Source organism: Ambystoma mexicanum, chromosome 3q, assembly GCF_040938575.1.
Source record: "Ambystoma mexicanum isolate Mex_15411 chromosome 3q, UKY_AmexF1_1, whole genome shotgun sequence".
Taxonomy (NCBI): Eukaryota; Metazoa; Chordata; class Amphibia; order Caudata; family Ambystomatidae; genus Ambystoma; species Ambystoma mexicanum.
In genome coordinates this window covers 1223276343-1223564700 of record NC_090926.1, presented here as the reverse complement: position 1 = coordinate 1223564700, position 288358 = coordinate 1223276343, and the positions used below count along the sequence as shown (strand labels likewise).

Here is a 288358-nt window from a genome sequence, read left to right as displayed (position 1 = left end):
ACCGGGTGTTTTTTTCTTTTCGTCGATAAACGCCTGAAAAGGCGAAGGAGGAGTTTGTCGGAACACCTCCTCCCACCGCTCCAACCGACGGTGAAGTGCCCGGACCGAAAGGGAGTAGCAGTAAAAACAGGAGTCCCAACGGTGATCCGGACCCAAACACTCTAAACAAAGAGGATGGGGATCCGCCCTCGCGAAGCAACGGTGACACGATGACCAATCTGGAAAGTCTAGTTTGAACGACATAGACAGACTAGTACACGATCGCTAGCGAAAGCCAGAGAGGAAAAAAGGGAAGAAAATCTTCCGAGGATGCAAGTGCGTCCAGTCCCGAAAGAGCAGAGAAAAGGACTGATGGGCGATGCGTGGGGCGGAGCCAAGGTGGGCAGGGTTACGGCCGCTCGCCGGACCCCGCGCAGGAAAGAGAGGAAGGACACATTTTGGGAAAAATCTTGGATGCTTTTTACAAAGTGCTCCGGTCCCGTCCCACAGGATGGAGAGATGTCCATAAGTATGGAGGAAAGGGGACGGGACGTAGGAGTAATGCATTTAACAATTATAGGGCGGCAAATCTCCTAAGCTGGGAGAGCAGACCCTAAAGAGGAATTACCCCATCCTCGAGTCCCTCTGAAAAGGCCTCACAGCAACCGGAGGAACAGACCAGCTGAAGCTCCCTGTTCAGCGCACCGAACCAGTCACTCTGTGTTCACCGCACCTGGAAAAAGAGAGAAATCACTGGCACTGGTTGCTGTGGTCCTCCACCAATCTAACATTTGCTTGCACCTTCGAGCAGCTCGACACAGCATTGTGTGCCAGCCAAAGCTTGTCACCTGGTAGGCCCGAAGGAACTACGACGCCGGAAATTGAACCAAATCACTGGAGAATCACTCGCTGACTCTAACCGGTGGTTACAACCCTGGGTCAGCCCAGCTAGCACTTGAACTGCTGCCTCATCGATTGACTCATCAAACGCACATCAACGCAAACAAGATCACCGCTTCGACAACCATCTTCGCTGACTCGAACCACCAGAGCAGCCTGGCCAACTGTAAAGCGTTCCTAGCACCACCCCTAACTGCATCCTTGAAGAGCCGCTGTTATACTGCACAGAGCACCCGCATTCACCCCTACGCCGCTTGCTGCCGGGGCCTCCACTGTCCTAAGTGTACGAACTGAGCCCGATCAGCTCACATCTATGTTTGCCCCCGGGTCTGGCTGTGTCAACCCACCGAGAACAGATTCCAGGTACTGTTGACTCAGAACTGCCTCCTCTGTCCACTTGGACCCCAGAGACTGGTTAGGCCACAATCGTTCCTGTTTTCTACCAAGCCTTTTTGTGATTAGTACTTTACCTACCAGCCCTGGCTCAGAGCGCTACTTTCTCCAGTCTGTCGCATTTTCTCTGATCTTCCTTTGGGGTGGGTTTTGGTACAGTGTTCCTATTCATTCGATGTGCATATTGGACATTCTTCGAGGACATTCCCTTTATGTTGTACTGTGATATTATGTTGTTTGGGTCATTACTGGTTCACCTTCAACCTCTCTTAAGAGCATAGCCTTCCCTCAGCCCACATTACCACAAAAGGCAAAGGCGATATATCTCTTAACTGTCCCCATTTTACTTTTATGATTGAGTTGTGTTTTGGTTTGTTGAAGTGTGAGGACTGAGTTGGCCATTTTACCCCTATTCATCCTTGTACTCCTGCCGAGCAGAATCCAATTCGTCACACCCGGAAATGAGTTTTGCCCATTCCCAACAATGTCCAATAGCAAATATGGACTCATACCACATTGTCAACTAACGGGTGGCTGCGCCCCACATGTACAACCACAGGTATGACCCTCCTCTAAATAAGAGCATGGTTGCAGTGGCCGAAGTGTAGTGCAACTGTGTTCCCGGCTGGCCTGCCCATCTCCCCACAAACCCCACTGCCATACCCCTCCCTCGTGCAATACAAATCCCCAAACAAATGTGCCTGTTGTTGAAGGGAACGTTCAGTGCAGTAAACTGAGGGCACGTTTCAAGGGATTCCTACTATTTTATTTAATCTTGATGCACCCCATTGCTACATCCAGTTTTTGAGACGATTTGAAGAGGGGGTAATCCTAATGATGGTGAGCCTGATGTCTAGGACAGTTTACATCTGCCCCACCGCCATGAAGGCAGACGGGAGGAACGGCGTGCAAGACTAAGGTAAAGAGAGCAAGGCCAGAAATAGGACTAAACTAACATCTCTTTGTCTGACCCAATATGTTTTGGGCAGCAGGATTTCAGATTGGCAAGAGGGACAGGGAATGCAGAGGCCCCGGAATGAGAGTCTGTGTTGTAAGTCTATTTATGATTGGAAGTGGGGACACCTGCGCTTCTTCCTGAAAATGAATCTGCTAGTGGATTAACCCTCCTAAGAAGTCACAAAGAGGAGGAATTGACGTATTTGTCCAATCTTCCCGGTTTCCTTTTTCATAAGCAACCATGGAAGCCCCAATGAAGTGAGAACCACTGTATCACACATCTGTTACATCCTAATGTTCTACTTGCAATCCAACTCAGCCTGTGAAATGGTGGAACTGTAGTGACCACGAGTCTTTATGAATTAAAGGTAGATATGGCCTCTCTGGGTGATCGAGTCAATGTGGCCGAGCATGCAATGGATTATTGGGCTCTTCAAGTACCAAAGCAAATGGTGAACTGAGGAATTTTACATTTTGCTGCCCTGGACGAAGGAGAAGACAGAGGACGTTAGATGACAACTGAAAAGAGATGTTCTCGGAATTGCTTCCAGAGGAACCAGAAAAACATTAGGCGGTTGACAGAGCTCACAGTGTTTGTACGGTCAGGACGACTGACTGCAAGACATTTTTTCAAGCCCCACAACTATTCCTTCAAAGAAAGGCTCCTATGAGCAGCCAGCACATGATTTCCTTTCGACTTTCACGGCTCGACAATTGAACTATATCAAAACCTCTCCAATGCTACCCTGATGAAGACATCTCCTTAGACAGGTCGCCAAGAAATTAGATGTAAATGGTCATACCAAACAAGCTTACAGTCTGAGTTGTGAAGTCAAACATATACGGTTACCACGCCACAAGGATATAAAGCTTTAGAGTTGGAAGTTCCAGAGCAGTGCGTACAACTATGACGGAGAGACCAACAGTCTCGAGAAGACATCTTTGGACCTCACCATCCAAATAAACGAAACTCACCTCAGTCGCTTCAACAGGAACCAAAAAGGCCCCCAATGGGTCTGAAACTACATAAGGTGACAACATATTTACAAGAATTTGAGATACTATGATTGGATGTTAATATTTGCTACTCTCTGTTCCTGCACTTTCTGGAAGAAGCTGCATGCAACTGCTAAGCCGTTGCGCTGTGTTAGGTATACAGGATCAGAGTATCGACTTTATAATAACCCCTAATGTATAGATTCACTGAGTGTTCAAGCTTTGGCACTTGGTGCCGACGGAAGATGGGATAAGAAAGTTACTTCCTAAAAGTTATATAGATGACAACTGACCTCATGCTGAGTTTGCCGGTCTGGAAATAAGGGTGCCGATAAGCTCATTGCCACCCTTGTTTCGGGACCAGCAAACTATGGGTTTGCCTGCCGGAGCCACTGTGCCTGACAGGTCTGAGCCTGCAGTGCACAGCGGTCACAGTAAGTCAAGCAGTCACAGAAGCACCGACACCGTTAAGAACGGTGCAGGTGCTTCTGTGTTTCCACTCCCATAGAGTCCAATTGGACTCTATGGGAATGGGGATTAACAGAATTACTGGCGCCTGACTTCCAAGCTGCCGGACTTGAAATAGCCTGGTGGCAGTGGAAAATCAGGAGCTGGTAATTTTTGTACAGATCCGGCGGCAACCCGCCGGTAGCAACGGCAGGGTTACCGGCAGACCTGTAATGAGGCCCAATGTTTCAGTTATATTTTGGATTTTCTTTCAGAAAGCTCCCACTGGGGAGTGGGTTTGTTTTCTCTGGTTCTGGGAGAAGTCTACAGTCTACGATGGGAATGTTGGGGTGCCCGGTCTACTTTGGATATTGCGAAGGGGGACAGTAGAGTAGGAGGGTGCCTTAGTCCGGGGTTGCCACAGCATTTATAGAGGGGATGCAAGGGGACCTCATTTGAATATTGGGCCTTAGTACGGTTAAGATAATCCCATTAAACATCAGGGAGCTGAACCCACCCAACAAGAGGGCACATATGTTTCCACTTCTTCGGAGTCTAGACGCAGATATAGCTCTTGAAGAAAGAAGCAGACTGAGCCAGATTGCATTCCGCTTGCTTGAAAAAAGACAGCTGGTGTAGCAATCTAATGAGCTAAGGGGTTTTTATTTTACATTTCAGGCACTTTAATATCAGACTTAGAGGGAAGATATTCCATTGCCACGGGAAAAATAGGCTCTAGGAAAGTTACACTTGCCTCGACATAAATTCCCAACAATAGGCAAGAAGAGCGCTTAACTAGAACTTATACAAGCCATTTAAGTTTGAGAATGGGAAATTATTCTAGGCATGGGCCTATACATTTGTGTGGATAGGACACCGGATCACTCAGCAGGCGTACAAACCCACATAGAACAAACCTAAAATAGACTTAAGCAGGAAACTTAAATCTTTAAGCAGGGAACTTTTAAATCTTAAAAAATTCCTGTGACATGTGGTGTCCCTCAGGGATCCTGCTTATCCCCACTACTATTTAATATTTACATTAAATGCCTATGTGATCTGCTAAAATCAATGGGCATACAATTTGCTAATTACGCCGACGACACGCAGATAGTGATTAAACTATCTGGGGTCTACAAGGACGACCTAGCTACTGTAAATGAAATCTATGATACCATTCAAAAATGGATGGCCCTTAACTCTCTTCCCCTAAATGACAAAAAAACAGAGTTGTTGGTTATTAGTACACCGTTTAGGCGTAAAGATATGGACCCAGATTACACTGCTTTTGTAATTGGCGGTAACAACATTCACCTATCAGACTCCGTAAAGACACTGGAAGTCTACTTTGATACTTATATGACCTTTCAGAAGCATGTACCTTACCTCAAATCATCATGCAGCTTCTTCACACATTTCTTATGGCAAATAAGACCATATTTGTCTGAAGCCAATAGAGCATCTACTGCAGCAGCCATAGTCAATACCAAGTTAGACTACTGCAATAGCCTCTTGATAGGCACTTCAAAAAGAAATATTAAGAGTCTCCAAACTATACAGAATGGAGCTGTTCGAGCTGTATGTGGCCTAAGTCGTCAAACTCACATTACAGAGCACCATAAAAAGTTACAATGGCTCTCTATTGAGCAGCGGCTCAAATTCAAAGGATTAGTAATAGTCTTTAAATGCCTCTCAGGCAAAGCCCCGGAATATCTGAAAACTAGGCTCCAGATAGCGCCTCCTAAGCGTACGCTACGCTCAAACAGTCTTCTGCTATTAGCACAACCACATACCCTCTTGAAGAAATTGGGTGAAGCAAGTTTTGTGGCCTGGGGCCCTAAGAACTGGAACACAATCCCTCTTCATCTTAAACAGTCCATGACACTGCAACAATTCAGAAAACGTTTTAAGACCTTTCTTTTTAATGCTTAAATCTCCACCTGGTGCCGTAAGTTCACTGGCTACCCCTCAGGACCTGCTAGTCGCCATGACCCATGGCGGCTACTTTCTTCTCTCCTTTCTGGCATTTTAGTGTTATGTGTTTGTACTCGTTCATGTAAGCGCCCTGAGACCTTTGGGTGAATGATTGCGCTATATAAGAAACCTCTTAGTTAGTTAGTTCGTTAGTTACCGGACCGGCAAACTACGAGTTCTGCTCGCGGGTGCCTTTTCTCTCGCCAGGTCTGACCTGGTGGGCGGGACGGCATCTGCAATCAGAGCATGTAGGATGCACCAGCGCCATTCTGAATGGTGCTGGTGCATCCGACCTCCCCATCCCCTTATTTAAGCCCTATCGGGCCATAATGGGAAAGGGGAGCATTTAATTCCATCAGCACGCAAATGGGCAAATACCGGGTCCGGCTGGGCCGTAATGACCCAGTAATTGCCCATTCGCGGGTGCCAGAAAGAATTGCAAGTTTGGCAGCAGCCTGCCGGATGTACCGGCAAGGCTACCGCCAAACTTGTAATGAAGCCCTAGGGGCCTAATTCTAACTATGCTGGTCCGGTAACAACGGTAAGCCTACCGGCACCGTTGTTATCGGACCGGCACAGTATGACTCTGCTAGAGGGTGTCTTCCCGCCTGCCAGGGTCAGATCTGACCACGGAAGCACTGGCACCGTTATTAAGAGTGCTGGTGATTCCGTGGTCCCAAATGGGAATGGGGATTTACAATTACTGGCGCCTGACTTCACGGAATGCCGGGGTTGTAATCCTCTGGTGTTTCCGGCAAGCCAGGTGCCGGTATAATTTGGAAGTCCGTTGGCAACCTGCTGGACTTGTGATGAGGCCCTGTATCTTGGATATGAAGACCTATCAGCGATGTTCAGGAATTGCTGTTGCATTGTGTGTTTGATTTAGCATTTGATGGGCTGCCCATATTGGAGTTATACCTTAGCACATGGGTCTGCAACCTTTGGCTCTCCAGATGTTTTGAAATACAACTCCCATCGGCCCCTACCAGCATAGGCAATTGTACAGCATTATGGGAGTCATAGTCCAAAACCTCTGGAGAAAAACAGGTTGCAGAACCATGTCTTAACATATGGTGGCTATACGAGGCATATGTTGGCCTTATTGGGGCAGCTGGTGCTGCTCTTGCCAGATGATTGTCAAATCCTGTTGGCTTTGTCAACGATTGCTCTATTTTAATATAATACAGAGGTGTGAGCAATTGCCATCTGGCAAGGGTGCAGCAGTGCTGGCTTTTTACATTTGGATGTATTAATAGAATGATGCAGGTAATTCCATCTCATAAAGGGTGGCATGCTAATCAGACCCCCCTTTCAGTAAGCTCCATGCCAAAAACATAACATATACTAGTGCCCTGCTGGATCTGTCTCCTGATCTGCAGCTCTTGCTCTCCAGGGGCACAGAACAGCACAACAGGTTCAGAGGTCACAGGTTGCCTTTTGTCAGCTGCTGTGATAGCTAAGATACTGCAATGGCGAGGCTATATGTAAGTGTACACGCCTGTTCTAAATTCCTTATGGTTATGATAAACCCTCCACCTGGTGGCAGGTCAATCTGAAAATAAGCCATACCCTGTGTGGTATGGTGGTGGAGGGTTTACATAATTATTAAAAGCCGCATTTTATTACTTTCATACAAATGTCAGAACTGTGCGCCCAGGCAGGATATGGAAAAGGTTGTGTGTATTCTCATCAGACAACCCTTCCCTGCCAGATCGTAGGACAAGAGACTGCAATACAATGCCTCTCTTTTAATCCTTTGTGAGGTTGGGTACCAACTATATCCCCAGGAGAACATTCTTTCAGTAGGAGCTGCCCCGGGAAAAAGAATTAAAGGGCACACCCTATACAAAAGGACCGGCTTCACACCAGGGTGCTGATTAACAAAGGGCCTTTCATGCTATGGGTCTCAAAAGGTGATGGGGTTAGTGTAGTCAGAGGGAGCTCATCACACTTGGGGAACGTTTCCACCATTTTATTTCTCTCTGTACCTCTCCTTCCTTCCTGTCTCATCCGCTTTCTTTAGCACAAAGCACTTCATGTATGATGCAAGAAGGAAAAGACCATTTGACACAACAACAGGTCTTGAAACGCTTAAAGCAGACTTGCTTTTGTCCAATCACCTGGGACTTTTGCCTATAAAAGTGGGGGTCTCCCACTCCTTTGATTCACTTTTGGATCATCCAGGATTTAAGGAAGAAGTTGATATTTCCAAAGCCCTCAGCTATAGAGATAAAGGAGTGCTCCCTGACCACTTCCAGGGGACCTGCCACTCTACACCAAACCTCCCTATGCTGGGAGAACAGAGCATGATAGGACTCACTCTGTCCTAAAGCCCCTGCACTTGGTTACACAGCATTTGGAGGGCCAGAGACAGAGAGAGGCAGTCGGGGCAGAATTCTAACCATTGTCAGTACTTCCTTGTTGCAGTTTGTTCAAGGTGGCGCCTTTGATTAAAATCCTCCTGACACTGCGGAGTGGCACAGAGAGGCAGTCGGGCAAAAATCTACCCATTTTCAGTCCTTCCTTGTTGCAGTCGGTTGGTGCAGAGCAGCATATAGAGGCAGTCGGGGCAGTCTGAACGAATCGGGCGAGTTGGGTGGCCCGCCCGCTCAGTACCGCCTGTACGTGCCATTGCGAATTAATACCAAAAGTTCAGCGAGGGGGCTCTGAGGGCTATCGCAGAGAGCTTGTGTAGTCATATCTCCACAAGAAGAAGAAGCCCAATGGGCACCAAGCAGGTGAGATGAGTCTGTGAACTCGGCGCCCTCATTTGAGCTTGTTTGTGCTACATTTAATTTGCATTCATACTACACTCATACTGCAATCAAGTCCTGTCTAGAGTGAGTCAAAGCAGCTACGAGTTCTGCTATCGCAGACTCCTTTTCTTGTTTTTGTTTGGTTTTGTTTGTTTTGGCATTACTGGCTTATAGAATCATCCCAGGGAGGTGGAAGTGACTCTTGACTGGCTTCCAGACAGTTGTGGCTGTTCAGTGTCCATAAATGTACATTTGGTGTCACTGGTACCGCAGGATTTAAACACGTTCTTTTTTGAGCAGTGATGACGGGCATTCAGCACCTTTGAGCCATATCATGTTCTGAACTCATTTGCTCTGTATTCAGCGAATTTGAGCCGACCTCATTCCTTGAGCTTCAGGAAGAAAAATCAGGAAGAAAAATTCCTTCTCTTTCATTATTGGCTCTCCCTCATTAATCTCCTTTGAGTGTAACGCAAATTCATTCGGTAGTGACTGCAGGCATTCTATGCCTTTGAGCCGCCCCTTCTTCACATCAATCTGCTCCTCTTTGCATCAGTGCCTGTTGGCCGTTAGCACCTTTGATCCGATTGACTCTACTTCTGGAGGTCCAGTAAGAAAAAGTCTTCCGCCCACAATACTGGGCTCTCCATGTCAGTTTGTTTGTAGTATAACCGTTCATTTAGGGTGGCAAGTGTGAGCCTTTGAGCAGTTGTTAATGAATTTTTTCTTTTTATTTTCTCTTTTCATGAAGTCCAATAGGTGTCAGGAACTCTAAAACCCTCCCGGTATTCCCTCACCTGTGTCTTCCACTGAGCCGTCAAGGGCGTCGGAGTCCTTCTTCTTGCGGAGTCTCCGAGATTCTTTCACCTTCTTCTCCTTCTTTGGGTGCAAATAAGGGCGAGCTCCCTCAGAATCCACCTTGGCAGGATAAGTCACCAAGCCTGAGAGGACTCCAAAGAGCAGGCTCCCAAAAGTTCAGGGAAAAAGCCAATCCGGCAGAAAAAACCCTGGTCCAATGTACAGATGGAGGATGAAGTAGAACCCCTTCTACTCTTGAAAGATCTGAAGGCGTGAGCACTTTAAGTTCGTAGAAAATTGTCCAACCGTAGCAGCCGGAACTCTTCCTGTAATGGAGGCCGACTACCTGGATAAGATTCCACTCTCCTTTTATGGGCCGGTAAGTAGCAGGGAATACTTAGTCAGTGCTCCTATGGCTGAGTGTAGAAGCACGATAAAATACCAAGGAGCAACAAAGTTTGACCAGTGAGGAAAGGAAGAGAGATCGAAAAGAACTGGTAGTAACTAGGCGATATAAGGGACATTAAAGCAGAACTAATCAGAGATACACAGAAGGCTGAAAGCAGCCGGAGAGTGAGAGAGGAAAAGCTAAAGTAAGCAGAACTGAACCGCAAGGCGTGGAAGATGGAGAGCAGCTGGAGAGTGAAAGAGGAAAGCTATATTGGTTAAACTGCAAAGAACCGCAAGGGGTGAAAGGCGGATAGTAGCAAACAAGAATAGACCATAGCGTTGCCCAAAGCGTTGCCCGAAGGCAACGCTCAAAGAATCGAACGCCAGTAGAACGGCACAAAAAATAATAAACACAGAGAGAAAAAAGAAGGCAGGAGTTTATTACGCGAGAGACTCGTAGCCAGAACAATACACAGGTTCAGACAGGAAGAAAGGATAAGGCGAACAGGGAAAGAACACGAAAGGCAAGGACTAGTCGTAACTAGCAGAGGGAAAACAAGAAACCAGGTACGAACACCGGAGAGCGTATTACTGAAGAAACACAAATACAACGCACTGCTGTCTAGGCACTGCTGACCCTTATAGAGGCGGCAGCCATCTTGGGAGAAGACTAGACCTGTACCTTGATAATTACTTGAATTTCCAACGTTGCCATAGTGTCCAAGGCCGATGCATGACAATAGGCCTGTAGTGCCACAAAACCGTGCTTTTGTAATATTGTCTTGATTTTTTTAGCATTTTAAGAATTTCGCATATGTATTACCTCAGGAATGGGTTACTGGATGATGATTAAAGAGCCCCTGAACTCGATGGCTCAGTGGTGACAGGGAAACCCAGGGACAAAGGGCCCTCACCTCGGGATAAAATGCTTCTATCACCACTAATCAAACACTCAATTGACCTGGTACAACCCTCGACTTCTGGGGGAGCTAATGAGAATGAACAATTGAAGGGCCTGGCTCCACCAACAAACATCTTGAACCCAAAATTGCCACAAACAGCCAGTGCCATGAAAAGAACTATTAAGGACTTCTTTCCAAGAACGAAATGTCGTAGTGTAGGTGACGCCGATCTCAATGTAATGGATGATATCACGGGCATTTCAGACTTGGCCTGCCATCCGGGAGACAGTAATAGCAGCTCCCCGAAATCAAGTCAGATGAAGTTGTCTCACCCTGCAACTACTCTTATTTCTTCATCATCAGGTCCCTCATTTAGTCCCATACAGGGCCATGGGGGTGGTTCCGGCCAGTAGGTCAGCTCTTGAAAGTAAGAGTGGAAGGAAATTTAATGAGGGCATTGTTCCTCCAGAGCCTGAGATAGGGTCAAATGTGGCTACTTTAACAGCTCTAAATTCTGTCTTAAATTCGCTGGTTAATGTATTTGCAGTGTTAAGCAGTGAGGTTCAAGCACACTCAAAGATATTATTAGAATTTACCAGGGAGGTTAGTGAGTGTGAAAGCTCCATGGTTGGCTTAAAAACAGCACTCATTGTGTCTCTGGTCACTCCCTTAACTGAACTAAAAATAGACTTTAAGCATCAGTCCAAGGTTATTGAGGAGCTGCATGAGAAATGGTCAACAACGCACGATTCAGTTGACATATTGGGCCTCATTACGGGTCTGGCGGTAGCCATGCCTGTAACAAAAGCACAGCTCCCGCCGGACCCGTGATTTTACCGGCACCCGTGAATGGGCAATTACCGGGTCATGCTGAGGTCGGCGGACCCGGTAATTGCCCATTCGAAGGTGCCGGCAATAAGGGACTTCCCATCCCCACTCGGCCCCCCGGTGCATCCAGAAATTGTGCTTGTGGGTGCCGCACTGCACGCCAGGTCGGACCTGGCAGCAGAGCGAGACCCGCGAGCACAACTCGTAGTATGGCAGTACGGTAGCAACGGTACCAGTGATACTGGTGCCATTGTTGCCTTACCGCCATACTTGTAATGAGGCCCATTGGCTGCTACCGTAGGATCTCCGTTAGATGACACCCAAAGGAGGTCAGGCACAGAGGTAATGTTAGAAAGGAATAATCAGGGGAGGGATACAACTGAATTTAATGATACGCCTCTGTCCTAGTTAAACATGGAATAATTTATTTGCTAGGCTCAATCCTGTAAAAACCCTGAGGACAAGGAAGTGGCCGGTTCAGCCTCCCCAGAATTAATGACGGGAGTAAATATCGAGCAGGTTCCTAAGATCACTGGTAAAACAAGAAGGAAGAAAAAGAAAAGGAGCGTAAAGGGGGAAAACGAGGTTCCTCAGAACATCGCTCAGTCACAAAAAACAAAGAACCAGAAAGCCCCCAGGAAGAAGAAATCAGCTACGGTCCAGTTTGTATGATCTATGACCATTCGCAGTACTTCCACTAAGTCAAATAAGGTACTGAGGAACTCAAAGGCAACAGAGTGTAATTTACAAACAGATAATGCGCATGGGTGTATCATTGAGACGGAACGCCTGATTACCAGGGGAAAGGGTAAAACATCTGGGGAAGATACCCCTGAGGTGAGGCAGCGAAGCTCTAAAATCACTGTCAGGGTCCAAAAACGACCCCTCAATAACCCGTGGCCATCTTTCGCAAGGTTAGTGAGGTTTTCCTTTTCTCCTCACACGACATTGAACACGTAACATTTCCAGATTATAGAAATAATAACATCACATAGATGGGTCTGAAGTCAAGACTAGGGGCTAAAGCTATACTAGCCGCAGCTCCGGCTCTCAGGATCCATGGCATAGAGGTATCAGCAGAACCTTTCTGTGAGCATGGAGGGCCATTTGGTACCCATTGTAATGCTCAGGATGGAACAGAGGCCAGGGAAGTTTATCATCTTCAAAAAGGTCACCCCTTCACACGACAGGATTATGCAAAGGTTGCCTCAACTTTTGGCAAAGCCACAGAATCCTTGGTCTCCGGTACCCAAGATTATTTCTCAGGTCTTCCGAGGTCTCACTTTAGTCTCACATGAACTAAAATGGATAGGCTGGAACATGAGGGGCTCCAGTTAATTTAAATTTAAAAATAAGAAAAGCAAAGAGGATATTTTTGGTGACTGTGATATAATAGCTCTTCAAGAGACCTGGCTAATGCAAAAATGTAAGGAAGATGTGTTCACAGTAATGGAGCAACTAGCCTCGTGCCAAGGTAAAGGGAGACCTGCTGGGGGTTTATTACTAGCTCTGAGAAAGGGAATAGTTTCTTACCTGTAACTCCATTTCTCCAGCATTGGTATCTTTCATGGATTCACATGCTTAGAATATTCCCCGTCGACAGACTGGGAACCCTCGGTAAGCTTATAAAGCCGTTTCCCATAGGAAAGCGTTTGACACTTTCGTGTCCTATCTACGTCGTTTTGGGCCGCGCATGAACGCCCCACTAGGACGTAGCGGCATAAATGCCCCGTCCCCGCGGCTCCCTTCAGATTTCAACCCCTCCAAAGTAGAATGGGGTGAAACCAAGAACTACAAGACGATTGCATTTAGGGGAGGCCGGTGGGCGCATGTGAATTCATGAAAGATACCAATGCTGGAGAAATGGAGTTACAGGTAAGAAACTATTCCCTTCTCCAGCATTGGATCTTTCATGGATTCACATGCTTAGAATAGAATGCACAGCAGTGATCCTGAAAAAAGGAGGAGGTGTGAATGCAATCCAGCACCCACTTAATCCTGCATATAGCGAATCACGTTTACATAAGATTCGATTTTAAAGCGTGCCACAGTAATTGCACAGAGCAATATCCATATAAAGCTATAATAGTATACATAAACACACATTTATATCTATACATATATTCATACATATATATGTCCAAATCAGCATAGACCCTTCTAGAAAAAGGGTTTACCTTACTGAAATAGATGTCGCAAGACTGCTCTTCCCATTTGTATTTCGTCCGCATGCTGTCGTTCGAGGCAGTAGTGGCGGGTGAATGTGTGAGGCACTGACCATGCTGCCGCCTGGCAAATGTCTAAGTGGTACCCCCGCCCACAAAGCCGTCGACGAAGTCGCCCTGGTTGAGTGAGCTCTCGGACGTCCTTGTAGCGGTTTTCCCGCTTTTGAATGACAGAAGGCAATCGTCGACGAGACCCATCGGGCCAGTCCCTGTTTTGAAATTGCCTTCCCTTTTGCCGAAGGGCCACATGCAACGAAGAGTTGCTGCGTAGATCGAAGTTGTTGAGTTCGATGAAGGTAAAATTTTAGAGCTCTCTTGACGTCCAAGGTATGTAGGACCTTTTCCGCAGCCGATGAAGGGGTCGCGAAGAAGGTGGGCAGGACAATGAATAAATTGAGACTGCTGGATTGTGATGCCACACTGTTCCTTCGTCCCGGGACAGGAGGTTGGGAACCTTTGGGAACGTTACGGATGATCCGGTGACAGGTGAAGCAGATCGGAAAACAACGGCTGCTTCGGCCAACACGGTGCCACCAGGATGACTCTGCACCTGTACCTGCGTATCCACTGCAGAGTTCTCCGTATCAGAGGAAACGGAGGGAAGGCGTAGAGGAACTTGTCCGTCCACGGGAAGGAGAACGCTTCTCACATCGAATCTTCCTGTGGCCACCTGCTGGCATACATCTCGCACTTCTTGTTCCTCTTCGTGGCGAAGAGATCCAGCAGAGGCCGCCTCCATTTCTCGGAGACCTCCGACAATTGACCGGTGTCTATTTCCCACTTGTGAATCTGGTCCATATTTCTGCTAAGCGAGTCCGCCTGTTCGTTCCTTACTCCTGGAAGGTGATGAGCTACGATGGATATATCGTGTTTCAGAGCCCAGTGCCACTCCTTCTGAGCCTCGATGGAAAGGGTTCTGGATCGTGTGCCGCCTTGCTTCCTCAAATAAAACATTGCTGTGGTCTTGTCCGTCAAACCTCTCACTGTGGACCCTCTGATGTGAGGCAGGAACGCCCTCAGGGCCCAGCGCACTGCTCTCAGTTCCAGAACATTGATGTGCAAGAGAGATTCCCTCTGAGACCAACGGCCTTATGTTTGAAGAGTGCCCATGTGTGCCCCCCAGCCAGTTAGGGACGCGTCCGTCACTACGGTTAACTGAAACTCCGGCTCCTGTAGGGGTACTCCTTTGGATGGATTCTGGACACTTTTCCACCACCGAAGAGCTAACAGGAGCTTGTCGTCGTCGACGGTCAGCTTGTCTGACCAGAGGCCTTGAGCCTGCGTCCATCGGTCCGCCAGAAACTGTTGCACTGGCCTCATGAACAGAGGAATGCAGGACGCCATAGCGCCCAGGATCGATGTATATTTTCTCACTGACAGTCTGGTATTGATTTTCAACTGACCTGCCAATCGACTGAGTTTGGTGATCCTGTCGAGGGGTGGTCTCACTAACCCTGACTGGGTCTCGAACTGTGCGCTCAGAAACACCAAGCTTCTTGACGGTGTTAACGTGGATTTCTCAAAGTTTATCGCAAACCCCAGCCATTGTAAGAGGCTCATGGTGGCCTGCAGACTCCTGTGCGTCAACATAGGGGAGGAACCCCTCACCAACCAGTCGTCGAGATACGGGTATACATGATGGCCTTGCCTTCTCAGCCAGGCTGCCACCGGGGCCAAGTATTTCGTGAACGTTCTGGGAGAAGATTTCAGTCCAAAGGGAAGTACTGTGAACTGGTAGTGAGTCTGCCCTACCACAAACCTTAGGAACTTCTTGTGTCGCCGACACATCGGTATGTGGAAGTACGCGTCCTGCAGATCCAGAGACGCCAGAAAATCTCCTTGAACTGACCGAATCACTTCTTGGAGCGCGAGCATCTTGAACTTTGTGCTTTTCAATGATTTGTTTAGCTCGCACAGGTCTAGGATGGGACGCCACTTTCCGTTTAGCTTTTTTACCACAAAGTATCGGGAATAAACCGCTTGACCCTTTTGTGACGACGGAACCAATTCTATAGCACCTTTTTGTAGCATAAGTGCTACTTCCTGCTGCAACACGCTCAGATGGGATTGAGCTACAAACGCCGGTGGAATGTGCGGAGGGTTGCTTTTGAATTGCAGGGAATGTCTGTATTTTACAGTGTCCAACACCCATTGATCCGTTGTTATTTGCTCCCATTCGTTGATGTAACATAATACTCTGCCCCCCAGAACGTTCCGATGCCTGTCATTGCTGGTCCTTGGTCTGCTTATCCCTCGTCGACAACAAGTAACCTGCTCTCTTCTTGGGGGCCTGGTAGTCCCGGCGACGTTTAGCCGCTTGCGAAGCTCGTCTGTATTCCTGGGAGGGGTATGCTGGCCTACTGAGGGATCTGTCCCTGGAATTTCCCGATGCTCCCCTGAAGGGACAAAAAGACCAGAAACTTCAACCACTCTGGAGGGCCCCCAAAGAACGCGCCGTGTCCGAGTCCTCTTTCATGCCCTTCAGGGCTTCGTCCACCTTCTCGCCGAAGAGGAGGTCTCCTTCAAAAGGCATATCCAGTACCTTGTATTGCACCTCCGGTCGGAAGTTGGTGCATTTTAACCATGCCTGCCGTCGGAGAACCACACCGTTATTCACCTGCTTAAACCCCGACTCTGCGAGGTCCACTGCAATGTTTATGGCATGATTGGAAGACTCTTCACCTTCCCTGACCAGCAACATAGCCGTTTTGCAATGTTCATCCGGAAGGTGTTCCAGTATAGGAGCCAGCCGGTGCCACATCTCCCTGTCGTATCTGGAAACTATGGCTAGAGAATTGGCCGCTTTCACTGTGGTAGCACCTACCGACAGCACTTTTTTGCCGAAAGCATCCTGTCGTCTGGCATCACTTTCCGGGGGGGTCGTGCACTTGTGCTGGGCCGTCGCCTTCCTCGCCGCCGCCGCCGATACCACCGAGTCAGGAGTTGGTTGGGAGGAAAGGCACTTGGAAGTAGAGTCCGGGGCCTTAAATTTTTTCTCTAGACGACCCTTTATCGCTGGTTCCGAGAAAGGGTGGCGCATGGTCTGCAGTCCTTCCTTCCACACATGATCCAGGATGGGCACTGTATGGGAGGATTGGTCCAAAAGACCCCTCTCCCCTGCATCCTCTACCCCGGTGAGGGCCATGGCTCGTCGGGGGTCCCCTCCCTACCACCAGGGCCCAGGTGGTGGATGGGTCACCTGCCGAAGACATTGACCAAACCTGCCGAATTTAGCTAGGCCTCGGGAATCATTTTGTCTAATGAAGATGGTTTGAGCCCTGCGCACTGCAGCGCGGCCCCCACCCTTGGAGAGTTTCAATTATCCCTGTGGCCACAGCTCTCTGGCAGATCCGCTGAGAGCCCGTTCCCACGAACAAGACGGACATGAGCTAGTGTAAGATACCAACACTAACATTTCACCTTCCGCAGTGTATCGCTGCTCCCAGCATGACCCGGCCAGCAGGGCCTGGGTGGAAACAGAACTGTAAAATGGTCCTTTGACAAAAGCAAAGTTCCCAAATACTAATGAGAAAACTACCTGCGATGAAAGCGTTCTCTCCACAACCTCTCTGACTAAAAAACCTGTAAAATGTATAAATATGGCAGAATGTGTGCTCATAAGACATTAGGAATGAAGAACCCACATCCCTGCAGTTGTGCGCAAATAGTAAAAGCGTCCCGGGGGTTTCGTGTTATGTGTGTCATTGAAAAGATTGCACCCCACGGTCCCGCGCCATAACCGTACTAATGCTGCTAGAGTGCAAAGAAAGACAAATGCAACCATATTGAGGGCTTGTGTAAAGGGTGCACGAAAATGCACCGTATGTGTGTGTCCAAGCCCACTATGTGCCACTGCCGTCAGTCTCAGTGGCGAGTTGTTTCTGTGTGCTCCACCAACCTTACTACTACCTCACTTACCGCGAATGTATAAGCATATAACAAAATGTTGTAGTTGTCAAGAACATAGTGTACAAGTAATGTGCTCGGATTGGCTATATGAAAGGCACTAGCAATGTTAAAACTTGAGCTTTTGAATGACTCAATTAGTATTGTATATTATTTGAATGTTTATGCTTCTTCCACCTAAAATCGGCAACACACAAGGAAAATACCTTTGTGAGCACATACAAGGCCATTCCCCCTCCCTCTCAGCGAATTCTGCCAGACGAAAAAAGCAGAGGCCTGCGCCACGCTGCTCCACCTCCCCCAACTCGGCTGGAGCCGCTTCAAAGATTTGTAGTTCCCCCTGCAGCACCCAAGGCCACGGCCTGCCACCTGTATTATTTACAACCCAGCAGTAAACCCCAGCCGGAAAACACAGATCCAGAGGCGCCCTTTCTTAAGCTTCACGACCCACTGGCTCACCTTAGGGTAATGGCCCCTGTAAAATTAGGACATCCAATATTATGGCAACATTACAGCAACACATCCATAATGACTTCTAACAAGACATGATGACATGGACCGCCTGTCCCATGCCCCGAGACCCAACCCCACGACCTACGATACCCGGTCAACAGGACGCTGGTAACCATGTATTGATAAATCGCCAACAGACCCCACTCTAGGTGCATTCCTCCTGTTTTGCATTAACCTGTAGAATAACCTATTGGAAGATTTACTAAGGAAGATAATATTGCAAATGGTTGAATGACTGCAGTGTGCATGGCCTAGGGCAAAAAGTCAGGAAAAGACATTAATCTCTGACACTGGCCACAGTGGCACAACAACACCGCCCGGATGAACCCAGCTGACCTGCCAGGCCCAGCCCAACCCACGAGGCTAACCAGTGACGTCCTCCAGCCGCGGTCAACCACATCGCAGCAGCACCTATAGCTAGTCGTCACCACCCAATCCCCACAAACTTGTGCCCCCTATAGTATGTAGGTTCTGATGACGTTCTTTGTAAATATATACGCCTGTCTTTGTTATTGTCAGACAGAGCGCTCTCGGAGTTTGCAGAGTTCTTTGCATGCCCTATTTTTGATTGATAAACTCCCATTTACGCTCACCCGCACTTTGTCTTGGCCTTATTCCTATCCTGGGAGAGTCCATTATTGTCTCCCATTGTGGGGAGGATCGTACTGGCTGGGGACGCTCGCCTTCAGTGGTGACCCCGACGTGATTATTGTTTTTCTCCTAACATATATATCCCTACCGTCCCCTTTGGCACGAAAATATCCGGTCGAAAAGGGATACGCACGGTGCGCCGGCTCCGGGAGGCTGCCCGCCAACGGCGACCGGTACGCTCAGAAGTGCGCACTCAACAGAGAGAGGGTACGGGATCCCGGTTGAAAAATCCCCTTTGAGTACCGCTCGCCGGAGCCGGGGCTGACCGTTGAGCGTACGGCAACACTGCCTGGACGGACCCAGTTTCGGAGACTCTCGGTTCAAGACGGGCACATGAGTATTGAGTGCGAGCGATCATAAAGGGAGTAGGGGAAGAAGTTACTTCTTACCTTGTAACGTTCTTTCGACGGGGATGTTCCTCCAACGTATTCCTCATCTTAGATATCTCCTTCCAGCTCTGCTGGCCTCAGAACATTTTTTCTCTCTAGAGGGCGCTGCGCGTCGACGTCCTCCGAGTCGATGTCCCTCGACAGCCGCCGTATCGAAGTCGACGTCATCCTGCCTATAAAGGCCGCGCGCAGCGTCCGTTGCTCAGTTCCGTTTTGTAGCCCACAATAATACTTTCTGGACTAAACTAATCACCCTGAAGGAGCGTAAGCTGCAACAACAAGGGAAGTAGAACTGCGGGGATGGAAGGGAGGGTCGATGAGGAATACGTCGGAGGAACATCCCGTCGAAAGAACGTTACAAGGTAAGAAGTAACTTGTTCTTCGAAGGGATTGTGTCCTCCGACGTATTCCTCATCTTAGATAGGCTCCCATAGCAGTATTCTATTATTGGAGGAGGGAGTACTGACTTCACGCTGTCTTCTATTGATGAATAGAATGCAGTACAGCCCTTCCAAACCTAGTCTCTTGACTGGAGGAGGAATCCAAATTGTAAAAACGTGTAAAGGTATGGACAGACGACCATATAGCGGCCGCACAGATGTCTTTAACCGGCACGCCTCTTTTGAGGACCGATGAAGCTGCAATACCTCTGGTCGAATGAGCCCTAAGGTTTTGAGGGGGCTCTTTCCCTGGCAGTTTATAACATTCCAGAATGGCTAGAATGATCCATCTGGAAATGGTCTGCTTAGTTATTGGTAACCCCAGCTTGTGACCTGCGTAACCTACAAACAGCTGGTCTGCCTGTCTTATCCTGGCTAGTCTACTGATGTAAAAACTTAAAGCCCTCCTAGGGTCTAGCATGTGTAACCTCTCTTTCTCTTTCCCCAGGTGAGGAGGAGGATAGAAAGATGGTAGGGTAATCTTCGGAGTGATATGGAATTCAGAAACCACCTTTGGGAGGAAATTAGGCTTCACTTGCAGGACAACTTTGTCTTTGTGAAATATTGTGTGAGGGGGGTTACAAGAAAGAGCTTGTAATTCGCTCACCCTTCTAGCAGATGTAAGTGCTATTAATAAAACAGTTTTAAGGGTAAGGAATCTTAACGAACAAGAATGGAGCGGTTCGAAAGGTGTGCCCATCAGGAAGGATAGTGCTAAGTTTAAATCCCATAGGGGAACTTGGAATGGTCTTAGGGGATAAACATTGGTTAACCCCTTTAGAAATTGTATAACCAAGGGTAATTTGAAAAAGGATGGTTCTTCCGCAGTGCGCTTAAAGATGGATAGCGCTGCGAGATAGCCCTTAATGGTGCCAACTTGAAGGCCTGAATTTGCCAAATATAGTAGGAAGGACAAAACCATTGGTGTACTACATGAAAAAGGGTCGATATTCTGTTCTCTACACCAGCTGCAAAATCTGTTCCAACGGCAGCAGTATAAAGACTTTGTTGCTGGCCTCCTTGCCGAAAGCAACACCTCCATGACATCATCAGGGAGGTCCCAATCCTTGTACCTCAGCCTTTCAGAAGCCAAGCATGAAGGTTGAGGGTTTTGATGTCTAGATGGAGAACCTGACCTCCCTTCTGTGAGAGTAGGTTCTCTCTGAGTGGAAGTCGAATTGGAGGGCAGATGGACAAGTCTAGAAGGTCCGGGTACCACGTTCTCCTGGCCCAATCCGGGGCAATTAGGATCATGGTTCTCCGGAATCTTCTCAACCTCCTGATCATTTGAGGAATGACAGGGACCGGTGGGAACGCGTACAGAAGCGGAAACTCCCAGTCCACTATGAACGCGTCTCCCAGAGCTCCTCTCGGGGGAAATTCCCTTGAGCAGAACAGGTCGCATTTCCTGTTTAGGCTGGTGGCGAACAGATCTACCTGAGGGGTTCCCCAAAGGGCGAAGATCTCTTGAAGGACTTCCTGAGCTAGTTCCCACTCGTGGGAGACTGTGTTCTGCCTGCTCAGAGCGTCCGCTGTCAAGTTCTTCTCTCCGGCTAGGTGAACTGCCGATAGAGAGATTCCTTCTTGGATTGCCCAAAACCAGAGCTGCATTGCCTCTCTGCACAGGGGTAGTGATCCTACGTCTCCTCTTTTGTTGAGGTAATGCATGGCCACCATGTTGTCCGTCATTATCAGGACGTTCTTCCCTTGTACAGCTGGCAGGAACGCCTTCAGCGCAAGTCTGATGGCTCTCAGCTCTAACAGGTTGATATGTAGTCTGGACTCCAATGGAGACCAACGACCGCTGATGGTCAAGTAGTTGGCGTGGGCTCCCCACCCCGTGAGTGAGGCATCCGTGACTACTGTTATCTCCGGCCACGGTTGCCAAAACTGTTCTCCTTTCATAATGTTCTCCTGACAGGCCCACCACTGAAGGTCTCGAGCCACCCTGCCGGGAACCTGAAGAAGATCTGTCATTCTCCCTGAGAATTGTGACCACTGAGTCCTCAGTGCCCAATGGAGGGATCTCATTCTCAGGCGAGCCTCTGGCACTAGGAAAATGCAGGATGCCATGAGGCCTAGCAACCTCAAAAAGTCGAAGGCTGGGAGACGTTGAGCATGTTGGAACTTGGTAACCATCTGTAGAATATCTTGGGCCCTCACCTCTGGTGGCAAGGCTTTTCCCAGGGAAGTGTCCAGGATCCCTCCTATGAACTGGAGTCTCTGCGATGGTATCATTTGTGACTTCTTTAAATTGAGGGAGAAGCCCGGTCTGTGAAGGAAGTGGCACACATGATTTAGCTGGATCTGAGCTTGTTCTGAAGAAACAGCCCTGATCAACCAATCGTCCAGGTAGGGGTAGACGTGAATCCCTTCCCTCCTTAGACTTGCAGCCACTACCGACATTAACTTGGTGAAGACCCTCGGGGCGGAGGTCAGCCCAAATGGCAGCACTCGAAATTGATAGTGAGAGTTGCCAATTGCGAACCTCAGGTATTTCCTGTGTTTGAGATGGATAGGCACATGGAAATAAGCGTCCTGAAGGTCCAGAGATACCAACCAGTCCTGGAACTGAAGGGCCTGGAGGATCTGAGAAAGAGTGACCATCTTGAATTTGTCTTTTCTGAGGAATTTGTTCAATTCTCGCAAGTCCAAGATGGGTCTCAGTCCTCCGTCTTTCTTTGGAATGAGAAAGTAAGGGGAGTACCAGCCCTTGTTCCTCTCCGCTACAGGTACCGGTTCTATGGCACCTTTCTCTAGCAGGTCCAAAATTTCCTGCAAGAGGAGCGGATCTGGAGCTTTCTGAGAGCTGATCCCCGGTGGATGACTCTGAGGTATACGTAGGAAAGGCAGGCAGTAACCTTGGGCAACTGTTTCCAATGCCCAAGCATCTGACGTGATAGCCTGCCATACCGCCAGATGTTGAGTCAACCTGCCTCCTACAAGTGTCCTGTGAGGGAAGTCCTCAAGTGGTTTTGGGGCGGCTGATGCAGATGCCGATGGTAAAGAGGCACCTGCTGTTGCTGCGGCTTTTGAATATCTACCCCGTCCACCTTGGGTAGTTCTTCTTTGTCCCCTTTGAACCGGATATCCTCTACCTCTTCCGAATGCGGAGTAGAAGCGAAAGGACTTGCCCCTCGCAGAGGTTCCTGTGGGACGAAAAGGAGTCTGACGGATTGCAGCTCCTAGGGATTTAGCTGCTGCTTTTGAAGTTTGCAGTTTCTCTAAACTGTCATCCGCCTTTTTCCCGAACAAAGAAGAGCCATCGAATGGCATGTTCAAGAGCCTGGCTTGCACATCTGGGGCAAAACCAGACTTTCTCAACCAAGCGAATCTCCTGGTTGATGTACTTGCCGCCATTGCTCTGCTGATACTGTCAGCCGAATCAATGCCCGTCTGGAGGGATTCGCACATAGCGTCTTTACCGTCCTGTATAATATTCAGGAACGCATCCCTTTCTTCTCCCTCCGGGATGCAGTCATCCGCTGTAGAAGCACACTCCCAAAGTGTATGGCTGAACCTAGCAAGGGTGCAGGTAGCATTAACAGATTTTAACGCCATGCTACATGCTGAAAAGACTTTCTTTGCCATAGCATCATATTTTTTATCGTCCCTGTCCTGTGGGACGGTAGGATAAGCCATCTTGACATCGGTAGAGGATGCTGCCTGTACCACCAGACTTTCTGGGGATGGGTGATTAGACAAAAACTCTGGGTCTGTAGAAGATACCCTGTACTTTGTAGACAGTTTTTTATTTACTGCTGGTACGACATCTGGGGTTTCCCAGTTTGTCATGATCTTCCTCTGAAGAGCTTTATGAAAAGGTACCACAGGATCCTCCTGTGGGCCTTTGTCAAGAATATCCGTGAGGTCATCTTGTTGGAAAGATTGTGAAGGTGCAGACCACCCCATGAACTCTGTGATCCTGGCCATTAAGGCTCTATAGGGGGTTTCAGCATGCTCCCCCGGGTCTGGCCTAGCAAACTCCACCTCAGGGGAAGTGTCTAACCCACTTGCCTCATGTAAGGAATCATGAAGATCCTTTAACCTGCGTTCTTCAGAGGAAAATTCCTCTCTAATTGGGGTTACAGGTCCCTGCAACTCAAATGTGTTCCTGTTCAGACAATTCTCCCTCTTCCAAAATTGAGGACATAGTTCTCAATTGTTCTGAACTCATAAAGGGAGTAAATCCCATTTCCAAGGCAGAGGGTGCCGAACTTGTCATTATCGGCCTCGAAAACGTCAATGTTGTCGACGCCGAAGGCTTCGAGCGTGGCGTCGAAAACAAAGGCGGAGGCCTCGAAGACCTCGACAGAATTGGAATTCTACTCGACAATCTCGAAGCCATCGACGTCGAGGACCTGGGGATAGTCACTGGGTGTGTCGTAACCGTGACTTTTCTTGGCGTCGACGCCGGTGTCGAAGCTGGCGTCGAGTCGACAGACCCGTGTGTCGAAGGTCCCTTCGACAACGGCGTCGAAGACACCGACCTCGGCGTCGACGGAACCCTCGTCGACAGCGTCGACGGAACTTTGGAGGAAGGTTTGGAGGTCATAGTCCTACTGGAGGGTTTGAGACGCGCTCGAGAGGTTTCCTTCGCCGGGTACTGCGACTCGCGGCGTTTTTGACCTTCGGGTCTTTCGACCAGAGCATCGTTCTCGGCAGTCTTCGAGGGGGTCAAGGCCGCTTTCTCGAAGACGCTTATCATATTTTTGCGGAATTCCTCCCATTCAGCCCGGGAACTATGTTTCGTGGGGCAAGGGATTCTTTTTGGCGAAACAGAGGAAGAGGAAGACGGAGAAGGGGATCTTCGACGTCTCCTCTTCGAGTGCTTCGATCTCGAGGAGTGATGGGACCCACTCCGAGACCTGGAGCGCAAATGGTGACGAGGAGACGAGTGTCTCGACTTCGTCGACGAAGAAGAAGCTTTAAAAGTCTTACCTTTCTCCAGCTTCCCCCTACGCTCCTTAAGGGCCTTAGCTGTCATGGACATACAGTCCTCGCATTCCGAACAATGGTGTTCAGCTACCAAACACCACAGACAAACTCTGTGAGGGTCAGTCAGCGACATCTTTTTCCCACAATCTCGGCATTTTTTGAAGCCGGATCGAGGAGTTGTCGGTTCCGACGAGGAAGCCATCGAGTACGGCTCAAATAACTCGAGGTAAATATGGATTAATCTAACAAGAACTGAGCAACGGTATTCCGAGGCACTGAGTAAGCGCGGAAAAACGGAACTGAGCAACGGACGCTGCGCGCGGCCTTTATAGGCAGGATGACGTCGACACGGCGGCTGTCGAGGGACATCGACTCGGAGGACGTCGACGCGCAGCGCCCTCTAGAGAGAAAAAATGTTCCGAGGCATGCAGAGCTGGAAGGAGATATCTAAGATGAGGAATACGTCGGAGGACACAATCCCTTCGAAATATAGGACAGGGAACGAGGCTGTTTGAAAAGGGGCACTTTGGGTCTACTAAGGACCATCCTAAACTTTCTTTGCTTTTTCTTTGCATATGGCCATTAGGATTAAGAAGTGAATAGAGATAAAGTGACGGGAACCTAGCTCCGCGCAGGGGTGGAAGTCGGCGCCGCATAGTGCTATCTTGTCTAGTACTGGGAATATATGAAGAAGTGGAAAATGAGATTAAAGGTGTCTGGTAAAGGAAGACACGGAGAATATATTAGTGACTGCTATTCTTTCTATTGTTTTCTTTAGGTTTACGGGAAAATAAAAGTGGGTTAGTACAAACAAAGACATAAGCTAAATAGAAAGACAATTTTACATTAAAATTAAGAAACTGATATATATATATATATATCAGAATCAGACGGACAGCTGGCAAGGGAGGAAACGGAGGACAAACTGAGCTGTGAATAGAGTGCTGCCTATGGGTGTGTAAACATCGTATGTGTCAGAACATATTTTGTTATAATGAGTGTGTAGAAGTTGTCAGAAATGCATAATTATGGAATGGTCATGGTAAGTGTGACCAGACGAAATATCACAAAGAAGAGAGTAATGTGGTGAAGTGAGTGTTTACTTTTTTGATTTGTTGGGTAACATTGTCGAAATTACTGATGGTTTGCTCTTGTACGTGCCCCCAAAGAGGATAGAATAGAGGCTGTGCGCAGCCATTCATATGGTGTGCAGGGGGAGGGAAAATACGCAGGTCCCCACGATTCAGTAAGACATAAATACGCGAACTCACATGGTGATACGTTTATATTGAGATATCGAGATATATAGAAAACATCAGTGTCAGGTGAGCACGAAGTATAGGGGCAGAAACACCCTTATCACATATTTGTAAGAACCTACCTGGGTATGCGGAACGGATTAAGAAATATCATGACCAGTGGATCACAGAGTTGAAGGGGGAGGGGTTACCTCAGATATGGCCCGAAGGGGGATCGTTTGACAAGAGTGTCCTAGATATGGTAGCCACATGCATTTGTTTGAAATACAAGGGGAAGCAGCTACATAATAGGAGAAATATTAGACCTATGTAGACTGTTTGAAGAGATACCCCCGCCTAAGACAAGGGAATTAGATCCTGATCTACCATCTACCACTGACAATCCACTAATGATACAAAAGGATGATAAGGTATTGCCAGAAGAGGAGCCACCGATATAGGTAACTAGGTTGTACCCAATACTAAATAAGCCAGTGCCCGCGGAGGGATACAGTGACCCAATTTATGTACCCCCACCGACAACTACCACCACCCAAGGGCCAACAGCACCCCGGCCATATGAGAGTCATAGGGAACGAGAACAGGTGAGCACACCAAGGGTGGACATAGAAAAATGAACAGGAGATTTATAATCAAGGCTCTCTATAGCCAAAGATGAGCTCTCGAGAATAAAAAGCATATGTGAGCGGACTGCACTCAATACAGCTAGATCAGAGCCTGCATCCAGAGTGCAGAGTGAGAGTAGAACATTTGAAGAAGGGTGGAAAAAAGGAGAGATACTGTTTAGGATACAGGAAGAACCGACACGAATAATTGAACTAGAGGAAAGAGAGGGGTGTACTGATAACGAAGAGAGGCCCACAGGAGACAGAGAGGAGCTACTATGTGATATAGGGGATGATTTAGAAGAAAGTGAAAGGCTAAGTATGGCAATGGGAGGGGGAAGCGAAGGGTTGGATGGCGCATGCTCAATGAGAACGATGGATGATGAGTGGACAGGGCGACTAAGGAACAGGTTGGGAAAAATGGCATCGTTAGGAATATCAGGAATGAAGGTGCGTACAGATACAACGACAAAGGGAAAGTTGCAGCTCCCACTAATACACAGGGGAGGAGGGAGGCCGAATTACATACCCTGGGCTCAGATGGATAAGGCCAATTTGTTAAAGTTATTGCCCCCGTTATCAGGAGGGGCAAGCAAGTGGATGTATGCTTTTGAGAAACACACAGCCGGGGTACCTCTAGCAATAGGTGACGTGAAAAGTTTGCTAGTATCAGCAGTTGGGGATCAGGCTGACAGAGTATGGGTAAAAGCTGGATTCCCGGGAGTAACGTTAGACTGCGATCGCCATGATGATGCCTCTTTCAACACAGTATGGGCCAGGGTGTGGGATGCCTTGCGGGAAACGTTTCCAGATACCCCAGATTTGCAGTCAGTAATGCAATGTACAATGAATGACGGGGAAGATGCTATGGATTACATTTTTCGGGTCCAAGAGATGTGGAGAGCAGAAACGGGCACGCCCTGGTATCAATCGATATCATTATTTTACTTCATAATAAAGAGGGGGCTCCCAAAAGAAGTGCAAAAGGCACTTGACAAAATAGTGGGTATTGAAGCGAAAGGATGGCCCGAAATTCAGAGCATAATAGTCCACCACTGTAAGGGAGAAGGAGGTGGCGCAGAGAAGATTGGCAGACGAAGCAAAACTAGTACAAACAAAGCTGGTGAAGGTCGCTGCAGCAGTGGCCGCGCTCCCACACAGCAGGGAGGGAGATGAGGAAGAGGAGGGGCTGGTGGCAATACAAGGAATGATGGCAACTAATTGGGCAGGAGCAGGGCAGCGGCAGTGGAAGGAGCAGGAGCAGAGTGGAGGTCCGCAGTGGCAAGAGTGGGCCCCTCGAGGGGGGGCGAGGTGGGTACAGGGGCCGAAGAGGAGGTGGACAAAGGTATGGGGGAATGGGAGGAAACGGATGGCAGGGTCCCAGAGGTGCGCAAGGGAGTTGTTGGAACTGCGGGAGGTGGGGACACTACTCCAGGGAGTGCAGAAGTAGACCAAACAACGGATTCCCAGAGGTAGAACATTATGGCCATCCCCATCCGGGGAGCCCATATGGTCTCCCAATGGGCCAACAACAAAGGGACCCAGGGCAGGGGTACCATGAGCAACGGCAGGGACACCAATACAGAACACAGAATCACCCACAAAACAATGACACTATGCACTACACGTCAGGCAACCCTTTCGCGACAACAGCAAACAGAGCCCCAGCACCAGCCCCCTATAGTGGCGTGTCAGTGGTTTCAGGGAGTGTATTCAACCAAGGGGGGGGCAATGAGACACCCCGCATAGGACAGCCCACAGAGAACACTTGCGTGTCCTGTTCTATCTATCACCTACGATGCAGCAGAGGAACCATTGGTAGGGGCGCGGATAGGAGACAAGCAGGTCATATTCATGGTGGATTCGGGAGCGGAGAAATCATGTATTAGGGAGGGCCGGTTCCCGTTATCTAACCGGAGGTTAGAGACGCAGGGGTTCTCTGGGGCTGTAATTGAAGTTCCTTACACAGAAGCTTTGGATGTGACAGTGGGGGGTAAAAGTGTAAAAACACCCTTACTGTATTATGAACATTCACCAATAAATTTACTAGGGAGGGACCTTCTTAGCAAACTCAACATGACAATATCATTCACTGAGAGAGGTATAGTGTGTTCAACACCAGGAATATGCCCATTACGTGTAATGCTGGTAGTACAGGCTCACACAACTGTACTGGAAATACGTGGCCTGCCAGTGGACGAGAGAATGTTTATTGAAGGCTTAAAGACACTGGCCCACGTAGTTCCTGAGCTGAAAAGGATGGACTGGAGAATACCCGCGGAGTTCCTCTTCCGCCCAATAGTGCACCCAGACATAGCACCAGGATCAGTGGTATCATTAGACTGTCATGCTGTACAGGTATCTGCGAAAAGAATCGCTGTGATTGGAATGGACATAGACGGGTGTGAACGGCGCACAGTACTGTGCATCAATGCCGACATTGCCCTGCGAGACTTAACTGATGAAGATCTCTTTTCCGATTTAGAAAGCGATGGCGAAATAATAATGGAAATAGCAATGCCCTGTGACATTTTGATTCAGGCTAGACAGATTCCTGTCCAGTTGATGGCAGTGGTGGGAGCACCACTGTCATTTTTTGATGATGACATGCGACTGGTGCCAAACAATTTGTGGACAACAGGCCCCCATGGCGTAGGGTTGTTGCATGGGGTAACACCAGTGATAATAAAGCTCAAACAAGGGGCGATCCTACCCCGAGTGAAACAATATCCATTGTCCCGCGAAGCTGATGAAGGGATAAAAGAGACAATAAATGCATTGCTAGCACAAGGGATAATAGTGCCTTCAAACTCCCCATGTAACACATCTATCTACCCGATCAAAAAAGCAAAGGGAGGGGCTTGGAGGATGATCCAGGATTTACGCCCCCTAAATGACGTCATACAGAAAGAGTTCCCTTTGGTCCTGAACCCTGCATCAATATTATGCAGTATCCCAAAAACGGCATCACATTTCACAGTGGTCGATTTGAAAAACGAATTCTTCTCCATCCCCTTGGCAGAAGAAAGCAGATACCTGACAGCATTTACAATAGGGGGAAATAGATATGAACATTGCAGATTGCCACAGGGATACTGTGAGAGCCCAAGCATATTCAACCGCATACTACACGAAGACTTAGGTAACTTATCAGTTGAAAGCACAATCATTCAGTACGTAGACGATTTGCTCGTCTGCGCACAGAATGAAGAGACATGTAGAAAAGATTTGGTAACACTCCTGTCCCTGCCGGCAAATAAGGGGTATAAAGTAGACAAGGAAAAGCTACAATATTGTCAGAAAGAAGTCCTATACTTGGGACAGCTAATATCAAAAGACGGGAAAAGAATAATCCCTGACAGGGTAGAAGCAATAAGATCAGTAAGAGAACCCATAACAGTGAAGGAGATGCAGAAATTCTTGGGAATGTGCAACTATTGTAGAGCATGGATATTAGATTATGCAGCCTACACAAGACCCTTACTGCAAGCACTCAAGGAGGCACAACAAGAGAACAGGAAAATAGAATGGTCAGAAGAAATGAGCGCCACATTCAAGTCTCTAAAAGAGTTGATTTCAAGTGCTCCAGTACTCGCCAATCCTGATTATGAACGCAAATTTTACCTGTTCTCACACTGCAAGGGGACACTCATGACAGCTGTACTGACACAAAAGACTTCCCTAGGACACAAACCGTTGGCGTACTATAGTGGCACTTTGGATGCAGTGATGCAAGGACATTTCGCGTGCGAGCAATCACTCTCTGCAGCCGCGTTCGCAATTGAGAAAAGCGCCACAATAGTAATGGGATGCCCCGTCACATTGTTTGTGGAACATTCGTTATTTGCAATACTGGAGAGATCAAAGAGTACACTGACCACACAGCGAGCAACTGCCTATGAAATAATATTGTCCAGCGCAAATATCCATGTGGTACGATGCAGGACAGTGAATCCGGCAACATTCATTACAGAAGCATGCACACTAGAGGACATGCAGGAACACGATTGTGCGACTTACACAGGGGAAAGAGAGGAGGACACAGTGGTGTGCGAGAATGCCCTGAGCGAGGGGGGGGTGTACTTTGTGGACGGGTCAGCATCGATTGACATGGACACGGGAGAGAAACATGTGGAATTGGCAGTGGTGAGATTAGAAGGTGAGTATGAGACACTAGTGCAGTACTGCCTCCCATCACATTTCTCAGCACAAGCAGCAGAACTCATTGCCCTAATAGAAGCATTACATGCAGCTAAAGGTTGTGCAGTGACAATTTACACAGATTCAGCTTACATGACGACAACAGTACATGGAGGTCTGGCAAGATGGGGGTGGAGGCGGTTTCGAAGAGCAGATGGGACTCCAGTGCAACATGCAGAATTGCTGAAGGAGTTAATTGAGGCCCTACGAGATCCCACAGTGGTAGCAATAGTGAAGTGGCAAGCACATACGTGCAACACAGACGTGGTCTCTTTGGGAAACGCGGCAGCGGACGCTGCTGCCAAGGAAGCTTCGTACTTCGAAAAACATGAAACAGGTGAGTATATGCTGCAGCACAAGACAAACGAAGAGCTCTCAGAAGGGTACAATGCGATGCCTATATCACAAATACTAGAGTTACAGGAAGGAGCAAGTGAGGATGAAAAGATGATGTGGGTAAAACAAGGGTGTAGCCAATCAGCAACAGACTTACTATGGCGACAAAATAACTCAGGAAAAGTGGTAATGCCAGTAAAACTATTAGAAATAGCGTTTCAACAATTACACTTTCCAGCACACAACATGAAACAACACATTGCAGCAGAGATACAAGAAGAGTGGTTTGTGCCCTGTCTTCAGGAGCACATATCTAGATTGACAATGGAGTGCACAACATGCCAGATATACAACTCTGGAATGACATTACGTACACTCAGGGGAACAATTCCAAAACCGATTGGGCCATTCAGAGAGCTACACATTGACTACGCAGACATGGGTGAAAGGTGTAATGGAGCACGCTACATGATTGTGGTTGTACGCCCATTTTCGAGATGGGTGGAAGCAGGCCCATGTGCACGACCTGATGCTAAGAGCGCCGCAAAGTTCCTAGTAAGGGAAGTATTTCCGCGCTGGGGAATTTGTGACGTAGTTCGCTCAGACAACGGCACTCACTTTGTGAACGAGCTCTTCAAAGAAGTGACGACATTATTGGGAATAAAACATAAATTGTGTTCGATTTATCATCCTCAAAGTAATGGCAAGGTAGAAAAGATGAACGGACTGTTAAAAGGAAGATTATCAAAATTGTGCTTCTCATTAAAGAAGAACTGGATTTACTGTTTGCCCCTTGCGCTGTTTGAGCTGAGAAATCAGCCAAGCAAGGACCACCATTTGTCCCCGGACGAAATCGTGACCGGGAGACGAATGCACACAGCACACTCCCCACTGCGCCAACACTCAGACGCGCACAGAAGCGCTGCGATATTGGGAGATGAGTTCACAGAATACTTGAAAAAGCTAACTAGGGCAGCGCGCGCCATATCAAAGCAGTTCTCACCACCATTCACAAGAGAAGAAGGGAACACAACGGGGTCCCTTACGGAACCTGAAACACAGGTACAACTGATGCCGGGAGAATTCATCTATGTCCGAAGCTTTGTGCGCCGGTGGAATGCACCACGGTTCCACGGACCATACGAAGTGGTATTTTGCACTCCTACGGCTGTAAAAGTAAAGGGCCTTAAGTACTGGATACATTTGACGGATGTACGAAAGGCATATAATAGTGTGCAGGAAGAGGTGGATGAGGGGGCACAGACAACAGCAAACAATACAAATGAAAATAAGGAGTGAATGTGAACATATGTGTGACCGAAATGCACCTGACTGATAAAGTTGTTAACGAGAACCATTACATTTAAGGGTATCTATAAAGATGAAAAGATTGAAAAAAAAGAAAACAAAAGGGGGACTTATGTGTAAATAATAATGTGATAAAAATGTATAGTGTCTGCTCCCTTGTCTGTACATCCCAACCCCACTCCGCTACCCACTTCCATGATATCTTGGCACTGGTAGTGCCAACAAAATTTTTACATGCATGCACTTAATGCACTTTTATATCTCAAACAGGAGCTACCATGGCATCTAACGGGCAGCCTGCAACGGATAGATTTATTAGATATAGAGAATTCTTAGCTGAGAGATGTAGATATTCGTATGAGTGTGGATTATCTGTGTGCATTACATTATTTTTTACAATTATGTTTGGCCTGATTACGTATTGGTTCATAGCGTTCATCTCTATCGAGATTAACGAGGGGGGAGGGATTAACAGGACTAATGTGACAAATGAAACAGCAATTGTAAATACTAAAGAAGATGATTTTTTGGTATGGGATGGAACTAAACTGGTATGGGGATATTACACAACACCATCCAATGCTGTCATCTCGAAAAATGAAGGTCTGCAGGGAAAAATGCAAAACAACACAATGTCCCCGCCAAAAGTATCTAATTACAATGCCCGCAGTCTAAATGATCGCAACCCCTCTGCTATATCCTGGTTATATAACACCCCCATAAGCCAGCCCGCCCCCGTAACCAAAAACACACTGTTAGACAACATAAAGGAAGAAAATGAAAAAATAACAGCGACATATGAAATATTATATGATGATTGGGCAAGGAAGGGCGGGAAGGAGAAAGGGGGGCCCACATTGTCCATCGCCCATGAAGCCAGGAAATACATTAGACAAAGAAATAACAGACGGAAAAGGGAGGCGGGGAGGAGGAAGTATGATGAGTATTATGGGTTAGGATTAGACAAAATGGAAGACCCACGACACCCCCACCAGACAAATAAATGGTATGCGGATATGAGTGCAACGGCTAAGCAAACAACAAATGAGAGCTGTTATGTCTGCTCCCTCATTCCCCATGCTTCAGGCACACCCAAAGTATTGCTTTTGTCGATGCCCAGTGTCTCCTTCATCTCACGTTGTGCAGAATTAAGAACACCTTCAAGGCACATGAAGTAACTTTTAGAATGCTGCAGAACGAGAAAACCTGTTATCCAAAGACAGTAGGAGTAGTATGTCTGGAAGAGCCATTTTCTATAATACAAGGGACACTTTTTTTAGACAACAAGTGGAAGGACGAAGAAGTAATGTGCAAGGCTGAAGCACTGAGGGATGTGGCACCAGAGAAACTGCAATGGATAGAAGAAACATGCACACCAGTATGGAAGGAACACATCTCAAAACTAACTTGGGTAACGGCCATTGAAAAACCCTTCAAGCTGCAGAAGGAAATAAACTATGAACTGTGTTTTAAAGGAGACGGGAAAACCTCCATAGGGGCAAAAAAGAACTGTAAAAAGACCCTCAGCATCCCAGATCTGAGAAAAGGGACAGCGGCCCTCATGGACACGTATTGGGTATGTGGCAACCACGCATACCTGCACCTCCCACAATCATGGAGTGGCAGCTGCTCAATGGCCACCCTACACTCCGCACTAATGGTAATCCCGAAAACCACATTGATGGGAGCAAGAAGACGCGAGGAAACACCCAACAGGGTGCGGCCCAGCCAACTGCAGAGTAACAAGTATATGTCCTGTCTTCCGGGAACAAGGAAGGGGTGCTGTCCCGAAACAAACGATCATCGAACTATATATCAAAGGCATCATCGGAATTGCTGGCACAGATCCCGGATAGATATCGATTATTCGGCTCTGCAGAAACGTTCTTCGCCTCACTCATCCCAAGTATCCAGGCGCGCGCAAACGCAAAGTGGCTCCAAATCACACGTTGGGAGCTGATCCAGCTGGCAAAAGACACTGAAGAAGGGTTTAACGTAATAAAAGTGGAACTGAGAGCACTACGGCTAATGACCATGCAAAACAGGTATGTCTTGGACCTGTTGACAGCGATGGATGGAGGTGTTTGCCGTAAAATCGGAAGTGCCAGCTGCACTTTCGTACCTTCCGAAGACGCAGACAACGGCTCCCTGTCCCATGTGATCGAAGCAGTACATAACCTAGGAGAAAGAATGAGAATGGAAGGTGGAGCAGAAGAAAGCACGTGGTTCGACAATATCTTCTCCTGGGTTCCATCGTGGCTGGGAATGACTGAAATTCTTGATGCCGGCTGTAGTGTTCCTCCTCTTCATTTTTTGCCTGTGCCAGGTGGGTCTTCGATGTTCTGCTAACGCAGTACCGAATGGTGCAATGATGATGGTGACAATGGGCAACACCCACGGTACAATACAAGCTATGCAGGAAGTACAGGTACAAACAGGAACAGATGACACGCCGAGATATCAGCTAGTGCCTAGGTACCACGACAAGGATATAGTAGATAAATTGTGGCATACTACCATTAAAGAGCCCCGTATACTGGAATGGTACGAGGAGGTGTGGGTGGACTTGGAAGGGGAGAACGGATGCATATACCTGACTTGTACCCCAGATGAATATGCTAGGAGAGGTGAGAGCCTGAGAGGGGTGTGCAGAGCATGGATGCCCATAAAAGGCACACCTGCATGGGATGACACAGTAATTGACGAGGAAGAGTGCAGGAGATTGGAGGATTTAAAGAATTTGTTACTTAAGTAACGAAAGGGGGGAAATGTAGGGGAGGATTGGTCCAAAAGGCCCCCCTCCCCTGCATCCTCTCCCCTGGTGAGGGCCATGGCTTGTCGGGGGTCCCCTCCATACCACCAGGGCCCAGGTGGTGGATGGGTCACCTGCCGAAGACATTGACCAAACCTGCCGAATTTAGCTAGGCTTCGGGAATCATTTTGTCTAATGAAGATGGTTTGAGCCCTGCGCACTGCAGCGCGGCCCCCACCCTTGGAGAGTTTCAATTATCCGGTGGCCACAGCTCTCTGGCAGATCCGCTGAGAGCCCGTTCCCACGAACAAGACGGACATGAGCTAGTGTAAGATACCAACACTTTAACATTTCACCTTCCGCAGTGTATCGCTGCTCCCAGCATGACCCGGCCAGCAGGGCCTGGGTGGAAAAAGAACTGTAAAATGGTCCTTTGACAAAAGCAAAGTTCCCAAATACTAATGAGAACACTACCTGCGATGAAAGCGTTCTCTCCACAACCTCTCTGACTAAAAAACCTGTAAAATGTATAAATATGGCGGAATGTGTGCTCATACGACATTAGGAATGAAGCACCCACATCCCTGCAGTTGTGCGCAAATAGTAAAAGCGTCCCGGGGGTTTTCGTGTTATGTGTGTCATTGAAAAGATTGCACCCCACGGTCCCGCGCCATAACCAAACTAATGCTGCTAGAGTGCAATGAAAGACAAATGCAACCATATTGAGGGCTTGTGTAAAGGGTGCACGAAAATGCACCGTATGTGTGTGTCCAAGCCCACTATGTGCCACTGCCGTCAGTCTCAGTGGCGAGTTGTTTCTGTGTGCTCCACCAACCTTATTACTACCTCACTTACCGCGAATGTATAAGCATATAACAAAATGTTGTAGTTGTCAAGAACATAGTGTACAAGTAATGTGCTTGGATTGGCTATATGAAAGGCACTAGCAATGTTAAAACGTGAGCTTTGGAATGACTCAATTAATATTGTATATTATTTGAATGGTTATGCTTCTTCCACCTAAAATCGGCAACACACGAGGAAAATACCTTTGTGAGCACATGCAAGGCCATTCCCCCTCCCTCTCAGCGAAGTCTACTAGACGAAAAAAGCAGAGGCCTGTGCCGCGCTGCTCCACCTCCCCCAACTCGGCTGGAGCCGCTTCAAAGATTTGTAGTTCCCCCTGCAGCACCGAAGGCCACGGCCTGCCATCTGTATTATTTACAACCCAGCAGTAAACCCCAGCCTGAAAACACAGATCCAGAGGCGCCCTTTCTTAAGCTTCACGACCCACTGGCTCACCTTACGGTAATGGCCCCTGTAAAATTAGGACATACAATATTATGGCAACATTACAGCAACACATCCATAATGACTTCTAACAAGACATGATGACACGGACCGCCTGTCCCATGCCCCGAGACCCAACCCCACGACCTACGATACCCGGTCAACAGGACGCTGGTAACCATGTATTGATAAATCGCCAACAGACCCCACTCTAGGTGCATTCCTCCTGTGTTGCATTAACCTGTAGAATAACCTATTGGAAGATTTACTAAGGAAGATAATATTGCAAATGGTTGAATGACTGCAGTGTGCATGGCCTAGGGCAAAAAGTCAGGAAAAGACATTCATCTCTGACACTGGCCACAGTGGCACAACACCGCCCGGATGAACCCAGCTGACCTGCCAGGCCCAGCCCAACCCACGAGGCTAACCAGTGACGTCCTCCAGCCGCGGTCAACCACATAACAGCAGCACCTATAGCTAGTCGTCGCCACCCAATCCCCACAAACTTGTGCCCCCTATAGTATGTAGGTTCTGATGACGTTCTTTGTAAATATATACGCCTGTCTTTGCTATTGTCAGACAGAGCGCTCTCGGAGTTTGCAGAGTTCTTTGCATGCCCTATTTTTGATTGATAAACTTCCATTTACGCTCACCCGCACTTTGCCTTGGCCTTATTCCCATCCTGGGAGAGTCCATTATTGTCTCTCATTGTGGGGAGGATCGTGCTGGCTGGGGACGCTCGCCTTCAGCACTAAAAACACCGACCTTCTCCTTTTCCCCATGTGGTCGAAAAGAAAACAGTCCTTTTTCTCTTCTTCCTGGGCCAGCCCGAATTCTGTACAAGCCCTGGCCATCATGGTGTGAAATGACCCAATATCGTCTGGGGGAGACGGCTGAGCCGGGCTCCTCGGGCTTTTCAATTCTGCTTTGGACTCCCAGGTTGGATCCCTGGAGGGGGAAAGGGAGACAACTGACAAGGCTCTGCTGTCCGAGTCCGAATCCATCAGTTCCCCTTCCTCGCGGCGTGGGGCCGAGAGGTTTGCATCGTCGACCACTGTTTTGGCGGTGGTCGACGAGACGTTTAACCAGAGGGAATGTCCGGAACAAACCTCTCATGATGTGTTTCACTAACCTGTCGCTAAACAAGGGACATGACTTCCTTCTTCTTGTGAACCTATAGATGGCCGCCAGGTGAACCTTTAGTGATGAAAAAGACAATCCGCTTTTTGCTAGGTGTAGTAGATATGGAAGAAGCTGTTCTGGAGTAACCCTCAGAGGTTGCACTCCCGTCTGTCCTTGACACCACGCACAGAATCTTCTCCACTTACACCTGTAGGACTTGTTGGTGGAAGGGGCCCGCGCAGCTTGTAAGATCTTCCGACAGTCCGAGGGAATGTTCAAGGCACCAAATTCTGAAAATTCAGGAGCCAAGCTGTGAGGGCCCGGATCGGCGATGACCGTGCAACAGCACAACCTAACCAAATAGTAGACTACACGAGGTGCTCCCACTACTTTGGAGACGGTTGAAATCTGAAGGGAGCAGCGGGGGCGGGGCATTTATACTGCTACGTCCTAGTGGGGCGTGCATGCGCAGCCCAAAACGACGTAGATAGGACACGAAAGTGTTGAACGTTTTCCTATGGGAAACGGCTTTATAAGCTTACCAAGGGTTCCCAGTCTGTCGACGGGGAATATTCTAAGCATGTGAATCCATGAAAGATCCAATGCTGGAGAACTCTATTTTCTCCTCTGTAGAGACAGCGACGAAATCCCAGGAATCCTAGCATTAAAAACTAATTTTAGGGACAGAAAAGCTTCCATAGTGTTACTGCTGATTAATATATACTGGAACCCTGCCGCTCCCCCCTACCTGTCTTCCTGGGTCGGTTAGCTCATGTCCTGACCCAGATAGGGTTATTGTAAGGGTCTAGAAGTGTAATTCTCATGGGGGACTTGAATGCCCAGTGCATTAGAACATGTGTAAACAAAGATCAATGGAAGGAACCGACTCCGAACGATCGGCAGTGGCTTTCGTTCCTAAAAGAATTAAATATTTTCATGGCTAACTGTAATATCGAGGGGGATGTCCCTCCGGCAGTGACCTGGTCTAGGGGAACTCAGGGCTCTAGCATTGATTATCTATTGTTAACAAAATATCTGTTTGATAATTGCATAACATTTTACAGCAAAAAGACGGCAATGACGGACCACGATATGCTGGTGGGGTCCTTTGATATTACGATTATGAATTGTGAAAGTCGGTACTTGCCGGCCGAAAATGTGCACAATGGGAAAAATTGTCTTGTAAAATGTACAGGTGGCAGATCAAGTTTGAACACAGGTCTTACACGACCGTTAAAGTCAATGTCAGATCTTGAGTTCAGACAGTTTTACAATCCTACAAAGTTGAGGACTTTCTGTGGGATGTTCAAACAACCAAATCTGTAGGAGAGCGACCAAGGCGTGATCATCTGCACTCTTTTAATGAGGAAACACACACAAAAAGGAGGGAATTAAGGAAAGAAATATGTAAGTTAAATCATAAATCACTAAGTAGCGAGTCATTGGAATTAGAGAAAAGAAGGCTATGTTAAAAATATAGAAACTGGTTAAGTCACATAAGCTCATTCGCTTACAGAAAGACAGAACAGATATTAAAGACATTGGGTAAGGCCAATTCTAGAAATTGTTAGTCCATAGTGAACATGAGAGAGCACAGGCAAGTGAGTACCTAGAGTAATGTAATACAGGAGTCGGTATGGGCGGATCACTTCTCTTCCCTCTATGGTCCATTGGTCACAGTACTGGTTCCTAGTTCCTACAAAGGTATGTGGGTCCTACATTTTACTCTTAGGACCCACATACCTTTGTAGGAACTAAGAACCGGTACTGTGTCCAATGGACCATAGAAGGAAGAGAAGTGATCCACCCATACCGACTTCTGTATTACATTACTCTAGGTACTCACTTGCCTCTGCTCTAGCTTATTATTAAAGAAGCTATAAAAAAAAACTCTTCAGGATCTAGGGCATATGGGCCCAATGGGCTTACAAAACAGATCTTTAAATCAGATGTCATCCTATGGTCCAATATACTATATAATCTTTTTCAGGAGGTGATCATTTCTAAGACCTTACCAGGGTCGTGGAGGGCAGCTGTCATGATACCTATCTATAAGAAGGGAGACCGCGCAGATCCGATAAATTATCGCCTGACCTCCCTCCTTGATGCCAACAGCAAAACATTTGCTGGGCTTGTTCTGAAAGACTTGCCATGCTGGGTAAAAAACTACGGAATCCTGACGAAGAATCAAAAATGTTCCATATGGGCCTGTCTACCACATTGAATGGCCTGATAATAAGTACAGCTTCGAGTAAATACTTTCAGAAAGGAGGACCATGTTTGTGTGGGGCCTGGGTAGATCTGTCCCAGGCCTTCACACAGTCAATAGAGCCTAACTATGGCAGAAACTGAGACAGTGGTGACCCATCAAATCACTCTTAGCCATAATTGAACTTCACAAGCGGTCTTATTTGAGGCCCAAGGTAACTTATCAACCCACATTTGGACGTAGAAGGGGGTGTGGAGTGGTGCATAGATTCCCCCTGCCTTTTCAATTTGTATATGGTAGACCTTGCTAAACGTTTGTGTGGGTGTGGCCTCTCAAGCCCTATAGTGGGTTTTGAGAGGTTGAATTGGGTAGCATACGCAGACGACATTGTGATGCTAGATTACACCCCCCGTCGGGCTGCAGCGCATGTTGGACACCCTGGGAGAGTATGCTTTGATCAATAAATCCCTCAAAATCAAAAATAGTTGTCTTCAAGCGCCCCTTGAAAGGAGGTTGTCTGACCAGGTCATACCAATTGGCAAGCAGGTCCTATATCTGGGATTTAATGTTTGTTCTTTTCCTTCACAGGGATACGTAGAGGGTATCATGGAAGGCAAACCAATCGAACTGGGGAGTCAAATGAAGAAATTAAATTACAGCTTCTGCAAGTTTTCGTCACTGCCTTTGATAAAATTCTATATCGGTAAAGTGATTCCCATCCTTACATACGGTGTAGATGTTAACCCAGCAATAAAAACAATAAACTTGGACAGGTTAGAGGGGATACGATGGAAACACATTCTCTCCTTCCCTCGGTCGCTCCCGATATCATCTATAAGGTATGAACTCGGTCTCCAATCTCTTTGTTGACATACAGAGTGGAGAACACTGTCTGTATATAGGGTGGTCTCGGCACCACGATTAAACATGCCATACGAAGATGTGAAAGTAGAACTTGAGAGGAATGATAACCTTTTTTCTGAATGGATTAGCTCAATTTGCTCTCGAACTCCTGAGATCCTATGATTGTGATGTAAGTGATCTCCCCAATAACCCAATGTATGTAAAAAAGCGTTTAAAAAGAAAGGCCAGGATTCACACTATCACAGAGATGATATGTAAAAAGATGTCAAGGTTCTTATCAATGCATGATAAGTCGCAGGGCTTCTTACCTGGCTATCTAAAGCGTTTCCCAAGTTCCAGAGGTAGAACTGTCTTCTTGAGATTTCCACTCAACACATTACCTACGAGGGAAATCCTTTTTTCAAGAGACAGGGATTCATATAGTGACAATGTGTGCTAACGCTGCAACTATTCATGTGCTGAGACAGTGAGACACATACTGGTGGACGGTGTAGGCACTCAGACTACGAGGGCGAAAACGTTTGCGAGATTTGTGGATAAGAATAGGTGGCTGTATACACAATCATTCTGGGAACGAATGAGTTCGGGACACGAAAGCCTCCTGACTTGGGAAGTAGTAATATTTCTTCGTGAACTGTCTTCTCAAGTGACATAATGATAGTAATGTCCTCTCTGCTCACCTTCCTTCTTTTTATCCCTCAACCACACCAGCGAGTTCCCGCTTTGAACCGACTAGACGCCAGCTCGCCGCTTGACTCAGCACAGCGATTCCCCACACTGCAGTACAGCTTAAAGACTGGTTCAACGCTGTCAAAGCGCTGAACATTGAACTTACCCTGTCCCCTGGTGTGACCTTTGGGGCCCTAGAGACTGTCTAAATCCCTGATTCACTTTTTTCTAAGAAAATATTCTTTTATGAATTCCCTGGGGTATTTTACTGCCTTTTTCCTCCCTGCTAAACATCCAGAGTGCTTGCATCTCACACACACTGCATGTCTCTGTCTTTTTAGCAAGGATGGGGTTTTATATAGTGTTTTAATAGTTATGTGTACACTGGTGTGTTGGATGACGGTATATATGTTTTTAAACAGCCTTGATTGGACATTCCTTTCATTTGGACTGTTTTACTTTGCTGTTAGGCTTGATACCTGCTTCACGTTCACACCTCTTTTGTGACCATAGCCTTCACTCGGCCCACGTTGCCACGAAAGACAAAGGAGGTATATCTCTTAGCTGGGCCTGTTTTACCTTTATGATTGGGATCCCCGTTAGTTCGTAAGAGTGTGTGGCCGAATAGGAGGTTTAGTCACTACTTACCCTCATACTCCTGCAGAGCAGAAGTAATGTTGAAAGCTTGTTCCTGTCTGCATTTATTTGAATTAAACAGAAAGTAGGCAGCCCTGGGTGCATTCTCTATCACTCCCCGCAAAATAGATTTTGCCAACCATGGCAATGTCACTCAGTCGCTAGCAAAGTGAACCAATGAAGTTTAAATATATATATATGGGACACATTACTCACCGTAATCGTATTTCTGATGCTTGTATCTGCTTAGATTCACATGCTGTGCATAGGCCGACATCTAGTGGAAGCTGCAGAGTATTACAGTTTGTTCTTTGAAACTCGAAAATGGGCGTCGACACAGGGCGTGCCAGTAATACTATCCCTAGTGTGACGTCCACTGTACCCATGATCCCTCACGCATGTAGGACCCTCAGATTGTATTTTTCTGACATAAGGTAGCATGAGGAGAAGCGTGAGTACAGATGATCCAAGCAGATATAAATAAAGGTAAGACTACAAGCATCCATGTGGCTTCTCTCAGAGGGGAGGAAGTGTGGATTGCATGTGAATCTAAGCAGATACAAGCATCAGAAATACTATTACGGTGAGTAATGTATCCCTTCTGAGGCTTGTGGAATCTGCTTAGATCACATTCTGTGCATAGATTAGCGAGCAGTACCTGAAGAAGGAGGTGGGATGTGAGAAGGGTCATGAGCAAATCAATGTCTTAGAACCGCTTGTCCCACTTGGGTATCTGTCTTGGAATGGGTGTCAATGCAGTAGTGCTGAGTAAAAGTGTGAATAGAGCTTTTCAAATGGTGTCAAGGGGTACATTTGCAATGAAAGCCAGAGTGGCCCCAATGCCTCTTGTAGAGTGGGCCCTAGGCGTGAAAGGCAGAGTTTGTTCAGAAAGTGAGTAACAGCTGGATACAGTTAATAATCCACTTAGAGATGGCACCTTTAGAGACGCGATCCTCCTCTCTGCCTGTAGCTACGGAGACAAACCGCTGATCTGTTTTCCTTAGCGGTCTGGTCTTGTTTACATAGTAGAGGACCGCCCTACGCACATCTAGTCTATGTAGTTTCACCTCAGCCGAGCTTTGTGAGTCTTGGAAGAAAGCCGGAAGCTCGATGGACTGGTTCACGTGGAATTTTGAAATAAACTTAGGTGAGAACCTTAGGTGTGTGCGTAAAACCAGTTTATCTTTATGGACAGTAAAGAAGGGATCTTGCACTGACAGAGCCTGAATTTCACTGACTCTTCTTATAGATGTAATTGCTACTAAGAAGGCCGTTTTGTAAGTCAGGTGTTTGAGACTGCTTTTGTGCATGGGCTCGAATGGTGGGCCCATGAGCTTAGATAGCACCACGTTAAGGCCCCAGCCTGGTGGTGGGTTTGAAATAGGAGGGTGAAGTCTCTTTACTCCTTCCATGAAGGCTTTAACTACTGGTACTTTCCACCACAACACCTTGTTATGGGAAGTGGTGTATGCTGACAGAGCTGCCAGGTGTACCTTCAGTGAATTAAAAACCAGTCCATCATCTAGCAAGTGGAGGATGTATGTAACAATAGTGGAAGGAGTGCAAACAACTGGGTTGATTTGTTTATTCTGGCACCAGATAACAAATCTCTTCCATTTGTCAAAGTAGCAGTGCCTCGTGTTTGGTTTCCTAGATTCTTTTAGGATGTCCATACACCTCTGTGGTAAATTGAGATGTCCAAACTCTATGACCTCAGGAGCTATGCTGCCAGGTTCATTGAGTTGGGTTGAGGATGCACTGTTTGACCTTGGTGCTGGGACAGTAGGTTGTACCAGGCCGGAAGTTTGATCGGTTCGCACACGGCTAATCTGCGTAAGTGTGGGAACCACGGTTGTCTCGCCCACATGGGAGCAACCAGGACGAGCGTCATCGACTCTCTGTTCATCTTGTTGACCACCTTCCTGATGAGAGGAGTTGGTGGAAAAGCGTACGCAAACATTCCTGACCAGTTCATCCACAGGGCGTTCCCCTGGGAGTCTGGTTGGGGGAACCTGGATGCAAATCCTGGGCATTGTCTGTTTTCGCTTGTGGTGAATAGGTCTACAGTGGGGAAACCCCACTGACAGAAGATATCTTCTATGACTTCTCTGTGTAGACACCATTTGTGTTCTTCTGGGAGGGGATCTCTGCTTAGAGCATCCGCTAGAGAATTGAGATCCCCTGAAACATGTTGCGATGACAGGAAGATGTTCCGTCTGAGTGCCCATTTCCAAATTTTCTGGGCAAGCTTGGACAGAATTGGCGACGGAGTCCCTCCTTGCTTGTTCAGGTAAAACATGGCTGTAGTACTGTCTGTCTGGATTTGCACTGACAGATTTAGCAGGTAGGGCTCGAATGCTTGAAGCGCTCTGAATACTGCCAGAAGCTCTAGCAGGTTGATGTGATTCTTGGCCACTGAGTGGGACCAGAGACCCTGAGCTCTGTGGTGGAGATGGTGAGCTCCCCACCCTGTCAGGCATGCATCGATTGTGACTACCGCCTATATCTCGGGATCGTAAAAGGTTTCCCCTTGGACAGATTTTCTCTTGTCCACCAGTTTAGGCTTTGTACCAGTGTTGGTGAAACAAGCACTAGATCGTCCCACTGACCACTTGCCTGAGACCACTGTTTCGCCAACCATTCCTGCATGGGACGCATGCACAGGCACGCTTGGGGGACCAGGTAATTACATGACGCCATCATGCCCAGCAAACGCATTGCTTTGCGTACCGTTATCTGTCGACCGGACTGATATTGCGGAATTTGCAGCAGTATATTCCGAATTCTTTCCTCGGAAGGAAAGGTCAACCCCTCTTGAGTGTCTAGGATAGCTCATAGGAACTGTTTGGAGGTGCTTGGCACCAGACTTGACTTTTTCTCGTTTATTGAGAAGCCCAATTCGAAAGTGTCCTTTGAATGTTTGTTCTGCAAATTACTGGGGTCTCCCCGGTGATGAGCCAGTCGTCCAGGTAAGGGTACACCGGGATTGCCTCCCTGCGTAGGTGTGCTGTCGCCACCGCAAGTACCTTGGTGAATACCCTTGGAGCCAAAGCTATCCCGAAGGGCAGTACCTTGAACTGGTAGTGTCGACTGTCCACCTTGAAGCGCAAGTATTTTCTGTGCGCTGGGAACATGGAAATATGAAAATAGGCATCTTTCATGTCCAATGTTGCCATGTAATCCCCCTTTTTTAGGAGGGGGATTGCCTCTTGGAGAGTAGTCTTGCGAAATGTTTGGGGCTTGACATACTTGTTTGCAGGCCGTTAGTCCAATACTGGGCGCATTATCAAATATTTTTTTTTGGCACAAGGAAGTAAGTTGAATAAATACCCTTGTTTACCTGGTGTCCCGGGATGAGTTCTATCGCGTCCTTTGCTATCAGATTGACAATCTCCTCGAGGATGATCTTCTGGTGTTCCAAAGAATGTATTCTTTGTCGTGGAGGATGGTTCCGGGGACGCTCTAACAGTTCTATGCAATACCCAGCGGATACTGTGGACAGCACCCATCTGTCTGATGTGATCCCTTCCCAAACTTGGGTGAAGTTGGAAATGCGTCCCCCTACTGGGGTTGCGTGAGAAGGGACCCTGAACTGAGCGTCACTGTTTTGGTGGAGGCGTGCCACCTCCTGTACTGGGACTGCCTCTACCCTTACCGCGTTCTCTTTTATTACCCCTGCTGTAACCCTGGGTAGACTGTTGCTTAATATTGTTCCACGGTGTACCCTGCCCATGGGAATAGTTAGATCCTCTCTGGGAATTTCGGCCGCGTGAGCGACGAAAATTGCCATTCCCTTTCTGATTAGGCGGTTTGTTGGTTAGTTGGCCTAGGGATTTGAGTGTCTCATATTCGTCCTTGGCATTTTTGAGACCGCCTTACCAAACAACACATCCGGCTCCACCGGTTTATCTAACAAAAATGCTTGGGTTTCAGCTTTGAATCCAGACTGCCATAACCAAGCGTCTCTCTTGATAACAGTACCTTCTGCTATCAATCTGCCGGCGTTATCCGCTGCATCAAAGGTTGCTTTTAAAATGCAACCGGACACGGCTCTTCCTTCCGCCGCAACTCGTGCCAACTGGCTCTTTAAGGGTTCTGGGGCGAAGTCTATGAGTGCCGCGACTTCTTCCCACTGATGGCAGTTGTAGCAGAAGTGGAGGCTACTTTCCTGCCCAAACCATACAGTTTCTTGCTCTCCTTGTCGGGAGGAGCTTCGGACGATGACAAAGGTTTTCCAGCCCTCTTACAGTAACAACCAGGGAGTCCGGTTTCAGATGCCCCCTTATATACAGTGAGTCTGATTGGGCTGCCCTGAAAAGTTTCTCAATCCTGGGGTTCACTGCCCTGGTGAGGTTAGGATTTAAAAGTGAAGGGTCCATTCTTCTCTGAATAGACTTAAGGATAGGGCTGGCCTGAGCAACAGGCCTCCTTTCTCCCACTAACTCTTCTGCAAAGTCCCTCCCCTCTTGAGCACCCTGGGTGTCAATGTGGAAATGTTCTGCCGCTCGGGACAGAACTTCATTCAGGAGAGGCTGATTGTCGACGGGGGAGTCGGTAATCGGGGGTTCTTTCTCTACCGGGGAATCTACTCTGTGGGTCTCAGGGTCTTCCTCTTCCTCTACTTGTTCCTCATCATCCCCATAGTAGCCCGTACCAGTTTGCTCTTCCAACATGCCCAAATCTGGATCCTCACAAAAGGATGTATCCCCTTGATATTGGGAGTAGGGCTGTATATAGAAGGGGTCCGAAGACCGTGTTGGGGCTTCAAACCGGGACTTCTTACTTGGAGGTATTGGATCCTTAGAGTCTGAGGGTGCTGACCCGTCGGGAGTATAGGAGAGAAAGTGTTCAGGGTTTTTTCTGTAGAAATCTGCCAATGAAGGCATCCTTGACATAACCCTGTCTATGTCATCACTAGACCATTCTCTAGAACTGGGAATGATCCTTTCTGGGGCTTTCTCCGCCTTATCCACTAGACTTACTGGTTTTAGCAGGTGTCCTTGGGATAACAGAGGACTACGACTTGGACTTGTCTGTCTGTTTATGAGGAGTGAGAAGTTTTTGTGTGTGAGGAGGCTGAGACTGCTTCCTCTGTTGTTTTCCCCCCGCCCCGTGGGCAGAAGAGTGTTTTCCCTGTTTTTTTGGCCCTCCGGAGCCTTCCGAAGCCTGGCTTCGAGGTTCGGGGGTAGTGTCCCTATCTTCAGAACGTGAAGGTAGGGACTCGGGAGCCGCCGTTACGCGGTCTGTGGGCACCGACTCCTGGAGTGCGGTCTGGGGATGGAAGTCGGCTTCGTCTTCAGACGATCGAACTTCCGTTACCTTGGGGAGCGAGGCACTCTTGGCAACAGTGGATGATTGCCTGAGTCATGCGGCGATCTAGATCGAGAACGCCCAGAGGACACCGATTCTATATGCCTCTTTCCGAGAACTCGACGTGCACGTCGAGTTTCGGTTGGACTTCATGTGCTTTGTGGAAGTGCTGTGGGTAGCGCTTGTGTCGCCGGGGGTCTTCCTCATAGCTGCCCTGCCGGACGAACTTCCGAGGTCAGGGACTTGCGCTCGGCTGTCTCCTGACGCAACGTTGCCCTCGCCGTCTGAAAGCACGGCGTCGCTGCCATCGTTGAAGGCGCCCTCTGCTGCCATGGCCTCCTCACGCCTGGGGTGGTGGGCCCAAAGCTTGATCGAACGGCCCTTAAGTGTTTTCGGTTTAAACCTACTACACGCTCTGCAGTTCGCCTCGGGGTGGTCCCTCAGCAAGCAGAGATTGCACGTGGCGTGCCTGTCGACCCAAAGGTACTTGCGGTTGCACTTGGGGCAGAATTGGAAAGGGGTACCCTCCATACGCACCTTGTGGCAGCGGGCTAGTAAGTGTAGGAATATATAAGAATGTACCTATATACCAAACAAGTGTAGAGTATGTCCACCCCCCACTCTCCCTACTTGCAGGGCCGGGGCCAGAGGCCTTCCAAGGCACGGGCAGAGGCCAGAGGCCTTCCGAGGCCCAAATCTGTCGTGCAGCTGTCGACGGTCGAATTCTTCTCCGGGCCGGCGTCGAGTGTGGAAGTTTGGTGACTCGACGTTGGGGTGGAGAAATGGGTAAATATAACAATATTTAGCAAAAGTATGGCTAAGGCCAGGGAACTCCACGAAATGCTTCTGATCAGTATGGCGGAAAAAAACAATCTGAGGGTCCTACACGCGTGAGGGATCATGGGTACAGTGGACGTTGTAGGGGAGGATTGGTCCAAAGGACCCTCCTCGCCCACGTTTTCTCCTCAGGTGAGGACCATGGCTCATTGGGTGACCCCTCATACCACCCGGGCCCAGGTGGTGGAGGGTCCACCTGGTGACGACATTGCCCACACGTATCAATTACATATATATATTGATATTAGCTAGGCCCAGAAACCATTTTCGCCTACCAAGGATGGGGTGAGCTCAGCGCACTGTGGCGCGGCCCCCACCTTCGGAGGGTTTTTCGATTAAGCCCTGTTGCCGTAGCTCCCTGGCAGATCCGCTGCAAGCACGTTCCCACGAGCAAGACGGACATGAGCTAGCACAATACACTGACACTGTATCATTTCACCGTCCGCAGTGTATCACTGTTCCCTGAATGGCCCGGTCGGCAGGGCCTGGGTGATGGGAAGGTCTGCTGAACGGTCCTCTGAGAGAAGAGGAAAAGTACCCAGATACGAATGTAAAAAACTACTTGTTGTCTTCTCTCCATACAAACCATGTATACCAAAGATACCTGTAGAATTGTGTAGTTAGTGTACATAACACCAGCCATGAAGGACCCATACCCCTATAGGGGTGTGCCAATGACAAAAGCATTCCAGGGGAGTGGTCCTTAGATGTATTATTAAAACCAGTACACCCTGCGGTCCCGTGCCATAACTGAACTAATGCTGCTAGAGTACACAAGAAAACAAATGTAACCATACGGGGGGCGCCTGTGAAGGGTGTGCGAGAATGTACTCGTCACGCATGAATGTTCAAAGCCCCTTGCGTGCCACCACCGTCACATACAGTGGCGGTTCATTTTCTATGTACTACACCAACCTCAATGCTACCTCACTTACTGCCAATGTATATGCATATAGCTAAAATAATGGAGTCGTCGAACCATAGTGTACGTATAAGGTGCTTAGGCTGGATATAAACTAAGACACCTCCAGCGAAGTGAAATGTATGTTTTCAAGTAATTCAAACAAATATTATAAAGTGTTCTAATGATTGTGATGTTTTCGCCTCTAAAAGCCGGCAACACGCGAGGAAGATACCTTTGTAAGAATGTGCAAGGCCATTTTCCCTCCCACCCTGCAGAGACTGCCAAACATGAGAGCAGAGGCCCGCGCCGCGCTGCCCCACCTCCCCCAACCAGACTGGAGCCGCTTCAATGATGTGCAACCCCCTCTGCCGCACCCAAGGCCACGGGCCGCCACCTGCATTATTTATAGCACAGCAGTAAACCTCTGCCTGAACCCACACGTCCAAGGGCGCCCCCTCGTAAACCCCACAAACCACCAGAGCATCCTAGACTTATGGCCCTGTGCAATCAGGACACCCAACACTGTGGCAACACACCGCGGCACATTTATAACCACATCTAACAAGACAGGGAGGCTTGTACCGTCCGTCCCATGCCCTGAAGCTTAGCCCCTCAACCTATGACACCGGTCAACAGGACGCTGGTAACCATGCCCTGATGAACGACCATTAGACCCCTTACAAGGTGCATTCCTCCGGTGTTGCATTAACCTGTAGAGTAACCTATTGGAAGATTTACTAAAGAAGACAATATTGTAGTGACTGAATGACTGCGGTGTGCATGGCCTAGGGCAGATAAGTCAGGAAAAGACATTCATCTCTGACACTGGCCGCAATGGCACACCAACACCGCCCGGATGAACTCTGCCAACCTGCCAAGCCCAGCCCAACCCACGAGGCTGACCAGTGACGTTCTCCAGCCACGACCAACCGCATCGCAGAGGCACCTATAGTTAGTCATCGCCACCCAATCCCATTGCATTTGTGCCCCCTATAGTATGTAGGTTCTCATGACGTTTTTTTGTAAATATATACGCCTGTCTTTGCTATTGTCAGACAGAGCGCTCTCGGAGTTTGCAGAGTTCTTTGCATGCCCTATTCTGATTGATAAACTCCCATTTAAGCTCACCCGCACTCTGTCTTGGCTTTATTCCCTACCCGGGAGAGTCCTTCATTGTCTCTCATCGCGGGGAGGATCGTGCTGGCTGGGGACGCTTGCTTTCAGTGGTGACCCCGAAAGCGTGATATTTATTATTATTTCTTCCCGATCTAACGCTACCGTCCCCTTTTGGCACGAGAATCTCCGGTCGAAAAGGGATACGCACGGTGAGCCGGCTCCGGGAGGCTGGCCGCCAACGGCGACCGGTACACTAAGAAGTGCGCACTCAAAAGAGAGGGGGTACGGGATCCCAGTTGCAAAATCCCCTTTGAGTACCGCTCGCCGGAGCCGGGGCTGACTGTTGAGCTGACGGCGACACTGCCTGGACGGACACAGTTTCGGAGACTATCGGTTCAAGACGGGCACGTGAGTATTGAGTGCGAGCGATTGTAAAGGGAGTGGGGGAAGGAGTGTAGGACAGGGAACAAAGAGGGGGTACGCAGATTTACTAAGGATCATTCTAAAATTTCCTTGCTTTTTCTTCGCATATGGCCATTAGGATTAAGAGGTGAATAAGAGATAAAAGTGACGGGAACCTAGCTCCGAAAGGGGGTGGAAGGCGGCGCCGCATAGTGCTATCTTGACTAGTACTGGGAATAAATGAAGAAGTGGAATATAAGAGAAAAAGTGTTCAGCAAAAGGGGGCACTGAGAATATATTAGAAACCGCTATTACTTCTTTTCTTTTTCTTTAAGGTTAGGGGGGGAAAATAAATGTGAAATTAGTACAAAGCTAAGGGGGAAAGTAAGAAGGAGAAAATCCTATTACAAGAAGGAAGAGGAGATCAATATATATATATATATATATATATATATATATATATATATATATATATATGGGCATCCATTTATTGGAATAAGAAGGAGAGGGACAGCCGGCTAGGGAGGAAAGGGAGGGCAGCTTGAATTGTGAACAGAGTGTTACTGGGAGGTGTGTGCACCTCGTATGTGTCAGGCGACAAGTTGATGTTGTATGTGTGTAAACTGGCCATAAATGTACAGAAATGGAAAGGTCATGGTAAGTGTGACCAGATAAAATTCCTGCTGAAAGGATAAAAACAACAAGGGGGAGTGAGTGTGTGCCTATTTTGGTTTCCGGGTCGATGTTGTCAAAATAACTGATGGTTTGCTCTTGTACGTACCCCCTCCCCCCAAAGAGAAGAGAATAGCGACTGTGTATAGCCAATTGAGTATTGCGCAGGGAGGGGGCAGAGCACAGAGGAGCTCACTATTGAATGCAAAAAAGGAAAAAACAAAAATAATATTGGTAAGAGGTTTACATTGTAACTGTGGACACACAGGTAGAAGCAAGCGCTAGGGGAACACACAAGATGGGGGCCGAGACACCCTTATCGCACATTTGTAAGAATTTACCAGGCTACGCGGAGCGGATTAAAAAATATCATGACCAATGGGTGACCGAGTTAAAGGGGGAGGGGTTACCTCAGATTTGGCCAGAGGGAGGGTCATTTGATAAAAGTGTTCTGGATACGGTGGCCACATGCATTTTTCTAAAGTACAAGGGGAAGCAGTTGCAGAACAGAAGAGAAGTATTAGACCTTTGGAGGTTATTTGAGGAGGTACCACCTCCTAAAGCACCAGCGTTAAATCCTGACCTCCCGTCCACCACCGACAACCCGTTGATGATACAGAAAGATGTTAACGACATATCAAGTGTAGCGCCACCAATGGAGGTAATAAGTTTGTACCCGATACTAAACAAGCCTGTGCCCGCAGAAGGGTACAGTGACCCCACTTATGTACCTCCCCCGACAGCTACTACACCCCACCGGCCCACGGCACCCCCGCCATATGAAAGCACAAGGGAGCGCGCCCAGGCAGGCGCACAAAGGGGAGACATAGAGAAACTTACAAATGATTTACAATCAAGACTTTCGATAGCAAAAGATGAGCTCTCAAGGATAAAAGACATATGCGAACGAACAGCATTAGATGCAACTAGAGCAGGGCGCACGTCTAGAGCGCCAGGTGAAAATAGAAAGCCCGAAGAGGGGTGGAAAAAGGGCGAGATCCTGTTCAGAATTGAGGAAGAACCGACACGAATAATAGAAGTAGGGGCACGAGAGGGAGATGTCGATAACGAAGAAAGGCTTGGGGGAATTAGAGAGGAATTACTATGTGATATAAGGGATGAGTTAGAAGAAAGCGACAGGTTGAGTATGGCGATGGGAGGGGGAAGCGAAGGGGAGGAAGGTACATGTTCGATGAGAACATTGGACGATGAGTGGACAGGGCGATTGAGGAACAGGGTGGGGAAAATGGCATCACTGGGTACATCAGCGATCAAAGCGGGTTCAGATGAAACGACAAAAGGAAGGCTACAGCTCCCATTGATACATAGAGGAGGAGGGAGGCCTAACTATATCCCATGGGCTCAGATGGATAAAGCCAATCTACTAAAGTTGTTGCCCCCGTTGTCAGGAGGGGCAAGCAAGTGGATATACGCCTTTGAGAAGCACACTGCCGGGGTACCCCTAGCAATAGGAGACGTAAAGAGCTTGCTCGTCTCAGCGGTGGGGGATCAGGCCGAGAGAGTATGGGTTAAGGCCGGTTTCCCGGGAGTAACACTAGACTGCGACCGCCACGATGGAGCCTCCTTTAACACAGTGCGTGCAAGGGTGTGGGATGCCTTGCGGGAAACGTTCCCGGATACGCCAGACTTACAGTCCGTTATGCAGTGTACAATGAATGATGGGGAGGAGGCTATGGATTACATTTTTCGGGTCCAAGAGATGTGGAGAGCAGAAACGGGTACGCCCTGGTATCAATCGACATCCTTATTCTATTTTATTATAAAAAGAGGGCTCCCCAAAGAAGTGCAAAAGGCGCTCGATAAGATAGCTGGTATTGAAGCAAAGGGGTGGCCTGAGATCCAAAGCATAATAGTACACCATTGTAAGAGAATAAAGGAACGGGAGAAGGAAGTGGCACAGAAGAGATTGGCGGATGAAGCAAAGCTAGTACAGACAAAGTTGGTGAAGGTCGCAGCGGCTGTAGCCGCACTCCCCCACTGCAGGGAGGGAGACGAGGAGGAGGAGGGGCTGACACCAATACAAGGAAGAGTGGCAACTAATTGGGCAGGAGCAGGACAGCGGCAGTGGAACGAGCAGGAACAAGGTGGAGGTCCGCAGTGGCAAGAGTGGACCCCTCGAGGGGGATGAGGTGGGTACAGGGGCCGAAGGGGAGGTGGAACGGGATATGGAGGAATGGGGGGAAATGGATGGCAGGGCCCTAGAGGTGCGCAAGGGAGTTGTTGGAACTGCGGACGATGGGGGCATTACTCTAGGGAGTGCAGAACCAGGCCCAACAATGGGTTCCAAGAAGGAGGACAGTACGGCCACCCCCATCCGGGGAGCCCATACGGTCTTCCCATGGGACAGCAACAACCGAGAAACCCAGGACAAGGTAACTCTGAGCAGCAGCAGGGGCCCCAGTATAGAACACAGGCCCACCCACAAAATAATGACAATATGGAATACACGTCAGGCAACCCTTTCGCAATAACAGCAAACGGAGCCCCTGCACCAGCACCTTACAACGGCATGTCGGTGGTTTCAGGAAATGTCTTTAATCAGGGGGGGGGCGATGAGACATCCCGCATAGGACAGCCCACAGAGAACACTTGCGTGTCCAGTTCTATCTACAACCTACAATGCCGCAGAGGAACCATTGGTTGGGGCGCCGTTAGGAGACAAGCAGTTCATATTCATGGTCGATTCGGGAGCGGAGAAATCATGTATTAGAGAGGGCCGGTTCCCGTTATCTAACAGGAAGTTAGAGACGCAGGGGTTCTCTGGGGCTGTAATTGAAGTTCCTTATACAGAAGCATTGGATGTAACGGTGGGGGGTAAAACTGTAAAGGCACCCCTACTGTACTACGAACACTCACCTATAAATTTATTAGGGAGGGATCTCCTAAGCAAACTTAACATGACCATATCATTCACTGAGAGAGGTATAGTGTGCTCTACACCCGGGATATGCCCCTTGCGTGCAATGTTGGTAGTGCAAGCCTACACAACCACACTGGAAGTACGAGGATTACCAAAAAATGAGGAAATGTTTATTGAAGGGCTAAAGACATTGGCCCTCATAATTCCAGAACTAAGAAGAATGAACTGGAGGATTCCAGCGGAATTCCTCTTCCGTCCCATAGTGTGCCCTGATACCGCACCCGGAGCAGTGGTACCATTAGACTTGCACGCTGTACAGGTGTCAGCAAAAAGAATTGCTGTGATTGGAGTGGATAGGGTAGGATGTGAGTGGCGCACAGTACTATGTACAAATGCCAACATCGCCCTACGGGAGGTAACGGATGAGGATCTCTTCTCAGACACAGAAGGGGATGGTGAGATAGTAATGGAAATAGCGATGCCCTGTGACATTCTAATTCAAACCAGGGAAACCCCCGTCCAACTGATGGCAGTGGTAGGAGCACCACCGTCATTCTTTGATGACGACATGAGGCTCGTACCAAAGAACTTGTGGACAACAGGCCCCCATGACGTAGGGCTGTTGCATGGAGTACAACCTGTGGTAATAAAACTAAAGCAAGGAGCAATTTTACCCCGAGTAAAACAGTATCCATTGTCCCGTGAGTCTGAAGAAGGGATAAAAGACACCATCAATGCACTATTAGCACAAGGAATCATAGTGCCCTCGACCTCCCCATGTAACACATGCATTTATCCAATTAAAAAAGCAAAAGGAGGATCTTGGAGGATGATACAGGACTTACGCCCCTTAAACGATGTAATTCAGAAAGAGTTCCCTTTGGTCCCTAATCCTGCATCCATATTATGCAGCATTCCAAAGTCGGCATCACACTTCACAGTAGTGGATTTGAAAAACGCATTTTTCTCAATACCCCTTGCCGAAGAGAGTAGATACCTTACAGCCTTCACACTAGGGGGTAAAAGGTATGAACACTGCAGACTACCACAGGGATACTGTGAGAGCCCGAGCATATTCAACCGCATATTGCATGAAGACTTGGGAAACCTATCAGTTGAGAGTACAATCATTCAGTACGTAGACGACTTGTTAGTGTGTGCACAAGATGAAGAAGTGTGTAGAAAGGACTCAACAACGCTCCTGACACTATTGGCCGATAAGGGGTACAAGGTAGACAAGGAGAAATTACAGTATTGCCTGACAGAGGTCTTATACCTGGGACAGCTGATATCAAAAGATGGAAAAAGAATAATTCCCGACAGGGCAGAAGCGATAAGGTCAGTAGCGGAACCCACAACAGTAAAAGAGATGCAGAAATTTTTGGGAATGTGCAACTATTGCCGAGCATGGATATTAGATTATGCAGCATACACCAGACCCCTACTGCAAGCACTTAAAGAAGCACAACAGGACAATAAAAAGATCAAATGGTCAGAAGAAATGAGTACATCATTTCAATCGTTAAAAAGGTTAATTTCAAGCGCTCCAGTGCTGGCCAACCCCGATTATGGACGCGAATTTTACCTATTTTCACACTGCAAGGGAACACTCATGACAGCTGTCCTGACACAAAAGACATCGCTAGGACACAAGCCCTTGGCGTACTATAGTGGTACTTTGGATGCCGTAATGCAAGGCCATTTCGCGTGCGAGCAATCGCTCGCTGCAGCCGCGTTCGCGATTGAGAAAAGTGCCACAATAGTAATGGGTTGCCCAGTAACATTGTTTGTGGAACATTCATTGTTTGCAATACTTGAGAGGTCAAAAAGCACACTAACAACACAGCGGGCAACAGCATATGAAATAATATTGTCCAGCACCAACATCCATGTGGTAAGATGCAAAACAGTAAACCCCGCAACATTCATTTCAGAAACCTGCACATTAGAGGACATACAAGCCCACGATTGCGCAACCTACACAGGAGAAAGAGGGGGACACAGTGGTGTGTGAGGACGCTCTAAGCGAGGGGGAAGTGTACTTTGTGGATGGGTCTGCATCAATTAATGTGGACACGGGAGAAAAGCATGTTGGGATGGCGGTGGTGAGATTAGAAGACGGTGAGTATGAAACACTAGTGCAGTACCGCCTCCCATCACATTACTCCGCACAAGCAGCAGAACTGATTGCGCTCAGAGGCGTTACATGTAGCAAAAGGTTGCGCAGTAACCATATACACGGACTCAGCTTACATGACAACAACAGTACACGGAGGTCTAGCAAGATGGGGGCGGAGGGGATTTCGGCGGGCAGACGGTACACCAGTACAACATGCAGAATTGCTGAAGGAATTAATTGAGGCCCTACAAAACCCAACTGCAGTGGCAATAGTTAAGTGCCAAGCACATACGTCCAACACAGACGTTGCGTCTTTGGGAAACGCGGCAGCGGACGCTGCCGCCAAGGAGGCCTCCTATTTTCAGAAATATGAAGCAGGTGAGTACATGATGAAGCACAAAGCGAACGAAGAGCCCCCAGAATGGTACAATATGATGCCCATATCCCAAATACTAGAATTGCAGGATGGGGCTAGTGAAGACGAAAAGTTGACGTGGACAAAACGAGGGTGCAGCAAGCACAGACTTATTGTGGCGGCAAAATAACTCAGGAAAACTAGTAATGCCAATGAAGCTACTAGAAATTGCGTTACAGCAACTACACTTCCCTGCACACAATACCAAACAGCACATTGCAGCCGAAATACAAGAAGAATGGTACGTACCCTGTCTCCAGGAGCACGTGTCTTGATTAGCAATGGAATGCACAACATGTCAGATCTATAACTCAGGAATGACATTACGAACACTTCGGGGAACTATCCCAAAACCCATTGGCCCATTCAGAGAGCTGCATATTGATTATGCAGACATGGGGGAAAGATGTAATGGCGCACGGTACATGATCGTGGTTGTGTGCCCATTTTCAAGGTGGGTGGAAGCAGGCCCGTGTGCACGACCTGATGCCAAGAGCGCTGCAAAATTCCTGGTGAGGGAAGTATTCCCGCGCTGGGGGATTTGTGACGTAATCCGCTCAGACAACGGCACACACTTTGTGAATGAACTGTTCAAGGAGGTGACAACATTATTGGGTATAAAACAAATTGTGTTCGATTTATCATCCCCAAAGTAATGGCGTAGTAGAAAAGATGAACGGACTGTTAAAGGGCAGGCTATCAAAACTATGTTTTTCATTGAAAAAGAACTGGATCTACTGTCTGCCCCTTGCACTATTTGAATTGAGAAATCAGCCAAGTAAAGATCACCATTTGTCCCCGCACAAAATCGTGACTGGGAGACGAATGCACACAGCACACTCCCCGCTACGCGAACACTCAGATGCACATAGAAGCGCCGCGATATTAGGAGAAGAATTCACGGACTATTTGAAAAAACTAACAAGGGCAGCGCGCGTAATATCAAAGCAGCTCTCCCCACCCTTCACAAGAGAGGAGGGAAACATAACAGGATCTATCACAGAACCTGAGCAGCAACTACAGCTAATGCCAGGCGAACTAATATATGTCAGGAGTTTTGTGCGTCGATGGAATGCACCACGGTTCCACGGCCTGTACGAGGTAGTGTTCTGCACGCCCACAGCTGTAAAAGTGAAGGGCTTGCGCTACTGGATACATTTGACGGATGTGCGAAGAGCTTATATTAATGTGCAAGAGGAGGCAGATGAGGAGGCACAGGCAACAGCAACCAATTTAACTGAACAAAATGTCTGAAAATCGACTTGTGTGTGTGTGCGTCAGCAGTGAACACGAATGGGAAAGTGACTGGAAAAAAAATATTGTTGCATTTTTGTTTGATTATTTGTGTGTTTTTTTTTTGGTGTGTTATCCCATTATGTGATTAATGAAATGATCAAATTATAACTTGTTACACCCTTGTCTGTGAATTCCCCTCCCTACAACCCTACCCACCTCCATTTCCCGTCAACATATAACGCCCCTAATGGTGCCAACAAAACGTTTACATGCATGCACTTAATGCACTTTTGTATCTTAAACAGGAACTACCATGGCATCTAACAGGCAGCCTGCAACGGATAGAATTAGTAGAATGAAAGTAATATTAAATGAGAGATGCAGATATTCGTATGAGTGCGGATTATCTATATGTATTACGATGTTTTTTATGCTAATGTTTGGCTTGGTTACATATTGGTTTATAGCGTTCATCTCTATCGAGATGAACGAGGGGGGAGGGATTAACAGCACTGGGATTAACAACACTACTGGGACCAATGTAACTGTAAGTGTCCATATGAGGGAAGGTGATTTTCTGGTATGGGACGGAACTAAACTTGTGTGGGGTTATCACACCACACCATCCAATACTGTCATATCTGAAAAGAAAAGGCCACAGGGTGAAATGCAAAACAACACAATGTCCCCACCTGGGATGCAGAGGTTTAATGCTCGTAGTTTAAATGACCGAAACCCATCCGCTATATCATGGTTGTACAATACGCCTACCAGTCAACCAGCCCCCGTCTTAAAAAACAACCTGCAGGAAAAAGTAAAAAACGAAAGTGAAAAAATGCTAGCAGCACACGAAATATTATACGAGGATTGGGCCAAGGGGGGGCGGGAATGAGAAAGGGGGGTCTATCGTATCCATCGCCCAGGAAGTTGGGAAGTACATGAGGAACAAGAACAACAGACGAAAGAGGGAAGCAGGGAGGAGGAAGTATGATGAGTACTATGGGTTAGGCCTAGATAAGATGGAAGACCCACGACACCCCCACCAAGCAAATAAGTGGTATGCAGATATGAGTGCCACGGCTAAGCAAACAACAAACAAGAGCTGTTATGTTTGCTCCCTCATCCCGCACGCTTCAGGTACACCCAAAGTATTGTTACCCAAAGAGTTGCCAATTATAGATGCCCAATGTCTCCTTCATCTCACGTTATGCAGAATTAAGAACACCTTCCAGGCACACGAAGTTACTTTTCAAATGCTGCAGAACGAGAAAACATGCTACCCAAAAACCGCAGGGGTAGTATGTTTGACAGAACCATTTTTTGTAATACAAGGGACACTTTTTTCGGATAACAAGTGGAAGGATGAAGAAGTAATGTGCAAGGCGGAGGCACTGAGAGGTGTGGCACCAGAGAAATTGCAGTGGATAGAAGAAAAATGCACACCGGTATGGAAAGAACACATTTCAAAACTAACTTGGGTAACCGCCATCGAAAAACCTTTCAAACTACAGAGCCAAATAGACTATGAACTGTGTTTCAAAGGGGAGGGGAAGACCTCCATGGGAACAAACAAGAACTGTAACAAGACCCTCACCATCCCAGATCTAAGAAAAGGGACAGCAGCCCTTATGGACACGTACTGGGTATGCAGCAACCAGGCATACCTGCATCTCCCCCCGTCGTGGAGTGGCAGCTGCTCAATGGCCACTCTACACTCAGCCCTAATGGTAATACCGGAGAGCCACATCGACGGGAGCAAAAAGACACAGGAACGCCGGCAACAGAGTGCAGCCCAGCCAACTGCGGAGTCGCAAATGTACGTCCTATCTTCCGGAAGCAAGGGAGAAGTGCTCACCCGTAACAGACATGCATCGAACTACATATCAAAGGAATCATCAGAATTATTGGCCCAGATCCCAGATAAATATAGATTATTCAGCTCAGCAGAAACATTCTTTGCCTCACTGGTCTCAAGTGTCCAAACAAGAGCAAATGCAAAATGGCTCCAGATAACACGCTGGGAACTGATTCAGCTGGCGAACGACACTGAAGAAGGGTTTAACGTAATCAAAGTGGAACTAAGAGCTTTACGACTGATGACCATGCAAAACAGGTATGTCCTGGACCTGTTAACGGCGATAGACGGAGGTGTTTGCTGAAAAATCGGAAGTGCCTGCTGCACTTTCGTACCTTCTGAAGACGCGGAAAATGGCTCCCTATCCCATGTGATCGAAGCAGTCCATAACCTAGGAGAAAAAATGAAAATGGAAGGTGGGGCAGAAGACAGTACATGGTTCGATAACATCTTCTCCTGGGTCCCCTCATGGCTCGGAACAACTGTGAAATTTTTGATGCCAGCTGTGGTGTTCCTCCTTTTAATTTTTTGCCTGTGCCAGGTGGGTCTTCGGGTTTGTGCTAACGCAGTACCGAATGGTGCAATGATGATGGTGACAATGGGCAACACCCGGGGTACAATGCAAGCCACGCAGGAAGTACAGGTACAAACAGGGACTGATGACACACCTAGGTATCAACTAGTGCCTAGATACCACGACAAGGATATTATAGACAAACTATGGCACACCACCATCAGAGAGCCACGCATACTAGAATGGTATGAGGAGGTATGGGTAGACTTGGAAGGAGACAGCGGATGTATATACCTGACCTGTACCCCAGATGAATATGCTAGGAGGGGTGAGAGCTTAAGGGGGGTGTGCAGAGCCTGGATGCCCATAAAAGGCACACCAGCATGGGATGAGGCAGTCATGAACGAAGAAGAGTGCAGGAGACTGAATGAGTTAAAGAATTCGTTACGTAAGTAACGAAAGGGGGGAAATGTAGGGGAGGATTGGTCCAAAGGACCCTCCTCGCCCACGTTTTCTCCTCAGGTGAGGACCATGGCTCATTGGGTGACCCCTCATACCACCCGGGCCCAGGTGGTGGAGGGTCCACCTGGTGACGACATTGCCCACACGTATCAATTACATATATATATTGATATTAGCTAGGCCCAGAAACCATTTTCGCCTACCAAGGATGGGGTGAGCTCAGCGCACTGTAGCGCGGCCCCCACCTTCGGAGGGTTTTTCGATTAAGCCCTGTTGCCGCAGCTCCCTGGCAGATCCGCTGCAAGCACGTTCCCACGAGCAAGACGGACATGAGCTAGCACAATACACTGACACTATCATTTCACCGTCCGCAGTGTATCACTGCTCCCTGAATGGCCCGGTCGGCAGGGCCTGGGTGATGGGAAGGTCTGCTGAACGGTCCTCTGAGAGAAGAGGAAAAGTACCCAGATACGAATGTAAAAAACTACTTGTTGTCTTCTCTCCATACAAACCATGTATACCAAAGATACCTGTAGAATTGTGTAGTTAGTGTACATAACACCAGCCATGAAGGACCCATACCCCTATAGGGGTGTGCCAATGACAAAAGCATTCCAGGGGAGTGGTCCTTAGATGTATTATTAAAAACAGTACACCCTGCGGTCCCGCGCCATAACTGAACTAAAGCTGCTAGAGTACACAAGAAAACGAATGTAACCATACGGGGGGCGCCTGTGAAGGGTGTGCGAGAATGTACTTGTCACGCATGAATGTTCAAAGCCCCTTGCGTGCCACCACCGTCACATACAGTGGCGGTTCATTTTCTATGTACTACACCAACCTCAATGCTACCTCACTTACTGCCAATGTATATGCATATAGCTAAAATAATGGAGTCGTCGAACCATGGTGTACGTATAAGGTGCTTAGGCTGGATATAAACTAAGACACCTCCAGCGAAGTGAAATGTATGTTTTCAAGTAATTCAAACAAATATTATAAAGTGTTCTAATGATTGTGATGTTTTCGCCTCTAAAAGCCGGCAACACGCGAGGGAGATACCTTTGTAAGAATGTGCAAGGCCATTTTCCCTCCCACCCTGCAGAGACTGCCAAACATGAGAGCAGAGGCCCGCGCCGCGCTGCCCCACCTCCCCCAACCAGACTGGAGCCGCTTCAATGATGTGCAACCCCCTCTGCCGCACCCAAGGCCACGGGCCGCCACCTGCATTATTTACAGCACAGCAGTAAACCTCTGCCTGAACCCACACGTCTAAGGGCGCCCCCTCGTAAACCCCACAAACCACCAGAGCATCCTAGACTTATGGCCCTGTGCAATCAGGACACCCAACACTGTGGCAACACACCGCGGCACATTTATAACCACATCTAACAAGACAGGGAGGCTTGTACCGTCCGTCCCATGCCCTGAAGCTTAGCCCCTCAACCTATGACACCGGTCAACAGGACGCTGGTAACCATGCCCTGATGAACGACCATTAGACCCCTTACAAGGTGCATTCCTCCTGTGTTGCATTAACCTGTAGCGTACCCTATTGGAAGATTTACTAAAGAAGACAATATTGTAGTGACTGAATGACTGCGGTGTGCATGGCCTAGGGCAGATAAGTCAGGAAAAGACATTCATCTCTGACACTGGCCGCAATGGCACACCAACACCGCCCGGATGAACTCTGCCAACCTGCCAAGCCCAGCCCAACCCACGAGGCTGACCAGTGACGTTCTCCAGCCACGACCAACCGCATCGCAGAGGCACCTATAGTTAGTCATCGCCACCCAATCCCATTGTATTTGTGCCCCCTATAGTATGTAGGTTCTCATGACGTTTTTTTGTAAATATATACGCCTGTCTTTGCTATTGTCAGACAGAGCGCTCTCGGAGTTTGCAGAGTTCTTTGCATGCCCTATTCTGATTGATAAACTCCCATTTAAGCTCACCCGCACTCTGTCTTGGCTTTATTCCCTACCCAGGAGAGTCCTTCATTGTCTCTCATCGCGGGGAGGATCGTGCTGGCTGAGGACGCTTGCTTTCAACGTCACACTAGGGATAGTATTACTGGCACGCCCTGTGTCGACGCCCATTTTTGAGTTTCGAAAAACAAACTTTAATACTCCGCAGCTTCCACTAGATGTCGGCCTATGCACAGCATGTGATCTAAGCAGATTCCACAAGCCTCAGAAATATATATATATATTTGCAAAATGCTGACATGTCACCTTCCAGCTGCTATGCTGCGCTATAGGGTCTGACTGCCGCAGATCACCTCATGGACCTTGAGTTGGAGATGGGTTTGACACTGGTATTAAAGAATGGGGCGACACAGGACCTTGTCTGAATGGTGGGGCCTAGTGCCTCCTGGAGGAAAGAGGGTGAGGCGGGATCACGGCGACAGCTGGAAGAGTGTGGAAGTTCCCCTTCTTGGGTCTATACACCAGGATCATGGCTGCTAGGATGTTCCCTTCGAAAAAGCGGGATCCCAGCAACATTTCAAAAAAATATAATAATCCAAAATAGGAATTAGAATACATTTCTCTTTTTTGTTGAAACCCCACATCCTGAGGTTGCATTGGGGTTTTGTAGTAGAACTGTTCCTTCAAGGAAACTTGCCCGGAAGTAGCCATAATACCCTGCACTAGCTCCTCATTTGCATTAGAAGAGCCATTAGGACCATTCCTCTGACACTGGCGGCTGGCCTGGTCGATGAACTTTATGTTATGTTAATCAGCATTTGTATAGCGCCTTTCACCACTGGGATGGTCTCCCTGCCCGGTTTTATGACAAAGATGCCCAGGATGGTGATCCACCATTACAGCGAAGTAAGCTTCTCACCAGGATTTCTAGATCTTTAACGGTATTAATAAATGCTAGGATGTTGTTACCAGAAATATCCACAAAGATAAAAGGAAAAAGAATGAGGAGTCGTCAATTGCATGCATTAGTGATGAGGAGTCGTCAATTGCATGCATTAGTGAAAGAAAACCGGCGGCACCTTGGCCTGAAGGAGAATCTGCCTGGTGGGCCATGGCCCATGCAGAAGTGATTAGAAAAAAGCTTGCTCTGGTTGCCAGCTGGAAGCACAATGCATTTCTGAATTAGGGGCGTTGGCTATCAATGCAGCAGCTGACCCGTTTGCTCTATAGAGGAACGACCTTTTGACCTGCACAGAAGAAGAGAATGTGCACCTTGGTAACACAATGCAACGCATGGCCCTATCCACTTAGCTGTTTCAGCACAGGGTCTCCTGTAGTTAGGGAAGTGTCACCCGCTAGGAGTTGCTTTAATGGCCCCAGGTCTTGCACCCTTTACGGAAAAGGCTCTTTCACATCCATTGTATCCCAGGACTGTGCCTTTGCACATGAAAGATATCCACAGAGACAGACAAATGCACAGGTTGATTCATGTGACACCTAAAACCAGCACTGCCTGGAAAAAAGATGAGCATCTGTGTGACACACTGTGCAGGGGTTGTCAGTGCATGTAGTCTGGACCCCACTAACCCTGCATTCCAAAAATGGGGCTGGTCGAACCTTACACAACAAAGGGTGTCCAGTTAAAGTACTGAATTCAAAAGGATCGAATGCCAATGGTGAGAGTCGGTTCATAGTGATAATGTCGAAAAAAAAATGTCGACTTACAAAAATGTCGAAAAAAAATGTCGAAAACAATAATGTCGAAAACCTATACATATAATGAAAAGAATCCATTTTTAGAAAAAATAATGTCGAAAAAAAATGTCATTTAGCACTATCAATAAATACATAAACAAGAAGGGCCCCCCAACTCTCCTCACCCAACACCCCCCTGCTACCCCCCCACCCTCTCACCCCTCATACTCAACACATTTTAATTATATATATATTTATTTATTCAATAAATAAAAAAGAAGAGTATCATTTACTAAGGGGGGTCCCCCCAACCCCCCTCACCAAACACCCCCCTGCCACCCCCTCACCACCCTCTCACCCCTCATATTCAACACATTTTAATTCTTTATTTATTTTTTCTAAAAATTCGACATTTTGACTGTTGACATTATTGGATTCGACATTATCACTGACCACCGTGAGAGTCAATCTGACCTAAAACAAAAGGGTCGAATTTTTTTTTTTATATATTTTTTTGGGCTTCCAGTTTTGGAATAAAAGTGTTTTTTACCACAAAAAGAGTGTTTGAGGAGGGCCCAATTTTTTTTTTTTTTTTAATAATATTTTATTCGCCCTTTGGTTTTCGGTCCTTTTGATTCGACCCTTTGGTAATTCTATCCTTTGCATTCGAAACTTTGACCTAGAACCCTTACAAAAGGACTTCCAAGTAAGAGCTGCCCTTTGGAATTGCGACAAAGAAAGAATGCAAAATGCTGACTTCTCTGTGTATTCCTGAGCAATACAGGGACTCCTGAGGAAGAGTGTGGGGGCTTTACGGTGTTAGATGGAGAAAATATGAAACAAGCATTGGCAATGCCAACAGTTTTTGTGTATGCATGGGAAAGGCATTTGCCAGGCACTGCTGTAATGGTAATAGACGACCACTGATGGTAGCAGCTGCAAAAAAGGGTGCGAGTACCTGGGCATATAATAGCAGTGTCTGGCAAATGCAGAATACTTATAGATAAGCCAAAACTGTTGGCTTTGCCAGTGCTTATTTTTAACAAGACTTCAGTGAAGGACGAGTGGCTGAAGACAGACCTGGCTGACATTTTAATGACATCAGTAGTGCCTTTACAGCTCCAATTAAGTAATTAACTTTCAGAAGACTGCTTTAAAAACACTGAAAGGCACTTCGAGCTCAATGTTTGATTGTAAGGCTTCATAACCCTTGCTTAAAGAGATCATAGGAGGATGTGTTTAGGGCGGGGAGCGGAAAGAAATTGGCTGGTAATGACCATAGGGGTTACCATTGGCTTGGGAAGTCAATGGGTGAGAAAATAGCCAAACACCTCCGAGCTTTGTATCCCTCTGCATATGCAATTTCTCTCTAGCTGTACGCTAATGCAATCGTTTTTGGCTTATAGGTGGCGCTGAAGCACCGCCTAATAGCCGCAACTAAAAATGGCCTCTTCTGGCCTTGAAGAACATCGATGTGGATTCTGTCGGCGAATTTCAAGAACCACACTGGTGGACCTGAGGAGTCAGGCTGCCAAGTTTAAAGAGGTCAGGTTCCATTGTAACACCTGCACTGCAACTTGGCCATTCTCTGAAGTGACCCGCCCACTTTTAGCAGCCGGGACACGAAGCCTGGGCATTTTGCTTGACTGGCTACAGAGAACAAGTCGTCTGTAGAAACGCCTGTGTTTAGAAACCATTCGTGTTCTACTCATAGCACGAATGGGCGTCAGCGGTGGTGTGTTCTTCTCCCGGTACATGACCTGTGATAAAGGCTGGCACGTTCTTCTTGGCCCACCTTCAACAAAAGGTGGACTTCTTTTGTCAGAGACTGTAACCTCGTTCCTCTTATTATATGTAAGATGTTTCATGTGGAACGGTTGGGCATTATTATCAGGGCTTCAGGGGGTTACCCTCGCATGTTTCTGCCGCACAAGACCCCTGTACTGGGTCGGGCTGCACGGGTAGTCCCCACGCGCCAGGTCAAGCCACAGGACGGGTGTGGCATCCATGAATGCGTTAGGTGGAGCTAGCCAGACTCATAACCCCTAGCATGGACTCCTTAAGTGATGGCTGAACTATCCTACGATGCTGGATTCCAAGTCAGAGAACTCCTATCGATGTTGTGGTGCAGTACAGATTGGCATTGAAAGAATTGCTTTACTCCGCGACTTGGTCCCCGAATCGGGAGGGGTGGGGGTGGGCTGTAATTGGGCGATGAACTGTCCGATTTGAGCAATGCCGCACACAATAAACACTATTCGCAAAAGGTGTGTTGTGTGGTACCTTACTGGTGATGCTGTAGCATGCAGAAGTGTGCTGGGTTGTGTGGCTGTGCTCCCACTTCGTTGACCCCCGCATTCCCAGCACAAACAGGTGGGGGTGGGAGGGGTGCCCTCCTCCCCCTTTTACTGGCGTATCAGTCACGAAAATACGATTCTGCAAGGCTGACGTTGCCCTTTTAAGAGGCAGGCACTGCCGTTGGATGCTGCAGTGTGACAGGGAGAGGGGGTGGGGAGGAGTGATGCGGGGGGCATAAGGTGGGGTGACAGCTCGTCCGTGATCTCCCGGCCTTCAGACGGACACAGGCGCAGGAGGTGGCGGCAGCATCCAGCGGGAGCGGATCTGCAGGAGAGCGCCACAAATCCCCCGGAGAGAGCGGGTGATCATCGGCACAGTGCGTCCGCGACCCTCCACTGCTTTCGCGACCCTCTGCCTGCAGTATCAGCAGCCGCCTCTGCGGTGCAGGGCCACCAGGACAGCATCACCTCCCCCGTCAGAGAATCCGCAGACCACCGGTGCTATTGGACGCCTCTAGTGAAATCTACGTTTGGACACCAGCATCCGCTACTCGCTATCAGGCGCAGGTGAGCCGAGCCGGGCATATGCAAAGGAAGGGGAAAGGGAGATAAACCTTGGGGTGGGTGCCTGCAGGGCTCCGCTAGCATATGCTGTCCCGAAAAAAGGGTATTTTCCTACAGTCCCTGGCCCATCCGCACTGCGATCGCCTCGGAACAAGGACAGGTGGACGCCCCCTTCCCCCTGTGTTTATAGCGCCTGGTGACTGCCTAGTTAGCACGACCCGCTTATAGGTGTGGGATCTAACCTCCATTATTTCGGTGGCTAACCATTAACTTAAAAGGGGGTCCCGGCGTTCTACCCGTCACAAAACATCACCCACCCAAATTCCTGCCCTAGCCACATAACACTGCTCGCTTTACTCCCTATTTTACAATCCGTACACAGGGAGCTAGAGCCTGCACCCCCTTCATCCAGGCGGCAGTTTACAATCTATACCCTGTAAACCGGTGCTTGGACCCCGCCCCTTCCTCGACGCCCAAGCCAGACACTGAAACCCCTACACCCAACAGCTAGAGTGTAAAATCTCTACCCTGGGAGCCGGAGACAGAAACCCCTACACCCAGAAGCTAGCATTAAAAACCCAAACCCTGGGAGCCAGAGACAGAAACCCCTACACCCATCAGCTAGAGTTTAAAATCCCTATCCTGGGTAGCCAGAGACTGAAACCCCTACACCAAGCACCTAGAGTTTACAATCCCTACTATGGGAGCCAGATACTGAAACCCCTACACCCAGCAGCTAGCGTTTAAAATCCTACCCTGGGAAGCAGACACTGAAACCTCTAAACCCAGCTGCTAAAGTTTAAAATCTACTCTTGGAGCCAGAGACTGAAACCCCTACATCCGGCTGCTAGAGCTTAAATTCGCTATCTTGAAACCCCTGCACCCAGCTGCTAAAGTTTAAAATCCATACCCTTGGAGCCAGAGACTGAAACCCCTACACCCAGCTGCTAGAGGTTAAATTCCCTACCTTGAAACCCCTACACCCAGCACCTGGAGTTTAAAATCCATACCTTGGGAGCCAGAGACTGAAACCCCTACACTCAGCTGCTAGAGTTTAAAATTCTACCCTGGGAAGCAGACACTGAAACCTCGACACCCAGCTGCTAGAGTTTAAAATCCACAACCTGGGAGCCAAAGACTGAATCGCCTACATCAACCTGCTAGAGGTTAAAATCCTACCCTAGGAGCCAGGGACTGAAACCCCTACACCCAGCCGCTAGAGTTTAAAATCCCTACCCTGGGAGCCAGCGACAAACTCCTACACCCAGCTGCTAGAGGTGAAAATCCCTACCATGGGAGCCAGAGACCGAAACTCCTACACTCAGCTGCTAGAGTTTAAAAGCCCTACCCTGGAGCCAGGCACTGAAACCCCTACACCCAGCTGCAAGAGTTTAAAGCCCTACCTTGTTTGCCTCAGCCTGAATGTACTACTCTCGTGTACAGACGCTGAAATACCTGCCCTGCTTCCAGAGTCTGAGATCCATACCTTTGGCTCACCCACCTTAAATCACTATCATGGCAGCCAAAGGCTCTCATCCCTACCACGACAGCTAGAGCTGTAGATGTCCACTCCAGTGCCTAAAATCCTCACCATGTGTATGAACTTGAAATCTCTACTGTGACAGGCAATGCACGAACGTCTTACCATGAAAATGTGGTACCTGCCAACACAACAGTGCCATGACCCAAGAGTCTGAACTCCATATCCCAAAGTCGCCACAGCCTTACATCCCTACCCCAGCAGCCAGACCCTGAAATCTCTACCCCAAACCTCAGAGCCTGAAGTGCCCACCCCAGCAGCCAGAACCTGAAATCTCTACCCCAAACCTAAGAGCCTGATATCCGTACCCCAGCAGCCAGAACCTGAAATCTCTACCCCAAACCTCAGAGCCTGATATCCGTACCCCAGCAGCCAGAACCTGAAATCTCTACCCCAAACCTCAGAGCCTGAAGTGCCCACCCCAGCAGCCAGAACCCGAAATCTCTACCCCAAACCTCAGAGCCTGAAGTGCCCACCCCAGCAGCAAGAACCTGAAATCTCTACCCCAAACCTCAGAGCCTGACATCCCTATCCCAGCAGCCAGAATCTGAAATCTCTACCCCAAACCTCAGAGCCTGACATCCCTACCCCAGCAGCTAGAACCTGAAATCTCTACCCCAAACCTCAGAGCCTGAAGTGCCCACCCCAGCAGCTACATCCTAAAATGCCCAAAACTGCTGCATCAGTCTTAAATTCTTTCCATTCCTATCCCCCGGCCCAGCTAAACTGTCCCCAATCCCTAGTCAGAGCCCAAACCCCCAGGCCACCAGAGCTTAAAATCCCTTTCCCGACCCCCAGAGCATGAAATAATCATACTGGCACGGCAAGATACTGTGAAGCCTTCCATGACAGGCGGAATTTTAAATCCCTGTGCCTTCTGCCAGACTTAATCCCCAATGCCAGACCTGATATCCCTACACAGACAGCCAGAGCCTGAAATCTCTACCCCAGTTACAGAGCCTGAAAGCCCTACCCTGCCTGACTGGTGCTAAAAGCCTTACCCAAACAGAAGATCCTGCAATCCCTTCCCTCCTGCCAGAGCCAGAAATTCCTTATCTGGAAATCCCTACCCAGGCTGGCAGAGCTGATATCCCTACCCAGACAGCTAGAGCCTGAAATGTCTGCACATCTACAGGGCATGACAACACTATCCTGCTTGACAGGATCTAAAATATTTAGCCTGACCACAAGAGCCCTCAAAACCTTCCCTCCATGCTACAGTCTGGCTGCCAGAACGTGAAATTCTAATCCAGACGGCCAGCCCTGAAATCTCCTCATCTGTGCATAGAACCTGAAAACTAGCATGAGAGCAAGAGCCTGCAATCCCTCCTGCCAAAGCCTGACATTCCTCCTCTGGCTGTCAGAACTTTAAATCGCAACCTAGGCTGCCAGAGGTGAAAACACTGCAAAGCAGCCCGAGGATGACATGTCTACCCCTACCACAAGAATCCGAAATTCCTTCCCTTCTGCCAGAGCCTGACAAACCTCCTCTGGCTGTCAGAACGAGAATTCCCCCCCTACCCTAACCTTCCTAGCCCGATATGCCCCCCCCTCCATGTTCCCCTTCAGGCTGCCATAGTCGGGGCTTTCTACCCATCGGCAATGGTGTACAGTCCGTACCTCAGCCACCTCATCATTAAATCCGGAACCAGTGTCTCGGAGCCTGATCTCCCTCCCCGGAATGGATAGGCGGACACCCCTACCTCCCAATTAAAGAGTGAATCTAATTCAGGGATTCACTCTAGCTCCCTACTGACCCCGCACCCCCTGGAACCTACCCCTCGCAGCCTGGACACCCTCTACCCCAGAGCTCTGCTGCCGGCCGTGCTGTGTCATCACCGTCCTTGCGGCCTGGCATGAAACCCTCGCACGTATTGGACGCGGCTACTGTTTATGAATGAAAAAGCAAGCGTGTAATGGACGGATGGGCGTAGTCTTTACCCAGCTACGTAAGGAAGGCTTTGCGAGTATTGCTGCGTCATCGCGGGCATTCGTTTTAATGACGGGACACCAGCTAGCGCCCAGAAGAAAAAAAAGGACTCAAAGTAAGAATTGAGCGTCGTTCCGAAATGACAGCGACCTGTGCCAACAGCTTCACATTAACTGATAAAATAAAAAAAACTTTGCCATAGAAAAAAAGAAAGGCAAATAATGCTCAATTCTACCTGCTATGAAGCTCGCAGCATCAGAACGTGTGATAGACGCATTAAATCAGAAGGGGGGGGGGGGGCGCGGCTGTAATGCATTCTGGGCGGGCTGATCGCTCTGCAGGTCAAAGGTTCAAATCTCACAGGGCCGACTCAGGCCTTCATCCTTCCGAGATCGGTATAATGGCTACCATATGAAACTGAGTAGCAGCGTCTTCACTAAGCGCAAAGCAGCGGGAGACATTCAGCGAGACGCACTGAGCATCTTCTTGGGATGTTTTGTGCAGAAGTGAGGTTTCTCGGGGTACAGTAATAAAATCTATAGAAGATGTGTAATTCCAGGGCTCGGAATGGAACCCCCTGACTACCCCCCCAGGAAGTGTGCACATTTATTGAGAATACTGTACACGCAAGCAGCAGACTTGCCCTGCAGGAGCGGCCGCTGTTTAAAGCAGGGGCTGGCAACCGAAGCGCCTTCCTCGTGTGACCCGAGCAAGGTGGGCAGGGTGGCATCATATAATTGGTATTTTTCTGGTAAATTATTCGCACACGATTCTGCTCTCGGCCTTTCCCAAGGAAGTTGGGGCCCGCCCCTTCTTCTGGCTGATATATACCGTTATTCGGAAGCCTAACGTCCGGGGCGAGGCGCCCTGGGTACAGATTAAGTGAGGGGGGAGGGGGTGCTTAATGGAGGTGTGATGCTAGCACGAGCGGGTGTACGGGGAATGGGGTGGAGGTCAGCCACTGGGCGGGGTGCAGAGGCCTGCAGGCCGCTGAAGTCGCATTATTAATGTGGTACTGGTACTAGCGAAGAAGGGTGGGCTACACAGTCATGCGGTACCGATGCTAGAGGGGCAGCGGGGAGGGGCTGGTGCAGGTGCAGGTGACGTGGGTTCGCCCCAGGAGCGGGAGGGAGAAGGTTGGGCTCGTTTGCAGGTGGGCAATGGAGGCAGGTACTGGGGAGGTCGGTGACTCGGTGATGGATGCAAGGCTGGTAGGGCGAGGAGGCCCTGCTATACTATAGTGCCGGGCCTGTGTGGGTGATAATTCCAATGAGTTGGAGACTCGCGGTTTACAGTAGTGAGTTATTAATACTGGCGCGGGGGGATGCACAGATTAATTATAGTAATGAAGAACCAATACCTCCACCTTAACACCTAGAGCCACATCAGGAGTCATTCAAGTCGTAAAATAAATGAGGGGGGGCGCTAACATACCAATTGAATGTTGCTGCACCAGAATTTAGCTTATCAAGGTGGTTCCATGTCATTTCATCCCGTCATTTTAATGTGTGCATTCCAAGAAAATGATACTCATCGTTTTTTTTGGGGGGCATCCTCCCCAAACGGACCGCCCACACTTATTTTTGGCTATTGCCTACCCGCCCAAACCCTTATCTGCCCTCCCCCAATCCCCCTAAAAAATATGAGCATATTCGTTGTAATATGCACGTTAAAATGCCAGGGGATGGAAATGCAGGCGATGAAAGGACGTCGTACCATCAAGGTGTCCTCTGAAAAAAGTGGAGGGACTCCGTCCACCCCCGTGCACCCTCAGCTTGAACCCTCAACCACACACCCTGCACTACCCGTCCTACCTGAAACTCTGATGTGCTCCCCACCGACTCCCCCTTGGTTGCTTGTAGATCCCTTTCTGCCAATTGCCCGCCACACCCCTCCCCTGCCAGCTCACCCTTCCTTGTTTCTCTGCTTCCCTTACTGTGGTCTTCCCCCTGTGATTGTAAAGTGCTCCGTTGCTTCCCAAAGCTAGGTCCACGCTCAATAAATACTCTAATAATCGTAATGATAATACTTCCTGGCTGGGGATGCACAGATTCTTGCAGCAATGATGATACTAGGATGCACAGATTATAGTAGTGAGGAATAACACTGGTGAGGTATGGGTGCATGGATTAGAATAGTGGTAAAGTAATACTAGGAACCTAAGGAGGCACAGATTATAGTAGTACGGAACCAATACTATGGAGCTGGGAATGCACGGTTTGTAGTCAGGAGGAATTTATAATAGGGATCTGGGGATGGGAGATTATCAGAGCGAGGAACTAATACTAGAGAATAGGAATACAGATAGTAGTGCAGGACTAATACTAGGGACTGGGAGATTCCACATTAGTGATGTAGAACTACTACTTCCTTGCTGGGGATGCACAGACAGTACTAGTGAGGAATAGCACTGGCGAGATTTGGATGAGAGTAGAGAGCAAATAATACCAGGGACGCACAGATTATAGTAATATGGAACTAGCACTATGGACCTGGGAATGCACGGTTTAGAGTAGTGAGGAATTAAGGAACGAAATTGGGGATGACAGATTATCAGAGCAAGGAACTAATACTAAAGAATGAGGAGGCCCAGATTTTAGTAGCAAGGAATTCATATTAGGGGGCTGGGGGACATGGGTTAAAGTAGCGAGAAACTAAAACTGTGGAACAGGGGTGTACATATTAGAGTAGCAAGGAATTAATCCTAGAGTGCTGGGGATTCATGGATTATAGTAGTGGGCAAGTCATACTAGGGGACAGGGGATGCATGCATTATAGTAGCGAGGAACTAATACTAGCGTGCTGGGGATTCATGGATTAGAGTAGCGAGGAACTAAAACTAGGGGACAGGGGATGCATGGAATATAGTAGCAAGGAACTAATACTAGCGTGCTGGGGATTCACGGATTATAGTAGTGAAGAACTAATACTAGGGGATCAGGGATGTATGGATTATATTAGCAAGGAACTAATACTAGCCTGCTGGGGATTCATGGATTATAGTAGAGAAGAACTAATACTAGGGGACAGGGAATGCATGGAATATAGCAACAAGGAACTAATACTAGCGTGCTAGGGATTCATGAACTATAGTAGCGAGGAACTAATACTAGGGGACAGGGGATGCATGCATTATAGTAGCAAGGAACTAATACTAGCATGCTGGGGATTCATGGATTAGAGTAGCGAGAAACTAATACTAGAGGACAGGGGATGCATGGAATATAGTAGCAAGGAACTAATACTAGGGAGCTGGGGATTCATGTATTATAGAAGCAAGGAGATAATACTAGGGAGCTGGGGATTCATGTATTATAGTAGTGAGGAACTAATACTAGCAGACTGGCGATGCATGCATTATAGTAGTGAGGAACTAATACTAGCGTGCTGGGGATTCAGGGATTACAGTAGCGAAGAACTAATACTAAGGGATAGGGATACTAAGAATGTAGCAGTGACACCTCTACTAAAAAAAGCAGGACTGGACCCTTTAGATGCCACTAATCCCAGGCCCATTACAAATACTTTGTTTTTTATTAAACTCATTGACAAAGTAGCCACGTTGCAGCTACAAGCTCATGTCTACACTGCTGGCATTCTACATGAGAAACAGTCTGGGTTTAGGAGTTTCCACGGTACGGAGAGTGCTCTTCTTGTCCTCCAGACGCACATGCTCTCAAAATTGGAACATGGCAAGTCGGGGTTGCTGATGTTACTAGATCTATCAGCAGCTTTCGACTTGCTAGATCATAAAATCCTGTTGGAGCGTATGGCTATAGGTGGGAGGACTCTCGCCAGAAGCAATTACATGGCTCAGATCCTTTCTGGAGGACCGCCTCTCACGAGTTTATTGGGGTGACAATGCTTCTGATGTGGAAACCATCGTATGTGGGGTGCCATAGGGGGCTTGTCTTTCCCCTTTGCTACTCAACATTTATATTCTACCATTATGCAATGAGTTGACACTGATAGATGTTTTTTTTTGCAATTATGCAGATGATTTCCAACTGGTCCTAGAGATCACCGGGGACCACGAGAAGGATCAGCTATTGCTGGATATAATCTACCTGACCATCAAAGGATGGATGTCGACCAACTGGCTGTGTTTGAATGCAGCCAAGACAGAGCTTATGTTGTTTGGTCCAAGACTCGTGAGAGCAGACCTTAGGCAGGAGTATGCCAACTTTATCATTGATGGCAGACAAATAAAGGTTGTACCCAAAGTTAAGACTCTCGGCACCTACATGGAGGAAAGCCTGGATTGCAACGCCCATGTAGCTGCTATCACAAAAAAACACTAATTATCATCTCAAGGTGCTACGACAAATTGCTCCCTTAATTTCAATAGAAAATAGAACTAAGTTGGTGAGGGTCGTGATCCTCCCTCGAGTTGATTATTGTAACGCCCTACTGGGAGGTGCAACCAGGTCAGATGTCCAAGAATTACAAAAAATTCAAAATTCAGCCACACGTATCATCTTTCAGATGAAACGTTTGGAACCAACCACTGCAACATGGAAAAGATTACATTGGTTACCAGTGGCAGCTCGCATTCAATTTAAACTATTAAAGACTTGCCACAAATGTATTTACGGGAATGCTCCCGTGTATTTGAAAGCACAAGTAAGCACATACCATCCCCAAAGTAACCTGAGATCTGCCGAGAGCTATCTTTTGAAACACCCGGTCAAACGTGCTAGGGGCCTTGGTCGGGCTTTCCACGTTCGAGGGACAATAGCTTGGAATGCCTTGCCATCAATAGTATGTAAAACTGAAAACCACCTCGAATTTAGAAAGCAATTAAAAACACTACTCTTTAACCAATATGACTGATCATGTAGTAGCTGCCTCATACTTCTGTCTCTCTGTGCCTGGATGCCCACGGGCTTTGGCGCAATACAAATAAAATAACATAACATAGCAACAATATAGTAGTGAGGTGCTGGAGCTAAGGGATGCACAGATTATAGTACTGACGTACTAATATAATGGAGCTGGGGAGGTAAGGATTACAGTACAGTGGAACTAAAACTAAGTAACTGGGTTTGCAGACATTATAGTAGTGAGAAAGTCATACTAGGGAGATGAGAATGCACAGATTACAGTAGTTTGAAAGTGTTACCTGAGGAGCCATTTGTACGGGAGCATGTTGCTCATCAGGCAAATGAGCTTTTGAGATGCATGATTGCTTTAGAGTATTTAATGAAGATGGATTCACACTTTTTTCATTTATTTGATCCATGTGTGGTAACTCACTATTAGAGTGTATAGTGATAGTCTGATTGAATGTTCTTCAGTTCCATTAGTGAAGAATAAGGGTGAGTGAGATAGGTTGTCTGGAACCTCGCATTTAGAAAAGCACGAGTCGTTAGCATCGAAATCAGTCACAGCTGGATCTACGCAAGAAATGTGACTAACTGATGAATGGTTAACTGAGTACCTAGAATTCGAGACGTTGTTTGATTTTTTACCGGAATTATTTTATGCGCAAGTAGAAGAATCTGCACAATTGAATTTTAGAGTTGTAAATTGGGAATTATTTTGCAGCAGGAGTGTCGTATATCAGAGTGGATCTGTTTACACTCAGCTGGAATCGTACGTTCTGTCTTCGAGGTAGTTACAGCATGCAATGTTTTAACAGTGAACTTGCGAGGGGTGCTATCGGACGCCTTACGCTTACCTTTACTAACATGATTGCTATCTACGGGTGGCATGTCCGATTTCAAAGTGTACGCTGCAGTACACATCGAGCAAATTGGAAACCTATCTAAGTTGAACCTGGAGTTTTCATGTTGCCATTTGCAGGTGCTTCGCCGCGGCAAATCGGTACTTGCAGGTACTTGGCTTGGTGCGCCCGCCTTCTGGTTAGATAGGCAGAGATTGGTAAGGGGCGCAGCCACATTATGTTTGTTGTAATAGTTATTTAAAACAAGACAAAAGATGAATATAAGTATACTGATGACAGTAATTATACTTGTACAAGAATGTCAGTTACAATATATTGACCTCCACAATGAAAATATTATGACCACTTGACAAGAGTCCACAGAAGCGCAGAGGAACGCAGCAACGCAGTAATTGCAGGTACTTGGCTTGGAGCGCGAGCGCCGGTGCGCGCGCGTTCTGGTTAAATAGGCAGAGATTGGTAAGGGGCGGAGCCACACTGTTTGTTGTAATAGTTATCCAAGAAGTCAAGTTCACCTCTTCACCGGCTCCCAGACCAGCAGACAGCCAACTGCACTTGTCAAGCACTACAGAGGCATGTATTACAGTTGCAACAAGCTCGTACTCTGGAGCTGGTGATACATTAGTAAACTAGGGAGCTATGTTGTACCAATTATAGTATTTCAGAACTAATACTAGGGGGGACTTGGATGCATGGATTATAGCAGCGAGAAACATATACTCTGGAGCTGGTGAAACAGTAGGGAGCTGGGGATGCACAGATTATAGTTTCGCAGAACTAATACTAGGGGGATGGGGATGCATTATTTATAGTAGCGAGGAACTGTACTAGATCCAACATAGCGGTATAGTTACCTTAAAAGCATGTTGTAACACGTAAGGGAGTACCCTATGTGGTGTATGAATAGTCTCGAGAATACCCATTAGTTGTATGTGTGCCTGAATAGTCTCTAGTTACCCTCAAATGTTATGTGTGCTTGTATAGTCTCAGGTGTATGTGTTGTGTTGTTGTATATTTGTTGGGAACACCATGAGGTTTTCACATACAAAGGGTAACCTCATTCCTTAAGGAGGAGCCATCCATGGCTTACATTTGAGGACCAGGAAGTTGAGGTGCCCTAGAAAAGGGCTCTGGCTATCGTTGGATAGTAGGTCTTCTGATAACCAAGAGAGCTACAAGTGACATACTGTGAACTGCATTCCTCCCCAAGGGAAGACTCCAAGGTCCTTTGATAACCAAGAGAACTACAAGTGACATACTGTGAACTGTATTCCTCCCCAAGGGAAGACTCCTAAATCCTCTGAGAACCCAGAGAGCTACACGTGACTGAGCTGAATTCCACCCCAAGGGAAGACCCATAGGTCCTCTGAGAACCCAGAGAGCTACATGTGACAGACTGTGAGCTTCATTCCTCCCAAAGGGAAGGCCCATTCCCTCCCACTTATCATTTTGTGCTCACTGCTGGGCAGTGTGTGGAATGGGAGGGTACTGCCAGCAATGTATTTCCACAGAACCTCAATGAAACCCCTTAGATAACGCTTTGTACCTAAAAAAGCAGATAGTATTGCTTATGTTCATGGCTGGGTGATACCTTGCACTGCCTCTTGACTCTCCCAGCACTAGTGGTCTGTATCTGTAACCCTACAGTCCCTTCTCTCTGCACTTATGAGCTACCGCTGGCTGCATTTTTTGATTACCTGCACTTCTCAGCCCCCCCCACCCCTCTTGGCACTTCTCCCCTTTCACTTCCCTGCACTTGTGGGATCTGAATGAAACAATGCCCAGTAAGATCGTTGTTTTGTCCTCCCTCTGTTTCCCCCTCCTATTCCTGTCGTGCCTAGAAACACTTGTGTAAAGGTGCGTTATAAATGCCATGCCAACTTCCCTTCCCACTTAACAGGCGAATCTTCTTGTGGAGGGGAGATCGGAAACGGTGTACATGGTTCACTCAACTCGGGCCTGCAGCTGGCATAGCCTCCTGTAGGGCACGCTGCTCCTGCTGGGCGGTCTAACCATGGCGTGATCCTCTCTGGGTGATCTCCATACTTAGTGGTGTCTCTGGCCAACAGAGATCTTATGCAGAGACCCTGAATGGGGGCTGAGTTGAAAGGACCATTGGTGGCTTTCCACCCGCCTCACTAAACTTGCCAGTCAATCACTTTAAAAGCTTCTACTGCAGGACATCCAAAGGGGCAGAATTCCACCTCCCCTTTCAACATTGACAAACGAGTAGTAACTGTGCCCTGATTTTGCTGAGTAAGCTGTCTGCATTCTGGGGCGGGAAAGAGTTGCAATGGAAGGTTTCCTTGGGTAGGGCAGGATTCACAAGCTGACATTTGCCAGGACTCACACGATTTGCTGGCATGCGTTGCAGCTTCCAATTGCCAGCTCGAGTCATGTGCGTAGCAGAGGGTAACGATTGGACCACATCCCAAGTGTCATTCTCCATGTAAGTTCCAAAAGGTTTCAGGCAGAACAGAATGCTGCGTGGAGTGCATTCTCCTTGAAGGAGGAGTGCACCAAAGAGTGCAGGTGCACTGAGCCTGCTGAGGCCTTTATTTTACTATCCACAGCACCTCCCCAATTCCTGGCCAATGACAGGTGTATGAGATGCCTATAGCTGTTACATGGTGTTGATAAAAAAAAAGCAGCAGCTCTTGGTGTTTCAACACAGTCCACTTATATTATTGATATTTCCAGTTTTCCTTGCTTTAACATTATTGAATTGAATAGTGTGGACTTTAACGTATGGTTCACTGTCTAAATGTAATAGTGTTTATTTAATTATGCCCCCAACTTGCTTTGCAAATGAGGTGCGTTACCCTGAACACAATAGTGAAGGAAGAGAACTGTCAAACGCACTTGTGGAGTCCGAGAGCCAGATCTGTCGCAGCGAGTCAGGCACCAACAAGACGAGGCTGAAGCCGAGAGTCTCCATGAAGGTGGAGAAAGGGAAGAAAACTTCCCCAACCAATCTAGGCTGGGGTCGGACTGGGACATACAATTGTCTCGGGCACCAAAGAAAACGTGGCACAAATGGCTTCTCATTCCTTTTGTGACACTGTTTGAATAGTACCCAAGGGGGAGGTTTCTGATAAAATATGATGCAAATTGTGCATTTTAATGAATATTTATACAGCAAGACTGGTCAAAACGATTAGCCGCACAGTGATGTAACTCATCAAACTGATCCACATTGGCCAAAAAAGCGGCCCACACGCCACACCAGCATTTTGTGTTTTTGGTTCGGCCATGGGCCTATTGCCCCATAGGCCAGTCCCTGATCTAGGCTGAAGGAGTCTAATAGGAAGTCTCCCAATGAGAGGCGTACTCTCAACACAGATGGCTGCATTTGGTCGCAAACAAGTAGGGTGACCAGGTTTTCAAGAGAAATCAACGGGACAGCCAACAACATAAAAGAAGGACAAACCCACTCAGCCCTCCACCCCTTAACCCGACCCCCCATTTCCACAGTATCTGCATAAAAATTGTGTGGCTTTGAGTGTTGATAAAACCACGCAAATAACAACCATGATATATTTTAAGTAATACTAATTGAATTATGTATTTTAATGCTATATTTGTACAATGAAGTCGATTGTTATTGGTATATAGTGTGAAAATTTGGCAATCTCAATTATTACATTTTGACAAAAAAGCACGTAAATATGAATAACAAAGTTGCTTTTTCTCCGTTTGCCATTAGATGCCTTGCTGTGTACTTTCCTCTCACCCAGCCTCTGTGGTCAAAGCAGTTAATGCACACTGCTCGTACCTGGAAAGTTAGGGGTTCGAGCCCATCCTAAAATGACAAAATTCTTAACGTCCAAAGTTTATTTACTTGATAACAGTTGGTGGAGAAAAAAAATGAGACAGCAGGGGGACAGAGGTGACCGTCCCGGCAAAACCATGATGTCTGGTCATCATGCAAACAAGTCCACTGAAGGATGTCCTTATTTCCGCTAAAACTGTATGATGGCCAACATGTACAGCATCCATTTGTGAGTGGCATGAAACGGTTGCAGGGCATAGTTTCGAAAACAAAAGGATCGAATGCCTTTTGTTCGGCAGTCAAAGGACCGAAAAAAAGGATTTAATTTTTTAAAAAAAATTTTTTAGGGGGGGGTTCCCCCGAATCCATGTTTTCTTTATTAAAAACACTTTTTTACCAACCCAAACTAAAAAATATATAAATAAATTAAAAAAATTCGATCCTTTTTTTCGATCCTTTGACTGGACATCGCATGAAACCGCCTGCTCAAGGAGTCTGCTTTCACCCCCCCCCCCCCCGAATATGCGGTGCAAGAGGATGAATTCAGAAGGCACCAATCACAAAGCTTGCGATAGATCATGGCCATGGTGTTGTCAGTGAACACCTGAACCACTTCCACCTGGATCAGAGGGAGGAAAAACCTGAGACTCAGAAAAAGCTCTCAAATCTAAAAAGGTTGTGTGAAGAAGTCTTTTCTGGACGTTCCACAACCGGCGAGTTTGGTGGTTTTGAAAGTGGACTCTGCATTGCAGGAGAGAGCAGTCCGTCGTCACAAAGATTTGAGGAGAAAAGCCCCTCCCCCCCATCAGAAGGTTCCCCTTCAAAGTACACCACTTGCTAGAACTCTGGATTTCCTTTGTGATGGGAATCTTTCTGGACTCATGGTCTGACAGATGATTCCAGTTTGCTAGTAAATGCAAGTGCAAGCAGGCCTCACCAAATCATAAAAATCTCACTACACCCGCAGGGCGAGTTCTTTAGTTTACATACTCGACATGAGATGAATACTTTTGCCCCATGGTGACCCAAGACAACATTTTTACCAGTCCTTTCGGTAAAATGGTGCATGTCACCATAAGCGTGCTTCATATTTGTATTTTTCACCAAAAGGCCAGCCATGTACAGTGAAACTTATTTGCCATTTACGGCAAACAAAGTTTGTTTGCAGAAAATATCAAATAAAAGTTTCAAACATCCTCATACTCGCAAGCAAGGTGGAGTACCATTCAAATGGTGCTCGCCCTTCATAAAATCTCCTTGACAATGCGAGGGAGCTACTAGATTTTGCAAGCCCTGCCCAAGGTCTCATTATGAGTCTGGCCAGAGGCACAACTTAAATGCACAACACCATGAGACCCAGAAGCCTCTGAAACCACCAGGCAGATGCTTGAGTTGGCATGGAAGAATAAGTTACTTACCCATGGTAACGTTCTTTCTACTGGATGTTCCTCCCATGTATTTCTCATCTTTGATATTCGATATCCAGCTTCAGCTGCTTTGGAAAAATATTTTTGGCAGAGGGCGCTGTGCGCCGATGCAGTTGACTCAATGTCCCTCAAGGCCTTCTGTCTCAAGGATGATGTCTTTGAAGGGATATATAGCACGAGCAGCGGCCATTGGCTTCAGTTCTGTTTTTCTTACGGTAGAACTACCTGCAAAACCACAGGTTTGACTGTACTCAACTTTGAAGGAGCAAAAGCTGTAACAGCCTGGAAATTCTACAGTGGGGTAGGCTGGGAGAGCCATGAGGAATATGTGGGAGGAACATCCAGTCGAAAGACCGTTACCAGGGGTAAGTAACTTGTTCTTTCAAATGGATTGTACCCTCCCATGTATTCCTCATCTTTGATAGACTCCAAAAGCAGTATTAGATTTGGTGGAGGGAGTAAGAATTTAGTTTTTTAATGGTTTTCATAAACCGAGTGCAGGACAGCTTTCCCAAAGCTTTCATCCTGACCAAGGGAAGACTCAAGGCAGTAATGTTTTGTGAACACGTGAATAGTAGACCACGTTGCTGCCTCACAAATATTTTTAAACGGTACAGCCCTTAGCAGGGCTGTAGAGATAGCCATGCCCCTGGTGGAATGGGCCCTTAACCCTTCAGGAGAATCCTTGCCCGCCAGTCGGTAGCATTCCAAAATTGCCAGAATGATCCACCTGGATAAGGTCTGTTTAGCAACAGCCTGACCCAGATTGTGGCCTGTAGAACCTATGAAAAAGCAGATCATCAATACAAAGTTTTGATAGCCTAGCTATGTAAAAGCTCAAAGCTCTGCCTGGGTCCAAACTATGTAATCTCTCCTCCTCTTTACCAGGATGAGGGGGAGGATAGAAAGTAGGTAAAACAATTTTCTTCCCCACATGATAATCAGAAATTATATTGGGTAAAAATGAAGGCTTAACCCTCAGAACAACCCTATCCTTATGGAAGATAGTAAAGGGTGGCTTAGATGAAAGTGCCTGCAATTCACTCCTCTACGAGCTGAAGTTAATGCTACGAAGAGAATTGTTTTGAAAGTTAACAACCTTAATGGGCATGAATGTAAAGGTTCAAAGGGTGCACACATTAGAAATTTGAGTACCAGATTAAGGTCCTAAATTGCAACCTGGAAGGGAGATGGGGGGGAATACATTGGTGAGCCCCTTGAGAAATTGTGTCACCAGTGGAATTTTGAAATATGAACATTCTTCTGACAAACACTTAAAGTTGGATAGCGCCTCCAAGTAGCCCTTAATAGTTCCAACCTGAGCCCAAGATTAGCTAAGGAAAGTAGAAAGAAAACACCTCATGTGTTTTGCACAGACAAGGGTCTACATTCTTGTCTTTGCATCAGTTGCAGCATTTGTTCCAACGGCGACGGTACAAGGACTTAATTGCTGGCCTTCTGGCCAAAAGCAAAATCTCCATTACATCATGTGGAAGGTCACAATTCTTGTATCTCAGCCTTTCACAAAACATGTGTTTTCTGAAGGATGAGTGTCTTGACCTCTGGATGGAGAACCTAACTCTTTTCTCGCAAGAGAAGGTCGTCTCTTAGTTGAAGATGTATTGGAGGGTAGATGGACATGTCTAGAAGGTCCGGGTATACGTCCTCCTGGCCCAATCTGGGGCAATTAGGATCATGCATTTCCCGAACTTTCTCAACCTCATAATGACCTGAGGAATGACGGGGACACGGGGACTAGAGGAAACACATACAGGAGTGGAAACTCCTAGTCCACTACGAACGTGTCGCTTAGAGCTCCACTTGAGGGAAATTCCCTGGAGCAGTACAGTTCGCACATCCGGTTGGCACTGGTCGTGAACAGATCCACTTGAGGGGTACCCCAAAGGGTAAAGATCTCTTGAAAGACCTCCTATGCTTCTAGTTCCCACTTTGGGAGACAGTGCTCTGCTTGCTTAGAGCGTCCGCCGCCGTGTTCTCCTCTCCGGCTAGGTGAACTGCCAATAGAGAGATTCCTTCTTGAATTGCCCAGTACCAGAGCTGCATTGCCTCTCTGCACAGTGGTAGTGACCCTAAACCTCCTCTCTTGTTGAGGTAGTACATGGCCACCGTATTGTCCGTCATTATCAGGACATTCTTTCTCCGTATAGAGGGTAGAATGGCCTTCAGTGCTAGTCGGACTGCCCTCAGCTCTAAAAGATTGATATGTAGTTTGGACTCTGATGGAGACCAACGACTGCTGACTGTCAGATCGTTGGTGTGGGCTCCCCACCCTGTGAGTGAGGTGGCCATTCCTTCTATTATCTCTGGCCATGGTTGCCAAAAGGGTTCTCCCTTCAGAATGTTGTCCTTGCAGGTCCACCTCAGGAGATCCCATGCAACCCTGCTTGGAATCTGAGGTAGGTTTGACATGTTTCCTGAGAACTGGGACCATTTTGTTCTGAGGGCCCATTGAAGGGATCTCATTCTCAGGCAGGCCTCTGGCACCAGACAAATGCATGATGCCATGAGGCCAAACAACCTCAAAAAATCATAGGCCGGGAAATGCTGGGCACTCTGAAACTTTGTGACCATCTGCAGAATGTCTAGAGTCCTCACCTCGGGTGACAAGCTCTTTCCCAACGATGTATCAGTACAGCCCAGATGAACTGGAGCTTTTGAGAAGATGTCATACAGGACTTCTTGTAAGTGAGGGAGAAGCACAGTCTGTGAAGAGAGTGGCAGGTCACGCTAAGGTGATGCAGGACTTGTCCGGGAGAACGCGCCCTGATCAGCCAATCGTCCAGGTAGGGGTAGACGTGAATCCCCCCTCTCCTGAGACTCACTGTCACCACTGCTATCCGTTTGGTGAAAACCCTTGGGGCAAAGGTCAGCCAAATGGCCGAACTCGAAACTGATCATGAGAACTGCCAACCGTGAACCTCAGGTACCTTCTATGCTTGTAATGAATTGGCACATGAAAGTAAGCATCCTGAAGGTCCAATGATACCATCCAGTCCTGAAGCTGATCTGAGAAAGGGTACCCATCTTGAACGTCTCCTTCCTGAGGAACTTGTTCAAGTATATTAAGTCCAAGATGGGTCTCATTCCCCCGTCCTTCTTGGGTATTAGGAAATATGGAGAATACCATCTCTACAGGCACTGGTTCTTTAGCGCCTTTCTCTAGCAGGGTTAAAATTTCCTGCACAAGGAGCTGATCTGGAATCCTCCAAGAGTGGCTTCCTGGTGGATTGCTCTGAGGTCTCTGAATAAAAGGAAGGCAGTACCCATGTGCTATGGTACTTTCTTCCTCCCACTGGTGAACTGTGACTCAAGACCTCAGAGAGGTTTTGAGTTGGCTGATGCAGTGGCTGATGGTAAAGACGCCCCTGCTTGAGCGGGCTTCGCACCTCTCCCTCGTCCACCATGAAGGAATCATCTTTGGCCTCTTTGACCAGCCATTCCTCTCGCTCTTCCAACTGAGGAGTAGTAGTGAAAAGATCTACCACTCCAAGGTTGTCCACTGGGACGAAAGGTCTGAGAAGGCCTAATAGCGGCACCTGAAGATTTGGCTGCCGCCTTTGCGGTCTGCAACGTCTCAAGGCTTTCGTCAGCCTTGTTGCCAAAAAGGTGAGACCCATCAAAGGGCATGTTGGGGAGTCTGGATTGCACATCCGGTGCAAATCCTAACTGCCTCAACCACGCAAATCTGCATATTACGGTGCTAGTAGCCATGGCTCTGCTGATGCAGTCAGCAGAATCCAGACCCTACTGAAGAGACTCACACATGGTTTCTTTGCCATCTCTAACAATAGCCAAGAACCCGTCTTTTCCCTTCCCCTCTGGAATGTGCTCTGCCACCATGGAAATGCAGTCCCATAGAATGAATGAGAATTTTGCAAGGGCATATGTTGAGTTGGCTGACATGAGTGCCATACTCCCTGCAGAAAATACCTTTCTTGCCCATCCATCTACTCTTTTGTCATCCCTATCTGGAGGGATAGTAGGATATGCTGTCTGATTGAAAGTTATGGTAGCTGCCTATATCACCAGACTCTCTGGAGTGGGGTGTTTAGACAGGTAGCCGGGGTCACTACTGGAAGGACATTTTTTTGTTTGTTCAGATTTGTGCTCACTGCCGGATTAGTCTCTGGCATCTCCCAATTTGCCGCCACCCTTTTTTGGAAAGCAATATGAAAAGACAGTATAGGATCCATCTGTGAACCCTTATCCAGGATGTCCGTAAAATCATCCTGTTCAAATGGGAGGGGAGTCCTACTTACTACCTTGGACATTAGCTGTCTATATGAAGCAGCAGCGTGCTCCCCAGCCTCTGGTCTTCCATAATCTAGTTCAGATGAGGTGTCTACCCCAGAGGCCGTCTATAAATTATAAAGATCTTTCAACCTTGATTCTTCAGAAATAAACTTTCAGGCACATTTGGTGTACCAAATTGGAGACCAAAAGGTGCATCATTATCTGAAGGTTCATTCTCCTCATATATTGAGGTGAGAGACTTAAAATATCCTTTTGTTGGTAAACAAACATATGTTTTTTCAGGTATAAGCATCAAGGGTTTGAAAAAATTTCGATTTGCCGCTTGAGGAGTCGTCTAAGTCTTTTTTGGCTTCGATGGGGCAATAGGTTTTGATGGCGCGGTTGGCGTTGATGGTACGGCTGGCATTGAGGGCGCAGCCGGCGTCATTGGCTCTGCTGGCGTCGATGGTGCAGCTGGCGTCAATGGCTCCTGCTTATATTTCCTCGTTATTCTCGTTCCTTGTCCCGTATTGCCCTCTCACATCACAGAATCTATTCCTTCCCACTGTTCCTAAAACCCACTGTCCCTCTTCCAGTTTCTATTCCTTCGCTCTTCTAGCTTCTAAACACTGGAACTCTCCTCCCCTTTCTCTTCGCTCTGTTACATCTCTTCGTATTTTTCAATCAAATCTAAAAGCTTATCTTCTTTCTTCTCCTTCTTAATTTTGTTTGTTTTTCCTCTTTTGTTTTAATACATATTGCATTAACATAAGATTGTACCGCTTCTTTAATAAAAGAATTGTTCAGCGCTTTTGGTGAAAAGCGATTTACAAATGTAATGAAATAAGAGTAAGAAAGAGACAAAATGGGAGAGAAAGAGAGGAAGTTAAAGAAATAAAGGGACAATGAAAGAGGAGTGAGCGAGAGAGAGATGCATGGGGTGTACTGCCCACTCCACTATACAACTGTATGCCAAAGGTGGATATTGGGGAAGCTGGGGGAAAATACTGAAGACCACCCCCAATATAATTTTCCTTCACTGCCTTAAGAATTCCCATTGGGGAAGGTGAGAGGGTGTAGCGGGAAGGATCTAGCCTATGGAGGGGGCCCCACAGCAACACATCCAGTTGGGGAGGTCACACTTAGATAAGTTCAATCTTACAGGGAAATGGACATAGCCCAATCTGGAAGACCACAGACAAAGAAGCTTGACATGACCCTCTAAGCGAGCCTGGGTGTGAAATATGTGGAAGAGGAATGAGCCCAAAAGACTCCTTCAGCCTTAGTAAGTCACTATGGAGTCACTATACTAGGGTGGCCGCTGAAGTCAAAGAAAGAACGGAAAATAAACCTACATTCTTCCTTAAAGCATAGACTATGAACTCCTGAGACGCAGAGCAGGGACAGAACTCTTTCCACTTCTGCAGTCCCCAAAGAAAGGCACCAGCTGTGAAAGTGTGTGACAGATGGGGCAGTTAGGCAAATCCAAGGGCACAGGGACAAATGATTCCTTATTCTCGTGGTTCCATGTCATTTCATCAAATCCCCAAATAACTAATGCAATTACAACTAATACAAAACAACTAATACCAAAATAACAAATTCCTTTTCTGTTGTTTTTGGCGGGGATCCCTCTCCAAACCCCCCTTTTTTTCTAATACTTCACCTACCCACAAAATCACTATTCCCACTCCGAACCGCATTTTTAGTTTTTTCCCCCCAAGTTCATTATTTTCATTTTCGTTGTTTTGCATTCGTTATTTTGGGATTCCATTTTATCATTGCATACCGCTCTCGTACTCCCAACATGGGGAGGCTGGCTAACACCTTCATCGGTGCTTCACCTCCGGTGAGGCCCTGGATTCCAGAGTAGCTAGTAGAAAGGCAGATCTTGTTTCAGCAGCAGCTCACCGCTTTTGTGCCCTGGGGATGGGTTGGAGGCAGAGCTTGCCTCTGCCTTGAAGCACTCCTTCAGCTCAATGGCTGAGGCCTTTGGAAAGGTCCACTCTGCTAAAAGAGGTCCAAATTAATTCTTCTTTCAGTTAAGGAATGCATCAAAGAAAGAGGTGGTATCCACTTCTTTATAAAAGCTACAAGCCACTGGGGATTAGTTAAGCCTGCTGCAAGGGGTCCAATCCTTGTTAAGATAAAAAATGACTTGTGCCTTTCTGCATCATACCGGAAGAGCTTTGCTGTGCAGGAAGAGTGTGGGGAGTGGATAATTCCACTAAACATCACAATGGAGGAACCCTTTATTCCTTGGGCTCTTCTCTGCTTGTCGTTCTAAACCTACCAACCTTTTCTAGTCTTGCACTTCAAGGGCGCTTTGGTGTGCAAAAACCCTGTTGTGAGGCAAGCCTTTGTTATCCTTCATTCCTTGCTCTCTCTCTCTTCCACTCATTCACCCGTTACTTAATTTATCCCATTATCTTTCTTCCTTCCTCTCAAGCCCTTCCTTCCCCACCCAATATATCTTCCTTTCTCCTTTGCTCCCTTTTCCATATTTGTTCCGTCTACCCTTCAACCTCCGGTCATTCCCTTGATATCCCTTTCTTTAGCAATGTTCTCTCACTGCTCTATTTCATATCATGCATCTCTTCTCTTTATTCCTTGATTTCTTGATTTGCCTCCCTCATTTCGTTCATACCTTTTCCTCTCTACCTTCCTTTCTCCAGCTTTTCTAACACTCCATGCTTCACCTTTATCAGTCCTGGCTTCTCATTTCATTTCTAAAACTCAAGATATCCTGCCCTCTCTCTCTTCCTCTCCTCCTCCTCCTCCCTCTACCCCATCCCTTCCTCTGGCCCTTCTCCTGCCACCTCTCCTCCCTCCTTCTCTGCCTTTCCCCTGTTCTGCTCACACAAGGTTTCTAGACAAGTCCGATCTATGAAAGTCTCGTCAAAACAGGTTCACCCCAGTTCCTCCAAAACCATCAAGGACCACATTGACACCCTGGCTCCTGCACTGGATGATTTCTGCAACCACTCCTTTGCCACTGGAGTCTTCCCCTCTCCTCTGAAGCACCCCCTTGTGCACCCTCTTAAGAAACCCACGGCTGACCCTTCCTGCCCGGCTAACTTCCGTCCAATCTCCATCACTCCTTTCCTGGGCAAACTCTTGGAAAAGTTGGCCATCTCCCAGCTTAATCTTCACTCTGAATCTGTTGGTTGTCTCCATGACCATCAGTTTGGTTTCATAGCTGCCAGAAGCACGGAAACTGCTCTCCTGAACATCCGTGAAGACCTGCTCTCCAGCCTCGATTCCAACACCGCCTCTGTCCTCATCTGAATTGGTATCTCGTCGGCCTTTGACATGGTCAACCATGCCATCCTGCTCAACTGTCTCTGTGATAACCTGGGTAGCACCGATCAGGCTGTGGCTTGGCTGACCTCCTTCCTCTCCGATCGAACCTCCCCGGTCCAACTTGGGTCCTTCCTCTCCTCTATCTCTAACTGCGATGTTCCCCAGGGGTCTAACCTATCTCCCTGGCTGTTCAACCAATGCCTGGCACTTCTTGCCCACTGCATTGCCGCTCTCTGCCCCAACTTTCAGTACTATGCGGATGACACTCAGCTCATTTTCAGGCTCCCTTCAGCTACCTTTTCTCCTCCTCTCATCTCTGACTGTCTATACGCCATCCAGGACCATGGTAACCATGACATTCGATTTGTTTGACATTTTGACTTTCGATTTTTTGTATTTCGACTTTATCACTATAAACCGCTGATATCCCGTCTGAATCTGAAATTGCACTGGTTACCTGGCTACCCTCTGATCTCGGGACCAGGTCCCCCCCAGCCAGTAGCACACCTGCACTGCCCACCTGGCAACCCTTGCACTCGGGGGCTGTTTCTATATCTCAACAGCCCCTACTAGCACTTGACACTTGATGTCTGCACTTATCCTTGCACTTGCTACCAGCTTGCTGCACTTTTATTTATTGGCTCTCTTATTGATTTTACTGTTATCCTATGTACTGCACTGCCCCCTCCCCTTTCCCCCTGCACCTTTCCCCTTCCCCTGCACTTGCGCGATCTTAATAAAACCTGGCCTAGTAGGATCGTTTTCTGTCTTCACCGTTCCCCCTCCCTTGCCTCGTCGCGCCTTGAAAACACTTGTGTATAAGCACGTTACAAATGCCATATCATATCTCTGCCCCTCCTCTCATCACCTTCCTCCCTTAGTTTCAATTTCTCTCATTCCTTCTCGGCAGGCTCTCCTTCTTCCCTCCATCTAATTTTCGTGCTTTGCTCCTTTCTCTCTCATCTACATATTTCATATTCCTTCCATTAGCCTGTCATATCTCTCTTATCCCATCTCAGTCCTCCCTATCATTCACTCCCTTGTATCAGTCACTCACTTTCATTCTTGTGCATCCCTTCTTTTACTCATTCCCTTTTTATCTCTGAATCTCTTTCCCATGATTTACTTGCTACCTTGGGCTTGAAGAGATTGTTTTACTGTGGGTGAAAATGTACATGCCAAAACAGACAGTTTACTGATGTTTTTAATCGTATGCCTATAAAATACTCTAAACTGAAACAGTAGAACAACTGGTTATACTAAACTACACAGCTAGTTCTCTTCAAATGGTGTAATATTTACAGCAATATTCAACACACATCACACACAAACCCATTCTTTAAACACATAATATTAAGTATACAGCTACAGCAAAAAGGAAATGTTACTCATCATAGTGACTACCTTACTCCTATCCCACATTCCCCTTTCCTTAATACTGTACGAGGAACCTACATCCCCTACAAAGGGACTCAACTGAAGCGGATTGTCCTGAACAATGGGCCTTAACCTTTTAAATTTAAAGGAACGTGAGTATGCCATGGGATGTAGCTCTGCCCCGAAAGCCCTGTCACAAATACTGCCCATCATTCACGCTTTGTTCACACCTCTGTAGTGACAGCACTAGGTACATATTATGGGGGCTGAAGGCAGTGTTGTATGGAGTAAAGAGAGCTATGGACTAGGGCTACAGTAGCTTCTGTCAGGTCGGGAAATTAGCGCGTACGTTAGCGTGGACAGGAACGCTGTGATTCAGATGGTGGAGGTCAGTCTCCCAGGTGCTTCTCAACTGTGCTTCTGAAATGGAACAGAAGGACAGATGAACCCCCATGATGGCTGCCAAGGGAAAACCCAGGTGGGAAAACCCCTCTTTCGTAGAGTTGGTAAAGAGCGAGGCAGCTTGTAGGATGGACTTGAAATATAGCTAATGGGCTGCAGAGCAATGGCTGCAGAGTGGCAAAAATTGCAGGCAACAGGAAGCAGTAGCAGAGCTGGGGAACTGGAGAAAAAGGCCTGCAGAGTGGCACAGATGACAGGCAGCAGGAGCTAAGCGAGGCAGGAAGGGGAGAAGGAAACTCAAGGGAACCAGAGAAGAGCCAGGGACAAGGACAACCAGGAGGTTGAAAGATCAGGGAGTGTCCACACAATCACCACTAACCTGTGTGTTGTGACGTACCGACTGGGGGAAGCAGTCTTCCTTTATGGTGCTCCTTTCCCAGTCTGTACTACGGGACGAGAGACGTCATCTTGAAGTGACGTCACTGCATCACAACGGCGTATGCCAAACCCGTTGGCCATCTTGAGATGGGCGAGAAGATGGCCAAGGCGGTGGCCATCTTTGAATGGCCGGTCACAGCCCAATAGAGGTCAGTGATTCCATTTCCTCCAGATGGACCACCCGAGGGGTCGTCAGAACACAACAGTAACATTTCCTCACTCCTATGTCCTGCCCTCTTTCCTCCATACTTTATAGGCGACTGCAAAGAACAAAGACAAATAGAGAGAAGGACCCTCATCTGAGATCCGAGAAGAGGATCTCCAAGACGGTTGTCTCAAAGCCACATCATCTCAGGAGTCGGTGTCCAAGAAGTAATGTCTGCAAAAGGTGAAAAGAGTGGACACACTAAATGCTTTACTGATAGAATTTGTTTCTGACAAGATCAGCTGTAGCCTTGGACTAAACAGCATGAGCATGCAAGGCATGAGGCGAATACCATGTATTCAATTTGTGAGATTCCACAACAGCCATAAATAAAACTTCAATGTTCTTCTTATTTCTAATATATGCAAGACCCCATCTGCCTTTGATTTGGGGGACAGAAAGAAAGTGGGCAACGGAGCTAGGTGGTAGATATGGAAAGCGATCACATTGGGGAGAAGTGCTGGTTGGGTGCGCAACACCACTTTGGCCTTCTGGAACACCGTAAATGGTTTACTAGCAGAGAATGGTTGATATTCACTAACTCTCATAAATGGTTTAGTAGCAGAGAATGATTGATATTCACTAACTCTCCTGGCTGAAATCAAGGTCTCTAAAATGATTTTCTCCTGACTAATTCTGTAGCCAGATCACATTAAGATCCCATACAGGATGTGGCCTCCTGACTGGGGGCAAAAGCCTAACAATACCTTACAAATGCTTTCCCACAACTAGACTAGAAGAAGAAAAGAAACATTTTCAGAATTTCTGTTAGTGCCAGTGGCAACCACATATGTTCTACCCATGTCAATTTGCACTCCACCCTCCACCAAAAACATTGTGAAAGACAGGGCATTGTTTAGCTTATAGGCCAGTGGATCTATGAGTCGATCTACCCTCCAATGGCAAAAGCGAGTATACTGTCTTTGTGGTGATGTTTTCCTGTCTGTTTAATCTTTAAATCCTACTGGGGTAAATACCCAGGTGGCCAAGAGGCAACTACTCAGGAACACCGCACTAAGGTCAGGGATAAAGAACCAGTACAATCTGCTGATACAGCAGATCCACTGACGGGTGACAACAGATGGGACGTAGAGACCCTAAGGTGAATAGATCAGAGAATCATATACTTGCTGGCCAGCAATGTGCTTTGAAAATCAGTGAGCAACTGATCAACAACTTTAATTTGGAAATAGCCCTTTGAAGGAGAGGAGTTGGAGGGAATGCACAGAACAGGTTCTGGTTCCAGTTGATCTGAAGGGCATCCACCAGAGACCCCCTTCACAAGCCCCATCCATGAGGTGTAGTCATTGCCCTTGCTTTTGAACACTGTTGCAAAGAGGTCCACCAGCGGAAGCCACTAGAGGTGAAAAATACCCAGACGGACCTCTGGATTCAACTCCATCGATTCCCCACATTGAGGCTGCTCAATCTGTCCACCTCAACATTTAGGTCACCTTGGAAATGAACTGCTCAGAATGATATTCGGCTAGACGGCCATTCCCAGATTATTCATGGCTAACCGGCAGAGTGAACGGGAACATGTCCCTCCTTGCTTGTTCATCTAGAACCTTGTGATGTTGCGTTAATTCAGGGGAGCCTTCAGACTGAGCACACCAAGATACAAAGTTCTTCATGTCCTGCGACCAAAGGGAACCCTGCTGCAGCGAAGACGAAATAGAAATCCTGCCGTGTATTAGGACGAAGACCCTGCTGACTGTAAATGAACACATCTCAATTTGTGTCTGGCAATGGGCACCTAAAGGATGCAAGTAGCCATAAGGCACACAGGCTCTGGTAGCAGCATGCCATGGTCATTCTTTTCAGACAATGTCTGACTGACTCACAGATGTCTTCTACTCTCTTGTGAGCGGAAAGTACTTTGGCCTGGATGGTGCCCTAGTGAAATTCTATGAACAGTGTCTGTGAGATGGCCTGCTCTGACTGGGAGATTTATGATGAAGCCTAGCTCGTGCAAAAAATGGATCTGAGGCTGAAGGGGCTGCTTCTTTTTCTGCTGTGACAACCCCCTCACCAACCAGTCTTCTAAATAGGGATAGACATTCAGAACTCTGGACCTCAAAGTGCCAGACAACGTGTTCATAATCTTCGTGAACACCCATGGTGCTGAATTGAGGCTGAATGGCCGGCAGAGCCGTGTACTGGAAACAGTGGCCCATAAAAGTAAATCTCAAATATTTTTGGTGAGATTTCCATATTGGTAAATGTAAATAATGTCATAGTTCGGTCAAACTACCTCACAACAATGACAAATGTTTAACCTGTTATTAGAAAGAAATAGGTATGCGACTCTCTTGGGGTTCGCAGACTAGGCATTTTCCCTGGAGTTTACCTCGACTTTCACAATACTGATAGACTATTGCCATGTGACCCCCAATTATCTGGATCTATCCATAATCCTAAGGGGGGGCTGCAGGTCATGGTAATATCTAATTCTCTCTCAGAGATTTCCTAAAGGACCCATGCGGTTGCCTAGTTGTCCTGCATCTTCTCTTTCAATGGTTGACTTCACAGGTTCCCCATACTCCCTTTTCTCCTCTCTCTCTCTCTCTTTCTCACCCCAACCGCCTTCCTTCTCAGCGATCTCTCCTCTTTCTCCACACTCTCCTTCCATGGATCTTACCGTTCTCTACCACTTCCCTTATCTCCACCCTCCTACTGATCACTACGCACTTGCTACACTCTTCTTTTTGGTCTTATCTCTCTCCCAATATCTCTCCCCACCATCTGCCACCTTTTCATCTCTATATCAAAGCTCTCTTGTTTCCACCCGCCAACACCTGCCTGGTCTTCCTACCACTACACCTGCCTCTACTCTCTGCTTCCCTCTTGACTCTCACTTTCCACTCCCTTACACACACACAAACACACACACAATCTGTCTCACACATATTGTTAACCCCACATTCTCTGTAGCCACCCTCGAGTCAATTGTTCCCTCACGTAGAAACAACTCAATTGCTACCAGCCTGTCAGACCCAACACCTTACTTTCACTCTCTCTGTATATAATGAAGTCTCCTCTACCATCTTATACACTCTCCCCTCTGTCTCTCTGTCCATCTCCTCTGCTCCTGACCTCAACCAAACACCTTTTCCATCCCCTTACTCGCCTGCTTTCTTTTAATAGCCCCATTCTCCCTGTGTGAACCATCCTCTGGTCTCCAATTGGACACTTACGTCGGCTGTTCCCCTTGACCAATCACTAGTTGAGCTATTCCCTTGGTGGCCTGGACTTTCCATGAAAGTCTTTCAAAAGGCTTCTGCCCACCCCTTCCCACATTCCCCCCTTTTTCAGTCTCTATTCTTGTGCAGGCCTCTTTGTGTTCAGGCTGTTCGTGTTTCCTGTGATTCTCTCCAAACATTGGTGAGTGTTGCTTCCAATTGGGTTTTGGGAGGATTTCTGGGTCTACTCTGTTCCCCTGCCCCACTCATAGTCCATTGGTTGCTATTCCCCCATTCCCCTGAGGTCCATCTGAGGTTGGTGTTTTAGGTTTGTGCTGTCACATTCCTTTTTGGAACTGAAAATTGCAGTCCATTTCAATTCTGTACACAACTAGTTTTCCTTGGTGAAAGAGTCCCCTAGGGGTCCCTCGCGATATGGAAACAAGGCAATAAGCATACACGAAAGGAGGCGCCAGACACGAGGTTCAAATTCCCAATGCTAGGGTTTATTGTTAGCAAAAATAGTCCCAATTGGCCAACTGTGGTCTCACGCCCCGCGACGTGTATTTTCTAGACCTCGAGGGACGCAAGAGAGCGAATTACGTACATCAGTTACATATATACAAAATGCATATCATACAATCAGCTATGTCATGTTTAACACCTCCCTTTTATTAAGTTTCTTTGAACTCGGGATGATGATGGACATTTCCGACGAGTATGACAATTATGACACTTTCGATGTCTATTCTAGTAACAATGTGCAATTTAGAAAGTGCAGAGGCATCGTCTAGTTGTTGAACAGAAGCACGGTGCTTCTGTTCTTGGAAGCAAGCTGCACACAGGAGAAGAGCCACATTCCAAGCTTTGCTATCTATGAGGTGCTATTCGTGTCCTGGGAGCCGACACACTCTAAAGGGTTTTTGTGAGGGGGGGCCGTAAGAAGAGCATAATTCAAACCTTTAGCTGCTTTATTCTAACATATTCTACCACAGTACGAGACTGGCTGGCAGCTGTGAAATGATTAAATGCCCTGCAGCTCTCCCTCAAGGCTATAGAGAGGGAGTGTGGGCATTCCTTTATGGGCTACTCATGAGGAGTTTCAACGAACTCCTCAGTCCCGCGACCTTGACCTTTCATATTCAGACAACAATGTTAACAGTTGAGCAGAGTAAGCAGAATTCGCAAGAATTGCAAGCTGCAAAGCAGTTTTAGACAGCAAGCAATGAGCAATGGTTAACAAGCAAAATGGCGATTCTTGCTACGTTTAAAATGGCCGCTTGTTGGTCAAGCATAGCAGTCTGTATTTCTATAATTCTGTGCATAAAACGGTTGGCCTCCGGCAAGATACGTCTATCATTCAAATGAAGGGTATTCACTTTTCCAGATTGACGAACCCTGCTTTTGCCAAACGTCTTATTCATTTATTGTATCCTCCTCTGATGAGGATAAGTCTGGGGTATCTATGTCTGAACCTTTCATGCTATCACAAGCATCATCTTCATCATTAATGTCTATAGCCATGAATTGTTTTATTGTTTTTGTTTCATCAGTATCTCTGTTATTTCGGCCATGCGTTTGTTTTCCTCTTGACACCATGTGCATACATCCCTTAGTACATCCCTCAGTTATCTCAGTGCAAACTATTGGGAGGCATTGTATGCAACAGCAACATGTTATGAATATACCAAGTACCACCATTAGTATCGAAATTAGCTTCCATCCCCAGGACCGCAATAGTCCCCACAACCAGGATCCTATCCCCCAACCCCCTTCTTCAGTAGAGAGTGTGGAACTTAGGACATGTAATTTCCGGATTGCTTTAAATATCGTAGGGGAGTAATCATCTATAAACACACAGCATGCAGTTTTTACGAGTTTGCAAACTCCCCCACGATCAACTAATATTATGTCAAGAGCCATTCTGTTTTGTAGTGCCATTAGTCTTATTCCTTTCTCTTCTAAGGTCATATTTAATAAAATATCTGTTGTTGAATCTATTGTATTTTTTAATATTCTAGACAGTTTTCTTATATTATAGGAATTTTGTATTTGGGCCAAGAATGGTATAAACGATTTGGCTACATCTATTGCTATCATTCCATCTTCACTACTCCTTTGAGTTCTACCTTTTGTTCGTCTGCCTACTTCTGCTGTCTCCAAGAGGAACACTCCTGGAAACAGTAGACCTAGGTAGCATGTACCTCCCCAGTTCCTAGGTAACCATGGATATGCTTTTGCCCCACATATAAAGTAAACAAGGTCCCCTACGTTCACGGGTTCTATTTCGTGCTTTAAAACCACTGTGTTCAGGCAGCTGCTAAACGTTCCTACTTTATAAGAACCTTTTTTCTTTAAACATAGGGGAGCAGTTTTGGGGCTGTGATCCACTGTATAGGCAGGGGGCACAGCATCTTTATTCCATTCATCCCTCATTCGAAATGTCATTACTGATGTTTCTTCTGTTGGCGGGGTCGGTCTGTTCTGCCTATGTAATCTATCTAGTCTTGTTGTCTTTCGTGTATTTTTACTCATGGGATCTGGTGAAAACACGCGAGCTTTGTGGAATATGGAACAACCCACAGGTCTCATGATCACTTCCTCAAATTCATTCATATTGGTCTCTTCTAGCTGACCCATATTACTCTTGTTCCATTTCCCAAAGAACATTGCACTCAACGATACTTCACATGAATAAACCAACGATAACGGTTGTACATACCAGCCTACCCCTTTCCCACCGTGCTGTGTTAAATGGGCACAAACCCAGCAATCTTATTTCTTTAAAACCGCATGGGTCATGTTCATTATGAGCAACAATGTATTGTTGCCATATCCTTCTCTATGTCTTTCTTCCATTGGGGACAAAGTACCAGTGATTACATGAACCGGGCTTTCAGTAGCTGCTTTAGGCAAAAGTGTTTCTAATGGGTGCGCGGACTCCAGGAACCATAGTGTAACAGCTATTATACTTTTGGCGACGCAAACGGCCATTCGAGTGGACGGTCGCAAGGCATGGATCCATGCGACACATGCCAAAAGATTCCCAGGACTGCTGACAACTTCCGACGACCAGAGAAAGGAAACGGTCTCGGAAACGAAAGAAACTGTTGCCAGTCCACTGCCACAGCATCAGCCTGAGCGAGAAGTGCCCCAACGTTGCTCAGCAGAAACAAAATCACTGCCGAGCGACACAACTTTTATGCGCCTCACATTTTACTATAGCTAAGCGCTTTGGAAACGTGAGTGCAGACAACAATCGTACAATCAAAGGGCCATGCTGAATCCTGGCCCCATGTGATTTCAAGAAGCCCCTCTCAGCCCAGAGTCGGCCAAAGTTATGAACCACACCAAAGGCGTACTGGCTGTCAGTATAAATATTCACGTTCAAATTCTCAGAGTTCACAGGCTCGGGTCAGTGCTAATTTTTCTGCGGCTTGTGCCGAATTGTAGGGGATTCTTCTGCTTTCTACAACACTCACTAGGGTAGTAATTGCATATGCGGCCGTTGATGTGCCATCAGGTAATTTAAAACAAGAGCCGTCACAAAACAATTCCCCCATCTGGCTCTTTCTGTGTCGCTCAAGTCAACTCTTCCCTTTGTTTCTTCTTCAGTGACCATTAAACAGTCATGGGGTGGTGATTCGTTGTCACCAATTTCTGCTATGGGCAGTGGCATTAATTCTGCAGGCTTCAATGCGCTACACCTCATAATTTGGATGTGGGGTGCAAACAAGATGAGCTCATATCTTGTTAGTCTAGCAGAGGTGAAATGTTGCATCTGTGTTCTGTTTAATAGAACGTCTATGGCATGTGGCACCATCAGAATTAAAGTATGCCCCAATACCATTCCTTCCGTTTGTTTCACTGATGCAGCAGCCGCTGCAACAGATCGCAAACATCGTGGTAGGGTCCAGCGTGGAAGAATAATAGCCGCACGGCCTATTTCTTCCACCTTGTTCCTGTGTCAAAACCGCCAATGCACATCCTTCACTCTCACTCACAAATAGTCTAAAGATATTTTTATAGTTAGGAGTGCCTAAAACTGGCGCAGCACACAATGCAGCTTTCAATTGCTCAAACGCTTTCTGACATTTCTCATCCCACTGTAAAGGCATCACTGCATCCTTTTTAGTTAATTTTATCATCGGCTTAACAATCAACTAAAAATTACTGATCCACTGCTGACAATAAGAGGCTATGCCTATTACAGCTCTCACTCCTTTTTGAGTTTTTGGAATAGGCATACTAGAAATACTTTCTATGCGTTCTGGCGTTAATCTTCTCCCTTCTTTCAAAAGTAGGTAACCCAAATAAGACACCTCCTTTTGATTATACTGGAATTTCTTCAAACTTGCCTTGTGACCATGGGTCGCTAGGTGTGTCAATATTAATATAGTACTTTCTTTGCAGATCTCTTTTGTGTCAGCAGCTAGTAACAAGTCATCTATGTACTGCAAGAGTACGCAACCTTTGGGTAATTCTAACATGTCTAGCTGCTCTTTTAGCGCTCTGCTGTAAATACTCGGGCTTTCTGTGTATCCTTGTGGAATGCGTGTGAATGTGAATGATCGACCTCCAAGAGTGAACGCGAACAGGTATCTACTGCTTTTATCCACTGGAATGCTAAAGAACGCGTTCTTCAAATCAACTACACTAAAGTATTCTGCAGTGGCCGGTATCATTGTCAGTATTGTTGTGACATCTGGGACCAAAGGGAATTGTGGGTCTACCACTTTGTTCAATGCACGCAGATCAATTATGAAACGATATGGTACTTCATTGCCTCCTTTCTTGTAAACTGGAAGAATCGGGCTGTTGCACGTGCTACCTGCAATTTCTTCAACCACCCCCAATCTCACCAGGTCAGTAACAATACTCTTTAATCCCTTCTCACCTTCAACAGAAATTTTATACTGGGGAATTCGTGGTAATGTAACACCTTCTTTCAAAGTTATTTTTGCTAGCTCTATTTTCAAGCATCCTACATCGTTATGCATTGCCCACAGACAGGTTGGTACTCTACTTAGCTCTTCTGGTAACGCTTTTGACATAAATTCCGTCACCGGTGCATCATGAGGCCAAATCGTGAGGAACACCACATCTGCCGTACAATGTATAACCGCCCCCAATTTTCTCAACAAGTTTAATCCTAGCAAGTTCTCCCCACAATTTTCTGTCAGAAGAAATGGACACAATTCCGTAATTGGCCCTATTGTAATTGTGACAGCTTCGGACATGGGGTTAATTACTGGTGTACCTGCGAACCCTACAGAAATATTCTTTTGCCCCGACAGTGGGATCTCCGGAACCAAGTGGTGGTCTATCGAACACTTCTGTGCCCCTGTATCTACAAGGAAACGGTGCTCCTTATTCCCGACTCTCATTTCTACGTAGGGTCCTCTCTGATTCACGGGAATAGACACTGGTTCCGACCCCTGCCGTGGGCTGTCCTATTGCGAAAATAACACATCGTCCGACGTGTAGTCACTGCTGCTGCTATAATACGTGTTTGGCTGTGTATCAAAAATATTCCCATTTCCCCCTCGGTGTCCTCCACTCTGATCATTTCTCTGTTGGCCCTGCCCGCCCTGATTTTGCTTTGGAACACTTTGGTTCAATGCCTGGTTCTGTTGAGCTCGGTTTTGACCATAGGATTGGTTTTGATTACCTCCATTGGTATATCCCTGTTGCTGCTGCATGCTATTTCTGCTTGGGCCATTTGACCCCTGATGTCCTCTATGAGGCCTTCTCTGGCCAAACCCACCTCTATTCTGTAGGTGCAGGCATTGCGCTCGCCAGTGTCCTTCCTTTTTACAGTACGCACATTGATTTAATCCCAATGACACCCCGTGCATATTATTCAAATTTCCTCTGCCTTGTGCATTTCCTCTACCTCTATTGTATCCAATTACCTGCTGCAGTAACACTCCTACTATCGTTTGCATCGCTTCTTTTCTCATCTCCAATGGGTACCCATTACATATCTCACTTACTTCCTTCACTGACGTTCTTTTGTTTGACATCCATCGCATTGTTTCCCCCACCCATGCCTGCAATCTTTGTTTATCACCTATTTGTCCCGGTGCCGGCAAATGCTTTGGACCACGTGGAAAAACTGTCGGCCACAATTTTTGCATATACAATCTCGACGCCTCCTTCCTACCTTTCTTAATACACTCCTGACTATATTCAGGTGTAGCAAACATTTCAGCATATCTATCTTCCATTTCATTTTTCAGTTCAATGAGTTTCTACACATGTTTTCTTACATCCTCATCTCTTTTCTCACTGCGTGCTAACTTATTCAAATCTAACAATCGTTGTGGCAGTAAATTTCCAAGTATCTTTTTCCATTCTCCCACCAAAAATTCCCCCATGCATTCCAACACTACCTGTCGCTTGTTGCTTCTTCGGTACCCATATAATGAGGCCAATGCTGCCGTCCCATCATTTCCTTCTATGTACATTTCTGCCTCTTGCTGTAATTCAATCTTTCTTTCTTTGCTGATCGCGCTGCGAGTTACCCGTCCCAATCCTGTTCCTTCAGCCCCGCCTCTCGCCTCCCCGGTCTCAATTTCGACTTCGGGAGGGGCGGATGGTGTTGAATCTGTCTCTGGAGCGGGAGGTGCGGATGGGACAAGTGACACAGGTGGCATCTGTGAAGGGCCTTCCTGGGTGCTGGAAAATTGTGCGGCTGCGGTCTGTGCTTGTGGGAGGGCTCGAGCTGTGGTTGGGGCGTGGGTTAATGCTTGCGTGAGGGGAAGTGCTTGGGCTTTGGGAGGGGGTATGAGAGCTACTGGTTGGGCCTGCGCAGTCATTACTGGTGTGTTTGGTTTCGATCCTGGTTTTGGGCCTCGACCCGTATGGGTTAGCAAATGTTCCATTAATTCGTCTGCTATGTGTAGTTCCTGCTGCGGGTATATTCCTTCTATGTTCATTTGCTCACGTCTCCCTTCCCGTCTTAGACTTGCCGTCCACTCCTCCTCCTTTTCTTCTGCTACCTCAAGCTTCGATTTGTGCCTACGGGCATGCTTCTCTCTACTCCTAAATCAGAGCATTGCTTCCCTCCTCCAATCTTTGATAGTCTCAAAAGCTGCGGGTCGCGCTTTTTTCCTAATCAGCACCCTTTCTCGGTTATCTATCCTCGCAATCTCAAAGCTACCATTAATCGGCCACTGATGGTCCTGTTGCTTTCTAGTTTGCCTATGCCAAATTTCAAAAAATATTATCGCACCCACACCATATTTTGCATACATGTCATAAGCCGGCGTTCCCCCAGGCGGTGCACTTTGGCCATTTTCCAAGGACTGTCTACCGCAGCGGAAAAGCCCCGCTAAAGTGGACAGTACTCCAGGCATGTTTTTAACCTTCCCCTTGGTTAACTATCCTTAACCTGGATGTTTGAATTTGCAAAATCAACACTCTACCAAAAATCAGGTTTTCGTTTGAATCGGGGAATGACTCACCTGATAAAACAAGTCGCCTGTCCTGACGCAACCTCTCCCAACGTTGTGTCTGCGCTTCCCTGCTTCTGCCTCGTTCCGGGACCCTCGCCTCTTTTGCCCTCTGGCCCGGTACGTCGATCAGGGATCAGATGTGTGCAGATCTGCGGAAGGAATCTCTCCTCACTTCTACAGGGCGCCCTGTACACCTCTTGATCCCGGCTCGATCGTCCCGTCCTCGCCGTTCTTCCGCCTTTACTCCGTTACAACGTATACAATGGGGCAAGTGGGGGAGGGTCCCTATTCGGACGCCATCTTGAAAGGGGCCCCTAGGGGTCCCTCGCCATATGGCAACAAGGCAATAACCATACACGAAAGGATGCGCCAGACACAAGGTTCAAATTCTCAATGCTAGCGTTTATTGTAAGCAAAAATAGTCCCAATTGGCCAACTGTGGTCTCACGCCCCGCGACATGTATTTTCTAGACCTCGAGGGACGCAAGAGAGCGAATTACGTACATCAGTTACATATATACAAAATGCATATCATACAATCAGCTATGTCATGTTTAACACCCCCCTTTTATTAAGTTTCTTTGAACTCGGGATGATGATGGACACCTCCGACGAGTATGACAGTTATGACACTTTCAATGTCTATTCTAGTAACAATGTGCAATTTAGAAAGTGCGGAGGCATCTTCTAGTTGTTGAACAGAAACACGGTGCTTCTGTTCTTGGAAGCAAGCTGCACACGGGGGAAGAACCACATTCCAAGCTTTGCTATCTATGAGGTGCTATTCGTGTCCTGGGAGCCGACACGCTCTAAAGGGTTTTTGTGAGGGGGGGGGGGGCGTAAGAAGAGCATAATTCAAGCCTTTAGCTGCTTTATTCTAACATATTCTACCACAGTACGAGACTGGCTGGCAGCTGTGAAATGATTAAATGCCCTGCAGCTCTCCCTCAAGACTACAGAGAGGGAGCGTGGGCATTCTTTTCTGGGCTACTCATGAGGAGTTTCAACGAACTCCTCAGTCCCGCGACCTTGCCCTTTCATATTCAGACAACAATGTTAACAGTTGAGCAGAGTAAGCAGAATTCGCAAGAATTGCAAGCTGCAAAGCAGTTTTAGACAGAAAGCAATGATCAATGGTTAACAAGCAAAATGGCGATTCTTGCTACGTTTAAAATGGCTGCTTGTTGGTCAAGCATAGCAGTCTGTATTTCTATAATTCTGTGCATAAGACGGTTGGCCTTCGGCCATCAAGATACGTCTATCATTCAAATGAAGGGTATTCACTTTTCCAGATTGACATTGGCTCTGGGACGGGGTTGCCAGGTTGTGCCTAGGTGCATTCTGGTATTTGCTGTTCCAAACTCTCGCTCCTTGGTCTTGTTTCCTTGGCTTCACAGGGGTTAGGTGTTCACAGGTGCTCATGTGTTCTGGAAAAGAAGTGAAAGAGACCTGGCCTGGGCAGAGGCTGATAGGTATTGCGGTTGGGACAGTGGTACCAACAGCCCTGCACATCTTCAAGATCTCTCAAAGTGTCTCTCTTTTAATTTGTTTCACTCCATAACCTGCTCTTCTCTCTCTAGTATCCTGTCAGCACTCCAGCTCACTCCTGATCTCTCCCCTCTCACTATCTCCCAGTCTTATCTCTCTCTCACATCCAGTCTCTACTCTCCAACTTCCTTCTGAGCCTACTGAGCCTTTCTGCTAACATCAAAATCTCACTCCTCCCAACACTAATCTTCCCTGTACTCTGCTTCACACAATTGCCTCTCACTTGCCTCTCCTCTCAATCTCTCCAATTCTCAACTCACCTCCTACTCGCCCTCCAAAATGACCTGCAACCGCTCTGCCACACGCACACAGCTGTCACTCCTTTATCACTAATAGCACCTTATCTCCTCCGTCTAGGGTTGATGCTAGGTCTGGAAAATATTCGGGGCTGTGCTCATGTCAGGACTCTGCGCTAGCTAGCCTTTTGGTTGTAGCCCCTGAGCTTCTATCTGGGGCCACAACAACAAGTCCTGTTGCAATAGCTCCCCCAGCTGCTCCCTAGCAAAGCCTCTGCCTCCATCTGCAAACACTCTGAAGGCTCCTTGAAGTACATCAGTTGCTACACACACCTCTCTGGTCTTTTGGTGCTCCACCTTCTTTCTGACTTCATCCATTAACCTCACTGGCAACTGGTTTTGCTGGCCTTTTTTTATCCTACCCCTTCTTGTCTAAAAGCTTTTTTCCACTCCCATTGGCTGAGTGAGCGGCTTCTTTGGACCGATCTCTAGCCTCTTAAAGCCCAACTCCTCCCATCTACTTCGCTTATGGGCAGGGACGTCCTCTGGAAATCTTCATAAGAGCCTCTAACGCTGCCCCCTTTGTTTCAATATCTTTCCAGCTTGCCATGCAATCATCTGCATCGTTTGTTCTCTGTTCCACTCCTGAATGAAGTCAGTCCTTGTCAATAAAGGTTTTGGGATGTGTTCCGTGGTCTACCCAAGTGCTATGTTGCCCCCAACAGATACCAGCTCTGCGTTTGCTGCTACCCAGTAGGATGCCTGGGAATCCTGTAGCGGGTGAGTAGTCTCCCATTCAGCTCCTCAGTGGGGATACCTACCTCTGTTCCTCCTGTTCCAGGCCAAGTCTTGTATGTTGGACCCAGGTGCTTATCTAGTCTGCTTAGTAAAGCCACCAATTAGATTCAGCTTTCATAGATTTTATTTTAGACTAAAATAAAATGTCACGATACCACGTGGCATTGCCTATCGTATTGAAACCCCATTGTATTTTTTAGAGGAGCAAGATAGTCAGCTGTGTCACTCAAGGTGAGTGTGACCGGCCATCACTGCTAGCTCAGGATCAGTGCTAATTCCAATGTATGTCCTACCCAAAGCCACAGTCAGATCTGTAGCCCATAGTAAATCCTGTCTGGTGACTTATTTCCAGTAATGCTGTTATTTAAGGGCATAGAGTTCTCTAAGGATAGGTCCTATATCGGCCAGAAAGATATCAAAATAAATAATCGTGTACTCTGGCCAAATCAGAGGACCAGCTTTGACTGCTTTAATCCTGAAACTGTTGATACGGGCCTAAAGCTTGAGTGCAGTGGTCTGCAACTTGCAGCTCTCCAGATGTTTTGGACTACGGCACCCATGATCCCGCTACATTGACTATGCTGGATAGGGCTGATGGGATTTGTAGCCTTAAACAACTGGAGAGACAAAGGTTGCAGATCCCTGCACTACTGCCACTAAACAGCACTGGGAGTCGAGACATTTAATCTCTTTAGAGAATAAAAGTAATCTAATACTTTCAAATTAGATGAGATGATAATGGTCACTTCTAGATCCATGATGATGCTAAAAGCTTTTATTCCCCCCAGTGCCTAAAGGAGGGTACCAGATCACAGGAGTCATCGGGAAAAAAAGAACATTTAACATGTAGTGGATCTGAGCTGACAGGTCCTTTAAAGTTGTTGCTTCATAAATTAAAGCAACACAGCCTCCAGATTTGTCTTCCCTGTTGTGCTGGATAGCCAAGTAGTATTCAGAAACAATATCAGTCAGGAGGTTGCATACATTCGTTAAACCATGTCTCACTTAATCAGATGAGGTCTGGTTGCTGGTTCTCCTTTTTCAAAAGGTACAAATGTGATGGCAGACTAGGTGTAATTTCTGATTGGTATAATGCAATCAGTTTGTCAGAAACATTAGGCCCTTTTTTAGAGGCGTCAACCTTTGCAGTAAGTCATACCACGTGGCCTGTAGCAGGCTTTTAGAATGTTCTGGAACACTCATGTGGAGCAGGCAGAGATCTTCCTCACATTTAAGGGGATAATCATCTGTCAGTAGTTGCAAAGATTCCTAGTCATGAACCCTTTTGCCTTATCCATAAAACAAAGAGGGAAGAGGGCTCAGAGGGTTTTGGTCGACACAACTGCTCTCTTGCTTGTTTTTGTAAAAATGTATTATAGCAATCACCCCTGCATCAGGGAAGGGGGCTGCCACCAGCCTAAGCCTAGGCAGGGCCAAGTAAAGCAAGGCCATCAGCGAGTGATGTAGGCCGTTACCGGCCATGTCTGCCACCTGACAAGGGGCTGATAGCCATTCAATGCCCTGGGTTCTTCTGGGACGCAAATGGTTAATTTTATTTTTCAGGAGAAGACCAATCTCCTGATAATTTTTTTTATAAAAAGCTGCCTGCCTGCCTGCATAGGAAGGGGCTAAGTCCCTTTCCCATTTTTATAGCGGAGGCCGTGGGTGGCAGCAGCGCCGGGATCAGAGCATAAAGATCCGATCCAGCAGGTGAGGGGGGGGGGGTTGGTACATGCATGTTTTGTTTTTGGTGGGTTGGGGGCGGGTGACGAGGTTGGGAAGCAACAGGGAGAGGTTCCCTGTTGCCCCCCGACAATCAAGATGGTGCCACCTGGGGAAGCGCCTTGGGTGGCTGGAAAGAGTGAGCGAGTGTTAGGGAGAATTCTCCTTCTAAGGCTAATTTCCCTCACCTAGTGAGTCCCCCAGCAGCTTTGCTGGATTTCTGGAGTTTATTTTTCCCACCTGGTAAGAGTGTACATCTTTTTCCACTCTTACATGTGTTTTGGCCTATGTGTTTTTACTCATTGCGTGATCTTGGGCACTGGAGCACACCACTCCTGTTCTTGTACGGGTTACACAGCACCTTTAGTGTAGTAACCCAGGGTTTTATTTTAGAGTTCCCTCTGACTCCATTTCGCTGGGGCTGACTACTGTCCCCCAGAGAAAGGTAAAGTTGCCATTTACTTAACATAGTCATTTTTACCACAGACCCAGTACACCCCATTTTACATGGAGTACTGGAAAGGGCTAATCGGTACCCCTTTTCTCTCTGTACCTCCCTGAGCATTGTTGTGCTCTTTTAACATCTAGACTTGGCTGGTGGCAGTGGTATCTACCTTAACCTTTCTACCGCGATTATATTAGATAAACGAGGTACTGTTCCTGGCTATTATATTAGCCTCGAACATAAACCCGCTTGACCAAATCGTCTTTCTTTTGGCTGCGGTTGGGTTTATTCGCCATTTCTTTTTGTTAAAGTCCTTCTTATGTTTTACTTTGCGTGGCAAACTAGGTTCGCCTTCTTTGTTCACCGTCTTTTTGGCGGGCTTCTGCAGAGAAGTCCTCAAGGCACCTGGGTGTCTAGGTGGGCTGAATGTGAGGGAGGGGTGTAGTCACCCCCTGCACAGGGTATCCTAGGAAACCCAAGTCGCACTTTGCCATGATTGGCTGAGGTGGTTGTCCTGGCTGGACAACCCCTCTGCTGCATGATTGACAGCCAGGCTGTGTGAATGGGGGTTTTGCGCATAAAAGGCAGGTCTCTTGGGCTAGAAAACAGAGTCACCTCTGGAACTACAAGGAACCGAAGAGAAGCGGAGAGAACGACGGCTGCTGCAACTACTCCGTCCTGGTGAAGCCCTGCTGCAGTCCGGAGCTATCTACCATTCGACGACTAAGAGAAGATCCAGTCCGGAGTCTTCTTCCCTTGAGCCTGGTGGGGATAACCAGCTCATCTTCTTCAGCCAGAAATCTCTGCCGTGGTCGAAATTGCTGCACACTGCTGTAGTGGTCCGGATAGCCACCTGCTGAGCCTCTCCTGTTTTTAAGGAGCACACCTTTTTGTTGTCGCTGCTGCCGGCTTCATCCCTGTGTGGTGCAGACCACCTTCAGACATCCTCCTTCACAACAAAGCTCCAGGAATCATCGGTCTGCGGGAAACCAACAGGAACAACTGCCAGGGCTCCAGCTGCATAGTGGAAATAAGGTACTGTGTTCTACGCGAGGAAACTGGGTGAACCCCTTTTCTTCATCTCCAAGGCTCGTCCTTGTCTTCCCTCCTTCTCATAACTTTTGCTTCCGAACATTGACAATATTCAAGTACTCTTGGGCTATACGGAATCGTGAACTGTCTAACGGTGTGATCTTCGGCACAGGCCTATGGTGTCATCTAAACCTGGCTCCGACCCCTTGACTGTTCAACTCCTGTTTCTGAGTGTTTCTCGATACTGTCTGCCTAACTTAAATATTGCCTGTGATTTTTGCCTCCAACTCCCTCTGGGTATATCAAGTGCTAAGTGTGTTTTTACCCCGGTAGCATTTCATGTCACGGATACGCGTTTATTTAGTAGACCGAACTGTCAAAAAGTGATTGCAACTGTATCCGCGGTATCGTGTTTTGTTCATAACACCAGTTCATTCAAACACAGGGTACTTACCTTGAGACTTACTGTAAAAAGTGAATTGGTTAGTTGTAGTATATTTAACGTGTGGTTTGGTTTAAAGTTTGGGTTTATAACTGATGGTCTAAAAATAAATATACTTATATTTTTTTACCTGAAACCTTGAGTCAGTGTTTGCTTGAGTCACAGTAATTGTGGTCCCTTTGTGTAATCTCTGCTACTGCTCATGTACTCTTGAGATAAGCCTGGCTGCTCTGCTACTGCTACCACTATAACTTAGTAGTACAGGCTTGTACCAAAGGTAAAACTTGCATTGCCACCTGTAGTCTTAATTGTGTGTACTGGTCCCTAAGGGCACTGCACAGGATTCTGCCAACATCGGTATACAGTTGCTAATTTCCCAGCCCGCTCTTCCAGGCGCATGATTGCCTGTGCGCCCTTCCCCGGGTACGGATGGAGTTTAATACCATGCTTAATTTCTTGAAAGGTGCCTGAACTCTGTGATGGATAATATGGTAAGTGACAAAATAGGCCCAGCAATGTCATCAATTCACATGCTTATCAGATTACATGATCATAACTATTCAAGGATATGCTTTTTCTGTACTTGGTGTTCCTTGTACTAAGACACATGTGATCACCAAGGTTCTGCTGGGTGGGCAAGAGCCATGAAAGTGAAATTTGCTGACATGTGACTGTCTGCAGGCAAGGTAGCCGATCAAGGGACTCTTTTCTTGCTTGAAATGGTATGCTTCAACAAGGGGTAATTATGGGTCCAGAAGAGCGGATATGAGTGTGACTACCAAGTTGTCACGCTGGGATCATTCATATTTGGGTTAGCATGGATTCCAGAGTGCTTGCCCATTCTTGTAATCCAAGCACAGAGACCAGGATCCTCATAGATGGAGATCTAGGGAAACAGTCCAATGGCAGGGTGGCATGTTAATGAGGTGTCAAGAGTGGAGTGAGAAATCCAATTTAGGCCACTGTCCTTCATGCTTTCTCATTTTATGTTATGCACATTGGTAAAGCCAATAGGTCTTGTTTTGTAACTGTAGAGGTTAAGAATTTTTTGTAAGCCCCCATAGGACAAACAAGCATTGGCAGAGCCAACAATTTAGCGGTTCGTGTAGACATGGGATAGGTATTTCACTGTTATAATGGTAATGTAATACCTTGTCATAAGCTGGCACATGGTGTTAGTACCTGGGTATAGTATGGCAGTGCCTGGCAAATGTTACTAATGCCTACACCATAACGACAACATTTGGCTTTGCAAATGCTTGTTTGTAACATAAATCGTCCCATTTCATCTGCAGCCTTATTTACTTTAATTTCTCAGGCTGATACCTATTATGCATACCCCCATCTGGTCCACTTTGCATACTCATGAAGCCCTGTGTGGGTTCTTACTTAAAATCATGTTACATTTCCAAACAGGGTGGATTGTACAGGGTTGACAATATGCCTGCCCACCCTAAATCTGACATTTGTTCTATATATACACACAAAAATTGTTATACTCCAGAAAAGCATATTCGGTAGGGTATTCTGAAATGAAATGTCACAAGCTGCATTTGACCAGCCAAATTTTGTGGCACACCATTTTATTCCACTCGTTTGGCGGGCTCCTTTCATTTAGATGTAACAGCTTTGTAAAACTGCAAACTATCATGCAAAAACACTGCTTTGTAAGGGAAATATTCTCCTATGGTGAGCCTCTTTATTCACCGTGATGGTAGATTATCCATGATAATCATGGCTACTCTTAGTCCACTGGATTAGTCCCAGTCCTTATTACATGAAGGAAATCCACCTACCCAGACATGACAAATTTCCTCTGATCCCTAAACGGGATAGAAGTTCTTCCTTAATCCTGCAGTTTCCTACTTTAACAAAGACGGCATCTGAGCTCAGGCAAGGAGAGGCGGGTCGGGTGGACTAAAATCAATGAGGATTACCAATACGTAATCTGCCATCACCTCTTGACACAGTCCTTAATACACATAGACTAATAACTCAGAAAAACGACTCATTCATGTGTTTTCAATCTCATAGCTCAATGGGAGCTCAAGGATTCTAGAGTCAAACTCCTGCAAAAACAACCCTTTCATCATCCACTGTGATGTCCATGAAGATAGTACCCTCTGCTCTGACTGGAATATCTCCTGTAACCTCAAGGTGTCTGTCATACGTGTAGGCGGGAAGGATCTACTGTCCCATCACATGCCCGTCACCACTGACCTGTTACCTAGCTGGCAATCTGGGCCCCGGATGCCTGTGGCAGACACCTGGAAGGAACAAGTTACTTACCTGTAACTGTTGTTCTCCAGCATGGGTCTGGCATGGATTCACAAGCTCATGAATATTCCCCGTCAGGCCGGGAATCCACGGTATAGAAAAAAAAAATCAGTATCTGTTTCGTTTCTGATCTGTCTTTCTTAGTAGTAACCAATCACTGGTCTCTGGGTCATACTGCACCCAGCCAATGACTGCCCTCTCCCTAAGCCCCGCCTCTGGCAGCCATCCTCAGATTTGGTAGCATGTAAAGTGGCAGAGCCGCAGAGGGGTAGGCGGGAGTGTTCGCATGTGAATCCATGCCAGACCCATGCTGGAGAACAACAGTTACAGGTAAGTAACTTGTTCCTTCTCCAGCATGGGGTCTGGCATAGATTCACATGCTCATGAATAAGAGAATAGATAGCAGTACACACATGCACAACCACGGGAGGTGGCAACAGGCTCAACATTAAGCAATACAACAACTCAACATTAAGCATCTCTTACCTCCTCACCAGGCTCACCTTAACCGAACAGGTTGCGCAGCACTGCTTGGCCGACCCTGGACTCCTCCCTGGAGTCCCGATCGACGCAGTAGAATCTTGTGAAGGGGTGCTTCGACCTCCACGTCGCAGCCCGGCAGATGTCCAGCAGGGGCACACCAGACAGGAACGCCATGGTAGCAGCGATCGCTCTGGTCGAATGGGCTCTCGGACGGCCGGGCAGCAGTCAGTTTGCCAACCGGTGACAGTGCATGATGCAGCCGGAGAGCCATCTGGAAATGGAAGTCTTCGAGAGAGCCTTCCGTTGATTCACAGTCCCAAAGTTCACAAACAGCTGTGATGTCTTCCGGAAACTCTTTGTGCGGTCCACGTAGAACTTCAGCGCTCTAGCTACGTCCAGCGAGTGCAGAGTCCTTTCAGCCGGCGACGAAGGAGACGGGAAGAAAACTGGAAACACCAAGGGTTCGTTGAGGTGGAAGTCCGACGGCACCTTGGGCATGAAGGAGGGGTGCGTCCTCAGCAACACCCACGTGTCGTGAAACTTCAAGTATGGCGGCTTGCAAGATAGGGCCTGGATCTCTCCCACTCGTCGTGCGGAGGCGATGGCACGAGAAACGCTGTCTTCCACGACAGAAATGTCAACGGTGCCGAATGCATAGGCTCAAATGGGGACCCGATGAGCCTGTTCAGCACCACGTTGAGCTCCCAAGCCGGGGCAGGGGCCTTCACCGGCAGGAATGATCGGAACAATCCTTTCATAAATTCCTTCACCAGTCGATGAGACCACAAGGACGCCCGTCCCGTAGTTCTGGTGTATCGTGAGATGGCGGCCAGATGTATCTTGATGGAAGCGTGAGCTAGTCCAGCCTTGGCCAATGACAGTAGGTACGGCAATACTTGAGGGGCCGTAATCCGCAGAGGGTTAATCTTCTGTGCACGGCACCAGACAGAGAACCTCTTCCATTTATGTCCGTAGCACTTGAGAGTTAAGGACGCCCTGGCCTTTGCAAGAACCTCTCTGCAGTCGGCCGGGATGTCGTACCCTCCAAACTCTAGTGCTGCAGGAGCCAGGCCTGCAAGTTCAGCGACTCCGGGTTGTGGTGAAGAATGGCGCCTCCTTCTCTGGAGAGAAGATCTGCGTCCGTCGGCAGCTTGACTGGTGTGGATGTTGACAAGTCCAGAAGGTCCGGGAACCAGATCTGTCTCGGCCACGCCGGTGCGACGAGGATCATCCTGCACCGGGACCTCTTGAGCTGGTTGATGAGACGGAGCAGCAATGGCAGCGGAGGGAACGCATAAAGAAATAGGCCGTCCCAGGGGAACGAGAAAGCATCGCCCATGCTCCTCGGCTGGGGGAACCTGCTGGCGAACCTCCGGCACTTGGAATTCGTCGCCGTCGCGAAGAGATCGATTTGGGGTTCGCCCCATCGTCAGAAGAGTCGATCCACTTGATCCTGGCGTAGTTCCCACTCGTGGCATGAGCGCAGCTCTCTGCTGAGTGAGTCGGCGATCGTGTTTTTTTATTCCTTCCAGATGAAAAGGCACCAGAAACATCCCTCGGGCGACGGCCCAATGCCACTGAGCCTGGGCTTCCTTGGATAGGGCAGGGGATCTGGTTCCGCGCTGCATCCGGATGTAGAACATCGTGGTGGTGTGGTCGGAAAAGAGCCTCACCACCTTGCCCTTGAGGGACGGAAGAAAAGACCTGAGGGACCAGAACACTGCGCGGATGTGGAGTGACTTCTCCTCCGGGAGCCAAAGGCCTCTCGCGTGAAGATCTCCGGAGTGCGCTCCCCAACCTTCCAGGGAGGCATCCGTCGTCACCGTCACCTGGTGAGCTGGGGTCTGAAAGTCTGTGCCCGCCGACAGATGAGAGCGGGTATCCCACCACCGGATCGCCTGACGGAACGTCTCGTTGAGAGGGATCCTATCCTCGAAGCTGCCCGTCGACTGGACCCAGCGGGCGTCGAGGAACTCTTGTAAGGGGCGCATCCGAAGCCTGCAAAGGCGCACCAGATAAATGCAGGATGACATCATCCCGAGGAGGGACTTGATAGATCTTACCCTGGCCATGTCCGTGGCCAGCAGACGCTGCACCTTGCCCAGAATGGTCCTGGTCCTTTCCTCCGACGGCGAGACCAGCCACGCCACTGTGTCGAGCTTGGCTCCCAGAAACAGGGCGACTTGCGACGGAACCAGGTGGGATTTTGGAAAGTTGATAGAGAATCCCAGGTCCGTGAGCAGCTGGACGGTCTTCGCAGTGTGCTCCACGGCAAGCTCCCTTGTCCTTGCCCAGATGAGCCAGTCGTCTAGGTAGGGGTAGACGTGGATCCCCTGTAGGCGCAGTGCGAGGCACTTGGTGAACACCCTGGGTGCCGACTTCAATCCGAACGGGAGGGCCTTGAACTGGTAGTGCCGCCCTTGGACCACGAACCTGAGGAACTTTCGGTGTCTTTTTAGAATGGGGATGTGGAAGTACGCATGCTCCAAGTCCAACGACGACAGGAAAAATCTCCCTCCTCCAGCTGTCCCAGCACGTGCTGGAGGGAGACCATCCGGAACTTCTGTGCCTTGATGTACTTGTTCAGTCGTCGCAGGTCCAGGATGGGGCACCATCCTCCTGTCTTCTTTTTTATGAGTAAGTACCTTGAGTAAACTCCGGAGCCCCGAAGCCTCTTTAGGACGAGCTCGATGGCACCCTTCTTGAGCATCGCCCTTACTTCCAACAGTAGTTGAGGGACGTGATTTTCCTTCCTGGCCACGGGTGCAACGCGAGGGCACTTCTTCTGAAACTCGAGGGCGTGCCCTTGGGCCAGGGCGTCCAGCACCCAACGGTCGGTGGAGATGGACTCCCACACGCTGGCGAACCTCGCCAGCCGACCTCCCACCGGGGTGCTTCGGCGGGGGCCCGACCCCACGGTCGGTTCAATCTTGTTTGGAGGCCGCCTTGCCTCCTTGACCTCCCTGTCGACGACAACGGGCACCACCTGACTTGCCACGTCCCATGTAGGCTTCCTGGAACGAAGATCTTGCCGCTGGCGGTACGTGGAGGAGCCACTGCCGGATCCCTTGGAGGAACCTTGTCTGCCTCCGGAGCTCCGAAAGGACGGCCGTCGTTGTTGGAGCACCCCCGGTGCCCGGGCAGTCTCCATGTCTGTCTTGATGGCCTGAAGGGACTCATCACCCGCTTTCCCAAACAGGTTGTTCCCGTCGAAGTGCATGTCCAAAACCTTGGTTTGTACGTCCTGGCGGAAATCCGTCGCCTTGAGCCATCCTCGTCGTCTCAGGCAAACGCCGTTGCCCAACTGACGGAAACCGGTGTCGGCGATGTCCGTTGCCACCTTGATGGCGTGGTCCGAAGCAATCTCACCTTCCTGTAGGATTTCAAGGGCCTCAGCCCTTTTGGCGTCCGGAAGGAAGTACAACAGAGGGGCGATTTTGAACCACAACTCCCTGTCGTAGCGGGCTACGATAGCTAGGGCGTTGGCCGCCTTGATAGTCGTCGCTGCGGATGAGATGACCCGTCGTCCCATGGGGTCCAGCTTCCTGCCCTCGCCGTCCAGCAGGGAAGTTGATGTCGAGGCCGATACCCCCCCCAGCTTTCTTCTTTGCCGCAGCCGAGACGACCGAATCCGGGGTAGGTTGCGCCCGAAGGCACAAGGGGACAGCGTCGGGGACCCGGTACTTCTTCTCGTACCGGTCCCTCTTTGCCAGCGCTGTGGCAGGGTTCTTGAGGAGGGCGAGCCCCTCATCCCAGATATCATCAAGACGTGGTACGCGAGGACCGTCTTCCTTTTAGCCTCGCGCCGTTGGTAAAGGAGCCCTTCCTTCTTCTTCTCTTCTGGGCAGAGCTGGAAGAGCTCAGATGCCCTGGAAATCATGGCATGAAAGGATCCAATCTCGTCGGGCGGGGAAGCCCGAGCAGAGGGCGACGGGGGACACGTCCCGTCGTCGCCTCCGTCGTCATCTGTACCTGTAGTAGCCGTGTCCGTGCCTGTATCATCCCCATGGGTAGTAGACCGGGGGTAAGGCAGAGCAGGCCGCAGAGGTGGGAGAGGTGGCGTAGGATGCGTCCTCCTCCTCTTATGCGGTGGACTTTTCCAAAGGTCCCGGCTCCGGTTCCCCCGTCGGGTCTGGCTCAGGTACCCCCGTCGGGGGAGGGGCAACCTTGTCCTTATCACCGAGCATAAGGACTGAATCGCTGACAAAATGGCCGCCAAAGTGTCCTGCGGCGCCGGAAACGACGGGCGCGAGGGCTCTTGAGGAACCTCGTCGGCGACACCGTCGCTCTCGTAGGGATCCCTCCCGATGGGCTCGGCCTCTTCCAAGACTTCGATGAGCTCTTCTTTAGAGGTCGTGTCCGTATCCACGATGGCCACCTGCCCCACCCCCACCTTTTCCAACGAGGACTTTGTGGGGGTCTTCTCAATGGGCCTGAAAGACGACTCCCTCCGCGGTGGCAGGGAGACTTTGGGTCCTGAGGTCGCCTCCACTGGCGTAGCCTCCACAGGCTGAGCCAGGGCCACTGCGACATCCTCAATCGAGGTCTTAGCAGGGTGAATTAAGGCCATCGTCACCTTCTGTACGCCTGGGGCCTTCACCTTGGGGGGAGGGTCCGAACCTCGCTCCCCCTCTGCCGGAATCTTCGAGATCGATCGGGGACTCTCCAGAAGCTTTGCCGGGTTCTCGGACTTCCTCTTACCCGAGCCAGAGCGTTGGCTCGTGGTTGATGGCGCAGGGGAGGATGCGCCCTGCCTGGCAGCCAAGGAGCCCGACCGTTCGGCGCTCCCGGTGCCCGCGGACTCGTGGTGCTTGGCCTTTTGTTGGGCCCCCGTCGCCGGGGCGCCCTCACAGGACCTTAGAAGACCGCTCGGACTTCTTTTTCTTCTTCTCACCTGACGGGCTCTCCCCTTCCAGCCAGTTGGCGAGACGGAGGTGCCGATCCTTCATGGTCCGCTCCGACATGTTCCCACAAAATGCACAGTTCTTCTCCGTGTGCGTCTTGTCCTCATGGAGACAGTAGAGGCATAACGAATGCTCGTCCTCCTTGAAAACATTCTGAAGCTGGCATCCAGGGCAGGTCCTGAACAGCTTCCCGGGCGTTGAGCTTCCTTTCTCCTGGGCCATGTCCGGGGTAGGCCTCGGAACTTCTGGAATCCTCCAAAAGCGTAACTCGACGAAATCTACACCCTTGAGGGGCGTAGAAAACTCCGAAACGGATCGCCGTTGATCGGCTGTAGAAACGGTGGAGCTTGAGCCTCTATTTAACCGAAAAATGAGAGAAATCTCCTGAATAAGCATGAAAACGCAGCAAAAGCTCGAGAGCTACAGCACGAGGACTCCCAACAATTGAACGTGCGGTAAAAATCTGAGGATGGCTGCAGGAGGCGGGGCTTAGGGAGAAAGCAGTCATTGGCTGGGTGCAGTATGACCCAGAGACCAGTAATTGGTTACTACTAAGAAAGACAGATCAGAAACGAAATTGATATTGATTTTTTAATATACAGAGGATTCCTGGCCTGACGACGGGGAATATTCATGAGCATGTGAATCCATGCCAGACCCCAGGCTGGAGAATGTTCCTTGTACCTGCAATGGTGAAGCTTACACATAAATAGTTTATAGGTGGAACATTTCGAGGAAGAGGAGGAAAAGGGCCTTCTCTTCTCAGTAGCCTTTTTGTGTTCCGTGATTACAAGCAACTAATACACCGGCATAACGTTGGATGCCCATTTATACTGTAGGGCCAGCAATTGCAGTCCTACCATTCAGGGCGAAGTCATGGTCCCCTATACTAATTCCAAATGCGGTGAGCTTTTATTTTGAGGCTCACTTAACTGATGAAGAGCGAGGGAAGTAAAAGCTCATACATACAGGGAATTTTCTAGATTTTCCATTCGCCATTTTGAGCACTCGCTTCTTCGTTCTATATTTTGAGTGGGTACCCAATAGAGATTCGTGGGGTGGCCTTGTAGAGCTCAGTCAGTTTTGTTTCCTATGAGTGCTGCTATTACAGCATTCTCTCTCATAGGAAGAACTTCAGGAGCACCTGGTAAGTCTCTTCTAATAGCAAAACTATATGCTACACCCAGGCCTTCAATTAATTTATCATCTGTCTAGGCGACACCTTAGACCCAAGATCATTTCTGCATGCCACAACGAGAAGGCTCTCATTGTGCCGGTCTGATAGCACAGCAAGTCGAGCGCTCGCTTTAACATCTGTTCAGAGACTGCTGATGCAGGTTCGAATCTCGGCAGGGCCAAACTCAGCCATTCATCCTTCCGAGGTCGATAAATGAACACCACACACGGTGGGTAATAATAAGCAGAGCTCAGATGCCTGAGGGTTCGTAGTGCTATATAAATACTAAATTATTATTATTATTTGGGATTAAACAGTTATCAAACTCCGACATGCTATGCAACAAATTTGGTGAGCTCTAGAGAAAGACTGGGAAAGGAAGACTAGAAAAATCACACCAGTCAGAAAATCCAGGAAGAACCCAACGCATCAATTTACAGGATGTTTCTGAAAAATGTGAATGTTTCTCTACTGAGAAAGCATGGCACTCACAACTGAATGTCACCAAAGGATGAGCCACATACAAACTGTATTTTCAAACTACAAGGTCATGGCAATCAGCAAGCATGGATGCAGTGAGGTTATCTCTACACCACCAGAAGCCAGAACACGTGCAGACTTTAAATCCGCCAATGCAAAAAGGAAATGATCAGAAAACAAACCTTCTCTGCCTACGCACCAAGACTATGGAACCTCCTCCCCATCAGCATCAGACTAAACCCCACGCTCCTACAATTCAGAAAAGAACTCAAGGCCCACCACTTCAAGGCGTCTTTCCTCCTCAACATCTAGGCCATCACTTGCGCCCCTCGCGCCACCTAACTCGCTAGACGACGCCCGCCCCCGTCATCCAGTACATCTAGATCACCCCTCCATGCCCCTCTGTAGCCCAACCCCACCATATATTTTTTCTGTGGTTACCTCTGAAAAGTGCTCCGTTAACGTCTGTACTGTTGTATACCTCTGTAAAGCGCTCTGTTGCTTCTCGAAGCCAGGTCCACACTCAATAAATACCATAATAATAATAATAATAATATTAATTATTCATCCACTTTAAAAGTGCATTGTGTAAACTCCTAAAAGAAGACATCTTTACAGGGGATCTTGATGTAAAATCTGAAAAATAGGAATTCTAAAGAAGGAGACTGAAAAGGACCCTTTCAGTCAAAAACCAGTCTATTTTTGGATGTTACAAGCTGGGTAGTAATGCAAGAAATATCCCTGTAGAAGCCCAAATAATCCGGATGTGCAAGTAGAAATCCATGAAAAGTCTTGCCTGTGAAGACCCGCAGTCAGAAACGCCATGCAGGTTGTCAACCGCCCTGGAGATAGCCAAAAGTAAGTAATCCGCCAAGAATATAACTACAATTTTGGCCGATCTCACGGCATGTGAAGGCGAGCATCTCTTCGAGAAATAAGGGACATTATGTCAAAGGAGAACATCGCAACCAAGCGGTTCAACCTTCGCAAACCATGGAGAAGCCAGGAATATAGGTGTAATCCTGCATAAGTGGATAAAAGCCACATGTGGAAACCTTGAAAAATGAAAAGATTTTCGAATAGTCTCTGACATATGATTAGTTTTGGCCAAAAGCCATCTTTTCTAATAACGTTAGTGAGCACTCCCCAACAATGGGAAAATGAAGAAATTCAATAAGGCTTAACACGAGTAGGGTGGTCATCATACATAGTTATTGCGAGTAGGACGGTCATCACACATACTTACTGCTAATCGTTTTGTCGGAAGCGGCCTCAGAGTAGCTGTGGTGTGACTTGACACGGGACACAGGACGTTGCTAGGCCCTCTCCTCTAGCAGCCTACTCCCTCATCCTTCCAGTCTGGTATCAGCATTGGCGTTGGTGTTTGGTACTCTGCTCTTGGCGTCTCTGTCAAGCCAGTTAAGTCACTAAGCTGTGCTGAGCTGGGCTCTCCAGTGGAAGGGATCCTTTCTGGACGAGGCCACAGGGCCTAAAGGTAGGAGAGCGAGCGGGCGAGCTGGGGAGTATTGGCCCAGCGAGTCAGTCAAAGAGGTTGATAAGGCTTGGTCGAACTGACACCTTCGTCTGTCCACCTGTTCTAGTTTTGTTTGCCTGCGGACCTGTGAGTGGCCCGCAGTGAGTGCAGATCGCACTCTGTAGGCTGCCGTCTCTTGGAGGCAGCCCTTGGAGACGACTAGTACAGGGAGGGGGGCCCAATGTAGGAGTGCACATGAGCCCATGCAAGCGGGACCTGAGGGGGTGTGCTATTGCTCTATTCTTTTTTTATTACTTCCTCCCCTGTTGGATGTTAATGCTGGATGTTAATGCCCCCGCGGTCAGCACACAGGCGGTGCATAAGTGCTTTCCCAGGTTTTCACTTGCCACGGCTGTCTGGTCACCTATGTTAGAACACATCAAATTTGGTTGCCCATCATACGATAGCGAGCTCAATCGGTCAGATAATCGTCGCTCTTCCTTCACTCTACAAGGACTTGGATGTAGATAATGTCATGCGCCGTCTTCATATCTGGCGCCTGTGGCCCCGCGTATGCTTACACTCTTCCTGACTTCTGTTACGTTCAGGACCTTACGTACATCCAGCGGTCTAGTGTTTCTCCACATGGATGTGCGTAGCCCTATTTCAACCACGCCCCATCTTGCACTCCTTGCGTTGCAACCGCTACCGTCAGCTGTTCCCTCGCTGCCGCTGTTGCGCTACGCTGTACTTTTGCTTAGCCTCTGCTCTTTGCCTACCTCTCAACCCTCTTTCTCTTACCTTCCTCTCTTTCTTCCGCCGCCGTTCGAACTTCGGTCTGTTCAGTGCCCTTTCCCTTCTCTCCCTATGTGCTCGCGCTCTTGTCTCCTCCCCTTATTTTTCCTTTGCGCTAGTTCCTGGCGTTTCTTCTGATTTTCTTGGTTGCTCTATTTACTTATATTGTGCACTATCTACATTCCTCTCTTTTTCCTCGTATTCCAGATCGTTTTTCCTGTGCTCTAGGTCTAATCCATCACGAGCCAAGTTCCACAAGGAGTCCTATCGTGACCTTACCATCCAAGGGTTTTTTTCTGCCACGTTTAGCTTTTTCCCCTTTATTGTGTTCCCTCTCAGGAAAAGGGTCACAAGGGAGTGCTTTCTAACGGCCTTCACTGTGGCTTCCTACCGTGTGAGACCCAAGCAGCAAACAAAAAAGGAAAAGGACTACAGAGCACACCGATCCCTCAGCCCACTAGAAGAAGACACTGACAACACAGGTGAGGAGAAGGAGGGGGAGGAGCAGGAGGGGAAAGGGGACGTTTCAAGCAAACAGGACAAGGAGGTTGACAGATAAAGACAATGGTGAAAAGGAAAGCTGAGGGACCTATTGCAAGAGGAGACAGACACAATAAAATCTCCCAAATGTTTAAAACCATTTGTGATGTTAATCTGCTAATCACTGAAATTAAGGACCCGCTATGCGATCTAGACAGCTTGAACTCTGAGAAGGAAAGTGGTGATCCCACAATCTTGCAGAAGACGGCCAAGGGCAAAACACCTACTTCAAACTCCTTATGCGTGGCCTCTGGATGTGACAACTTGATCTCTTTCTGTGACTCCATTGTATCCACTTGTGACCCTAAAACAGGGACTAGAGCAAGTATTATGAAGGAAGATCACGTGGCACCATTTGAGGGGGCCCAAAAATCTAATCAAGAGGGTGGGAGAATGTTGTCTTCCAGGCGCAATGTGATCATAAGGCTATGGGGGAGCATGATACAGAGATTGTTGAAATGTACTTACAGCAGCCATGATTCCCTCCCCAGTCCTTTTGAGACTACAGCCCTCCTTGCTTTCTCTAATGATTTTATGTCATCTGCAGATATTGTGCCAATATTCCCTGATAAGGAGTCGTGCTTACAGCCGCCCGTGATTCCCTCTCCAGTCCCTTTGAGACTACGACCCTCCTTGCTTTCTCTAATGATTTCATGTCATCCGCAGATATGGTGCCAACAGACCCTGATGGGTTCGTGGGCAGCCATGTGCAGGCCAATTACTCTCTTTCTATTTGCCCGCTCCCTCTATCCAATCACTACAAGCCTCTGGCCAGGATCTCCCTGGCTGCTGAATCAGGAAATCTTATCACTGTGGAGGATCAACCATGGCAAACCGTGTCCCGTGGAAAACACAGAAAGCCTTGCAGTATGGTCCATCAAGGTATGCCCCCCCCTTAACTTGCAAGATTGATATGCATACATGCCCTTACAATATCACCTTCTCCTCTAGTGGCTCTAGCAAATACTCAGTTGCAAGCACAGACTCCTCTCCAGCTCCTGTTAATGAATCATCTTTCACCACTGCTGTTGGCCAGATGCTCTCTCTGTCGTCCGAAATCAACTCACTAAAAGTTGGTCATTTTAGAAGAAAGATTAGGCAAATGTCTATACAAGCCTTACCCAAACTTACCAGTAGCAACGGCCAACCTGCTCCTAACTCCATCCCAGCCATTAAAGTCCCTGCTAGACATGAGCAAGCCACTTCTGGCGTAAGCTTCAATACCTCAAATATGAGCAGAAATGTATCTTCCAAAACTTCGTCACTGCGGACAAACTTAAATGGAAGGCCGATACATATAATAGTGTATTGAATTCGTCTCTTTCAGGTGCAAATCTAATCCCCCTTGAGACAGCCGGGGTCCCAAAGACATCATTCCCCATCTAGCTCTAACAGGTACGGTAATACTGCTGGTGGACCCTCCGTAGTGATGATTAATGTGCTAAAGCTCCCTCCAAATGCCTCCGAGGATTCAGATAGTTTGAAAAACATGTTTATATATTGGATTAGTAACACCAGGGGCTGTTTTTCAATCATCAGACGAACAAGTTACTTACCCGTGGTAACCTTCTTTCGACTGGATGTTCCTCCCACATATTCCTCATCTTTGATATTGAAGTCTGCTTCCAGCTTGCTTCGGAATTCTTTTTTCAAAGGGACGAGCGTCATGCTGCACCAAGTCTTGATCCTCGATGGCCTCTGTAGCGTCCCTCGTGACGTTGGTGCTGATATATGAAGCACGCGCGCTGACCGTTACCCCAGTTCTTAGTTTTTTGCATGCTGCGTCATAGGAGGAGACAATCTTGACGTTGTGAGAAAGGAAGGTGTAAGACACAGAAATTCTAGGCAGGCAAAAGGGGATAGATGGGTGGGCGATCATTAATACGCGGGAGGAACATCCAGTCGAAAGAACGTTACAACGGGTAAGTAACTTGTTCTTCGAATGGATTTTGTCCTCCCAAGTATTCCTAATCTTTGATAAACTCCCAAAACAGTTTCAGTTAAGCGGTGGGTGCCAAGAATTTTCTTATCTGCTAATATTATGGAGGACAGCCATGCCAAACTCGGCTTCCTCTCCTGAAAAAGAATCTAGACAGTAAAATGTACTACAAGTGTGAAGGGACAACCAGGTTTCCGATCTACAAATGTTTTGCACCGTAACTCCTCTTACCAGAGCTGAAGAAGCAGCCACCTCTCTAGTGGAATGCACCCTCAAACGTACGGGCAAATCTTTGCCTGTTAACAAGTAACACTCTGTTATGCACATTACAAACTATCTAGAGATTGTTTGTTTTGTGACTGCCATGTCTATTCTTTGGCCAGTATAACCGATGAAAAGCTGATCATCTTGGCGAATACTTGCAGTCCTTGTAGTGTAGTAGCTTAGTGCCCTTTTCAGGTCTAGACAATGTAGTCCCTCCTCCTCTTTAGATGGAGGAGGAGGAGGGTAAAAAGATGGCAGTAAGATACGTTGTGCTAAACGAAACTTTCGCAAGGAAAGATGACCAAACTATTAAAATTACTTTATCCTTGGAAAAGGACTTAAAAGGTTGTTTGGAAGATAACGCCTGTAGCTCCCTTACCCTACGGGCAGACGTGATGGCTACTAGAAAGGCCGGTTTCATAGTGAGCATCATTGCACATGAATGTAAGGACTCAAATGGAACTCCCATAATACTTCTTAATACAAAGAACACACATGGTTGGGCCAGACCTCCTCAAACACATCAACATAATTTTGGTTCTGTTCTTGTCTTGAAATGAAAAGAATTGAGGAAAGCCATCCGTACTACAAGACACCTCTCGGCAAGGAACCAGTTATTGCAAAAGAAACTAATTAAATCCAACTACAGAACATGGTGCAAAATGTTTAAAGCTGTTCTCTGGCAAAAAGATGCGCAAAGTATCCTGGTAGTCATGAAGGATAATCCGACAGCCCTGCTGTGGACCCCTTTAAAAACTCCCTGGGACACTCAACATCCCTTACAAGCCAGTGGAGTATCAGAAATCGTCTGGGTAAAATACTATTGAAAGCTTTTTGCGGGCCCAACTACGATTGTCACAAGAGAGCATATAGCCCGATCGGACTGGATCTTACTCTATGAAATAGAAGACCTGGTCATAATGATCAAAAAACGTAATCCTTCCAGAGCGCAAGGCCCAGGCGGGATCTCTAACAAAACGTTAAAAGACTACCCGGAACTATGTGCTAGGATGTTGGACATAATATTTCAAGAACTTCTGAGGACAAAGCAGAAACCGAAATCATGGAAGACGTCTAATATTATCCCAATCTATGAAAGTGGGGGAGGGCGGATCCAACTAATTACAGTCCCATAGCCCTTTTGGATGATATGGGAAAAGTATATGCATCCCTACTGATGAAAAGATTGACTAAATGGCTGGAGCAGAACGGCTTACAGGATCCCTTTCAAGCAGGATTCGTTTAGGGCCTAGGGACGGCCCCACCAGCATTCACCATCTCGATGCTAAAAGCCAGTTCCTAAACTAAAATATATCTGGCCTCCGTGGACCTCGCCAAAGGCTTTGACAGCATCAGCTGAGATCAACTGTGGGCCAAATTAAAAGAGAAAAACTGCCCGGGAGATTTATCAGAGCAAATTGAAGGTCTCCATACTGAAACCTCTGTCAGAGTACGTCTCACAACAGCTGATGCATTGAGTGAAGAAATCCCAACATTTAAAGGTATTAAGCAGGGCTGTGTCCTGGCCCCAGCCTTATATAACTTCGACATTTCAGATCTGGATGTGAACCTGTCAACGTTACGATGCTTCCCGCCCAAGCTGGGCAATATGATCATCACACACCTACTCTACGCCGACGATATCGTTTTGTTGGACCGTACTGAAATTGGCCCGTAGTGTCAGCTAACAGGCCTGCATAAATATGCTGTGGCTAACCACCTAGAGATTAACATCTCAAAGACAACAATTTTAACCCTTAAAAGAGGCCAGGTGGGAAGTAAACCAAAGAAATTCAGTTGGTACCTGGACAAGGAAGAGGTGACAAAGGTCCAGTCCTTCAGATACTTGGGCATAATGATTTCCTCGAGCAGAACGGAATTGGAAGCAGTCAAACTCCTGACCCAAAAGGTGCGGACATTGACAAGCCAAGCCTTGATTATTAAAAGGAAGTATTGTACATTTTCTCTGCTGCCCATAATAGAATTTTACAAATCCAAGGTCATTCCAACACTCACGTATGGGTTAGAAGCCCTCCTGAACCTCCCGGACAAATGGTGGCCTTGTCTGGAAGGTCAGTTTTGGAAAAAACTGCTTGGGGTTCCTCCCTCTACACCGATTCAAGTGATTCGGAAAGAATAAGGCCTAAACTCGCTATATATGGCAGCTGAATGGAAAAAACTATCTTTCTATGGAAAATGCTTGTCAGCCTCTGCTGTACCCATGATGAAAGCCATTCAAGAGGAGCTACTACTTCGATCTAACCCAAGGATTAATGCCTGGGAAAAAGACTGCATTGAAATCAAAAAGACTTTTGAAATCCAAACAGACTATCTACTACACTCTTCAGCATCAGTAAAAATGAAACTGAGACTATATGACTGAATAAAAACAACGGATGAGATAGCGCAGCTAAGCTTACATCAAGATCTGACAACCAAGTAAAGTAAAAGGGGGTTCCCTCACCCGCATATCATTAAATGCCCAGACCCAGAAGTCAGGAGATGTTTTATGAGAATCCACTTTAACCTCTGCTTAATGGGAGAGATCACAGCAATAAGGGACCCAACACGAGGAAAGAGTTCAGTCTTCAGGTTCTGTCTCAGGATAGACAGCAAGGAAATCCCTCAAACATCACTTTGTAACTTGCTCCTTTTTTGCAGAGCAACGGTCTTGTTTCTTTTACCGCTTCCTGGTTAAGCTTCCAACTATATCCTCAGACATGTGGTGGTCACATTTGTTGGCTGGACATAACATTTCAGTAATCCTAGCTATGGCTGACTTCTATAAGACCATTTTGGAAAGGGAGCTGGAAAAGAAAATTCTGGATCCTTAATGTTTCACTCTCTTCTCTTTGAGCACTTCGGTCGGCCTGACGGGCTGTGGTGGAAAATTGTGTGAGCAGGTTCAATTGGTATATGTTTCCTGTGATATGGGTTTGGTTTTGCTAAAAGTTTATCTGTAAACCATATGATATGATATAGCATTTATAACGCGCCTATACACAAGTGTTTCAAGGCGCGACGAGGCAAGGGAGGGGAACAAATTGAGGACAGACAACGATCCTACTAGGCCAGGTGGCATTCAGATCGCGCAAGTGCATGAGAAGGGGGCAGAGGCAGTGCAGTACATGGGAAAAGATGATAACAATGGTAAGTAACGGCCAACAAGTGGCAAGTGCAAGGGTAAGTGAATATGTCAGGTGTCATGGGCTAGTAAGGGGAATGTAGGGATACAGAAACGGTCCCCAAGTGGGGGGGATGCCAGGTGGGCAGTACAGGTGTGTGAAGCAGGTGGGGGAGGGATCTGGGCCCGAGATCAGAGGGTGTCCAGGTAACCAGTGCAGTTCCGGTTACAGCCAGCAGGTCAGCAGAGGAGTGGAGGAGAAAAGGCAGAAGCAAAGAGAAAGGTTTTGAGGTTCCCCTTCAAGTTTAAGGGAGGCAGGGAGGCTGTTCCAGAGGGAGGCATCAGCCGAAGAAAGAGATCGACCACCAACACGTTGCTTGGAGAAGCGACTGACCCTGAGGGAGCTGGAGGCGGATGAGCGAAGAGCTTGAGAAGGAAGATATTTAGGAAGAGAGAGTTGAAGGTATTGAGGCCCCAGGCTCCAGAAGGCCTTGTGGACGATGCAGAGGGGTTTAATCCTCGCAGCCACTCGGAGCCAGTGCAGAGATTTCAGTCCTGGAAAGATACGATCCCTGGGCTTGAGGCCAAGGACAAGTCTCGCAGTCCTGTTCTGGATGAGTTGCAGAGGGCGGAGAGTAAAAGCAGGCAGATTTGGAAAGAGGCTGTTGCAATAGTCCAGCCTAGAGAGAACCAGAGCTCTGGAGACAGTGAACTTCTGGGGGAAGGAGAGGAAAGGAAGAATACCTCTGAGGAGGTGCAGTTGGTAGTGTGACTTCTTAGAGACGTCAGAGATGTGAGGAGAGAAGGAGAGTGGGGAGTCGAAGATGACCCCAAGGTTTTTAGCCTTGCAGGTGGGAGCAGGAAGAGGGACAAGAGAGGCCGGCCAGTGAGATACAGGGAAGGAGGGAGCAGGTGTGCCGATGAGGAGAATCTCAGTCTTACTGGCTAATGCAGAGGTCATTGCTGGCACAGCACTCCTGGATAGCGGACAGTCAGAGATGAGGGAAGGAGATGAGGAGGCTGAGGATAGCTTGAAAATGAGCTGGGTGTCATCCGCATAGCACTGAAAGTTGGGGCTGAGAGCAGCGATGCGGTGGGCAAGGAGTGCCAGGTATTGGTTGAACAGCCAGGGAGAGAGGTTGGACCCCTGGGGGACACCACAGGTAGAGAAAAAGATAGCGGAGAGGAAGGACCCAAGTTGGACCTGGGAGGGTCGGTCAGAGAGGAAAGAAGTCAGCCACGCCAGAGCCTGACCAGTGATACCCAGGTTATCACGGAGACGGTTAAGCAGGATGGCATGGTTGACAGTGTCAAAGGCAGAAGAGAGATCAAGCAGGATGAAGACGCAAGGGGTGTTAGAGTCATGGTTGGAGAGCAGGTCTTCACAGATGTTCAGGAGAGCAGTTTCCGTGCTTCTGGCAGCTCTGAAGCCAGACTGATGGTCATGAAGACAACCAATCGACTGTGGAGATTAAGCTGGGAGATGGCCAGTTTCTTCAGGAGCTTGCCCAGGAAGGGTGTGATAGAGATTGTGCGATTGTTAGCCGTGCAGGAGGGGTCAGCGGAGGGTTTCCTAAGAAGAGGGTGCACAAGGGAGTGCTTCATGGAGAAGGGAAGACTCCAATGGCAAAGGAGTAATTGCAGAAGTCGCCCAGGGCAGGAGCTATGGAGTCGATGTGGTCCTTGATCGTTTGAGGAACAGGGGTAAACCTGTTTCGACGAGACGTTCATAGATCGGACTTGTCTAGAAACTTTGTCAGCGGGGAACAGTGGAAAGGCAGAGAAGGAGGGAGGAGAGGTGGCTGCAGAAGGGCCAGAGGAAGAGCAGAGAGTAGAGGGGGGGGATAGGAGGAGAGTGAGGACAGGATGTCCTGAGTTTTAGAGATGAAGTAAGAAGCCAGTGCAGTGCAGAAGGCCTGGGAGGGGACAGGAGAGGTAGAGACTGCGGCAGGATTGGCCAGTTCCTTGCAGATTTTAAAGAGTTCAGCCGAGTTGTTAGATGCCTCAGAGATGCAGGCTTGGATATGTGCTCTCTTCTTGGTTATGACAGAGAGCCGGTATTGCCTTTGCAGCAGGCCAGTTTGTCAGAGGATGTACATGAAGCACGCCATTTCCTCTCAGGTACCCTGCACTTGCGTTTCAGGGTGACAAGGTCTGAGTCGTACCAGGAGTTGCACTTGGCTTTGGGCTTCAGGCGGATTCTCATGACAGGGGACAAGGATATCAAGAGTATCAGATATAGCAGAGTGGAGTGTGGAGAGGGCTGTGTCAGGGTGAAAGTCAGCCAAAGGGGCCGGGGGCGAGAAGGTGGCAGCGAAAGCCTCAGCTGACACGCGCTTCATGTCTTTCTAAAAAAAAGACATCTTAATACAAGATTTAAATCCCATGATGGCACGATGAAGGGAGTGGGCGGAATCAAATTGGTTAAGCCATTCAGAAATTGTACCACAATCGGCACTTTGAAGTATGACCCCTCATCTGGAGATCTTTTGAGGATTCATAGTGTCGCTAAGTATCCCTTCACTGTGGTCACTTGCAACCCAGAATGACAGAACATTGGGAAGTTTACACGTGAAAGGATCAAGTTTCTTTTCCCTGCACCAGCTGCGCAACTTATTCCAACGGCAGCAGTACAGGGATTTAGTGGCTGGTCTCCTTCCCGAAAGCAACACTTCCATTACGTCTTCCGGAAGGTCCCAATCCTTGTGTCTTACCCAGGACACTCTTCCGCCATATTGAGGGCAGGAAGGCCATCGGTGCTAGTCTGATTGCCCTCATCTCCAAAAGGTTGATATGGAGTATGGACACCGGCTGAGACCAGTGTCTGCATGTGCGCTCCCCATCCTGTGAGGGAGGCATTTGTCACAACTGTTGTCTCCGGCCATGGCTGCCAAAAGGGTTCTCCTCTCATCACATCTTCTCGGCTGGCCCACCACAGGAGATCCTGGGCAACCTTTGTCAGGACCTGGAGAAGGTCCGGCATTCTGCTGGAGAATTGAGACCACTGGGATCTGAGAGCCCATTGAAGGGATCTCATTCTCAGACGGGCTTCTGGCACCAGAAAAATGCAGGATGCCATGAAGCCGAGCAACCTTAGGAAGCAAGAGATGTAGAGCCCTTAACTCAGGTGGCAAAGCTTTTCCCAAAGCTGAATCCAGGCCTGCTCCAATGAATTGAAGGTTCTGTGAAGGTATCAAGTGGGACTTCTTCAAGTTTAGGAAGAAGCCCAGCTGGTGGAGGAAGTGGCAGATGCAAATGAGATCATTCAAAGACTGTTCCGAAGAAACAGCCCTGATAAACCAGTCGTCTAGGTAGGTGTAAATGTGAATCCCTTCCCTCCTTAGACTTGCTGCTACCACTGCCATAAGCTTAGTTAAGATCCGTGGTGCTAAGGTGAGCCAGAATGGCAGAACCCAAAACTGATAATGAGAACCGCCAACTGCGAACCTCAGGTACTTTCTGTGCTTCTGATGTATTGGCCCGTGAAAGTAAACATCCCGAAGGTCCAATGACACCAACCAATCCTGGAGCCGAAGTGCCTGAAGGATCTGCGAAAGAGTTACCATCTTGAACTTGTCCTTCCTGTGGAACTTGTTCAAGCATCTCAAGTCCAACATGGGTCGCACTCCTCCGTCCCTCTTGGGTATCAGGAAGTAGGTAGAATACCAACCCTGGTTTCTCTCCACTGCAGGTACCAATTCCATTACACCTTCCTCCAACAGGATGAGAATCTCCTGTAGGAGGAGCGGATCTGGAATCAAGGTTGATCTGGATTTTAGGGGGCAATCAGTGGGTCTCTTTAAAAATGGAAGACAGTAACCGTCTGCTATGGTTTGTAGCACCCATGCGTCCGAAGTTATGTTTCACCAACTCCGTAGATTATATGACAGTCTGTCTCCTATCACAGACTTTTGGGTGAGTGGGTAATTTTGCTGTACCACTTGCAGCTGAGGGAAACTCTGTGGGTGTAGAACCTCTACCTCCACAAGGGGCTCTTCTTTGCCCCCTTTGTGAGAATTGACCTCTTCCTCTAGAGACAGAGGGAAAAAAGCAAAAAGGACGTCCTCTCCATCCTTGATTTGAAGGGTGACATTGTCCGATTGCCACCCCTAATGATTTTGCTGCATCTCAAGACACTTGCAGTTTTTCCAGGCTTCTATCAGTCTTTTCACCAAACTGGGAAGTCCCGTCAAATGGCATGTCAAGCAAACGTGCCTGGATGTCAGCAATAAATCTGGATTTTCTTAGCCCAGGCATGCGCCTAAGCACTGTACTGGTAGCCATGTACCTGCCTACTGAATCCACCGTATCCAGGCTGGACTGCTAAGACTGCCTCATGGCATCTTTTTCATCCTGTATTAGGCTTATGAAACCTTCTCTTTTTTTCTCCCTCCCGAAAGTCTTCTGCTGCAAGAGCAGCTACACCCCAAAGGGTGTGAGTGTACTTTGCTAAGGCACTGGTAGCATTAGCTGTTTTTAATGCCATGCTCCCTGCACTAAATACTCTTTTTCCTAAAGAGCCAATTCTTCTATCTTCCTTATCTGCCAGAGCAGAAGGGTAAGCTGCAGCTTTTGAAGAAACGATTGCTGCCTGAACCACCAGGCTCTCGGGTGTAGGGTGCCTGTTCAAAAAAGGAGGGTCCACAGAAGCAGTTCTGTATTTCTTTGTTAACAATTTGTAAACCGATGGCACAGAATCTGGTTTTAGCCAATTTTTCATAACCCTTGCTCTTAAGGCTGAATGAAATGGTAACACAGCTTCCCTAACTGGACCACTGTCTAAATTATCAGTGAGGTCATCACTTTACAAATGACAGCTCTGTATGAGGGATCAGCCTGACCAGCCATCTCTGGTTTACCAATCTGTGTCGTGTGATGTTTCCCAGCTACTGGTCTCCTTTAGAGTTTTAACAAGATTTTGCATCTTGGATTCTTCAGAGATCAACTCTTATGGAACATTTTGAGTCCCATATTCATACCCAAAAGGGGGCTGATCTTCCTCTTCATCTTCATCTTCCTCAAAGATTGTTCCCATTTGCCTAAAGAAATCAGGTCCAGGAATGGATTTCAAAAACTTAGGCATATCAGCCACAGGTTTAATAGTCTTCAAGAGCACTGAACGCTCCGACAAAGTTGAAGGTGTCGAAGGTGTTGGAGGCTTCGATGACTTCCTCAAAGCAGTCAGTGAATGAGCCGACAATTTAGTATGCTTCAATGGCTGTACATGGATTACATGCCTTGACAGTTCAGGCAATGTACATAACGGCTTCGATACCTTCGAAGACAGCTTCGATACCGAAGATGAATGCTTTGAGGGGCCAGACACAGGCTCGTTCTTGTGTGTTGAGGAAGACTCCTTCGACTTGCGTCGAGGAGTCTCTCTTCCCAGGCCTAGAGGCACGCAAGAAGGAGACACACAAGACTTCCTACTGGTCTTGTTAGACGCTGAGGAGTGGCTTCTTTTCTCAGACTCCTTCAGGGGGGCACTCGGAGTAGCTTGCCTATGGAAAACTTTTCAAACGGAAGTTTACAAATTCCGCCAGAGTCGAGTTCTTTTTTGGAAACAAAACTTATTTGGGAGCAGAACATGACGACGGTCTGTGACATCATTTTTTACTCTTATGAGAAGAGGATGACGAGTGTCGTGAACTGGACCTCAAACGTCTTTGGTGTTTAGGACGCTTTATAATGGGAGAAACATCTCTCAATTTGGAGGATGATTTTCTTTCAGATGGGGTAACGGCCGGGGATTTGGGAGAGGGCTTACCTGCATCGAGTTTCCCCTTCTTTTTCCTCAAAGGCCTTGACAGTCATGGATTTACATGAGCCATAGTCATCGACTTTGTGACCCGACCCCAAGCACCACAGACAGACGCGGTGAGGGTCTGTGATAGACATCTTGGCTCCACAGTCTGAACACCGCTTTGGTGTGGAGGAATATGATAACAATGTAATAAAAATTCAGTGAGGCAAGTAGCTCTGTAGCACGCAACAAGGCGGAAAAATCGAAACGGAGGTAACGTTCAGTGCGTGTGCTTCATATACAAGCGTTGACATCATGAGGGACGCTACAGAGGCCATAGAGGACCAAGACTAGATGACGTTTGACCCTATGAAAACATAATTTCGAAGCAAACTGCAAGCACACTTGAATATCAAAGATGAGGAATACGTGGGAGGACACCACCCATTTTAAATTGTATTGTCCATTGAAACAGTGGCTCACCTCCCAACTCAACTTACAACTACATATGTGTATTTATGCTATCCCCAAATCTAGTTGATGGCCTTCTATCGATTGATTTCAGATTGTATCCCCCAGAGGTGACTGCAACTGGTATCAGATCTTTTGAATTTTGTAAACGGTCTATAGCACTTGTGGTCTGGTATAGTGCCAATAGTCGAGTTCTCAGCAGTCCTGCAAAATCAAATACCCCATGCCAGTTTGGTCATACTTCACTGGAAAAATTCCATCCACGGATTTGGAGTCAGTAGATTGACTGGGAGGGGAGTCTATTCATCACATTGAAGCCAACTGCAGTTACAAAATGCTCTCCTGTAATATAGCAGGGGTTAATAGACACTTGGCAGACCCAACCTGGAGTCCTTATTTCCTTAACTATCAAATTATAATACTGCAAGAAACTCGGGCTCTTCAACCTGCTTTCCTTCATGGTTACCAGACTTTTCATTTAGCAGCTACCACAAAGTACAAAGACCTTGTGGGAGACAAAGCGGTGGTCTTCTGGTATGGGTGGACATTTCACTGGGTTGGCAGATCGAAGTCAAGAATACTGGTTGATGTGACCTGCAATTATTATTAATCTGGCCAAAGAAGATGTGAGTTATTTTAACAATATCTACAATAGTGCAACCGTAGGGATGTTAACATTAGCCTGTCCCCAGAATTCAGTAAACAATATGCATCCTTCATCCCTCTCTCAAATTTCATCCTTGTAGCCGGGCCCTTCAATTTACAGTTTGAACTGTGAAAGGGCTCATTGATTTGTGGGAGGACCAAGACATGGCATGGAATATCCCCACTTTCATTGCCCTGGCTTCTCCACGAACCTATCAACTGGCCATTGACTTAACTTGCAAATTTTTTAATATGAACCTGAGGGCTTGTAATGGGCGGTGGGTTAAGGACCAGCCAGCGCGGACCACCTTACACAGCCACAATGGTCACACGCTAATTGACCATCTGTTGATTTCGGGAGAGCATTGGGCAAAGTTGGGAGATTTTAAGATTGGTGATCGGTTGAAAAATGACAATTTTCCCCTAGAGTTTGAAGTTGTGTGTAAATCTAGAGTGAAGGGTAATCCCAGATTGCATTCCTTTGCCCAACCTCTGGAGCTCTATGTGGTGCAGTTTCAATCTTTCTTTAGGCGTAGACTAAAGATCCTTCTGTTTCAATAACCTCACTATTCCTATCTAGTGCTCTCTCCCTCTGACTCTCTGACCTGACTGAGATTGTGTTTCTTGTTTTGTGATTTTTGTCTTGTCTCTGCGCTTCTATGCCCAAGGGCGTTGTTCCAGCATGCTACAAATAAACGAAATAAATATAGGCATTCACGAACATCGTTAAAATGGTCTAATATGTTAAAATGTGCAGTTAAACCTGATATCTATGCATCAATTTTAGATAACCTTTCTGTTATTTGAAATGAGCAGACAAGTGTTACATCCATCCAGGAAGAATATACCAAGTTAAACATGAATCTGATTCCGTTCATTTCTGCCAGCCCTAGAGAAATTAAGAAAAGGTTAAACCACAAGTCGAAGTGGTATGACCAGGATTTCCATATGGCAAAAAGGAAACTTGAACTTTATCTCACAAATTCTGAGGCAGTTGACAAATGTACTCTCTGTAGACTGAGATGTAATTATAAACTGTTAATTTGTCAGAAAAGAATGTATCCTTGTCCCTTTTAGACAACGCCTTGAAATCTGGGGATGTATGTCTTTTCTGGAAAATGGTTTCCAGAAAGACACTGAATGGGGATAGAGTTCTATATTGCACTGTTAGGAGAATACCTGGTGGACCAGTTTCTCAAGACTCTATGGCGCTAAGCCTAACCAAAGCCCAACCCAGGCTGCTGTGAGTCTACCTCCCTGTACTCATTTTGTATTTTCCATTAGCGAAGTTACTGTTGTTCTCAAAAAACAGGGCTAGAGTGTGCTATGGACTTGGTGGCGCAATGACAAAGGAATTTGATGTCGGCATGGGCGCAAGGCAGGGTTGTGTCCTGGCACCAATCCTTTTTAACGTCTACGTTCAAGAAATCATCTAAGCCTTATTGGACGGGCGCCAGGATCCCCCCAAGATCGGCTTCTGGCAAATTCCCTGCTCCTTTTTATCCGGATGATGCCGTGTTACTTGCCACTACTCCATCAGGCCTTTGTCTATTTTTCAGAATAAGTGCAAGTCCCTTTGTTTAACCTTGAACTCTGACAAATCCAAAGTGATGGCGTTTAAGCCTCCTTTTACGAAGAAGAGAGCTATAGCTTTAATTGCTGGCAAATCTGTCTTTGAGCAAGAGGAGCTTTTCGATTAGCTGGGCGTGTGCTTCCAAGACAATGCTGGGTGGGAAGCGTAGTTCTCTAAGTCAGCACTCATAATGGAAAAATATAATGTTGCCATCCTGTCGTTTTTTTGTAAACCTGGGAGTGGGCCATATTACTGGCACTGGACTAAATACATTTCTTAAAGAATTATTATTGCTTCCTGTCAGTGCACCTTCCTCATGCTTCACCTAGAACTTAATCATATACCAGTAGAAACCCAGATCTCTTTCAAACCGGCCCTTTATTGGCTTAGAGTGTGGAATATTGAGGGTTTGGCAAAATACTGTAAGGGCTAATCCATAGATTGAGTTTAACCGGAGGAAAGAGCCTAAAATGGTTTACTCATGTGAAGGCATCCTTTGTGAATTTAGACAGATCTGATCTTTGGGAAAACCCACAGTCTCCCTCCACCCAGGAAAGTAAGCAATTGAAAGCCACCACGATTTGGAGACCTCTTGAGATCCTAATATTGACGCTGCTAGCCTAAAGCAAGGATCTGACTATTTCGAACTTAGGTGGGAGCCTGGGTTCAAAGCTTATCTGGACATAGTATCTCCACCCCTAGAGAGATCTCTGTTTTTACGTTTTAGACTTCGTATTTTACCGGTTTTAGTTTTTACCTCATCATGGAGATCTGTTGCTTCTGCAAGGTGCCCTCTGTGTGGGCATTTTAATGAAACACTACTACATTTAATGTTGACATGTGAGAAAACAGTTAATCTGAGACAAGTTTATTTGCACCCAATATTTGTTGACCGAGGTATCCGTCATGTTGGTCCTGCATTGCAGTTTTTAAGGCAGTGATTATTTTTAAATGTCATCTATGCTACTGCACGTTACATTTTTAGAGCATAGTGGCTGAGGAAGAAAGCATTGAAACATGACAGTGTTACTACTGGGACTAACTGCTGAACATGCCTCATATAGAACGTATTTATGCTCAATTTGAATACTCTGTACTTCCTACATTTCTATTGATGTGTTTTAACTATCCTTTTGTATTTGTAGTTGTAGTTGTTGTCAAGTTGATGGTCTTCATTTGAATAATCACCTATGCACTTTATACTGTTACACGCCATTTATTCTGCTGCTATGGACACATTTTGTATATTTATGAACGTTTATGGCTTTTTGCCGAAATAAAGTATTTTGACTGACATGGTTATTGCCAGTAGGGCGGTCATCGTACATAATTACTGCTGTTTGGATTTTGCCACTGGTCTTGCTGTCGTTACAACCGCGGACCAGAGTTTGGCATGTGGTACTCTACTGTCCTTGTTTTCTATCGCAACCTTGATGCTGGAAATCATTGCAATAAAAACTGCAAGTCAACTAACAAACCCCAGGGAAGTGACCATGGAGTGGACCTTCTGTTCCAAACAAATGTTGCAATCTCTTAGGTCTCTTTAAAGGTTCCATTACCTCATAAAAATGTCCACAGTGCCGAGATGACAAATCAAGCACCCTTTTCTGCACCAAAGCCGATACAGAAGAGTTTGCATTCGTCCTATGGGTATTCTGTGGGATATATCTCCACCCAGTACGTTTACGAAGTCTGCTGGTCTACCCAAACGTAAAACTACCAACGAGTGTTAAACAAATCTAACTGTGCAGAATACCTTTGGTGAATGGCTTAGACAGAACAGATCTGACAATTCCCATGGACGACATGGGTGGTCCCAATCAGGTTCCAACAGCCTCCAAAACCAATCTACAGTGGCTACCCGTCAAACAGAGAATTACACTGAAATCACTCGCCCTTACACACAAATGCTTGGCCAACAAGGCCCCACCGTACCTCTGCAATCGGCTATCCCACCATGTGCCTATCCGACCTCAAAGAACCGCCCAGACCTACTGTCTATCGATCCCTAGGTTCAAACTTCAAAAAGCAGGGGGCACAATCTTCCCTGTCCTTGCCTCCAAGCTATGGAATGCCCTCCCCATCTCCATCAGATCTGAAGATTCTTTTAACGCATTCAAGTCCAAAACGAAATCATGGCTCTTCAATCAGCACTGAAACATGCTCTGCACACCACAGCCCTACTAGCATCGGCCCACTCTTTTCGCCTGTTGTACATTTTCATCTCTTTGTCCCATGTAAAATATTTTTTACTATATTTTTTACAATATATTGCTTTGTAAATTATGTATATTGATATTCCCTTGATTATTATTTATGTACATTCGCCCGTGCTTAAAATTCTGTATGTATATATGCTCTGTATGTAACTCTGCACAAGTTGCGCCCTGATGCCTCCGGACATGATGGCGCGCGTTACAAATAAAACAAATACAAATACAAATAATTAAACTAACATTTTATGGAATGTGGTATTCCTACTCCATTATTTGAGCAAAACCCTTTATTGGAAAATGGAAAACTTCCCACCTACTAGACTAAGCCCTGCCGTGCTTGCATCATTTAGCGCATATATACTGCAGCCAGACAAACAATAGCTGCTTTCACACTCTGGCATACCACCCCTGCACTCTCGATTCAGGTTGCACCTCTCACTCCTCCACGCAGCCAGCATCTGTCTACCGATCCATCACCTTAGACATACACAAAGTAGGATGGAGCACAGTTGATCCTTAATTGGTAACAGAAAAAGGATTATTTTCAATCTTTGGTAGGAGGAAAAACCTACAGTTGCTGCTTCAGTGGCTATCTTTTCAAACGTTTCCTGTTGGACTACAAACCTCAGACATCAAGAGCAAACCCACAACAAGCAACCTCTCATAGGGAGAAAATATCAGTGTTCACGTCCAGCTCTGTCACGTGTTTCGACACTCTCCTTCCCAATGGCTATAAGATCCTCTCCGAAACCAGAACCAACCATCCCGGTGGGGGTGGATCCCTGCTTCTGACATTCCAATGCAGCACTACTCCTCCTTTAAATGTCTTTAAATGCCTGGTCTGCAGGCTCTCTATCGCTCCTGGTCTCTCTCTCACTGTGGCCACTATCTACAGGCCGCATGGCCAGGTCCCCTCTTCCTCTCCGAGTGGGCAGACCGCTACTCACTCCTTGCCTATACCTCTCAACTTCTCCTCCTCAGAGACTTGACCATCCACCTGGATGCTTCCAGCCCTGCTTCAAGACTCTTTCGCAACCTCTGCGATTCTCTCTCTATTCTTCCCTCTGGCCATACTCACTCTGCAGAGCACACCCGAGATATTCTGATCTCCTCAGACCTCCCCTTCTCTAACCCTCTCACCATCACTTTCTCATTTCTTCCCACCTCTATCTCTCTACCCCGCAGGTCAAGCTAATTCCAGCCCTTCCACCTACCTTCTCGGTCATCCGACCCATGAAGCGTGTGTCATTAGAGGCTTTCATTGCTACTTTCTTTCCTCCTCCTGCACCTTTGGCTGACTCACAACCTGACACAGCTCTCTCTAACTTTCCTCTTCCTATCTCTAACACTCTGGATGTCCTTGCCCCTAGTGTAGGGTGGCAGAGAGGAAGTGGAGGACATCGGGCGCACCACCTGACAAACTGGCCTGCCACCTCCTCCAAAGGCAGTAAAGACTCTCTGTCCTCTGTAAGAGGAGAGCCTACATCCAGGCCTGCGTCTCTGCTGTTTCTAACAACTCTGCAGAACATTTCATAATCTTCAAGGAGCTGGCCAGTCCTACTGCAGTTTCTACCTCTCCTGTTCCCTCCCAGGTCCTCTACATGACGTTGGCCTTTCATTTGACTACTAAAACTCAGGACATCCTGTCCACCCTCTCTTCCTCTACCTCCTCTTCCTCCACCTCTACCACTCCTGGCCCGTCTGAGGCCGTCCCACCTCCTCCTTTGCCCTGTTCACCACTGACAATGTTTATAGATATTCCTTTTCTCTTCTGCGTTCTCTTTTCCTCTCCCCTGCTGATGCACCTGACTGCTCTGCGCACTAGTCATCTAGTCACCCTCTGAATTCCTGCATGTCCAGTTGCTCTTGCACTGCCTCCGGGCTCCCCAGCATTTAAAGGTCTGTATATGCAACCCTACAGTCCCTTCGCTCTGCCCTTATGAGCCACCCCCGCTGGATGCAATTCTGAGTTAACTGCACTTCCCCCTTTGCATTCCCCCCTAGCACTTCTCTCCTTCCCTCTTCCCCGCACTTGTGTGATCTGAATGACACAAGGCCTAGTATGATTGTTATTTTGTCCTCCCTTTGTTTCCCCCTCCTTGTCGTGTCGCGCCTAGAAACCCTTGTATAAAGTGTGTAATAAATGCCACATCATATCATATCAATGCCTAAGCATTGGCAGTGACTCGGCATCAACAGTACCTAACGTCAACACTTCCTCGACTTTAATAGTAGTTCAGACATCAAGCGAAAACCCATGCGAACAAGCAACACCTAAAGGGGAGAAACTTTGGTGTCAGAAGTGCCATAGCACTGACAGAACCTCAACATCAACAGCACCCAACGTCAACATCATCTCAACTTTAATAAAACTTTGGAGGCCACGCGCAAATCCATGACAAGAAATATCTATAAAGGAGAAAATCTCGGCATCAGTGATGCCATATCACTCACAGTACCTAGGCTTCAACAGTACCCAACGTCAACCCTAACTCAACTTTAATAGTAGTTTAGTATTCAGAAAACCTCAACTTGAAGAGCAGGGCACAGCAAGCAGCTCATCAGGCATAGCAGCAGTTGGGATTTTGTCCTGGTTAGCTGTCCCCATCTGGCTGGAGGGAGGGAAGAGGCCTGAAGAGCATAAATATTTTTCGAGTTCTCACGGGCCACTGTGCTAGAAAAGGCCTCGAGCTGCATTTCGGAGAGAGGGCTGTCAGGAGTTCTTCAACTAACCAAATCTAAGCCCTGGCCTTATCTTCCTGAGAATCTAAGGGGCCGCGCCCCTCACCCCGGCTATGCCAGATAGATGAACATATTGCAGGAGCACCAAGCATTCAATAAACGTGTCTCTGTAACTTCCATAGCCCTGCCCCACAGTGAGTGCAGTATGGAAAGGCAAATATCAAGTGCATAAGGGAGGTTGCTCCTACCATAAATAAATCCAGAAGCAATAGACCTCCCTTCCAAAACATGTCTGTTCAGGGCCAACAGCTAAAAAACAGGCCACAGCAGGTCGAAGGGAGGCACAATCCATAAGAACTAGACCGCCCTGCTAGAACATGTCTATTCCGGACGAAGAGCTAACGAACAGGCCACAACAGCCCAAAGTGAGGCAAAATCCAGAAGAATTGGACCTCTCGACCAGAACGTATTCAGAACCAAGAGCTAAAAAACAGGCCGCGGCAGGCCTAAAGGAGGCAAACTGAAGGAAACGGAATGCAATATTAAATAGAAATATATTTAAAAAAAGGGGAAAGAACTCCTTAAAAATCCATGGAGCGTTGCGAGAACGTGTTCTGGCACAGCTTGAATCATTATGCATTGCATTGCATTGCCCTGCCCATAAGCAGGGGAATGCAAAGTTCTGAATGGTCACGCTGTGCCCTTGCCGCACACAGCTTTAGCAAGGCAGCGGGCATACGCTTCAGATTGTCTTGCATGCAAACCTTAACTCCGGTATCTTTCCCGACGCATTCAAAATGGTCCATGTCAAACCTCTAATTAAGAAACCTTCACTCGACCCTCTGGAGCCCAAAAGCTACCGCCCCATCTCAAACACCAGGTTCCTTGCCAAACTCATTGACCAAACAGCCTACTCCCAACTAAATGCCTTTGTCGAAGCCAACAACCTCCTAGACCCCGCACAATCAGGCTTCAGAGCTTGACATGGAACCGAAACAACCCTAACCTCAATCTGGGATGACCTTAAAATGACAGCAGACTCTGCAGGATGTGCCGCACTAATCCTTCTCGAGCTATCCGCCGCCTTTGACACAATCAATCACTCAATCCTCCTAGACCGCCTCCACTCGCTAGGAATTCGTGGAACCGCTCTTAAATGGATAGCTTCATTCCTCAAAGATAGGCACCAAATAACGATACTCTCCACCTATACCTCCCAAGCCCGACCGGTCGACACGGGAGTCCCACAGGTAGCATGCCTATCCGCCCTCCTGTTCAATCTCTACCTGATCACCCTCCCACCAATAATTCGTTCACACAACATCCTAAATTACAACTACGCCGACGACACTCAACTAATTCTTAAACTCCTGATAGAAACCCAACTCCCGACCGGACCTGGCATCCTGCTGTCACGACTCGCTCCCTTCGCTCCCGTTCCCACCACTTGGGGGCATGATTGGGGGTTTATTCCCTACTGGACCTTTCCTCCGAACCTTATGCTACAGTGCTGTGATGAATTGGGAGCGCTAAATCCCTATTTTCCAAGCTACTTCCCTTCCGGATCCATTCCAGGTTTTTGGCAGCCAGCATGCTTCTTTAACCAAATGACTATGCTTCCCAGAATGCCTGGCCCACTGCTCCACCTCCACCCTTGCAGGACAAGGTTGGGTGGAGGATAGGTAACAGCTGTGGCTGCAGGTGCAGCAATCAGCACACCTGAGGCGTGTGCTCGTTAAGCAGCTTTAAAAGCTTCAGTCCAGCGCTGGTCATCGTTTGCAGTGTTCCTGTTGTGACTAGTCCCTTGTTCCTTGCCTTTGTACCTAGTTCCTAGTTCCTGTTTTCTTGTTCCTCCGCCCTGAATCTCGGATTCATGCGCTAATTGATTTCTGCTCCCTTGATTCCCTTTTTGTCTTCCTCTGTTTGCAGGCAGCATTTCTCAGTGCTTTCCCCTTTTAGATGCAGCCCAGTTTGTCTGTGTTCTATATTTCTTTGACTCTGTCCTTTGCTGCTGTAAACCCGTATGCCTTAGCCTTCCTCTTAGATTAGCTTCCTGTCTTTTCCTTGGAGGGGTAGGGAGAAGTTTGCATTGGTTATTTCGTTTTTCTCTGCTCCTGATCCTTACTTTCTATTGGGATCCATTCCATGTTTTCCATTGCACTTCTGCATTTATTTCCCATTTGATTATTAGGTGTGGTGTGCGGTTGTAGCTAGCTCCTGTGTGAATGCTTATGTTTTCCTCACTAATTTGTAATCACTATTCCAACTTAGGTATTTAGTTTTCCTCCCATTGCTGTTCTAGCCTTTCTGGGTCCCAGTTTCATCACAGGATTCGTGGGCTAGCTGACATTCAAGAGGTTTATCTCGTCCTCGTGAGTACAGTTCTTTAGTTCCCTTATTTAATACCATCAAGAGTGTTAGTTCACAGATCCTGTCATTGCTTGCCCTCCACGTGGGTTTAGCGCTGTCAGTACCTGTAACAGCAATTGGGGGTAAGGCGCTTGCCGACTTTCCTCGCGGTCAGGTGCTTACCCCACATCCCTTTTCATATATTAGTTTTGTTGTCTGGGTTCTAGCATACATAAGTCTTTGTTCCTGTGTGCACGTAGTTTAATTCGAAGCTATTCACAGTGTGATTTAGTGCACATTTCCCTTGCCATATTCGCTGCCTTTGTACTCGCCTGACTAATCCTGACACCTGCCTCCTTGACATAGAACTCTGGATGACCCAAAGCCACCTCTTGTTAAACCCCTCCAAAACGGAAATCATGGTTTGCGGAACTCCAAACTTCTTCCGCACCCACTACCCTGGCCACCCGCCATGGGCAACTCACCGACCCCCTCCAACTCAGTGAAAAATCTTGGATGCACCCTTGACTCTGACCTAACACTCTTGCGCCAAGTCAACAATGTCTCAAAGTCCTGCCACTACCACCTTAAAAACCTTAGGCGCATCTTTCCATCTCTCTAATTTCCCAACAGACTCTCCGCAGTCCAATCAATCGTTATATCAAGACTGGAGTACGCAAACCCCCTATACCTTGGAATCCACGCCTACCAACTGAATAAACTCCAAAGAGCACAAAACGCGGCGGCCAAAATGCTACTTCCGCTCGGTCCAAGAGACCACGTTTCCCCAGCCCTTAAGACACGGCACTGGCTTCCTGTAGCCAGTAGTGTGGCTTTCAAAACCTTATGCCTCTCCCTTCGAGCACTGCATAAAACTGGACCTCAATATCTTCAAGACAAACTAAAACCTTATCATCCCACTCGCACCCTAAAATCAAGCTCAGCCGGCCTCCTAGTAATTCCTGAGACAAACTCAGTCAGGTTAGACTGATCATCATTCTCAGCCCTGGCCCCAACCCTGTGGAACTTGCTCCCACCCCACATCCGCCTAACTGAGAATCTAGCGTCCTTCCGCAAACTACTGAAAACCTGGCTCTTCCCCTAAAACCAACCGTTTCCAAACTAACAGCATCACAATGACACCGACCCAACAAACTACCGGATGCGAGAAATTGACAGCTAATAAACTTGAATGTAAACTAGAAAGACAAACAGAACTAAACGAGTAAAGTAGATCAAAACAGTGAAGTAGATAATATGAATAAATCACTGGGAATGTAAGGAGATCCATACTGCGGAAATGGAGATAATGATTGATAATGACAATGAAGGTGCATAGAACTGATGACTATACAGAACGAATGAACGTTTAGACCAGATGAACGTTTAGACCGGATGAACGTGTAGAGCCGATGAGTGTGTAGAACGTATGAGTAGGTAGAGCGGATGAGTTTGTAGAGCGGACGAGTGTGGAGAGCGGACGAGTGTGGAGAGCGGACGAGTGTGGAGAGCGGACGAGTGTGGAGAGCGGACGAGTGTGGAGAGCGGACGAGTGTGGAGAGCGGACGAGTGTGGAGAGCGGACGAGTGTGGGGAGCGGATGAACGTGTGGAGCGGATGAACGTGTGGAGCGGATGAACGTGTGGAGCGGATGAACTTGTGGAGCGGATGAACGTGTGGAGCGGATGAACGTGTGGAGCGGATGAACGTGTGGAGCGGATGAACGTGTGGAGCGGATGAACGTGTGGAGCGGATGAACGTGTGGAGCGGATGAACGTGTGGAGCGGATGTGTGTGAAGCAGATGAGTGTGTGGAGCGGATGAGTGTGTGAAGCAGATGAGTGTGTGGAGCGGATGACTGTGTGGAGCGGATGACTGTGTGGAGTGGATAACTGTGTGGAGCGGATGAGCGTATGGAGCGGATGAGTACGTAGAGCGCATGAGTAGTATATCGAGCGGACGAGTAGTATGTTGACCCGATGAGTGGGAGGACCGGATGAGTGTGTAGATTAGGATGAGTATGAGGACCGGATGAATGTGTAGATTGGATGAGTGTGTATACCGGATGAGTGTGTAGACCGGATGAGTGTATAGAGGGGATGAGTGTGAGGAGGGGATGAGTGTGTAGAGCGGATGAGCGTGTGAGAGGGGATGAGTGTGTGAGAGGGGATGAGTGTGTAGAGCGGATGAGCGTGTAGAGCGGATGAGCGTGTAGAGCGGATGAGCGTGTAGAGCAGATCAATACAAAGAACCGATGAGCACGAAGAGCGGATGAGCACGAAGAGCGGATGAGCACGAAGAGCGGATGAGTATGTAGAGCGGATGAGTATGTAGAGCGGATGAGTATGTAGAGCGGATGAGTATGTAGAGCGGATGAGTATGTAGAGCGGATGAGTATGTAGAGCGGATGAGTATGTAGAGCGGATGAGTATGTAGAGCGGATGAGTATGTAGAGCGGATGAGTATGTAGAGCGGATGAGTAAGTAGAGCGGATGAGTAAGTAGAGCGGATGAGTAAGTAGAGCGGATGAGTAAGTAGAGCGGATGAGTAAGTAGAGCGGATGAGTAAGTAGAGCGGATGAGTATGTAGAGCGGATGAGTATGTAGAGCGGATGAGTATGTAGAGCGGATGAGTATGTAGAGCGGATGAGTATGTAGAGCGGATGAGTATGTAGAGCGGATGAGTATGTAGAGCGGATGAGTATGTAGAGCGGATGAGTATGTAGAGCGGATGAGTATGTAGAGCGGATGAGTGTATAGGTAGGATGAGTGTGTAGATTGGATGAGTGTGTAGATTGGATGAGTGTGTAGATTGGATGAGTGCACAGAGCGGATGTAAGTACAGAGCGGATGAGCGTACACAGCAGATGAGCGTACAGAATGGATGAGTGAATCCCCTGATCTCGAACGCCTGAAACGAATAAAAGTGCATAGAACGGACTTGATCGCATAGAATTGCGTAACGTACATAATATGCCATGGAATGCTGGGGACATTTGAAAGAGCATATATCCCATCACACCACACCCCACGCTTACTCTCTTCTTTACACCACCACTCAACTAGAACACAGAGATACTATGACACCATTCGGTATAACTGTTCTCATATCAACATCTCCCGCTCACTCCCCATCACTCTATGTAAACACTGCTGGTTACACACCCCCCCCAGCACAGCGTTTTCCTCAGGCCTAACGCAGCCACACTCGGTCTGGATAAATCCTGCCAGAGCAAACACATACTCCCGATCTCTCAACCACCACACCAACCGCTATGAAGCAGCTACTACACGAATTCCGCACCAGCTGCACACATACCTGGTGCGCACACACACCTTTGGACTCTCTCGACTCTCTCTACTGACCTGAACTTCGGTTCCCAAGGGCGTTCAACCTACCAGCACCGTCAGACCATACCAATGGTATATAAGGCGCTATATAAATGCAAAATAACATAACATTAAACGTGTGGGCCTGGGGTCCTGGGATCTCCCGGAGGGCGGGCACTGTTTTTAAAGGCTCAGAGTCCAGTACCATCGCTGTCAGAGACTTTGTGAGGACCAGCAACATCAGATTAAGGTGCGTACAAGAAGCAGGTCAACGGCTCCAGCTTAAACGCTCAGATTTAAGTGATGGAGACAGGAAGCAGTAATTAAGAGCATGTACTCAGAGACCAAGAGCAGCGTCAAAACAAACATGAACACAGGCTAATTTGCTGGGGATGGGGAGAAACAGGCCCACGCTTGGACTGGCCTATAGGGCAATCGGGCACCGCCCGAACCAAAAACAGAAAATGCTAGCGTGGGCCAGGTTATTTGGTGAAAGTGGGCCACTTCTTTGGTCAATGTGGGCAAGTTTGACGCGTTACTTCACCATGCGGCTAGTAGTTTTGATCAGTGTTGTTGAATAAATATTGTTTAAAATGAAAAGGGTGCATCACATTTCATGAAAAATCTCCCCCTTGGGTACTAGTCAAACAGTCTTGTCACAAAAGGAATTAATTGCCATTTGCAACTGTGGGACACTTTTTCATTGGTGCCTGAGACAATGTTCTGCCCCAGTCCGACCCTGAACATGTGGTACTGTCGAGCCTCATCCTGTTTTATTTCAATATGAATGGCCTGTCTATCACTTTGAATGCCCCGCCAGCCCCATGCTTTTTAAAGGGGATGCAGAGATAAACTGCCTCCTCTATTCTGACAGTTTAGTTCCCCTGTCACCAAACCAGCAAGGCCTACAAAAATACTTGGATATCTAGGTTACCCCTCCCCCCCCCAAAACGCCTGAATCTTTAGTAAGCAACATGTGTAGCTCACTGGTGACATATTAGAACACACTTAGATCCCAACACACCTGCAGATTGTGCAGTGCCTAAGGAGGATTCCCACCGCCCACAAAAGCGCTACACGAACAGGCGTTAGGGATGGCAATTTACAAGCAACACAGATAGGCATAAAAATTGAGATATGGATCGGGCAGGTTGCGCTCAGATAGATTAGTCCAGGAGTAATGGATAATATAACAAATAACAAAGTTCAGTTGTGTAGAACAGTGGTTTAATTCACATATCAATTGGTTAGTACAGCCTGGTACAGCGGATACGTGTTTGAACCCTTACATGGTCGTTTTCAAGGCTGTGTATAGTAAAGATATAACAATGCCAAAATACAGTAAAGTACATAAGTATTTTAGTAACAACAAAAATTGTCAATGGTTCCATTTCATGACATTGAAACCAATAGATAGACATTGACAAACAAAATAATGTTTTGATAATAAGTATTGAAAGAAAGAAATATCACACATACCATATTTCAGGATGGAAGAGGATTGATGATTCAAAAATATGGTCCAAAAGAAACAAGATACAGAAAGTGAAGGTAGATTATAAACATTCCACTATTGTATCAGAACAAAAAAAAAAACACACACCCAGTGAATAGTAAATCAAGCCATCGAAATGTGTAACCCATGAAACATTCAGCAGTTACTAATTCTGTCATGCGGTACAAAGGAAATGTTACACAAGGTAAAAGAAAAGAGATGAAAGGGGAGAAAGCAAAATTGTGCTGCGTGCAATGCTTCCTGGTGTAATTAGATTCGAAAATATGTGCTGATTGTGCCACATGATAGCAGTATGGGGTCAACAGTTAGAATCTGCGCTTATTACATGGGCTCACCCTATTCCGGAAATTCAAGTCATAGAATCTGCAAGATAAATAAATCGCTACATGAAATTGTAGTCCTAAATTCAAGTACTGGTGATATTACTATATGTTAGTACGGATGCAAGTATATGCTAAAAAGTCATACCTTAGTAAATGTTATATATTGGAATAGTATGGTGTTCACATGGTAATTCTTGCTAAGATACTCTTTTACCTGCAGGATTTACAAGTTTGCCTTAAGAATAAAAGAAGTAAATATATGTTTGGCCTGACAGTCAAGATTGATATATACTGAAAAATATAAGTCCTACCTTAAAATCAAAAACAAAAAATGCTGCATATGTGGCACCAGCAAATTCCCATTCAGGTAAGCTGGTGTTGTTGTACCCTCTTCAAATTGCATGGGCAAGTAGGCTTTGATCAATGGGATTGCGTCTTTAATCCAAAAATATATATAAAACAGACCTTAATAATGAAGTGCATAGACTACCCTCTTCAAATTGCATGTGTAAGTATGCTTGGATCAAATGGACTGCATCTATAATCCAAACATGTATATAAATCGGGGCTTATAAATAAGGTGCATGAATGCGTCATTGCACCAAGCATAATAAACCTCCTCTGTTTTTCATGCCCGAATGGAGTGCAAAGGGCCAGTTATGGGCCTGGATCACCGTGCCCCCGATCCTAATAGCATCTACATGATCGAAGAAATATATGTAAGTTCCTGACATTTACAACAATAATCATTTAATTTTAATACGCCCAATAATCAAAGATTGCAGCGCATCACTAACGTGATGGCCTAAATAAAAACAGAATTAGCTCATAACTCTATAATTATATGTTTTGTTGGTCAAGGAGGGCCTTTAGGTAATACAAAATAATAGAATACACATCACTGTTTACTTCCCCTCTGACAAATAATGGTAAAGTCATGGTTCGTGAGAGCTGTATATATACTGCTTGAATACAATGATAATCTGATGCCTTACCTATAGTTCATTCAGCTGGGCACTGAGAAAGGCAAACTAATGCAGAACGCCAAAGAGGGGATATATATTATGAACAGTCAAAAACATACCCCACAGGCAAAGGACCAAGTACTCAGCGTGTGTGGCTAGTGTGTAAACTGGATACTAGAATATCATAGAGCCAGAGTTTTCCTCAATGATGCTCTGGCAGATGAGTTCACTGTTACAAGTGGGGTTCCACAAGGTTCATGCGTGGCAACGACTCTTTTTAACATCTTTATGCTCCCTGTGTTTGAAAAGTTGGATGAAGCAGGCATTATATATGCTAATTATGCAGATGACACGCAGTGCCTTGTCCTCCTCAGGGAATTATGCCACCAACTCCACCACACTGAACTCTACCTACGACCAATTTCAAATTTGGATGCAAGCTAATAAGCTAGCTCTCAATGATTCAAAAACAGAACTCCTGGTTCTGGGCACCAGTTCACAGCTACGCAAGCTTAGTCCAGAATATCGACTATTTAAAGTTGCAGGTTGTAGGTTGTATTATCTCTACTCAGTCGAAGGTCAAGACATTGGGGGTCACATTGGACCAAGAACTCACTATGAAGGCCCAGATTAATAGTCTTGTTAAAAGCACTTCATACCAGCTAAAATTGCTTGCCCAGCTTCGCCCATTTCTTAACACCTTTAACTGTGCTACAATCGGCAACATAGGGGAAACACTTGACTATTCCTCCAGTTTACTGCTTGGCATCTCAAAAAAATTAACTTACTCGCTTGCAGGTTATTCAAAACAATGATGGTCGCATCGTTGAGGGATTACAGAGAACCGACCATGCAGCCAGGAGAAATCTGCACTGGTTTCCTGTCTGCAGTAGGATCTCTTTTCGTGTGCATTGTATTACGCACAGATGTCTATACGGGCAGGTGCCTAGGTATCTGTCCAAATGCATTTCACTCCTGGATATACCATGGACGAGACTCTACTATGTGGCTCGGAGATCATTCCCATATGCTGCAACCAAAATCTGGAACGATTTTCCATTGGATCTGATTCTAGACCTGTTGATATTGCCCTGATTTGATTTGGTTCTGCGCTCCTGTTTTTTGCTGTATGTCTTTGTCAAAGCGTCACTCTGCCCCCGGGCTTTTGTTACACACTGTATAAATAAAAATTTAAAATAAATAAAAATTAAACCCCCTTCTTTATTCACGACACCAATTACAAAGATACAAGTCTTCACTACACTTTATGATGAACAAAATAATACAGATCCTGCAGGGCGACATCTACGAGAAGGCAGAAGAAATTGCTAAATACCAGGCAGCATGCCACAATATTACGCTTCGATAAATCACCAGAACCAATGAAGACGTCCTATCAAGGAAATAAAATGTGTATATATATATATATATATATATATATATATATATATATATATATATATATATATATATATATATATATATATATATATATATATATATATATATATAGGATACATTACTCACCGTAATCGTATTTCTGATGCTTGTATCTGCTTAGATTCACATGCTGTGCATAGGCCGACATCTAGTGGAAGCTGCGGAGTATTACAGTTTGTTTTTCGAAACTCGAAAATGGGCGTCGACACAGGCGTGCCAGTAATACTATCCCTAGTGTGACGTCCACTGTACCCAAGATCCCTCATGCGTCTGGGATCCTCAGATTGTATTTTTTCTGACATGAGGAAGCATGAGGAGTAGCGTGAGTACAGATAATCCAAGCAGATAGACAGAAAGGTAAGACTACAAGCAATCATGCGCCTTCTCTCGGAGGGGAGGAAGGGTGGGTCGCATGTGAATCTAAGCAGATACAAGCATCAGAAATACGATTACGGTGAGTAATGTATCCCTTCTGAGGATTGTGGAGTCTGCTTAGATCACATGCTGTGCATAGATTAGCGAGCAGTACCCGAAGAAGGAGGTGGGATGTGAGAAGGGTCATGAGCAAACAGGTGTCTTAGAACCGCTTGTCCCACTTGTGTATCTGTCTTGGAATGAGTGTCAATGCAGTAATGCTGAGTAAAAGTGTGAATAGAGCTCCAAGTAGCTGCTTTGCAAATGGTGTCGAGGGGAACATTTGCAATGAAAGCCAGAGTGGCACCAATGCCTCTAGTAGAATGGGCCCTTGGCGTAAAAGGCAGAGTCTTTTCAGAAAGAGAGTAACACAGCTGTATACAGTTGATAATCCACTTCGAGATCGCGCCTTTAGAGACGCGATCCCCCTCTCTGCCTGTAGCTACGGGGACAAACAGTTGATCTGTTTTTCTTAGCGGTCTGGTCTTATTTACATAGTAGAGGACCGCCCTACGCACATCAAGGGTGTGTAGTTTCACCTCAGCCGAGCTTTGCGGGTTCTGGAAGAAAGCCGGAAGCTCGATGGACTGGTTTACATGGAATTTAGATATGACTTTAGGTGAGAACCTAGGGTGTGTGCGTAAAACCAGTTTGTCTTTGTGGATAATAAAGAAAGGATCTTGCACTGACAGAGCCTGAATTTCACTGACCCTTCTTATGGAGGTAATGGCTACTAAGAAGGCCGTTTTATAAGTCAGGTGTTTGAGACTACTTTTATGCATGGGTTCGAAAGGGGGGCCCATGAGCTTAGCTAGCACCACATTGAGGTCCCATCCTGGCGGTGGGTTCGAAATAGGAGGGTGAAGTCTCTTTACTCCTTCCATGAAGGCTTTAACTACTGGTACTTTCCACCACGATACTTTGTTATGGGATGTGGTGTAAGCCGAGAGGGCTGCCAGGTGTACTTTCAGAGAGTTAAAAACTAAACCTGCGTCCAGCAGGTGGAGCATGTATGTTACCACGTTGGAAGGAGTGCAATCAACTGGGTTGATTTGTTTATTCTGGCACCAAATAACGAATCTCTTCCACTTGTCAAAGTAACAGTGCCTTGTGTTTGGTTTCCTGGATTCTTTTAGGATGTCCATACACCTCTGTGGTAAATTGAGATGCCCAAACTCTATGACCTCAGGAGCCATGCTGCTAGGTTCATTGAGTTGGGTTCTTGGTGCACTGTTAGACCTTGTTGCTGGGACAGTAGGTTGTACCAGGCTGGGAGTTTGATGGGCTCGCACAGCGCCATCCTGCGTAGGTGTGGAAACCATGGTTGTCTCGCCCACATGGGAGCAAGTAGGATGAGCGTCATCGATTCCTTGTTCATCTTGTACACCACCTTTCTGATGAGAGGGGTTGGTGGAAAAGCGTACGCAAACATCCCTGACCAGTTCATCCACAGGGCGTTCCCTTGGGAGTCTGGCTGGGGGAACCTGGATGCAAATCCTGGGCATTGTTTGTTTTCGCTTGTGGCGAATAGGTCTATAGTGGGGAAACCCCACTGAGAGAAGAGATCTTGACCCATTCGTGTTCTTCTGGAAGGGAGTCTCTGCTTAGGGCATCCGCTAGGGAATTGAGCTCCCCTGGAACATGTTGTGCTGATAGGAAGATGTTCCGTCTGAGTGCCCATATCCAGATTTTCTGGGCAAGCTTGGACAGATTTGGAGAACGAGTCCCTCCTTGTTTGTTCAGATAGAACATGGCTGTTGTGCTGTCCGTCCGGATCTGCACCGACAAGTTTAGTAGAAGGGGCTCGAACGCCCGAAGCGCTCGGAATACTGCCAGAAGCTCTAGCAGGTTGATGTGGTTCTTGGCTACTGAGTGAGACCAGAGACCCTGAGCTGTGTGGTGGAGATGGTGAGCTCCCCACCCAGTCAGGCTAGCATCTGTAGTTACCACTGCTTGTACTTCGGGATCGTAAAAGGGTTTTCCCCTTGCGAGATTCTCCTTTGTCCACCAGTGTAAGCTCTGTACGAGTGTTGGCGAAACGACCACTAGATCGTCCCACTGACCACTTGCCTGAGACCACTGTTTCGCCAACCATTCCTGCATGGGACGCATGCGCAGACGCGCGTGGGGGACCAGGTAAATGCATGACGCCATCATGCCCAGTAACCGCATTGCTTTGCGTACCGTTATTTGTTGACCTGACTGATAATGTGGAATTTGCAGTAGTATATTCCGAATTCTCTCTTCCGAGGGGAAGGTCAACCCTTTCTGAGTATCTAGGATTGCTCCTAGGAACTGTTTTGAGGTGCTTGGCACCAGACTTGACTTCTTCTCGTTGATAGAGAAGCCTAACTCGTGGAGGAGGTCGATAGTCCTCTGAATGTTTGACCTGCAAATTCTTGGGGTTTCCCCCGTTATGAGCCAGTCGTCCAGATAAGGGTACACTGGGATTGCCTCCCTGCGTAGGTGTGCAGCTGCCACCGCCAGTACCTTGGTGAATACCCTTGGTGCTGAAGCTATCCCGAAGGGCAGTACCTTGAATTGGTAGTGGCGACTGTCCACTTTGAAGCGCAAGTATTTTTTGTGCGCCGGGAGCATGGAAATATGAAAATAAGCATCTTTCATATCCAAGGTTGCCATGTAGTCCCCCTTTTTTAGGAGGGGGATTACCTCTTGTAGCGTGGTCATACGGAATTTTTGGGGCTTGACATACTTGTTGGCAGGCCGTAAGTCCAATACTGGGCGCATTGTCAAATCTTTCTTTGGCACAAGGAAGTAAGTTGAATAGATACCCTTGTTTACCTGGTGTCCTGGGACGAGTTCTATCGCGTCCTTTTCTAGCAGAATGGCGATCTCCTCGAGAAGGATCTTCTGATGTTCTAAGGAGTGTATTCTTTGTCGTGGAGGGTGGTTCCGGGGACGCTGCAGTAATTCTATACAATATCCTGTGGACACTGTTGACAGCACCCATCTGTCTGAGGTGATCCCTTCCCAAGCCTGGGTGAAGTTGGAAATGCGTCCCCCTACTGGGGTTGCGTGAGAAGGCACCCTGAACTGAGCGTCACTGCTTTGGCGGAGGCGTGCCACCTCCCTTGTTGGGGCTGCCTCTGCCTCTTCCACGACCTCTCTTGTTACCTTTATTGTAACTTTGGGTAGACTGCTGGTTGTTGTTCCATTGTGTACCCTGTCCTTGGGCATAGTTGCCTCTTTGTGAATTTTGGCCGCGTGGGCGACGAAAATTACTGTTCCCCCTCTGGTTCGGGGGTTTGTTGGTAAGCTGGCCAAGGGATTTGAGAGTCTCGTACTCGTCCTTGGCATTTTTAAGTGCGTCTTCGACCGCTTTCCCAAACAATAGATCTGGTTCCACCGGCTTGTCTATTAATGAAGCCTGTGTTTCTGTTTTGAACCCCGACTGCCGTAACCACGCATGTCTCTTGATAACAGTTCCTTCTGCTATCAATCTTCCTGCGTTGTCTGCAGCGTCGAAAGTTGCTTTCAATATGCAACCAGACACGGCTCTCCCTTCTGCCGAGATCCGAGCCAACTGGCCCTTTAACGGTTCAGGAGCAGAGGCTATGAGCGCCGCGACCTCTTCCCATTGATGGCAGTTGTAACTTGCCAACAGGGTGGTGGAGTTTGCAATCCTCTCTTGGTAGGCGGACGTTGAGGCTACCTTCCTGCCAAACCCGTACAGTCTTTTGCTCTCCTTGTCGGGAGGAGCTTCTGACGACGATAAGGGTGTCCCAGCCCTCTTCCGAGTGTTGGTAACCACTAGGGAGTCTGGTTTAAGATGACCTCTTATATAAAGAGGGTCAGACTGGGCTGCCCGAAAAAGTTTTTCGACTCTGGGGTTGACGGCTCTGGTGAGGTTAGGATTCACCAGGGATGGATCTATTCTACGTTGGATGGATTTAAGGATAGGGATGGTCTGAGCGACCGGCCTCCTCTCTCCCACCAACTCTTCTGCGAAGTCCCTTTCCTCCTGTACACCGTGGGTGTCGATGTGAAAATGTTCTGCTGCGCGAGCAAGAACTTCATTAAGGAGGGGTTGGTTATCAACTGGCGAGTCGGTAACTGGGGCTTCGCTCTCTACCGGGGAATCTACTCTGTAAATTTCCTCATCTTCTACCTCCTCCAGGTCCTCATCCTCCGCATAGTATTCAGACCCGGTTCGTTCCTCCATAATTGAAAACTCCTGGTCCCCTTCAGGGAAAGGTTGTCCTTGGTAACTGGGGTGTGGAGTAGAGTATGGAGTAGAGTAAGGCTGCACCTCGAAGGGGTCAGGTCTTTCGACCCGGGCCTTTTTACTTAGGGGGATAGGATCAGAGGAGCCTGAGGGTGTGGCCCCTTGAGGGTCATACGAAAGGAAATGTTCTGGGTTTTTGTCATAAAAATCCGCTAAGGAAGACATCCTTGACATGACCCTGTCTATGTCCTCACTGGACCATACTTTGGAACAGGGTATGACTTTAGTAGGCAACTTAGAGGACTTATCAAGGGTACCCTTGCTGGATGTTGATGTCCCAGTAGATTTATGTTTACCTGTCTGCTTGGGGTGGAAGGATGGTCTTACAGGAGTGGAAGGCTGAGCTTTCCGCTGTTTCCCTCCCTCCCCGTGCGTGGAAAAATGTTTTCCCTGCCCTTTAGAGGCCCCAGAGACTTTCGACGCCTGGCGCCGAGGGTCGGGAGAGGTATCTTGTTTCGCGCGTGGGGCCTCGCTGGTGTTAACTGCGCTCTCGGTCTCTTGGAGCGCGGCCTGGGGGTGGAAGTCGTCTTCGTCTTCCGACGATCGAACTTCCGTTAATCTAGGGAGCGAGGCACTCTTGGCAAGAGTGGATGATTGCCTTGCGTCATGAGGCGATCTCGATCGAGTGCGCCCAGAGAACACCGAGTCGGACCGTTCTATCCGTGCCTCTTTCCGAGAAGTCGACGTCGTCGAGGTTCGGTTGGACTTAGTGTGCTTAGTGTGTGTAGGTGTAGCGCTTGCGTCGCCGGGGGTCTTCCCCATAGCCGCCCTGCCGGACAACCTTCCGAGGTCGGGGACCTGCGCTCGGCAGTCTTTCGACGCCGTAATGCCCTCGCCGTCCGAAAGTACGGCGTCGCTGCCATCGCTGAAGGCGCCCTCCGCTGCCATGGCTGCCTGCCTGGCGTGGTGGGCCCAACGCTTTGTCGAACGGTCCTTAAGTGTTTTAGGTTTAAACCTACTACACGCTCTGCAGTTCGCTTCGGGGTGGTCCCTCGGCAAGCAGAGATTGCACGTGGCGTGCCTGTCGACCCAAGGGTATTTGCGATTGCACTTGGGGCAGAATTGGAAAGGGGTACCCTCCATACGCACCTTGAGGCAGCGGGCTGGTAAGTGTAGGAAAATATAGTGTACCTATATACCAAGAGTGAAGAGTATGTACCACCCCCCACTCTCCCTACTTGCAGGGCCGAGGCCAGCGGCCTTCCGAGGCCCAGATCCGTCGTGCAGCAGCCGACGGTCGATGTCTTCTCCAGCCGTCGTCGAGATCGATGTTCGACGTTGGGGTGGGGAAGGATGTTAATAAATAATTTTAAATTGCAATAATAGCAAAAGTATGGCTAAGGCCAGGGGACTCCGCAAGATGCTTGCGACCAGTATGGCGGAAAAAAACAATCTGAGGATCCCAGACGCGTGAGGGATCTTGGGTACAGTGGACGTCACACTAGGGATAGTATTACTGGCACGCCTGTGTCGTGCGTAGGGCGGTCCTCTACTATGTAAATAAGACCAGACCGCTAAGAAAAACAGATCAACTTTTTGTCTATCTGCTTGGATTATCTGTACTCACGCTACTCCTCATGCTTCCTCATGTCAGAAAAAATACAATCTGAGGATCCCAGACGCGTGAGGGATCTTGGGTACAGTGGACGTCACACTAGGGATAGTATTACTGGCACGCCTGTGTCGACGCCCATTTTCGAGTTTCGAAAAACAAACTGTAATACTCCGCAGCTTCCACTAGATGTCGGCCTATTATATATATATATATATATATATATATATATATATATATATATCCCTCCCTCCCCCTCTCTTTCTCTCTCTCCCTCCCTCTCTCTTTCTCTCTCTCCCTCCCTCTCTGTCTCTCTCTACCTGTCTCCTTCTCCCTTTGCCTCTCTCTTTAGCTCTCTCTCTCTTTTCTCCCACTCTCTTTCTCTTTCTCTCCCTGGAGCATATTGGGAACATAAGATGACCACTGATAAAGATTATATAAACGATCTTTATATTAGACAACATACGTCTATAATAAAAGGGTTCTATAATTGAATCCCTAACAATATATTTCACAATGCGCTTTGTGCTCATTTAATTTCTCACAACATTCATCCTAACATTAAAGTGTTTATAACAATGGGCCATATGTACTCATTAGGGTCGCTTCCGAATTTGTATGCAACTATAAAATGGCTGACACAATGGTCGGTCATGTTCACCCATGGGGGTTGAACAGCCATCCAGAAATAATGTTTCCTTTCCTGAGGACAGGTCTTGGCTAAGGAGGGCTGTGTTCATAATTAATTCCAATGCAAACAATATTAGACAATTATATGTAAAGGGTATTATGTTCTGGGCAGTGACATGGCACTCAGCCATTGGCCAATTTCCAGGCTATACAAGCCGGTATGTCTCTGGAAATCCATATTGCCTGAATATTAGCCAAATTTGGAAGGCTCGCCATTCCCCCGGACTCACTAGTGGAATGGCTGCCAGCGAGGTGCCCCCTCAACACGGGAGGGCCGTGCTGCCAGTCATGCTGCCAGTATTCCATGGTTCTCAGTACGGCGCTCCTGTGAAAAAAAGGGGCACCGCGCTGACAGCCATGCTCCAAGCGCCGTATGGCTGTTAGCAAAGGCTCCGTCTCATCACGGAACGCCGCGCTGAGAGCTGCCATGGCTCTCAGCACGGCGCTCGCATGATTATAGGGAGTGCTCTGCTAAGAGCCATGCTATCGAGACTTGAATGTCATGTAGATAGAAGAGACCTCCGCCCCCAAGTGCCACACAGAGAGACCCTGAAGCCACTCTCTGTGCCGCCCTTGAGGCCACAGGTGGGAGATGTCGTACTCCGGAACCACGAACCTCTGGAGACCCCAAAACCGCTGTAAAGGAAATGGCAATTAAGTACCAGGCAATAGCACTTAACAATAGTACAGAAGAACCAGGAAAGGGCTTACCAGGAAAGGGCAGTGACGCTCCTGCTAACCCTTAGGGGTCGGGGTTCCGGGACTCACGTGGGCAGCGGTCCCCACTTTGGTGTATGCTGTGGTAGGGCCCACTGAGTGGTGTGGTGTCAAAGCCCACCTGATAGAAGAACCAAGATCCAGGTAACTGTGGAGCACTTCAGAGGAAGCCAGAAGAACAAGGTGCCAACCAAAAGGGTAATCCAAGAGAAGTCCAGAAGGCAGTCCGAGGTCCTTTACCAAAGAGCATCAAAAGTTTGCCAGTAGCCAATAAGGATAATCCCAAAGAAGTCAGTGAGTCCAAAAGCCAAGGTCGAGTTAACGAATAGATCCAAAAACAGGTATGTGATGCCAAACAGAGTTGCAGGGAACAGCTGTGAAGCGGCGACCGTACGAACAAGCAGTGTTTAAATGCTTGCTACTTCCTGGTCACGTGACGCGCGACCGCATCACGTGGGCAGGATCTTGAATCACGTGAGCAGGAGGCTGCAGTCAGGCGACGCGGAAGTGCACGGCTGCTTTGCCGGTCTTTCAGGTGCCAAGGCAGTTGCCAGTGACGAAACGGGCGCAATCGGGAATGCGCGCTGCTAGTGGCAACCCGCGCTTGCACACGAGAGGCGACATGCTGCAGACGCGAGTCCCGTAACTTGGGAGGGGAATGTGAGGAGATCGGGGAACAAGGGCGGGCCAAGGGGACCTCAGGGTTACTGACAGAGGTACGTGATGCAGTGTGTGTGGTGCGGAGTGCATGACGGAGCCCCGACCCCCAAAAGGCCAACGGCCCCGTGGGCAGGACGGATTGTCCCGATGAAAGCGGGCCACCAACCGGGGGCATGGACATCAACAGCAGGGACCCAAGACCTCTCCTCCGGGCCATACCCCGACCAATCCTCCAGATACTGCAAACGACCCCTACACACACGGGAACCCAAGATGCCAGAGACTTCAAACACATCGGGAGCATCCAGGGATACCGGGGTGACAGGGGCACGGAAATGGGAAGGACCGGGACACGGCCTCAGCAGGGAGGCATGGAAAACGGGATGGATCCGCCAAGACCTTGGGAGCACAAGGCGATAGGCCACCGGATTAATCACCTGGGAAACCACACAGGGCCCTACAAAACAGGGCAGGAGTTTGCGACAACCCACCAACCGCAGATGCTGGGTGGGCAACCAGACACGAGAACCCACAGGATGAACCGGAGCATCCACCCGTTTCCTATCCGCCAGGGTCTTCATGGATGCCTGAGCCTCACAAAGGTGAGCAGTGGTCTGAGAGTGGACAGAGGATAGGTCCCTAACACATGCATCCGCAGCCGGATTGACAGAAAGAGAGGTCAAGGATGGGCAGGACACGGGGATGTTGACCATAAAGGGCATAGAAAGGGGAGAAACCAGTGGAAGCATGAACAGCATTGTTATAGGCGAACTCAGCGAGGCGCACGACGCGCAGCCAGGTGGTCTGTAGCTGCAGCGTTAAGCAACGCAGGTATGGTTCCATTGTCAGGTTAACCCTCTCGGTCTGACCATCCGTCTCCGGATGGTAGGCTGAGGAGTACCGGACGTCAACACCAAGCAATCTGGTTAATGCCCGGCAGAAGCAGGATGTAAATTGAGACCCCCTGTCAGAGACGAGAACAGAAGGCAACCCGAATAGACAAAAGACGGTCTCAAAAACAACTTGGCCAGCGTAGGAGCGGAGGGGATTCCCTTACATGGAATGAAACGGGCCATTTTTGTGAAGGAGTCTATAACCACCCATTTGGTATCGAAACCCTGTACCCAGGGTAGATCTGTCACACAATCCATGGTCAGGGTGTGTCAGGGCCTTGTGGGTACGGGTAATGGATGCAAGAGGCCTACGGGCCGTCCCCTGCAGTGTTTGCATTGAGCACAAATCGTACAGGTATTAACGTAACAGTCCACGTCCCGCTTCATGGAAGGCCAACAGCACCAACGTTTTAACAAGGCCAAGGTACGGCGCTGGCCAGGGTGACCATTAATGGCAGCATCGTGGGACCATTCTAGGGCCATATTGCGGGTGTCGGTGGTGGGCAGGAACAATCGGTTTTGCACGAAAGGTAACCCGTCATGATACACTGGGTCCCAGTCTGTCAATTGATCGGGGTGAAGAGTTACCCAGTTCTGTACCGCGTCCAACAACGGTAAGGATGGAGTACATAGGCAGACAACATTTCTCTTGTCCAACAGCGTGTCAGGAAAGACAGGCAAGGCAACCCCCCCAGGAGAACGTGATAAGGCGTCAGCCTTTCCGTGGGCAGAACCAGAGCGGTGCTTAATCTGGAAGTCAAATGTCGTAAAAAACAGATGCCACCTAACCTGTCTGCTGTTGACGCATTTGAGGGAAGCCAGGTCTTGCAGGTTTTGGTGGTCCGAGAACACAGTAATCCGATGCTTGGCACCCAAGAGGTGGTGGCGCCAAACACGGAAAGCGTCCATTACTGCCAAGAGTTCTTTCTCGGTTACCGTGTAGTGTTCTTCGGTGGTGTTGAACTTGCGGGAAAGGAAGGCCACATGGTGTAATCGACCCGTGCTGGGACAGGCTTGCGAAAGCACTGCTCCTAAGGCAAAGGATGAAGCATCCGCCTCAACAATGAAGGGGGGGTTCCGGGTCAGGGTGTTGGAGAACAGGGGCTGTGGTGAAAGCCCTTTTTTAATGCATCGAATGCTGTCTGATGTTCCTCCAACCACCAAAATGGTGTGTGAGGGCTGGTTAGAGCAGTGAGGGAAGCCACTATAGAGGAGAAACCAGAGATGAAACGCCTGTAGAAATTTGCGAAACCCAGGAAGGACTGCAGGGCCTTTAAAGTAGTAGGAGTGAGCCAATCCAACACTGCTCGCACTTTCGAATGATTCATAGCCAACCCACCAGGCGTAATATGGAACCCCAGGAACTCAACACTATCCACATAGAACTGGCCATTTTCAGGCTTAGCAAACAAGGAATGTTTCTGTAAATGTGCAAGCACCTCTCGGACATGCTGTACGTGTTCGTCCAGATTCTGAGGAAAGACCAAGATATCGTCCAGATAGACGACTACGAACACGTCCAGGATGTCGCTGATGATGTAATTCATGAATCTTTGAAACGTGGCCGGGGCATTGCACAGGCCAAATGGCATGACTGCATACTCATATAGACCATACCGAGTACAGAAGGCGGTCTTCCATTCGTCTCCACTGCAGACGTGACCAGATTATATGCGCTGCGTAGATCCAGCTTGGTGTATATGGATGCATGTATCAAGCGGTCGAGTAGCGGTGTTATGAGGGGTATAGAATATCGGTTCTTTTTCGTGATTGCATTGAGCCAACGATAGTCCACACATGGACGTAAGTCTCCCTCTTTTTTGGGAACAAAGAAAATGGGACTAGCAGCCGTTGAGGTGGAAGGGCGTATGTGACCTAAACGGAGGGATTTCTGAACGTATTCTTTCAAGGCTAGTTTCTCTGAAGGGGAAAGGGAATAAATCCGGCCTGTAGGAACAATGGAGTCGGGGATCAGGTCAATAGGACAGTCGTAGAGGCGGTGCGGTGGGAGAATCTCAGAAGACCCACAATCAAACACCCTTGCATAGTCCTGATACTCCATAGGAACACCCGCGGCAACCATCCCTACTACGTGAGATTCTGCCTATGGGTCTTTAACGTCTTCTAGGGTCAAGTGGGCGATAGTCCCCAAAGCCTGGGCTGGTGTTTCGTCCCCTGTGACTGTGGTTAGGCAGCCATTTTGACAGATATCCAACTCGAAATGTACCTGACCTGACTTCCAGTCGATGAGCGGGTTATGTCCCTGCAGTCAAGGTATCCCCAAAATAAGACCAAACTGAGGCATGGATATGAGATCAAAGCTTATTGTTTCTTTATGGACAGATTGGATCGTCAAGAGCAATGGTGCAGTCTGCTGTTACACTAAGGCGGTACCGTCAACCGCTTGCACGGGTTCCAGCTGTGTCTTGGTCAGTAGGGGCAGGTTCATAGAACGGGCCAAGGAAATGTCAATGTAATTGCCGGTGGCCCCCGAATCAATTATAATGGTGACTCGGTGTGTGATTCCTGGTGTGGGTTGTAGGACAGCCTGGACATGGATGGGCCTGATGCGACCAAAAGCAGGAATGGGGTTCAGGGAGTAACAAGAGGTGCTCAATCCAGTCCCCGGTTCTATGATCGAGCAGTCCGAAAAACCTGCGTCTTGGGCTTTGGGCGACGAGGACACTCCTTAACAAAATGGCCACTTAGCCCGCAATAAAAGCAGGCGTTGTCTACCCTCCTGCACTCTCTTTCAGTTGGGGTGATAGGGCTCCTTATTCCCCCCAATCTGCATGGGTTCGCCAGTGGTGTCAGAGGACGGAGGAGCAGACAGGCCCGTTGACTGAGTAAACCCGGCCTCTGCTCTGCGTTCGGACCTTCGGGCATCTAGCTGGAGGGCCAAATCCACCAGGTCCGGGAACTACGTTGGTAATGATGGAACAACAGAGAGGGCATCCTTCATGGAATGGCTTAAGCCTCTATAGAATACCACTGCCTTCTTGCTCTCGGGCCAGGACGTTTCCGCTGATAACTGATTACATTGTGTTATGTATTCAATAAGGGACCCCCTCCCCTGGTTCAAGTCTAGGAGCTCTAGATCCCGGGACTGGACTTTGTGTCTGGTGTCGAACACCAGGGACATTTCTGTCACAAGTAGATCAAAATCATAAAGAGTGAGGCCGTCGTTCTCCAGTAGAGGGTTGGCCCATGCTGCGGCCGTGCCAGTTAAATGTGACAGCATAAATGCAGCCTAGTAGTCGAATCAGGAAAGGCCAAGGGTCTGCACAAGAAATGCAGCTTGCATTGGTTAAGAAAAGTCCTACATTTTCTAGGATCCCCATGATACCTCTCAGGGGCCGCTAAGGGAAACGGAGAGGGAAGGACCACAGGGGCGGGATTTTGGGGATGTGGAACAGAAGGCGAAATGGGTTGTGGGGCTGGGGTTGTGTCCTCAAATTCCGGATCTGCAGGTATGGGGGAGTCTTACACTTTGTATAGTATCAAGGCGCTGATGGATGGCTGTGTTAGCAGCGGCCATATCAGCCCGTAGCACTGTGATAGCCTGGACCATAGCAGCCATGGGATCGACCGTGGCTCCCTCTATCATATACACGACAAGAAGGCTTCACAGAGAGACCCTAAAGCCACTCTCTGTGCCGCCCTTGAGGCCACAGGTGGGAGATGTCGTACTCCGGAACCACGAACCTCTGAAGACCCCAAAACCGCTGTAAAGGAAATTGCAATTGAGTACCAGGCAATAACAGTTAACAATAGTACAGAAGAACCAGGAAAGGGCTTACCCGGAAAGGGCAGTGAAGCTACTGCTAACCCTTTGGGGTCAGGGTTCTGGGACTCACGTGCGCAGCGGTCCCCACTTTGGTGTATGCTGTGGTAGGGCCCACTGAGTGGTGTGGTGTCAAAGCCCACCTGATAGAAGAACCAAGATCCAGGTAACTGTGGAGCACTTCAGAGGAAGCCAGTAGAACAAGGTGCCAACCTATATGGTAATCCAAGAGAAGTCCAGAAGGCAGTCCGAGGTCCTTTACCAAAGAGCATCAAAAGTTTGCCAGTAGCCAATAAGGATAATCCCAAAGAAGTCCGTGAGTCCAAAAGCCCAGGTCGAGTTAACAAATAGATCCAAAAACAGGTACGTGACACCAAACAGAGTTGCAGCTGTGAAGCGGCGACCGTACGAACAAGCCGTGTTTAAATGCTCGCTACTTCCTGGTCACGTGACGCGCGACCGCATCATGTGGGTGGGATCTTGAATCATGTGAGCAGGAGGCTGCAGTCAGGCGACGCGGAAGTGCACGGCTGCTTCGCCGGTCTTTCAGGCGCCAAGGGAGTTGCCAGTGACAAAAAGAGCGCAATCGGGAATGCGCGCTGCTAGTGGCAACCCGCGCTTGTACATGAGAGGCGACATGCTGCAGACGTGAGTCCCGTAACTTGGGAGGGGAATGTGAGGAGATCGGGGAACAAGGGCGGGCCAAGGGGACCTCGGGGTTACTGACAGAGGTGCGTGATGCAGAGTGCGTGGTGTGTGGTGCAGAGTGCGTGACACATGCTGCAATTGCTCTCAGTGCGACGCTGCCTCTCTGACAGGAGTGTCGCGCTGACAGCCTGTTAGGCTCCCCACCTTGCCTGGGCCGCACCTGGCAGACGAGGCCCGGCTAACCTAAATAACCCAACCCCTCTCCCCAGCTCCTTAACTGATTATTATGGTGGGCAGAGGCTTCCTGCCAGGGCCTCTCACCTTCATGCCTGGACCACACCCTCCAGATGCGGACCAGGCATCACTCGCCCTCTTTCCCCACTCCTTATCTTCTTGATGGGGTTGGGGGGCATCACCCAACCCCCAGTCTTCACCAGGCCGCAGTTGGCAGTAGCAACCTGGCTTTTTCTAAGCGTTGCCCCTCCCTCCTCAAACATGGTTGCTTGGAACTAGCCAATCCCAGCAACCACTCCAGGCACATTGTTTTTGTTTTTATTTCTTTTTATTTGCAGGGACATAATAGCTTTATAGACTGCACCCTCAGGCCTTACCGGGATTTATGAGCCCCTATACCTCGTTAAATGCCCTGCTGCGCTTGTGCCTGTAACCTGGTCTACAGGACCCATAACTCCGGGTTTTGCCTTCGGGCTAGGTCTATAAAGCGTAATCATAGACCAGATGTAAACAAAACAGGTGGGCCAATGCAAATAATACTGGATAAGGAGGGATTCCCAAATAACCACGAATGTGGTCGCTCAATCCTGTTCTGGGAGGTAGAGACTATTTATACAAGAGATAGATAGCTAGAATTTACACAACAATTATAATCATTAAACTTCAACTGTTCATTAGACACATATAATATTTAATTCAATAAAGACATAAAAATTACAAATTCATCAATTTTCGCATTATAAAACACTGTATAAAATATGTGACAAAACATGACCTATTAGGCTAAACAAAGATCAATGTAGATCTAATGATTAGTAGTCTAGAGGACTATAGTAATAGTCTCTAGATTAATATTGTCCTTATCTTGACATTTATACTCTATCAATGGTTACTACATTAGCCATTGTAGTGTCTCAACATGTTTCAGTTCTCTTTCGATGTATACGGAACTTTCTTCAGGGGTATTGTCACTTCATAAAAATAAAAACATCCAATCTATACTTTAAATCTATGAAGTTTAAGTTTCTTCCAACTGATTGTAGGCAGTGTACACACTATTTATTGCATGGTATCAGACTGTTGTAACTGTTGGTAAAAAACAACAACAAGAAAGAGAAAAGCTATTATTGCTGTAGTCTGAGAGTAAAATGATCTCTGGATTAGGCTAAGGAATGAAATTACCTTGTCTAATCTGTGGAGTCAATTTAGAAGCAAACTTGAAAAAAGCAAGAGGAGGCTTCTCTAGGTGAGGATTCCCAATTGTGGGATAAACGACCCTGCAAAAAATGTATTGCAATCAATTTAAGGTTATCCTGAGAGATTATTAGAAGGACCCCAGAGTGGTGAAGTTGCTCTGGTGGCATAAGTGTATCTAAATATTTAAAAGATTTATTTAAAAAGTTTTAGATGGGGAGTCATTATCCGAAATATAATTACCTTAAGTGGGCATCGGTTGGCTAGGTCTAGGAGCCTTAAAACGATTGAAAAAAGATAGATTCAGGTAGCATGCAGTGTCGCCACTTTTCGGCTTGGCTCTACAGTAGATACTAAAGGAAAATAAGGCCCTTAAGTATGTTGGTTAGGGAAAAAGCTCTTGTTGCCTTATAACAATCAAAATGGTCCTTTATCTTACCATCATAGTAATCTATGAAGACACGCTACTGCTAGTAAATGGTGGGTATGTTGTAGAGTCCAAACATCCTTCCTATGGAGGAGCTTAGTTGTTCCTGGAGAGATAGACAGGGGGAACCTCATTAATTCTGTCCTTTCAAAGTTAAGCTATTCATAAGACTTGCGTTGTCCACGGCGTCGTTATTATCGTCTTTTAATACTAATGCTTGAATTTTATACACAGATAAGTTCTCTTACCTTCTTGTCGGTACCCGAGTGTACAGAATCCTAATGGAATCCTTGTGCGGTCTGCTAACGCTGTCTCTCGCAATCTCGGGGGTTAATCATCGCTAGCGCGCACCATCTTGAGTTGGGGCATTTATACGCGCCTGTAGTCCTTTCTTTGTATCTATTGCACTTTGCCTCGAAAGTGCTTGCGAACTGAATTGGTTCTAAAAAAAGTCTAAAGAAAGAATACAGACCTAGCAGTCCAGTGCTCGATAGAAATATGTATCAATTCCGTACCTGAACGGCGAGATTGACATCCCAATTAGTATTGAAGAAACGCCATTTTAGATAGGTCTAGTCTGACGTTTATGGCTATTGTTAAAAAAGCTTCCTGAAGAATTTAGTCTTGCTGACATGATTAACCATAGATGTGTAGAGGTACGCATTATCGCCGTTCAATTGAACTATATGGGTATTAGTGCCATAGAGAACAAATAGTGCACCGTATTAAAATCGTGAACTACATGAAAGGTGTCACTAATAGTATGATGGGAGAAACTAAAAGTTCATAGTTATATCTAGTAGATCACTTAATCATTTACATATTAAGATAGACAGAATCCTGGGTAGTGGTCATAGATACTACTGATCATACAAGAGGTGCCAAACGGCTCTTTAAATTTTATACCACTCTACTGCTTCATTCAGCCCCTCTTTATCTCTCTGAGTCAGAAAAATTAGTCTTTGCTCCTTTTCAATTAGGGCTCGTTTCTTTTTGTTGGTATTGGTGCCCATCATTGTAAGCAAGACTGTCCATCTCAAATCTTCTCCGGTATGGTTATTGTCTATATAATGTTTAACCATAGGAGCTGTTAGTACTTTGTTATTTATACAGCTCTGGTGTTCTATAATCCGGGTTTTGATCTTTCTGTTCGTTTTACCTATATATCTTTTACCACACGGGCAGGTGATCATATAGATCAAATATTCTGTGTTGCAGTTAGAGAATTTTGTCTGTTGCCATTTTTTATTTAGGCCTATCTCTGAAGAAAGTTCTGTAAACAACGAAAGAGAACTGAAACACGTCGAGACAATGCAATGGCTAATGTAGTAACCATTGATAGAGTATAAATGTCAAGATAAGGACAATAGCAATCTAGAGACTATTACTATAGTCCTCTAGACTACTAATCATTAGATCTACATTGATCTTTGTTTAACCTAATAGGTCATGTTTTGTCACATATTTTATTCAGTGTTTTATAATGCGGAAATTGATGAATTTGTAATTTTTATGTCGTTATTGAATTAAATATTATATGTGTCTAATGAACAGTTGAAGTTTAATGATTATAACTGTTGTGTAAATTCTAGCTATCTATCTCCTGTATAAATAGCCAATGTAAATAATACCACACGAATATATCATATCACTAGGTTTGGCAATACAAGCCAATCAAGCACATTGTGCTTTACTGTATAGCCTAGAGGGACATATCTTACTCTGATACAGTAGTTAGAGAAAAACAGATCACTTGAGGGAGGGTGGTGTTGAATGCCTGGCCTCCACTTAGGACGTCAGCCCAGCGCTAAAAGGTTACCAGATTAATGTCCTGGCTTAAGGAACTGGACCAATCCTTGGATTAGCCTGAATCAAAAGTGGTTCAACAAAAAAAAACAGACTGGCCGATAAAGCCATTTACCTGATGTTACTCTAATGGGCACAGTCTAGGCTTGGTGCCACTATTGAGCTGAGATGGACATTGTGCAGGAAGGACACTCCCCGCAAATGCCCTCGCACCACCCAGGAAATGCCCCCCAAACAGTATATAAGAGTAAAATACACACACAATAAATTGAAAATCGAAACACTACACTAACTCAAAAAAGCAGGTAACACGTGACCTAAAAATAAGAGGACTACAGCCTCCACATCTTTTAAAAGTAAGTGTTGAATCATTGGGAGAAAGCCCCATATCTGTAAAGCACAGGTCTTCTGCTTACCTGAGCTTTTCGTAGTGGGCTTTGCCCACTAACCTGGTCCTCTATGTGTCAGTACCACCCTCTGGCCTTGCCTTCACGTGAGGTCAAGCTAGAACTCACAGAATCCCTTGGTACCTCAGCTCGTGCAAGTTTCTCCAGTCCATTATATCTTTTTGAGACCCCTGACATTCCATGAGATTAAGCTGAGGAACATTTGATTCTGTCGAGGAGCGGCCGGACCCGTTCCAACTGGGTTGTGGGTCACTCCGTTGGGATTTGCTGCTTTATAAAAATTGACTCTTTGCCATTGTTAGGTCTGCTAAGAATTTGTGTAATCATAAAGGGAGATGGAAATCGGTGGCAATGAGTCCGTTGAGGTGACAATTTAGAGACTAAACTGCCAGGATGTTGTGATTGAGGCCACTTAGTGCAGCAGTCTCTCAAAAGATGGTGAATAGATAGTTCCTTCCTTCCTTTACAGGAATAGGAAAAGAGGACAGATTGCTGTATATAGTAATAGTAGGAAGAGAGAGTGAAAGAAGGGACTTAGATAGTAGATGTTGTGCCTGTAGATAGCCAGGAGGGCCATCTATTGTAAGCGAGTAGGTGACTAGAAGCATAAAGGCCCAGGGATGGAGCACTAAGATCATTGCTTCTTCCAGCAAGTTAGATCCCATTAGAGAGGAAGTGAGTGAGAAACGTTTAAGTGTACGAGTAGTGTAGATTATGGCTACTAGTCGGGCACTGTCAACTTATCGAAACAGTAAATATGAGCTTCACAGTTTCTCGATTTATGCTATTGGAGCTGTAAAAGCAACTCAAGCATTTAACAATAGAACAGGTCTCGGCTTTGGCTAGCAGTAAAGTCAGCAGTACAAAAATGAATCAAATGTTGCAAACCAAGTAAAACATTGAAAATGAATTAATGGATTTAATCATTTGGTGTGCACAACACTCCTCCACAGAAATGACTTGTGTTTAATCGGCAGAGATATGTGTTGTAAGTTTATATGTTTATGAATATATGTAGTTTGGAGATAGTGGCGGTTGAGTTGATTCAGTGAGCAAAGTTGTGTGGTAAATGGCATAGGAAGGTAGGTGAGGTATGAGTGATGTAGGGAAATCAGCGATCTGGAGGTATGCAGTTAATAAGCTGAGCACAAGGGTGCAAGAGGTATTTTGTGTGATGGGTGAGCATGTGAGCGGAGGATACAATGGAATTCTAGCACAAGTGCACCGCAGTACGAAGGGACTAATCTAAATAGTTGACAAAAAATTGCAATGCGTTGCATAGTACCGCACTGCACGGCAATACAGTCACAATGCAATTGCAGCTGCACTGCACTGCAATCCGCAGTTGTACGTTTACAGACATACTGTTATAGTTTTAAAATGTATACGCAGTTGAAGCCATAGAAGCAATTTGCGTATATAGCAATGCACGCATTTAATAATAAGAGAACTGGTTCTGGCATTAACAAGCAAGTAAAGGCAACTGTACATTAAACAACCAATGCTGTCAACGCTTGTTGGACATGGTAAGTGACTTAATCTGTTTAGTAAACAGTGCAGATAATTTGGGACTGCAAAGAAATGTACAGGATTTCTAGTGCACTTGCACTGCAGTGTGGAGATGCTAAACTAAGTAGCTGACAATATCCTACTTTGTAATGTAGGCATGCAGTTACTATAGATACAGTATGGCAGTATGGCATATTAAAGTGATATTGAGATTAGTGGCAAGATTATAAATCTAGATGGCATGAAGGGAATACATTTGGCGCACCGTGTATCATCATGCTTGTTTTATTACTTGTTTTGTTTGTTTTATTACTTATATTGCGCACCAGACCCAAGGGTATTAGGGCGCATTGCATAAGAACGGTGATAGACTGTAAGTGGTTGGGAGATGAGGTAACTACGTCAATATCAGAGAGACAGATAACAGAGCACAATTTCTTCTGAAATACCAATTAATTTGTGTGGATTCTGTTCAGGTATTTGAAGATGGTCCAAGGAGTTGGACTGTGGGACAACAGTGGTGCACTTGCTTGCGTCTCCATTTCTTCAGTGAAGAGATTATCCAGGAAGCGAGAGGTCGATCAAAATCCATAGTTCTGTCAGTGTGGGTGATTTTGCATCTAGCAGGGTGCAAAATCCCGTAGCAAATGTCTAAAGTCCAAAAACTGTTTTTTCCTACCCGCAGAGGCCCTCTAGACGTCTTGCGAGAGATAGAAAATCTCATGGATGGCACATAACATCTTTTTCCTCTTTGCTGCCTCGAAGACTAGCATAGTCTTGGTATACTATAGGAAGAACGTGATTGGACCTCTGGGTCTTGAGTTTGAGGAAACAGAAGAGTTAGGTTTCTGTCCTAGGTGATGAGCACGTTGAATATTTAGGCTAGTTTTGGAGTACAAGTCTAATAGTTTGTGAAGTAGAGACTGCAGGAAACCTTTGTCTTTTTCAGCCCCTTCCGGGATTCCATATAGGCGAATATTGTTTCTCCTATTACGATTTCTGCTACCTTCACAACACCTTTGTATATTGTAGATCTCCTGCTCCATTGATCCTATTTTGGGTGGGAGATATTCTAGTTTTACAATTCTCTTTTTAAGTTAGTTGGGCTTTAAGATCCATTTTATTTAGTTTCTCTTCAATGGCATCCAGTTTGGCGTTGGTAGCTTCTAAGAAATGTAAGGAACTCATGGTGGCAACAGTAAAGACAGACACAAGAGATGACAGTTCAAGGGTGTTTATTAAACTCTATAAAGGGTGAAGAAAACGCCTAACCTAAATCTAAGCTGGGTTCAAGCTATGGCCATCAAAGAATAATAAGGGAGTCCTAGTGGCGTCTTGTCAAATAAAAAGGGCCTATACTAATAAAGGTTCCATGTGTTAAAATCGCAGAAAAATGGCAGTGGACACAAAATATCACAGCAAAAAGGCTGTGGTTTTGCCGCCGCAATCCATGTAAAGGATGCAGGGGACACCTCTGCACCCCTTTACCCATTATACCATTTACGGGGAGCGGGCGACCCCTTAAATGGTGTAATGGGGTACACCTTTAACGGGTCAAACCACATCATTTTTGCTGTGATTTTTTATACAGGTGATATTTTTGCTGAGATTCTATCACTGCATACCCTAATAAAAAACGATTGCCAATCATTACAACTAAATTACAAAGTAGTGTGGGATAATGTTCACAAGAAAAGAAAGAAGTGTTCACCAAATCATAAAACAGGATGGTAGGGCTGGGGTCTCCCTCCTCCGCTTTTTTTTTCTCCACAGGATAAGGCAGGACCTTTGAGTACAGCACACTCGTGGGCCTCGCCAGCACTATGTTACATTTCCTTTCAACGATGCCAGGACCTTCTGGGTCTCTTGCCTTAGAAGGCCTGCTGAACGATAAACGATAAACAAAACAAAAGTTGCTTTGGTAATCTTTCACGTTGGGCGATTGCTCTTTGCCCTTTGGATCCCCCTCAGCCGGGCTCTGATCATTCGTACAGTGTTAGGCTTCCTTAATAGGGTTCACTAGGGCCTTTCACTCAAAACGCATAATTCGCCAATCTCAATGTTCTTTTGAACAACTATCCATTGTGGACATCCTTCAACCGAGTTCACACTTGTCGTCACAATGTTCATGTGTATATTCCGATTTTCCCTAAATATGCAGGCATCCCTCTGTCAGGTTCACATTTGCAAGCTTAAACTATTCATTGTGGACATCCCTCAGCCGGTTTCACACTTGTCGTCACAATGTTCATAGGTGTTAACACTATGCAGCATTCACTACCCTTGGTTTTCCAGCCCCCAGTCAGGCTTTCTCTTAGCCCCCAGTCAGGCTTCACACATTCACTGTTCAATCAGTTTTCTTCAATGTGTCAAAGACTTTTGAATGTACAAGGGGTTCTGCTTGTCCCTCCTAGGACCATTTTGACACTTCACACTGGCCTCTCCTAAGGCCTCTTGGTTCTCATAGTTTCAACACACACAACCCACAGGGTTTCGGTCACCGTCCTTCGAATGAGCGCCCTGCGACGCCTGACCCTTCTGCTTCTGAACCTTTTATTAGGGTTTCTTTAAAGCTCATTCACACAAGTTCTTTGTTCAACAAGGTTGCCGCCAAGGCCTCTTGGTTCTCATGGTTTCAACAAACACAACCCACACCCGTCACACCACACGCCAGCTAGTCTTCTCAGTCTTACGATTTCCACTTCAGAGGCTTCGCAGATCTGAGGTGAAAAGGGCAAGGGCAGATCCCCCTTTGTTGTCCCTCCAGGTCACGCTGCATGTCTCCTCCGCTTGAACTGCCGGTCCGGTGTGGCCGTTTCCTCGTGCGTGCGGCCTTGCTCGTATGGCGCTCTCATGCTCCGCCTTTTATCCTCGTTGGGAAGGGGAAGGGCAGACAAGTGTGCATAGTTATTGGTATTTGCCGGACTCTGCCTGGCCCTTGGGTTGGGACATGTCAGGTAAACAGTTTTGGTTTTAGTCTGTTGTTTGTCACAGTGTAAGAAAGTGTTTGTGTTGGAAAAGGAGGGGGTTAGAGTTTCTAGATATCCTACGGGGTAAAATGGGGAAAAGATGTCATAAGGAAGGGAGTGATTGGTCAACTCAGAAAGGGGAGATTTATAGGGTTTGTAAAATGAATATGGGGGATTGTGGGAACAGTAATGTTTTATCAAAGTATACTGGGAGTTTGTGAAAGAATAATCAGAGGGACGTGGAGAATGACTGGGAGCATTCGGGTAGGAAACAGAGATTCTGGGAGATATGGTTTTCGAGTGCAACAGTGTTTCTAATGGATTTACCAGATGCAGCGGGAATGTTGGATTCTGGTAAAGGAGGTTCATTGGGTGGAAGGAAAATCGAGTTGGTCCAGCCTATAAAAGCCTCAAGGACCTCGTCTTCCTCGTCCCTTTCTCCAGTAAAATACCGTCCCTGGTGCATTCCCCTCGGCTCCCCTACCCATGTGATCCTCCCTCGCCCATCCCCCCCAGATTTGCTATATGAGAGCACCAGCCCTTCCCTGGCCACCTGAAAAGGGGATTCTCGATGTCTGCTTGTGAGAATACCCTCAGGTTTCTCACAGAAAGGTCTGAGACTTTTAAGCTCTGACATAATTAAATCAAGTACAGGGTCTCTCTGTGCTTTATTAGGCAATGGAGGGTCAACCTTGGGTCTCTTCGAGTTGCTGTTGATTGATTCTTTTTTGAGTGGTTGTTTTCCTTGCTTGTTTTGATGAGTATGTTCTGGTTTTGAATGTCTAGGAAAGATGCTGGTGGAGATCCTTGCGCAATGCTGTCTGTAGAGTAGGAGTGGTCGGAGGGTAGGCCATCTTTAGTGCCAGCTTCCCTTCTTTTGCTTAGCTCCTGCTTACTCTGTAGGAAACACTCACACCTACAAAGGTTTACAGAATAGGTTCTTGAGATGCAGGTCTGGTAGGAAATACTTCTATGACTGATCTCTGCCATTTCTCAAAGTGGTTGTTGAACCAGAAGATGTGTACTAATATGAAAGTAGAACCACTTTCCACTCTTGCAACCCTGGCTGAAATGCACTAGGAATCCAGAGTTTACGCTGGGAGTGCCAGCAGTGCTTGTGGTTCCAGGCTGCAATCTTGGATAACATGAGGTGTGTTGACACCCTTTACTCAATCTTACACAGTCTGGCAGCTGATTGCTGTATCGTTTCCTCAGTTAGGATGGACGGACAGACTGGGAATGAATTTGGAGGCTGCAGGGATCGGTGCCGAGGAGGAACAAGTGATAACAGCTTGGTACCAGTTCACATCACATCACAGACCTCACGAATAATGAGAACTTTTAGACCACATGGCAGTGTTAGACATGGTAGGTTTAGAAAATCATAAGGCTTATTAGGATTCTTAATTAATATTCTTCTCCGTAACCCTTAATATATGACTCACCATGTAGCTGATTCATAAGTGTGAAGAGACTGAGCGCCTATGCAGTGTATTCCAGACCATTGCTGAATACCAGGGTTTACTTTGTGTCTTTGCAGTGCTTGGGTGATGGATCAGCGGGAGAAAAGGATGTAAGACACACCCCAGCTGTGTTCATGGGCTTGTATTTTAGACGCTTTGCTCCTATGGCGGCAGCTGTAGTAATCAGGATCAATAGAGCCCTCGTGTTGAGATAGCTGAGAAAAGGTTAAAAAAAAAACTAAAAAAAGTCTGTTTTTTAAAAAAAATACTACTAGAACTGCATTGCGTAGAGCATCCTTTGAGATTGGCAAGATGTGCATGGATTTAATGTACAGGCCGTGTCTGCAGCAGCTCCGGTAATCCAGTAATTAAATATATTTAGCTAACTGGTAGGCACACCTCCTAATTATTACGCGTGAGAGAGTAGTGTTTATCACTGTGAGGAGGTGGCAGGCAAACTCGCTTTTCTTATTGTTCAAATGCGGGAACGGTGCTTGTATTTACCTCCTCCACCAGCCTCTGGAATACAATCTTAAACTTGCGGCTTGACGGCGTGCGCTTCTGGCATACCTGCCTACATTTGAAAATCAAAATTCCTGAGATGTATGCCCCACCCACAGCCACACGAGCCTCCGCCCATTTGCACATGGCTCTCCCACACACCCTGGCCACCAGTCAAAAAGGTAAACTCGGTTGTTGTAGCTGTCATTAGAAACATTTTCTCCGCCTTTATTTTGCTTACTATAGCACTGAAAATCATTCATTCAATGCTAGTAAGCAAAATGAAGGCGGCGCCGCCACCGAAATAATGCTGCTTTCAATCCAATGGCATGGATTGTAAGCAGCATTATTACGGTGGTCGCATTGAGGCAAAGTGGGCACGAACATTTCCCGCCGTTTCCGGGTCCAGCGGCAGCCAATCAGGTGGAGAATATGACGGGACCCGGAAAGACTGACAAAATTCCTGAGATTGCAGGGTCTTTTCAGGAGACGGGGAGAAATGCCTACAATTCCAAAGTCTCCAGAAAAATTCCGGGGGTTAGGCAGTTATGGCTTCTGGGGGTTATGCAAGGTGGGAGACCTATGCAAACAACCATCCTAGCATACCTGCCCACATTCCCAAAAGCAAAACGTGGGGAATGAGGTCACTGATGCCACGCCCTTTCCCCCAAGACCCTGCCACCCGTCGCGACCACTTAAAGAAAAAAAATATATACAAATACGGCTGAGAGACACCCAAACATACAAATAAAATAAAAAGAGCAGTCTTTCTTTTCTTTTTTGCGTGTGCGCGGGTCTCACTCTTCATAATGGTGCAGGAGATGCTGCTAACTGGGCACCGGCCTTCAGATCTGTCACAGATCCTCAGTTTCTACCCTCACCTCGATGTGCTAGGCCACAAACTGTATTTGCATTCAATCACATCGAGGTGTGGGCGGATTTCCTTGGATTGCGGGAAACCCCAGAGACTCCACGCTCTTCCCCGGAGACCCGGAGAAGAGCGTAAAAACCCGGAGTCCCCAGGGTAAACCCAGAGACTAGGCAGGTATGATCCGCAGGCATTAGGCAAATCGGCTTAGTGATGAGGGCAGGAGGGTCCAAGACCTGGCTCTATTTCCAGACCTTGTATGCATTATATGCACTCACTCGTTGCTTATGTGGGTTCAAAGTCCAATGCTTTTACCTTTTGTTGGAAGTATGTTACGCCACCATTTCCTTTGTCTGTCCCCCACAGCACACGTGGTCATCCGAACACGGGATGCAAAATGCCACTTTTCGTATTCCTTTTGTCACATAAGCTTCTTCACTTATTCTTCACTACTTCTGACGTCCAGAGATGCTTTTATATTGTTTTTAATTCATTTATTACGGTTGTGCTAGTCTTTGAAGACTGGACAGAGCAGAGCAAAACGCTCAAACGTCCATTTTCAGTGGTGCCAAGCCACGCCCCCACTTCGTGATTTCTAGCCACTAAGCTATGTCTATCTTCTTCTTGCTGATAGATTTTATCCATCAGCTGTGATTTTTGGATACCGAGGCTTGAGCCTCATTATTCCAATTTCCTGGGTTGAGTATGTGGTCAGGGGTTAGGATTCTTCTTGATCTGTGTGGACTTGTCACAGAAGGGCTTGTTTCACAGGTTCTTCGTCGTGATGGGCCACAGGTAGCGATCAAAAGGGTTTGCAGTGGTGGCAGTGAGTCTTCTGATCAGAAGGTTCAGGTGCTGATCCAGTCCTTGGCAGAAGTTCTTACTCAGGTTCGCTAGATGTTCGTCCAACATCTCAATGTCCAGGTCTCTGTGAAGGTCTGCTATCCTTGTGCAGATTGGAGCTCCAGACGATATTCGCAGGGCCTTGTTCTGGACTATCTGAAGACTCTTCCAGTATCGCTCATGGCAGGTCATCCAAGCTGGTGTGGCATACGTCAGTGTAGGTCTGATGATCGCCTTGTAGACGTTGATCTTTGTCCGGAGGGGCATGGACTTGATCTTCACAAGTGGGTACAGCACTGCCATCTTTCCTGTTGCCTTCTGCTGAGTATTCTTGATATGGTTTCCCCAGGTGAGTTTGCTGTTCAGGATCACACGAAGGTAGCGGCTGCTGCTCCCACTTGATGGTCTCCCCGTTGAGGCTGATGAGCGGGCGCTCCTTGATCTTCTTTCTAGTGAACAGTGTTGCAGTTGTCTTGCTGGTGTTGAGGTCTATCCACCAGTCGCTGTACCATGTCGAGATGGTCCAATGAAGTTTGCAGGTTCTTTACCACTTCCTTTTCGCTGAATGACTGGGAGATGAATGCAACATCGTCCGCATACAGTGCCAGGTCGGTCTTGTGGAGATCTGTCGGGATGTAGTCGGTGAACATGTTGAACAGGAAGAATTCGAGGTTCTATCCCTGTGGCACGCCTGCTCGGAGGGGATGTGATGATGACATCTCAGACCGTGTGGTGACATGGAAGGTGCACTCTCCCAGGTAGCTTGCAATCGTCTTAACCAGGTACTTCGGAAATCCCAGGCCAATCATATTGTGCAGCAGGCCCTTGTGCCAGACTCGGTCGAATGCCACTAAACTGTGTGTCCTATGCCCTTATTGAACTTGTGGCGTGAGTTCAGGGTTGTGACCTGATTCAAGGGCACCGTCCTAGGTCAAAAGCAGTCTTCAGTTGCCAAGTGTGGCTTGGACTGCTAAAGATGCACTTTGGGACCTGAATCTGCTTCTGATTGGCTGAATGGGATACTAGTCTTGATGTTGCGGTACCAACAATGTTAATTAGAGACCCAACGTCAAAGATAAGGGCATGGATTGGCTATGTTTGGGGACGTCTCTGTTGGAATTGAAATGCAGGGGAACCCCATGATCAGATATCTTAGGTCGTTTCCAACTACTATCTGTCAACGCGTCATGCCCTCCAATGGATGGCAGTCGACAGTGACAGTTTCCAGTCTCTGGTGGAATAGCGATGACTCCAGTGGCAATGGAGAAGATCAGCAGGCAAGCTGATCTGTGTAATAGCCACTGGAGAAGGTTAAACTGCCTGAGAGTGGAGCAGCTGTCTGGGGCAGTCATCCTGGTTACAGTTAATGGAATAAGCAGTCAGTGTCTAGCAGCTGCAGTTTAGATGGATGCAAAGGATCTTAGAGCCCCAACAGTTCTTACAAAGGTTTTCTACTGATTGATGCTTCATATTGACAGACCTCAGACTTTGTACAGGGTCAATACCCTGAGTGTCCAATGCTTCCTAATCTTCATGCCAGAAAATTGCCTGGATGAGCAGCAAAGCTTTCATAGGAGCACAGGACTTTTGGATCACAGATCCTGACTTGGATCACTGATCCTGACTCTTCAACAGCTTTCCGCAACCTATGCATCTCTCTCTCTCTCTCTCTCTCTCTCTCTCTCTCTCGCTCTCCATTCTACCCTATGGTCTGAAGCACACTGCTGGCCACACCTTAGATGCTCTTATCTCCACAGACTTCCCTCTCTCTCTATCCCTCTCACAACCCCACTCTCACGGACTGATCACTCTCTTATTTCCACTCACTTGAAGCTTTCCTCTCCTTTTGCACCGGCACACCCTGCATTGCCTCCGATCTTCAAGGTCATCCAACCCATGAAAAAAGTGTCAGTGGCTGCCTTTGCCTCCACCTACTCTCCTCCTCCTACTCTTGCGTCTGACTCCCACCCTGATACAGCCCTCTCTAACTTTTTCCTTTCCAACTCCAAGACTCTCAACATCTTGGTCCCTCTTATGAGAGTCCGACTGAAGCCTGCCAAAAAGTGCAACTCTTGGTATGACTCTGACCTGGCTGACCTTAAAAGCAAGTGCAGGGCAGCGGAACGGAAATGGGGATCTTCAGGTGGACCCCTGCCCCTCCAAAACCATCAAGGACAACATTGACTCTCTAGCTCCAGCCTTGGTAAACCTCTGCAACCTCTCCTTCGCCACTGGAGTATTCCCCACTTCTCTCAAACAATCTCTTGTGCACACTCTGCTTAAAAACCCCTCTTTCGACCCCATTATTCCGGCAAACTATCACTGATCTCCATCACTTTCATGGCCAAACTCCTGGAGAAGGTGTCCATCTCTCAGCTTACCCTCCACACTGAATCTGTTGGTTGTCTCCATGACAAGCAGTCTGGCTTTAGAGCACCAAGAGGCATAGAAACTGTTCTTCTGAACACCTGAGAAGACCTGCTCTCAAACCTTGACTCTAACTCTCCCATTGTCCTCATTCTTTTTGACTTCTCCTCTGTTTTCGATACGGTAAACCACAACATCCTGATCTTCTGTCTCTGTGAGACCCTGGGCATCACTGATCAGGCCTTGGTGTGGCTAGCATCCTTTCTCTCGGACCGTCCTTGCCAGATATAACTCCGCTATCACTCTTTCTACTTGGGGTGTCCCCCAGGGATCTGATCTTTCCCCCTGGTTTTTCAATGTCTACATGGCCACTTTGGTCAGCATGATCTCTGCCATTACCGCCAACTTTCAGTGTTATGCGGATGACACACAGCTCTCTTTCAGGCTACCCTCGGCCTCTTCCTCCTCCTCGCTCATCCCTGACTGTCTGCAATTCAGTCCTGTGCTGCTAGTGATCTCTGCCTTAATGCCAATAAGGCAGAGATCATCCTCATTGGAACCCGTGCTCCTACGTTCCCACTTTCACTCTGACCAGCCACTCTTGGGCCTGCGCACTCACCCATTAGTGAGGCAATACATATGGGGGGGGTCATCTTCAACTCTACTCTCCCTCTCTTCGCACATCTCAGACTTGTCCAAAAAGTCCCACTACCAGCTACACCTCCTCAGGAGGTATTTACCTTTTCTCACCGTTCCCAGAGGCTCACCGTCTCCAGAGCCCTGGTTCTCTCCAGACTGGACTATTGCAACAGTCTCTTCCTCAATCTTCCTACTTCTACTCTCCAACCTCTTCAACTTCCACTGGCTCCCTGTAGCTGAAAGGATCAAGTTCAGGTTCCTCTGTATAGTACACAAGGCTCTCCTTCCAGAGCCCTCCACTCGGCCTCCTCCAACTCTCTGCGGGTGAGCCATTTTTCCAAACAGAGATTTGGGGGTAGATCCTTATCCTCTGCAGGTGCCTGCCACTGGAGCAGCCTACCTGCCTCTCTCTGTCTTGAGGCAGACCTCCTTGAGTTCTGGAAACTCCTCAAGAACTTCCTCTTCTCTTCCTCTTTTTCTCTCCCTCTCCCTCGCTAACCTCCTTTCTCTTATCTCCTGCTTCCTGCCTTCCGACCTGCTCAGTTCGGTGAATGGTCGCCTGGTGCACCTCCAGAGCCTCACAATTCCCAGGCTACCCTGCCAGTCCTGCACTTGCCTCCGGGGCAATCACTCTGCCTGCACTACTGCACTTGGAATACGTTCCATTATAGTGGCAACCACTCTGCACTTAACCCTGGCCCCTGCTAGACTAGGTGCACTTGTACCCCTCCCTCACACTTCCTGTCTGTGCACAAGCACGACTTTGAATGTACTAGGCTAAGCAGGTATGTCTGTCCTATCCTCCTCTGTCCCCACTCCCTTGCTTGGTTGTGCCTGAAATACTCATCCATATGCGCACTGATAACCAACATTTTTGTATTTGTATCTCCTCCCTCTCTCCCAACCCTCTCTCCCCACTCTTTTCTCATGCACTTATATCAGTAGAAAAGCCTCTGGCCTAGTATGCTAGTTATTGTGGTTTAGATCATTAGGATTATTGAAGACCTAAGAATGAGGTTGATATCCCCTTGTTCTCTTCCCGCCTTGAAGGGCTTTGAAGCATTTCACTTGTGTACAAGCGTTTTACAAATAAACAATTACAATTGCAGGCGAAGGGAGTGCCTGTTGCTCAGTTCACTATGGTCTGTTGAGATGTCTGGTGTACTCAGACACTGGCAAGGTTTACCACCAGATTGGTCTTGGCAAGGTACTGTCCAGCAGACTATATCGGGACTCATCGACAAGGTAAGGAGGCAAGCTCTTGAGTTAAATATGGAATTTGGAAGCTGGATGAATACTAAGCTTTCAGCAGAAAGATGCATCCTACAAACCTTTTGGTTGCCGCCCCTTCACTGCAGGGATGACAAATACAATCATTTGTAGGCTATTTTCCAGGCGTTATCTCAGGTGTGGATTCCAGCAGGATGCCAGAAACCTGTTCACTCAACCATCCATTGTTGAGGTTTTTCACTATAGCACTCGCTCTCCGAGTCAGACAGTGGACATGACCCTGTTTGGCTACTCACTCTCTCATAGGAACAAAGTAAAGCCACTGCACTCTGTAATTAACCAAGTCGAGAGGTTCCCAGTAGGGGAAATCTTCGGAGTACAGCAGGTTGTTCCCCAGTCAAGTTGTATACATATATCGCAAGTTGCCAACACCAGAGGAATCCAAACAGCTGAGCGTGTAGGGTTTCTCACACATAGAACAGGGTGCCTTTGGAACACCCCAACGCTGAGAAGCTCAGGCCCTCTCACTCAGGGGCCAATCATAGAGTAAACTCCCTAATGAGACCCCAGATTAGGACTCGAGTGAAAAAGTTGATAAATTAGTGAGGGAAAAAAATCAAAAAAGTAAAGGGACCTCTCACCAGAGATCCAATTTTGCACTTTGCGTTGCTTTATCCCGACATTGTAGTAATATGCACAACCAGGCTCTATTGCACATGAAGATGGTCAGTGTTGTGTGGGCAAATGCCAGCTGGCTGTGCCGGCATATGAGTCAGGCCTGTGCAGACAGGCCACCAACCGGGTTACCACCTCTAGCGACTGGCTTATGTGTGGGGCATGACAGGTCTTGCGGACAGACGACGGGCTAATATGGGCATAGGCTTACCTTTCCTTCAGCACAGGGTGCTCCAGAATCACAGAGAGGTTTGCAAGTGCATGCATTGAGCCCAACTGGGTGAGCCGATGCATACCAACTACGCAGCACTGCACCGGCAGCAGCATAACAATGTAGGGTACATTCAAACTGCGCACATGGAAAATGGCGAAAGCAACCTTCTAGAAAATGGTGCGCTTGACTTGACTGCCTATTGCAACCTGCTGCACACCAGCAAAGTGTCTGCTTTCTGCTGCACTCTATCAACTGATTGCTTTATAAAGTGCACTGCGCAGCATGCCCTGAGCCGGACGTTGGAGCTTAGCGCATGTTCTGGCCCTTCAGAGCCACCACAGGTATTGACCTCACTAAGTTGCACGACTCATAATAATAGAACCTTGAAGGCGAGGCAGAGGGTCATGCAGTGGGATTTGTAATGGCATGCCACTCAACCAGAATATGTTGGATTTCCAAGAAAAGAGTAATGTCAGAATTTGTTTTGGGGGGTTGATGATTAGATGCACACCTCTCAACCTACTGCTTTACCAAAGGGGATGAAGTCAGATGTTTCTGTAGGGGAATCCCCTTGAAATCAACAAAAATGAAAAATACAGTAGAAGGGGGATTGCCATTGTGAGACACAGGGCTTTTGGAGAGGGTGAATATTAGTCGACTGTGCAAGACCTTGACACCCTCCAAACAAGGCTAATTTTAGTGATTTCACGGAAGTCAATGGACAGTCTCAGTTTCACTGAAAGGTGATGAAGGTTTGCTGGGAGGGTGATAAACTGGGAGGGTGATAACACTGAAGTCTAAGCTGGGAAGGTGAAGATGAGTCCAAGGACGGTGGCCCTATTAAAATAAGGATGTGTTCAGACTGGGCATGGATCTGCGGTGAACTCATGGTGAACCCATGGATGAGAACTATCATGGCAGGCGCCATGGATGAAATGAGGCTATGAGGCTAAATGCCACTGTCACTTAATTTGGTACACTTTATTTTAACAGTGCAGCGAAAACCACGTGTTTGTTGAGCATGTGTGCCTTCGCCGTGTATTGAAACCGAGCTACATTTTTTCAAGTGGGTCATTGTCACCATGAGTAGGCCTGTGCCATTTTGACCATGTACAGTATTTGGGAGTAAATACCAACCGTGTGTCTTGTTTAAAACATCTTTTTTGCAATGCTGTATCAATGGGTGTGTTGTCTTCTGTGGTGTGTGCTTGCCCTTTCTCCAATAGGTTTCTCAGGACATTTCTCACTGAAAGGTAATATGGTTGTAAATACTGCAAACATACCTCCTTCCAGTATTAATCTGAACATCTCTTCCTTGTAAGGTTTGCCAACGGGTCTCTCTCTCGATGCCATGGCCTGGCCCTAGTTACTTTATGTTGAGGAAAACATTCTTGTTTCCCTAACGGGTTCAGCCGCTGCTGATCCAGAGCGGAAAGAGCACAGATTTGATGGGCAGCCATCTAGCGTCAGTGGGCATAGGTGATCGTATGGCTCACTCGGTTTACTAGGTGTCAGAGTAATGCTCTTTTCTCAAAATAATATAGTTGATAGGTTCTATATCAAATAGTTTTTCACCCAATTACTGGTCGTGCATGGAAGAAATTGACAATACAATATGAGTAGTAAGAACATCATGTAATAACACATGACATTTTTACTTTGTTTGGTGAATTCAGTGTGAGTCAACTCTTTAACCAGTGATTAAGGTGATGTTTTGAGTTTGATCAGTCTTTTTTTAAATCAATGAATCTGCTTCATTGAATAGAACATATTGTTTTAATCCATTTGATAGTCCTCGATTGATACACTCAATACCAAATGTACCAAAAGCCACGAAAATGCTGAAGCAGTGTACAACAAAAAACTGCCATCCATAAAGACGCAATCAAATATATTCCTTTCAGAAAAGAAGTTGCCCACAAGTGCCTTTAAAACGCAGATTTTCTAGAAAATCTTTTTAGGGGATTTCTTAAACCTCCTTGTCAAGTGTTCCCTTTAAAAGAGCATTACATAATTCCTTCTAATGCCCAAACCTATCTTCCAGCTCTTCCAGCCACCACCAGTTGGCAAGAGAGGCGGCTGAGGCAGGGACTATTGCAACTCTGTGGGTTGCAGCAGTTGCCGGCATTTGCAGTGTGGGTAGGGTGCACCAGCAACAGCTGCTAGAAAGCTAGAAAGCCTTTGCAGAATTAGCTTTTAAAAAAAAAAAAAAAAAAAAAAAGAACACAAATTAACCACTGACTGACGTGGCAGAGTTCAGCTTGCACGAGAGGCCATCCGAGAGTGTAAACTAGTTCTCACTGAGGCGGCTCATGCAATGGTGGCCAATTTCTCAACATTCTAAGCAGGGGGAATGCCACTAAAAAACGGCAATAAACAGCTTCTGCATTTGCTGTGCCGCGCGATGCAAGGGCCGAATCAGTCTTGGGACACGTGCAATGTGCAATTTAATAACTAAACTCTTTACGCGCGCGACCATGGAGTGCAAAAGGGGTTGGGGGAATGCAGATACGTTTTCTGGTGCGTGTTAATACTTTGTTTGTTTTAATATCTGTGCAAGAATGGCGTAATGTTTGAGAAGTTATACGTGAACTGAGCCGATTTCTTGTCGCACGAACCAGGCCTAACCGTCTGCATGTTTCTCTTGCGCAGGTGGCCATGACCCCCCAGCGAAGAGCTCTGGGAGCAGCTTGGACGATCACCCTGCTCTTCGCCCTAGTGAAGGCCCAAGAAGACAGCTGCCTGACTGGCGGGAAGCACAAGTCCTCCCCAGGACCCGAGCCCCAGCTCTGGGAATGCCAGATGTACTCGGACAGTAAGTGGGACTGGGGCGCGGGGGAGGGGCACCTGGGCACAGCAGTACTCTGTGCAGAAGGGGACACAAAATGGCGGTCGTGGGTTATTAAGCAAAGTCTGACCATCTGGCCTACATACGCCAAGTATGATTAGCGGGCCGTGTGAGCCGCTAATCTTGGGCCTTGCCAACCAGCTTTCCGGGAAGTTAACCACTTCCCTGCCGGAGATGCGCAGCTGCACTGAATCAAAAGCCTGAGCACACACATAGGGACTGCTGCTTTGCTCTAGATGTAAAGGTGAAAGCAAAAAGAACTTAATGATGGAAAAAATATCCGGCTTTAATATTTAATGGAAATTCATAAAGTAGATCTAAACAAAAGCATGAAAGCTCTGGAGAGCATAAGTATGGTATTGGGCCGGTGGGAGATGATTGGACGAGTGCGTGGGTTTACCATGCTTTTCCCTATTTGAAACTATTCCCTCACAGACAGAAATAGGGTACGGGCAATTATTATTATTATTATTATGGTATTCATTCAGCTTGGACCTAGTTTCAAGAAGCATCCGAGCGCTTTACAGAGGTATACACCAATACAGATACATAAAAGAGCGCTTTACAGAGGTGTACAACATTACAGATGCATAACGGAGCGCTTTTCATTGATAACCACAGAACAACTATACAGCGGGTGGTAGGATACAGAGGAGGGGTACAGTTGTACACAGCAGAGGCGTAGACAGGGTAGGACCTGAGCGGGCAAGACCCACCCAAAATCTGTAAATGCCCACTCAACAGCGCTCTGTGGGCATTTACAGGTGTTAATGTCCCTGCAGGGGGCCCAAATATATTAGCTTCAGACCCAACTTGTTAGACAATCCTGGCTACGCCTCTGGTACACAGTGGCGCGAGGAGAGGGGCAGACGGCATCTAGCGCGTCAGGTGGCGCGGGGGCGACATGATGGTCTAGGTGTTGAGGAGGAGAGACTCTTTGAAGAGGTGGGTCTTGAAGAGGTGGGCAATTGAAGAGGCCCCGAGTTGATCTGGGGCATTCCGGACAGATCCCTCCATACTACTAAATCAATAACAAACTAAAGATTTTAAAATAAATACTTACATTTGGACACAATTTCCATACCTGGAAAAAAACGAAGAAAAAGATAGTAACATTTTTACTTTCTACAATTGCTTGTGTTATTTATGCTGTTTGAGATAATTTGTTATTTCAACCTCTTCATCTTTACTGCTACATTTTCAGCCAGGATATTATGACATAGAACCGCTGTATCTTTTCTTCGCCACTGTGCATTGGTCCTGCACGTGAAGAGTATCCCGCACTGCTGTCACTTTCACCCCTTGACCTCACTAGTTTGTATTCAGGAACAGATGAAACTGCCATAATAACCACCCCTGCGCCCGTCTCATAAATCCATGTAAACAGTATGATCAAGTAAAAGCTACTCACCATAGTGACTACTGTACTCCTGGTCCATAGTGCTATTTCCTGCACACTCTTACATACCTATGGCATAGCTGACTGATGTCAAAGTAGAGCAGGCAAGGTGGGACGGCGTATTGAGGAAAGACTAGAACTACTTTAGTAACTTTGGGTACCTACTCCTATGTCTTAGCTGGTAAGATTAGCTCAGTGGGTGGAGATCTCGCTGCTGCAATATGTTTGTAAATGTAGGTCGCAGGTTCGAATCCTGGCAAGGCCAACTCAGCTTTTCATTCTTCCGAGGTCAATCAAAGATTACCAACTCCGTTACGTGATAATTGTCTGTTAAATGTTCTACGCACAGCGCTTTTGCGAAAGCGCTATATAAAATCATTATCATGTCCTGTCCTCCTCCTTAAATACTCTTGGGAGACTGCCATACACAGCAAACCTAGAGAGGTGAAGGACCTAGCTTGAACCAGCGAAATATATTCTACAGCAGCGTCGGACCAAACTGGCGGCAGCCCTAGAGCTGGTATGCATCCTTAAGTATTTTCAGAAAGCAGAAGGTGAAGCCCAAGTAGTGGCATTGGCAATGATGTACTAGGAGAAATGAGTCTGAAAAGTCTCTGAAGCCACCATAGTGCTGACCAAGTGGGCCAATAGCTTTTAGGAGGATGTCATTTCTGACACGCTTAACTCTACAACACGAAGGGAACTACCCATAGGGTTATGGTGGCTTTAACAGCCAGCTATAGACGAGGGGCACATTCATAGAAAAAAAAAAGGCATGGAGATGGACAAAAGTTCTTAGTCCTATCAACACTCAATTGAAGCACTGAACGTAAATTAAAATTATGGAGAATCATATCCGCTTCATAAGAAGGGTTTGGAACAAAAGGTAATTAACAAGACTTCCTTATTAATAAAGAAGTCTCAGACTACTTTGGGAATAAATGAGGGGTGGGTCCAGAGGACCACATTGTCGTCATGAATGATTGAGTAAAGTTACGAGGCATTAAATACAAGCTTGCGGACTCAACGGCATGGTGTCACTCCCACAAGGAGAACGTCTTAGACGTAACTAAGCTAAATAGTTAGCATATCCTTGTAGGGCCTCTGAGCCAAAGTTGCAAGGCTCAGTTTGAGGTCCCATCAGGGGTAAGAAGGCCGCACTGGAGGGAAGAGATGGATTACTCTCTCAAAACTCTTGTATGCCATTCGGACAAAAGTTAAGATTGGCAGGAATCAATTGACAAGCCAGAGCTGGGCAGCTTAGAGATAAAGGACAGAACAGCATCTAGAAAGGAGGGTAAAGGCTTACCTTTACAATGTAGGCACCAGTGGCAAAAACAAGACCACTTGCTCCTGTACTGATCACTAGTGGATATCTGTGGGCCATGATATACCATATACTGTGATCCGAGAGTCCTAGAGCACCAAGGGTTAACTTCTCAGGAAGCAAGCTGACAAACTCAAAGACTGAGGGGAGGGATGGCAAACTCCACTCTCCCTCTGAGAGAGGACTCTCTGCCTCGAGGAAGGCACCCCCAAGGTTAGTGATGACATGCTCGCCAGATTTTAAAACAAAAATCGCTTAGGCCACCAAGGGACTACAGGTATTTTTCCTGGAAGAGATACCCTAGGACCACCCGAATCACCCTGTATATCTCCAAAGATATGGGTATGCATACTCCAGAGAGTTATGACATTTCCCAGATGAGAGGCGAACTGAGCACATCTGGAATTGAGACGGGCCCCCACAGTCCCTGAAACGTCCACTTCGTGGCCTGGTCATTATTGAGGAAAACATTTTAAGTGATCAAAATATCCTGAATTCTCTCCAATATGGGAAAGACCTGGGCTACTTCCGTGCCCCATCAGAAACCAATGACAGTCAGGTGCTTAAAGCATTAAATGCTGATTTCCCGCTCTCCCTGGGTTCACTGAAATAAACAGACGAAGGAGGTACTGGAAAAGCTGAAAAGAATTGGCGCCATCCCGGAGAGGTCAACTAACCAGTCTTCTAGGTAAGGAAACATTTGCACTTTACTTGTAGTCGAGAAGGGTGCAAGATGTAAACGCTATGGTATTCTCTTTTACACCATCTTCGTGCATTAAAATCACTCCTCATATGCTTCTGTGCACTGTGAGGAACTTGAGGGCGTACTCACTTCTTTTCCCCCTGGACCCCCCTCTCAGGTGGCCAGGGAAAGGCCATCGCTTTTGGATCCTGACCCTGGGGGTAGATATGCAAGGGAGTCACCTGGGAGGGGGGTACTTGGGGAAGAGGACGTCCTTAGATGAGACATGGTATCCCCCAATCCCTTTTCAGAATGAACCCTCTATCCCTCAAGCCTTTTCAGGCTGTCAGCCCTTTCCCTTTTCTTCCCTCCAAAATGTCTGCCAGAAACACTGTATCAACACTGGGAAGAGGAAGAGTCCAACTAGGAGGGCACATCCTCATTTGGGTGGGACAAACATATATCTCGTTAATACAGACACACATTAGTCGGGTACCAATACGAGGAGGAGACAACAAAGAGTTATACACAGTTCCTTTAAGTCAGACCTCCCCAAACACCATTCTGGTACTGAGACAAAGAAGAGGGCTATGGGGGTATACAGGTGGAACAGCCAGGCACGTCCACCTAATGGGTTTCGCCATAGTCAGGCAATTGGACTTAATGACCCACACCTGAGGTCACTTGACACTCCCAATGGATATAAAAATCCTTGCCGCACAGCAAAAGAGGGAACAGGTTGGAGAGAAGGAAGCTGGAGACACCGGAGCCGGGAGTCGTGTCAACCTAGAGAGAGACACACTGAGGAAGAGGCCGGCCGAGAGAGGGTCTGGAAGTCCTGCTACCCTCCATTCCCAGTAGGCACAGGAGGAACTGTGGTACGTCCGAGGACCGCAGCTGCCACGGGAAACCAGGAGAGTGAGTGGTGCTCTCTAAACTGCTGCGAAAGAGGCAAAGCTTGTGGAAGCCGGAGAGTCGAACGAGGACTGAAAGAAACAGAAGGGAGCTGCTGTGTGCAACTGGTGAGTGGAAACAAGGCAACACTCACACTGCGGCGCTTTGGGAAGTTGAAACAAATACTTTTGAATACCGAACAAACTGAAAGACATTATAAGCACTTTTGAATGCCGCCCAGAGCACGTTTTGAGCACTTGTGAATGGAGTAAGAGAAAACCCGTCATGTGGCAGATACCACAGAAATGTTGATTTTGAGATACAAGTATTAGCCAAGCCAAGAGAATACCAAGAAGGGTATGAGATGAGAAACCAAGTATCGGGCAAAGCTGAAAGAGTTCAAGGAACTGCAGGTTAAGAGGAATCCTGTATTGGCAAGAGCCAGAATACAGAAAAGGGTAACCAAGTGTATAGTGGCCAAACACGCCATAGAACAGCGTTAGAAGAGTGACACTGATGAAAGAACCAAGATTCACTGTTAAAGGAAAGAAGTGGCCAAATGTTGATGGAAAGCAGTCAAGAAAGGGTGTCGGGTGCGTGACCTGTAATGGGTGGACCATGTGGTCTGACAATTGCACCTAGACAGAGTACCCCTCTAATGAATGTCTCCAGAAAGAAGCTTGTGTTTTGCAACAGCCGCTTATGTGATTTTGAAGTTAACAGAACTATCTATGTGAACCAGTGAAAAGTACTGATGTCAAAAGAGCTTGGAAGTATTCAGAGGAATTGTGTTGTTTTGAACTGATGTCAAAAGGACTGTGAAGGATCCAGAGGAATTTTGTTGTTTTGAAAAGCTGGAAGATTTGAACTCTAGGGGGGAGGAAATCCCTTTTGTTGTTTTGATGAAAGCTGGAAGATTTGAACTCTTGGGGAAGGGACCCCCTGTGTTTTATTAACTACTTTGAACTTTGGGGATGGGAAGCTGACAAGGAAAGTACTGGAAGGAGCTCTGAACTTTATTTTGAACACTATTCATTTTGATGCTGACGTCCCTACACATTGAATAGTTATTTGTGGGGGCAAGTATAGGTTTTGGACACAGATAGACATTTGATTTGGACTTCCTGACCCAGACTATCCTTCGTTTTCTTTTAGGTAGGAAAATCCCATTGGGCAAGTTAGGCATTACCCCCTCCCCTGCATTTTGAATTTAATAAAAGTTTAACGAACTTGAACCTGCTGTCTGTGTCTTGACTCATGATGCCTTCACAGTACACAGTTTTCTTTATCTCATCCTTGAAACCTCTCAGTATGGGCACTTTCATGATATTCTCTTTCACACCCATAAATTCATTATCACACTCCTTTGACCATACAAATTTCACTCCTATTCTGGTAACTTCTCTCTGGTCTATGGAAATTCTTACTGTCCCATTGGCCTTACTCTTTACAACAATAGGACGGACCCATTCTGTAGCATCTATCTGCTCAACCACTCCTTCACTCACCATACTATTCAATTATTTTTCTACTTACTTTCTGGGTGCCAAAGGACTTGTTTTTACTTTGGCCACCACAGGGATTGCCCCTCTTCTCAATTTGATTTTATGAATAAACCCTTTAAGTCACCTTACCTTATCTTCAAACACACCCAACACCCAGTTATGTACTCCAACCTCTCTTAACCCGTTCTCTGGATACCTCTGTTGTGATGTGCGCCATTGTAATGTGATGAGATCTGGAAGGAAGGGGAGTGTTGTATAGTGCTTGTGATGGATGTAGGTACTTGGTGATGCAAGGGAGGGTCAGAGAGAATGTAATGCTGTGAGTGACAGAATGCTTGTAGTAAAGGTTCCAGTTGGAGAGCCCCTGCCTGGGTAACGGGTGCCAGTGCTTCTCACAGAGTCATCTTGCTGTAACTTAATATGATCAGAATAAAGTAACTTGCTGGAACCTAACCTATGTGTCAGAGGATCCTGCTTCACTTCACTGGCAACGAGTTGGTCTTCCTGAAAGACTGGAAGCGGACCTGCGTGGGAAGAAAATACGTTTAAAGGTGACCAGTCTGCTGTGGGGGGTATAGAAGAGAAAGAAGAGGAATCACTGCCCCCGCAAGTAAGTCCCATCACACAGGTTAAAAAAAGGGAATATCTGTGGCCCATTTGATGACCCTGGAGGGAGTCGCTGCCCATCAATGAAATAGGGAGAAGTAGATTGGGAGTTGTACCCCGTCACAAGAAAAAGAAGGGGGTATGGTTCTGGGAGAAAGGTATGTAATGCTGAGTGTCAGAGCACGCTACTTGGCAAGGTTTCGGTAGCGAAAAGTCCACAGTAAATGGCACTGATGAACTCTTGATGGGACCATCTCTGGGAGGCGCTGCCCTAAGTGAGGATACCGGCTGCATCAAATGGCCCTTAGCAAAAGGAACTATGCAGGGATGCGTTGGCTGTGATCCTCAGGAACTGGAATGGACTTGCCGTGTGTCCGGAGAGAGTATTTCCCACTTACCAGCTGTGCAAGGGTAAAGAGGTGGGAGCCGACCGTTGGAGTGCCGGAACTCTGTTGTGCTCCAAAGTGTGTCCTGGAGTGGTGACGTCATGACTCTGCTGGTTGTGATGGTGGAGCCATGAAATACAGAAGTCGGACACTGTTAAGTAACGTAGAGGTTGACCGGCACAGGGTTCGAACAAAGGACCTTCGGACGCTACACGCTGGTTGTGAGAAAGCGCCAGTCGGGTGGAATTTTACCAATCCAGTATTGAAGTTGCAAATCCGTTTCTGCAGGTTTCCCACATTAAAAGATGGTGAGAAGCACAGAACATTTATAAGGTTAATTCTCTGGAAGTCATGTGAGGCTTATGTTTCAGTGACAGAGGAATGCATTTCTCGTGTTACAACCATGGTCTCTCTATTATTTTGTCAAGCTAAGGGAAAATATCACATGACGCGTATTAACAAAGCTACTCACGGTAGTGACTACCTTACGCCTAGTCCATTTTCCCTTTTCCATAGTCCCTGGCCACATCTGGCAATGACTGTAGATTTTTCTGACTCTGCTCCTTGCCTAGCTTTGTGACACCTTGTGCGGCCTTCGGATCGTTGAGCCCGTAGCGCCACAAACTTGCTCCTGTTGCTGTGTCCTAAGTAGGATACGTCACACAGCATCCCCCATTGTCACGCGACAGGCACGCAGTTGGTTGCTGTTGGTTCATGTGATCTCCACGTCACTGAGCATACGCTCAGGACCCAAGCGGAAACAAAGCCAGGCTACAATGCCCTGCTTACTCAATGCCAAGCGCTCGTTAGCTCAGCACTGACAATGACACAGTCCTCGCCACAGTGCTCTCCTTCAGCTGACCCTCACACTACAATGTCAATCCTCATCGGCAATCCAACGTTCAGCTTGTGAGCTGTCCTCGCACCCAGGTTCAGCGGTGTGGCCCTTGCCCCGGGCTGTCTAGCACAAATGCCAGATGGAGCCCAAGCTCTGATCCCCACAAGATGTTCCAGTGAAGGCACCTGAAGGAAATAAAACACCAAGGCACTCAGGGTTCATGTGCCCATTTCTGCTCTGCCGCAGCTGTCAATGGAAGTCAGCCCTCATTGCCAGTATAATAAAGTGATTATTCACCATTCTCATTAAATGTCTTCTTTATTCAAGATGATATACAGCTGCAGCACATCCACCTTCCACGGGCTCCAATCCCCAAATAACCTCCCTCTCTTCATTCCATCCCTTCTAACATTCTTGTGCTTGAATGATAACAATTCTATATGGAACACCACACACAAGATGCTACAGGAACTCTATATACAAAGGTTCTTTTAACAGGATCAGCTATATAACAATTCTCTCGACAAATCACTGATAAAAGTTAGAGACTCCTCAAATCGCTATAGTTCTGTGAGATTGGTAGATGTGGGCAGCACAAGGATAGCTTACACCTTCCTGTGATCCATTTCTTCCCCATAAGCAAACCATCCCCAGAATTCCCTGTGGACCGGCAACATTTATTTATTTATATATATTGCGCCGACTGCCCGCAAGCATTGGGGCGCATACACAGAGACAAGGACAGACGAAGTAGTAGCACAAAGTGAGACAGGACAGATCACAGTACAGTAGATTTAGGGCATTTTATTTACACCAGGAGTCTTAACCGGGTGGTTTACTTAAAGAGCACAGTTTTAAGCTTTTTACGAAAGGAGGAGTGATTAGTCTCCAGCCTAAAACAGATCGGCAGTTTGTTCCAGCTGACTGCCACTCGGTTGGGGAACGCTCTACCCATACCAAGTTCTTTTTTATGTTTCAGGGTGGTTATCAGGCCCTTGGCTTCTGATCTTAGTGCCCTGGTAGGGTTATAGAAGGTGAGTTTGGACTTCAAATAGGCTGGTGCTTTGCCATAAAGACACTTGTGTGTAAGGCATAAGGACTACACTGATGTTTCATTTCTTGTATTTTGCTTAATCGTTCTGATCGCATTATTTTGGACCAGTTGGAATTTGTGCATGCTTTGCTTACTCGCACCTACGAGGAGTGCGTTTCCATAATCCAGGCGCAACAAGATGGTAGCTCTGGCTATAGTAGCACAATTCTTTTCACTAAGTAGGGGTCTGATTGCTTTAAGAAGTCTGATATAATAGTTACAGTTTTTACTAAACGTACATGGCTTGAGCAACTGCATTAATGGAGGCTTCCAGGGTCATGCCGAGTGTTTTAACCTTGCCCACCACTTCAATACGGGATTCGTTGATTTGAAATGCCTGATAGTCGGAGGCGAGTTTGGCTCGTGCCTGGGTGGACCCAAAGACCATTAGCTCGGTCTTATTGCTGTTGAGGCACATGCAATTGTTGCCCATCCACTCTTCAATATTCTTGTAAAGTGTGTTCAATGTCCTACTGTCTTTCGCGTAATCCCCACTCAGTTCCAGGACCAGCTGGGTGTCGTCAGCGTAGTTGATAAAGAACACCTGGAGTTATTCTAGAAGCTCACACAGTCAGCGGATGTAAAAGTTAAAGAGCAGTGGGGACAGACTAGCTCCCTGAGATCCTGTTCTCAAGGAAAGAGGATAGCCAACTTATTACTTCCTTGGAGCAGTTCACGAGTGTTCACGAGTGTTCACGAGTGTCAAGTGCTTGTTTTAGTAGCTGGTGGTCTAATAGGTCAAAGGTGGCACTAAGATCTAAGAGGACTAGTAAGCCGGTTTTATCCTTATCCATAATTTCCAGCCTTTTGGTTTGTAAGTCCAACATAGCTGTCTCTGTGCTATGTAAGGCTCTAAAACCAGATTGTTGTGGGTGTAGTATCTCATGCCTTTCTACGTATTCCGGAAGTTGTGCATTTGCTATCTTGTCCATGACTTTAAGTGTAAAATTGCAATTCGTGATAGGCCTCAAGTTGTTAGGGTCACGTTGGTCTAAGTTGGGGTTTTTTAAAAGCGGTGTGATGGTGACTTTTTTCATGTTTTCCGGTACTTTTTTGTCACGGAAGGATGAATTTACAATTTTAGTGAATAATGGGGAAAACATGTCTGAATGTTCAAGAATGATCTTGAGGGAAGTTTATTTTCGGCACAGGAAGATGGTTTCATAGACGCCAGTGTTTTCTTCATGACATCAATAGAGATTTGTTGAAATTGGAATTTCTCCTTTCCCTTGGTGGTCGTCGGTTCTACATGGTGACTTGGTTGGGAATTATTAGCTTGAGAAGAGGCAATGCATACTCTAGCTTTTGTGATTTTGTTAGCAAAAGCTATCTGAGTGTTTTCGCATTCCGTTTGAGAAGGAATAAAGGCAAGTGCTAGAGCCTGGGGTTTATCTATAGCATTGAGAAGTTTAAAGCGGATGAACGCCTGATGATCTTGGATTCACACTTGCAAAGCAGTGGTTGCTTACGTTGTGACTCCGGGTGTTAAGGGAGAACCGTCTACGAATGGACTGCCAAAGGATGACCATTCAAATGGGTATTGAGTGTTGCCTGGAAAACTGTACATCCCAGGGGTCGTAAAATCATCTTGCCCACTATCATTGGCGAGTACCATTTGCATGATACTCAACCTTACTGGCGAGTATGGGGATGTTAGAAACTTATTTTTAATTTACTGCAAACACACTTTGTAGTAAATGGAAAATACAGGTTCCAGTGTGAATGCTTGACAGCACTGCAGCAAATGTAAGTGTGCTCATGGCGACATGCACCAATTTACAAAAAGCACCGGTAAATATTTTGTCACCTTTCACCTTGGGTCAAGTGCATTTCTGTTAGGTCGAGTATTTAAATTAATGAACTCGACCTGCAGGTTTAGTGGGATTTTTAAGAATTTGCAAGGCCTGATATAGTTACCCATTACCCCAAAGACAACAAAGGTGGTCATTTTCACTAGGGCGGCTGTTCCTGGAAACTGAAGGGGTATATAGATGTGCAAAGACGAGGTAGTCAGAGAAGAGGCACATGGGGAACACAAGAGAATAAGATGCGCTCAAAGAAGAGTTCCCCATTATCTTTGCACTTTCTTATTTCCCAAACTCGATAAGAAAAGTCCCATACAAAGTTGTACTTGTTTCCACAGTAAAAGCACAGGACATCTCAGCGTCACTTACTCTGCCCTACCAAAGGAGGCAGGCTGCATAGTCCACCAATCTCTAAAGGGCAAATGTTCAAGTTGCAAGCTAGTAGGCAAACATTAAAAGTCACTTGCCACTACAGTTCTATACATACAGACATCACAAAATGTCTTACTTGCCAAGAGTCAATTATCACCAGTCAGTTGCTAGTAGTGATCAAACATTTTGTGCCCTGAATCTCCATGGTGGTATGTTCTTCGGTTACGTCTGTCTTTCATTCGGACGAGCAGTGTTATATTTGGTGATTCATTTGACATGACACTTTAATAAGGTATTCAATAGTGGTCGGGGCAGAGATTGGAAGTGTACTAAAGCACGCTGAAATGTATCCAGGATTCCATGCTGAAAAATCGTCATCTGAGCATTTACAGACCAGAGGAGCTCTGAAACTAATTTCTGGAACTGTGCAATATAGCAAAGCAAGTCCTGGGCACACTGTTTCAGAGTCAGCATTTTCTGTCTTCAGCTACCAGTAACTTCCTATGATAATGAAATGAAATTAGTGACATTGCTAACCAAATACATTTTATTGCTACTAGAGAAACAAAATCAGTTCGCAAAATCTGCTAATTTGTTTTTTTAAACAAAATGTCTCGCTTAGCATTTGTGGGAGACTTTTGCCAAGTAGACCTATTTTTTTGGAACAGTCCAGCCTTTTGTGGGTTAAGGGGGCCAGACCATGGATTTGACTCCCTGATAGTCTCGCTTGAAACATTCATTTGCCCAGATGAAATTTTAGCCTAAAGGTGTGTGAAAATACATCTAGCCACTTATTGGCAGAAGTGCCAGGCTGGCTTCCCTACAAATAATCAAAAACACAATGTAACACGTTCAGCAGACCTGTACTTTCCTCCACAGAGAGGAGTGTTCCCGATGCACAGCTATGTGTAGTGCTTTAAAGATTTGAAGTTGCTAAGTATTGTCTGGTCAAAATCGCGATCAAAATCTTTGTGGACCTACTAAGCGCAGTTGCCGGAGAAGAAGCAGAATGACAGGGCTCGGCGGAAACAGCTCATTTTAATGAAATTAGCAATTTGGCAGCAGAGAGCTGTTATTTGTTGACATACACATAGACAGCTCCCCATCACCACATTTTCATCATTCGCACAGCAGAGTGCAAAAGTGTCGGGCAAAGAGCAGCGTACACGTGTGTATGCTGCCTTTTGCCCTGCTCGTTTGCACTCCGACGTGCTGCCTTTTAATCGTGAGCAGTGTACGCAGTGTTCACGATTACAAACGAACCCTGCCCGACATGCAAGCAGGTCCGGCGGGGTTTATTTGTAATTGTAAGTACTGCCTGCCATGCAAGCATACAATGAATCCCTATGGAGTTTGCCTGCTTTATGCTGGTACTTAAAGCAGGCAGACTCCATAGAGATCTCCAGCATTTGTGCCGGCATGAAAATCCATGAAATTTAAGTTGCATTCTGCATCTCCTCTCTGCCATACAAATGATTGAAAATGTGGTGTGCTGTGAACGGAAGGCGTTAAAGCCTTTCTCAAGACTTTTACGCCTTCCACTCACATTACGCCACTATAGAAAATGAGCTCCAAAGAGGAGATTGAAGTCCCACTCGACTCTCAATATGTCCCCCAGAGCTCTGTGCCAAGGAAATCCCTGGAACAGAACAACTACTACTTCCTGTTTGCAGTGAAAGCAAAGAGGTCTACTTGAGTAACCCCCTATAATGATATGATATGATATTTTATTTATATTGCGCTCGTACACAAGTGTACATAAGGAGAAGATCCCCATTTCCCCACAACCTCCTGGCAGAGCTCCCACTTACGGGAGGCCGACGTCGGGCTGAGCAAGGTGTCCGCTATGACGTTCTCTGCCCTGATTAGATGGGCAGCTGTTCGGGACACGCCGGTCTCCAGAGCCCAAAACCACAGCCACATTGCTTCTCTGCACAGAGAGAATGACCTTACACCACTTGTTGAGGTAGTGCATGGCACTGTATTGTTCGTTAGGACAAGCACACACTTGCAACGCACCAGGGAGAAGAAGGCAACCAGGATCAACCTGATCACTCGTAACTCCAACAAATGCATCTTTTCTCTGTTTTCCGCTGGAAACCGATGTCCGCTGAGTAACAGTTGTAACATGTGAGCGGCCTTGCCTTTCAGGGACACATCAACGGGCACTGTCACTTGGGCCTAGGTTGCGGAGCAATTGCCACCTGAGAAGGTTGTCTCCCAGGTACCACCATAAGAGATTGGGACATACAGTCCAAGACTGGGAAAGGGCTGACATGCTGCCCTGGAACAGAGACTACCGGAATGCATCAGGCAATGAGACCCAGTAGGCACAGAAATAAAGAAACTGAAAGTTATTAATGTGATCGGAAGACATGAATCATCTGGAAGATGTTAGGCACTCAATCGTTGGGCAGGAATACGCTGTGCAGACGAGCGCACAGAACTGCATCGATTAATCAGAGACTGAGACAGCAAAACATGGGACTTCTTGAAGTTGAGGGAGTAGCCCAAATTGTGTAATAGGCTGCACATGCAGTACAGATTTGTGAGACACAACCATTGCCAGATGTTTGGTGAAGACAATGGGATACGAAGAAAGACTGTACGGCAGAACTTTGAATTGGTAGTGATATGGCCCCACAACCAGATGGATTGGCACATGTAAGTAGGAGTACTGGAGTCCAGTACTAGAGTCCAGGGGCACCAACCAGTCCTGCAGATCGAGAGCTCAAAGGATCTGAGCCAGTGTCCATCTTAAACGTGTCCTTGCGTACATACTAGTTTAAGAGCCACAGATCCAGAATGGAGGGCAGGCCCCCGTCCTTCTTTGGAACCTTAACGTACAGAGAATACCAACCCATGCCTCATTCTGAAAGGGGCACCAGTTAAATGGCACCATTCAGCAGAATCTGACAGACCTATTCGAATAGGAGAGGGTCCAGAGGCACAGAGGGATTATTAGGAGGATGGCCTGGTCGGACATGGTACAATGCCTGTCCTTGCGAATTGCAGTGAAATGTTTAAGTTCTTCTTCACAGCGGCTTCATCTTTGGAGCTGCAGAGAGCGCTGCTGAGGCAGCGATAACCCACTCTAAGTTCTATGGCCTCACCCATATCAGGGGACAGGGGGTGCATAGTTGGTGCTTGTCCGAGGGTGCCTGACCCTGCAACGGTGGACTTAAGAGGGAAATGTTCAAAACCCCCTTCATCTTGCCACAGGCGCTGAGGGCTGTTGGAAAGCCAAGCCCCGGGACTTCTTTGTGGCTTTGAATGAGTGGAGCTTTTGAAGAGAGTCGTGAGCGTTGGCCCCGTAGTAGTTGGGCCCATTGAAGGGCATATTCAGGAGCCACCAGAACGTCTGGAGCAAAGCTGGAGTTCTTCATCCAGGAGTGCCTATTGATGACCCTTCCTGTGTCCATGTCACATGCTACAGCATCCACTGCGTCTAGCCCTGATTGCAAGAACTGCCGTCCCGCCTCTCTACCATCCTGCAGTAGGGCGCTGGAGCCCTCTTTCCTATCTCCCAAAGGGTTAAATCTCAGCTGCCACTGACACCATAGTCCAGGGGTCAAATGAAAATGTGGCCATGGTGCAAGAAGCATTAACTATCCTCACGGCGAGGCTGCCTGGTGCAAACACTCAGCATTCCCAAGCGTCCAGCTCCATATACTCCCTGTCAGGGGGCAAGGAGGAGAAAGAGGTTGTCTTAAGGATGGCATTCTCGGCTTGAACCACCAAGCTCGGCGAGGAGGCATGGGTGGAGAGGAAAGCTAGATTCTGGGGTGCCAATTAGTGTTTCTTGGCCAGGTATCGGTCTTCCTCGCTCATATGCTCCATGCACAGTGACTTCCAAGAAGTACTTTTGTCACCTCTCTTGGAGAAAGGTAAAGAGTTTTGGGGTCTGGTCCCTTATGGCCTTTAGGTGCATGGATTGGCACGACCAGAAATCCTGCATGTCTTGTTCCCTGCACTAGGTATTCCGATCCTGTGGGGGGGGGGGGGTCGGAGACAAGCATCTGTCTCCCGCAATCCATGCAGGGCTTGAAGCCTGACACAGTAGAAAGAGTTAAAGATTAGCAGCTTTCCCAAAGCGGACAGAGTGCACAGAAAAAAAGAACTGGGTGAAGCAGCTGCATATAAACTGGCCTAGATGTCACATCCGATGCGAGGAACGAAGAAGAACCAAGATGAGCCGTGCAGCTGGGGGCGAAAACCTTTCCAAAGCCAGCTTGAGATAGAATAATATAGATGAGGAATCTGTGGGAGGAAGGACTGCACTAGAATTTTTGTTTTCATTGGTTGGTGCCAATCACTGAAAAACCCTCCCAGTTGGTCTTGCAACGAAAAAAAACATTGCCTGTTTGTGAAGGAACCAAGAGCCTCTGTTTAGTATTGTCTTGTAAACTAGACCAAATGCAAACTCTGGCCCATATTTTTGTAGCCCGGTATAAGCAAAGCACTCCCATGTATATCTATATACAAAAGGATGCTCATTACTCAACGGATGAAAAATGAAACTGCAAAATGTTACTCATCTTATTTATTTGACATCATGATCAGGACAGGACTTTAAGCAGCTTCCCAAGGTCAGATGGGGCCAGGGAAGATCCCAGTAACTTGGAAATAGTACATGAATGCATATTGATGTTGTCATCTGAGGTGCAAAGGTGGGAGTGGCAGAGGCAAAGTGTCATGCAAATGGTACATAGAATCCCTCTCACTACATTATCAAGGCACTCGTATTCCTCGCCGACTGGTTCAAGGACTTGAGTGGCCATATATGTAAGTTCAGCAGCTCATTCAGAGTGAGGCGACAGAGCGTCAAAGTCCTGCGGTTACGTGCCCTTTGCCCTAGAAAGACCAGCTGGCGTTGGGGATCAGGAGGGGCAGCAAGGTGGTCTTTAAGCCCCATCTGGGTTCAGGCCAAGCAGGCAAATCCTTGTGAGGGATCAGTGAGAACCTGATCCAAAGATGGACAGGTCAGGGGGTTGGAGTCAGCACCTGTCCGGGCTGACATCAGCGCCGTTTTTAATCTCAGTCTTTGTCACCTCAACAGCCACCCCCACCCTGGGCTTTAGAAGCTCCTACCTGAGCCCACCCGTAGCTTCAATAATGCACCAATATATTCCCCTGTAACACTTCCATTACAGTATGTACTGGGACCCACATGCAGCTCCACCAATGCACATGAATTATCATGACCTGCCGTCCTCTACCCCCCTGCAATTCCAGAAGAAACATCTCTAATATTGCAGCTCCCAGCCTGCTATTCCAGCAGGGACATCGTACTCTGGCTGTGCACAGGGCCTCTGTTCTCCCGGGCCGTGGTCCAGCTGGCAACGAGGCTAACTAGGTTAAGATGTAACAGAAAAGCATCATGGGAGTGAGGGCGGTTTGTAATGGCTCACTTAAGCTGCTTTTGTTCATGGTTACACCGATTATGGGATTCAAATGAAGTAAATCGGATGGAACATGGACTCAGAATGTTAAGTTGTAGGGCCAAGTGATGACAAGCAGTGTAGGGTCATCAATGGAGAGGTTCAAACAGGAACACGCGGTACAGCAGTGAAATAATATCAGTAGAGACTGGTTTAATTTGAGCATAATTAACGACATACACCACAATCGGAAGTATAAGTAGAGAGTGTAGTTATTACTCAACTCAATTTTACTACCAGGATTTGAACCAGTGCTTAATTTGTGGGGGTGTTTGCCAGGGCTCAGCCCTGGCACTTATTTTTGAACCCTTTCACTTATTGTCCGTTTGATTATGATGTGTTGTTTTTGGCAACGTTATTGTTTCAGTTGTCAGTTGTTAGTCAAACAACAGTGTGCAATAGCCAGGGTCTCTGCATCCTGGGCAAGCTCATTGGCATTCATGAGCCTGCTTCGCAGTCAAACATCAAGCAACTACAGTGTGCAATAGCCAGGGTCCCTGCATCCTGGGCAAGCTCATTGGCATTCATGAGCCTGCGTGGCAGTCAAACATCGGGCAATTACAGTTTGCAATAGCCAGCGTCTCTGCATCCTGGGCCGGCTCATTGGCATTCATGAGCCTGCGTCGCAGTCAAACATCAAGCAACTACAGTGTGCAATAACCAGGGTCTCTGCATCCTGGGCAAGTTCATTGGCATTCATGAGCCTGCATCGCAGTCAAACATGAGGCATCTACAGTGTGCAATAGCCAGGGTCTCTGCATCCTGGGCCGGCTCATTGTGTTAGCTTGATTGATTATCTCTAAAACGCACATATGCCGTGGGTAGTGTATCTGTCATGCATGCCAGATGGAGGCATTGGCACCGATATAGGTGGGGCGGTCATTGAATATCCCACCACGTGTGTCCTTTCTAGTTAAGGTGGCGGTCTAGTCTTTTCACTGCTTTCGGTTCAGCGTGCGGACTGCCGGGAAGTATTTAGTTTCCTTGCTCCCAGCATTCCACGCGTTGCAACGTCAGAGTTTCGCTGTGCCGTTTTTCCTGTGCCTTGTTACAGCGCTCTCGTTTCTTACGTGCTTTGCACTATTCGTGCTTTCTCACCGCCGTGCCTTTTTCCACAGCAGTTCCTTTCTCGCTCATTCTCTCTCTCTTACCTGCTACTTTTCGGCACTTTGCCAGGCGGTCTGTCCTCTTGCTTTCCTCCGCTCGGCGGCTGTTCTCTTGTTCCTCTCTTGGGAGTTTTCAGTATACTTACGTTTCTCTGTTTCATAGTGTTCGGATCCTTTCCGAGCGGTCTGCTCTAATTTGTGGTACCTCTTCTATCTGCCTCTTGCGGTCGCCCTGCGGCTTCCTGCCTACTGCTCAGAAGGACTTTGTTTACCTTTCTCCATTGTGGGCATTTGTCGGAGCTACGGATCCTGCAGTGGTGTGAACCGGAAATTGTCCCGATTCTTCCACCCGCTTCTGAGATCGCTGACCAGTTCCTGCTCTTCCATATCTTCTTCAAGCACCAAACTGATTGGACTTCGGGTTTTTTTGTTGCCAAAGGCTTTTTCCCCCGACTTCTTACCTGTTTCGGTGGTGGAGCCACAGGAGGCTACAGCTTACAGGTGGCAACTGTGGCTTCCCATCGAGGTAGGTTTCAGTCATCCGCTTCACATCTATATCGTGAACCAGTGGGATACAATACGGAGTCCAGTTCCACAGGTGAGGAGTCGGGGGAGGGTAGTGGATCAGAAGAAATTGAAGTGTATTGTGATAGTTGTGACAGTATCCATCAGCCCCGATGAGCCGGTGGGAGTTACAGCTTTACCCCCAAATATCCTGACACTGTGGGGAGCAGCCCATGCGTGTTGGCAACAGTTGACGCAGAACTGCCCGCCCTGATGTTTAACAGGCGTGTTAAAATATTTGGGCCCCGACACTTTTTTTGTGAAAATTAAGCACTTATTCGAACATGTGAACCTCCGGGCTGCCAAATGCAATTAGTTATTTTATCATTTATCAAGGACCTATCAGCACCAATCCAAGGCCCAGGTCGAGGTGTGGTACTGATCTACCCTGAAATAAATTCGAAGTCATATGCATCTGGCTTTGCAAACTGAAACCCACTAAAGAAGGGGACAAGTACAGGCAAAGCCAGCCACCCAGAGAAGTACGGCAAGATCTGGTCCCTTCCAGAATAAAGTGTCTTAGGCCAATTCTAGTTCCCAAAATAAGAGGCCATTGGGTCTGAGGCTGGGCGCACTGTGGGGGCATTGATGGTAGAGATCAAATAAAGCAGTCAGGGTGCTAGTTCCCCCTTATGCTATGTTCATGACCCTGAACCTGTTTATAGAGGTGGCGTATTCATATGGGACATTTAGTGCCATAAGTATCACAAACATGGTTTTAACAGAAGATGGCGTTTGCGCTGTTGTCACTGAGTCCTGGAAGTTTCTTGCCCATAAAGCCTCATAAATTTGGTGGTATCTTGGTGGTAAATCCGCTGAGATATAACCAAATGTAATTACCATGACCATCACTTTGTCCGGCGGTATTACTGCCGGATTCCAAGTGACGGTAGGCAGTGTTAGTCCCCATTTGTTGTGAGTCCATAGGACTTAATAGGGCATTTCGGCAGAGTTACCACAGCAGAAATTCTGCCTAAATTGGTGGAATGTTGGCGGATTTACCTCCAGCTGTTAGCTGGAGGAAAATCTGCCAACTTTCCACCCAACTCATATTTGGGCGTTAATGCGGATGTATACAGTAATACCGCCACATTTAACCTTCACCGCCCAACTCGTAATGATGCCCATGCCGCCCCTGCCGTAACTTGCTATAACCTTGACATAAAGCTTACATCCATGTCTACAATACCTTGGGCACACATGGGACATTTCAGTCTAATTTGGGAATATGTTATGCACCTTTCACACAAGAGTAGCTGTCCAAACGTTACTTCAATGGACCAACATGGTTTTCCTATTTCTCCTCTTATCGTTTTCCTATTTCTCCTCTTCTCATACAAGCAGTTCAGAATATCTGCATTTAGGTTCAATATACTAGATACGTACCATTTCTACATCTCCACACTGGTTACCTTTAGGTAGTAGTTTCCTAGGTTTCTCCTATTCTAGCTCTCAATGAAACAGCCCCATAATTTCTCAAGACGCTATCCACCTCCTACTACCTCTATCCTTGATGAGCCCCGTTACCCATGAATAACTGGGACAGAGTTTATTCCAGGTATGTAAGTTAAACTATATAGACCGTTTCTTCCGAGTCTGGTAATTTTAGGGATTTAGCCCTCTGCTCCCCTCTTAGCAGTCCTACAAATGTAGCGCCCTGTTCACCTCTTGGTAGTCTCAGGGATATAGCACCCTCCTCACGTCTTGGCAGTCTCAGGGATATAACACCCTCCTCACGTCTTGGCAGTCTCGGGGATATATCAGCCTGCCTGCTTCTTGGTAGAACTAGGGATACAGCGGTGTGCCAATTCTTACTGGCTTTGCCCATATGTATGTATGGTCCATTTTGGCATAGATATACTCACCCTCTAGCTTGAGGTTGCCCTCCTAAGCCAATGACGAAAAACCTTGTACATACTCCTACCAGCAAATATTTCCATCTCACCCTTGCTTAGGGTGTTACATTTGATACACGTCTGTCTGTCTGTCTGTCTGTCTGTCTGTCTGTCTGTCTGTCTCTCTATCTCTGTCTCAGATAAAGCCTTCAGAAAGCTGATGGATCTCTCTCTTTCTGTACCTCGCTCTCTCTGTCCTCTCACACTGCAAGGGATATTGATACCCCAGACTCTACAGTCTCTCCAATCCTCTGACCAATCTAAATCTTGTCAGCTCTCCTGATCTTCCAATTGGCACTGCGTTCCCACTGCTCCAGCTTACTTTGGTACTCCTGCTTCCTTTTTCCAGCGGCTAAGGAAACAGAACCATCTTCATACCGTCTGGGCCAGGTGCATACTCTCTGACTGCCTTGTGGTGGTTGGATGATTATCTGCCATGATCTGATTGGTAGCTCAGAAATGGGGGTACCAGGAAGGGGGAATGCTTCAAAAAAGCACTCATGGCTGTTTGGCTTAGCTACTTGTTTCCCTCGCTCCCTGGTTTATTGATACATTCGTAGATAAATGGATTTAACCTGGGAATCACAATGTTCTGGGTGCTATGTACTTACCTTTTATTTGGGAATTTCGAGTTGGAGTTTCCAGAGAGTTCTTGGTGTCATGTAAGTGCTTTGTGACTTCTAACTCAGCTGCTCAATGCTGGTGGCCCACTATGATATGATATGATATGGCATTTATAACATGCCTATACACAAGTGTTTCAAGGCGCGACGAGGCAAGGGAGGGGGAACAGAGGGAAGACAGAGACAACGATCCTACTAGGCCAGTGACATTGAGCTCGCGCAAGTGCAGGGGAGGGGGAAAGGGAAAAGTGCAGGGGGTAGAGGGAAGTGCAGTACATAGGAAAACAGTAAAATAAATAAGACAATAAATAAAAGTGCGGCCAGCTGGTGGCAAGGGCAAGTGCAGACATCAGGTGTCAAGTGCTGGTAAGGGGCTCTAGGGATACAGAAACAGACCCTGAATGCAAGGGTTGGCAGGGGGGCAGTACAGGTGTGCAACTGGCGGGGAGGGGACTTGTGCCTGAGATCAGAGGGTGGCCATGTAACCTGAGCAGTTTCAGTTTCAACCAGGGGATCAGCAGGGGAGAGGAGGATAGAAAGCAGCAGCAAAGAGGTAGGTCTTGAGGTGCTTCTGGAACCGGATATGGTTCTCCTCAAGTTTCAGGGAGGCTGTTCCAAAGGGTGGCCCCAGAAGAAGAAAGATCTACCACCAACTTGTTGCTTGGAGAAGCGACTGACCCTGAGGGAGTTGGAGGCGGAAGAGCAAAGAGCTCGAGAAGGAAGATATTTAGGATGTGAGAGTTGAAGGTATTGAGGCCCCAGGTCGCAGAAGACCTTGTGGACAATGCAGAGGGTTTTGAACTTAATCCTTGCTGCCACTGGGAGCCAGTGCAGAGATTTCAGTCCTGGAGAGATACGATCCCTGGGCCTGAAGCCAAGGACAGGTCTTGTCTTGCAGTCCTGTTTTGGATGAGCTGCAGAGGGCGGAAAGCAGAGGCAGGCAGATTTAGAAAGAGGCTGTTGCAGTATTACAGCCTAGAGAGAACCAGAGCTCTGGAGACAGTGAGATTCTGGGCAAAGGAGAGGAAAGGAAGAATACCTCTGAGGAGGTGCAACTGGTTGTGTGACTTCTAAGAGACGTCAGAGATGCGAGGAGAGAAGGAAAGTGTGGAGTCGAAGATGACCCCAAGGATTTTAGCCTCACAGGTTGGAGCAGGAAGAGGGCCAAGAGAGGCCGGCCAGAGAGTGACAGGAAAGCAGGGAGTAGGTGTGCCTTTGAGGGGTATCTCAGTCTTACTGGTATTAAGGCAGAGATCACTGGCGGCACACCACTCCTGGGTAGCAGACAGTCGAAGAAGGAGAAGAGGTGGCAGAAGGGAGCCTGAAGATGAGTTGAGTGTCGTCCGCATATCACTGAAAGTTGGGGCAGAGAGCGGCAATGCAGTGGGCAAGAAGTGCCAGGTATTGGTTGAACAGCAAGGAAGAAAGGTTAGAACCCTGGGGAACACCACAGGAAGAGATATAGAGGAGAGGAAGGACCCAAGTTGGACTTGGGAGGGTCGATCGGACAGGAAAGAATGCCCGTCTGGCTAAGTGGGGTGGATGTACTATTTTGGGTTGTGTTTTCCTTCCCTCCTGTCCAGTATTTGGTGTACCTCACTCCAGGTTCTGAGGGAGGAAGGCTGCTGGGACCACGATCAGCAATGACACAATGTGACTTGGTCACACATATCACTGAAAAAAGGATTCCCTCAAATGCCACTGCCATTCTTGCAGCCTTCCACAATAACTCTGCTACCATTCTTTACCGTCCTTCCCTATCCATCTGTCCCCCCCGAGCCCCAGCCAACCTCGGTCTTTCTCCTCTCTTATTTCACAAACATTGCTGTTCAACCTCTCAAAGCAACCCCTCATCTACCAGCCCCCTGCCACGCACAACCTCGTTTTCTACTAAATGGATATCCTCCTCAAATCTCTTTCCCCTGAAGTACCAGGCATACGCATGGGGGCTTCAACTTCTCCAACATGACCATGCCCGCAAACTCTAGATGGACTCCACTTTTGCTGACCATATTTAGGTCTCCTATCACAAAATGACAACGCACCATCAAAGCAACTCACACAATCTCTCTTCTTCTTCTCCTGCACAGCCAACGTTTCAGCCCCCTTTATTGACCCATAACCCTCTGTTCAATCTTATATACATTTCATGGTTTCTATCCCTCCATCACCGTCCTTCTAAAATAACGAAAAGGAACTTCAGTTCTAATTTTATGGACTCCTGCCTAGACAAAGTCAAGACTTCCCCCTTCAAACTCTCTCTCCAATTGTTGCCAACTCATTTAGTTACCATTTCTAGAGTTCAATCTGACACTGGAATCTCCCTTTGAGCACCACTGTCTTGCTCGCTTCCTCACTCTCTCTTGCACAGACTCAACTATGGATCTGCCCAGCCATGCAACAACTGAGGGTAACCATGCGCTCAACATGCACAGGTGGCGAAAAACCCACTTTCCTTGCTTCCTATCCAGGATTCCTCCCTTGCTCTTATTATGACACATTGATATTGATATTTTATTTCTATCGCGCTCGTACACAAGTGATTCAGAGCGCGACAAGTCAAGGGAGGGGAACAGCAGAGAACAAAACAGCGATCTTACTAGGCCCAGTGACATTGAGAATGTGCAAGTGCATGGGAGAGGGGAGGGGAAAAGTGCAGAGGAGAAACAGATAAATAACAATAAATAAATTATAAAGGCAACAAACCGTTTTAGTGCAGCCAGCAATTTGCAAGTGCTAGATTTAAGGCAGCAGACAGGGTAGGTCTGATAAGTGCAGGGAGAAAAAAGGGGGGATGTATGGGTACAGATACAGACCCCAGTGTAAGGGGTGGCCCTGAGGCAGTGCGGGAGGGTGGCAGGGTAAGCAGGTACCTGGGCCCGGAGGACAGAGGGTGGCCAGGTGCACAGTGCCAAGAGAGAACAGTTCAGCAGGGGCGAGGCGGAGCGAAGGCAGAAGAAAAGAGGAAGGTCTTGAGGTACTTCCGGAACCAGAGATGGTTCTCCTCAAGTTTTAGAGTGGCAGGGAGGCTGTTCCAGAGGGAGGCCCCAGCCAAAGACAGATCTACCGCCAGCTCGTTTCTTTGAAAAACCACTGACCCTGGGGGAGTTGGAGGTAGAGGAGCGAAGATCTCGAGACGGGAGGTATTTACGACGGGATAGCTGAAGGTATTTTGGACCCAGGCCCCAGAAAGCCTTGTGGACAATGCAGAGTGTTTTGAATTTAATCCATGCTTCCACTAGGAGCCAATGGAGAGATTTCAGAGCTGGAGATATACGATCCCGGGGATTGAGCCCAATGACAAGTCTCGCAGTCCTGTTCTGGATTAGTTGCAGAGGGTGGAGAGTAGAGGCAGGTAGATTTAGAAAAAGGCTGTTACAATAGTCCAAGCTAGAGAGAACCAGAGCTTGGGATACCATGAGCTTCTGGGGGAAGGAGAGGAGAGGCAGAGTACCTCTGAGGAGGTGCAGTTGGAAATTTGACTTTTTAGAGACCTCAGAGATGTGGGCGGAGAAGGAAAGGGTGGAGTCAAAGATGACCCCGAGGTTCTTAGCCTCGCAGGTGGGAGTATGAGGAGGGCCAAGGGAGGCTGCCTGAGAGTTAGGGGAAAGGATGGTGAAGGTGTGCCGATGAGGAGGATCTCCGTCTTGCTGGCATTCAGACAAAGATCATTGGCGGCACACCAATCTTGGATGGCAGTTAGGCAGTCAGAGATGAGAGAGGGAGAGGAGGTGACAGAGGGCAGCCTGAAAAATCAGTTAAGTGTCGTCAGCGTAGCACTGGAAATTTTAGCAGAAAGTGGCAATGCAGTGGGCGAGAGTTGCCAGGTATTGGTTGAAAAGCCAGGGCAGGAGGTTAGACCCCTGGGGAACACCGCAGGTAGAGAGGAAGATAGATGAAAGGAAGGACCCAAGTTGGACCTGGGAGGGTCGATCTGAGAGGAAAGAGGTCAGCCAGGCCAGAGCCTGATCAGTGATACCCAGGTTTTCACGGAGATGGTTGAGCAGGATGGTATGGTTGACCGTGTCAAAGGCAGAAGAGAGATCGAGGAGGATGAGGACAGATGGAATGTTAGAGTCAAGGTTGGAGAGCAGATCTTCACGGATGTTCAGGAGAGCAGTTTCCGTGCTTCTGGCAGCTCTGAAGCCAGACTGGTGGTCATGGAGACAGCCAACAGAATTGTAATGAAGGTTAAGCTGAGACATGGCCAACTTTTCCAGGAGTTTGCCAAGAAAGGGAGTAATGGAAATTGGGCAATAGTTAGCTGGACAAGAAGGATCAGCTGTGGGTTTCTTGCGAAGAGAATGCACAAAGAAGTGCTTCAGAGGGGAGGGGAAAGATCCCGAGGATAAAGAGTGGTTGCAAAAATCAGCAAGGGCCGGAGCGAGGGTGTCAATGTGGTCCTTTATGGTTTAAGAGGAACAGGGATGAACCTGTTTTGACAAAGCTTTCATAGATCCGACTTGTCTAGCGACCTCGTCAGGGGAGAAAAGAGGAAAGGACGAGAAGGATGGTGGGGGCGGGTGACTAAAGGAGGGTCAGCAAGCACAGATGGGGCGGGGAGGGAAGGGGTGTAGGTGAAGAGGGTAGACAGGATGACCTGGCTTTTTTAAATGAAGTGAGAGGCAAGGGCATTGCAAAGAGCCTGGGAGGCAACAGGCGGGGTAGAGACTGCAGCAGGGTTGGCCAGCTCGTTGCAGATTTTAAAGAGTTCGGCCGAGTTGTTAGATGCCGCAGAGACACAAGCTTGAATGTGGACTCTCTTCTTGGTGAGGACAGAGTCGGTATTGCCTTTGTAGCAGGCGACAGGCCAGTTTGTCAGAGGATGAACAGGAAGTCCTCCATTTCCTTTCAGCCGCCTTACACTTACGTTTAAGTGTAGCTAGGTCAGAGTCATACCAGGAATTGCACTTGGCTTTGGACTTCAAACGGATCCTCATGACAGGGGCAAGAGCATCACGCGTATCAGAAATTGAAGAGTAGAGCACAGACAGGGCTGTGTCAGGATGTGAGACAGCCAAAGGTGGAGGCGGGGGAGAGAAAGTGGCGGCACAAGCCTCAACTGACACGCTTCATGGGCCGGATGTCCGAGAAGGTAGGTGGCTGTGTTGGGGTAGGCTTGGCTTGGGGGGAAGAGAGGGAGAGATGAGAGGAGGGAATGATCGCTCCAGGAGAGAGGAGTGGTCAGAGGGATGGAGAGGGGGAGGTCAGAGGAGATCAAGACATCAAGTGTGTGCCCTGCAGAGTGAGTCAGGCCAGAGGGGAGGATGGACAGGGAGAGGGAGTCGCAGAGGTCATGGAACAGTACAGAGGAGGAGCAAGGAGAGTCTAAATGTATATTGAGGTCACCGAGGAGGAGGAATTGAGTGGTAGAGGCCAGGAGGGAGGAAGAGAGGTCTGCCCACTCAGAGAGAAATGAGGTGATTTGACCAGGAGGCCGGTAGATGGTAACCACAGTAAGAGAATGGGTAGGCGAGAGAGAAAGCCTACAGACAAGGCATTCAAAAGGGGAGTAGGTCTGAGTGGGAATGATAGAACCCACTCAGGAAAGATCAGGGCTAAACATCCCCCTACCCCCACCGGACCGGGAGGATCTGGGTGCGGAGAGGATCTTGTAGCCATCAGGGAGGAGAGTGTCAAAGCTTGTGACAGAGCTGACCGTGAACCATGTCTCAGTAAGACCAAGGACATCAAGGTCTAGTTCTTCAAGGAGGTGGCAGATGTCAGAGGAGTGTTTGACAGCAGAGTGAGAGTTGAGAGTGGCAATATGAAGAATATGAAGAAGGTTGCCAGCCTTAAAGACCTTCAGGGGAGGGGTACAGATCAGAGGTACACCCTGCGGAGGAGAAAGAGCCATAGGAGGGGCAGAGGATGAGGAGAGAGAGGGCAAGGTAGCCAAGGGCGGAGAGGAGGGGACAGCAGGAGATGAGAGGAAATTGATGAGGCGAGGGAAGCGCCTATCAAAGAGGAGGAGATTGGCCTGAGGGCCTTCGACCATGACAGTGCCATTTAGGTAGACATTAATGATGACTTTAGAGGAGTCGAAGGAAGCCATAAGAACTTCCCAGCGAGTGCCACCATTAATGGGAGGAGGAGGAGATTGGGCAGAGCACAGAGACCATATGAGTAGTCCATAGATCTGGCGAAGGAATGACAAAGAGGATGTTGGTGAGGGTCTGTCTGGCAGAAGCATTGGAGTAAGTGTCGGGAACATCTAACTATTACACTGACATAATCTCCTCTCTTTTCGTGCCCATTCTCTAAAGCTATCCATTACTCTCCCACCAGTGCCCGTCGCCACTCTCAATTATGCTAGGATCCCGACCTGAAACTCCCTCACTCTTCCCTTCAACCTTTTGCATTCCCATGGTATCTTTCCAGCCTGTTTGAAGATGACCACCACCCTACCCATTTTGAAGAGATCACCATGGGCCCCAAGAACCCAGCCAACTATCAACCCATCTGTAGCCTTTCCTGTTATTCCAAAGTATTAAAATGTAAATTCCTCAGCTGCATCACTGACTACCCAGAAATCCAATAACTCAGTGCATCCTGCCATTCTGACTTCTGTATTAGGCACTGCATGTAAACAGTGCTCACACATTCTAAATTCCTCACCATGGCATTCCGCTGACATCTGTCATCAATCCTCATTCTTCTTGATCTCTCTGGCGATTTTTACACAGCGTGTCATTCCACCCTTCTTCAGACTCTCTCCAAGGACCAAAAAGCATTAATACCTTTGGATGTATGAGCCGCTGTTGAGGCAATCGCATTAACCGGCCTTGAGAGCGACAGGGTGGAATCAAGATACACACCCAGAGTTTTGACATTGTTTGATACCACGATGGTATCACCCTCAATGCTGAAGGATTTGTTGGATGGGCCCAACTTGCTCAGTGAGATTTGGGAGCCGATCAGGCGAATCTCAGTTTTCTCATTATTGAGGCAGAGGAGGTGGGAGGCCATTCAGGCCCGGATGGTATGGTAGACTGAGCGCAGGTTCATGGTATCAGTCTCATAGTTTCCTGTGAGTTGGAGAAGAATCTGCGTGTCATCCACGTAGTTCGTGTGCGATATTCCTTTGTCATCAAGTAGGTCCAAAAGGCGTTTTGTGAAGATATCATAGAGGGTTTGGGAGAAACAATAGCCTTTGGGGACTCCGCAGGAGATAGGTGCAGGAGGGACGATGGCAGTCGCTGAGAAGACTCTCATAGATCTCTCCGAAAGGAAGGAGGAAATCCACAAAATGCCATCTAGGGAGAAATGTGGTGCAGATGCAAGGTGACGCAGAGGATTTGGTGGTCCACCAAGTCAAAGGCCACCAACAAATCCCACCGCAGGAGCAAGGCTAGGCTACCCGCGTCTTTGATCTCATCCAATTGGTTCTTAAGATCAAGGAGGGCAGACTCAGTGCCATAGCCAAGGTGGAACCTTGATTGGCGCAGGCTTATTAGGTTGTAATATTCCAAGTAGAGTGGGATCTGAAAGTATGCTGCGCAGTCCAGGATTTTGAGAAGGAAGGGGATCCTGGCGATGGGGGCGGTATTAAGTAGGTATGGCAGGGTCGAGGAAAGATTTCTTTAGAAGGGGGAGCATCCAGACGTTCATGATGCTGGCGGGCACAGTACAAGAGGAGAAGGAGGCATTGATAAGGGTGGCAATGAAAGGTGTCAGCGAGGCGGCACAGTCCTTAATAACTGCTGCTTGGCAGATGTCTCCTTGGCAATGGGAAGGTTTAAGGCCTTAGATGACTTGGAGGACTTCAATTACAGAGACAGGTTGAACTCAATAAGTGGTAGATCATGTAGGCTGGAAAGGAGAGCCGGGGAGGCTGTAGTAGCCGTAACACTGCTCAAGGAGTCCTTTTTAATGAGAATCGTTTTTTGGAGTGTTTTGATTTTGAGTGTAAGGGCATTTTGTATGGTGGCACACCAGGCGCTATCCTCTGTACAATTTGTAGGTGTGGACGAAGGTGACTCAAGGTAACGCAATATAGAGAAGAGCTCCATGGTGGTGCAGATTGCCTTTGTTATTCTTGAATTATAATAGGAGCTTTTTTGAAGTATAATAGCCTTCTTATATTCATTTGCAGCCAGTGTAAAATAGGCTTTGTTTGATTCGGTGGGATTGTTATTCCACTTGGTCTCCGAGTCACGTTTGAGTAGGCATAGCACTTTAAGTTCAGGAAGAACCATGCGTGACAGTGTGCAGCAGCTTTAGGATTCCACGGTATTAGGGGTGCCACAGAGGTTATAGCCTGTGTGAGGGAATGGTTATACAGGTCCACCAAGTAGGCAGAGTCAGCGCTTGATAGCTTCAGGTGGACTAGCTCATCCAGCAATGGCAGGATGCTGGTTGAGGTAATGTTTCTGGAGCTCCTTGTGGCTATAGGGGGAAGGGGCATGGAAGAGTAAGATGTTGGGTTAGTAACAGGTATGGAGAAAAGGATAATGTTTATCTTTTATTTATTCATTGATCGCTTGTTAGGCGCTTATACAGCAAGTACATACTATTAAAGGACGAACCTACTATGCCTTGTGAGTCATTCAGAACGTGCAAGTGCACAAGTGCAGCAAGGAAGAGGGCAGAGGGGGTAGGTGCTGGAGTATCCGTGCTTGTGAGTGAGCAACAGATGAAGTGCATGGTGTGGTAAGTGCTACACAACCTGGAGCCGTGTCAGGTATACGTGCAAGCCTCCAAGGTGGAAGGAGTGCCAGTGCACATGCTGAGAGTAGACAGAGACTGGACGATTGGGTGTGGTAGGTCAGGGGCCCTGAGGATGCATAAGGGCCCAGGACACCAATTGCAGCAACTGTGAGATTAGCAGAGGAGAGAATATGGGAAGGAGGAGGTAAAGAAGAAAGTCTTGAGGAGCTTCGTAATTTAAGGAAGTCCTGCTCAAGGCGCAGAGGGAGGCTGTTCCATAGAAAGGAGCCAGCTGAAGAAATCAATCGACCTCCTGCCCTCTGTTTAGGCAGGCCAGCCTTGTGGATGCAGCAGAGGGATTTGAATTTAATGTGTGTAGCAACCGGGAGCCAGTGAAGACTTTTTAGGGCAGGAGAGATGCAGTCCATCGGCTTAAGTCCAAGGATAAATCTTGCTGCCCTATTCTGGATTAGCTGGAGAGGTCACAGAGTTGAGGAAGGTAGATTAAAGGAGGAGCCTATTGCAATAGTCAAGCCTAGAGAAAGTCAGGGCTCGGGTAACGTTGCCTCTGTCAGTCCATATGCAAGGCTGATTGGCAGTAATGTTTAGTTGTCTAAGGATAGGGCATTAGTATCGATCTCGTCATTCAGTCCCAGAATAAAGTCACCAAGGAGTAAAGTGTTGGAGCAGGGTTCAGCATTGGAAAGAATGTGCACCTTCTATGACAGGAGGAAATCCCAGAGACAGAGTTTTATAGTGATATCATCCCACCAATGGTTCTCAATCACCATCAGCACTGGAATGCTAATTCTCGAAACGTGCAGCACACCATTTCTTACTCGCTAAGAGTCAATCATTATTTGCCAAAAGCATGTGGCAAGTTCACATATTGAGGCCTATCTGTATATGTCTGTACAGGGATCGAAATTGCTGGAAGCTACTTAGCTCCTGTTTGCAGCCTAGAAGAGCCTGGTTAGCTTAATACCAACCGCTACCAGGCGCTACATTCGACTCACCAAGCCAACAGTTGCCATGAAAACCTTCTTATATACCAGAAACTCTGGGCGTTGTATGTAAAGAAGCATTCAAACACATCTAGACAACAGTTAAACCGTAACTGGTGCTATATAACAGACACAGATTTGCAGATTGCCTCCCATGTAAAAGGTGGATTTGCAACTCTCTGTGCATCAACAGCTTGTTTAGAAAAAAGCTAATTTACCGGCTAATGTTTTATACCCAGGAGGTGCGTTTAGCTCCTGCTCAACAAATGATTCTTGGTTTCAATAAATAAACACAGAAATAAATACAAATATAAAATCACAGTATAGACACAGCCGATGCTTTGGTGCTATAAAAGATTGATTAGGTTATGTTAATGGGTTTTAGTAGCTTCAGGGCGCCTAGTATTTATGCTGGCCTGACAAATCAATCCATGACCTAAAAACTGTCCAGACAATGTAAACGTGAGAGTGGACTGCTTTAAACCCTGGGAAAAAAAGCCACCATGGAATAAACAAATCCCCATTTGTCTTTTTGCATCTCAGACAATAAAATACAAGTCATGTTGAGGGTAGATCGAAGTATGTCACATTTTAATGTATACAAGCAAATTGTCAATACTTATCCCTGGTCTTAATTTGCCGTCATTGCATGACCTAAAAATGGTCCAGGACACAGCAGCATGACTGATCCTTAACCTGAAAAATCAAAGACCATACATCAGAGAGTCGGATATCAGAAATAAATGTCTACAAAGTCTAGTGCAGCACTCATACCCAAGAGTCATTATCTATCTCCTAAAACAATGCAATCCAGCAAGAACCCTTCTACTGTCATGCCTGCGCCATGGGCGCATCCATTTACGCTCAATTTGGACTATATGTTTATCATTTATTTACAACAGACTCTTGGATCCATCTATATTTACTTTGGGAACTTTATTTCCCATTTGCGAGACTTTGCTGCTTTATTATTATTTCCAACAAACTACGCATACCATAATGCACCTGGCTACAAGCATAGATTCCTGGCTGTTCCTATTGGTTATCAAAGGAACTACACCCCCCCAGAAGCCCTAGAGACTTGCCCTGCTTCCACCAGCCCAGGAACAGAAAGGGAGGTGGCCGATTGCCTGCAGGTGTGCTTAGCCAGGTGCAACCAATTAGCCTGCCTCTGTGCTGGGCTAGGCAGTATAAAGGCTCCTGCCTGCAGTGGCTCAGCCTCTTGCATCTGAGAGTCCTTCCTCCACCTTTTGCTTCTTTCTACGGATCTTGTATGCTGCTTACCTTAACTCCTGCTTGGACCCTGCCTTGTTGCTTGCTCCACCCTGCTGCCTCCAGCCATAGCCTTCCAGGCTCCCTGCCTCACAGCCCTGCTCCTCTGGGCTCTCCACACTGCAGCTGATCATGCTCTGCTGCCTTCCAGTCTCCGCCCTTGCCCTGCCGGGCTCTCCACATTGCAGCAGATCACGCTCTGCTGCCTTCCAGCCTTCGCCATTGACCGCCGGGATCTCCACATTGCAGCGGATCACGCTCTGCTGCCTTCCAGCCTTCGCCCTTGCCCTGCCGGGCTCTCCACATTGCAGCCGATCACGCTCTGCTGCCTTCCAGTCTCCGCCCCTGCCCTGCCGGGCTCGCCACATTGCAGCCGATCACGCTCTGCTGCCTTCCAGTCTCCGCCCTTGCCCTGCCGGGCTCTCCACATTGCAGCCGATCACGCTCTGCTGCCTTCCAGCCTCCGCCCTTGCCCTGCCGGGCTCTCCACATTGCAGCCGATCACGCTCTGCTGCCTTCCAGTCTCCGCCCCTGCCCTGCCGGGCTCGCCACATTGCAGCCGATCACGCTCTGCTGCCTTCCAGTCTCCGCCCTTGCCCTGCCGGGCTCGCCACATTGCAGCCGATCACGCTCTGCTGCCTTCCAGCCTCCGCCCTTGCCCTGCCGGGCTCTCCACATTGCAGCTGATCACGCTCTGCTGCTTTCCTGCCTCAGCCCTTGTCCTCTGGGCTCCCTGCCCTGCAGCCTGCCTCACTCCGGCTGCCTTCAGCCCTTGTCTTCTGGGCCCCCTGCTCTGCAGCCTGCCTCACTCCGGCTGCCTTAGCCTTTGTCCTCTGGGACTCCCTGCTCTGCAGCCTACCTCACTCTGGCTACCTACAGCCCTTGTCCTCTGGGCCTTCCTACTTTGCAGCTTATCACGCTCCGCTGCCTACTACCTACCTTTTCCGCTGGGTTCTCGGCCTAGCAGCCCTCTACAGTCCTCTGCTACCTTCTACGTTCAGCGGCCCGGTCCCTCAGGGTTCACTCCTTACTGCCCGGCCCTTACGGGATCCTTGCCGTGCAGTCTGCTTTACTCTGCTGCCCTAAGCCCTTTTCCTCTGGGCGTTCTACCTTACAGTCCTACTCTTGTGGGCTTACTCATTGCTTTCCTGCTCCTCTGAGCTCTCAACCTTGTTCCTTACTGTCCACTGCTATCCTATCCTGTTACACAACTTTCCTTTCATTTCTTTCTGCTAGTTTGCTATCACCTCCTTTTCTGGATTTGTCTGTAGTATCTTCTCTTGTTCTGTTTGTAGACCCTTTTGTACAGAGCTTGTCTGTTAGTTCCCATCAGTCAACCTCTGCCCCTTCCCTTGTCCTGTTTCTACATTACAGACACCCAGAGCTGCTGTTCCAAGTCATGGGCAAACAGCGTGGGCCTCTGTTATAGCAAACTGTGCAGAAGGCTAGAGTATTTCCAAGGTTCGTGGAATACTCTTTTCCTATATCTGCATACACCCCAAGAGGGTATTCATTCTGTATCTTTTCCCTTGCTACTCTTGCTTACTCTTCGTTCTCTTTCCTTTCCGCTGTGTGTGTTCTTATCTGTCCACTTTATTTGGCACAACCACCCAAACCCTTTCTGGGTGTCCTGTGCCACTCTTTATAGAGTGCCACTCCTGACAGAATGCAAGAGCCAAAAATGTCTTGTTCCATAGGCCGGAAAGGCACACACAGAACAAAGATGCTTTCCTTTCGGGTTAAGAAACCTTTGCATAAACCTATGGTTTCCCTAAAGACAGCAAACAAGAACCTTAGTCTAAAGGACAGTCTCGCCTTAGTAAACAAAGATTTACAAGCACGGTATTATACTCACTGGCTAGCTGACCCTTCTTCCATGTACAATTATTATGACATTTGCGACTATGACCCGCAGTCCTTATCTGTTGCAGAGCTACAGCAAGATAATGAATTCTTACAGATCTTGTTAAACCAAACAGTGAAAAACACTCCCGCGTCTTCTGACAAGCCTTCTAACACCGCAACAGACAAGGATATAGCACTCATTGTGGGAGACTCTAAACCAGAATACGCTGTTGCCAGAGTGATATGCGCAAGATCAGCTTGGCAAGCTCCCCAGAATGCTGGAAACCCTTATTTGACAGGACAAGGCAGTCATTATCCTGAGGTTTGTGCATCTGGTCCTGGGTACAAAAGACCTATACTAACCATCGGTTGTCTTAATGCTTCCACAGTATCTACTAACCACAATAACCCTAAGGTCAGTCTTCCCATTGCTACAACCGAATTTTCTGCCACACCAGCTTCTGAAGCTTTAGATCAAACTAATGATACTTACCTGCTACACGAACAACTCCTACGCCTTAAAAGAAAGACCGAAGACCTCTATGATGACTTTGTTTATTTGCATTATAAGAATCTTATGAAGGGACACAAGTCACCAGACCATCTGACACTATGTCCAACACCTGACATCTTATCTTTAGAGATCGACATGATAAGGCCTGGAATTGCCATACAAAAAAGTATACAGACTTATACCAAGCAGATGGAAGACCTAAATATAGCATATGTATCCCTTCTAAAGACTGACACAGCTCTTTCACCTTCCAGCCACAGAAACTCAGGTTGTTGTACTGACAGAAAAGAATTAACTCCTCCGGTGGGTCAAATCACGCACACAGCCATTACACCACAAAACAAGGGTGGTCTTCTGATTGGAAATCCCTCTGAGTCAAAGGATGGTTCCGCCCTCACCCTTGCCTATTGTCCAGTACTCACACTTACAACCTCTTCTGAAATGACAATGGCAGCTGAAGAGACTGGCGCAGTACACACCGAGCATGCTGAGTTGGCAAGCGGGGCTTGCCAAGGTGTGGCTGTGCTATCAGACAACACTCTTGAGCAATCAACATCTTCAGTTTCTTCGATACCCCCAGAATCGCCAGCGGTTGTGGTACCCGATCCACCAGTAGTTGCAACACCTGAACTGTCTGTAGCTGCTACAGCACCCGAACATCCAACTGCAATTCATGATCTTCCTGCTGCTGTGGTTCCTAAACTCCCTGCCACATTTGAGACTCCTCAAGTCTCTGCTGCAAATCTTGAGGTTGCTATAGCTACTGTGATTCCTGAAGCTACTGCTAATTCTGATGCTCCCGATGCCCAGATTTCTACTTCCTTCGCAGCTGTGCTCGCTGCAGCAGAATCCTCTGCTACACAACCTGATCCCTCAGCACCTTCTCTTCCTGATCCTACATCCGCCATGCTAACTGTTGCAAAGTCAGCAAAGGGTTTTCCTGTTAAGACTACTGCTCCAGTTGTTCCTGCTAGTGTATCTATGGCACTAAGACTGCCAGACTCTACTCTACCAGTCTCAGGTGCGTTCCAGCCCGCTGGCTCTCTCATGACACCGACACACCCAGTTGCTACAGCCTTGATACTCTCTACAGCCATTCGAGATCTCACTGCTGCTGTAACCTCTGATCTGTCTACTAATCATGGGAAAACCGCCGCTGTGACTCCTGAACTCTCTGCGGCTAACCCTAACGTTGTCATTGCTGCTCCGGATGTCTTGGAAAGCCTTCCTAAAGCTACCAACTCTGCTGTACCTATGGCTCCACTTTCCAGAACCATATTGTTGCCCGTCAAAGCAAAATCTATCATGGAGCCTGCAGCAGTTTTTCACAGTTCCTCTCTTCATGCACACACAGTTGGGGTCTGTGTTCCAAAGACTTTGTCTATTCTGATTTCTACATCAAAAGTTCAGAACTTTGGTACTATCTCCGTCATTTAAGACTCTCACCTTGCAACCCGTTTCTGGTGCTTCATGATGTGCCTTTTCGGAGTAAGACTCTTGTACGGTGTGACAGACATTCTTCCTATAGGTCGGTCTTCAGGGAGCCTGGAGAGGGGCATGGAGAGGGGCATACTGTCATGCCTGCGCCATGGGCGCATCCATTTACGCTCAATTTGGACTACATGTTTATCATTTATTTACAACAGACTCTTGGATCCATCTATATTTACTTTGGGAACTTTATTTCCCATTTGCGAGACTTTGCTGCTTTATTATTATTTCCAACAAACTACGCATAACATAATGCACCTGGCTACAAGCATCGATTCCTGGCTGTTCCTATTGGTTATCAAAGGAACTACACCCCCCCAGAAGCCCTAGAGACTTGCCCTGCTTCCACCAGCCCAGGAACAGAAAGGGAGGTGGCCGATTGCCTGCAGGTGTGCTTAGCCAGGTGCAACCAATTAGCCTGCCTCTGTGCTGGGCTAGGCAGTATAAAGGCTCCTGTCTGCAGTGGCTCAGCCTCTTGCATCTGAGAGTCCTTCCTCCACCTTTTGCGTCTTTCTACGGATCTTGTATGCTGCTTACCTTCACTCCTGCTTGGACCCTGCCTTGTTGCTTGCTCCACCCTGCTGCCTCCAGCCATAGCCTTCCAGGCTCCCTGCCTCACAGCCCTGCTCCTCTGGGCTCTCCACACTGCAGCTGATCACGCTCTGCTGCCTTCCAGCCTTCGCCCTTGCCCTGCCGGGCTCCCCACATTGCAGCAGATCACGCTCTCCTGCCTTCCAGCCTTCGCCCTTGCCCTGCCGGGCTCTCCACATTGCAGCCGATCACGCTCTGCTGCCTTCCAGTCTCCGCCCTTGCCCTGCCGGGCTCGCCACATTGCAGCCGATCACGCTCTGCTGCCTTCCAGCCTCCGCCCTTGCCCTGCGGACCCTCTACATTGCAGCTGATCACGCTCTGCTGCTTTCCTGCCTCAGCCCTTGTCCTCTGGGCTCCCTGCCCTGCAGCCTGCCTCACTCCGGCTGCCTTCAGCCCTCGTCTTCTGGGCCCCCTGCTCTGCAGCCTGCCTCACTCCGGCTGCCTTAGCCCTTGTCCTCTGGGGCTCCCTGCTCTGCAGCCTACCTCACTCTGGCTACCTACAGCCCTTGTCCTCTGGGCCTTCCTACTTTGCAGCTTATCACGCTCCGCTGCCTACTACCTACCTTTTCCGCTGGGTTCTCGGCCTAGCAGCCCTCTACAGTCCTCTGCTACCTTCTACGTTCAGCGGCCCTGTCCCTCAGGGTTCACTCCTTACTGCCCGGCCCTTACGGGATCCTTGCCGTGCAGTCTGCTTTACTCTGCTGCCCTAAGCCCTTTTCCTCTGGGCGTTCTACCTTACAGTCCTACTCTTGTGGGCTTACTCATTGCTTTCCTGCTCCTCTGAGCTCTCAACCTTGTTCCTTACTGTCCTCTGCTATCCTATCCTGTTACACGACTTTCCTTTCATTTCTTTCTGCTAGTTTGCTATCACCTCCTTTTCTGGATTTGTCTGTAGTATCTTCTCTTGTACTGTTTGTAGACCCTTTTGTACAGAGCTTGTCTGTTAGTTCCCATCAGTCAACCTCTGCCCCTTCCCTTGTCCTGTTTCTACATTACAGACACCCAGAGCTGCTGTTCCAAGTCATGGGCAAACAGCGTGGGCCTCTGTTATAGCAAACTGTGCAGAAGGCTAGAGTATTTCCAAGGTTCGTGGAATACTCTTTTCCTATATCTGCATACACCCCAAGAGGGTATTCATTCTGTATCTTTTCCCTTGCTACTCTTGCTTACTCTTCGTTCTCTTTCCTTTCCGCTGTGTGTGTTCTTATCTGTCCACTTTATTTGGCACAACCACCCAAACCCTTTCTGGGTGTCCTGTGCCACTCTTTATAGAGTGCCACTCCTGACATCTACATCAAGATTCCTTCAGATCCCAATGTGCCAGAGGAAGGTTACTGTTGGGATCCGACCAAATTCTGGAGTAACTTAGCCATGAAAATTAGATTGGAAAACAATCAGCAATAAATCGGTAAGCTCCTGGTAGGAAGAGACTACCTGACGGGCTAAACATAATTCGGAAGTCCTTTCAAGATGTAATTGGAAAGCAGCGTTGTCTGCTGGGAATTATATACTTTCGTAGCCCCATTCCACTGAAGGTCCACAGACACCAACCTGTACCTCAAAACACTATAGATCTTCAGAGACCTGGTCATCATAGTCGGATAAGGGGCATGGTCTAGGAGCAGGGTGTTCCGGCACCTACCCTAAACCGTATCCATGTAGCTGTAGCATGTAGGCCTTGACAAGTCAACTTTCCTGGGTCGCAGAGTCCCCTCTAAGCCCTCCAATAGGTTGCAGGCACCTGACTTCGTCAAACGTTATTCCATTCCTAGAGCCCGCTATGCTGCCAATATAATCAACTACTTGTTAATTCCTTGCCCTCTTCCACCTGACATGTCTGCTTGTATGTCTACCCTTCTTGCCCAGGCTCACCCGGTTCTCTGAAGCAATATTATTACATGGTCAATAACCCAAATCAATAACTGCATAAATAAATCAATAGTCTTATTGGAATAACACATTACCACATTCCTTTTTAATCCATTCTGCCCCACATTAACACCCCACCCAAACTGGGTGTACATGCAACTCGTGCCAGAGGACAGCCGCATCTAGACGTCGATGTGGATTGTGGGTAGAGATGGCACAGTTGTTTGTGTGGCTTAGTAGTATGAAACCCAACTGAACCCTGTTCCTATCTGCTCTCGGTAGATGCCTGCTGCTCCGCGGACGTGGCTCAAGAGCTATCCAAGACTCCAGTATCCAGCGTCAATGACATCCACTGGAACCGCTGCAGAAGCCTCAGCGCCCCGTAAGTGAAACCGGTGAAACTGGCAGGGGAGGTAGGGTATGTGGACAATGCTTGAGGAGTACCTCTAGCGAAGTAGAAGGAGGTGACAACTAGGGACTGCAGTAAAGTACGTTCATGTTGAAATGTGGAGGTGGGTCGGTGTAATGTGCTGGAGGAGGGCGCCCAATGAGATAGGTGGAAGAAGGGTCTGTGGGCTAACCTTAGCAAGACAAATTGAAGATGTATTGGCAGGGTTTGATGAGGAAGGATGGGGTCTGAGGATGTGTTATGTTGAGATGGGTGCTACAAGGTGTGCTGATGGGTCGACCGATAGTTAGATATGGGTGAATGTGGGTCTGTGGATAATACTGGTGATGCTCCCCTAATGATACAGGATGATGTGGGTTACCCAGAGTAACACAGGGTCAATGTTCTGTATGCTTCGTTGGTATGGTTCCCAGAGTGGACAGGGAGGAGGTGGGGTGTGGTCTATGCTCGCGGGATATCCTTACAATGGATCCAGGCTGTATGCGATCCCATGCTGGTTAAGTGGAGTTTTCATGCGCCCATGTTGGTGATGTCCCATGGGGTCTATTCGACTGTGTTTACATATGTCTATCGTGGCTGTGTCTCCATGGTGTTTTTTTGTCCCTAGGTCTATGATGACTCTTTGTGGTTCTACACTGGCTTTATGCCTGTGTGTCTATCCTAGCTGTGTGGCCATGGGTCTATGCTAACAGTGCTCCATGCCACCATGTTGACTCCTCATAACTGGTGTGTGTGGCTTTACAATAGATGTGGGTCTGTTGTGCATGTTTAGAGCATCCATAAGTCATTGCTAGCCAGTCACAGTCTTCTCTGCCCCTCTACAGGTGTGAAGGTTTCCTGAAACGCATAGAGTGCTTTTATCGCTGCTCACCCCACGCAGCCCGCTGGCCACACCCGGAGCGCCCAACAGCCATCCTTGGAGTACCCCTGTGCCTTCACTTTTGTGATGAGTGGTGAGTGTCTCCGGTGTTGCCTGCACACTAATAACGGCAGAGTAAGTCACAAGATATATTAAGGAAGTGTATAACTAGTACATTAAAATGCTCTCTACAACCTAACATACTCCTAGTACTCCTGTTTCGTGCCCCCAAGAGAAGCCTACCAAAAAAACCAGCACGAGTCGCAGACAAGGAGAGGCTAAACTGTTTTTATTCTGAAAAGGATTGGTATTCCAGTACTGTGGGGTTCACAGTCAGGCTTCAGTAAGCACCAATGTTGGCGATTTACAGCCTGACAACAGTACTAGCAACCGTCAGTAATGCAGTAATGCAGGGCAGGCTTTGCGAGGCGATTCTTCTTGCAAAGTCCTGCTTTTGCATGTCAGAAAATAGGAGTTAAAATACGCTACCTCTGAGGTCTTGTTAGCATCTACAGCACACGTTTTTCTGATGTAATCAAGGAATTTCCCAGACTGCAGCACCACCTTTCTGATTAACTAAAGGTCCAGTGACATTTTAGTAAATAGTAAAAGTGGCAGACTTTTTAGCAATGTTTGTCGTGACACTGGTGCGCATACTGCCTCCACAGCAACAGTTCACGTGACTTAACAACTATCCCATCCTAGAACTCAACATCAAAGAAAGAAGAGAAAATGAAAATTCCAAAAATCTTTGAGGGATCACGGTGCAACCAGTGCTTAATTTGTAAAAAAAAAAAAAGCAAAAATAAGAGGCAGGGCTTAAATATTTTTTAACACGCCAGGACGGCCAGCTCCAGGCCCACTACTGCAACCACCCATGGCTGCTCCCCATACTGTCAACAAATATGGGATAAAAGCTGCAACTCCCACCGCCATATTGTAGTAATGGTGTCACTACGGCAGATGGGTGATTTACAAATATCAATCAACATACACATAAAATAACACACTCGCTGTGTCTTAATGTGAAACAAATGTTTAAGTGTGTCTTTTAACACACTCGTCATTTACATTTTGCTCTGATTCTGTAGGTGTTTATTATGTGAATGCCAGTTACAATAATGAAGATGCCAAACACCACATCATATTCAAACTGAGTCTGACACAATAAGTGCCGGGATTCAGAATGAATTGCCAGAGCTGCAAATTAAGGATTGCGTGCCACTGGGGATAAAAAAAAGACAGATTAAAAAGACTTTTAGACGTTTAGCTCCGACTTTGTCTTCTACCTAAACTTGGGGAACCCATTTTACAGATTGGGGAACACTGGGACTAGCACTGCTATCTACTCTGGGTTTCCAGACATGAATCTTGATCAAAGCTTGGAGGGGTGGGCAGGTCGTAGGTTTTTGACCAGTTGGCCCCTAAGTGATCCTCTATCTTGTGAGAGCAAAGCCAGCAGTGGGCACAGGGTGGGGGCAAATTATCCACGACACAGGGGGTTTTCAGCCCACGATTCCAGTGCAGCATTTTATAGATTGAAAAAGTAGGTAAAAATCAGGGAGCACTATAGGACCTATGTTCACCCTGTATGAGTGAATAACTACATCACCAATTAACCTGTTAATCAACAACGCAAAAGTCACCTTGTGTGATATTATCCTTTTGCAATGTCAATTAACTGTTACCCATTGCTGCCTAAAAGTAATGAGTGGTTTCAAAAATGTTTTAAATCAGTATTTAGCACAGTAATCTATCTGAAAAGGTCAGCAGGCCCTGCTTGCGACCACGGTGCCAAACAAGAATCTTTGTTACGAAGATTGCGGCCCCACCCATCACCTAGCCTTAAAAACGGATCCTTCTTTTCTCAGGTACGACGCATGCAAGGAGGACCTGACTTGTGCCCGCAACTGGGTCTCAGATTGGCAGTGGGGCCCAGATGGAAATAACTGCACTGGGGACTGCATCAGCTATGCACAGGTATTTTACTTAGTTTTCTTGTTCTTTAAATGTTATTATTGTCCAACAAACAAACAAACAAACCAACATTAGACAAGCGTAGCCATATCATTACAGTGGTTGAGGTTCATGTCTATTTCAGTATCTGCAATGGGGTGTCTGCTTACATTACATTGTATTATGGGTTCTCTTGCTTGCTTTCCCAGTGCTTACTCCAATTCTCTATTCTAGTATGTTCTATGAACCTGGGTTATCTGCCACAAGCTGGAACATGTTCCATGTCATGGTGTTCCATGCTTCAATCCCCTCTCCCTTTTCATGGTCTCCTTTCTGTAGCGCTCTGAGCCACACCGCTGTTTCTGCCAATGCCCATCTTTGCAGGTCTGCCCACCAGGCTTGTAGCCTGCGGCCCTCAGTCGATTTCCATGCCATGGTGTTCCTGTGTTTTGCTAGTATGCAGATTAGATCTTTCATTTTGGCGAAGTGGGCATTTGGTCTCACTCCTTAGGGAACAGTTCTAGCAGGTGATACTCCAGGGGCCATGTCTGCATCTGAACACCCCCACGTATTACTCTGTTTGCTATTGCCCCCCAGAATCTTTGGATAACCGGACACCCCCAAAACATATGCTTCAAGTCTGCTCCTTCCTGGGCGCATCTCGGACAAACCAGGACACCCATGCCGGTTATGAGCAACAACCTGTGTGGGTCATATATGCTCTGTGGGTGACATATAATTGGGTATGCTTTTGAGACTACTTTCGTGTAAAGCAGCGTTCTACCCCACTCTGCGTCTATCAGCTCTCTCCCAATGTCTGCCTCCCATTTGTAGCACACCTTAAGTTCTGCTTCCCCCGCCTTGTTTAAAAACAACTCAGTCTGGAAATCATGTATCCCCCTTCAGATACATCATACATGGTATCCAGTATCGCGTTAAGCTCTACTTCATCTTGTGGACCAGACCATCTCTTCCTGATTCGTCTGACCATGCCTAAATGTAACAGGAATTGTCCTTTATGTATGCCATATTCATCTATCACAGCCTCGAAGGTTATCAACTCACTGTCCCTCACAAGGTCCAGGATAGTAGCCACCCCTCTATCCTCCCAGTGTCTCCTGTATTGCGCCCGTGCGCTTTGTTGTTCAGCTATTATTGATGTCAGTGGGATGTGCACCGAACAGGGATCCGGGCTGCCCAGGAGTTTCCAGGTTCTGTCCCATATATCCTTACCTAATTATAGCAACTGGGAAGGTCGCTCCAAGACAAGCTCTTTTACCCAAAGTACTTCCTTCAGGAAGAAATACTTCAACATTGGTTGTAGCAGCAGAGTTTCAAGGGAGGTCTCATCTCCCAGCCATTGCACTACATGTTGCAGCTGCCCCACCAAGTAGTAGCTTTCCAAGTGGGGCACCTTCATCCCACCCTCAGCATAGTCCCTCTGCAGCGTACTCAAGGCTATTCTATTTCTGCCTCCGTGCCACAGGAATTCCATGACCTGCTTGTTCACTTTTCGAATGAAAGGTGCCGGTATGTTGTACAGCACGTTAGTAAAGCAGTATAGGAGCCTGGGGAGTGCAACCATCTTCAGAAGAGCCGCTCTCCTTGTGACTCTGAGGAGCAGCTTCCTCCAGAACTTTATGGAGCTGATTACACCATCCACCGCCTTCTGCATGTTGCTCCTATGTGAGGTCTCCGGGCCGTGTCTAGCTGCGATGGCCAGGTAGCGAAAGGTCTGCTTCTGCCATTTGAGGCATAACAGGGGCAACATGCTCTTCAAGGGCTCTAAGCCCTGCGAGTGGAAACAGGCAGGATTTTTCTCGGTTCACTTTAATTCCTGAAACCCTGGCAAACTCATCTATGACATTCGGCAAGTGTGGTAGATTGTCCGCTGGCCTGTTTACATACAGTAGCATGTCATCCGCGTACAGGAAAATCAGATGCACCGTTCCATCTAATGCTATTCCTGCCACCGCGCATTACTTTCTGAGGAACACCGCCAGTGGTTCAATAGCCAGGACATACAGCATTGGTAACAGTAGGCAGCCCTGCCTCATTCCTTTTTGGACCCCCCATGCCTTAGAAATCTGCCTGCTTGTCTTCACCCTGACTACGGGCACTGTGTTAATCAGTTTAACCCATCGTAAGAAGGTCTCCCCTATACAATAATGTGCCAGGGACTTCAACAGCCAGTCCCAATAAACTGAGTCAAAAGCTTTGCACTGGATGCAGTCAAACTGCATTTGACTGCATCCAGTGACGCAACTGCGCATTCCAACAGGTGCTATGTAGTACATGGTGTAGTCTACTCAGGTTCCACCTGGTGTTACACCCTGGGACATACCCCATCTGGTCTGTGTGTATTAAGTCTCCTATGATTCTTTTTAATCTATATGCTAGGACCGCTGTTAGGATCTTACAATTCTGGTTGACCATAGAGAGGGGCCTATATGATCCACAGCTCTGTGGTGCTTTGCCTGGTTTGAGGATCAGTATAATGGTGGCTTCTCTCAGGGTGTTCGGTAGTGTTCCTAGTTCGTATACCTCCCTGAAGACACTCAGCAGTGCTAGTATATCTACGTATGTTTTATTGAACTCTCCTGGGAGTCCGTCTGGTCCTGGGGTTTTGGAGGTGGGTAGCTTTCTTATAACTTCCCCTATTTCTTCTAGCGTCAGTGGTGCATCCAGCTCGTCTGCCTGATACTCTGTGAATCTCTGCAAGTCTATATTTGACATGGCTTCGTTCACGTCACTCCTATCCCATTTTGTCTCATCTGCGTATAAGGATTCATAAAAGTCGGAGAACACCTCGTTGATTTCTACCTGTGCCCTAACCAAGTTTTTTGGGTGTATTTGGCAAAGTCCAGGCATCCCAGTTTTTCTCATTCCCCCATATATTACTGTCTTCATTTGATCAGCTGTCCTAATTCAGCCAGTGTCTCCTTTTCTGCATCTTCTGCTTTTGCTATTTCATTTTCGATGTCCTCCCAGGCATTCAGTGTTTCTTCACTGGGAACTTCCATTTTCCCAATAGCTTTCCCACGCACGACCACTTTGAATGCATCCCAGACTGTACCTCTCTGTGCTACACTGTTTGTGTTGGTGGCAAAGTATTCCTCTATCTGGTCTCTCAGGTAGTCATTGAACTCCCCTTCCTGTAGGGATTCCGCTCTCAGGCGCCAAGTGGGTATTCTGGGTCTCTGGGCCTTGTCCTGCCATGTCGCTATCAGTGGAGCGTGATCTGAGAACATACTGGCCTTGTATTCTATGTGTTCATAATTCCTCAGTGTTTCCGTCCCTGTGAACATACAATCTATTTGTGTATGCACCGCATGGGGGGTTGAGAAGTGCAAGTATATTTGTTCTGCTCCATGTCTTTCCCTCCACATGGCCACTAGTCTGAAGTCTCGAAACAGGCCTTTGACGGTTTTGGCCAGTAGCGCTGTTTTTTTGTATTTGGTATCTGACCTATCCAGTACTGGATTTAGTGTGCAGTTAAAGTCTCCTCTCCACACCTGCGTTGCCTCCTTGTATGTGGACAGCCTAGTGTATAACGATCTGAAGAAGAACGTGGCGTCATGGTTTGGAGCGTATTTATTCACAAAGCAGACCTCTCCATTTTCCCACCATCCATGTAAAACAGCCATTCTCCGCTCATTATCCTTTTTTGAACTCCAGGAGCTGGAACCGGGCTGTTGGCACGATCCATACTTGGACCCCTTTTGCATATGCCGAAAAGGGTTAGCCATATATTTTGCCCCCCCCTCCCATTTCCTATTTAGTGTGGCCTGCCTCTTTGCTGTTAGGTGTGTGTCTTGGACCATTGCTACTTGGATGCCTTTAGTGGGTAGGTAGGTGCGTATTCGCAGCCTCTTTATATAATTGTTCAGGTCCCTCAAATTCCAAGTGATTATTTTAACTCCTTCAGGTATCTGCATAATGGATTGTGCCGGTCCTCTTGGCTCCCCCTGCCCCACCCGTCTGCTAGGTATTATTACACGCATCCTTACGCTCCTCTATGATCTGTGTCATGGAGTGCTCTTATGTTTGTCATGATGTGTTCTAGTTTTGTCTCTAGTCTTCTCCCCTTGGGGGCCCCATTCACTCCTGCTCTCCACAAACTTGCATTCTCCTCCTGTTTCTTCGTGCTTATGGTTCCACTTGTCTAATGACCAAACAGTCCCTTTTAATACGCTCCTCCATGTGTCTGTCTCTCCTTCCCCCCTCCCATTTCCCCATTCCACTGGCAACTCCCTAAAACAGTGCCTAACCAAACAATGGCTAAGCGTTAGTGTTCTCGCTTAGGCCTAGCTGCTTCTCTCGCTCCCGTCTCTCCTCCATCGTGCCACGTGCGGCAGCTCGACGTCTTAGAACTGACGTCCGAAAGTTTCAACTAGGGTTTGCAGCCACTTCCCGAGCCGCCGTCTGCGACTCCCACTGTTACTGCTGTTTCTGTTTCCGCGTATCCGCATTATCCTCATTATGTCCTCCACCCTTATTTGTGTCGACAGTTCTCGGGGTCTGCGTCCAATTATGTCCAGAGTTCATCTGTTACGGTGCATTGCTATTCCTATGTGGGAGTTGTGGTATTCCTTGCGGGTCCATCTAGGCTTGCGCTTCTTCCATGTCATCAAAGAAATATGTTCTCTCATTGTGCAGTATTTTGAGTTTCCCCGATATATTAACATGTATCGTAAGTTCATGTTTCTCAGCCGCTCCTTAACCGGGCCAAACCGTGCTCTTTGTTGTTGGACCAGGGTGGTGTAATTTGGATATATTGCTAGTTTTGAGGCTCCTCTTCTAATGGTTCCCCCTTTCCTAGAGAAGGCAAGGACTGATTTCCCTGTCTTTGTAGTTTAGTATTCTGGCAATTATCAATCTCGGAGGTGGGGGGGGGCACCTGTCGGGGGTCTTTTCCTTAGCGATCTGTACGCCCTCTCGACCGTAAATCCTTGGGACATGGTACTTGGGCCCACTTCTTGTAGCAGCATGTTTTCTACATATACTGTGGGGTCTCTCCCTTCTTCTCCCTCCGGGAGTCCAAGTATTCTTATGTTATTCCTACAGGCTTTTCCTTCCGCATCTTCTACGCAGTGTTCTAGGGTTTTCACCTTTTCTGTCAGTTCTTCCAATTGGGTCCTGGTGCTGGCTATGGTCGTTGTATTCCCTTGCACTTGTTGTTCTGCTGTGCCCAGTCAGTCTGCGAGTGCTCTCACATCCTATCGCAGTAAGCCTACATCCATGATGACTGAGTCAATCTTGTACTTCAGTGCCATCTTTAGGGCTGCTATAGACACCAAAATTGGGCCCTCATCTTGCATGGTCACCTGCTGTGCTGAGGTTGATTCTGGTTATTCTCCCTGCTGATCTGCATTGGTGTTCCCCTTTTGTGCATAAGTCTCCATTCCAGTTTGCTTGCCCTATCCTTTTTTGCCTTTGTCTGCCATCAGTATACTGTGTGCATGTGAGGTCCTCCTGCCGCTGTGGTGTATCGCTTTTGATTGCTTGGGTTAATTTCCACCTGTGCTCATTCAACCATTCTGTGTGGGTTTTATTGTCACCCTCTCTTCTAGTCAGTGGGCGCTCAGCACCCTCTGCACCCCTCTAGTTATTAGCCTGCAATATCTGCACTCGTGCCAGACCGCTGATGCAATCCTCCTCAGTGCTTGTATCGGTGTCACACTTCAGGGTCTCTCGTTTGGCTGCGTATCGCTGCATTTAGGCTCCCTGCAACAGCCTCCGCCTGCCATGATTCACAGTCTATGGGCTTTTCTCATGTGTGCTTGGGGCCAAGGCCGCTCGTTAAGTTATGCATATGGGGTGGTGGAGTAGCTCCAGTCTTCCTTTTAGGTCCTCTCCCTGGTGTGCTCCGTATCTGTTCTTCACGGCATCCGGGGGGCTCCCACCACTTCAGCTCCTCAGCTGTTGTACAGAGCGTTCACCCGCTTGTCTGCCACCCCAGACAGTCCGGATCACGGCCTTCAGCCTTCCGCTCCTCATTTTACACTCACCAGGGGCCCAGGTGTCTCGCGGTCACTTGCTTCTTCTCTGCTTCTGCTGTCATCCCTTCCTTCTCCGGAAGGCGTGTCGTTAAGGTGGGGCTGCGCTCTATTCCACCCACAGGGCTTCCCTCAGTCTGCTGCTGGTCTTCTAGGGCGACCTTCCTCAGGAATCCGTCCCTCCTCACCTCCTTGCTTCCTCCGTCAGTGTGCGGTCAGCATCCCAAGCACAGGGGTCGCCCGCCACGTAGCTTCAGCGTCACTCTCCTTCTATCCCTCAAGCTGTGGGCGCCATGTTGGGTGTTCGGCATCTCGGAGGAATACATCTCTACCTCCTCACCCAGGACCTCCCGAGCCGCAAAATTTTCCCTGGTGTCTCCTGAGTAGTTCCGGCCCCTGATGCTTCTTTTAATGCAGCGTATAGATGGGTGGTAAGCTTATCTTGTAACGGGTCATGCAGGAGATCGTAGAAGGCTCTTCTTTACTGCATGGCTGATGGCCACAATCCCAGCTATGCACAGGTATGGTGCAAAGAACCTCTAGGGAGTGGAAATATATGGATATGCAAAGTAAAAGAAATCACTTAGGGTGGTGTTGAATGGAACTTTATGGGGGAGTCTAGTGGGGAAGTGGTTGAATTTTTGATGTGTTCTAGTGGAGCTTCCACAACACTCTACCCAGTCACTCTCAAGCAGATGCAAGCCAATTGTCTTGACAAAGTACCATTGCCTCACGTATCATTAAGAAAGACCAAGTTCAAGACTTAACCCCACAAAAGGTGCTTGGAAAATGGAGGTTTCACATTCACAACTGTTGTAGAGTTTAAAATAAAGAACTTAAAGCTGATGCTGAGACAATAACATGCATAGAAAAGTTGAATTTTATTAACATGGGATGACAAAACACGGGGATAAAAAAATAGGTTTAAAATGGGCTTGCTCGTTTATTGGACCACTATATAATGGGTTTAAATGGGTACACGTGCAAGTCTATTTGAGGTTTAAAAAAGAAATTCAGTAGCACCACAGACTTCAGCATAAGCTAGTCACAGACACCGACAATAATGAGCTCCTCCAATGGGCTCTGCATCCTTGCATAGGACCAGCAGGAGCCTGCAGAAAAGACACATGGCAGAAGTTGTGAAGGAAAAGGCATCCATCTCTAGAAGCCAAAGCATGATACATAACTGTTGGATCCACAAATGGGTTGTTTTTGGTCAGTTCTCTATGAGAAAAATTCCTAGATCTCAATAATCAGCAGTGAATGCTGTGATATAGCAGAGTAGGATCCACAAAGAGGCCGATCACAATTTCTCAAGTAAAACAAATTTGATTAAAACACACAAAAGTTCCCTTCTGGATTAACTCAAAATGAAAATGGCCCAGAATAGGCTCTTGACGACATTTCTGACAGTTTCAGGGTTTCCTGATACATTTCACGAGGCTGATATACTTCTCATCAACCATAGTCTAAAGGCTATTAGCTCTCGGCTTCATGCTGATTGACTTGGTTGTTGATCGGTAAAACCACCTCCAATGTGTCCTGTAGATCCTGTAGCCTCTGCTGTGTCTCTGCTTTGGGATATAGGTAGTAAAAGACCCTTTCCTTCACAAAGAAATAGAGCCAACTGCGTTAGCTTCCAGAATTTCCAGATGGGGTTCACAAGTCTTGTCACCGCTCTCTTTGCCACCTCTCTACTCCTGTGCTGGTCCTGCACTTCATTAATGCCACACCATGTTCTCCTTACTCCCTTCATCCTGGGCATGGCTCCTTCTGTTTGGTGTCTCACCACTTTCTCATATTGAAACTGATCATTCTACCCTTATCTGGGAAAGTCAGCAAATGGAATCCAATCCACGGATACTGTCAAGAGGGCAACATATATGAACTTTGAAAGATGCCAAGAAGGCAAACTAAAGAAAATAAGAAACTACTAATACCAAAAAGGATTGGTGTTACATATGAATTTTGGAAATGGTCAAGAAGGCAAAACAAAGAAAATAAGAAACTACAAGTACCAAGAGGCATTGGTGTTGTAAGAGGAGGACGCAAGTGGTCATGCAGAGGTCTATGTAAAATCCATGCAGTTTCTAAAGTCTTTGACAGTGAAAAGAAACTTGAAACAGAACGTGGAGAAGGTATTCCCCACGAAGAGAAAGACAGGCTCGAGCCCAGCAGAGAGAAGCCTGTGCAGAATTGCGTGGTAAAGTAAAAGGTGAAAGACAGGCTCAAGCTCGGCAGAGGGAAGCCTGTGGAAAACTGTGTGATAAAGTGAAAGGTGAAAGACCGGCTTGAGTCCAAGCCTGTGCAGAACTGTGTGATAAAGTGAAAGGTGAAAGACAGGCTTGAGGCCGGCAGAGGGAGGTCTGTGCAGTAAAGGTCAAAAGTGCAACTATATTTATGACAAGGCGAACAAGGACTAAGGAAGTGATTAGACTACCAGAAGCTTGATGCCGAATCCTAAACTGTTCAATTGTACCAGTAAGCCAAAGTGTGCAAGACTCAGAGAAGTGTGACGTCAACCTATACTCTGTAGAACCTGTGGTGTTTAACGTGAGGAAGGGAGTTCTTACATTTCTTTTGACACACTATTTTCCTTTTGTATTCTCTTAACACATTTGTCATTTTGCGAAGGAGGGCAAGGTTACGTTTTCATAGTATAGGCCTTGATATTTTGACTAGACTGACTTGGACTGTTTGTTATTCGTGTAATGGTCTAAATTACTCCCATTCTAGAGTTAGGGTCAGTTAAGAATTCTACCAACCCAACCAAAATAAAGGTTTTCGGAACTAACTTATATCCATTGTGTCTGTGTCTACTTTGTTTGTAGGCATCAGGGCACGTACATTTAGACACATACAGATTTCAACGAGACAATCGGATTCCTAGCATTTGCTTCTCCTATCTCACTTTATTTAAAAATAGTGGTTTTTAGCTTTTTCTGAAGTTCATGTAGTTTTCCTCTACTCTGAGTTTGATCAGCAGACCGTTCCATGTCTGGGCTGCTCTCACAGGGAAGGATCTTCCTAGTCCATTCGCTCTTTTAGCTGTGATGCATGTGATTTGTCCTTGTGTCTCCGATCTTAGAGACCGACTCGGGGTATAATGAACAATTTCGTTACTTCGAGTAAGCGGGGGCATGTCCAAATAAGCAACGATGTACTAAGGTCATAGTTTTGAAGAGGATCCTGTCTTCTAATGTTAGCCAGTGCAAGGCTTTCCTGTCTGCTGTAATGTGATCTCTTCTATCTTTTTGTCTGACGATTCCTACAGCATTGTTTTGGAAAGATTGGCATCTGCTTATGCAACCTTTGCTTACTCCTAGTTGGAGGGCATTCCCGTAATCTAGCCTGGAAAGAATGGTGGCCCTCGCAATGGTAGTGCTATTCTTATTGCTCAAGTACAGTCTGATGCTTCTTAACAGCCTTAGGTAATACTGGCAATTTCGGTTTAGATTGTTAACGTGCGCATCTGCGCCAAATGACGCCTCCATGTATATTCCCAGTGTTTTGACCTTATCTGATACCTGGATAAAGGTGTTTTTGATCTTAAACGCGTGTATTCCTGGTTTAGCTTAGCCCGTGCCGGATCTGATCCAAAGGCTATCTGTTCAGTTTTACATCCATTTAGACACAACCAAATGTCCTTCATCCTGGCATCGATGATGTTGTACAGGTTTGTCACTCTGTTGTTATCGGTGTCATAGCATCCACTCAGCTCTACCACTACCTGAGTGGCATCGGAAAATTGGTAAAGTAATCTCTGAATTCCTCAAGCAGTGTGCAAAGACACCTCAAGTACAGGTTAAACAGCAGAGGGGATAGACTAGCCCCCTGAGGTACACCACAACTAATGGGGATTGAGTCCGAGAATTGATCCCCCCCAAGTGGATTTTAGATCTACAATCTGATAAGAAGGAAATCACCCAACTGAAGGCTTCTTTAGAACAGTTGCCTGAGTGTTCTAGTGACTGTTGGAACTGTTAGTGGTCCAGCAGATCGAACACGGCTGTAAAATCCAACAACATCAACATGCCCATTTTACTCTCGTCCATGATGCTGAGCATGTGTGATTGAAGATATAGCAATGCTGTCTCAGTGCTATGTGACCTTCTAAACCCTGATTGTTGTTTATGGAGGAGATTGTTGGTGTCTACAAAGGATTGTAGCTGTTGGGTTGCCACCTTATCCATAGCTTTCAATAGAAAGTTTCAATTTGTAATCGGGTGGAGATTGCCTGGGTCTTTCTCGTCCATACCTGGTTTTTTGTCCAGCGGTGTGACTGACTGTTTTGATAGTCTCTGGAATTCTATTGTCTCTAAAGGATGCGTTCACCATCCTTGTGAGTAACAAGCAAAACATGTCCTTATTTTCCAGGATCAGTTTGGATGGTAAGATGTTTTCAGCGCAGGATGTCTGCTTCATGCTAAGTGAGAATGTTTTCATGTCGTCTGTGGTGATCGACCTAAAAGTGAATTTGTCTTGTCTCATTCTGTGTTTGTGGAATATCTGTTAAATTTTGTTGGTCAGACCGAATCACTTGGGTCGCTCTTTTCGTCTCTCTGGCTTTTAGAATTTTGTTACTGAAGCCTCCTCCACTACGTTGCAGTCTTTTTGGGTTGGTTGAAAGGGGGGGGGCAGGGCTTTTGGCTTTTCTATAGACTTTAGGATCTTAAATAATTTATTGGTAGAGTTGGTGGATGATGGTATCTGCTCCTCAAAGTAATTTATCTTTGATTCCTTGATGTTCTTTGTATTGTTTCTCTAGCTCCTTCCATTTGATCTTGTTAGCTTCCGAGGGATGTTTGATACTGCTATTGATACTATGCATTCCTTACATATGGTGTCAGCCGTGGGATACAATTCAATTGATAAAAGTTGAAGGCCTCATGTTAATTTTTGTTTTACCACCATTCGTAGAGAAACTAATTGTTGATGTTGAAGCCTCAGACGAATACATACCATAAAGAAGGCCCTTTTCTACAAGTTCTCATGCCTATTAGATCTGTTTGTTCAGTCCCAACAGTTACTTGATACGTTACCTATTTCCGATTATCATTTACAGCAATGGGCCTGTATGGTCCTGAAGATTAGAGAAGATTAGATCACCTCATACTTTTATTAGACCTAGTGCCCTGGAATCCATCCTTAAAGGGAAGTCCTTCCTTGCAGGTAGTTCCCCTTCCACCTCTGCCTTACCAGTAACAGATATAAACCTCCAATCCGCTATACTCCAATCTGATTCAGATACCGAAGAATTAGAATATGTTTAAATTGATTGTGAAAAAGAAGGTTGAATCCATCTTTTTCCCCTCAGACTCAGGAGAAGAATCAGATAGAACTTTAATACCCCATATAAATATGGCCTCTGTTGAAGACGCATTAGCCCAATTAGCTGCCCATCAGATGCAGGCAGAAACCCGTCTCCAGTCAGGTTTGGAACAGTTCATTGCCATTCATGCCAGACTACTGTTGCCGCAAGGTATTCTGCAGCCATACCTAGAAGGTGAGGACTTCAGGAATTTTTTTCTCAACTTCAAATTGCAGTACAGTTTGGGTGCGATGATAATTTAAAAATCTATAACCCAGGACCATTACTCAAAGATGAATTATAAACCTTTCATCAGTTACTCACTCTCTTCAAGGAGACACTACTGTTGCATATATTAAGCAAGGACTTCTGCAAACAGTAGGACTAACTAGCAATTTGTATAAACATACATTAAGGAACATCAAAATTAACCCTGGAGAAATTCCTTTACAGTTGGGGGAACGAATAAAAAACACTGTTTCTCTATGGACTGCTAAAAGAGCTTTATCTGAACTGATAGACATCTTGACCATAGAACAATTAATTAATTCTTTACCTCCCTCCCCACAGAAAGCAGGCCTACAATTGAGCAAGCCTACCCTTGCTTTGGCCACTGAAACAGCACAAAACTACTCCGAGGCAAATAAATATTTTCACTCTACATAAATTTGATGTGAGAAATGATCATAAAGGTTCCTCACGTCCAACACTATTCATATCAGAACGAGGGGGAAATCTTCCAAAGACTAGAGAATGGATAGGAAAGGATAGAGAAAAATGTGAGTTTACAAAACCAGAATTCAAAATCAAAGAAGAGGGAAGGAAAAATATCTCGAATCCAATTGCCCACCTGTTATTCATGTAACGAGGTTGGTCACATAGCTAGAAGCTGCCCCAAGAATCAGAAAGAACAACCCCTGGAAATAGGATATATGATGGGAGAGCAATAGAAGGAACCAGAAGACGATATTAAGTCTGTTAACAAATGTTTTTGTCATTCGCCTATTGAATTTACCAATAAAAGGGCTTCCATTAATGAAGGATAGTAAACGCTTTGATAGATTCAGGTAGCAAGTAACCAGCAGTCTGTGCAGACCTGATTGCGCAGAGAGACAGTGAAAATCAAAAACTAGTCAGAGTTACCTGCGTACATGCGGCTAATGAAATATATCCCAAATACCAGTATCTATCAACATGAAAGGAAAACAAATCGTCATACCCTCATCCATTATATCAGGTCTTCAAAAAGAGGTAATCTTTGCTAGAGTTTTCCCAAACTTCTCTACGTTAATACAAAATGTCCAACCACAGCTCCCTCAATTTTCCCACACTATAAATATGCAATCAGATTTTTTTTCTCCTCCTGCCCTGAGATGTGATTGGTCAAAATATCCACCCAATGGCATTAATATGAATAATAAGACAAATGTCCCTTCAATAGGTTGCCAAAATCTTAGGGGAAAAATATATGGAAAACTTGAGGGGGATTCCACCTCTGGCCTCACGGGATCTTCAGTCCTGGGGAATAAGATGGAGTCCTTAGGGACCAAAAACAAAAACTTTCAGGCGAGACATGTCCTAAAAAGGGTAAGGAAATCCTGTCAGAGGCCTTCATCCTACACAAACGAATACACATGATAATTAATGGTTTCACTCTGGTGCCTGAACCCCCGAAACACTTTGTATTGACTGCTGATTGACATTATTCACAAATATCTATTGTACTTTAAACTACATATTAATGTCGGATGTAATTACTGTGGACCCCAACGAACATGTTTTTTTTTAATCTATACTATGTCACCAAACTACTCACCTAATGCTTGTCCAATATAACAAAGCATTGCTTGAACTGTAGTCAAACCTACAAATCACAATACTTCATGTCACTTACCTTACTCAATGTCATGTAACCACTCATCTGTTCACATTTTCGGGTTTTAGCACATATTATACCACACTGGTTCCTCTATATGTTTCACATGGCATCCCCTGTATGCTTTTCACAGCCTTGAAAAAGATCCTGGTTGGGTCGAAACACGTGTCGGCTAATCTGTGCTATTAAGAATCACCAATATATACCACAACATTGAGCATTTGAACCTATGGGGAGATGTTCTCTAGTGTGACGAGGATGACAACTACTAAACAAAAGTAGTTCCTATCTGTTGCTTTGTGAAAAGGTTTCACTTGCAGTGTGTTATTGGTTCTGTCCGCCAAGATTGTAATAACCAAAACATTAATTTCTGATGAGCTACATACAGATATACATTTCAGAAACTAATTCTGCTCATTGATCCATGCCATACATTTTTCAAACAATATGGCATCACCATTCCAAACAATTAGGATGTCATCAATGTATCTCCTCTATAAATTGAGGTTCGGCAAAACAGGATTCAGATCACTATAGATTTTTGATATCTCAAACGATTCAACATAGAGGTTGGCCACAGAAGGGGCCACAGGCAAGCCCATTGCTGTTCAATGTATTTGATGAAACAACTTGTTGTTAAAGCAGAAATAGTTCTCAGTTGAAGCCATTTCGGCAAGCCACAATATGAAGCTATTGGGTGTAGTCTCATCTTTTCATTTAGACAGAAACAAATCCTCAATCACTGCTAGGGTAACTCCTTGTGGAAAACAAGTGTAAAAAACACAATATCCAGACTAATCAACAATTGAGTATTACTATCAAAAGGAAATTCCTCAATTATGTTGATTATCTCAGTGGTGTCCTGCACAAATGAGTACATCCCCACAACAAAAGGTTTAAGATGCTTGTCCGCAAATTTGGATAGAGGTTCGAGCAGGGACACTGTTCCCGATACAATTGGCCAACCAGGAGGGTTTACAAGTGATTTGTTTATTTTCGACAAAATATAGAATTTTGGAATACTGGGTGTCTTGGCTTTAGAAAATCATGTTCCTGTTTACAGATCCACCCACAAGTAGATGCCTTCTCAACCTTTGTATTAATTAACATTTGTAGTCACTGAGACCTGCTTTCAACATGTTTGGGAATGCACCTTCACTGAGGGAGGCGTTCACAATACCAAGGAGTGTGTTAAGTGTTGCACCAGTGAGTTGTTTAATGAGGTAGGCTACAAGGAAGTCTTCTGTGAAAGTAGTGGATTTGAGTGAAGTGTGTGTGTCTTAATGATACTTAGGCGAGAGGGGGGGTGAAGTCTGTCAAGTAGCAGAGTGCCCGGGGGGAGGGTGGAAAGCAGATCTCCATCTGGCTTTGAGGCATCGATGTGACCTCATATTTCATTTAAGAAAAAGGTGTTTATTCCGTTGAAGCTGGCACCTCTGGGACAGTTGTGGGCTTGGGGCAGTGCTTGATTACTTAGAAAAAGGCTTTGCTCCAGTTTCAGGCTGCCTCAATGATGGAAGTGTAGCAAGCCAACTTAACCTCAGAGATAGTTTGCCTGCATTGGGCATGCAGGGATTTGAGGAATGAGAGATACTCTAACCTACAGTCCTTGTACCACTGATTTACAAGGGATCTAATAGAGCGTTTCTTTTCGGCGAGCTTAGGTGTATAGTAGAGTACAAACACTTTGAGCCTGATTACAACTATTGCGAAATGCGTTTAACGGCGCCGGTAATGGTGCCGGCGCCGTTAAATGCATTCCGCAATATTACGAGGTTCCCTCGCGGGACCCGCTTGCTGATTTTCTTTTGAGCTAACAATGGGCCGGTCGTAATCGGCCCGTTGTTAGCTCCCGCACCCATTCCCATTGAGCCCTATGGAGGCTCAAATTGGAATGGGGAAGGTCCGGGGCCGGGTTCCCTGAAAGAGGAATTACCGGGCCTTCCAAACTCGGAATGGCTCTGTAATTCCCCATTCAGGGAACACGAACACTGTTTTGGAGGCAACCATGCCCTTGTTAAGGGCATGGCTACCTCCAAAGTCGTAATGAGGCCTCTTGCCTTTGGTGTGGCTACACTATAAAGGTGCGTGGGTATCCACTAGTTCTTTGGCAAAGTGGTTAAATGTATCCAGAAGGGCTGAGGATTTCCCTGTTGTTGGGTATGTTGTGAACAACGTCTCTAATGTGTCTAGCGGGAAATTCTCGAAAGATCGGCGCTCAATAATAGGGTGTGACCTTTGTGGGTCAGCCTTGCGTGTGATCTGAGAAGGGGGATTGTGGCTTGATTGGTCCAGTTGAGGAGTAGGGGGTAAGAGGTGAAGACTAGGTTGCGCATGTGATCTTTGACATGCATGGGGAGAGTACGATGAGTTTAAAGTCCATGGAGTCGGCCAGAGAGAACAGGGAGTCGCATATGTGTTTAGCTGGTTGGGACTCGGGATGGTAAAATCTCAAGAGGAGGATAACAGGAAACTGTTGCATATGAGAGAAAGTAGGTCATCAATGAAGTTATGACTCCCTTGAGGTGGCCTGTAAATAAGGTGGCATGTGAGAGCGAGCGTTAACACTCATAACCGGGCCTACGTGAATAGAAGGTGTATGGGGGATATTGATGAGCTGTCCGGGACTGCGTTGGGCGTTTGGCTGTGGGATCCCTTGATGGGATGGGAATGTGGCCTAGATCCAGTTGCACCCGCTCACCAACAGCAAAAGGAAATAAGCTGAAAGACTGCTTACATAGAGGGGAAAAGGGTGGCAAAACAATAAGGCACCAAAAGATTAGCAGTGATTGACAGGTGGGTGGGGTTTAGGTCATGTGGCCTAGATCCACTTGCACCAGCTCACCAAATACAAAATAAAAGAAGCTGGAAGGCTACTTAAATAGGTAGGAAAAGGGGTGGAAAAACAAGAAGACACCAAAAAATTAGCAGTGATTGACCTAGCTCCACTTGCAAAAACAAACCGAGAGGCCTGTTGGGCAAAAACCATATTTCCTCCCTAGCGCCCAAAACTCCACATGTAAACACTGTGAGCAGAGGAACCTTCTATCTGAACCTAGGTAAATGTCCCTCAAAAGATCCCAAGTATCCCTTCTGCACAAGTGTGCTGTCCCTAGCAAGCAGTAATGGGCCGCCTATCTTTATGAAAGAGAACTATCGCTATCTGAACTACCAGGTTTACAAAAACCAGCCACTCGTATAAGACTTGTAAAAACGGTTATACAAACTAATCTAAATGTACTTTATTCTTGACTGTTTACCCACCAAACAAGAAAAATCAAAAACCTTTTCCAAGGTTAGAATAAGACTGCTGTGTAATCCAACTGCACTGTGTCTACTGCTTGTTTATCCCATCTTCATTCATCTTACTCACTAAATGGATTGGCAAAGGAAACAAGTGAGGCGTAACCGTCACTTGGAACAATTCTAAAAATACAGTTTTCTCTGCTGTGTATCAGTATTTCACACCCGTTTTTATCATCAACCGGTTTCAGTGGAGAACAATATGTTATACAACCTTCATCAGGAATAATAGGCTCAGCGTAAGGACCACTACTCACCAACATTACAGATAACAAGAAAAACAGTACAAGCATGACAAAACATACAATATTGAAGAAGCTGTATAAAACAAAATAAAAGCAAACACACTCATCCATGATCATATAAACATCGCTAAGCATTTTAGATACTAACAATGAGTTGAAAAAGTAGAATTGATGAAGGTAAAGTCACTCACTAAACTTGAAGACATTTCCCTCCCATTTTGTTCCTGTTTATCAAAAGTGTCACAAACTTGTTGGTGAATTCTGACCAGAGACGAAATGGGAATTTGACTGCTAGTGCTGAGAACAAAAGTGGTCCCTGGAAGCATAAGGGGTATCCAGAAAAGTGTGCCCACATTATGGGGCTGATTCATGGAATTACTTGTGCCATTCTTCCTGCAAATCCCTGTTCAACAAATGGGGATTTGCGGGCAGAATGGCGCACAAATCCCTGTTTTTTTGGCACAAATAATTCCTTGAATCAGCCTCTAAGTTTCACCTGTTGACAAATGGTTACCCACCCCATTTTACATCGCCAAGATTATCGTTTCCCCGAAGGCGCTAAATGATTCTAATGACACAACACTGTAACCAGCTGTAATTTATCCAATAGATGGTTGGTGATCCCACAGTAAACGCTATTACGCTAGGAGAGCCGAGAAAGTCACAGCCTGGCCAAGTGAAGCCTATGGACTATGCTAAGCAGGGGACAACGTTTGACAATGAAGCTAAGCTGAAAATGAGCACTCTGCATGGCAGCATAGACACGAGAATCAAATGAAATTGCATGTTGGAATAAGGCTCACAGACTGTGAACCCGCTCAACTGGTATAGGTGCAGGAACACTTGGAGGGCCTAAGTCTTGCCTGCAAGTAGGCAGAGAGTTGTCTGCCATCCATGCCTGGAGATGAATCAGAATCTGCTGCTCTAGCCGTATCCCCTAAAGCCAGGCCAAAGTTAATCTGCTGCCTTAGCCGTATCCATTGAAGCCAGGCCAAAGTTGATCAACAGCTGGGTGCCGTCTGCATACATCTGAAAATCCAGACCAACTTCCTGATAAACCCTGCAAAGGATTGCATGTAGATATTGAAGGGCAGTGGTGAGGGTGCCGAGCACCTGGGAATCACTAAGCGCAACAGAGTCAGTTTTGTCCAAGCCTAACCTGCTGCACCATGTTCAACCAACATTTCTCATCCATAGCAATGCCCAAGAGACCAAACAAATGAGGAGGCAATCAAGGAGAATCTTGATATCTATGGTATGTCACAAGAAAATGTGGAAAAACAACTGCACACTTTAAGTAAGGTTTAAGCATAGAAGTTTAAGGAGTTTATAACAGAGCTTTGAGATAGCATTGAGTTTGTGTGAGGGTTTGTAAGAAAGATATCCACTTAACACACTAAGGATTAGCTCTCTACACTAAGGATTAGCTCTCTACTGTGTTCTGCAGAGTTCTCTTAAGTTCAGGTTTTCTGGGTGGTATAACATAAAATAATAAATCCTGGCCTTAGAGAGCCTGCCAAATTGCCTGGCCCCTGATGTGTCTCCCTTGTGACAATAGAGTCCATGAGCCAATATCTATCCAGCAGCTCCGGGAGACTGAAGATAACAAAAATCCACAAGTTTAGAAGTCGGTTCTTTCTATGGCTCCAGGAAGAAGAAAGCCAACCACAGACTTCCTCCGTAGTAGTCTCCCTTTCAAGGTTTCATCCTGGAATTACTCAATCTCTGGGGTAGCAGTTGGATGGGCTGAAAGATGCGAGTTCTGGTGGGATTACTCCAATAGCCAAAGGCCAAGTAGTGTCCTTTGGGTGAAGAAGACGCTCTTACTGAGGATCCAGCCTTATCTATAGTAAGGTCTGCAGAGTCTCACAGAGGTGCCGCAGGTTAGTAGCTCTAGGTGCTTTGAAAGGCACACAGTGCTTCCGTCTTCCAGAAGCCTAACCCTGTATCCCAATCCGTTCATGTTGGTCTCTACTCCAACCAGATGTTCGCTTGTGTCTGGGGACATGACTCTCGACCTCAGTGTTATCCCTCGAGCTATCTGCTGGGAAACCTCCACACCACTCCACCATTATCTTGTTACTTCTCTCACTTACGTCAGACAACAAGTGGTCAGGCATTGTCTTTCTTACTTGACTGGACATGTACGTAGTGAGAACTTTAGATTGTTCTTCAAGCTGGTTCTCTGCTTCTCTTCTTCTCCAACTAAGGAGCTGTTCCTCTGTTCTCTCCTCTGCTCATCTACCTCCACAGATCCTGTCTCCTCCCTTTCCACTCAGTCTTTCTATCTCGTTCAGTATTCTCCATTTTAACCCTCTTGACCCACTCATATGTTCCTTGTTTCTTTCTTCTGTTCTCAGCTGTATAGTCTTCTTCTATTTCGTACTCTCACTGTACCACCTTGGTGCTCTCTACCACCTATGTTTCCTCCTCATCAAACCTTTGCCCGTTGCTCCCATCTTTAAGCACTACTTTCAATGTTTTACCTTCTCGACAATTGGATCCCCTTCGCCATTCCTTACTTTTATTTCCTGCCTCCTCAGCTCTTTCCACATTGCCACCTCCTCTTGAGCTCTGTTCACTTTCCCCCCCTTCACCTCCCACTCTCTTCCCGTCCTCTCCTGCACCTTCAGCTCTCTTCATCTCCTGCACATTGAGTCTTCTCTGGACTGACAACTCCTGAGCCATCAGCTCTCTCTACTCATCCGTCTCTCCAATGCTTTTTTCTCCAATACCCCAAACACCCACACTCCCTAGAGCTTTCTCAGGGCTTTCATAGGCACCCAATCGCTCTACGTGCACCAGGGCAATCTGTAGCACATGGACGTTTGGTTGGTATTGGATCGTGTGTGGGGATTGACTGACGAGTAATATACTTGCCTAACCGTGCATCCTGCCCTGCAGGCCAAGCCTTCAATCGGCAGGTATGCCATCTTGGAACTGGGCACCACACACATGTGCAGGGAGGCACAGACATGTTGACGTGTGCGCTAGAGCAGAAACAGCATCTCTCCTCTGCTCGTGAGTTCTGCGGCCCACTGTGGTTTTCTATGCACACATTTAAATGGCCAGCAGGTGCAGCAGTGCCTGTGTGTGAACCCCTGCCCCACGCCCTTGGTGTTGCAAAGGATCCTCCACATGCCATCCCTGGCCTCCACACCTCACCTCATAGCAGGTAGTGGGGGCTGCATCCCCGCCCCCCACTCAGCATGGACAGGCAGTGGACTTTGTTACAGGTATCAAATGTCGCAAACAAATTAAGAAACATCAGGGCTACGTGCTTTCATATGTCCCTCTGCTTACAAAGGTGTGTGTGTGTGTGTGTGCAAGAGGATTGTCTCGGTCCTCCGCCTCAGCCAAAACCTTGATTGCAGATTGTGAAAAATATGGGCTTCAAAGAGATCTTGACAAATCCAGAATACGACCTACCAAAGATAGTTGGGTAATTGCCCGATAAATGTCAGGCTGTGTTGGGTCGCCTGAGGCTTTTTTGATTACCATTGTACAGGGGCTGGGATCAATGCTAGAGACTTATTGATGATGCTGAGCAACTGTTTTTGGGACACAGATTTAATGATAATGAAGAATTGCCTGGAACCGAAAAATGTGCAAAGAAAAGCAGAATCTAAAAGATAAGAATGGGAAAAGACAGGAGTAATAAATGTGGGCGCTGCGGGTGCCCCTCTGACATCTGCCCAGTGTAACTAAGATGAGAACCATGAGCAGCTCTAATCTTGATCCTAATAGTTGAGGTTTTGGAGATAGAAAACAGCGAACCTTGTGAGCAGAACTTTTGAGGATTTGTGTGTGAGTGAACAGAGGGAGGGAGTGAACTTAGTAAATTACTTACACGGTTCAAAATGGTTCCTAGTGGAAATATGAACCTATTCTATGAGCGTTGCAGAATGAGTCTTTTTAGTGTTTACAATGGCAACCTTACCGACTTTGCTATGGGCCCTGCACACGTACCAGAAGGGAAGATGAATGATTGCCAACGGTTCTCCAAACATCTCCCGTTTTGTTTCTAGGTGTAGGAGTCGAAGTGTACCGACAATAACGGTGCTTCGGTATAAAGGACAAATCACCTCCCTGGTCTGAGTAATAACAGCAAACAGAGTAAAAAGATAACTGAGTGTTGGCTTCATTCCAAGTTGATGATTGCCAACCTTGTAAGTGGTATAAACCTTGTGAACATTTAAAAAAGGTCAGGGAGGTGAAACTCCTTGAATGAAATGTCTGCACACGGGGAGGTAGTGGAGATCGTTGTTTGCAAAAAAACAGCCGAGTGGGGAGCGAAACGTGAACTAGAGAATGGTCCATCCAAGCCAGGAGGGCTGATATTCAAACATAAGGGGAATGCCTGTTCAGAAACATACGCATTTGCAGCAGAAGAGTAAGGACATCCAATTAAAAAGGCTAAGGGCTGCATTATGTGTTCAGTGGTAACATTAATTCCAGCGACATTTCAAAAACCGCCAGAATTACCATCCACCGATTCAGAGTTTGGAGGACTACCACCAGCACAAACCACAGATTTATATATAGGTAACGTCCTCTTGAAGATTTTCAGCAAATTCCACACATTTTTACCTCCACCTAAAAAGTGGAGGTAATCCTTTTAAAATATCACCAAACATGCACTATTTTACAGTACAGAAGGGAAGCACAAGCACTTCCCTTCAATATAGTAAAAAAAAAAATCGATTTGGTGCATAGTAGTGCGTTGAAAATGAAGGTATCTCTGATGCCCCCCTCTTCAACACCATACCAATGGAACACAAAAAGGGTCACTAGTGATCAATTTCTGTATTAAAAAAGGACAGTAATGCTATGAAGCAATAAGCCCCAAGACGGCAGGCCAATACCGCCCAAGGGAATGCCCCCGGCAGGCAGTATGGGCCCTCGTCTCAGGTCTTACTGCCATTAGTACCCCGGCCCGTTAGACCAGGGTACTAATAGCATTTTTTTCAGTACCAAAACACACCAAAAAAGTCAAAAGAAAATGGGCGCAGAGAAAAGGAAAGCGGAGTCCGTTTTCCCTTTCCATGGCGGCCATCGGGAGCGGATGCGCTGTGAACAAAAGTGTTCTCAGTGCGTTCGCTTCCGAGAAATGAAGAAAAAAGAAGGTAAGTGGGATTTGGAGGGGATAGATTGCAGGGAGGGGGCTGGAGGAAAGAAAAAACATACCTGAGTCCCCGACGGGGGACGAAGGCTGCCTCCAGCCATGGAGAGGCTCGAAGCGTGGATTGCCGATTTCGAGCCTCCGCATTGGCTAAGGGGCTGCCACAGCCCCCGCCGGGAAGAAGCGCAGGCACGTACATGCGTCCAAGGGATTACACTGTGGTATGGCTCGGAAACGAGCCAATCACGTTAAGTGTATCCTGTGGATGCGCGTACGCCGGGTAGTAATGTACATTATCGATTTGCACATTCACGTTGACAGTAGGAATGGGTAGAAATAACCTTTAAGGATACCACTGACATAGGTGGTATGTGTGCTGTAACTCCAGTGGTATTACAGAAATATAACCTTCCCCAGTGGTAAACTCTGAATAGGGTGCACTTGCAGAAGTACCATCAGCGTAGGTATTTCTGCTAATACGTCTACCATACCTGCACTGATGCCATAAGTGTGGATAGAAAGCAGGCACATCAGCAGCACTGAAACTGAAATCACCACGAATGTGCAGTGGATATGGCAACTGTAAAAGATCTTCCCACAAGAACTTAAATTCAGTGAGAACATTTGAATTATTTCTGTAAGCATTTTGAAATACTTTGAATTGTAATGATCAGATATGCAAACAAATCAAATCTGAGATATGAACATACATGAGCAGAAAACGTCATTATATAAAACAGACCCGACTTCCTCCTCACCCAAAACTATGCGGTAGCTAGCAGGGAGAGATTCTTGAAAATTCACGAAATAGAATTTTGTCATCCATGTCTCAATTACAGCCATAATGTCCAATAACTCCTCATGAATCTCTTAGCTATCGTGGAACACATAGCTTTAGAAGAGTGTAAAGCAGACCATATTGAAGAAGAAGTGATGCTCGCACTGTGTCAGCAGGGAACTGACGGTCAATGTAATAACCCTTTTCAAGCCTTAAAAAAGTCTCACAAGACCCGCAGGTCAACTTCCTTGGTTACATACTGGACCTAAGAAAGATATACTTGTCCCATGGAGATGATTAACACAAGATTTACCAGTACTTTCTGTAAAATGGTGCATGCCACCGCAAACACATTTCCTATTTGGTGCAATGCTGCCATCCAGAGCCCAGCCATTCACAGTGAAACTTATTTGCCATTTGCTGCAAAGCATGTTTGTATCAAATTTCAAATAAAAGTGTCTAACATCACTGTGCTCCCCAACAAGGTTGGGTACCAAGCAAATGGAACTCTACCTTCAGAGAGAGGAAAGAATACAACTTGGGGCCAAAGGGGATACTATATGACGACATATACTGCAATGATAAAACACCCCATGACAATGCAATAGCCGTAAACACTTAGACACAATAAATTAGGTTGATTCTTTTTTTTCCCGCTTGATAGTCTTAAAACTAGAAATGTTGTGTAGGCTGAGGATCGAACAGAGGTAACAACTTCCACCAGTCTTACAAGGGGTCCAATAATCCATGATCTAAATGGAGGGCATGAGAGGTTGACTGGATAACATAGCGCCACCATGGTACTGATCTAACCTGCCTAATAATTGAAGCAAATCTTATGTTTGGAGTGAGTGTTTATATATGAAATTTCATGGTTGGATTTGTAGTGGTAGAAAGAGTGTTTGTACCTTAATGTTGTTATTCCCAATATTTGAAGACTTTACTTTTTGTTAGATTAACCTTAACTTTTTTTACAAGTTTGTTTTATATGTAATTAATGTTTTTGTGGAAAGTATGGCATATAGCGTTTGAATGTATGTTGTGTAAGTAGTATGAGTATTTGGCATAAGAGTGCTGCACGTATGGCATAATTAGCCAAACGGTTTACATTTTATACATGTATACAATTTACATCTCGTATACATCTTATATCTACTTGAAAATTCACATAAAATCTAGTACTGACTTCAATGTGAGTTTTTGTACATATATCAGTGCATAGGTACCCATTATACGCCTACATAGCCTGTTTGATAAAAAGGTGTCCATTCATTAAGTGTGTTTCTTCGAGACTTTCTGCATGTAGGCGCAACTGGATGGCGTGTGTGTTATACGTGTGTGTGTTGTAAAAGCATGTAAGAGCATGCGTCATGTTTGTGTGGTGTGTATCATAAGAGTATGTGTGGTAAGAGTGGTTTGTGTAAGAGCGTGGGTGGTAAGTGTGTGTGTGTCATAAGTGCATGTATCGTAAGAGTGTGGTGTAAGGCACATGAGTGTTTGATTTGTAAGTGTCTGGCATTTGAGTGAATGGCATATAAAAGTAGGGTATGAGTGTTTGGTATAACGTCATGAAATGCACATGGACTATACACCAATCATAAATATGAAATCTCATATTAAATGAGGTTTGACTTTGCTGTGAATTTTTATATGTTTGGGAGGCATATTTGTTGTACAGATCGTGCATGTACGCAATTAACATCTCCTGAAAACTGATAAATATTAGTTGTGACTAGTCACTTCTCCCCTAGAGGGAGCCAATTTTGATGAGGACAGGGAGATGAGGCTGCTACCAAGAGTCCCCCTGGGGGTGGCACTCGGTGCATGGATCTCATGGGGAAGGAAACCCCCTATGGGATTAGTGATGACCTGGTGCAAATTGGGATCCCTGCCACTAACCTGATCATTGCGCCCCTCCCTGCATCCCAATATCAACCCCTATTCAAATAACTCCCTGTGTTAATGTCACCATTCTTCACAGAGTACTGAGACGAGGAAGAATAGGGGCAACTATCATGAAGATCCAAACCCAGAAAGGACTGAGGAAGAAGGGACGCAGATCTGCAGGGATCACTCAAAGGAACTCACCAGAACGGTCTAGCTTCCAACTGCAGACCTTTATAGGAACAGAAATAAAAACTGACAACAGACTTACCCAGATGTCAGATGCTATGGTATTACAGAAATACGGTGAGAGGGACCGAAGGCTCACAGAGGTAGCAGGAGCACAGCCAAGCACAGAGAGGATGAAGAGGCAGTCTCGCAAGAGGCTGTAGCAGCACAGCACTGCAGGGACACGCGGTCTAGCGAGAAGGAAGAAAATGGAAGTGGATCTGAAGCCACACAGCCGCTGCAGCAAGCCACAGAGAGTCCCAGAGCTGACGAATTAGAAAAGGACACTGGGAAGCCCGCGACTGACTGGAGGGCTGCAGCTGGTACTTATGGTTAGGGGGCCCCAGAGGGTGCAGGAAACCCTGAGAAGCATATTGAATAAAACTCTACCAACATATGGTAAGAAGGGGACTAGGATCTGGGACCCTTAGAAGAAAAGGACATACCAAGTAGAAAGCTCTGGGAGAGAAACATATGAAGACAGTACTTGGCAGGGAAGTAAACCAAGTCTGCATGCAATATCAAGATGCCACAAAGAGAACTGTGAGAATAATACAGAGTAATACAACGCTTGGCAGGTGAGTAAACCAGTCTGTGTTTGAGACTAAGAAACCTGATAGAGAAGGAAACCAGGTCTGCAAACCAGGGCCAGGGACCCGCCACAGCTTGGAGGAGCACCCAAACCACTGTTCTTCGTTGCAGTGCCTGGTAGGATAAAACCAGGTAAGCCAACCAAGGTCAGGGAGTGCCCTGTAGGATAAAACCAGGTCAGCCAACCAGGGTCAGGGGCCCACCACAGGCTTGGAGGAGCATCCAAACCACTCTTCTTCATCTTAGTGCCTGGTAGGAGGAAACCAGGTCTGCAAACCAGGGCCAGGGACCCGCCACAGCTTGGAGGAGCACCCAAGCCACTCTACTTCGTTACAGTGCCTGGTAGGATAAAACCAGGTCAGCCAACCAGGGTCAGGGACCCACCACAGACTTGGAGGAGCATCCAAGCCACTCTTTTTCGTCTCAGTGACTGGTAGGAGGAAACCAGGTCTGCCAACCAGGGTTAGGGACCCACTAGAGTTTGGAGGCGCATCCAAACTCCTCCTCTTTGCCACAGTGCCTGGTGGAAAGGAACCAGGTCTGCTGATCAGGCTCGGGGACCCAGAGACAGAGAAGAAGCCTGAGAGGGCCCAATTGGGGACAGAGATATTTCACCACCAATTATTGAACTGTGTTACAGCCCTGAAGAAAGCTGAGTAAGGGAGACATCCCCCACCAGAAGCCAGAGGAAGACTGGGGAATCGCCACATCACCCCAAAACTTGAGGAACTGAAAATTCCAGAACTGTCTTTTTTCCAGGGGCAGAGAGTCACTCCTTTGGGCTAGGAAGACCTTTTTATTTAGTTTAACTTAGAGTGTGAGGGACAGAGCTAGGATTCTGACATTGGGGCTTTTGCTTTGGACATCCTGACTGTGGCGCTAGGTATTTTAGCAGAGGCAGGGAAAGCCCTCTTAGAGTTAAGGCAAGATAGGGCTTTCTTTTCATTTTTTCACTTGAATAAATGTGTATGCCAACCACCATGACCCCTGCCTGTGAGAGTCTTACTTCTGCACCCTTACATACAATGTCAGATGTGGGATCTGTCCTGGTTGACACGCACTGGGGACCCACAAAAGTAGTAAGCAGGAGCACATGTTCTCTAGCCCCATGACTGATGTACCCGGAGAAATTAATTAACATCATCTTTCCCCGCCAGTATGTTATCAACCCTAAAACCTGAATCCAGTCAACCCCACAATCATCCAAACCCTAGGATGGGAGTTACCTTCCATCCATCAACCTCTCAGACCCTTCTTCCGGTAAGGAACACCATAGAGGAAACAGCTATCATCTTTTATTGCCCCTGAATGTATCTGGTTTCTGCCAGAGACAGGATTTTCAGCTCTTTGGACCTGCGGGTAGACCTCCCCACTACCTTAGCCATCAATAGTATGCCTTCTGGGGGATATTTTTGAAAGAGAGAGAAGAAATGACTACCCCTGCTATCTTGTAGAGAGGAAATGAAGTTTGCCCTCCTGAACTTCTTTTCAATCCCGGTTAAACTCAAATGGGGTGGGTTGGTGGGAATCCTGATTAGAGGAAGAAGGGGAGTTCACCCTGAGAATCCATCTGGGGAGAGTGGAACCCCAGGAAAATGTTTCTATCCCTTAGAAGGTAAGGTTGGCTGTGGTCAGAACAAGAGTGAGTTCTTGTTGGAGAATGCCAAACTTCCTAATCCCCTAATATCTTAGGAAAGTGCCTCCCGTCTGAAAATATAAAACCTGGAAACTCTGGAGCATAACATCTCGAGGTCCTCCCGTAGGGGCGATCACCTTATTGGACCTAGAGGCAATGAGAATGCCACTCTGTACCCTGAGAAGAGTAGAACACCAGAGCAACGACCTCCAAACCACTGAAATGCTAGTCAAGACCCCTACCAGGGAAAATAACAGCCTTACCGATTCCACACCTTCTTTCGAAATATCTTGCCCCTTCAAGACAGAAGACTGAGACTTCCAAGAACTCATCCATCCTGTCCCCCACTCGGGACGATAATCCCATTACATCCAGAAGAGAGAGGGAAGATATTTCTCACCCTAAGAAAAATACCCTATTAGAGCCATCTCCTCTCCCTGGCAAAAAGGAGACCCTCGAAATACCCCCTTCTAAAATCTGGTAAAACTTCCTGATAAGACAGGACAAGAAGGTAGAAACATCTGTTCTAAAAAAAAAAGACTCTTAAGGTCCCCAGGAGATAGAGATACCTGCAAAGTCCAGGGATAGTGAAAAATTGGCCAACACTCTTGTGGTAAGAGATGAAGATCGAGATATAGCATCATCTTTACCCCCATCTCCGAACCGAGGTAAGTTATGTTAGTCTTGCGTTGAGTCTGGTCACCTGGCGAGACAATGCCCTTCTAATAAAATGGGTTTCCCAACCATACCACCATTAAAAGAACAAAGCCAGACTGGGGGGAATTAGGGAACCGAGAACTGAACCATTCCATGTTAGTATCCTCTATGCCACCCAATGAGATAATAACAAGTTGGAAGGAAAATTGGAGGGAATCTCCAACGTAAGAGGAAGAAAACTAAAAGTAGGAAATAAAACTCAATTTCTCTATGTAAAAGGGAACACCATTTACTGGGTACCCGTTACCATCCAATAAAAACAGCTGTGAGCCGAATTAGATACTGGGAGTAAAAGGTGTGCCATCAGACCAGAGTTCTTATCTCAAGACTAGAAAGGGGTTAAAATGGAAGAGGTTTTCTGCATCCATGGTCACACACAGAGTTACCATTTGGCTAGAATCCTGATCACCATCTTTGGGAAGGAAACCTAGGTGACAGCAGCCGTAATTCCACAGCTACCAGCTCAAATATTCCTGGCCAGTAACCTACACTTTCCCAATGGGTGTCCAAATAGACCTTCGAGTAGGATCTGGGGTTTATCAGAGATCCCTGTCAACTATAAGAAACCATCCATGGTGGAAGGAAGCAGATCTGAAATCCGGAAAGGGAAAAAGGGGTACCAAAATACTCTGGTTCCAGAGTATTTCCGCCACAACCTTTGTTCCAACCCCGATGGGAAAGGCACCAATGTAAGGGGAAAGGTATGTGACAAATCTCCTGATGTCGTCACTTCTCCACTAGGTGCAGCCCCTTGCCATGAGGCCAGGGACTTGCGGCCGCTACCTAAGACTCCCCCAGGGGGTGGTATTCAACAGCTGGATCTCATGGGGAGGGAAACCTCCCTATGGGATTAGTGACCACCTGGAGAGAATGCGGTATCCCCGCCACTCACCTGAACCTAGGCCCCCTTCCTACATGCCTAACATCAACCCCTATTCAAATTCCTCCATGTGTTATTGTCACGATTCTTCACCCAGTACCGAGACAAGGAAGAATAGGGGTAACTATCATGAATATCCAAAAGCAGAAAGGACAGAGAAGGAAGAGGATCCGCAGAGATCCCTCAAAGGAACTTACCTGAATGGTCCAGCTTCCAACTGCAGACCATGTTATTATTATGGTATTTATTGAGCGCAGACCTAGCTTCGAGAAGCAACAGAGTGCTTTCCAGAGGAATAAAACAGTACAGATGCATAACGGAGCACTTTTCAGAGGTAACAACAGAACAGATATACAGCGGGTAGGATACAGAGGTGCACAGAGGAGGGGTCAGCTGTGGCAGGGAGGTGGGTTGCATCCAGCGAGTCTGATGGCATAAGGGGCGACGTGATGGATTAGCTGTTGAGGAGAGATTCCTTTAAGAGGTGGGTCTTGAGTTCTTTTCTGAATTTAAGACCATGGGGGAGAATCTGATGCTAACAGGGAGGGGGTTTCATAGTCTTGGAGCGTAGGTAGAGAAGACTTGTTTTCTGGTCCTTTCCTTTTTGCAACGGCTGATTTTCAGGTCTGCACCTGTCCTGGCTTCTGAGGGTGCACTTTCTGCCAAAGATGTCGAGTTTCCCTGCAAGGTAGCTGGGTGACTTGAGGGTGACTGCCTTATAGATGATGCAGCAAGGCTTGAACGTGATTTGTGCGTGCAGTGGGGAGCCAGTGAAGGTCGATTATGGCCAGGGTGATGTGGTCATATCTGCGCAGACCCTTGATGAAGCGTGCAGCCGCGTGTAGGAAATTTCTCTGGGGCATAAAAGAGGATGACAGGAGGCCTTCGACCTTGATAGGAACAGACATAAAACTCTACAACAGACTTACCTGGATGTCAGATGCTGCAGAGAGGAACCGCAAGAGGGACCAAGGCTCGTAGGCGGAGGCAGAAGGAGCAGACCCAGGCGAGGAGATGCTAAAGAGGTGGTCTCCACCGGACATGCTGTGAAACCGTGAGGCAGCCGAGGGCTCTAGGAACGCAGCACTGCAGGGACATGCAATCTGGAGAGAAGGAAGACACCGAATGTAGGTCTCAAGCCGCAGAGCCGCTGCGGCAAGCCAAGGAAAACCCCCAGAGCCCTGGTGAAGTATAGAAGGACACTGGGAACCCCGCGACCGACCGGAGGGCTGCAGCCAGGATCCAAAAGGTACTTGATGGCTGAGGCTATCCTATGGATGAGGGTCTGCAGAGGTTGTAGGAAACCCTGGGAAGCATAGTGAATGAAACTCTACCAACATATGGTAACAAGGGGAATAGGGTCTGGGACCCTCACAAGAAAAGGACATACCAATTGAAAAGCTGTGAGAGAGATACATATGAAGACAGTACTTGGCAGGGAAGCCAACCAAGTCTGCATGTGAAATCAAGAAACCATAAGGAGAACTGTGAGAGTGATACATATGAAGACAGTACTTGGAAGGGGAGTAAACCAAGTTTGTATGTGAAAATGTGAAATGAAGAAACCACAAACAGAACTGTGAGAGAGTGAGGAGTGAGATATGGGATACATTACTCACCGTAATCGTATTTCTGATGCTTGTATCTGCTTAGATTCACATGCTGTGCATAGGCCGACATCTAGTGGAAGCTGCGGAGTATTACAGTTTGTTTTTCGAAACTCGAAAATGGGCGTCGACACAGGCGTGCCAGTAATACTATCCCTAGTGTGACGTCCACTGTACCCAAGATCCCTCACGCGTCTGGGATCCTCAGATTGTATTTTTTCTGACATGAGGAAGCATGAGGAGTAGCGTGAGTACAGATAATCCAAGCAGATAGACAGAAAGGTAAGACTACAAGCAATCATGCGCCTTCTCTCGGAGGGGAGGAAGGGTGGGTCGCATGTGAATCTAAGCAGATACAAGCATCAGAAATACGATTACGGTGAGTAATGTATCCCTTCTGAGGCTTGTGGAATCTGCTTAGATCACATGCTGTGCATAGATTAGCGAGCAGTACCAGAAGAAGGAGGTGGGATGTGAGAAGGGTCATGAGCAAACAGGTGTCTTAGAACCGCTTGTCCCACTTGCGTATCTGTCTTGGAATGAGTGTCAATGCAGTAATGCTGAGTAAAAGTGTGAATAGAGCTCCAAGTAGCTGCTTTGCAAATGGTGTCGAGGGGAACATTTGCAATGAAAGCCAGAGTGGCCCCAATGCCTCTAGTAGAGTGGGCTCTTGGCGTAAAAGGCAGAGTTTTTTCAGAAAGAGAGTAACACAGCTGTATACAGTTGATAATCCACTTCGAGATAGCGCCTTTAGAGACGCGATCTCCCTCTCTGCCTGTAGCTACGGAGACAAACAGTTGATCTGTTTTCCTTAGCGGTCTGGTTTTATTTACATAGAGGACCGCCCTACGCACATCTAGGGGTGTGTAGTTTCACCTCAGCCGAGCTTTGCGGGTTCTGGAAGAAAGCCGGAAGCTCGATGGACTGGTTTACATGGAACTTTGATATAAATTTAGGTGAGAACCTAGGGTGTGTGCGTAAAACCAGTTTGTCCTTGTGGATAGTAAAGAAAGGATCCTGCACTGACAGAGCCTGAATTTCACTGACCCTTCTTATGGAGGTAATGGCTACTAAGAAGGCCGTTTTATAAGTCAGGTGTTTGAGACTACTTTTATGCATGGGTTCGAAAGGGGGGCCCATGAGCTTAGCTAGCACCACATTAAGGTCCCATCCTGGCGGTGGGTTCGAAATAGGAGGGTGAAGTCTCTTTACTCCTTCCATGAAGGCTTTAACTACTGGTACTTTCCACCACGACACCTTGTTATGGGATGTGGTGTAAGCCGAGAGGGCTGCCAGGTGTACTTTCAGAGAGTTAAAAACCAATCCTGCATCCAGCAGGTGGAGCATGTATGTCACAACGTTGGAAGGAGTGCAATCAACTGGGTTGATTTGTTTATTCTGGCACCAAATAACGAATCTCTTCCACTTGTCAAAATAACAGTGCCTTGTGTTTGGTTTCCTGGATTCTTTTAGGATGTCCATACACCTTTGTGGTAAATTGAGATGGCCAAACTCTATGACCTCAGGAGCCATGCTGCCAGGTTCATTGAGTTGGGTTCCTGGTGCACTGTTTGACCTTGTTGCTGGGACAGTAGGTTGTACCAGGCTGGGAGTTTGATGGGCTCGCACACCGCCATCCTGCGTAGGTGTGGAAACCATGGTTGTCTCGCCCACATGGGAGCAACTAGGATGAGCGTCATCGATTCCTTGTTCATCTTGTACACCACCTTCCTGATGAGAGGAGTTGGTGGAAAAGCGTACGCAAACATCCCTGACCAGTTCATCCACAGGGCGTTCCCTTGGGAGTCTGGCTGGGGGAACCTGGATGCAAATCCTGGGCATTGTTTGTTTTCCCTTGTGGCGAATAGGTCTATAGTGGGGAAACCCCACTGAGAGAAGAGATCTTCTACGATATCTCTGTGAAGGACCCATTCGTGTTCCTCTGGGAGGGAGTCTCTGCTTAGGGCATCCGCTAGGGAATTGAGCTCCCCTGGAACATGTTGTGATGACAGGAAGATGTTCCGTCTGAGTGCCCATATCCAGATTTTCTGGGCAAGCTTGGACAGATTTGGCGAACGAGTCCCTCCTTGTTTGTTCATATAGAACATGGCTGTCGTGCTGTCCGTCCGGATCTGCACCGACAAGTTTAGCAGATGGAGCTCGAACGCCCGAAGCGCTCGGAATACTGCCAGAAGCTCTAGCAGGTTGATGTGGTTCTTGGCTACTGAGTGAGACCAGAGACCCTGAGCTGTGTGGTGGAGATGGTGAGCTCCCCACCCAGTCAGGCATGCATCTGTAGTCACCACTGCCTGTACTTCGGGATCGTAAAAGGGTTTTCCCCTTGCGAGATTCTCTCTCGTCCACCAGTGTAAGCTCTGTACGAGTGTTGGCGAAACGACCACTAGATCGTCCCACTGACCACTTGCCTGAGACCACTGTTTCGCCAACCATTCCTGCATGGGACGCATGCGCAGACGCGCGTGGGGGACCAGGTAAATGCAAGACGCCATCATGCCCAGTAACCGCATTGCTTTGCGTACCGTTATTTGTTGACCTGACTGATAATGTGGAATTTGCAGTAGTATATTCCGAATTCTCTCTTCCGAAGGGAAGGTCAACCCTTTTTGAGAATCTAGGATTGCTCCTAGGAACTGTTTTGAGGTGCTTGGCACCAGACTTGACTTCTTCTCGTTGATAGAGAAGCCTAATTCGTGGAGGAGGTCGATAGTCCTCTGAATGTTTGACCTGCAAATTCCTGGGGTTTCCCCCGTTATGAGCCAGTCGTCCAGATAAGGGTACACTGGGATTGCCTCCCTGCGTAGGTGTGCAGCAGCCACCGCCAGTACCTTGGTGAACACCCTTGGTGCTGAAGCTATCCCGAAGGGCAGTACCTTGAATTGGTAGTGGCGACTGTCCACCTTGAAGCGCAAGTATTTTCTGTGGGCTGGGAGCATGGAGATATGAAAATAAGCATCTTTCATATCCAAGGTTGCCATGTAATCCCCCTTTTTTAGGAGGGGGATTACCTCTTGTAGCGTGGTCATACGGAATTTTTGGGGCTTGACATACTTGTTGGCAGGCCGTAAGTCCAATACTGGGCGCATTGTTAAATCTTTCTTTGGCACAAGGAAGTAAGTTGAATAGATACCCTTGTTTACCTGGTGTCCTGGGACGAGTTCTATCGCGTCCTTTTCTAGCAGAATGGCGATCTCCTCGAGAAGGATCTTCTGATGTTCTAAGGAGTGTACTCTTTGTCGTGGAGGGTGGTTCCGGGGACGCTGCAGTAATTCTATACAATATCCTGTGGACACTGTTGACAGCACCCATCTGTCTGAGGTGATCCCTTCCCAAGCCTGGGTGAAGTTGGAAATGCGTCCCCCTACTGGGGTTGCGTGAGAAGGGACCCTGAACTGAGCGTCACTGCTTTGGTGGAGGCGTGCCACCTCCCTTGTTGGGGCTGCCTCTGCCTCTTCCACGACCTCTTTTGTTACCCTTGCTGTAACTCTGGGTAGACTGCTGGTTGTTGTTCCATTGTGTACCCTGTCCTTGGGCATAGTTGCCTCTTTGTGAATTTTGGCCGCGTGGGCGACGAAAATTACTGTTCCCCCTCTGATTAGGGGGTTTGTTGGTAAGCTGGCCAAGGGATTTGAGAGTCTCGTACTCGTCCTTGGCATTCTTAAGTGCGTCTTCGACCGCTTTCCCAAACAATAGATCGGGTTCCACCGGCTTGTCTATTAATGAAGCCTGTGTTTCTGTTTTGAACCCCGACTGCCGTAACCACGCATGTCTCTTGATAACAGTACTTTCTGCTATCAATCTTCCTGCGTTGTCCACGGCGTCGAAAGTTGCTTTTAATATGCAACCAGACACGGCTCTCCCTTCTGCCGAGATCCGAGCCAACTGGCCCTTTAACGGTTCAGGAGCAGAGGCTATGAGCGCCGCGACCTCTTCCCATTGATGGCAGTTGTAACTTGCCAATAGGGTGGTGGAGTTTGCAATCCTTGCTTGGTAGGCGGACGTTGAGGCTACCTTCCTGCCAAACCTGTATAGTCTTTTGCTCTCCTTGTCGGGAGGAGCTTCTGATGACGATAAGGGTGTCCCAGCCCTCTTCCGAGTGTTGGTAACCACTAGGGAGTCTGGTTTAAGCTGTCCTCTTATATAAAGAGGGTCAGACTGGGCTGCCCGAAAAAGTTTTTCGACTCTGGGGTTGACGGCTCTGGTGAGGTTTGGATTCACCAGGGATGGATCTATTCTACGTTGGATGGATTTAAGGATAGGGATGGTTTGAGCGACCGGCCTCCTCTCTCCCACCAACTCTTCTGCGAAGTCCCTTTCCTCCTGTACACCGTGGGTGTCGATGTGAAAATGTTCTGCCGCGCGAGCGAGAACTTCATTAAGGAGGGGCTGGCTATCAACTGGCGAGTCGGTAACTGGGGCTTCGCTTTCTACCGGGGAATCTACTCTGTAAATTTCCTGCTCGTCTTCTACCTCCTCCAGGTCCTCATCATCCGCATAGTATTCAGTCCCGGTTTGTTCCTCCATAATTGTAAACTCCTGGTCCCCTTCAGGGAAGGGCTGTCCTTGGTAACTGGGGTGTGGAGTAGAGTATGGAGTAGAGTAAGGCTGCATCTCGAAGGGTTCAGATCTTTCGAACCGGGCCTTTTTACTTAGGGGGATAGGATCAGAGGAGCCTGAGGGTGTGGCCCCTTGAGGGTCATACGAAAGGAAATGTTCTGGGTTCTTGTCATAAAAATCAGCTAAGGAAGACATCCTTGACATGACCCTGTCTATGTCTTCACTGGACCATACTTTGGAACAGGGTATGGCTTTAGTAGGCAACTTAGAGGACTTATCAAGGGTAGCCTTGCTGGATGTTGATGTCCCAGTAGATTTATGTTTGACTGTCTGCTTAGGGTGGAAGGATGGTCTTACAGGAGTGGAAGGCTGTGCTTTCCGCTGTTTCCCCCCCTCCCCGTGCGTGGAAAAATGTTTTCCCTGCCCCTTGGAGGCCTCAGAGACTTTCGACGCCTGGCGTCGAGGGTCGGGAGAGGTACCTTGTTTTGAGCGTGGGGCCTCGCTGGTGTTAACTGCGGCCTCGGTCTCCTGGAGCGCGGCCTGGGGGTGGAAGTCGTCTTCGTCTTCCGACGATCGAACTTCCGTTAATCTAGGGAGCGAGGCACTCCTGGCAAGAGTGGAAGATTGCCTTGCGTCATGCGGCGATCTCGATCGAGAGCGCCCAGAGGACACCGAGTCGGACCGTTCTATCTGTGCCTCTTTCCGAGAAGTCGACGTCGTCGAGGTTCGGTTGGACTTGCTTAGTGTGTGTAGGGTGTGTAGCGCTTGCGTCGCCGGGGGTCTTCCCCATAGCCGCCCTGCCGGACAACCTTCCGAGGTCGGGGACCTGCGCTCCGTAATGCCCTCGCCGTCCGAAAGTACGGCGTCGCTGCCATCGCTGAAGGCGCCCTCCACTGCCATGGCTGCCTGCCTGGCGTGGTGGGCCCAACGCTTTGTCGAACGGTCCTTAAGTGTCTTAGGCTTAAACCTACTACACGCTCTGCAGTTCGCTTCGGGGTGGTCCCTCGGCAAGCAGAGATTGCACGTGGCGTGCCTGTCGACCCAAGGGTATTTGCGGTTGCACTTGGGGCAGAATTGGAAAGGGGTACCCTCCATACGCACCTTGAGGCAGCGGGCTGGTAAGTGTAGGAAATATATAAGGTGTACCTATATACTAAGAGTGAAGAGTATGTACCACCCCCCACTCTCCCTACTTGCAGGGCCGAGGCCAGCGGCCTACTAGGCCCGGGCCGAGGCCAGCGGCCTTCCGAGGCCCAGATCCGTCGTGCAGCAGCCGACGGTCGATGTCTTCTCCAGCCGTCGTCGAGTGTTGAGGGTCGACGTTGGGGTGGGGAAGGATGTCAATAAATAATTTTACTTCAATAATTAGCAAAAGTATGGCTAAGGCCAGGGAACTCCGCAAGATGCTTCCGACCAGTATGGCGGAAAAAAACAATCTGAGGATCCTAGACGCGTGAGGGATCTTGGGTACAGTGGACGTCACACTAGGGATAGTATTACTGGCACGCCTGTGTCGACGCCCATTTTCGAGTTTCGAAAAACAAACTGTAATACTCCGCAGCTTCCACTAGATGTCGGCCTATGCACAGCATGTGATCTAAGCAGATTCCACAAGCCTCAGAAATATATATATATAAATAAAGGCAGTACTTGGCAGGGGAGTAAATTACGTCTGCATGTGACATCAAGAGGCCATAAAGAGAACTGTGAAGATAATACAGAGGAACACAGAGCTTGGCAAAGTCTGTGTTTGGAACTAAGAGACCTGATAGAGAAGGTCTACCAACCAGGGTCAGGGACCCGCCACAACATGCAGGAGCATCCAAGCCACTCTTCTTCGTCACAGTGCCCGATTGGAAGAAACCAGGACTGTCAACCAGGGTCAGGGACCCAGCGACAGAGAAGAAGCCAGAGAGGGTCCAATTGGGAAACAGAGATATTCAACCACCAATTGTTGAACTGTGTTACAAGTCTGAAGAAGGCTGGGGAAGGGTGACATCCCCTAGTAGTTAATGAACTGTACAAGAAGCCTGAGGAAGGCTGGAGAAGAGAGACATTCCCCCAACACTTGAGGAACTGAATATTCCAGAACTGTCTTTTTGTCCGGGGGAAGGGAGTCACTCCTTTGGACGAGGAAGGGAGTTGCTCCCTTGGGCTAGGAAGACTTCTTTATTTAGCTTAACTTACAGAGTGTGAGGGACAGAACTAGAATTCTGACATTAGATATTGGGACTTTTGCTTTTGTCATCCTGACTGTGACACTAGTTATTTTTTTTGAGGCAGGGAAACCCCTTTTAGAGTAAAGGCAAGATAGGGTTTTCTTTTCATTTGTTTGTTACTTGACTAAAGGTTTATGGCAACCATTCTTACATAGTGCACATGTACAAAATGTACATCAGTCATATGTACGTGTGCAGTTAATATATAATATGTACATTCATTTTGCGCCTCATATATGTGAAAAAGCTCACTATCAAGTGTCCCTGAGCTGTCATCCACAAGATGGTCTGAGAGAGAGATCTGTCAGATCTCTCATGAGTTTGATTGGAGCTCCCAGTGAGCCCCAAAGAAGGGAGTTGGACCTTTTTGTGTCAAACTTACTTTTTAAATCCCTGACCACCTGTCAGTGGTCTGGGCCTTGCCATGTTTCAAATCTTGGCAAGGTAAACTATTCTCAAGGCTTTGGTGAACCTGGACAGGATGCATGCAGTTTCCTGGGAATAATAGGGAGGATTGTATCTTGAGGGGTATCATTGGAGCCCTGCTAATGGCTATAGAGTGGGAGCCAGAGAAATGTGTGTCTCCCTGCCCTGTGCCAAGCAGTCCTTCTAATGGCTCCAGAGAGGATGGCCGGGTGTCTCCTCACCTGAACCCACATCAGCAAGGGGAGATGGAGAGTTTGCTGAGGAAATCTCCCCCCTTGATGTCACTGACACCCTTTATAACAGGATGGTGTACACCAGACTGTATTCTGGGAATAAGTGAACCCACCAAGATTAGGTATTGTGGTGGCTCAGAACCAAGAGAACGTTCTGACAGTTAGTGTGAGATCCATCCTTTGTTGGAACAAAGAGTGTATGAACATTCTAGCTGTCAAGAGTTCAGTTTAGAGGAACTTGAGGGATATACAGGTAAAGCCAGCTTTGGATTCTATATGGACACTAGAGCTCTGTATTCTGTCCCCAAGACAGAGACACACTCTTCACTAAGAGGTAACACCTTAGTGGATCAGCTCTGTATTGGAAAGTACAGTTGCTGTTATGATCTCTCTGCAGGGTATGGCAACATATCCCTTGCAGTCTGTGCTGAGGAGGGGACAGCAGTTTCGGCTTTTTCAGAGCCTTACATCAGTGCAATACTGCTTCATACCCCTTTAATGTGGAGGGATGGGTATAATTCCCGCACCAATACCATTTATTGAATTGCTTCTCGAAGGATTTCTTTTCAGATGGACATATGACATATTTCTGTTGTGCTCAGCAGTCCAGCCAATCTCCATCAAGAGCGTCTCATTTAGGGTCTTATAGTTCAAACCCCCTATGTACCCTCTCTGTATCATAGTTCTGCCCTATGACTGCCAACAGCTTACAAACTGGGTCAGAGCAAGATTTTAAGTAGAAGCACCCCTTTGCCCTGCCCCTAAGAGATGTTAACCCCAGCTCTAGCCAAAGGTATTCCATTGAGCAGGAGGGTCCCAGGCCCAGAAATGATTGCCAGTAGTGTCCCTCTAGCCTGTTTAGCCAGGTTAGATCCTGAATAGCTGATGCCTCAAGGCCATACAGGATAGATGGGACAAAACATTGTTTATACAGCATGAAGATCCCTGTCATGCTGTATCCTGCTTGTCCTCTAGCAAACATGCACACCTGCAGAGTAAAGCAATTTGCGTTCCTTATTCTATGGTTTATTATCAATCTATAATCGGCCCGGGCATCGAACTCTAAGCCCAGATTGGAGTAGGACAAGGTATAGTCTATTCTGCCAACTAGAGTGTCCATCCTGGTCGTATTGCCCTGTTTCTAGAGACTAGTATTACACTTTTATTCTCCAGATTGATGGTTAGGCCCAATTGGGAGGCATATTTGGACAGCTCATTGAGCATGTTTTTCATTCCTGTGATAGTCCGGTCAAACAGGACCAGGTCATCCGTGTATAACATGCCCACTAATGGCAGACCACCTATTCTCGGGGGGGGGGGGCAGTTAGATTTTGCAGACAGGCAGGGGAGAAGGTCAGCAATATATAGATCATACAATACAATATAGGGGAGCCACGCACCCTTGTTTGACACCCATATTTATGTGTATGGGGTCAGAGACCTCCTCCTACCCCCCGTTGTCCAGCTTTACCCTGGTGTAGTTGTTGCTGCGCAGAAGAACTATGATGTGTATTAGCCAGGTTGGGCACTTCAAGTCTCTAAGCTTTGCCTATAGTGTTTTCCAGTCGACCTGGTCAAGGCCCTCCTAAAATCAATGAAGGCGATGAATGATGTAACATGCCTTCCGCTGCGCGCGGTCTGGATAAACTGATCCAAGACTCTGATGTTGTGAGAACTGCCTGAGCCAGGTCGAAAATCAGTTTGTGCATGGTTGAGGATCTCATTGGTGGTTGCCCATGTTTATAGTTTAGCCCCTGTTCTGAATGGGAAAATGGATCTCAGCAATACATGTCTGGATGACATGGCAGATTCGACCCCACTTGGAAGGACCTATGACTGACTCAAGAGGCTGGGTGTCAGGACCGTCATCAAGCCAACTTGTGCTGGAAGATAGCCAAGTGTCAAACCGAACAGGAGCCATTGGCCTTCCTCATGCATGAAGATGGTGTATGTGGGGACAAGATGCAACCTCTTGTCAGTGAAGTACTCCATGTACAGAAATGGGCAATCCCCACTATCCAAGCCCAAGTTCATGGGCCTCACTGGGAAACACAGGAGCAACGTGGCAGCCTATAGAAACATAGCTGTCCCTCTGACTGCCCTCACTCACTACTCACAGAGGTCCTAAAGAGTTATTATGGACTCTTGAGTGTGAGAAGGCCTTCACTGGCCTGAAAGAATCCCTAGATCAGGCCCCTGATTTAAGGGCACCTGATTGGAAGAGACCTTTCTTAGTGCAGACAGATGCCTATGACACTGGGATAGTTGGAAATCTTTCACATCTTAATGACAAAGGTGACGAACATCCTATATGTCTAATCAGCTACCAGTTTAGGAGTGGAGAACTCAGTTGTCCCCAGGTGGGGAAGAATTGTTTTTCACTGTATGGTGCCTTAGGAAGTTAAGGTCCTACCTCCATGGAACTCACTTAACTGTGTATGCTCTCCCTAAGCCTTTGAAGTGGTTGATGGATGTAAAGGGGGAGAATCCAAAGTGGCTCAGGTGGTTCATGAGTCTGCAGGCCTTGAACTTCACTATCGGGCATAAACCACTTCCCAAATGTAGCAATTTTGATGAGCTGTTCAACAAGGATAACCGACTGGAACAGAGGACCCATCCAGGGGTGGATTAGATCCCCCTGTCCCTTAGTCTGAGGGTAGGGGGGTGTGTTAGGAAGGATTTCTCTTTGCTGCACTTTTCCTTCCATCTTTGTGGAACCCCCAAACATTTTGCTTTTATTTTTGAAACGGACTTGTACTTTTTGCAGTACATTGAAGCCTTAAGTTTTACTGCACTGGCCTTTGCTCATATGTTATGGGGAAACCGATATGTCCTTCGGTCTGTCAGTACTGGGAAACCTTAGTCGTGTTACTGTGTTACTACTTTTGGGTACTTTTCTATCACTTGTGGTAACTTTTTATCATTGTACAATGCAGCTTACCCTGCAGCACGATGGGGGAAATTTTGTTTTGCCCTAGACTAACACTCAGGGGATTTTTGGTTACTGTAGGTGTGCTGAAAGTATAGCCTAAGGCAACAGTGACTTTTCCCCACTTTCGGGGGATTTTTGTTTTAGATTTACCGCGTTTACCCCGTTTGGCTACTAACTGTGGTTACTGGCCAAACATGGCCGTGCCACGAGATTTTTCGCCTGTTCTTTTGCCATCTTGTCTTTTAGCCTTCTTCCTGGACTGAGAGGCCAGGAAAATCATTATAAGGACTTCCAGTGCCAGGGAAAGCAGAAGCTTTTGGCGGGCCACTGGAGGCCTGTATGTGTTTGCTGGCAGGATGTGGGCTGAGTCTGTCTGAACCCAATCCACAAACTGGTTTCAGTGTGTCTGAGTGGTATGCATGAATGTTCCTGCTAGTGGTCCTGATTGGACCACTGCTGGGGTGTGTGTGTGTGGGCTAGTCCTGCTAGTGGGAGTTTCTGCTGTTACCTGGCTTTTAGGATAAGAAGAGGACCCCTTCACCTATTCTTCAGAGATCCTGGAGAAACCAGAAGGAGCCAAGTATCCTGCTAGCTGTGAGACCCCTGAAAATACCTGAGACTTGACTGAAGGAGGCCTGGCAACCAGGTTCTGCTGCTGTCCAGGAGGAGCCCTGTCTTGCTCGTGATCTTTATTGGTCGTGTGAAGGAGCTACGACCCTTGGATTGGAGGGACTATATATTCCCGACGGCAGCTCGGTGCCTTGCCAAAGGAATCCTTCGGAAGTGCCCTGGAACACGTCCTGTGGCTGACCAGCTTTTTATTTGGGCTACCGTACTGCTCGCGTCACTGCACCGAGTTTCGGCCTGAAACTTGGGGGATCCTCAGCTGGCCCTACGTGGCTACCTCCTGTGAAAATTCAGTGTCCTAGCATCAAGGGGACCAGAGATAGGAGAGAAGGTCTGACCGCGGCTGCGGAGTCCTTTCGCGTCACCGTGCACAGTGTCCACTGTTCCGAAAATTGCTTACCTGTCCCAAGTTCAGTCTTGAGAGGGGTGCTACATCGAGTTTTTCTGCATTCTTCGGCCGAGAGTCCTTGCAACAGTAAAAGACACCAACCAGAGATGAGCTCGAACCTGAAACCCCTGGGAATCGAGGACTGCGACTTTCGGCAGGAAAAACAACGTCGGATCCTTTGTTCTGCCAAGTCTGGGGAAGAATCAGAGTACGGCCCAGGGGTACGTTACAGAGTTTCTAACCTACTCCTATACTCCCATTATAAGTCTATGGGCTTATAATAAAGCTCATTTATAACATAACAAATATCTGCATACATTGCTCAAACTCTGACCAAACACAACCACAAGCCTACAACACAACAATCCGCACAAACTTCACTACACTACAACAACAAAACAAACTACACATACGCACAACAGCACACAACGGCTACCGACCGTAAAACACCCCATGCCCAGCCAACGGACTTCCGGGCTGAGGCCGCCAACAGCACATCACTGCTCTCTTGCACTTTTTCAGCCTATTACCATTAACTCACCCCCACCCATTCCTTTTCAGAGCCGTCAGAGGTCCACTCCAGTGGTGATAGTGCGCGTTACAAATATCTTTTAAGATGAACAATATTGGCTATGCCATTGCTTGCTTGGGCAAGACATCTGACTGTTGGGGCTACTTTTGGGCATTAGTCTAACTTGAAGCCTAACTCTAAGAACCCTTCACTGGACCCCAGAGACCCTAACTGTATGTTTTCCTGCACCCTAACTTCTGTGGAACTGTAACTTGAACTATTGGGCACAAGGCCCCAGGCAATTTAGGGCTGGACAATTTTAGTTAGGGATCATCTCTGTGGACTTTGTTGTGAATAATACTTGTCTAACCTTTCCTTTGCAGGATGTTTGGTATATAATATGCCTTAAAACAAAATGAAGTTATATATGTATTTCATTTGATAGTAGGTAGACTTATCACACAACACTAATAGTCATTTTTCTGTAGTGTGTTTTGGCCATAAATAAATATACATCCTGTCTAAGTGTAATCTGTGATTCCCATTGTGTGACGTCTTTGTGAACTCTTTCCAAGTACACCCCCTCTGAAGAACTTAGCCTAGACTGCCTGTCACTGCTACCTAAACTGGTTTGGCTAAAGCTTTCCAGAGTTGTTCCTTCCACAATATAGGTTGGCCTTCTATACATCTGTCCACCAGGCCAGAGTATTGAAAATCAGGCCTAACCGTGATATAGGATTGAGAGGGCAGGGCACCAATAATGCAATTCTAGCAGATGACTTTGGGAGCCCCTAACGGAGGAGAATGATGATACACCATTTTGTTCATATTAATTAAATCTGTCCCATTGCAAGTGTATTTTTCAAATAGATTGAAATGTACCACTTATAAGGACTCCCTTGAAAGGCTCCCCCGAGCCAGCGCCCCAGCAATTACGTCACAGTAATATTAAATTATTTGACCAGGATCACACACTTTGGCTAAACAGTGAAGCAAGGATTTTCCCCACTCTGCCAATTTGCCAACCTACCTTCTAAGCTTTATTGGGTACAAATATTTACATTTTAGATTTCAAGGCCTACAATAATACTCTCTTAAAGGGGCAGTTCACTCAAAAATGTTATGGTTTAAAAAGATTGGCCATAATGAAAAATATGTATAAAATATTTTTTTATGAAAAGTTCCTATGTAAGGTTTTGGGGAAGTTTTTCCTTAAAAAATGCACACACTATCCATATAGCAACGTGTTAAGTTAAAAGAATATCATTGTAGCTTTATCTTCCACATCCTGAATGAAAAACTATGAGTCCCAGAATGCAAAATAATGCAAGCCTCAAACATCTATTTAACCGCACTGTACTTACATTGCTGTAAAACACACAAAAAAGAATTTGTGCAATAAACTCAGTTAGATATGGAGATTTATTGTCACAAACCTCCAGCTCATTGATATACATATGTTGAGAACATTTGAATACTGACATAAAAATAAACTTTATCAGTATAAACAAATCTCTAAAGGGGTGCTTTGTGTTACTCTCTAACTATAATAAATGAGCAAGGTAACCAGTGCTTCATAGTTGCCAACATGATCCATTCAAATCTGTAGGTGCTTATCCAGTCCTAGTTTTTTTCTTTGCATTCTGGGACTTGTGGTCCGAATGGGAAATTGGAACTACAAATCCCAGAATGCAAAGAAAAACCCAGGACTGGATAAGCACCTACAGAATGGAATGGATCATGGTGGCAAATATGGTACTTTGCCAGGTCTTTCAGCTGGAAATGTGACATCCTGCACATGAAAGGATCTGATGCTGATAAAGTAGATGTGTTTGCAAGCCCAACGTTGTGTGCAGGACTGGCCTTAGGGGTGGGCCGACCTGGCGACCGCCCGGTTCACCATTAGCTTCCTGGGGCGCTGGCTCGGGGGAGCCTTTCAAGGGATACCCCGAGCTGGCATGGTGGGAGAAGACACCCTTTTCAAATTAAATGTGCTTTCGGGCGCATTTAACAAAAGGGTGCTGCAGCATCATCACACCCATAGCTCTTAACTCACACACTTTTTGCCTCGGAAAGGGCTGACTCACCCGCCAAGCCTCCATTCATTCCAAGGGCCTCTCATCTGCCAAAAACAAAATCGGGAAATTTCACCCGCCTTTGCGACACAAATGGTTGAGAACTATGCACACCTCTGTAACTATACCTAGTAGCCAAAGTAAAATTTTATATGTGTTTTCGAAGTGCAAAAAAATTCTAGCTGATACCGTTACATTATTTGACCACAAGTAATGGCATGTCCTTGCACTACGAAATCAATTCAATTTTTGGTAGCAAGTGGTAGACATACATGTAATGTACTACATTATTACTGCATCTTTGAAACCATATGAGCCGTAGTTACAATAGTTAACCACGTTTTATTTATTTTAAGGGAGCAATGCGCCTTTTAAATGCTCTCTGCTATTAAAAGTTTACAATCACCCCATAGTCCGCACCATCTTTTTTCAAACCTCCACCTCTGGCCGTACAGCTCCTCGCTACCCAGTTGGCCTGCTTGGCTTGGCGTTTTTTTTTTTTTTTTACTTGGGGTTTATTTTTTCCAGTCACTTTAATCTTTGCTTTTGTGATGTGGGAGGTATTTCAACTTCCCGCTCTTTTTCCAGGTCAACACTAGCCAAGGCCTCGTCATTTTATACGAGTGTGCCGTGACGAAAGTGGCAAACATAGGCTTGTAATTATAAACGTATTAATTAAAAAAGCGTCACCACAGATCCGTCCTACAACTTGCATAGAAACTACTCACTCTAAGCGCCAGGTTTTGCTACTTGAGTTGACAGTGAATGGCGCCCCCTTCGCCCGCCATTTGCTTCCTTTCTACAGTGTATTACGTTCCGCGCACGCGCAGCAGCTCGGCAACGAAAGCACGTGTGTCGTGCGTGGTATTATCATCCATCTGTGGCGCGCAAGGGTCGCTGGGACAACGTTCACTGACTGTCCCGCCTTTCCTAACGGTCTTCCAGCGCGGGCTGAGGTAGGATTGCTCTCGCGAGACTGACCCGTTATGAATGGTCGCTCTCCTTCAGCCAGGGCGCTTCCCCATTCCACACAGACTAGGCCATTCTGTCTCTTTGAAGTCCGGCTTTAACCATCAAGAAAGTTGTTTTAAATGAAAGCGGAATAAGGCGCGTCTCTTCCAAGTCACAATCCTTACTCTGTGTCCAGGACTGTGACGTGGAAGACCTGGACTCGGATTTATGAAGATTACCTGAACGTAATTAGTCCATTACCTCCTTGACATTCGTCCATTAAATGACAATAAAAAACGCGTTTTAGGCATTTCATAAAAACGACAGATTAAAAGCAGGACCAGTCCAACAAAACCGTGCAAAGTGTACAATACGCAATTCAGGCAGTATGGGAGAACATGTTGTAAAGTAAATCTTCTATTTTCTGTAAGACACACAGCACACACGTATCTCCTGCGCCTGACATTCTCGTGTGCACGCACGGTTATTGAGCCAAAGTGTTCATTTTCATTCTTCTGATTAGTTCCCTAAGAAAATAAGACACTATGGTCACCTAAATAGCTTTCTGGGGTGCTCAGTGGTTTGAGCTCACCATGGTCACAGGCCGGAGTCCCTTAGCATACTCCCAATCTTCTGTTCTATTTATCATGCATTTCCAGTTTTAAAATGCTAAGAAATTGTCATAGATGTCCTCCAATATTATGAGTTTTGGCACACTAGAATCCCATATTTTTTGGCACATTTGATGCAGTATTATAGTGCAAATGTAGTGTATTTCTTTCACTAGGGGTTCAGCATTCCTGGTGTTTCTCGTTAGATTATTAAATAACCACTGCCCACCTGTTTCTCTCCTGCAGATGTATGCCAATGGACGGGAACTATGTGAGAACATATGGGGAGACTCCTTCACGGCTGCGCAAGAGCCCTGCCAGTGCCTGACGCTGACCGACTCTGATCTGGTCCCCCGCGAGTCTCTCACTGAAGAAGGGGAGAGTGCAGAGGAGCCGGACATCACCAAGGAGGGAGTGTCGGGGGATCCCGGCCCCTGCCAGGGGACCCGCTCCCCTTTCTTACAGAAACTCCAACAAGCATCCAGGCACAAGCGTTCTGTTTTCATCGAAGATGTGGAGGGCAGCGGCAGTGGCTTCTAGCCACTGGTCCTGACCCATTTGAGCCCTCTACTCCCACCCCCTCCACACCCGCTTCTCCCTAAGCAGGGAAAGTCCCTCTACCCAGCCTGTTAAAAACTGCTTCTGAACTATGCAATCCTTCAAACCCATCACCCTAACAGCCACGTCCCTCCAGTTGGCTCCTGAGGCCCCGCTGGCCATTAAACAACAAATACATGCATTTTCCAGACAAACCAAAAATCAGAGATATTAGCCTTACCTTGAAGGACCATCATCACTAGATAATAAAATTCCCACATCGTACAGATCAGTGGCCAGAGACAATAGAATCCCCACCTTTCAGACCAACGGGCAGATAATAATGCAATTCAATTACATAATACTCACCTGGCTCCAGCTAGTTGCATATTTGAGGCCCCATGTGTCCTACAACCCCAAACAACCATTGTTACTAAAGGTGGACGTCCACCTCATGCAACTGGACGTGTGAGAATGGGATAGACAAGAAGGACTGCGCCGATCCCACTGCCCCCAACTGCTAGATCCCAAGATAGCCAACACTGGCCACAAGACACGTTTTCAACCTATGCTGACAGGCTGCAGAATTGGAGATTAACTCTACTGTGGAGCAAGTGATCAGAGACACAATTGTAGCCCATCTCTATAGGCAGAATAACATTCCAGTGTTATAAAGGGTACATTTAGGACACACATTTGGGGTTTAACACCATTCTGGCCCATCCAGTGTGCCATCCTCCCTGCCTGCTTTTAACACACAAACCCCATGTGATTACCAGCTTTATTCTTGCTTTCTCAGTATTTTTGCCTATTGACCCAGATGGGCTAGTTGGTCCCCGGTTTTACCATTGCTTACCCTACAGTTTCGCTCCCCAGTGTCAATCAGAATGTCTTGTTGGACTCATATATGTATTTTTGTTGTGTCTATTCCTAGCCATTTACTACACTGTGCAAGAATATGTGCTTATGTGACTCGGGAACTCCCCGGCCCCCACCTTTGCATTTTGATCCCTGGGCCCTGTAGATTTAACCTTTCACTAAAAAACATATTCCCCAACAACATTGAATCGTTGACTGTTCCTACAGACTGTCGGAAGTTGAATGTCACAGGAAGTTGAATGTCATAGTATACTGTTGGGTAGTTCCAATCTCAAATCCCCTTCAATTAAGACTCAGGCTCAAAAGGGCTCTGTTTTTGGGGTGCATGAAAGAGATCATGGCAACAGAGCTGGATGGATAGGATTATCAATGTACAATTCCTTTTAGGAGCATCTACGTGAGGGTTTTCATGTAGTACAAACCTAGCTCTGAAGCAACGAAACACTGTGCAAGGGGAACAGTTAGAAAGGGTAATATCATGGATACACTTACGAGGATAGACTTTTGAATATACACTCAGGAGGACATGTAGAGTGGGGATGGTGTACCAGGATACTGACTGGAGGTACACGTTAGGGAGTCAAAGACAGACCCAATGTGAATTCATTAGTCGATGGATCTACTGCTGTGCTCCCTTTATAGCTATAGTTCTGTGAGTTTCACACAATATGACCATCCCAATTGCACTGTCAAGTTCCTGGGTCTGCATCAAAGATTCCCTCCCTTAGCTTCGGCAACTAAGTGATAAAAAGACAGAAAAACAGACTAGAAGGATGAAAGGAGAAACGTACTCAAAGAGGGGGAGTTTTATGAAGCAGAGGGATTGTGTCTCTGAAACAGTAAGATAATTATGGGCATTGATTACATGGTAACCGCACAACAACAGGAGCTGCGTCATCTGGTCTGCTAAGTGGGAGAATGGAGACCACTTCACAGGTTGTAAGACAGTTTGGAGTGCGTTGTGAGGGCTCCCCCAGGCCTGACGGTTCCAAGTAGCTCTGATAATAAGTAGAAAGTTCATTTAGAGGAAGAGTGCAGGTTTAGAAGCCATGCAGGGGCAAACAGAGGAGGTTGCAAGAAGGTTGGGTAAATTGCAATCATGCAAGGTACTGACATTGCAAGAAAGTATCAGGGAATATGTCATGAGAGGGATGGAGGAGAATACAAGACGGAAAAGTGTCTAAGTGATGTATCGTAATGGGTATCCATTAATTATAAACGAATAAAAAAACGGAATTAATTTAAAACGAAAACAATTACACCGAGAAAATATGCATATATGGGGATGGGTCAAGGGATTAAAACGGTTGGAGAAGGAGTTTGGGCGGTTTTAAAAGCATGGGGAAGTAGGGGGTTTAAGGGCTACATGCCCAAAATAAAAAAAAGAATCAATATTTTTTCTTTATTAGTTTCGTTGTAAATTCATTCTCTGTAATTTAATTCGTTAAAATCACATAGAACCATCGTAATGGAGGTAAATAGCAAGTGGGATGGTGAATTCAGTGAGTGGGTGAGGGAAAGGCAGTGAAGAGAATACGAAAAGGAGAAAGTGAGGCTTCAGAGAGTCCAACGAGAACGTGCGAATCAATGAGACGTTAAGAAGAGTAGGAGTGGGCAAAGTACTAGGGACAGATTGAGCCAGTGAGAGAGGCATTACAAGGTCTCTGCGACAACACGCCCCCCATTGTTACGACTGCTGTTCTACACCACAAGTTCAGGACATTCGGAGACCTTTAACCTAGTCCTCACACTCAAAAGACATGGGAAGTATCCATATATCCATACTAACACATTCATGCATCCCTTCTTCCTCACTTACCATGAGGCCTTGGTCCTGAGTCACAGAGCATTTTCCAATGGGATTGCACCATTATAAAATACTCAGGCCCCTTGTGTCGTTGCCCAAAACCATGGCTCATGTTTTTGGTTCTCAACAAAAATAGTGATGCCCATCTTTGTAGTGTTCTAGAGGGGTTCCTGATGAAAAAGAAGACTGCTATCTTAGAGCCCCCTTCTCCCTTGACTTCCAACTGGGGATCTTTAGATGTGCAGCGCCTGGTGCCGATGGATCATCCTTGGTCACCCTCCCGCCCGCCTCTTGTCGCTTTTGGTGTCTCTGCTAATGTAAAATGGTGATTGGTGGAAAACGCCTAATTTCAGACAGTGATGAAAAAATAAACCTTTAAAACTAAGAATATCTCTGAGTCATGTGTATTTTGTTACCAGTAAAAGGGGGCGGCTGATTTTAGGAGACAAACGTAACCTCTTTCTAGTTCCCAAAGACTGAGGAGTCCAGTCTATTCAGTGTGAAAACAGTTATATGTGCTATCCTCCATATGGTCTTCAATGTATTTCATAACTCGTAGAATAAACCTGACTGATTCAGCCGATCACTGAGACGCTCAGTTCTTTTCAAATTCCAGCCATTTAAAAAGTTCCCTTTTCTGATTCATCCCGGTAGAGCAGGGTTGTGAATAAGGTGATTCTCTGCCGTAAAATCGTTGTTTTATTTAATAACAAACTGAAAAGAAAAAAACAGTTATTCATCATGTGCCTACGAAGCAAAGTTCTTTAGAAAACAAAAGTAAACAGAGTCCCTCTAATGGAAAGGTTTCTTATCGTGACTGGAGACAACTAAGAGAAGGCCTGCTGTCCAAGTCTTTGCAGTAATGACTGCATAATCACAATATGATAGTATATCACATTTCTGTCATCGAAATGTTGCCCAATAAAGCTGCGTAAATGTGCCCTAGACCAACCAAATAAGCTCTGTTTGGTTTTTTCATAACAATCTAATTAAGGAAAATATCCAAGTAGAAATTAATTGGATGCAGTCATATTCTCTCCTTGACGGACATGATACAAAAGAGCTACCTGCAATGTCCTCCATATGAATTTGCAAGAGAACTTTATCTCATTAAATAACAGTGTAGAGTTCATTTGAACCTAATACTGGGACCCACTAACTCTTATAGATTCATGGATAACTAAGTCCCTCAAGCTACAGGTTTGTATACCTTTTATTGGAATATTACTATGCAGGGATGGGGCAAAGCATTAGCTTTCAAAGTCCCACAGATGGAGCAGATTGAGATGTGTAGTAAATAGAAAGCCACAGCACAGTACATTCTCAAAACGAAGAAAAACATAGCAGAACAGCACAGAGCAAAGAGTTTCACTCTGACTTCTGTGAGGCAGTAGTCTGCATGGCCAAACCGACTTCTGTGAATTATATATATATGCATGTTAAATCAATTGATATAGGACTGAGGGAGGGCCTTCATTGGCTGAAGGAACTGTATGCACAGAAGGAGGGCTGTAATTGCTGTCTTATCGAAAAGATCCGAAAATTTCCTGGAAGCAGGTCTCACATAACGGTTTGAAAAAAGTACACATTTTAAGCTGTGAATTTCATTTAAAAAAGTCCTTTTCACATTTAACTGTTAGCTTAGGCCCAGGCAGTCTTAAAGTGGCTCCCTGTCATTGGCTAAAATGGGCGGTGTTATTTTAAAAGGTGTAATGAACTGAAGGGTCTAACAACATAATTGGAAACAGTATTGCAATTTCCTCAAACTGAGTCTACAGATGTGTGCTGCAGCCTCTATGTATATTTTATTTCATTTCAATTCTTATAAAGCGCCAACATGCCTGTAGGCCTCAGGGCGCACATAGAAACTTAACAGGACCAGGATTACATTGTAGTACCAGTACATTGTAGTCATTTCAATGCAGCTGTTAAAAGAGTTCCTTAAGGCATACATGTCTAGCTGCTATTTGCACTTAAAAACTAAAAGTACAAATCATGTTTAGATATAATTCTTAATTTAGGTATAGGTCGTCTTAAAGTGTGCCCTTGTAATTTCCTATAATTACTGATGTTATTTATAAGGCAAATTGAACAAAACACATAATTAGAATACAGGGACAGTATTCAGTATGTAATTTTCCTCACTGAGTCTAAAAATGAGTTTTGTAGCCCATATCCAGTTTCAGGACATTGTAATGATTTAAATGCATAAACTAAGGTTTTCTGGCTGGTACACAATGTGATACTTCAAAATATGCTCTGACTGTAAAACTGTTGCAGTCTCCAATGTTACCTCAGTATGCCTCTAGCATCACAAAGTTTTCCTGGCTTGCCAATGCAAAATACACTACCCATTTTCTAGCTGCAGTGTCCGCTGTTATCTCATTGCATCTAAGCTCAAGTGGGTATCACCCTTTTGATATTAGATGCCCAAGATCTCCATTATTAGTATCCTGTGCCCCTCACCCATTAGGGGTCCAGAACAGTAGTGTCCAACAGCTGTTGGTAAGAGATGGGACTGGATGGTTGTCTTCTGACCTTGTTGATGTGATTGCATTGCTGAAGATTGCCATAGTATGTCATAAAACCACTGTCTTGTTGGTAATAGGTGATAGCTATGTGCGATTGAATATGTATATTGGCACAAACAGGGGTGCTCATCAATGAACCCCAAGGCAGGAGCAGGTTGCCCGACTCAATGGAACACTTTCCGAGACTCTCCAAATAATCTTTTCCCACCAGCTTGAGAAAAAGGGCTGCCTGGTTAGGAATCTTTCTATGAAATGTATAAATGTAAAAATTGACAGATGAACTGTCAAACAAGACAGTGTGAAGCCGACCAAACCATGTGTACAATATGATGGAAAGTGGTTTCAGATAGAAAAGTAAGAACATCATACCTGTTTCGGAGACGCCATACACAACAGCCTTTCCACCAAAATGAATAAATACCCTTGTTTTCTAGTTGGAGGGGTAATGCTTCTGTCCATATTGCTGGAATTCCGGTTTCCGGCTGCGAAGTTGAGTGAGGTCAGGTTGTGATGCTAAATTATACCATTAATTTAAAGGAAATTAAAGTCTGGCCTGTTTGGTAACCTCGGATGAGTACATTCTAATAGTTGTAGAAGGCTGAATTGCTTGATTTTAGAATGTATTGCAGCGCACAGTTAGAATGCCACAATGCAAACTAAATGACATCCAAGCGTGAGCTCAGGTTCTAAGGACCCACAAGCAACTGAAACCAGAGTCTACACTGCCTTCTGTGGTGAACCAGAAGAAGGAGTCGGACTAGGAGTTGGCACGTTCAAAAGGTTTTATTTAAATAAAAAGAAAAGCGCCTATCTAACGCTAGTGCTATAAGGGTTCCCTACCTAGCAAACTAAACTAAAGGTGCTTGTCAAATGTCCAAATTAATACGCTGTTGAAAAATCTATTTGCTAACTGGCCCCACCACTTAGATAAAAACGTAACAAAAATAGACAAGAGCAATAGCTGCTCCACTCAGGTTTAGCTTGGCCAAAGTACTTGGGTTTCCACCAAAAGAATGGGTTTTCAAATTTTCAAAGTTCACAATACAGCTCTCCAGCCTTTTTGCAGGCCTTTCATAGCAAGTCGTAAGTCTTCACACACATCCAATACCTTCCATTCTTTAAAGGAAAAAAGGATTTATTTAGTGTGGTTCCACCATTTTTGATCCTCTATTTTATAGTTTACTTGTTTATCGCACTCCCAGTGAGGTCCCACTTTCTGAGAGCCCTAGCAAGGGTCTTTCTTAGCAGACTTACCTCCTTAACCTCAAAGGAAGTGCCTCCCCTGTGGGCATAAGGGATGAATAGTGCAAATTCTTCACACTTTCTAAATGCTGACAAAATGGAAAGGAGAAGATATCCAGTCTCCTCGTGCCTTTTATCTAAAAAAGTTTAGGATTTAGGAAATCTCAAAAATATAGGATTCCCCCAAACATCGAGTTCTCATGGGATGGTTAAGATGGAGTTTGATGGTTAAGATGGAGCTTGGTGGAAAGATAGGCAGAGGCTATGCCACAAAGGCACTTAAACGCAAAGCAGCAGCCTTTAAAGACAATTTTCCTGTGGACTGATAATAAGCAAAGCTCTCTGGGGAAGGGGAGTTGGTCGTCTCCGAAAAAAAGTCATAAAGTAAGCCTCACCGCTGAACCGGATGTACAGAGAGGCCTGTGTAAATCCAATTGACATAGTCAAGTTCTAATTCCATGAGATCACCCGCCACAATGTGCTGACGATGACCCAGAATATAAGGGAGGGCACGTCTGAGTTCTCAAAATTTAAAGAGCAAACACTACCACAGCACCAATGTGTGCATCCACACTGAGCTGCCCATATCACTCCCAGATTTTCAGCTTTTTGTGCAAACTTTGAGTAGTGGCTGAGAAGAGATGGGGAAGCAGGAAGGCGGCTGGGTCTGAAGCATATGTAATGCTGTAAACTTTTATAGCGCATCAAAACACCATCATAGTGGCATAAGATCGCCTGACTTTTCGGGGAAGTAGGCGTATTCTTCCACCGCCCGGTATGACCGGACCTTATATGAGGAGAGAAGAGGAGTGGGGATAAGAAAAGGAGTTTGGAAAGCCAGTAAAGTTGACAGATAGCGGGAGGATGTAGGGGGATGATGTAGGCCAGAAGAGGTATCTTTGTAACAGTGTGGGTCCGCGTGAGGGCGGTATATTAGCACTTAAGAAAGGTGGTGTCTGTATGTTGTGTAAACAATTGGTAGATTGATTGGCAGTTATCTTGTAAAGCAGTTGAGGCCCAAAGTGTAGTCAAGCCACTCAGTAAAAAGAGAAGACCTTAATCTGAATTGGGTTTATCCTTGTATCACATGGGATCCCAGAAAGACGGATCTGGGCTTCCAAGCCTGGACATGAGGGAGCCTCACCTAGGGTGGCTGTAAAACTGACAAATTCCATTGAATAACAATCACGGAGAGAGGGGAAGTATTGTATATGAGTGCCATGAGCTATGGCACACAGAAGTACAGTACAGTACAACTACCACACAATCACCCCTAACTGTTAAGCTGCTATAAATGCCCTCCGATATGGCATTCTGAAGCACATGGCACCTCCCCAAAGTCAGGCATAACTGTGCAGTTTTGTATGTGCACTATGGTATAGCACCCAGAAGGCAGTAAAAATACTCCACACTCCCCCCTCATTGGGTATGAGGAAAAAATATCCCCATACATAATGTCACCGGGAAAAGCCATTGGTGACATTATATATTGGGACACTATGTATGGGGACGGGTTGCGGGGATGTCCCCTGCTCCCATTAAAAAAATATACAGGGATTTTGGGGGTGTCACCCGCATGTTCAATGTAATAATGTCTACGCTAAAAACAGCGACTTTTTTGTCAGGGGACATTATTACATGGAACCCATGATTGTGCATCTGCTGTGTATGCCCTGTGTGACAAGAACAGCAATGTGACATTGCACTCTTGCTGTCCGGTGGTAAACTGGCTGAGAAAGTAAGAAATGAAGACCCTAAAACAAGGACATTGGTTTTGGACGTATTTAGTTTGAGTCTGTTACCCCCCATCAATCGACTGATCAATTCGAGCTCGAGGGGTGTGGGGGTATTGGAAGAGTCAACACGGGACGTTTGACGCACCGCAAAATCCGCATGCAGCTGTCTCGGGAGGATAGCTCAGCGGCAACGTGCTCGCCTTGAAAGCAAGACGACACGGAGCAACACAGGTTCGAGCCCCAGGTCAGCGCTTAGAAACCTCTGGGTATTAAGCGCGTTATAAATAACCTATCATACCTATCATATCAGTAATGAAGAAAACTACGAGTACCAAGGAGTTCAAAAGTGCACACATGTACATTTCGAATAATGGGCGGAAAACAGTGAACCGTGAGCAACTCAGCAATCCAATGAAAAAGGAGTACTATACTGTCCCAGTTGGAGATATGGCTCCCTCTCTCACAAAATGAACACAAAACTAGTCCAGCGAGACCCTCTGCATAAAGGCCACCTACGATACCCGTTCCAAGGAGAGGTTTGCGGTTCACACCATTAAAGGCCGCAGCGAGGTCCAACAGAACGACGAGGGAGAGATGACCACTTTCCGCCTGGTTGAGTCTATGATCCCAGACCGTTAGAAGAGCAGTTTTTATGCCATGTGTCAGACTGGAAAGTATCTTACAAGAGAGTGTGTTCCAAAAAGCATGAAGCTGGTGCATCTGCACCTTCTCCAATACCCTGGCCATCCCTGGAAGGCCGGCAACAGGACACAGGTTGCTTTAATCAACAGCATCTGTAACCGTTTTTAAATAGAGGGGACATAATCAACTGCCTCACGGCAGGTGGAACAGCTCATGTAAAAAGAGATTGGTTCAGAAACCCGATGAAGAAGGGCATCAGTATGTGATTTTGACACAACAGTGGGCTGTGGCATCAACAGGGCTGGAGGTAATCAAGGGCAGTATGTTGCGTAAGAAATTCATGGTGGTAAACAGTAAAGACAGACACAAGTAATCACAGTTCAAGGGTGTTCATAAAACTGTAAATGCAGGGTGGAAAAACGCATAATCTAAACCTAAATTAAGATGGGAGCAAGCGTTGACCATCAAACGTAAAATAAGGCAGTCCTTGTGGCGTTGTGTCAAAATAAAAGGGGCCTATGCTAAGAAAAACCTATTGCCAATTCTTTACAACCAATTATACAAAGAGTGTGGTATAAGGGTTCAATAAAGAAAGAAGTGTTCACAAATAATAAGTTAGGATGTGATTGCCAGGGGTCTCCCTTCCCTACGTTTTCAGCACCGGACAAGGTGGGACCTTGCAGCACAGCACACGCTCGAGCTTTCTCAGCACGAGCCAACAGTTCCGTATCAGCTATCAGGTTCTTCGGTGGTTAAAGTCTCTTTTCGATAAAAATCTCTTGCCCTCGAGTCCCTGATAGTTTTCAATAAACAAACACAAGGGTTCTGGTCCTCGTATGACTGCTTCACCCCTGGATCCCCTTACTCTCGGCACAGACCCATCGTTCCTCGACAATTCTATTAAACAGTTCTTTTCATACGATAGTTATGATGATGACTTTCCACCACTGGATCTCCCTCGGCCAGGCTCAGACCCCAAATGACAAGGGGGACACTTAAATTCCCCTTGTCTTGCAGGATTTCCTGCTTTCACAAATCTTAATGTCCTTTCAAACAATGCAGTGTGAATCTCCCTTGATTTGGTTCATGCCTGTCAACATACCGTTCATAAGGACTTCAAGCATAGCACCTTTTTGTTAGCATCCATCCGCCGGGTTCACTCTCACCAACCTTAGTAAACTTTGGGTGGTGACTTTCCACCCCTGGATCTCCCTCCTTTGGGTTCGGAACCCCTTTTGATTAACAGTTTCTCCCTTCAGGTTCACTTTGCCAATTGTTTCAAACCAGCTCACTGTGGACATCCCTCCACCGGGTTCACCTTTGCCAACACAATGCTCATGTACTTTTCATATCATGCGGGATTCGGTTCTCTTAGTTTTCCATTCATCTGCCGGTCAAAGACTTTCGACGGTATGGAAGGATTTGACAAGACACCCGTATGACCGCTTGGACCCCTCTTCGCCTCTTCTCAAGATCTTCTGGTTATGGTAGTCTCTACCTTCGGGTAATCGGCCAGAGTTTTCTGCGTGAGCACCCACTTGATGCCAGACGCCTCTGTTGCAGGCTTTTCCCCCACTTTCTCAATAGTTCCTTTGTTTACTCGATTTCAATTAACCGATTGCTACATTCATTCAACACAGTTCGGTTTCTTTATCGGTTTCCCCTCGACTAACCGGCTGTGATGAATTGCTTTGCTTTCTTGTCTGTAGAGTCAAGGCCGGTACCATTGGGCCATGTGTCTCTCCCTGGCGTGGCTGTCAGTGGAGGAGGCATCCAGGCACCGTTGACATCTGCTCAACACACGCTGACTATTATTCGGGGTCTTACGATTGCTTCTCTTGAGGCTTTCACGGGCCTCTGTCTATGAGGGCAAGGTCACTTCTTCCCTTGGTGTCCTCTCGACTTGCGCCATCTTTTGCCTCCTCTTGAACTGCTGTGCCGTGCTGACTTAGCTCTCACGTTGTGTGGTCTGCCTTGATGGTAGTGTGCTGTCGTGCTCCACCTTTTATCCCTGTGGGGAAGGGAAAGGTCCATCAGGTGTGTGTGTGATTCTGGTCAATTGCCTGACTTTGCTGCCTGACCCTTGTATTGGGATATGTCAGGTAAACAGCTCTGGTGTTAGTACACTGTCTTTCGTGTTGTGGGAAAGGGTTCTTGTCTGAAAAGGGTGGGTAGTGTTTTAGAATATTCTACGTGGTAGGATGGGGATAAGGTGTTTAAAGAAGGGGGTTACCGCGTCTCACCCGTCGGTGTCGCACTCCCCAAGGACCCCCCATCCAGGTGATCCTCCCGCACCGGTCCACCTCGAGCAACTGGATCCAAAAGCGATGGCCGTGTCCCGGCCACCTGGATGACAGATCCCCGGGGACTAGACAGTGAGACAACTTCAGGTTTCTCACAGTTGTCGCAAGTAGTCTCTTTAAAAGCAAAAGAAGGGGAAGACGAGGTTATGTCCATATTGGGAGTATAAAAAGAACAGCAGCCCAGCCACTGATACCCTGCTTATGACCACTTGCACATAGTAGTAGTAGTTGTAGTCATTAATATGGTCTCAACGTGCTTTGTGGTGGGAACGCCCTTAGTGACAAAAGGTCCAGGTATGTGAACATTCTCAGAAATGAGCTTTCATATAGTTGCAGAGATACTCCTTGAGGACCACCCGGTCTGAGTCGGGTCTGGACTTCCTCCATCTTGATTCCAAACATCTGCAGCAAAGGTTTAGACGTAGAACTTAGGGGATTTGTTATGTTTGAATTTAGTTACAGATACCGAGTGATCTTATCAATCACCAAGTGAGAACCGAATGAAAGGCTTCAAAGAAAATCTAACAAAAGAAACTATTTGAGAATTATAGATCTGGGTCTTAGAATAACCTGGAAACAAGGGTGGAGGACAAACTGTTTGTTGTCATTTCAGGATTATTTCAGGACTCAGCCAAACGAGGGCCAGCGAGGGGCTTATATGTAAGATCAAACTTTAAGAGGAATGATCTGACCAGACAACGATGCAGGTGCCCTTGAGAAGGAGCATAACATTTCTTGACAAAATTAAATTCAAACAGTTTAGTATGTGAGGGAGAAGGTGTTAATACAATATATATCACTGTATAGATAAGCACCAGGAATTTAGCATGATCTGAGCTCTGGGGGACATCCATCCAAAGATTGAAGTCACCCAAAATCAGTAAATGGAGAACACCTTAACTGTAGAGAGGGAATGTTGGCAACACTTGTTAAATAATTGTATCCTGGGCCCGGGGGACAATAACGCAACATGATTTTAATGACAAACTTAGTAATCTTAAAATGGAGCACCAATAAGGCCTAAAAAATAAGAGAGAAGGACAGTATAAAACGTTCCTGAAAATAAGACTGACAATGTCAAACCAGAGCAAATATTATCAACATGGCGTTCAAGAGTTTTTTGGTCTTTGTAAAGACTGGAGGGGGGGTGTCTGTACTTCCGCTCTCTATATGCTAGAGGAGAGGCACAGAGGACCCCAGCCCAGATTCTCTATTATTGGTATCATGGTCGAGCAATCAAGGCCTAGCTTCTCAGGAGGTGATGCGGGCTGGTTCTGCACCCACAAAGGAATGTCCGCACACTGTATTGGGTAAAACACAGTCTTTATAAAATTAATATTCAAGGTCACATACACTATCACGATAACTCATTTTGTACTCCGAAAATCAACAATGGTAAATATATACAGTTCTAAAGTGGTACCACTAACGTTATCAGATCTCATTATAGTGCTTACGGTCAGAATGACACAAAGATCAAAATAAAGAGGAAACCAGCAGTAAGGAGAGGAAAGAAAGCAAGATGGTTGAACAATTGGCAGAATACTGGTCCCGCTACCTAGACACAGTTCTGTGTGGAGATCCCCCCACCTGGGCAACCTGTAAAGCAAAGATGTATCACAAGCCCAATCCATATATTGTTCACACTAGACTTTCCAATAGTTCTGCAACCCCAAAGTACCTTGGCATTGTAGCGTTCCTCGTCGGGGAATCGACAGCCCTTCTTGAGTGCCCTCCCTTTAGGACAGGAGTCACGGGTCGTCGAACGTCCGACGGAGAACAGGTCGAGCTACGACATTAAAGTGGCCGCGTCGTTCCAGCGGTGCTCGTTAACGGGGAAGCTTAAAAGTCCTGCAAGGAAGAGGCGTGCGGGGCACCTCGGTGTCGATAGTTCTGGACTGCAAAGAGTTTGAAGAACTCTGGCCCAGCAAGGGCGTCGAGTCGTCGGCGTCTCTGTGGTCTTTGGGTGGCGGGAAACCCACCGGGTGGATGCTCCTCGGCGCGTCGATGGTCAGGCCTTCTCCGGCAGGATACAGCGGCGACGATGCAGACGAGAGCGTCCTTGGATCAATGAAGTTCTTAGGCAAACGGGAGCACGGCAGCTCCAGTCGGCGACGGTGGTCGTCGACAGTGGCGGACAACAGTCCAGGCGCTTCTCCTTGTGATTCCAAGGCGGTCCCCATCTCGGGTCGGCAGCCTATCGAAAGTCTGTCTACCAGGGAGCTTTGACAAAGATCAGCTGGCAAAGATAAGCCTTGTAGACGGAAGATGTCCCTGAGGAATACCTCAGCCATTCTAGATGCAGAAGGGATACCAGTGAACGGGGAGAAATGGGCTATTTTGGTAAACAAGTCCACGGTCACCATAAGGCACGTAAAACCTCGGGATACCGGCAAATCTACTATGAAGTCCATAGAAATCAGAGACCAAGGACGAGTGGGTATCTCGGGTTGTTCCAACAAGCCGATCGGTTTGTTAGTGAGAGTCTTGCTTTGCGCACATACTGGACAAGCCTTGCAATACTCCTTTACATCACCTACCAAGGTGGGCCAGAATAATGAGCGAGTGACCAGCTCTAGGGTACCCCTTTGCCCTCGGTGGCCTGCAGTGGCGTGATCATGGCACCATTTCAAAATCTTCAACTGTAGAGCTCGGGTGGGTACGAACAGCCTTTGGTTAACTAATAACAGGCCTTCCGCCCATTGTAGATTCCATGGATTCTTCTGGGGCACCTTTTCTTCTAGGTCTGTAGTGGTAGCAGACTTTACCTACTGCAAAAATGCAGACACTGTACCTACAATTCTGTTACGTGGAAACAGGTATTCGGTGAGAGGAGCAGACCGTACAAGAGGAGTGTCTCTCCGGGATAAGGCATCGGCTAAGCTGTTTTGGGTACCCGGGATGTATGTGATGACAAAATCATACTGACTAAAGAAATGTGCCCAACGGGCTGTCTGGAGCTGACACATTCCATTCCCCGGAGGACCTTCAGATTCTTGTGATCCGTGCGAAGTATGAATGGATGAGCGCTACCTTGTAGTAGGTGCCTCCTTTCCTCACAGGCAGACTTGAGAGCTAGCAACTCCTTCTCTATCACAGAGTAATTCTTTTGGCTTGTAGACAAGGTCTTTGACAGATACGCTACAGGGTGCTCCTTGCCCCCACTTTCCTGAAGTAAAACAGCTCCCACTGCTTCACGGAAGCGTCTGCCTCAACAACAAACTGTTTGCCTTGGTCGGGCTGACACAGGATAGGAGCAGAACAAAACATCTTCTTAAGTTGTGTGAATGCGTTATTAGCTTGCACTGTCCATTCAAAGGGTTTGGCCTCTTTCTTGAGTAGAGCGGTAATGGGCAACACAGTTTGAGAGAAGTGGTCAATGAATTTACGATAAAAGTTAGCCAAGCCTAAGAATCGTTGGACTTCCTTCAGGCTGGTGGGAGTAAGCCATTCAAGTATGGCGGAGACCTTCTTGGGTTCCATTGTCACTCCTTCCTTAGAAAAGACGTATCCCAGATACGGAACTGAGGTGGACATGAAGACACATTTCTCGGGTTTGACCAAGAGGCTATTAGACTGAAGCCGTTGTAAGACTGTCCTGAGATGTTGGGACTGTTCTTGTAGGGTACGGGAAAATACCAATATATCATCTAAATAGACAATAGTATTGAGGAACAGGACATCTGAGAACAAGCGGTCCATAAACCGTTGAAATATGGCCGGTGCGTTGACAAGAACGAAAGGCATCACTCTATACTCATATAGCCCAAAAGGGGTTCGGAACGCGGTCTTCCATTCATCCCCTCCGCGGATGCGAAGGAGATGGTAGGCACTGCGTAGGTCTAATTTTGAAAAGATTGTAGCGCCTTGAACCGCCTCCAAGATATCACTAATAAGGGGCATGGGATATCTATCCCTAATGGTAACCTTATTGAGTCCTCGATAGTCAATGCACGGCCTCAACTCAGAGGAATCGCGCTTGGGAATGAAGAGTAGTAGGGCACCCGCTGAGGGTTGTATCAAGCCATTGGTCAAATGGGAGTCGAGGTACAAGCGTAAGACCTTCTTTTCTGCAAGGGACAAAGGAAACATTCTCCCAAATGGTACCAGGGCATCTGGGGTAAGGTCAATGGAGCAGTCCTCAGGTCTATGAGGAGGCAGTTCTAGGACAGTCTTGTCACTAAAGACCTCTTGAAACTCTGAAAGCTCCGATAGAAGGTAGCAAACATTGCACACTTTAGTTGGTTCTGAGGAGATGACTCTTATAACTTCTTGGGGTTGGTGTGGTAGGCAGTGCTCCTTGCAATACCCAGATTCGAAAGCCATGGTGTTTCTTGCCCAATCGATGTTCGGGTTGTGCTTCCTCAACCAAGGAATGCCCAAAATTATTGGGAAGTGGGCTGCACGAATAAGATCGAACTTCAAGAATTCCGTATGCTGCTGTATCCTGACGGTCAGCTGTTCTGTGGTGTGGGTAATAGGACCTGAAGACAGCGGAGAGCCATCGACACCCTCCACCTTCTGAGGATCGTCTCGGGGTACTAAGGGAAGACCTTGATGTCCAGCCCACACTGTGCCCATAAAGACTCCCGCGGCTCCTCAGTCAACCAGGGCCAGGGTGGAGAATTGTTTTTGAGGTGTTTGTAAGTTGATTGAAACAACCATTAGGCGGGATTCCATAGCATCAGATTGCGGTGTAATGGCTAATGTAACATAGGGACTCGGACCTAAACCCCCGAGAGCGCGTCCCCCCTAGCTCTGAGGTCTGTTGTTTCCCGCCCTACATGGAGGAACTTTGGGACAATTGCGGAGAAGATGAGTATTGGACCCACAATACATACATAGTCCCGTGTCACGGCGTCTCTTGCGCTCTTCTGGCGTCAACGGAGCTCCGGCAGAGCCAACTTGCATGGGTTCTTCTGTATTGTTGGTCGATGACTGCGAAAAGAGAGGGGGGGCTGAATGGGTCTGTTGAACCGGGTTGCGGTGTCTTTGCCTTTCGCTCCGCCGCTCACTCAAGCGATACTCTATCTGGAGTACCATGGACATTAGATCAGCGAGGGTCGAGGGTCGAGGGTCGAGCAATGCGTGCCAATTCATCCTTTAGTTCTTCTTTCAAGCCTCGGCGAAAGATAGTATACTGCGCTTGTTCTGGCCACCCTGCATCGGTGGCCAGGCGTTTGAAGGTTGAAATGTAGGTGCGCAGGTCATTACTACCTTGATGGACATCGAGCAACTCTTCCGCAGCGACGTGAGTAATCTCTGCTTGTTCAAAAGTTTGTTTCAACAAGCTCAAAAAGGCATTATAATCCTTGAGTAACGGATTGTTTTCCGTCACCAGAGGGGAGGCCCAGGCTAACGCATTACCCGTCATATTTGAGATCATGAATCCCACCTTCGTGTGACCACTAGAAAAGGTGCGGGGACGAAAGGTAAAGTAAATAGCACAAGACTCCAAGAATTCCTTGAGTCGTTTGGGAGAGCCGTCAAATTTGCCTGAAGACAGGGCCATGGGAGGGAGATCTGTTTCCCGGGGTTCACGAGACAAAACCATTTGTCTTAGCTGCGCATTTTCAGCCTTTAGATTCTGCAATTCTATATTCATTCCCTGTACGGCTGTAATCGGCTCCTGGATTTGCTCAGGGGTAGCCATGATCCTTTCTGGCCGTTGCAAACTGTCACGTTTAGGCAACTGGGACCCCTCAGCCCCCTCCTCACCTGAAGGTTCGTGATCCGCAGGAAGGTTGAACTTCTTCTTCCACAGGGACTTTTTCTTTTGTGGAGGATAGGGTCTGCCCCGATAGGAAGCCACCCTGACCTAGATCAGAGAGGTCTGGGGGGGGCCTCTCTACCGGAACAAACTGCTTGGGGGAAAAAGCCTCACGGCATAAAAAAAAACTCTAGTAGTCTTGAGAGGTGACCGGGATGGTGCCTACAGGTAAAAATGGTCCAGAGGCAATGTTGGTAGATGTGCAGAGCAAAATGGGAGAGGGGGAAAAAAAAGGGAGGAGGCAGCGAAACCAGAGGAGGCAACTGGAGCAGGGGAAACGAAGGCAGGGAAAAGAATAACAAAAAGCACGAAACCAGAGGAGGCAACTGGAGCAGGGGAAACGAAGGCAGGGAAAAGAATAACAAAAAACAGAGAAAGGCAAGAAAGGAAGAAAGCCGTAGAATGAGGACACGGAGAGAGAGTAAACATAGAGCGTTTCACCCGGAAGCCTGACGCGAAGGGTTGCAACGCGCAGTCTTCTGGGTGGAAACGAAAGATGAAGACCATTGGCTGTCCCGTCTAGAAAGACTAGACCGTCAATGATGTACGAGAGGAGAGTGTGGTGGAAAGCTCAATGGCCGCCGAGGCGCCATCGAGCCCATACTCGCCACGGTCTCCGACGTGTGACAGTACCCTGCTCTGTCGGTCACACACAGGTGCCCAAAAACATACACTCGGGGCACGGGGTTGCATCCCTACCCATGGGTGCCATAAGGGTATCCCATGGGTCCGGTCACCAAACCAAGAGAGAGAGCTGCACCGCCAGGAGTCCCACATGAACTCCTGCACGGAAAACACAATAGAACACACGATAAGAAACAGTAAAGGACTAGGTTACGGAGGCCCTGTCCCTCCGATGCATTTTTCCAGCATCACAGTCTTCTTAAAATATATTTTGTCTGTATCTTACAAAGATAGAATACGTATGTGGGAAGGGACCACCGCACTGCATTGACAGTAAAGATTGAAAAATCAGAATAACACATATGTCCCTAAAATCTATACCTCCCTCCTTTTCGCCTTTACCCGTAGCAGTTTTGCAACAAGATTTAACTTTCACAATACACCATTTTAAAGAAGAGTATTTAATCTATAGCTTCATACACAAAGGATGCCCCTTTCGGCTAGAGCACAAAATCATTTTAGACATAGCTATGCATGGTATCATTAAAACAGAGACCTATCCTATAGTACCGAGTAAATATTCCCCCCAATTTTTCCAAAATCATTTGTCCTTTCCTCAAGACACAAGTGTTTCTTTTTCCATTGGTGCCTCCAGTGTTGGATCAACGAAGACATTTCACATTTTGCCTGCCTTGTTCGATTTTGCATTTCAGGGCGGATGATTCCATCCAATATCTGTTTGAAGTATTTCAGCCGAGTTCACTGAACTGGCTACATACAGACATTCTGAGATAGGCCTTCCCCCGCGTCCATGAAAGGCCAATAATTGTCACTCAAGCTCTAGTCAAAAATATTAGAGACCAATCATTTACCGTTCTGTGTGCTTCTTAAATCTATAAAGATACTTCTGATGGTATAGCAGTGCAACACACCAACACCTTATGGTAATTTGCATTGCTGAAATTACCTTCCAACGGTAAAATAGGTAAGTGTAGGTCCAGGGGTTCAGAGTATAAGG

The 288358-nt window shown here is 47.1% G+C and overlaps 1 protein-coding gene across 1 annotated transcript; it reads left to right on the top strand.

The window, feature by feature from the left end:
- Positions 1-66498: 66498 nt before the first annotated feature.
- Positions 66499-272880, top strand: RTBDN (retbindin). Its single transcript, XM_069604133.1, has 6 exons — positions 66499-66848; positions 182354-182516; positions 220603-220702; positions 221554-221682; positions 223460-223568; positions 269516-272880. Exons 2-6 carry the CDS (start codon positions 182360-182362, stop codon positions 269807-269809), a joined length of 789 nt encoding a protein of 262 aa, XP_069460234.1. The 5' UTR covers positions 66499-66848; positions 182354-182359; the 3' UTR covers positions 269810-272880.
- The last annotated feature ends 15478 nt before the right edge of the window (positions 272881-288358 follow it).

What these genes read in the sequence shown, in the direction of transcription:
- RTBDN (XM_069604133.1), top strand. Translation starts at nt 182,360, where the DNA reads ATGACCCCCCAGCGAAGAGCTCTGGGAGCAGCTTGGACGATCACCCTG. An exon ending in ATGCCAGATGTACTCGGACA is followed by an intron (nt 182,517 to 220,602) that starts GTAAGTGGGACT and finishes TGCTCTCGGTAG; the next exon opens with ATGCCTGCTGCTCCGCGGAC. An exon ending in ACTGCATCAGCTATGCACAG is followed by an intron (nt 223,569 to 269,515) that starts GTATTTTACTTA and finishes TCTCTCCTGCAG; the next exon opens with ATGTATGCCAATGGACGGGA.